The 288,358-nt window shown below is 44.1% G+C and overlaps 3 protein-coding genes across 3 annotated transcripts; 1 reads left to right on the plus strand and 2 right to left on the minus strand.

The window, feature by feature from the left end:
- The first annotated feature begins 16,102 nt into the window (after positions 1-16,102).
- RNF165 (ring finger protein 165) lies at positions 16,103-45,380 on the plus strand. The gene is made up of 8 exons (XM_010583077.1): positions 16,103-16,259; positions 34,264-34,573; positions 36,644-36,769; positions 40,274-40,403; positions 41,409-41,513; positions 42,042-42,137; positions 43,350-43,456; positions 44,605-45,380. The coding sequence occupies exons 1-8, from the start codon at positions 16,103-16,105 to the stop codon at positions 44,720-44,722; spliced, it is 1,149 nt and encodes a 382-aa protein (XP_010581379.1). The 3' UTR covers positions 44,723-45,380.
- Positions 45,381-54,050: 8,670 nt separating this feature from the next.
- On the minus strand, positions 54,051-179,615 carry LOXHD1 (lipoxygenase homology domains 1). The gene is made up of 40 exons (XM_010582978.1): positions 179,506-179,615; positions 170,011-170,091; positions 169,033-169,217; positions 155,828-155,926; positions 154,123-154,271; positions 151,440-151,563; positions 149,390-149,640; positions 148,304-148,439; positions 145,160-145,320; positions 144,065-144,151; positions 141,576-141,711; positions 139,675-139,829; positions 136,334-136,494; positions 129,288-129,364; positions 128,237-128,433; positions 127,711-127,903; positions 126,722-126,882; positions 123,899-124,196; positions 123,266-123,420; positions 121,851-121,984; positions 120,788-120,936; positions 119,380-119,484; positions 118,528-118,656; positions 117,613-117,777; positions 113,696-113,877; positions 110,690-110,806; positions 106,350-106,512; positions 103,839-103,993; positions 102,779-102,988; positions 101,232-101,355; positions 96,422-96,630; positions 91,554-91,739; positions 88,671-88,798; positions 84,121-84,238; positions 77,126-77,303; positions 71,399-71,584; positions 59,937-60,107; positions 58,662-58,800; positions 57,065-57,226; positions 54,051-54,531 (listed from the first exon to the last, which is right to left on the minus strand). Exons 3-40 carry the CDS (start codon positions 169,151-169,153, stop codon positions 54,051-54,053), a joined length of 6,252 nt encoding a protein of 2,083 aa, XP_010581280.1. The 5' UTR covers positions 169,154-169,217; positions 170,011-170,091; positions 179,506-179,615.
- Positions 179,616-229,767: 50,152 nt separating this feature from the next.
- ST8SIA5 (ST8 alpha-N-acetyl-neuraminide alpha-2,8-sialyltransferase 5) lies at positions 229,768-270,602 on the minus strand. The gene is made up of 7 exons (XM_010582979.1): positions 270,472-270,602; positions 243,245-243,337; positions 240,692-240,778; positions 237,316-237,460; positions 234,931-235,043; positions 231,448-231,540; positions 229,768-230,455 (listed from the first exon to the last, which is right to left on the minus strand). Exons 1-7 carry the CDS (start codon positions 270,600-270,602, stop codon positions 229,987-229,989), a joined length of 1,131 nt encoding a protein of 376 aa, XP_010581281.1. The 3' UTR covers positions 229,768-229,986.
- Between the last annotated feature and the right edge of the window lie 17,756 nt (positions 270,603-288,358).

Here is a 288,358-nt window from a genome sequence, read left to right on the forward strand (position 1 = left end):
GACAACCAAATTGCGGTCAGCGAGCAGTTTTGCTGCAGCTGCAAAGCGATAATAATACCGGTCACCTCTCCTTGTTCCTGCGCCAGACCTTCTTTCCCAGGTCTGCAAAATGGTCCTGTAAAACCTCCCAATTTCGGTTTGGATGCCAGCAGAAACTGAGGAAAGTCAGGGCTACCAAAAGTAGGAGATGGGGCTGGGGTTTTGGGAGGGAGGGGAAGCATCTTCTCTTAATTGCATTTCCACAGAAGGGGGGGGAGACACAGGACTGGTTATTTGTCTTTAATGAGAGGAAGACAAATTCAGCAGGTCGGTGGTTTCCACCGCTAAAATTTCAAGAGGAGCCACTAGCAAACAAAACAAAAGCAAGTGGCTCCAGCAACCCGCCCTGCCTCACCCCAGCATCCCTCGAAGAGACGCATCATTTTGCAAGGCCGTGCCTTTCCACCTCCCTCCTAGCTTTATCCTGAGTTTGGTTGATTTTGTCGTTATATATTTATTTTTTATTTTATTTTTTTAAAAACCCATTTATTTATTATTTCCTTCTCCATATTTCCTTTTCCGTGTATCTCGATGACTGTTTGGCCATCCTGTTCCCCTTCCCTGTATGAGCACAAGCGGGTTGCCCCCCTGCTTTCCCCCCCCCTTGGATGTAGTGTATGCTGTGGCCCCTTTGTTCTCGCTCCATCCTCGCCCCGGGCCAGCGCTGAGCTCCGTGCGTGACACATGTCCCCGTACGCATCCCGAGGAGGGAGGCTGTGCTTCTCGCTTGCATGAAGGGAGACGTGCATGCCTGTTGGGGCTGATCATTTTCCAATGTGATTTTTTTTTTTTTTTTCCTTCCTCCCCCCCCTTTATTTTATTATTTATTTATTTATTTATTTATTTATTTATCTATTGAAATTCAACCCCCACCCCACATGAGACAATGAGATTCGGGTTATGGCGTGGAAAAAAAAAATGAACATCCCTTCCCCTCCTCTACCCGACCCCGAAACCCTGACACGGATAAACCCCGGTCCCTTCCGAAACGTACCTCGCGCTACGGACACCTGCCGGCAGCTGCCCCTTTGTTAGGAGCAGCGGATTCACTGCAGCGAGCGTAATAACCCCCCACCCCCCCCCAGATTTTCTTCCGCAAATTAGTGCTAATACAGAGCAAAACTGTTTGGTCAGTATGCTCTGAGGATGCCTTGGTAATCTAATAATACGGAAAGCTGCTGGGTTAATGGCAACTGGTACTAAGCAATTTATCATCCGCATCATATTTTGACCTGTCTTGTTAGAAACACGTTCTTACAAGAGGAAACATTTCCTCCCCCCCCCACTCCACCTCCCAGCCTTATTAGTCAGTAACTATCAGGCTTTCATAGCTCATAATCCATCAAATGCATCCACAATTTAATGGCTTAATTCCTTTGACGCTCCGAGTCTTGAAAAGCCACCTGGTAGCGAGAAAATAATCTTTTTTTATTTTAGCATCGCGGGCTGAGGAAATCCAAGACGAGTCACGTGCTGATGGTGCTGCTGTGGGTGTGGAGGCACATGCAGTGATTTCTATAAAGCCTATACATCTCTCTAGCACCAACCTGTATTCCCGGGCTGCTTTAAATAACTTCTTTCAATAACAGGGAGGTGGATAATCCCAAACACACACAAAACGGGCTCCGAGATTCATTTCTATAAGGGTCGTGTAAAGGTCTTATACACATCTGCGTGCATTTAACGGTGCCGAAGGGGAGCTGGACCCATCTGTCCCTCACACGGGGTTTGGGGTGCTGTCACAGTTTCCATCGCTTTTAAGAAAAAGATAAACAAATAGCGGTCACGTTTTGCTCATATCGGGAATTATCAGCAAAGTCTAACGAAAGCTGATCCGGATTTACCTTGCTGTGTGCGGATCTGGCCCCGTGGAAGTGTGTTATTTAAGAACCGGTGAGTTGGTGCCCGAGCGAGAAAGCAAAGGCAGCTGCGAAGCGGAGGGAGGGGAGGTTTTGGGGTGGGGGGGGGGGGTTTGCCACAAAACCCAGGAGCTGCTCCGGTTTGGGGGGGGTACGAGGTGGTGGGGACACGGTCCGGCACCGCTGGGTGCATCCTGGACAGAGCGTGGGGTGCCAAAACTGGGGAAGGGGGGGGTGAGATCCGTAGGCGCCGGGATGCTGCCGTAACCGTCTCCGGCCTCGGTCCTCTCCGAGTCCTCCTCCGTGAACCTCCTGGAAGGCCTTTCCTAGAGTAAGTCTGAGCTTCCTTTTTTTTTTGTTGTCGTTTTAAACCCTGCTCGTAATTTGGGGAGCACCTCGTTAGCTGAAAGAGGAGGGCGGAGCGCTGCTGGGGCAAGCGTGGGGAGCCCCGCCTTCCCAAAAATTTAGGAGAAACCCCTCCCAAGGGCCACGGGGAGCACGTGTGACATCCAAGACCGGCTCATCCCTCTCCACGGACCAGACGGAGGTGCAGGGGTGGAAGGAGAAGCGAGGACGGGTCTTTCGGGGGGCTCTACGGGGCACGACGCCAGGTAGTGAGGGCACGGGCATCCCCTCCGGCCCCTTTACGTGGTGGTTTAAACCCAAACCGTGCGCTGGGGCCGCCTCATGTCCAAACTGGAAGATCCTTATCTCTAGAGGTGTTAAAAAAGGGACGCGCGCTGCAGCAGGTCCGCAGAGAAAAGCCTTTCCCACCCTTAACCCAGCAGCACTCGTTTTGGGAAGAATTAAATAAACGTGCCCGAAATGCAAGGGGAGACTTTGCAAAAGGTCTTCTCCTACGTCTAGAGCATCTCCGATATCCGTAACCTCCAAGACCAGAGTTGGTTTGGCAATTGGGAGAGGTGTGATGGCACCGCCAAACGTCGTGACTCTTGGGCATCTCACGGTATTTTGGGTGTTTCTACATAAACCTGCAGCTCTTGGAGTTGGGCGATAGCACACGGCTTTTCGATGGAAGGGTAGTATATGAAGTAGAGCTTCAAATTGCTGCTTGTGGCAAACTTGGTGCTCAAAACTCAGAAGTCGGCTACGACGCTCGGGAGGTTTTTTCGGCTGCTGCGGTGGTTTGGGAAGGAGAAGGGCGATGTGTGGCTGCCGTGGGGCCAGGGCAGGGACCCGCAGGTGAGCAGTGAGAGTGGGCCCAAGAGCCAGTGGGGAAAATGATAATTTTCTCCCTTTTTGGGTTCAATTCAGGGAGACGGAGCAGGTCGGTCTGCAGTCGGGGTTGGCAGGGAGCTTGCGGTTTCCCAAACGGCTCTGTACAGGACTCCACGGGAGATCCCCCAGTCAAATCCTTGCGTGGTCTTGTCTTACTCCTAAACCTTCTTAGGGAGAAAATGGGGTCTTTGGGGAATGGCTAAATTCCCCCTCTAAAATAAAAAAGCCCCCAATCGCTTTTCAGCCGGAGCGACAGATCCTGGTGGTGGCAGGGACCGGGCTCCTGTGCCGGCGGGCAGAGTTCGGCAGCAGCCAGGACGAAGGGAAAGAAAATCCATGTCTGCTCCATGCCTCCCCACCACCTCTGCTTAACCCTTTCTGCTCCTCCTCTGCTCAGTTTTGCAGTCTCCCAGGGCCTTTTTCTCACCCATTTTCCTGCCTGCTGGTCCTTTACATTTCCCAGCCCCAGCTGGGTTGGGCTGGTTGGCACGCGCTGTCCTGGGTCCCTCTTGGTAAGTGTCCTTAACCGCTGTTGTTTTCTCTCCCTCCCTTTAAAAGCTGCAAAACGTGCCTGCAGGAAAGTCGTATGGCTCGCAGCTCTTTAATGAACGTTATCGCTTTGGTTTGAGTGATTAAGCCCAGCGGGGTGAGGAGCAAAGCAAGTGCTGGAAGCAGAGAAGATGCAGGTTATGGGGAGAGGCAATAAGGGGCAGCTTGGGGCCCTCTGAAGTGAGGACGTGCTTGTGGGGAGATGTTTGGACGAGGAGGTGGGTAGCTTGGAGAAGGACCTGGATGTCTCTGTCTCTCGCACCGCATCCCTGTGCTCCCGGCCGCTCACAGCGGCTGCCCTGCCTGGAGGTGACACTACGAGATGTGGGTGACCCTCCGAGGTGTGGGTGACCATCGGCTTAGATGGAGCCACTGGCCGTTGCTGTCTTTCCCTGGGGGGGCTCAAGCGATGCTGCGGAGCTGTTACCGTGTGTCGTACCTCCATCTCCATCCCCGAATGGTACAAGGAGCAGCTATTTCCCTAAACAAGGAGAAAGCCCGGCCGTGGTTACCTTCTGGGACTTCTTTGAAGGGACCTTGAGCAGGACTCTGGTGGAACAGGACAGCCCACCAGGCTACATGTCCAGGCACCCAACACTGGGGCTGAGTTAGGAGCTGCTCTGAAAACCTGCTCTTTTTTTCTTCAGGCTTGAGAGGGTCTCTAAAAGACATTCAGAAACATGGTCCCTTGGGCATCCGTTGTGCTGCAGCTGCTCCCCATGTCGGGCTCTTCCAGTGAAGGGTGGGATTGGGAAACATCCCCATAGCAAATGTGCCCTCCCCAGCCGTGCTCTGTGTTGTGTCTCTGGCCTTTCTCATTCTCCTGGTGGCATCTGACTCTTCCTTCAGTCATGCTGCTAGCTCAAGGTGCTGAGATATCCAAAGGGATCTTGGTTTTTTTTGGAAGCTGTGGGTGCGTGGCGAGGCACCGCTCACGAGCGCTTGCCCAACTAACCTGTTTCCATGAGAAGACTGCTTGAAAACTGGGCATCTACAGACAGAAGGAAGCTTTTTCCTCTTTTTTTTGATAGCAGAGGAGGTGCCTGTTCTCCTGCAGCATTGGGTAGGATCTCATTTGCCTGTGCTCCTCAGGGCAGCGGAGGATGTTTGGTCCATTTGGGGCTGATCATCATCAGCTGGTGGGAGCTGAGATTTAAATAGACTCTCCTGGGAGCCCTAAACCTCAATGAGGAGCAGCTGGAGTCAGAAATGAGCCGTGGCTTCGTGATGAAACTGCCTGGACGGGGGATCGGACACTGAGCTGCAAAGGTCTGAACTTGTTCATACGTGCATAAATCCAAAATAAGTCCTCAACTTTTAAAAGAGTTGCTTGGCGTTTATGCTGGGATGAGTAAGATGAGAATCTGGTTTGAGGTGGTTGGGGTTTTTTTGTTGTTGTTGTTTTGGTTTTTTTAAAGTAATTGGCAGCAAACTGACCGCAGTCTAAAGGTATTTTGTTTGCGTGAGGATTTGGTGATGCAGTTATCTTCGCAAGACTATCAGTGGCGTGGCGTTTGCTGGCAAACTTGAGCAGGAGTTTTTTAAATCTCAGGCAGTGTCTGAAGGTAATGGGGTTGCTAATGCTTCAGGAGAGGTGTCCGTCAAGCCTGGCAGTTTCCAAAACCTCCAGGTGGAAAATACCGTGTCCATAATTTGCCTGGCAGGAAAGGACCTGTAAATCTCATGCAGATTACCGTGCTTCTTGTTGTGGTTTGCTAAATCCACATTTCTCTTTCTTGTAGCCTGGCCTTTAATATTAATATCTTTAATTTCATTTGTAAATTCACTTATCAGCTTTCATTAGTCATCCCGTTAATGACCCCAGGCAAGAAATTTGTCATCTGACGTCAAAAGGCAGATTAAGGGACTTCTAGAGCCTTGGGGAACGGCTTCATGCTGCACCGGAATTATAGCGGTTGGCATATGAGGCTAATACTATGTATAATTTGCATCTGCTGCTCAGGGGATGAGTGATTATTTTATATATTTAGCAGAAAACAAGAGCATTTCTTAATCATGAATGGTGTTACATTTCCTGCAAACTCTGCAGTATTATGAATCACTGGGCTATAAACATCTTGTCGCCGGCGTGCCTGGTTTCACATTACCACGGTGGTAAGCCCTGGAGGGTCGGATCCTGACAGCTCGCCTCCTCCTCGGGGCGGGTTTACTGCACGAATGGCTAATTGAAATTAAGAAGTTCCCTCAACGCTAGGAGCCGGAAGGGACCAGGAATAGATTAAGCTTTGGTTAGCCAAAATTGAGCGTCTTTGGTCTCTGCTCTCCAACACCTGTGGGGGTGTTGGTGGGGTTTGAAGATGGGTGTCTAAGGTATGAAAATGGGGAAGAAACCTCACAATATTTGCTCAAAACATCTGGAAAAGAGCAGGGGTGGAATGAAAACAGGTGAGATGTAGCATCCCCAGGCACTGGTCTATTCAGGTCCATCATGATGAGGCTTTATAGATGTTAGGAGCAACCAGCATGTTGGAATAAGCCTTATCTTGTCCAGCCAGTATTTGTGATATCAAGCAAATCTCCGGGGACTGAGATAAGGAACGAGGAGGCTTTCTGTGCAGAGATAGCATGACGTGAGTGGACTTAGGGTTACAAGGCTTTTTTTTTTTTTTTTTTTAATAGTGAATGTCTCAGTTGTGTGCAACCCTATACAAAAGGGTCCCCTCCCACGCTGGCCACCTGCAAAGCCCGTTGGCAGCCCCAAATTCCCTCTGTACACTGCTGCTCTGGGCAGAGCCTCCTTGGAGATCGATGGGCTGCAGGTAGCTCTTATCTGACGTGTACCAAAAGCACTTATCGAGCTGTTTTTTGCTCAGCCCTCGTTGGCCTGAGCGGGAAATTTCTGTACGAACCTGTAGTGGGTTGTTAACCTTGGCTGGACACCAGGTGCCCACCAAGCCGCTCTATCACTGTCCTCCTCAGCAGGATAGGGTGGGGAGAAAATGAGATGGAAAAGAACTCGTGGGTCAAGATAAAGACAGTTTAATAAAGCAAAAGCAAAGGCTGTGTGTGGAAGAAAAGGAAAACAAAAGATTTGTTTTCTACTTCCCATCAGCAGGCCGTGTCCAGCAACTTCCCGGGAAGCCGGGCTTCATTACGCATAGCAGTTACTCTGGGAGAGAAATGTCATAATAACGAATGCCTCCCCCCTCCTCCTCCTCCTTTCTCTTGGCTTTTATTGCTAAGCAGACATCGTATGGTATGGAATATCCCTTTGGTCCGTTTGGGTCAGCTGTCCTGGCCATGTTCTCTCCCAAGATCTTGCCCACCCCCAGCCTACTGGTGAGGGAGGGAGAGACAACCTTGATGCTGTGGGAGCACTGCTCAGCAGTAGCCAAAACACTGGTGTGTCATCAACACCTTCCTAGCTGCCAATGCGAGGGATGGTGCTAGGAGGGCTGCTCTGGGGAAAATTAACTCAATCTTGGCCAACGCAGAACCTGAGATAATGGTTATATCGTGTGTTAAGCGCAGATCTGGGAGCGCCTGGAGGTGGCAACAAACCTGGGCAGGTGCTGCAGGCTGACCTACGCCGTCTGGCATTTTGATCGCCAGTGCGTGAATCTGCCCTGGGTGGGAAATGACAACCTGGGTGAATCCGGGTGGCCATGAGGCAGCTGGAGGTTGGGGGGATGTGGGGAGATGGAGCCCCTCAACCTCCCATCTGCAAGGGCTGAAGGGTGACCCCCAGTCCGGGGAGTGAGAAGGACCTGGGGGTGCTGGTTGACAGCTGGCTGAGTATGAGCCAGCAGTGTGCCCAGGTGGCCAAGAAGGCCAACGGCATCCTGGCTTGTGTCAGAAATGGTGTGGCCAGCAGGAGCAGGGAAGGGATCATCCCCCTGTACTCGGCGCTGGTGAGGCTGCACCTCAAATCCTGTGCTTGGTTTTGGGCCCCTCACTACAAGACAGACATTGAGGTGCTGGAGCGTGTCCAGAGAAGGGCAACGAAGCTGGTGAAGGGTCTGGAGCACAAGTCTTACGAGGAGCGGCTGAGGGAACTGGGGTTGTTTAGTCTGGAGAAAAGGAGGCTGAGGGGAGACCTCATTGCCCTCTACAACTACCTGAAAGGGGGTTGGAGTTGGTCTCTTCTCACAAATAACAAGCAATAGAACAATAGTAAGTGGTCTCAAGTTGCGCCAGGGGAGGTTTAGATGGGATATTAGGAAAGATTTCTTCACTTGGAGCAGGCTGCCCAGGGAAGTTGTTGAGTCACCATCCCTGGAGGTATCTAAAAGACGTGTAGATGTGGTGCTTAGGGACATGGTTTAGCGGTGGACTTGGCAGTGCTAGGTTTACGGTCAGACTCGATGGTCTTAAAGGTCTTTTCCAGCCTAAATAATTCTATACTTTCCTGCTCTTATCAAAGCAGCAGCAAAACCCATCACCCATCCTTAATCTGTTGCTCAGCTCTCTGCCTGACCCCCTTCCACATTAAATTAACTAGCAGTGGCCGGACTCTTGTCTCTGAGGTTGTTCCTTGAAGCTGCAGGCTCAAAATATGGTATTTCATGGGAACTGGGCCCCGAAGCAAGGGATGTCGTGCCCCAGTGGGGAGGTGCATGGGTGACCGATGGGTGGTGGACCAGCAGCTCAGGTGATGGCACTTCTATTGACCTGAGCTGCCGGGGACTAGAGCTACATGAGAACAGAGATATCTGGTTTTGATGGTGATGATTATTTTCCGGTTCATTGGCTGAAAATTTATTTTCCTGGCTTTATATTGTCTTTGAGTTTTTCAGCAAAATGGGGAGGGGTAAGCCGGGGGGAGGCTTTTAAATGGTTCATTTGAAGTGAGATGAAATAGGCTGCAACCCCCGAAGTGAAATGCTATCTTATGGCAGAAAATGAAACGGCATCAACTGGGTGCAGGGAATAAAACCAATTCATCATAATCTTTCAGCTGGGTTTTTTTGTACAGAAATGTTTCACCTGGATGTAATTTTTTTCATATCCAAGAGACGGATTTGGTGCTTTCTACTTACTTGGAAAGTATGCAATGGTCAGGAATAGACCGCTGCAGTCCTCTGTGTTCTTGTACTGTGAAACCACGTTGTGATTTTATTGTGTGCAGAAATTGGGTTTATTTAATCAACAGAAAGTGCTTTAATGCCTGAGATGAGCCTTGGAGAAGCAAAGGCTGTGTTCCCAGTGCAGGAGGTTGCAAAATGTAGTTGTCCCCTTACAAAACGAGGGAGGTCATGTCAGCCCCTGCCTTTCCTTCCTTCTCGCCTCTACTAGCAACGAGGGTGGGTTTCCAGACTTGTGAGGACCAGAGGGGGTTTCCAAAATGAAAATGAGAGCTGAGGTCTCGAACGGGATGTGCAACCGCTGCTTTGCTCCTCGCTGGGCTCATCCGCCTGAGCTACTTCAGCCTTCAGAGACAAACAGCACCTTCTCCATGGTGGATTTGAGTAGGAAAATCTGGCGCATGCAATTACAAACTTACCGGTGGAAATCCTGGGTGTTTTGCCAAAGGAGACCATAGAAGCACCCTGGAGATAAGGACGTATCATCGTGCCCTGTGTCATGTGCAAGGGGACTCCTATATTGCCAGATCCAGATGGCACATGATACCATCCAGGTGCTTCTTCTATAGGGATGTTCTGGGGAAGGAAAATATTACCAGGAGGTAGTTACAAGCTTAGAAAAATAGGACATGGACCGAGGGGAGGGGAGGTAAATCCCCCCCTGCCCCTTGGGAAGAAAACAGCTCCTCCTGAAAGGAGTTTGGGTGCTGTGAAGGAAGCCAAAGTGTGTTTGCTTGGTGTTCAGTGTGACTGTTCTTCCCGTAACAAGCAATTTTGAGCCCCTTTAACAAAATCAAAGGCCAGATTTCAACAACATCCAGGAAGCTCGTAGCATTTTGGGGGATATGTTACACTGGCTCATGCCTTCGTCCAGACTGTGCGAGACCAGCTGTGTGGAACTCCTGTCCTTATCCTAGGATTCCTTGTCCACAGCCCCGCATTGCTTGTTGGACCTTTTTCTGTTAGAAACTAAGCAATGAGAGGAGGTTTTTTCAGCCTGGGCTGACTTTGGTGCTGGCAGACCCAGGCTTAGGCCCATCCTTTGGCTCTCTGTAGAGACACAACATTTGCTGCTCTTTGGCAAATGCATTATGAGGCTGGTTATATGCCATATATATATATGGTCCTCCTGGCCAGCACTGCTGTTGGTATTACCTTCACTTGATTTCTTCACCTCTACCTCTCTTTTCCCACCACATTTTTAAATATCTGCCATGTTTTCCCCCATGGATGCGATGGGGTTTTCTGAATTGCTCCTTCCTTGCATTCATTGCCCAGGCACCAAAGTCTTCCTCAGGGCTGGTGCTGGCTGCAGGGCTCAAACCTGCTGGAAACACTTGAGATGCTCAAGCATGCTGGTCTGGTGTGTGTTGATGGAGGGGAGGGTAAGGCACTGCTCTCCATGGGATGGTGTGTCCAGAAGATGGAGAACCTCCTTGAGAGCCCTGTATGGGCTGAAGGGATGAGGAGGCTGAAGAACAAGTGCTGTCCTTTGGCCGCTGCATCGGGAGATGGCTGTGATTGATGCTGTAATAATGTGTTGGGAACGCAGTGGTGGGGACGTCTATCTCGTAATTGGAGCCCTAGCTTTAAAGCATGGTCATGTCGGTCATTTGGCCAGGGGAAAGGAGCATTGTGGTGTGGTGCTGAGTGGGTTCTAGGTATACACCCCTCACCTGGCGTCACTTCTAGAAAATATTACGTTTAGAGGCGGGGGGTGGTTTTGAGGGATGCTTTGCAGAAAGTACCTGGGCGAAAGTGCTGTTGCTCTTTCATCACGTTGAACAGGGAGCACTGGTGCCTCTCGTCTCCCCCACCTCCTGTTTTTGGTGCACTGGCACAACTGGTCACAGCTTTCTGGCCCCGTGGTGGGAATGGGGAGGCAGCAAGGGCTCCTTCCCAATGCTCTGTGATTCAAATGGGAAACAGGGGGATGGATGTGCTTTGCAGAAACCCAACTCACTGGCAGCATCCCTTGGGGAGGAAGGTGACATCCAGGCCAGCGTGAGACCCAAAAGGCATCAAAGAGATGCTGGGACCCTCCTGCGAACCAGGGCCAGGCGGGTGGGTGGTACAGGGGAGGAGGGATGTACCAGGGCACCCAACAACTAACCCTGCTTGGAGCTGCCACCTCTGCAGAGGATTTTGGGGAGTCCTTTTTGAATGCAGCCCGTTGGAGGTAAGTTTAACGGAGCGGGTGGGTGTGCAGAGTTGGCACCCTCTGCCCTGAGCTGAAACGTTCCTCTCCAGCCCATGAATAGACCCAGCTCCTGCTTGCTTTTCTTTTTTTTTCTTTAGCATAAAGAACAAGCCTGTTTCTAGTGATGCACACACTTTTGCATCACGCCAGGGAGCTGGAGCTTTGAGAAAGCCAACAAATATAATGAAACTTTGTGATCAAAAAAAGAAAAAGGGATAAAAGCCTAGAACACAACAGTAACATGAAAATGCAAAGTGTTTGCCAAGGTTCCGACACCAAAAAGCCAATGAAAATGTGCTTTGTTCTTATCGGTGCCTGCCGTGAGGGGTCTGCTCCCCATGTCTCCTGGGGTTTGGGGTTGGCTGTGGTGCAGACCTTCAGCTGTAGGAGTTGCTTTCTTTGCGTGTCCACGTGCATACCACCTTCCACGGTGAGGAAAGTGGCTTTCACCTCTGGTGTCCTGCTCTCTCCAAAGAGCAGGGCTTAAATTTCCTGGTAAATTTGCATCTGTGCAAAGGTTTTAGCTGAGCTTTTGTGTGGAAGTGCTGGGTGATGGTGGAGGAGGGAGGGCAACACACAGTAGGAAGCCCGGGAGGCTCTCAGGGCAGTGGGTGATGGACCAGAAAATCAAAGAAAAGCAGCAACACACACAGAGAGATCCCACACCACGGGCTGGGGATTCTTGTCCGTGTGGCTTAGTAATGGTTAGGAGAACTGTGGGTCTCCACCGCATCCAAGCTGGGCAGGGGTTGGGGGTGGCCATTGACTGGTTTCCACAATATTAAGAGAAAAGAAGACTTTTGTCAGGCAAGCTGAGCTGCTCTGAAGGGCTGGGCGCTTTGGTTGAATGAGCCACCACTTGTCATCGAGAAAATGGGGCATTCAGGAGTTCGGCAACTCTGCCCAAGCTGCACCTGTAATACCAGAGCATGTCTGCATTTAAAACTACAAACAGGTTAATGGTAGTGGGGCTTTACACTGCTGTGCTGCTACCCTGAAACACGGAGAGCAAAATCCATATACTCCAATGGATCAGAAGAGTAAATGACCTGTCCTGGAGGAAGTTTGCCATCCATACAGCTTTTGTTGTTTCTCTAAAAAATAAGAATGATCCCACTGTAAAATGTCAAGAGTCAGGATTTTGCCCATCCAGCTTTCTGTGTGAGGGTATTCAGGGCTTGGGGACTGCCTGCAGGCATCTCTTTGGGGCTAGATGTTTGCAGATCTGCCAAATCTCGGGCAACTTCTGAGCCAACCAGCACCTCCTAATAGAGCTGGGTTTGATTTGCTTGGTCAAAATGCTTCTTCTGAATGGAGGAACAGGATTAGATGCTTTGTAGTCCATCTTTCTCAAAAGCACGGAAGAAATTTTAGAAATGCAGCGTGCGGCTCGGCTGGCGCTCTAGAGGCGCCAGGCTTTAATTAACATCACTGAGAAGTTCAGATCCCAACTTTAATTCCTTTTTGTTTGTAACTGGGAGCTCTGAGGAGTCAACAGATTTTGTGGCTTGAACAGATGTTATTTTTTTTTCCCAGAGCTGGGTTGACTCCGAAATACACCTCTGTATTTGCTGCTTTTCTCTCTTCTACTTGATATCTGCCAGAACCACCATCCAACGGACATTACATGGGTTAGTGTTTTTCATGCTGTATTATTTAAACTTGGGCAGAAGTCTTCTCCTGGATTCAGCCATTAGCGCTGTGAAAAAATCTTGTAATCTTTTTTTGCTTTCTCTGAAGGTTCAGTTACACTGTGAACTGACAATATAAATGGAAAATGCACATCTAGGATTATTTTCATTCCAGTCTTTGAGTGAAGCCTGCTCTCCTCGTGATGCAGAAGTGCTGCACCACTCTCTGCGTGTGTGTGTGCATTTACAAGAACACCCCTTACGAGGGTTGAGGAGACTTTTTCCATGTTGGTGGTGCTTTAAGAGCTGTAATGTGGAGGCACATACCCAGCTGCCCCAGAAGATGCTCTTAAAAAAAAAAAAAAAAAAAAAGCATCTTCTACTGGCTGATATAGTTGCAGAATAATTCAGTGGGGAAGGGACCTCTGGAAGTCTTTGGTCCAGCTTCTTGCTCAAGGCAGGGCTACATTCACAGTTACTGAATGTCTCAGGGTCTTGCCCAGCCAAGTCTGGGATATATTCAGGGATGGAGATGACAACACCTCGGTGGTCCCTGCTCTCTGGTCAGCAGTCCCTGGGGGTACACCCACTCCTAGGGCTGGATGGGCAGTCAGATGGCGTGGACAGGGGTGCAGATGTGCTCTCGCCTGCCATAAACTTCAATGTTGGATGCTTCCCTTCCATTCTGCACTGGGGTCATCCCCTCCAAACAAGGGGATTTTCTATGGGTAGGGATATCCACTTCCACGGCCACATCTGCATGGGGAAGACCCCTAAACCACCACGGGTCTGGTCCGAGGCCAAGCAGCTGGGCTGTGTCCAACACCCGGAGCAGAAACCTGCTCTCTCCAAAGTGTTGGCCGTGTTTGTGCTTACCCAAAGGACACATGTGGGTCCAGGTGGGCAGTGGGCACAACAAGGTGACCGCCAGCTCCGCAGATCCCCACTTGGACCCTCTGGTCTTCGCTAAGGTTGAGTAAGTGCTTTTGGTCTCCCACCTTCTTTTCTCCATCTGTGCAACATACCAGTGCCCATCTCGCTGGCCACCTGGTATAAAATTCAGGGAACAAGGCATATGCAGACAATTCTGCTCCTTTGTAGGTAAAATTCCTGGGAAAATGTAAGTGTGGATGGGGAAAAGTGGATTTCTGGTTTTCATCCTCCTTTCTGTGGCCACTACTGAGGAAGTGTGTTACAGGAGATGTCTGAAGAATTTTATTTAGCCATAAAATCTTGGTCAGATATCCCTGCTTTCTTCAGGACATAGATTTAAAATGAAATAGAAAGCTGACAAAGCTGAGATTTTTGGATGAAAAATAAAAACCTCAATTCTTTCTTGGTGTAACAGACACATATATATGTGTTTTGGTTTTGTTTGGTTTTTTTTTTTTTCCAGAATGGTTTTAACATTATTTTGTTTTGTACCACAGGGAGGCATTTTCCCAAGGTCACCCACTGCAGTAGTGGGAAGAGTGATTCAGGCCCCATTTCCTCTATGAAATCTGCTTAAAAATGATGATCTGGGGGAAAACCTGGCTGCTGACACTAACTGTACGACTTCTTTATCTAGCTGCTCTGATTGATAAGTTTGCTTTCCCCACGTAGCTGACAGATCTTGACTTTTTGAGTCCGACAGTGACTTTTTGCAATGCCAGCTGATACAGGGCCATGGAGACTTGTGGCCACTTCTCAACAGCAGGGGATTTGTCGAAGTAAATCAGATCTGGAGTCGCTGAGAGGGAATTAATGTGAAATGCCTTGATGTTAGTTTTACAGTCGCTTTAATAGGCATAACTACACTGTTAAACTGATCTGCCTGTATTTAACTCTTATTTGTATTTGAGTGGAATAAATGTTTTCCTTCAGGAAGGATGATTTTTACAGAGTAAAAGAGCTATTATAAACCTCCCAAATGCTCAGCAATAATGACGTGACAGCTTACAGCCTGAAACCCAGACTTCTTATGCTGTGGTAGTGCCTTAAAGTCCTATTTCATCCTCTTCCTCACCTCCTCTTCTCCCTCATCCTGATTACAGTTTTGAAAGGTCTCTGAAACGATGGTGTTGGGCACAGAGCTGGTTAGACCTTGGGTAGTCACACACAACTAAAATCGTCATCTTGCTTCAGCAGAACAACTCGTGACTTCAGCCCAAGTCAGCTTCTTCTCCATGTTGTTGTGTTACGTGGTGGAGAACATCCTCACCTTGGTATCTGAATGGGGCTTTGATAAATTAAGGCTCTATAAGAAGTTGCAGCTTGTACTGGTCTGGTGTAGCCATGAGGTGGCTGCACCCTCGGGATTAAATTAATTGTACTGAAGAGTAGGAAACATATTTTCTGATGTTTTTGTAGGTCCTGCTTTGGCCATGGGTGACAGCAGCTACACCATGTCGTTGTAGAAGCAGGGAGAGAAACTGCAAGTGTTGTGGACCACCGGCCACAGGGCCGTGCTGGAAGAGGTCGGGAAAGCAATGGGGTGGGCACCTTCATTGCTCATTTCTCATTTTCTTCATTGCCGTGCAATTGCCAGCTCCTCAAAGCTTCTTCCCAGCCAGATACAGAGCCCAGGGGGTGGGAGGTGGATGTCCCAGTGTTGGTGGCTGTTGGGCTGTCAAAAGCAGATGGAGACTAGCACCCAATAGGTCTGACTGGGGTGGACTTGTCCTGACCCAAGGTCCAAGAGTCCAGCGACAGGGAGGATCCTGTAGTATCTTTAAATCCTCTATGTGCTCTTTGTGGCAGGCAGTGGGATGAAAAACCTTTAACCTTGCTCATAAAGTGATGGGCAGAAGTACATGGCTGGGGGTGAGGACTAGAAACTGAGACAGAGCAACCCTGCTGAAATCTATTTCTTGCTTTTGGGGGTTTTTTTTGTAGGGTTTTCGTGGATTATTTTTTTTTTCTTTCCTCTTCTTGGCTCTATCCTTCAATTGAAGCTCATGCAGATTTGTCACAGGTCAGGAAAACTTAAGCCATGATTTGTAGAAGATGAATGGACTTTTAAAATCAATTTTGCGGTCCCTGGTGTCAGTGGGGTGCCAATCACTCTGTGCTGGTGCTTCCCAGTTCCTCTGCTGGTATCATTAGGAGGCACGGGCAGCATTCATTACAGGGAGGTTGAGTCTTGCCGCCTCTTAATGGAATTGAGCTGCCTGACCTTAATGTGTGACTGATATTTAAATTGAAGTTTCTCTGGACGCCAGCAGGTTGTAACGGAAACAATACAAGCCCAGCAATGCAAAGCCTTCGCCCCAAGAAGACAGCAAAATATATAAATGAAATTTAATAATTAGTAAAAATCCTTGGGGCCTAGAGGTCACACATGGAACTAAAAAAAGTGCTTTTTTTTTTTTTTTTTCCTGCTTCTCAACCGCACAGGTTCCTGGTAGGCTCTTGTGTCCCATGGGGAGGAGCATGGTACAGTCTGTTTGCTCTGGACTGATGGGAAATTTTGAGATGCTCCTGGCCCCTCTCAGATGGGTGCATCTCCAGCCTCATAGCCATCACCATCACCCTCCCGGTCTCTCTTGCTTTGCCGAGATGCACAGCCCCTGTACTCCCAAGACCCTCAGCCATGGGGTCTCTCCTGATGTACCCATTGCCCCATGGGGTCTCTCCTTGCGGGTGCGTTACCTGAAGCGATTGGGCTCCCTATGGTTCCCATCTGGCCTCAGGGATGGTCACCGGCTAAAAATCCGTAGGTGTCCAGAGTGGATGTGGTCACTCTGCATCCCTGGTGCTCGGTTGCAGTCCTTGCTCCACTGGGAAGAACAGGCAACAGGTTGATTTAATATGATATACGTGGGGATTGGGGAGCTTGCACTGATTTGGGATGCTCCCTCGGTGAGGTTGTCCGCTGTCGAGTACATCTGTGCACCTGGGTGACAAGCTACGATGGGCAGGGGCTGTTTTCCCCCCTTCCAGTGGGATTTTTGAAGCTGTGGGAAGAAGCACAAACCTCTGCCTGGGACCCAGCACTGGCCAGTTCCTGCCCTGCAAGTGCCAAAGACAAAAAGTACGAGTAAGTGTCCAGGCTGGGACCATCAACCAGGTTTATTGCCTGTTCCCCTCTCCCCGTGAGCCACGCTTGCCCCTTGGTGGAGCAGGGCAGGAGGCAAGATACAGGCAGGGAGTTCCCAGCATGGGGCTCTTGAAGGAAAAAGTAGAATTGGAGAATGAGCCCACCATCCCAGCTGTTTGACAGGGGAAAGCGTGGTCCCTCCTCGGTCTGGAGCAGATGAAGACATCTCTCTGGAGCCAGCAGGAACCTCTGGGCCAGCTAAAAGATCCAATTACAATTTCTTAAATTGTAAAATTCTAAAAAACCCAGTGCCCTCCAGGATGCATCTTCCTACTCCTGGTCATATGTGTCCATGGTTTGCAGGGCAGAAAACTGCATGCTGCTGGAAAAAAATGGTTCATGTAAGGCAAAAAAGGGGTATCTAGGCTGCTACTGGTAGAAACTCAGCCCTGTTCTTTGGTTCATCTTCCTACCAATGGTAACACACTAATCGGTGTGGGAGCCCTGGGTGGGGTGATACCTGTAAATGACCTGCAAGCATGGGGTGATGTAGGAGACCTTGACTGGAAGGGGAAGAGGTGGCTTTGCTCCCCAAAGCGTCACCAAGAGGCAGTGGGGAAGGGAATGGCATGGCAGAAACCTGCAGTTGTACAAAAAACTTTTCATGAGAGATATGCAGAGGAGAGGGTATAGCCCTGGGTCCACGTCCTACCACTTCTGCTGCCCAGGCCAGCTCTGTCCTCTGCCCAGTTTCCACCTCCTCCTCTGTAAAACAGGGTGCATTCACCAGCCCGGTTCTCACTGCACTGGGCAAGCACTTTGCCATTCTCCCTCCGTGCTGTTTAAGTACAGAAACAGCTAATTTGGGTGTTCTGTGATTTGCCATGGCACAAAAAGTCTGCTTGAAGGTCCTGCAGAGGAACTGAAATCAAACAACTTTGACATGGTCTCACAAATGAAGCTGAAAGGTCATAACAATATCAAGCAGGAGGTCGTGTGCAGCACTGCAAGCCTCTGCTAAATATCAGCCAAAGATTAGTCCATCTTCTCTGAAAGGCCAAGAGCTGTAAAGGCTCAGAGATCCTTCTGTCACACGTTCAAACTCACGGCATCTAAAAATGGCACAAGCCCCCTGTGAAAGAGAGACACAGCTCCAGGTACAGCAAATTCAAGGGAAAATGTCAGGCCAGTGAGGTGTGCGAAAATGAATTTGGAAAATTCTTAGATTTTTTTTTTTAACTCCAAAAGGGACCTGTAGATCGTGTGGCTAGTGCTAATTAATTTGGCGTTTTGCCGAGCATTGTCATCAGAGTTTAATCAGCAGCTGTGAAACGGAGCATTGTCCGTCTGCCGGCCTCCCATCCCGGCTCCTGGGGACGGCAAGGGACACCTCTCTGTTAGATAGATCACCATGACCTGCATCTGTTTGAAAATCTGGTCTCTTAAAGGCTTCATCTGACATAGAAGTTGCAAGTGCAGGAACTGTACTGGACAGGAATTTGATCTGGGAAAAGCAGAGTCAAAGCATCAGGTTAACTGAGGGGTTAGAGTCTTGTGGAAAGAGCTCAACAAGGCTGCAGGCTTCTCCCCAAGCCACCGACCTTCTCCTAATAGTATTGTGTTAATTAACTGGCAAATTCCTTGGCTCTTGTGGTGACATGGATGGCTGGTCTACCCGGGTTCACTAATTCTCCCCTGGTCCAATTTCTGGTGTCTGACACTGGGTGTCCCACAACCTCCAGAGGTCCAGGACCAGGAGTTTGAGGAGCAGCTGAACCTCACACCCATTAAAACCACAAAAAAGCCCGTAGGGGACACCCTGCTAACATGAAATAACCCACTGGTATGAGAGAAACCTCACCTCATATGTGGTGGGTAGTGACTGGTCCTGAAAACATGTGAGTGGCTGCATCAGTTAAGTTAAAAAGTGCCTGGTGTGCAGAAAGCCCTGGAGGGACAAATGCTTTCCCTGCCACAGCATCTCACCTTCCTCCCCAGTACAGCCCACCAGTCTCCAGTCATTGCCACTATTTGTATTGATAGGGCACTTAACCAGCCCTATAAACAACAATTTACAGGTTATTCTGCACCCTGTAACCAAAACTCTCTTCTTTATTTTGTCGTCTCTGTTAAAAGCAGCACCCGCAGCCCTGGGAGCTGAATTCCCCCTCAATGCCAGCTTTGTTTCTCAACAGCAAGGCCAGCTCTGGAAAACAGGATAACGGTGGCAACCTGGTGTGGCTAATGGGCTTCTCCAAGGGGGTTTGCTGGTCCAGCAGGGCTGAGGGCTGTGTAGCTTCCCCATATCTGCTGTGCTTGCCGGTTATGCTGAATGGCAGCGTGTAGGTTTCCAAGGTAGATGTAACGAAAACAACATCCACGTGAGAGAGGAAAAATGTTTCTGTTTGAGCGGGCTTGGCAAAGCCACTGTCAGGAATAGTAAAAATCATAGCAGGAGGTCAGCTCGGGTCCCAGCTGGGCGGTTTGCTCCGCGCGATGGGAGGAGGCAGTTCTTTGAAAGAAAACAGTGAAGGGAGATAAACTCGCCTGCCATTGCTTTGGTAACCCTCCTTTCGGGTCATTTAAGGCTGCCTGGTTTGGCTTATCCCCTGCTGAGAAGCACTTTCTTCTCCAGCAGCTCCCCAGTGCTCTCCATCCCACGAGGTGCCCATCATGTCCCACCAAGGGGGTGATGGACCATGAGGACTCTGGACCCAGACCGGTTTCCCACCCTGTGATGCTCAGTTTAGCTCTGCCTGAACTAATTTGAGGAGGAGGCAGACTGCTAGGGGTTGTGTTTTTGCTTGAAGGAGGGAGCAGACTTTGCTGCTGGGGTCCCTCTCCCCCTCCCCTGCATCCTCCTCATCTGCTCAAGCCCCTCATTCCTCCCGCGGCGGCTGGAGAAGATGTGAAATCAGGGCTTGCAGGTTTGTGTATGGGTCTCCCTCGTCACCCAGTTTGGTTCCTTCTGGATTTGTTGGTAGTTTCTGTGTCTTTAATATTCATGTGGATTAATCTCATGGCTCTGCAACAGCTTTTGTGTTTGAGGTGGCTGGGCTTGCTTCTTTAGACTAGTTTAATTACTGGCACTCTATTGCCTTTAAATCTAAAAGGGAAAAAAAAAAAAAAAAAGCCATTCATTCACGGCAAGCACAGGGAGTGCAGACCTACCGCTGCTGTCTTTCCTGCAGACAGATTGAAGCCAGGATGCATGGATTTGCAGCAGACACACCTGGCACCAGCCTGATGTTAAGCAAATGCTTCCCAACTGTGGACTGTGCCTGGTGTTTTCTCCAGAGACCCAGCTGCGGGAGCTGGGTTACATCTTATGTGAACGAGAGGTGGGAAGACCTTGCTGTGGTTGGAGCTAGCTTTGGAGGCAGCGTTGCCGTTTGTCCACCTACCAACTCCTGCAATGGCCTCATTGCAGCAGGAGGATGCTTCTTCCTTGGGTGCAATTGCTATGGCATGTCAGAGTAGTTTCACATGAGCAACTTCTTGCTGTGACATCTCCTATGTGCTTTATAAGGTGGCTTATGGCTGGTGTTGCTTGAGGACAGATGGCCTGAAGCGTATCTGTATATTTGGGAGTTTTTCTTCCGATCCACTGCTCCCTCATTTAGCGAGTCTCCTGGATCCTGTGCAAATCCATACCATATGCGGGCTATCTCATTCCTCCTGGAGACTACGCGTACGCAGGGCTGACGGCAGGCTGGGACCTTCTGGGACAAGGGGTGGGCTCTGCAGCACGAGCTACCTGCCTTGCTTCCAGCCAGCAAATTCCCTGTATCTCTCTTGCAAGTTATTCTTCACTGGGTCTGTCAGGGTTTGGGGAGGCTGAGAGGTGGGACGAGTGCGCGGGGAGACTCTGTGCGCGCCGTTGGGTTGCGAGCCCAGCGTTGAGATGGAGAACTTGGTGGGAGGCCATTTTGGGGGAAAATTTCCAACCCTGTAGGGTTGCCTTCAATCCTCCCTCCCAGCAAATGGGGACGTGGCTCAGAGAGGACGATGGGTGGATCCACACCCCGTGGAAAGGACATTTTCCTAATGTAACATCTGCAGAGTCCTCCTCGGGCCACGTTGCATCACCCTGACCCAACATCAGCCTAGCTCCCAATACCAGTACAACGTTCCCATACCCGGCAGCCCCCCACTGCCTCCTGCAAAAAATCCCAGCCCTGCAGATAACAAAGCATTCCGATAATGGCACCAGCTGGACAGTAGCCCAGTGTCCCACTGGAGACCCTCCAACGTCTGGAGCTGACTGTATAAGCAAAATCACTGCTAGTTCTCTCTGCTCCAGCTGAGGTGGACTTTTGAAGGGCAGCCAAGCCCTTGGGCTGGGGGCTTGGGGTGTCTCCTTGGCTTTTGGCCACTGGAAAGTAGCTGGCCTCGGTAGAGCAAAGGCTGAGTTTGGGGTAAATCTGAAAGTGCTAAAATCCTGGTGGATAGCTGACAGAAACCAATGCTCACCCAGGGGCTGGTTAGATAGTGCTGGGCTGCAATAACTGACTGAACTCTAGAGAAGTGGGATGTCACAGGGGTGCAATTAAAACAGCAATCCATCATTAAAACGTTTTACCGGCATTGATTAAAGGGCTTGGGGAATTTTGCCATGTTTTAACTCTTCCTGAACATCAGGCTTAATATGCCAAAGATCGAATAATCCGGCGTTGCGAGTCACCCCCTGAAATCTCGGGCTGCAATACTGGTGCTGTGCTGGGCGAAGGACATTGATCCTGTTAAAGAGCGGATATTAAAAAAGGCAGGATATTTGAGAAATGGCATTGTGGACTCTGTGTATCTGAAAAAAGCCTGCTATTATTCAGTATAAGCTGCTTTTCCAAAATTATCGGAAGGTAGGAAAAAAAATCCCACACATTTTTCTTTTCCCATTTTACATGTTCAAGCCAAAAAAAAAAAAAAAAAGGCTTATGAGATTTAAGCTATTTATTACCAAATAAAACTGCATCTGGGTCGTGTGCTTCTGTGCCAAGTTTTGGCCTCATGAGAGCACAAACGTCGAGAGTTACGAGCCCCTCGAAAGCGAGGTTGATGACGGAAACATTGACTTAGTCTTAACTCTCTCAGGGATGCCAGATGCTTGTTGGGATATTTCAGAAGCTGATTGCAGGGAAATGAGATGCTGCCTGAGATCCTACCTGGTTGCTGCTGGGCCACCTGCAGCCCTGCGGGATGTTCTTGATGGAATAAGCAGGAACCTGATTTCCTATTCCCAATGTGCTGGAAAAGTGAGTCGCTTGCAATCAGCCCTCTTTGACTTCAGTGGGAGGGGAAAATATCCACAAGCGGGTGGATTTTTGTGCCAGAAGGGACAGTTGTTGTCACCTTCCCCATCTCACAGCCCAAAATTAATTCCTGTCTGAGCAAGAGGACGTTTTTAGGAAACCATTCAGCCTCAGCTTTATCTGGTGCTGAGGAGGAGATTTTGGCTCTGGGTATGTGATGCCTGTGGTGGCTGGAGGTCAGTCCCAGCCACTGGGTTTTGTTGGGCTCATTACCAGGCTGATGAACCTCATCCTGCCCAACGCACGTGAGGCACCATTTTAGGTTGTGCTCAACCGTGGTTTCAGCTTTTCTCTTTCTGACATGGAGTCACAGGTCTCCTGCAGTGCGTCCCTCCAGGGTACACACATGGCACCCTTGGGCTCCCCTCCAAACCTCCTTCCTGGCTTTGGCATCAATATAAGGGGCTTGTTGCTCCCAAGGGACCCCACCTCCTGCTTTTTATGTAGCAAACACTTGTTCCTTCAGGTGCTGCCGGGGCTCTGGGAGCTCATGGTTTGCTGATTACCAAAAATCACTTTCCCTCAGATAGCCTGTCACCTGCAAATAGGACCTGTATGGTTTTTCTTAGATGGATGACTTTACATTTAGCCCTATAAAATACATATTTCTTGCTGTCGGTGTAGTTTTCCTTTATATGTTATTACAGCAGGGCTTAGCATCACTAACTCATGCCAGGACCTCATGCGGAAATGTAAAGTAAGAGCTATTTCTGCATCGAGAAACTGATGTTTTACTTGTACTTTAAACATAGCTCTCTCTCTCCTGGAGCGACACATACCTATAAAGTTTGGGATATTAAGTTTAATGGGGAACAGGCTTCCAGGATCTTTGATTTTTAGCTACAGACTTCTTATTCATGGAGCATAAAAGTGGAATTGCCAGGACCCAGGACTCACGGTACCTGGGGTTTTCCCAAACCTGAGTTCAAATCAGTTCAGCATAAAGAGCTGCTGAGCTGCCCTGACCCATGGCAGCTCACTGCCAGCACCCACCGCATCTCACTCAGCTTCTCTTCAGCCTTGGTCCTTGGGATGGACCATGGCCCCGGCTGCTGCTGCCGTCCTGGGGTGCAAACAGGTCCCTGCACTGCACCTCCAACCAGTGCACAGTGATGATCTAACCTCCAAAGTCCTTTAGGTTAATTAAATGAAGAGGTCCAGTGGGGATTGGGAATTTGCAGGAGCTCCACAGCTAGCCCCCATGCTGAGGACCACTCTTGGACTGGGGGGGTGAACTCGTGGGGTCAGGATGGGACCTTATAGCACTGTACAGGGGATTTGCTTACCTTGTTCTTTCACTGTATCCTGTAGACCCGCCTACTTGGAGCATTTCTGCTCTCTCTTAAGAGATAATCTTCATTTTTTTGTACCCTAGCAATTGTAAGACGCTCCTGTCTTCTGGATATTGTCACTTGGAAGAAGTGCCAGCTCTTGAATGTCCTGCCTTCTGCCTTGTGGGGTGAGGAAGGGCGTTTTTTGGTGTGGCTTTGGGCAGTCTTTAAAAAACTCGAGGGAGACCATACAGTATATTGACTTCCCTGAGTGGCAGGTACCTCGCATGCTGCAAGAGTTGCCCTCCTGGCCCCACTGAGAGTCTCATGCAGCCCAGTAAATGCTTTGCACCCTACCTAGCATGTGTCTGCAGGGTTTAAGATAAAATCTAGAAAGTGACCTACAACATAGGATCAACCAATCCCTTTGCAAGGGGACGTGCCATGTCCTGACTCCCATCCTTGCCTCTCACCACTACAGACTTTATTAGCCCTCAGCATTAATTAATAGCGGCACTAATGACACACCCAACGCTTGCCACCTCCCTTTCTTTAATAGCCAGCCTGACTTCTTGCCACTCCCCCGCGCTGTGCTCTCTCCGTGAGGTCAGACAGCTGGTTTTGGGTGCTAGGAGAAACAAAACTTGGAGCTGTGCTCCAGTGTCGAAAAGTTCTGGCTTTGAGGCTGATTTGCCAGAGAACCAGCAAAAGAACCCCCATCCAACCTGATGTGCTGTTCCCAGAAATGGTGAAACACTCTGCTGGTTTCCCAAACCTGCCCCACAAATCACTGCCACTCACTCTGGAGCTGTGCAGAAGTGTTGGGTGGGATGTCCCACCTCTGGGCTTAAACTGCAGATAAATAAATCCAGCAGGAAACCCAGCTGGTTATTAAAGTCCCATTTAAAACATGGGGTGGGGGGAAAATCAATGTATGTGAGATGGAGATGGATGGGATTGATGCAGAATAACCCACCCAAAATAACCTCCTCTATGTTTTTAGGACAAGTTTCAAATGCTGCTCTGATCTCTCCCTAGCAGGGAGGTTTAAAGCAGGTCAGGCAAACTGTGCCCCAAAAAGCATCTTTTCCTTCTTTGATAGTACAGGGAAATCCCTATGAACGGGATATAAGCTGTGCGGAGAGGAGAGGGTTGGCACCGACACCACCGGTTCTCACCCAAAAGCTGCCGAAAAGGGAGGGGATGTTTGGGCTGGCACAGGATTGGGGTGCCTGTGCCAGGATTGTGGATAAGCCCTGGTTCCCGGGTGCCCATGACATATGGGAATATTGAAGGACTCCGCTCTTGTCTGAGCCATTGCGGTGTGGGTTGATGCTGACCAGATACAGGTTTGAGACTAGATGGGATCGCAAAACCTTTTACTTAAACAGGGACAAGAGACAGCTGAGGGCATTGGCTCTTCCCATTAACACCTTCTCTGGGGAAGGGTTAAAGTTGCATTTGGATTTTAGACCCACCAGGTTTAGCAGCGTTTGGGTGGAGGGTTTTGGGTTGGGCTGTCGCAGAATTAAGAGGCTCCGTGAGCAATGCAGCACAACACCCAGGATCCTGCCAGGTCCTTGCAATGTCTAGCTGGGTTTTTTTTCCCCATGGTTTTGGCTTTTTGCCTGTTTCTGGATGTCCTGCGTATCGTTACTGGTAAGAGGGAGCTGCTGCAAGGCCCCTGGCCGGTCATTAGGAGCAGTAAAGAGTGTTTTAAGGCAGGTGTTGAGCACTTCCAAATGTCTGGGGAGGGCTTTGGGCACTGCAAAGGCAAGGAAACATTGGAAACCCAAGTATTGAATTTCCCTTTCCAAACAACTGGCTGCAGCATATCGCTGCCTGTCAAAGTCAAAGGCTCCTGCGTGCACAAGTCAGCACGTTTTTACATTCCCAAGGGCAGGGATAGGGCTTGCTCCAAGTGCTTCCCCTTTGCTCTCTGCAGGCAGAGCCAAGTAATAGACCGCTGTCACGTCAGGATTTTTTATTTTTTATTTTTAAATTGAGGATGGATTCCTTTCCCTGGTTAATGTTCCCATTTCCAGGTTGGCGAGTGATTCACATGGATATAACACCCTGCTAGTAATGTATGACCACAAAAAGATGAGCTCTCTTGCCTTCTTTGGCCAAAGGGGCCCCTGGCCCCTCCAACTCCCTTTTCCACTTTTTTTTTAATTGGGCTAACAGTCCAAACCTTGGAGAAGAGCCATTGAGCCAAGGTGCCTGCTAATAAACTGGGAAAAGCTCTGATTTTCTTTGCCTTTCCCGCTGTACGGCACATAAAACGGGCTTGGGTTACACATAGGAGCTGGCTGGGATGATGGTGGGTGAGAAGAGATGGGTGAGCACATCAGGTTGCATGGCTGATTGGCAAAGCCCCAGGAGTTGCCTTGAAGTTCAGGTACCAGCCAAACCCTCTCTGCCCTTGGCAGCGCCGGGGTTTTGCTCGAACACAAGCCCTGCAAACGGCTGAGTAGCCCAAAAATGTCATTGAGACCTGAGATGTGACCCCTGCTTCTAGCCCAGGCTTTAAGGGCAAGCGATTCCTGTCGGCTGTTTGTTTTCCATCTTTTCCGATGCCTTCAGACCAAAGAGAAATGAGAGAAGTTACAAAAAAGTCGCAGAGGGAGTTTGCAACATCTTCAAAGCTGCATTTCCTCCAGCGCCCTTTCCTGGTAGATGCACAGAGCTGGGCCCAAAACCATGAGAAACGGGGCAGTTTGGGGAGGAAGAACTAGGCTGGGTGGGAAATGTCACACCAGGCTTCTGGGGCCACCTGTCCCTCCAGGAACGTGAGAGCCTGGGAGGGGAGTAGTGAAAATAGGACCATTAAATCTCAGAAAACATTTTCTTTCGGTGTGGTTTGGCTTTTTTTTTTGGTGTGACAATCCAAAAATTGTAAATACACCCTCAAACACCGTACATTAGAATAAAGCTATAATTAAAACATAGTGTGAAGTACAAAAGCAAAAAGACGGATTTCAGTGTAGCAACGCCGCCAAAGTGTTTCTCCTTCTTCCTTGGAAAATATTGCTGAATTCAACACGTTCCTGTGAAACATCATCTTCAACAAAACTTTTTTTTTTCCCCCTGAAGCTAGTGGAAAAGAGTTGCAGAAAAAAAGCCTCAGACAGCGCTGTATAAACAGCCGTCTCTCTCCTGCGATGGGTCCAGTCTGCCCAGTCATATCCCAATAATACCTCTTGCTCCCCATCCCCACCGCTCAGCATTGCTTCAGCCCAGATAGAAATATGCTGATAAATGCTGGTTATTGCCAGTTGTAAGCGGGTTTTTTTGTTGAATGCCGAGTTTGGGCTCTGGAATGAGTCCCAGCTCAGCCTTTTTTTAGGTACATCAGGGCCGTATGTGGTTCCCCCCCCCCATGGTGTGCAAGAGAGGAGATGCTCTGCTCCGTGTTAGGGACTACGGGTGTGTGTACAAGCTTATGCTCCAGCCACGCCAGCTCATGTCGCTCAGAAATCAAGGAGCGGTTTTGTCGGGGTGAGAGGATGTTGAATGGGGATCGTACGAGCAGGCAGGGGTGATCTGCAGTCTCCCAGGTCTGTGTCTGCGTGGGTTTTGCCGTGCCAGCACAGAGGTCCGTAGAGGAGGGGTGCAATAAGGGCTGTTGCGTAGTGGTGACCACCAAACTGTTAAATGATGATGGGGGGGCCCACCTCGGCCCCTAAACCCCTTTGCAGCCCTTTTCTATCAAATGTGCAAGACTCTGAGCAGGAGGATGGTAAACATCCAAAACCTCATGTTTCCATCCAGGACCCAACCACGCTCTGCCAACCAACGCACACCAGCCCTTTGCCCACCCCAAGGGCTCCATCCTGACTCGGTCCCTGGTGCTTCACAGCCTGGCCAAGCAAATAAGGCAAATGAAAATGCTCTTTATCCATCGTTAACATGTCCCAGGGCTGTTCCTCGCCTGGCCATGGGCTGGTGCTGGGGTCTGCTACCCGTTGCGTGGCACTAGATGCTTGGGACGGCAGGCTGCACCCTGGGCTGGATTTGAGCTGGCTGCCTATTATTTTTGGCACGGTTCTTGCGATTTACTAAATGAAATGAGAAAGCTGTTGGGGAAGGTGCTGAAAGTGAGGCAGAGTCCTTCCTGTCTGATAAATTTTTCTCAAATTCTTTCCTCCTCCTCTTCCATCCTCCCTGCCCCAATCTCCTCACCCTGCAGTTTGCTATCCTATATGGGAGTGAGACGGCATAATATCTCCTTCTGTGCAAGACCACTAAATTTTTATGCTGCTGAACATACTGTGGATTTCGGCTGGGGGATTAATTTTTTAATTTTTTATTTTCCAGGTGCATTATCACGCATCATTTCCTATTAGCAAGTCGATTTAACTCATTTAATAAGGGTATATACACAAATAATTTACAAAGGGTTAACACGTGGCTGATGGCACCAGGCAATTAGTAGCTTGTTTGTAAACGAAGTGTGAGTCGAGTCCCCCGTGGCGGTCCTTCTCGGTGTGTCCCGTGAAGCCGGAGCTGCTCCCACGATTTTAGCCTTTACTCGCTGTATACCATGGGGACCGATGCTGACTTCCCACCGCGTTCCTGACTCCGAGGGGAATTTTAATGCACATCCAGGGAAAGAAACTGCAGGAGCCTGGGCTATTAAAAGCCTGGCAGGCTCTCTGCAGAGCCCGGTGCTTGGAGAAGCACTGCGAATGGTTCCTGTTTATGGGGTTTATCTGCTTTCCCAGGGCAGGAGGAGGGGTTGTGGGGGCTCTAATCAGGGCAAAACACCCAAGACGGCACGGCTCCATCCCCCAGCTCGGCCGATTGCGACGGGCAGATCTTCCGCGGCTGCAAAATCTGTCAGTGAGTGAAGCCAGGGCTCTTTGGAAGCTGCCATCTCCCTCTCTAGCCGCGATAGGATCGAGAGGTATAAACAGCCCCAGCCTCCCCGCTAACCCCCCTCAGCCCCCACGCTCGCACGCAGACCGTGAACGCCTCGACGAGCCGGCCAGGTTGCCTTACCCAGGGGAAAAATTCACATGCAATCGCAGGCAGCTTTTAACAGCATAAGACAGATTTTGTTTTCCTCTCAAAGGTGGCTGGGCTCCCTGGGCTGCAGCTGTCTGCTCGAGATACCTATCCCCAGCGCCAGCTCCGGGCCTGATCCTGCGTCCCTTACCGGTAGCCTGACTGCATCAAAAATATTGTTACCATGAGGAAAGGAGGTGGAAATAACTTGTTCTGCTTTCTGGGTTTTTCTTTTCATAAATCCCATAGCATCCCCTGTCTCTCTGCAGGGATTACCCAGGGGCTTTGCATCTCTGAGGTGGGTCAGTGTTTAATGAGCGCGCAGATCCCTTGAGCCTTTCTGGTTGAAATATTGCTGGATGGATAAATTTGCATGTGCATATACATAGACAAATCTTGATTGATGTTAAAGGAGAATCCCCAGTGACAGAAATAACCAGTATCAGACCAGTATATTCCTGTGACTCGATGTCACATACCAACCTGCATCGTTTGCCGGATTCACCTGGGGGTGTGAAGGAAGCGGAAGCATTTCTTTTAAAGAAAAAAAGTCCAGGCTGCTTGAGATAATGTATAGGAACAATAAATATAACTGTAGAACTGAGAGAAAAAAAAAAAAAAAAGCTGTGGAAGTGAGAAAGCGGCGGCGAGGAGGATGTGATGAATTTCCCTGCGGGTTTCCGCTGTGTTCAAAGCCTGTGCGAGCGAAGGGTGGAAACGGCGTGGTGGCGAGCAGCCGAAGAGGTTCAGCTATCCATGCGCCTGCATCATCTGTTGGCTTTCTAAAAATGAATTTATACCTCCTCAGTTGGAGACTGCAGCCTGTAACGCCACCTTCCAGCTAAGTGTTTTGGGTGCTTTGTAAATAGCTGTTAAGCAACCTTCCCCGCCGGCTTTTTAGTTGAAGATTGTCTTCATGGTGCCGGTAGGGAGATGGGGCCACGGCGTCGCCGAGCTGTGTACCTGTGGGGAATATGATAGACCCAGCTCCATGGCGGGTCCTCAGCATCACGGCATGAAGCCGCGACGTCTGTCGTGGTAGCGGAGGTGAACCAGCGCGGTTGGGGCAGCTACTGATCTGCGCTCCTGTTCTGGTAGCGGCAGGAATTAATGAAGCACTGATTTCCCCAGGCCTTGATCCCAGCACTGGCCTTGGCTTTGAGACGTGACAGAAGAAGCCGAGGGGGAGTGGATGCTGCGGCTATCAGAGCATCACACAGGGCAGGGAAGTGTTGCTGGTGGTCACCCAAAGGCACAAGGTGGATGGGACGGCCACAGCCACAGCCACATGGTCCTACACCATCACGCTGTGCCGTAACCTCTTTTGGGCCAGGCTTGGCCCCAGGCATGTCAGAGGACCACGTAGCTCCTCTTTCCCACCCCACAGATAGCCTGGCTTGCCCAAGACTTGATTCACTTCTCCACTGGATCTCATCTTTGGCTCCATGTGTTAGGGCAAACTTTTAGACTTGCAAGGTGCTTTTTAGACCTAGATTATCTAGGCTCAGGCATTAGCTGCCTTTGTGGCTTAGCTGAGGCCAGGCAGGTGTAAGGCAACAAGGGTTGTCCAAACTGGGAGTTTGGGTGGGTGCGTGGGCAAGCTAAGAAAGACAGCAGACCTTGTAAATGTGTATGGTCAACAGAAGAGCATGAGGAACGAGTATGGAGAGGGAAAGGAAAGGCAAAGAAGGGGAGGGTGGAAATACCCCCCTGCTTTGCTGAGAAATAACTCAGTTTAGATGCTTGCATTGGGACAGAGGTCTTTGATCTCAATGACATTTGGCCTGAACCAGTTAATGGGAGACTGCACAAAACCAGAGTAAGTTTTCTGCTTTGCTGACACAGATGTGACGCATTGCTCATCTCAGAGCTGCTGATCTGAAGTTGCTCTGAGCTGTCATCGTCTGCCACAGCAACAGCATTTAAATGAAAGGAAGAGCCAACAGGACAAGGAAAGAAGGATTTCTGGCTGGTGGGCAGCCTGACAGTGAACCCAGAGAAATTAGTCCTCCACGGCTCCAGATATGAGCAGCCGGAGCTACTGGTGCCACCAGGAGGAGCACGTCAAGGAGCCTCATGCAGCGGGGTGGACATGGGGACATGTGTTTCCAGCTTGGCCTCAGGTCAAAAGCCTCTCAGGCCTGGTAAGGACTTCTCTCTGCAGCAAGAACACTGGGCTTCCCCCTCCGTCTTCAGCTGGAGGAGAGAAGTGTTTGCAGCAAAGGCCGCTGAAGCTGAGGAACCTGCTAGGTGTCTTTGGCGTAGGCCATAAAAACACCATCTAAGATCTGGCTGACTCCTCTTCCTGCAAAATCAAAGTATCCCAATGGAGAAGGAGGATCCTTCTGTAGGATGAAGACCAAAACTTGAGCTTATTGAGCTGGCAGAAGGTCTCTGCCTTGCTGCTCCCAGAGCAATGTTGCCTTCCTGCAGCCACTTCTGGGGCAGGTGGTGGGGAACGTGGCTCATGGAGAATGCCATTAGTGGCTCTGGAGCTTGATAGGCACACTTTCCAACCTCATGGTCTTTGCTGCAGAAATGTCCTCAAAGCTTAGCTAATGAAAATGTCAGCCCTGCCCTTGTCCTGGGGAGTGAAAACAGAAGCTGGAGTGCCATATCTGGACTGGTTTTTAGTCATGGATTGCTCTCTGCTCTGGCAGATATTACTGTCCAGGCAAAAAGCAGATTAAATCCATGCATCAAATATTCTTGAAGCATTTTATGGGCAATGCTTGTCAGTTCCAATGCAAATGTGATCTAGGACCAAACTGCGGCTTGGGAAAGAGAAGGAAGATGTGCTAGCAGAGTAATCATTAATAGACACTGATAACATGAGATTCTCCATTGCATTGAATAGGGGTGAGAGCCTGAGAGCCAGATTTTGGTGTTGGTCATGGTGAGTTACTTGGAGTAAGGCTGCTCAGCTGGTGTCAGCAGGGTGACACTGGATTTACCTTGTGTATGCGAGACCGACGCACAGACTTGGAAAGCAGTCTCCAGCAAGGCCCTTTGTGGCTAGATACAATGAGCAGAAGAGGCTAAACTTGAAAAAACATAACTCAGAAATGTAAAGTTCTGTTTTGCGCTGTTATTTGTTTGCCAGGGCTTTCTGGGGTCCACCAGTACCATGCTTGGCAAGGACTGTCTCTTTGTTGTGCAGGCTGGTTCAGTTATGCCAGCTGTATGACTTGATGACTGCTAATAAGCATAGATCTGCTGAAGTATTCCCTAAAGTCTTTGCTTTGCCATCAAAATCCTCATCAGCAATTGGATTAGTTGTAGGGAATGAACAATTACAACACAAGATAGTGTATTATGTTAAGACAAATTGATGGGTTTTATTTAATCATACGGTCCTGGTCATAGCTTGATAGTATTTTTCCTATGGAGGGAAATGCATCATTGCACCAGTAGGTACCAGAAAAAAAACTAAAAAATGCTTGATTTAATTGACTACTGCCTCAAACTAAGGCAAATTAACTCTCTGTACAAAAACAGAGTTAGGCCTTACTGTAGGTTATGTTGGCTCTGTATGTCTTCCTGCCCAGATATCAGAGATAAAGTTTGCACTTTCTGGACCGCAGGGAAATGTATGACCAAGTTCCTCGCAAGGACTGTCTTGGTATGGGAGGAAAAATTCAAGTCAATTGAATTTTGCTCTTTAGTTCATCATGGGTTTGGCATCAAAGGCCCCACAGACGGTTCACTAAATCAGACTAAGGCCTCCCAAGATACAGCAAAAGGCTGGAAATCCTTGGCTAAGGTTGCACCAGGCATCAAGAGACGAGAGAGGTGCATAAGATGAGAGACTGGCTTTTTCTGCTTATGTGCTACAAAATGTGTCCCAGTAAATGTGGGGGAATATCACTGAGCTTCTCTGTCTTGTGTTGCCCTAAGCCATTTTTGTCTGAAATACAACCAAACTGCTGCCTGGTGGCACTTGATCTCTCACCTTGTCTTCAGGCCCCGCGAAGACCTGCAGGTGTAAAATTGCTCACCCGTGACTTGCTGTAGCAGTTTTCCATTGGGAGGACCCATGGCCATTAGAGGTTGAGCAATTCACCATGAGTTGCTTTGCAAGTACCCGGCAAACGCAGCAGTTAGGAGGCATCTCCCCTTGATTATGGTGTTGTTCGACTTTAGCAATGGGCCAGGGCAGCACAGGATCCCCATGTCATTACTCAGCCTTTACTTGTCAGTATGGTGAGTTGGGGCCAAGCCAACAGCAGCAAATGTAACCTGCAGTACCGGGGGAATGGGGTATGTGTATGGTTCTTGGGTCTGGGTTTGCAGCTCCGTCACTGGGGAACGGCAGGTCTGATCCCACCTCCTCTGGTTTTAATGAATAACAGAGTCGAATCATGCCAGCATTTGACAGCATGAGAAATTATCACCTTAAGAAGTTCTGCTGCTGGTGACACACATATTTGTTACCCACTGCCTCTCTCAGAGGGGCACTATGGAGGACTGGTTTGTATTTAAGAGATGCTGTGTGTAATTACTTATGCACAGTTTTGCAAACCATTCATTTCTGTTAGGTCCTCTCCCGTTGTTTCTCTTGCTGACATCTGGCTTGCTTTGTGCATCTTCTGTTTCCATATGGGCATGAACAGAAAGCGCTCGGGGCTCCCTGAGCTGCTGTGATGGACTGGCCCTGCCTGCCAGCAGAAAGGAGAAATAAGCAGAAGGGATCTGGGTGAAGAAGGCATGATGTGCCTGCTTCTGTCTTGGAATGACACTCAGTGTCTCTTGGTGCTGTCGCTCCTGGATATTTTGTGTCATTCCCGAAGATTAAAAAAGAAAGAGGAATTTTTTAGGAAGATGAGGTGTTCAAAACACTGCATAAAAGGGTAGGTGTCCTACCCTGGGGCTGATCCTCAGCAAAGAGGCATCTCCAATAGCCACACTCAAGTCTCATCCTTCACCTCTGAGTTGACTCTTCGCCTAGTTTAAGAGCCAAAAGTTTTGCCGCGACGCCTGTAAGTGCTCTAGGAATGTAGGAATTAAAGTGTCAGATTGGGCCAAGGGCCCATCCAAGCAAAGATCTTGAGCGAGGTGCAAGCCAGTGCCAGATGTTTTGCAATAAGCCTCCGCTATGGATATCTTTCACACCTCATTTCTTCCTCATTCCCATCAGTCTCATGGCTGGTCTCATAGCAGTCCATGTTGTGTTTCCTGCAGCCGCTTTCTCCCTGCATGCAGCTCACGAAGATGGGCTATTGAAAGACGCATGGTCTTAATCCCGGCCCTCTGAAGTGGAAGGTGTCTCATTCACGTCCTGCAGTCAGCGAGAGACAGTTTCTTAGAGCAGAGATTATTTCCTTGCCTATGGGACATTTTTAGACAGGCAAAAGAAATACCTTGAATTGCACGGAAATTCAGCAAGCTTTGAAAACTTTGGTGAGCTCATAACCCATGAAAATATATTTCAGAAAACAGATTATTTTTTTTCTAAAATTCTGAGGCTATTTCAAAGAATCATAGAACAGTTGGGGTAGGAAGGGACCTTTAAAGGTCGTCTAGTCCAGCCCCCCTGCCATGAGCAGGGACACCTTCCACTAGATCAGGTTGCTCAGAGCCCCGTCCAACCTGACCTGGAATGTTCCCAGGGATGGGGCATCTCCCACCTCTCTGGGCAACCTCTTCCAGTGCCTCACCACCCTCATAGTAAAACATTTCTTCCTTCTATCTAGTCTGAATCTCCCCTCTTTTAGTTTAAAGCCATTACCCCTTGTCCTATCGCTACAGGCCCTATTAAAACTTTTGTTCTTTTTCTCTTTAAGACAGGCAAAACAAAACAAGCTGAAGTACTTTTCATCAGTATACACTTCAATTTGGAGCCAAAAAGTCACTCTGAACCCAAACCTATGTTTTGGTTCCAATGGTTTTTGGAAGAGAAAAACTATAAGTCAAAATCAACATTTTTCCATGTAATCGGCGTTAACTGACCTGTTCTCTTTTTTTAACCCTTTTGGCAGAGGAGAGAAACGCCTGTTTGCCCAATTCTTGCCCCGGATGGGCAACCATGGGGCTGGGCTGCCCTGGCCGCCGCTGGCCCCCCCCCGTGACAGCCGTGCATTTCTCTTCCAGGTGCTCCTTTTCAAAGGTCTCAGCATCCCCATGCTACCTCCTGCCGGCACTTCCACCTGGGTCCCCAGCCTCAGCTCTCCACCGACTTCACCCTGCCTCACGCGGTCCAGCCCCAGCCGGGGCTGACCCCCCACATGGCCCCCGCGCACCAGCACAGCGGTCCCCTCCACCAGCCCTTGGCACCGGTGCCAGCCCTGCCCTTCCAGGACGTGGCCGGACCCTCCTTCCTACCTCAGGCGCTTCACCAGCAATACCTCCTCCAGCAACAGCTTCTCGAGGCACAGCACCGCCGGCTCATGCCCCATCCCAGGTAAGGGGATCTGACTCTTCCCCAAGGATGCTGAGAAGCGACGGCAGCCTCTCTTGAGCGAAGTGGCTTCTGCAAAACCCCGGCAGTACGCGGCGGGAACCTTTCTTCAGAGGTTCGTCTGCGTAACCCCCCCAAAATGCATCCAGCGGAAGGGAAGTTGCAGGGCAGGTTGCACCTCCAGGTGTATCTTTCCCATGGGGATCCATCCCATGCTCATCTCGCACGTCCCAAGGTCACCTATTCTTGTCACTTGTAGGAGAATCGTGATGGTAACACCTTGGTGTTGCAGTAAACCTGTCCTGCGCGGCAGAGAGAGCGATAGACGGCGTGCACGAGCTACCTCCTCATAGCTGCTGTTTCAAAACCGTGTAAGAGATTGTATCCACCTGTTCCATGAGGTTTTGCACATGAAGAGCTCGCTGCCCTGGGTCTAGGTAGGCTTCCCAGCTCTGTGAGGGGATGATGCTGTTGACCCGCAGCACATTCAATTGCAGAAAGCAGCCTAAATTCAGACTGGGCTGACGGCTGCAGAGAGAAAGACTGTAACTCAGCAGAGGTGGAAGTAGATGCCTGGCCTTGTCCTGATTGTGTTTCTTGAGAGAGGGGTTTAGATAGCATGTAGGAGAGGAGTGCTTTTTTTGGAAACATATGGAAGCTATTTGTGGGTTGTACCCATGGATCAGGAATCAGAGGATGAGTCTTTGCGATAGTGCTTCATTTGGAAGGAATGCTACAGATGGAAAACACTTTCTTTCCATTCCCTTTTTGTGTGAAAATTGTGTGTTCTTCTCATCCTTGTTTTGTTTTGCATAAGCTGGATTTTAGGTGGATTTAATGATTAGTTAATAATTGGGTAGCAAATATGTTCGAGGCTGATGCACCGATGATACAAGTGTTTATCTCTTAGTCATAAGCTGAATTCAAATACAAGCACGGAGCACAATTCCATGCAGAAGCTGCTTTGGTAAATGCTGTCAGTGTTACATTTGCAAGTGGGTTGTGGTGTGGAAAAGGGCAGGAACCTCTTGCCCAGTCCCACAGCCTGTTTCTGAAAGCACAGCTGCATCGGAGGAGGGTGTCAGAAACGTTACAGGTGTGGGGCATGAGGTCCCAGTAATGGGAATCTGGGTCATGCCCTTAAAACTGAAGCCTCTGAACTGTGGTTGCATGAAAGATTCTTTATCTAGTAGTTCCCTGCTCCGTTTTCTCCAGTGTTTTCCCATAGCTTTGCTTTGCGATGGTTCCACTGGTAAGCAGGGAGCAAGGGGTATGAGTCTGTCTGTAGTGCAAATCCTGCTTGTGTATCCACCTTGTACCTCTCCAAATGTGGACACTGATCAAGCAGCCCGTGCTCTTACCCTGAGTAGTTCAAATGGGCAATAATCACAAGACGAGACTCAAATCCGTAGAAAAACCCTGCTATATATTCTACCGCTTTCCCTTCCCTGCCTGCAAAGACAGCAGAGCTGGCGGAGAAGGTGCTGGATCCCAGCCTGGCCTGTCCATCATCCAGAGAAATGTTGGCAAAGGCCAGCGAGAGTAAATTCTGCTTTTAGTTACTCCTGAGTAATCCTGTTATGAATGAGGTTCCCCAGGAGTTTATGGACTGCATGGGGAGATGAGGCAACCTGCAGCTTCTTTATGATGATGGATAACGGCTGAAGCAGGGACATGTTTTATCTTGTATGTTGTTTATGGGGCTGACAGTGGAGAAAGAGAAAATACTGCAAATGGCACAAAGCTGCTAAGGAAGAAGTTGTTCGGTTGCCTCTTTTTCTCTCCACGGTGCCATGAAATAGCATCCTCTGTAAACTGAGTGGATGCGGATGCCGCAGGGGGTGAGCGGAGGTCTGCGTTATGTCCGTGGTGACCACGAGTAAGTGACATAGCTCTGGGTTCCTCTTCCCATCATCCCTGACACCTACCCGGACTCTTTCTCTTGGACACATATTGACAAGCCCAACCGTTTGGGTTTTCCCCTGGTTTATTGACACGGGCTCGGAGCAGGAGCTGTACGTACTCGTGCCCGTCGCGTGGCTAACTCGCTTGCTGGTCTCCTCCTCACCGCAGGCGGGCTCAGGAGCGCATGTCTGTTCAGCCTCACCGTCTACACCCCAGCTTTGACTTCAGCCACCAACTGCAAACTCCACAACCCATGGGGCCCCAGCCCAGGTATTTAGCCGAAGGCACGGACTGGTAAGTCTTCCACATTTTGCTAGTGAGTTGAATGAGGTGTTTAAGAAGTCCTGGGGAGGCTGCAAGGGTTGGTGAACATCATGATGGATCAATGCTTTCGTGAAAGCTAATGGTTCAGCTCAACAGATACAATGTGGGGGGGTGCGCGATGGGAAAATTAATCTCTGGGAGGGCCATGAGTGTGTGCTGAAGCCTTTATGCATGTATATGATAACATCGAGGCATTGATATCATAGAGTGCAGCCAAGCATTAATCTTCCCCAGGGGCTTTTCCTGCTGCAGGGCACAGCCAGCGTCTTTCTTCTGTACACCAACGTCTCTGCCTGAAGTAGATCTTCTGCTGTCCACCAGGCACTCAAAAACCAGTGGCCACAACTTCCTCTGTGTTCTAAATTAGGGAGCACCGTGCTGTCCTGCCCCGCAGGGTGGTGTGAATGAATTAATAGTTGTTAATCGTTCTCCCACTGTAGTGTTCGATAGCCTGGAAAAGCTGAGCGAGGAATTGATCGTTTTGTTTTCAGAGCAGGTTTTGGGCTCTTGCGCAGTTAATAAGGTATGGGCCCCTACTTGGAAGAATAAGAAAATAAAAACATACTTCTGAGTAGCTGCTTGTTAGCTGAGCAAAGTCCATTCTGTGCAATGAATGGAAAAAATAGCATGTGAACATGTAATTAGAGACAATCGCAATGTGTATGCACAAGGGGACGGAAATAAAAAGGCAGAGGAAATCTTAATTATGGCATTTCCTAGCATATGAGCACTTCGCTCTGCAAATGGAGAGTCCTTTTAACACAGGGGGTTTTTTTCCCCCTCCAGCGTAATAATACACAGCCTAAAATAATGGCCAGATCCTTCTGCCATTTTCTTCTCAGGTGTTCCCATTACTGGCACCACTGTGAACTGAATTTGGCCAGGATGACATTGTTCGGATCAGTTTGCAAAGCGGTTCACATACCACCCGGATAGAGCCATTCTTTCTGCCTCTCTTTCTGCGCAGAGTGTTTAATTATAATCATTAAAAGGATCTGATAAAGCGTCGCTTTATGTTCCACTCCTCCTCCCTCCTTTTCCCCCCTGTGTTGCTCCATAGCCTTATAAAAACCTAAGGAGTGGGGATGACAGAAAACATATACTGTGTACATATATTTGGGTGACTCACTTCCCCTCGGGCCACATGTACAGTTTTGCCCAGTGACAGATATAAAAACTTTCCTTTAATGTGTTGCCACCTCATGAGCAGCAGCGGCGCTCACTCGGAGGCAGTAGGTGGTAGGCACCGTTGCGGGAAATGGGGATGGAAAGAAGATCTGAAGGTGATCAGTCATCCCAGACAGCCCAATCTCCATTAAAATCTTCCAGCGAAGAATAAATAAATTTCCATTTGGTTCCTTAAATCATCTTCTGCACGCACATTGGGTGACGACCATCCAACCTGTTATGTGGAGCCTTATCCTTCACTTCTTGGTTGTTGGCAGCCCGTGTACCATAAGTATCGCAGCTCTTGAACCTCGCATCTGAGCATCAAGGTGCTGTATAGCAGCACAGGCTAGAAGGTGATGGTTGGTTTTGATTTCCTTCAGCTAATGTGCTCTGCTTATTCACCCCCAAACCCTGGGAAAACAGCATTCCATGCAGTATTCTGCTTTGGACCCTTCTGTAGACCCACAGAATCGCTTCAGGAGCCTCGACACCCAATTTTAAGGCTCTAGCTGCACCGGTGCACAAACAGTTCAGCAGTGCTGTCATTCCAATTACTTGTGCGAGTTAATAGTGGCCATTCATCTTTGAAAGATCTCTTCGGTCCTTGTTCTCAAAGCACTCTGTGGATTATCACGTCTATTTTGTAGACAGGGAATATGGGAAGGCAGAGAGGAAGAGGTCAAGGTTATGCATCAGGCCAGTGACAGGGCTGGGAATGGACCCAAAGCCTCCTGATTTCCACTTGAGCCTTCCATCCACCTGGGAACAGTCTTAAGAATTGGATAAATCTCCACAATTGTGACACGGGAGCTGGAAAATGCCCAGCCCTGCAGATTCTCACCCTGGTTGTGTTCCTGCCAGGTGCCTGCTGTGTTTTATCCTCTGCCAGGTTTTGTCTGTCTAGCACATACATGGCTAGCACGGGGCCAGCAAAATTGTCCCTCTCTTTGCGTCAGCTTGATGTGGGGTGTCTTATTAGGGGGTACTAGAGGACTGGAGCTGCTGCCTGATACACAGGCTGTTCTGGGTAAAGGATTTCTGCATTTACTGTCCCCTCACGTCTCTTATCTGCTGTTGGGCGAAAATAGTTTCACAGCTGCTGGAGGACACGTCTGGGTTGCTCCTAACCAGCCGTGGCACTCGCTGCCGCTGTCCTCCTCACGGGGGAAGAGAAGTTTGAGGCTGAAATGGGAAGCCACCCCTGTGCTCTAATTAGCTTTGCTTTGGTAAATGTGAAGACAATGGTTATTAGAGCGCCAGCTTTGGTAATTATGATAAAGTAAATGACGTTCAAAGCACTTGTTTGCTGAGAGACTCCTTGGCTGGAGAGACGAGGGATCAGCTAATTGGATTATAGATGGAGATGCTGGGTTAGGTCTCCTCCCATCCCCTCCACATGGCGTGTGGATGGGGTTGCAGTTTGTTTCTGCACGCTTGGATCGGGCAGAGCTGCGGGGTTTTCTGGGATCTTGGTCATGCCAAGTCCTGGGATTGAGCTGGGTTATTTTTCTGGAGGAAAAAAGTGCCCAAACTCACCAAGCTGAACCCCAGCTCTGCTTGCCTGGGCCAGGCTGCATGTGGGCAAGTGGGACCATCGGGGATGTCCTGCTTCACTGGTGCTGGCCCGCTGGTTGTGTGACACCCTTTCCTACAGCAGTCTCATCCAGAAATTTCTTAAAACCTTTTGTATTTTCTGCACGAACAGCAGTTCTGGAGTTCCCTGAGGCTGGGGCCAGGCAAAGTGTGGTCTCCCTTGTTTCCCCATGTCCTACCATGACGCAGGCTGGGAAACCTTCAAAGAGAGCAAAGTTACAATGAAAAGCCCCCTGAGAGTGCCTAGCTGGCTTCTAACAACTACCCAGAATGGTTCATCAGTGTGTCCCCAGGGTAATTAGCTGTATTTCTGCAAAATATTCGAGACAGAATGCAGTTGTTTGTAGTGATGGCAGCACAGGGAAGACCTGGTCTGGCTAGGTTGAGTTACCGAGCTTGGATATCGAACGGAGCCACCAAAATGTTCTTGCTCTAAAATTAGCGGGCTGCATCTGTGCAGGTCTTGACCCTGGCTAACACAAATGCTAACCGGCATAAAAACAACCCCTCTTTCCTTTGTGCTGGCCTGGTGGGTGATTGCCCAAATTGGGGGAAACTCCCTTTCCAGCAGTAGCATCACCCCAGGCTGAGGAACCCAGAGCAGCCCAGGACCCACCAGGGGAGCTTGCCCTGTGAGCAGGATCCGACCTGCTGTAAGCCATCCAATAAAACCGTGCGGTCAAAGCCGTATCTTCATCCTCGTGCCCACAGGGACCTCAGCGTCGATGCGGGACTGACTCACGCCCAGTTCCAGGTCCGGCCGGTCCCTCAGCCCTATCAGCATTACTTAGCTACACCTCGGATGCACCATTTCCCCAGAAGCACATCCTCGACACAGATGGTAAGTGAAACGCTTTTACCAAGAAATGTTTTAAGCATTGTCTGCCAGAAGGCAGTCAAAATAAAGGCTGCTATCTTTCTATCACCTGTCTTCTGCGAATCCTACTTATCTCCGGCCGTGGGAGGGAGTGTCTGAAAGGGTAATGTTGCATCATTGCACTCTGGATTAGAGAAAGGAAAGAAAAGCTCAGTTGCTCTGGAAAGATTCGGTCCATCACGTGCAGCACCACGCTCACAAGCTGGTCTGCAAAACCTGGGCAGGGTTTGAGAGACGCAGCAGTTATTACTAATAATAAAAATACTAATAATACTGGAACAAATTGTGGGCTTCCAGGACTTTTTGTATGCAGAAGGATTAGCAGTAGGTGACTCCCTTCCTTGGCTCAACCCCGAGGACCGTCCCTTATCACATCGTCGTTCTCTACATCAGCCTTGATGCCATCTGTAAAGGTTTTGCATGACCTCTTGCACAGATGGAGGTGGGGTTTGACGAGAAAATGGGCTGACTGGGGTCATTTGCTGGCCCTTCTCCTAACAGGGTGCTGTGTTTGGTGCTGAGCCATGCCAAGCACTGCTAATCCTCAGAAATCCCACAAGGGTGTTTTTGCCTCGTGCCCATAGCCGGACCCTGACGCCTGTGTACTACAGCAAGGCTTAAAAAATCAAAGCTTGGATGAAGAGAAATCCACCCATTTAAAACTAAATAAAATAAAATCTCTTTTTAAGCTAATCCATGTTGAGAATCTGGAACTGCAATGTTATAAATGCAACAGGAATTATTATAACAGATAGTTTATTCAGAAGAAATGCACGTTCTTAGTTATCATTTATAGGAGATCTATTTAATAAAACCTCATTTTTTGGTTATTAAAAGGCTTCCACAGGGGAAGGTGTCGGTCTGCTCTTTCATTGTGAATTTTTAAAGCACTAGATTTAAATCAGGGTACACAAGGGATTTCTACGTGCAAGTACAGGTGGCTTTATTTTCCTCCCTCTCTTCTTGCAGGTTGTTCACGAAATCAGAAATTACCCTTATCCTCAGCTTCAGTTACTCGCTCTTCAGGGACTGAACCCAAGCAGGCACACGTCTGCTGTGCGGGAGAGCTATGAAGTACGTGTCTTGGGGACTAGAATTATTATTAAATGTTGAAATGCTGGGAATCTACGCTAGCTCTGGCATAAACTTGTAAGACTGTTTTGTGGCATGGCAGTTGCACTGAGTCTTGCAGCAATTTTAGTAATAACTGGGAGGCAAAGGGGTTGAGTCAGTTTGGTAAAAGTTGGTTTACTCCAGGGTGCCTGGGTCTGGCTCGGGTTGACTCTGGCTCCCTTCACGTCTGTGAACAAAGTGCTGTAGTTCTACAGGGTTTTTTTCCCCGGCCTGTCAAATGGAGCTCAAGTTCCACCTTAATTTCTGAAATACTGGAGATCCAGCTCTTAGCCTTGAACCCTTAGTTATTAGCCCAAGTGCTAGAGCTCAGATCCATCATTAAAGCATGACTGATTTGGGTTTGATGGACATTTCTATCAAGGAAAGGGCAGGAGGGAGCCTTGGTCACCAGGAGGTAGGTTGGGGTGGTGGGACCTCGTGTCCCGGGAGCGATGCTGATGGCAATTTACTGGTGTTCCTGTGCCGCAGGAGCTGCTGCAGCTGGAGGACAGGCTGGGCAGCGTGAGCCGGGGTGCCGTCCAGAACACCATCGAGAGGTTCACCTTCCCCCACAAGTACAAGAAGGTGAGCGCCCCAAAACCGCCTCACGGCTGCCAGCCCCTCTCAGTTGGCCAAGGGTTGTGGGCACAGAGCGGACAGAAGGAAGGATGTTGGTGGGTCGCAATCCTCAGGGTTGGCAAACTGGCGCCGTCAGTCGAAATATTCCCCAAAATGGGGGAAGAATGTAAAATCCAGAATCGATGCTTTAATATCTTGTGGGGCTCCCGGGCTGAAGCGGTGGTGTAGCTCAGCTGGCTGTTTCTCACTTCTAGGCTAGGAAGCTGCGGGCCAAATTTTCAAAAGGGTCTCAACCTTCTCCCACCCAGCGGGTGCAATTTCACCCCTGTCCGCACCTGGTAAGAAAGTGCACACACCAAGGGGGCTTCGTGCATGCAAACCCACCCTGTTCTGCATGCAAGCGGCGCTGCCCGCGCACCCCGCCGTGAGGGCGCGGGCTCCATGGTGTGGGGGAGGTTGTCCTCCCCTCGCTTTGTAAGGGTTGTCTCCTCTGTTGGGAGCTGATCTCCTGCCCCTAAGGAAACGGGTGCCGTATTTTTTGGGTCGTGCTAAGTAGAAAATGGGGAAAATGCTTGTTTGGGTAGTAATTTCACGTGTTGGTCATTCCCAGCTGGGCAGTAACAAGTAGGGATGTTGCATTGCCCTGGTTGGAAGTGAGTCAACTCCTCCTGCGCTTATCTCTGACCGCATCTCCAGTGGATCCAGAAAAATCATATTGATAGGAATGGATGTGTGGAGGGAAGAGGAAAGGGGAGAGCTGACAGGCTAAGCACTGCCCCATGGCGCAGCGTGGGGCTGGCCCAGTGGCCAAGCTGGCATGGGGCACAGCGGTTGCCCTTCCTGGCAGTGGTGGCCCCACATGCTTTGGGGTCTCCAGGAGAAGCCTCCAGCAAAGGAGACCATGGGGCTAGCCCCACTGCAAGGAGGATGGACAGAGGAGGTGGTGGGGGGCTCTGTTAGGGCAGCAGAGGACAGGGTGCTCCTTGGGGCACTACCACCAGGCCCACTGCCACCAGCCCCAGGAGGAGACGTGCCGACCAGCAGCATGTTGGTGGCATCCTCCCCTCACTGGCTTTTTTGGGTGGGCTGGCTTCCCCAAGCTGGAGGATCTGGCTGACGGATGAAGCTTTTATTATTTACCTTCCTGCAACTACCAGGGCTTGGGAGAGCATTAGAAAGCCAAGTCCTAACCAAATTATGCCTTTAACCTTGCTGCAGAGAAGACCGCAGGAGGGCAAAGCTGAGCAAGAGGATGGAGAGGAGTCGGACACCGACGAGAAATGCACAATCTGTCTGTCCATGCTTGAAGATGGAGAAGATGTCAGGTACGATCCTTCCATCTGCTCCTCTGACTCTGTGTGCCATCTGAGTTGTGTTTATTGGGATTAATGGTGCCATGCGCTGGTGGGATTGTCCCTGTTCTCGTCCTGACAAACTCAGTTGGGCTGTTGCAGGGTCTGGGAACCTAAATGCCATTTAGATGGACATTGGTATGGCCTGGAGGTAGGAAGAGCAGCAGAGGGGCCAAGTTTTTGTAGTCGGGTTTGGATCACCTGCTTCAAGGCTGTGCCAATGGGCCAGGTGGCAAGTGTCAGAGAAGGACGGGTCCCAGGTCTCAGACAGCCATCTGGAGCTCAGGGACATCAATGTCTGAGCCTGACAGATGACCGAAGTATGATAAAAGGGAGTGCAGGTGTGAAGTCCAGGGGATTTGGGCTTGTGGCCAGGAGGGAGCTGCTTTATTGTAGAATAAGTGCAATTACCCCACCTGCACGGTCGCAGGGAACCATCCTGAGCCAACAATAAAGCCCCAGTTAACCCTCACAGACATCCCCAGGCTCTTGGTTGGGTCAAATCTCTGCTTCTGGATGGGGGACAGAGGATGGGGACAAGCAATTGCAAGGGGCTGAGCTACCATGGCTGAAGGAGGTGCAGGTAGGCAGTGCAGCTGCATTACATGGTCCTGCTCCTCACCCTTGAATTGCCTTAAACCATCAAGAAAAACTCTGATCTTCTTGCTGTGGGTCCTTGCAGCTCAGGGTCCCTCCGGCTCATGAGGGTGAGCAAAGGTGATGTAGGAGAAAAGCAACCACAATCCCTGGGGCACACCAGACACCCACATAGGAGTGCCGGGGACCCACCTGACTGCTAATGAGCCGCGACGATGAAGAACCAAGAGGCTTTGGAGTATAACCTGATACTCCTGAAAGGTTGAAAACAGCAGCCAGGGTAATTAATAACTGGAACAACTCAGTTCAGGAGGGTGTGGGGTTTTCTAAAAGGCTTTTAGCCAAGAAGGACATCATCTCAGACCTACTGCCCTACGTGAGCTGGCGTGGTTGGGGAAGGCTGTACTGGTGTCCCTACATCGGTGCTTTCCCATGCTTGAAGCAGCCCCGGCTGCTGCTTTCTGGCTTCTCTTGGTCCCCTGGACCTTCTCCATCCTAACGGGGTGGTACTTCTCTCTCTGCAGGCGGTTGCCCTGTATGCATCTCTTCCACCAAGTGTGCGTGGACCAGTGGCTGGCCACCAGCAAGAAGTGCCCGATCTGCAGGGTGGACATTGAAACACAGCTCGGCTCGGACAGCTGAAAGGACTGGCTGGACACACCATTTTCCTTACCAGGTCATATGGCCATAAACCCTTGCAGCAAAATTTTTTGCCTTCTGAGCCATTTGATTGAGAGGAAAAGTCTGCAGGCACGTTAGTGAGGAGGAGGAGGAGGTGGCGGTACAATATCTAGCAGTAGGAGATATTGCACATACGCAGGATACGGGCCCGGTGAAAGGGAGCTGGCATTCCCGGAGCTCAGAGACCCCGTGCTGCAGAAGATTTAGTGTTGAACATGAAGGAACTAGTTGTGGTAGTCTGGCCTGTCAATCCTGCATTTCATGAGGATTGTATATATACCTCTCGAATACGTAGAAACATGTTAGGGGTCCTTTAGCTATTTCTATGGATGGCAGCTGGAGCATGTTAGCTTAAGAAATGTTGTGTTTGATGCCCTACTCATCTTGTGGTGGACATGTTGCTGTTACCTAATTTGCACCAAATATTTTTTCATAGATTCCTTATTTTGGTGCCTGATTAATACATTGCAGAGGGGGAATAGAGGTCAAGCTTTCTCACCCTTGTGGGGGAAGAGGCGAAAAAGCAAAATCCTGTTTACAGTCAGAAGGGTTGCGCTCTTTGCCTCAGCCGCGTGTGCTTCCTTTCCTTGCATTTACAGTGTGTTGCAAATTTAGAGAAACTTAAAAAAAAATAAAAATTGGGAATGAAATGAATGAAGCAATAAGGAGAAGCTTCGTTCCTGCTTATCTGCTGGTGCTGGACACTTTCTGTAGGGGCACGATATTGGAGTAGATGCTGTTTCTTTGCTTTCCGTCTCTTAGCGATAGCTTGGCATATCGAAATCCAAGGAAGGGCTGTCTTCGTAATTTCCGTTGCCCATGATGCTTTCTCCTGTGAGCTGTGAGGCTGGTTGGCTTCAGCAGCCACTGCCAGCACTGGTCCAAAAGGATGGTTACTGGAGTTGGTGCCTATAGCTGTGCTTTGGGGTATAATATCACCAGAGAGGTGCTGAGAGATGTACGCTGCCGAGTCCTCTCCCACACAAAGCCATCTCTGCTAACGGGAAAGGAGAAAACTCGATGCTGGCAAGGCACTGCTGAGGCCGTGAGCATTTTGGCACGGGAGGGGAAGGCAGATTGGAAGGGCAGTTTGCTGCTTTTTGGGGGGGCTGGGTTGTGACCCTGCTTCAAAGCACGTGCACCTGCACCCGCGTGCATTTGTATACACAGGTCATATCCATACGGAGAGTGGAGTGGTTGTTAAAATGAAACTTAATTGCATTAACGCTCAAAACAGAATTAGGAGGTGGTCCCCAAAGGAGTGAGCTGTTGCGGTCCAAGCTTCCCCTGAAATAAAGACCTCGGCATGCCAACCACAGGGACTGAGCTGAAAACTCCCCGGAGAACTGACATTCACAACCAAAAACCTTTTTTTTTTTTTTTTTTTTTTGCATACTAGGGGAGCAAAGGGAGAAGCAAAGGAACAAGGGGAATTAGTCAGGAACATTATATATTGAAAATACTGATGTGGCGGGAATGATTTCTGGCTCCCCTGAGCATCTGTTTTGCTGGAGACAAGCGATGCTCTCCAAGAAGAACAATCATAAATTACCTTCTGAGAGATCACGGACTTCCCGTGAGCTGTAATTGGAAAACACCAACCTCAGAGACAACCCAGAGATTTTTTTTTTTTCCCAAATGGAGAGGGGACGGAAAGAAGGGAGCCCCATGGGGTGCAAGGATGCAGGAGCTCCTCTCTTGCTGTGCCCATGCAGGTGGGAGGGATTGGAAGGGGACACATGGTGGTATATAAGGAAGATAGAAGGACGAAATATTTTACGATGAGGGTGGTGAGAGACTGGAAGAGGTTTCCCAGAGAGGTGGGAGATGCCCCATCCCTGGGAACATTCCAGGTCAGGTTGGATGGGGCTCTGAGCAACCTGATGTAGTGGAAGATGTCCCTGCTCACGGCAGGGGAGTTGGACAAGATGACCTTTAAAGGTCCCTTCCAACCCAAACCATTTTGTGATTCTATGATATATTTGCCACCCAGCACAGGTGATGGCTTCTTGGGGGAAGTGGTGGTCCCAGCCCTGATGTCCATGGGTCAAGGAGTGGTCCATCAATACCTATGGGGCTTGCTCCAGCAGCAGCAGATTGAAGCAGCATTAAAAATAATACTAATATTACTAATAATATGGACAAGCAAAGCAAGGATTTGCTGTTAAAATACACTGTAAGTTGGTCTGGTCTGTCCAGGCGTGAGCCGGGGACAAAGCAGGGGGAGGAAAGGGGCAATTGAGACCCTGGCCAGGTGGGGAGGGAACGAGGAGCGCTTCCGAACCGCGTGTTTTCTTAAAGCCTATGCGAAAGTATTACTATTTGCCTAATGAACAAGCACAGTTTTTAAAAAAAAAAACCAACAAAAAAAAAAAAAACCCTTTGGTGAAGAAAAGCACCAAACTCCCATGGTCTCGTGTGAGTGACTGATCCCAAGGTGCGTGCGAATTTACAGCGTCTGGAGTTGCATCGATGTGTCAGGTTCCTTTGCGTTTAAATAATTTGTACGAGTAGGATGCGATAATAGGATGAGTTTAAAAACAAAACGAAACAAACAACAAAAAATCTCTAGGAACAAAACATTGATAGTTTACAGGGTTTTGTGAGTTTAAATGCCTTATATTTAACAATCATAATTTATGACTAACTTGTAGATATTGTGGGTTCTTATTTAATTATTTTTATAGTTGTTTTTTGCATTTTTAATTATAATTTATTTATTTAGAAATTAATACTAATTTTTTTTATTACTCCTATTACCTCATTTTTGCATTGTTTCTGGGAATGGAATGCTTTGCATGCGTCGGTACTTTAAAGAAAAAAATTAAACATGGGATGTGGGGGGTAATGCTTATCTTATCAAAAAAAAAAAAAAGAGAAAAAAATCAGGGTGTGTGATTACAAACTGTATTACTGTGGTGCTGTTACCTTGGATACATTCCATAAAAATGCAAACCTTTGATTCTGTATGCTGTGACATAGTGGAAAACTGCAATATAGTGACTGTGTTTAGCACATATATATGAATATTATTTGCACTCATAATCAAACTCTGGTGATCCTTTCACTTGCGTCCTTGCGCATTGAAGGCGATTAACGGCGCTCTGCAAAACCAAAACATTCTGGTCGATTCTTGCTACTGCCCTGTCCCCGACGCCGCTGGTGATGCTACTGCTCTTGCTGCATGTGTTACCCTGCAGTAACGCCCGACGGGCCCCCGCTACAAGGCTGTGCTTGGGGCGATGCATGCGTTTAGTGCAAGACTCTGCAAATTGCTTCAAAAGCCGAGGAAGGGAGCCCAGGCATGGTGGCTTTGTCCAATTTTTGGTGCCTGTCAGTGCTCGGTCTGGCTTTTTTTCACCCTCTGTGCGTGCACCCAGCTGGGCGCTGCGGGGAGGATGAAGGAGGTAATTGATTGAGCCTGAGCTAGGAGGCAACAAAACTGAGGGATTTGTCGCAATTTTGAAGGGTTGACCCATGGTCTACCTGAGAGGGGCTGGGATGGACGCGGGAGCGATTCGGCATCCTTTTGTGATGCCTGGCCGTGAGAGTTTGCCATAACCCAGCCGTGAACCATGCACGGAGCAGAAGCCCTCAGTGCTGATCTTCTTGCTCAGTTGGTTTCATCCCCCTCTGTTAAAGGGGAAACTTCAACTTGGAGCTTTTTAATCCACTGAAGAGCTGGGACGTGCACCGCAGCCTTCCCATCCCCAAGGAGGAGATCAGCCCCAAGCTGATACCCCGCTCCTGCGGCAGTGGCCAAGCATCCCCATCCCCACACACGGCTCTTGCAACGCGCTGCCCTTTCCCAAAAGGCTCCGGAATATCATGTGCTTGAGCCTAGCAAGAAGGTTAGAGCATCTTTGATAATATTTTAAGCTTTAAGCCATAACCCCTCTCGGTCAGCGCAGATGCTCGGCCATGTATGGACAGAAGTGGGGTTCAATGCATGTGCTCAGCCAGTAGCTGACCCCCCCCCTCTCCCCCAAAAAAAGGCTTTGGATGCAGTTCTCCTTTGGATTAGAAAGGCACAAAATGACTGTACCTGAATTTTTTTTCTCTCTCCCTTCAGGGTGCTGCTCTGCTTTGCTGACTTTGCCTTACCCTGGGTTTAAAACCTGTCTGTGTTTTTTTTTCCTTGCTGCTCTCTAATATTCCTCCCCTGTAGCCTGGAGCTGCGGTTTTGAGCCGTTCAGGGACAGGGGGTCGGTTGTTCCCCCTGCAAAGACACTGTAAAAGGGATAAGTAAAACAAGGAGCGAACAAACAAAATCCTCTCCTTTAATGGCCCAGGCTGGTGAAAGGATCACCCACATTTTTGTACTCCTACTGCTGTTCTGTTGTGCTGTGCAACATTTTGCTACATAGACTATTTTATAGAAGAAAGCTAGAAAAATATTTATTATTAATATTAAAGCAATAGTGCATTGAAGAAATGAAAAGACATTAGAAATTGTGTAAATGCTTAGATTCACTTTTGGTGGATTTTTTGTACTTTATTTATAACTAATAAAACAAACTGCATTGCTAACTATAAACCTGTGCCACGCAGAAGTCACCTGGCAGGGCCATCGCTTGGTCTTTTTTTACCGTTCATTTCTTGTTTCTTTGGGTCGGAGTCAATTCTTCTTTCACTGCTTATGCCTTTGGACTTTGATATGCAAAAGAAATGCTGCTGGGGTATAAAACACTCTGCCCAGCTGGTTTGCAGAGGCTGTTGGTGCTTGAGCTCCGTGGCAGAGGCGAGGTGAGACTCTCCACGCCGGGCACACCACCGCGTGTGATGTGCTGTGGCACCAGTTTTGTGATTAGGCACCAAAATCGCTTTCTAGAACCAGGCTGGAAATTGCCTGTTAAAGGGAGATTGCTCCTCTAAACACATCCCACGGTGCCTGTAGGATGTCTCTAGCAAGTCCTGCAGCGATACCGACAGGTCCTCCGTCCTCCCCGTGGAGAAGCATCTCCCTCCATGTGGGTCTCCTGTTTAATAACTAAGGAAAGAAAAACTTATTGGAAGGAAAAAAAAAATAAAAATCCTCCAAACTAATACAGATATATTTGAGGGTATTTTCAATCCTTTTGTTACCTGTTGGAGAATCCAATGGGCCATACACCCAACTCTGCATCCTGCACAGCTCATTTTGTAGGTCCTCTTGCACTTTTATTTTTTCCCACAATGAATGGTGCCCATCTCTGCTCCTACCCACTCGCGATTCGGCTGTTCCTCCTCATGCATTTCATATAGAAAGGCTGAGACCGGTCCCCAGCTTGGACTATGTGATTAGACTAAATAAGCCTTGGAGACAGGCGGCTGCCAATCCTAGAGATTTGGTGCCGGTAGCTGAAGGGAATTGCCGGCTCCTCCAGCATCCAGCAGAGGCTGCATAAGGGATGCATCGTATTCAAGCAGTACAAAGCTCCCATTATAGGAAACTTTTACAAATTCAGAAAACGGGTTAAAAATGACCTGTTGGTCCAGCCGGGGAAAATCTCAGTTGCTTGCTGAGATTTTGCTGATGTCCTTCGAAAGGATAACAGCGCTGGGAGAGTTGCTTGAGATGGCAATCGGTTTTTCGTCAAAGCTGCTGCAGCAAACACGCCGCTGCAATCTGATAACAGCCCTGCCGAGCGCGGGGAGCAGTAACCAGTGGCTGCGCTGGGGAGGGAGAGGGGTTCTGCCCATTAAGGTATAACAGCACGGGCCAAAATGCAACATCTTTATTCACTGCGAGCATCTGCTCTTGCAGCAGCTGCCCGGGGTCGGGAAGCTTAGCCCTTATTTGTGTTTTGTGGTATCTAAATCCTCAGTTGACCCATAGGTTGCAGCTCAGACCTGTACAACGCCATCGGTAATTTTTGTTGTTTTTTTTAAATGGACCTTTCTTCTACGTCAAAATGGACTTCTACACATAACGATGGGGCAGGGGACATTACAAGCTGGATGCTCCACACCCCTCAGTTATTCTGCCTTCATGCACGTAAGGTTAGTGTACATATATAATGCGAGCAAAAATGTTTCACAACAATTTCGTAGAGATATTCAAATAATTCTCTGCATCCTGCAGCAAGAGACACCCAGTCCCTCTTAGCATCCAACACTGCAAAGGATTCCTTGGTTGTACTTGGTTTCACTGGCAGCACCCAAGTGCTTTTCTTAAACACAGCACTACATCAGACTCCCAATATGATGGGGACTGCAGAGGCAATGGGGTAGCCTGGTTTTGCAGACTCCCACTGAGTACCACCATCCTTGTCCTTTGCTTATGCTTCTCATCTACATTAATGTTTTTTTGGATGAAGGCATGTGCATTAAAACCCCACCAATTAAGAAATAAAGAGAAAAAAGAAAAAGGTAAAGGGTGGTGGAGGGAACAGGAGCTGTGCATCTGCCCAACGTAAGAGCTTTGGGATGCTCTGCCCCAGCAGGCAGAGGTTGCCCGAGTCCTGCAAAAAGGCACAGCGCTAGGGCAATTTTGGCTTTTCTCCTCCCCAGTTCTCCACTTGGCCAAGAACATGTTGGTTTTAGCAGCTTAATGCAAATCCAGCCCTTGGAAAAACTTCAGTCTTGCCTTATTACTTTTGTAGCATTAGTTGTTGTAGCAACAGAACGACTCCCCAGGGCCAAGGTGGAGTTGAGTTTTGCACAAACAAGGGGCATTTTTGAAGTCTTTAGAAGAAAAAAGCAGAGTTTTTTCATGCTTTGCCAACGTTGCCTTCCTGGGAGGGAGTGAGGTTGCTGACCCTGTACCAGCAAACTTCCCTTCGGCCCTTTTTAGGGTAGCATTACCTGGAGGTCAGCACAGCTTTTGTGTTGAACATGCCCATCCAGGGATGGCAGACGGTTTCGATGGCAACCCAGGTATCAAATCACCCACACAGTGATTTGATGACCTTGAAGATGTTCATTCCTGCTTCAACAGGACCTCAACCCATGGCTGTAGCTACTTGCTCCATGTGATTACTCCCAGATCTGAGCACATCTCACATGCAAGATAAGGATTTCTCTTTCCTCCTTGCCCCATGCAGGGATGATGTGTGGATCGGGAGCTGCCTCATTGCTCCCGAGGACTGGAAGCATGGAGCAGAATAGGTCCCGCGTGCGTCACAGTGAATTTTCTCAGGGGCTGGCAGGGGTTAAACTGCTGCGATGCAGCGATGCTGTAAAACCAGCGTCTCTGGCATCTCTGCACCAAGTGGGTGCTGACTGGAGCCAAGCGGAAACGCTGGGACTACAGCATTTTAATGGGAAAAACTCTTAATTTTGCTGCAGCACACATTTGTCTAAAAATGGGACAAATCCATTGACAGGGAGGGGTTTTTCATAGCCTTGGTAGACTGGGGTGGGAGGGAAAGCAGAGAGATCAAAAGCCTGATCCTTTTTTTGTTTCAAAACACCCACTGAGGAACCGCTGCTTTGCAATGACATTGAACAAGAACAGCAAAAGCAGATGCTCCAGATTCTGCCTGTGGGAACCCCTGGCTGTCCAGGCAGCCCAAGTTCCATCCCAACAGGGTCCCAGGGATGCAACACGCCTGCTGACCCCAACACCCACCTCCAGCCCTCCTGAGGTCTCTTCTGGTCCTCCTGTGAGCTCCCAGCCCTGGCTCGGCCCTTGCTTGGAGCTTGGGAGCATCAGCCTGCAGTGAGGAAGGAGAATACAGCCAGTAAAGGCTGCTATTATTATTCCCATCAGTGAGTAGTTGATCATTGATGAGGTTGATTACTGGGCTCATTTAAGCAACTTGCTCTGCTCCAAACCCATCAGTTACCATAAAGGTTTCTAAAATGAATTAGTCTGAGCTATTATTTGCGAGCTGGCACAGACAGCCCTGAATAAGCTCAAGTCTCTTCGGTGGTGCCTACTGCGGAAAATAAAGATGCAGTACTTCCCTGGCAGGGCTTTGGTGGGATGCAGCAGCTTTCATCTATCCAGGAACAATCGACAGCACCTGGAATACATCCCTAACTCCTGTCTCGGCATCACTAGCCTTTGCTGGAGCCTCCTTTGCCCATGACCAGGCAGGGATTCAGCAGTGGGACAGTCCTGCTTTGTAGCCAGGCACATCCAGGTAATGTCCCAGCAGAAGCATCCTCCCCAACCCAGGGACTAATGGGGTGGGTGGGCTCAGCAGGTTTAACGCCCTCTTAATTCATTTGATCCCCATTCGCACAAAATGCTTGTTTAAAATCAGCTTCTGGGAGGGGGAAATGACCTCTCCTAGGACACAGGTGGGCCAGGAGGAAGGTCATCTTCTCACGGCGGCTCAGATATCCCCCTTTCTCCTCCGAAGGATGTGCCCTGCTTTGCTCCCTGGGGAGGGAGATGGGGCTCTAGAAGTAATGGTTTGTAAACATCTTTTCTTGTTGGTACCTGTAGAGATGCGAGTAGCTGGGAAAAGCCCATCTACAGGAGCACCGGCCCTTATTGCGGCTGGGAGATCCCTTCTCCACCACAGAAAAAAATCAAAACAGTGATCCTTATTAAAAGAAAAAAAATAATATTGAAATGAATGGCAGCTGCTCTGAAACAGAGTTGGTATTCAGGCCATATAGGGTAAGATTATCCTGAGACAGCTTTGAATATAGTTAGCACAGCTTCCTTGCAGTGGAATTGATTATCTGGTAGGTCTTTTGCTCCGGCTGCCATTAACTGTAGATCTCAGCTCTGGGCAGACCCAGACGAATTCAGCCGGAGAGCTGGGTCTGGCTTGGGGTGGAAAGCCCACGGGTGGCAAACACGACCCAAATCCCACCCCTTGAGACCTGGCTGGGTGGATAACGGGTCCTTCCCAACCTCCCTGCAGAAAGCCCTGCTGTGCCAACTGCTTTCAATGCGTGTGTGTACGGACATGCAGTGTTCACAGTTACCAGAAGTGGGAAAAACTATTATCTCCAAGCTCAATTTTCTTAAATATTTCTAATCCTCTTTAGTCATCTAAAAGGGGAGCCCATCAGCAGTGGAGGCCAGCAGGTTTTCCCAGCCCTGGCAGGGCAAAGCATTGAAAGCAGAAGATGCCATCTGAGCTGTTAAAGGAAAGGTTATGGCTCTGCTAGTTGTGGCTTTTAATCATAAATAAGTGAGAAATGTATTTATTTATTTCATTCACAATTTTATACGCATCTTAAAAAAAGCAGTGTTACTTTTACAAAATGTTAAGCCAGGAAGCACATCTTGCTACTAAAAATCCCTCAGTATAAAAGGCAGCATTTTAAAAAGTAAAATGCAATATAAAACAGTATATACTGAGAAAAACGGGCATGCAGAAGAGACCAAACCCCTCCTGCAGCCTCAGTACCTAGGAAAAAGCTCCCTCCAGATTAATCCATCGCCCCGGTTTTCATCCAGCCACTTCCCACAGGGAAATATGGTGGTCACACCAGTCGCCGAGTTGGTGATCTCTACCCGCTCCACCAGCCAGCCCGGTGCCAGACCGCTGTTGTCGTGCTCAATCCGGACTTTTTTTAGCTCCCCCATGTCCAGTGTTTCCAGGTAAAACCTGTTGGTTTTGCCTCGTTCAAAGAGGTTCCTGAACTTCTGCTTCAGCGCCCGCTTTCCCGAGTCCCCGTTCAACCCGAAGATGGTGATGAACACATTGGCGTCGGTCCCCGCGCCCTTTTCAAAGCCTGTGACCACGATGGTCTCGTATTTGACTGGCACCAAGCTCCGGGCTTTGCTGGCGAAGCTCTCGGTGACCTTGGCACACTCAAAGACTTTGTAGTCCCGTCTCTTGTAACGCAGAGGGATTTTCACATTGCACCTGAAAAAGTATCTGCCGAAGGAAAATTAGCGGCATGTTAATGGTACGGATGGCCACTTTGCTGAGCAAATGGTATGGACTGGGCATGCTACTAAATTGCCTAATATCAATGCTGTTTCAATACTCTTCCGTATACTAGAGTTTCTCTCTAAAAAGACAGCCGTGATTGATCGTTGCAACTGGAAAACCCAACATCCCCACAGACACCCTGCACATGGGAGGGTTGCTGTGGGGTATGTGTCACCTCTTTTTGCCCGTGCAATGGCACGTCCAGTTACAGACCCACCAAGGCAGGACAAGAAATCAGCCCCGCAGCCCAGCACCACTGAGTATAACTGGTCTGGGAGCAGGGAGATCAGCAAATATCCTCACTGATGGTATGGTTAAGGTTGGGCTAAGAACTAGAAAAAAGGGAATTGGAAAGATGGGAGGAGGAGGAGGTTTAAATCCCCCCTCTTTCCTCATCTAGATCACCCAGCCCATCCTTAGCAGGCAAAAAAACCCCAACATCGAGCGCAGAAATGATAGGTACCAGATGCCGAAAACCCTTGGCTCTGCAGTGCTGCCTCTGGTGATGTGCAGGGAGCACAGAGCACATCCATAAATTACCGCGTACCTGGCACCCGGCCAGAGGCTGGAGCACTCTGCTTTTAATGATGTATTTCATTTCCAATGACGCAGATCATTTCCAAATGAGTTTCTCCCCCCCCTCCTTCATCAAACTGCAGCAGGTCCTCCTGGAGGGAGCGTAGCTGGATTGCAGTGCGTGCGCGTAAAATAAACACCTGGAGGAAGGGTTACTGCCATTCCAGCAGTACTGTGCTGCTTAAACACTTCCAACACTTTTGACATTTTCCGCAGCCAAAGTAAAGCACTCTTTTCTCTCGAAGGAAGCTTTGTAAATGAGAAATTCTGGTGGGAGCAAAATTTTAGGCTCAAGGACAGAAAAACTGCATGAGAGTGAAGTGGAGGGGTTGCCTGATGCTGCAGTTTTATTTCTTGGGCTATGTAATATCTCATGGTCTGGAGTTATAATGGAGCATGCCAGTCTTCACGAGGGGCAAGAAGAAAAAAGATGACCTTTCTAGCCCTGGGATTTGCAAGAAAAAGCTTCTAAATGCAGCCCTTTCACATACTAAGATCTACTACTAAAAGGCAAAAATCCCCGTATAATTCAAAACTATTGCTGCAGCAGTATCATAACTCTTTTAGTTTGGTCTTTGGCTTGACTGGGTAGGGGTTTTTTGATGTTTGAGATCGGGAATACCTGAAGTGAGAGCTTGCTTTCACAGTGCAATCTGCTCCAGTTGCTCCTTTGCAGAGCAAACACCGCTGTGAAGTGCTGCGTCTGCAGAGCTGGAGCCCTGCTTCAGTGCAATGACAGGCTGCAGGCTTTACCGGTATCTCCTGGCTGCCCTCTTTATTTTAAAACAACTTTAAAAAAAACCCGGGGCTTTATGAGAAGATCTTTGGCCCCTTCAAAACACACTGGTTCAGCAGTTTCAGCATGCTCCCAGTGAGTTTAGTGCATGGATTTGATTGCACAGCTGTACTTTAAGAGTTCCAGTTTTTTCCCCACCAGGAGAAAAGAACATGTTTTAGTATGTAATTGACTGAGTTTTCACTCAGCAAATATTATTGTGGCTCTTCTGCTGGCTGATTAATTTGCTAGGAGAGACTCTTAGCTTCTAAAAAAAACCACCAACCACTTCAAGGATTTCTTCTTAAACACTCAGTTGTCTCAGCTGGAACAAACTCCTTATAGTTAAATTCCTTAACAGCAATGGAAATATCATGGAGAAGAAAAGAAATCCACAATTAACATTGTGGATATTTTCTCTGAAGAGCAGTTTGTTCTGCAAATGGATGATCTTCTCCTGTTCCTCTAAGATCGCTGTGATATCTGCTCCCTGAGTCGTGAACGTCAGCCCTTCCAAAGACAGGGCTCAGACCAAAGCGTGTTGGATCTGATGTGCTCAGGGCTCTTCAGACATGTTCATTTTTCAGCCATGGCAGATTTCAGTCATATTCAAATCAGAGTAGCTGAGCTGCATGACTGCAACCTTTCCAGTGGGCCTTTTGGACCATACCAGAAGGATCTCTCATCCAAACTGGTCTGAATTGGAGGTTCAGGTTTTGTGTTACTCCCACCTTTTTTCTAGGAGCTCTTTTTCCAAGACTTACCTAAAGGCCAGTCTGTGCGGAGCATCCTACAAACGCCTTAAATTTCAGTCAAAGTATTTTCCACAAGCTGAGGCATTACTTTGTCATAGCTGCAAGATTCACCCAAGTCAACTTATTTATAAACTTACCTGCACATATTAATGCCCTCTCTAACAACTCAGACATTGCACAGGCAAGTCAGGCAGGGATGTTCTGTACCCGACACACTAAACAGCTTGTCCTTAGCTTTCAGAAAGGGATGAAGATTGGTAAGACTTTCTGCTATTGCTTAAATCTGAAATGCTTCAGGAAGACGTATGGAGAGCTTCTCAGCTTCCCCACGTCCTCCTGGAGAGGCTCCTTCAGGTGAGGAGGCACTTACTTGTTGCAAAGCTCCATCTCCGTTATGACAATCTCTTGGACGTGCCAGAAGATGTCAGCTTTTGCAGATGACTTCTTCCCATCTTTTGGGCAGTGACCAACACAGATGGCTGCAATCTCACCAACGTTCTTCGAAGAAAACTGAAAGGTGTCTGTTGCTCCCCTACAGGAAACAGGGAGCAGTTTCAGTTTGTATCTTGAAGGCTGGCACTGACTTGTCTCATATGGACATTAAGTTAATTTGCACACGGGTACAGAAGATAGAAGATAAGCTTTCATTTAAAGTCATTTGATTTAACTACAATCATTCAACACAAAGTATAATTTCCATATTTAAATTTAGTATTTTCTCTGATTAGGGGTGACACTTTAAACTGTTGCCACTAGGACTTTCCAGGATAAACTTGAGCTGTTCCACATACAAAATCAATTATTTGCCTTATTATAGATAAAGCTAAAGAATGACTAATTTCCCCTCCAGCACTTATTCATTCATCCTTGACAGATACTGTATCTGTTACACATCTACCCACCATAGCTGTTTTAAATCTGCTAGTTCAGCCACCCTTCCCAAAGCTCAGCTTGAAAACAGTTTAGAGAAAAGATAGGTCTCTGTCAAACCCTTGGCTGGCTCCCTGTCATGTCCCCTGCGTATCTGTTAGGTTTATCTCCTTGGACTGGTCCTTATTCTAACCTGCCTCCAAGGATGGACTGTGACTAGTGCTTTGGAGATTGGTGTCTTTAACTCCACTGTAGACACCATCAGCTTAAGGTCAGGAGGAAGCTCCTCCCCATCTTTCATGTTTCACATGAAATCTCAGCCATTCACACTAGACTCCACATCAGCTGTAATTTCACCTTCCTTTACAGACCCTCCAGAAAAACCTTTCCTCCCTGCAAAGCAACAGAACATCAGCAGTGTCCATGACTTTGAAGAGGTTCCCGTCTCCTAAGGGCATGCTGTGTCCTTAAATAAAATAGAAAACCCATCTCACATCTGGAGCACGTTGGTCCCACATGGGAGAAGGAATCTGCCCCACGTTACATAGATGTGCCTCCAGCTCATCTGCACATGAGACTGATATTCTGCTTTCCTCACGCGACAGTGATCTTTCAGCCTTACTCCCCAGATTCGTCTGGAAAGTCAAATCTGAGCAGCTCTGACAACATTTAGCCTCTAACTATTTTTACTTTCTCTCTGATTCCCACTGCCAGTGAGATGCTGTAAAAGGAACTAAAACCACCTCCAGCTTCCTTCTGCTCCTCCCAGCTCAAAAATACACAGCCTCCCTGGGGGCTCGCCAGAAGCCCGTTTGTATGTACTAATACCAAAGGACACACACATGCATCATCTACATTTCCTTTTACCAAATGCCTTTTTCTTGTCATTTTGAAACCTGCTCTGTGTCTGCCCATCGAAACCTAATTTTACATCTTCCTTTTACTCCAGGTGAGAAGCCATTAGGCTTTTTGGAAGGGCGATGAGGAAGAGCATGACACAAACACAACTCTGTAAACCACCCTGGAGAAGAGGTGGCATTTGTGGAAGACACACAGCTGGTGGGGAGTTTCTCTAGCCCACCATCCTGTCCCACTACCTTTCAAATCTCCTTTTCTTGGAAGAGTTTTCCATAAGAAATTCTTTCGAGCGGCCCAGCTTTCCTTCTAAGATGATCCAGATGTTTTCCTTTGTTTCTGCATCTTCTCTGTCGCTTGTTACTGTGACAATCTCATAGGCTTTAAAGCATAATTAACACACACGTTAAACAGAAAAGGAAGAGCAGATGGCCAGAAAGATCTCTTCATTGGGCTGTCACTTTGCTTAAAATCTCTCTTCCTAATATTTGTCACAGCACACAAGAAAGCATTTGCAAAATAAGGATGGAACCACGCTGAAATATGTGGGACTTTTGACTTCTACGTGCTTTGGATTTCATGCAGGGATAGAGTACATGAAAAATATGAGTACTGCTCAATCAGCTAGCAAGAGTAGATGGAGCTGCTCTTGAACAAGTTATGTCCAGCTCCCTGCTGTGCTAAATACTCTTTTTTTAACACAGCCCAAATCCTACAGTTTTTGTGCTACCGTTCCTAACAGGGACAGTGAAGATATCCACACACCCAACAGAATGTGCTCGGATGCTGTGGTGGCATGTAAGTACCCAAAATGGCAATCACAAGACTGAATTTTTGCAGGGGCAGAGTGAAATCACACTGAAGTAATGTGATTATTGACTCTCCAGGACTCTCCTAAAGAGCACTGTGGTGCAGGAGTTCTTGAGACGCACTTTGCATATCATCAGTGCAGTTAAATAACTCACTCTTTCACTAGCTCACCACATTAGACACCAGTCTAATTACCTTGGACTCAGTGGAATTGCCCAGAGCTGACCCAGGGCTATGGGGTGTTAAGCTCAGCCATCATGTTCAGCTGGGACACTTGAGCTAGTAGCCCAGAACATGTTAAGGAGGAAGCTGGAACAATGTTACTCACAAAGCTTTAAGGATTGAACTGATTTTCCACCTCAAAGACTCAAGCCCATTATTTCTAATGAGACCATAACCATGTGTCCTTATGGCTTACTAACCATGTGTCCTTATGGCTGGATTGAACCATTGCAGATGGGCTCCTCTTAGGTTTCAACTCAGAATGAGATCTTTTTCTTCCTCGTAAATCCTGAGTTGTTTCTTTCTTATCACACCATTGCACTTTTGAACCAAAGAGTGCCTTAAATAATCCAACCCTTAAAGCCTGCAAATACAAACACCTATTGCATGGGGACGCTTAGTGGAGCAGCTTGCAGGAGATACGGTTAGGACCACATGGCCTCTGAGGTCCCTCAGCAAATGCCACAAGTCAATTCTAAACTTACAGGTCCGTTCCTTCAGTTCCAGGATGTCATTATTGGCACAAGCCAGTTCCCTTATGAGCTGCCCATCGTCTTCACCTTTAGCCAGCCAGCGATCACACTGGAAGCGAAATGTCTTGTCCATGGCGGCGTCCTTCACGTCAATATATTCCAAGTGCCAACCTGGTGCGATTCCTAGTAAAACAACAAAATAAAAAAAGTTTTGGATATTTTCACATAGCTTGGGTAAGGAGGTGAGACACCTTTCCTCGGTAGCATCCTGCTGGTACTAGAAATTATTTGTATTTGCTTCAGATAATGTCACCAGTGAACACGACATTGTTCTGATACCAAAACCAATGTTGACTTGCTCAAGACCATAATCTGATCCCTCTTCTAGAGTCAGGCCATGCTTTTGAGGGATTTGCTGGCTCTTGACCAGATATAAGGGTGTTGGAGCATGGTCCTGGATAAGCTAGATTTCAACCTCTTTGGACAAGAGACCATCGCTTGTCCTTGCCCAGCACTTTGCACAAGACAGGGCTTCTGCAATACCAGTAGCAGCAGCAGTGAGATGGGAGAGATGGGGCTGGTGTGCCTCCTGTCAACATACGAACCCAGGAACCATCCCAGGAAGAAGCACTGCTGTGGCTTAGGGACAACAAACCCTTACAAAGCCCCAGAGAAATCAGGGCTCTGTTTGCCAGAGCCAGAAGCACGAAATCTCCTGGAAATCAGAGGGTTTAGGGGCAAAAGTTAACGGAGCAGCTTCTGTCACAGAAACTGCTGCTGATTCTTCCCTCCATTTTAAGGGAAACATGAAACCTTAAAGCCAAAAGAAAGACATGAGTTCACGTACCACCTAACCCCCACTCCTCCACCACACGTCTGTAGCTATTAAAAAAGACATAGCAGCGTGTGCATGGCTTGCGGTGGTCCCTTCACGTTCTGGGAGTGCTAGCTGGCCACAAGCTGTAGGGTTTAGTGTCTTTCTCTATGGCCTGTATCCCCCCCAAACCCTTCATACTTGGATTTGAAGGTCAGAAGGTCAGAAATTACAGCTTGCTGCTTTGACCCTGCCAGCTAGCCCATGCAAGGAAATTACCCATGCTATCCTGACTTTGTCAAGCAACCGGGGTGAATTCACTAATGCTGGGACTGGACATGAACACAGGACAGACTAAAGTGATGGATGCTCTAGCAGGGACCACCAAATCACCTAACTTTTGCCTTAGGGCCTTCTGAGGAGTCATAGCTCCCTTTTAGTTTTCTACTTCCTTTTTTTTTTCTCTTTTCAGTGGAAAAGCAACTTGAAAATGAAGAAAAGGGCATTTGGGAACAGTTTCCTGATTTCTTTGTTGAAACAGAAGCAGCCCTTGTTGAGCTTGGGGGGACAGGAGGTTCTGACAGTTCTACTTACAAGTCCTGTTATTAGTCAGACAAAGAAAGGTTATGTTCATGATAAGAGATCTCTGCTGACTTATTATTTACATCCCAGAGACATTAAACAACTCTTGCTCTTCCAAGAACTCACTGCCATGTGCCTACTTCCTTAGTTTGCAAATATTAACCTTCTTTAGCCCTGAAAAGAAAATGATGGCACCTTTTTGAGTTATGTCAACAAGTCACCCTGGTCCTGTGGACTGCGATCCCTCCGCACCACGTGTTGGCAGTTCTCTACCAACCTCACAGTCATTCCTTTTTGGTACTTTGGCCTCCTGAGCCTTCTTCAAGCTAGGAAACTGCCCGCTACAAAGCACAAAAACACCAAAGATACCACTTGCCCCTTAAATTTTGGGGGCACAGAACTGCAAAATCATTGTGGCTGGAAGGAACCGCTGGAGAACAACTAGTCCAACACCCTGGTTAGAGCAAGCTTAGCTAAAACAGGTTGCTCAGGGCTGTGTCAGGTCAGGTTTTGAATGTCTGCAAGGATAGAGACTCCACAACTTCTCTGGGCAACCTGTGCCAGTGTTTGATTACCCATGCAGAGAAAAAAGCTTTTTTTCTTATTTTTAAATGGAATTTCCTGTATTTCACTTTGTGCCCATTGCCTCTTGCCCTGTCACCGGGCACTGGTGAGAAGAGTCTGGCTCCATCTTCTTTACTCCCCCCATCAGACACTTGTACACATCAATAAAATCCCCCTGCGCCTTGTCTTCTCCAAGTTGAACAGTCCCAGCTCTCTCAGCCTCTTCTCATACAACAGACGCTCCAATTCCTTAATCATCGTTGTGGCCCTTCACTGGACTCTCTCCAGTATGTTCCTGTCTCTCTTGAACTGGGAGGCCAGTGCCACGTGCCAGTGACAAGACCTGTGCAAATACCACGGGTGCAACACCCAGGCAGGGGAGTTGGATGCACCAGCCAAACGTGCAAGACCTCCTCCAGGTTCCAACAGCAGATCTTATCAAGTTCCCCAGGGCTCCCACTGCACTCTGACTGGAGCAACTTGCTCTTTGGGGCTGTTTGGAAATGTATTCTAAACATGTTGGCAGCGTCGGCCCTTAATCTTTTTGGCAGGCTTATTTCCATTTAAGTTCAATGAACATCTCTGCAGCATATTCAGGAGGCTGCTCCACTTCCATCAAAACTTTAGCTAGAACAGTACAGAATGAAAGAAAGAAAACATCTCATCCTTCTCCAGCAAGAGAGATCAATGACTGCAGCCCGGGATAGAATAAATTGGTGATCTTAGTCTTGTTGCCAGCAGTGAACAGCATGACCGGGACAGGATCAGTGCTAAGCAGCGGTGTCAGAAAAGCGGCTGAATGAGATGCACATACCCTCCTCCCTCTTCTCCAGCCTGCTTCCAGCAGCTGCTCACCAGCAGAGCTGCAACAAAAACCTGCTTTTTTATCACAGGGAGAGATGGACCAGAGCTGACTTTCCAGCACATGTCGGAGTTGAGGGCAAAGCAAGCACAAAAAGTGCAGCTTTTCCCGGTGTTCCCTACAAAAGATGCGTTTCTCGGCTCTGGGCTATTTAAAGAGCAAGCTCCGGGCTCTGTCAGGGGATCAACACGGAAAAGCAAATACAAACAGGTTGTCCCTTACAGCACAAGGGTACCTCAAATCAAGGAGCTGGCTGATCACTCTTAGAAAAATGGTGCTACTGCCCCAAAGCACCTTCCCATCTGCTTTAAACTAAAAAATACTTATCTTCCTTCTCACTAGACCTGGTCTTTCCTTTTTCCTGTTTTCCTTCCTGATGGTTAGCAACTTAAATTAGATTAGGAGACCTGGAAGCTGTAGAAGCATCCTATATTGCTGTTCACTTCTCAAGAGAAATAATTCACCCCAGGTGAAACATCAAGGGTTTCACTGCCACAGCATTAAACCCCATTTAAAAGCTGATATGGAAATGGAAGGATTGGTTTGGGGCTGAAGAAACTATTCTGCTTTATCAGACAAGGTGCTGTTTTCCTCTTGATTCAGGCTGGGAAAAGATATATTTAACTTCTTCTTGCATTGATCTGGAAAAAAAAATGCAAAGTCCAGTAATGCACAAAGTCTAAATGTGATCCTTTCCCTCCACTGAGCTGGCTCTGTGTGCTGGGGAGCACATCAGTGGAAGGAGAAAAAAACTGTTCTTGCAGAACCACTTTTCAGGTCATGAAATCCTGGTTTCAGGTTATAACCCTGTTTACACCTTCTGTTCCTGTGTGGCTTTTGCTGAGCAATGGGCTCAGAGACATTACAGCACCTAAAAAAACAACAGGAAAGGAAAGTACATCCCATACGGACGTAACCCCAGAGGCATCAAGTCCTCAGCACAAGCTGGTTTATGGAGTGGGCATCAGTGAAGAAGTGCAGAATCTCTGCAGCAACGGCTCACCAGCCTTTTCCTTGGATACTGTTGGGTGGTGGATCCTGATCTGCCGCGAAAACCACAGTTGCTCCATCGCTCAACTTTCAGTGCTTGCAGAAGAGCCGGAGCAGATCTGTTTGTAACCTGTTGGCGCTTCAACCAGCAGTACCAGGAGAACAAGGGCTCAGGAACAAACCAACTGCACGAATGCCTTGGAGACCATCGTGGGCTTTTCTGCAGTGACCCCAGTACAAACCAGGACCACTACTTTTGTCTCCATTACTGCTTTGGGGCAGAAGGGAAGAAATAGCACATATCTGAGCAGTTTCTGCTTGATTATGCAGGTCTCAGTCTTTAAAATAGTTTGGCCACTGCAGCGCCTTTGTGGAAGATCCCCTATCACCATAACTAGTGTTCAACGTTTGTAACAAAAGGTAATTTGCTCCAGGCCTGTTTCGCTGCCATCGAAACCCCCAGCAGCAAACCTGCCCTAATAAAACCCGTGGCTGTGCCATGTATGCTCCTTAACGGTCCGCAGCTGGAAGTGACATTTTCAATAGCATGCAAAACATTTCAAAAGTAATTAGAGGAGGAGAAGAGCTTTGGGGAAAACAGAATCACTTTACTTGCTTGACTCTGGCAGTTGTATAACTTAGTGTCATGTAGGGAAATGTACTCTCTTCCCCAAGTGTCCTTACCCGAAAGAGCAGTTATTTGTCCCGTTTATCGTCCTTTTCAAAAGGACCCAAGCTGACAAGCGGGTGATGCTGGGTGAGGACCCTCTGTGTATGTCTGCAAGGTCTTCACAGGACCATCCTGCCTTTTTCCCAGGCAATGCTAAAATCTGTGCTTTCCTGACGCTGAACACGCAGGTTGGATTGTAAGCTCCTTGTCATGCATTTCTGCAGTGATTAGCGCAGTCAAGTCTGACTTTAGAAGTAATAGATGTAACACAGATAATGACATTACTGCTTCATTTAACTAAAACCCCAGCTTGTAGCACCAGAAGTTTCCTTTGCCTCTCTTGGGAACAGCCACCGCTTGCCCCAGCCTATATTCACCCCTAAAATATTAAGCTGTTCTGACACATGCAGACACATGGGAGGATGGGAGAAAAAGAGTGAGAATGAACCGAGTCTGGTGGGTTCACTGCTCACTAGGCACCTGGTCCCTGACCTTGCTTAAGTGAATATTAACTGTTCCTTGCAAAGCGAGAGCTGGTGGGATCAAATCTGCGCTGGCAGAACCACATCCAGGCTTGGATACACACATGTCCATGGAAGTTAAACTGTCTCCACTGTTTGCAGCCACGTTCATCGACCTTCCTCTCTATCCCTTGTCTGTCTGTAGCAGATTTTCTTTGGTTTGGTTTTGAAAGCAGTTGATGCCCAATCAAGTCATTACTGGTGCTTATGTTCCCAGAGGAGTAAAAGAAAAATCCTGCTTGGGACATTGACTGCTCAGGGCCCAGTGAAGAATTACTGCTGCCCAGCCATTCACAACCATCAGCCAGTGCTGCTCAGCTCCCTAACTGCATTTATTTTTTTTTACTTTTCACATTTTCTGAAACATAAAGTAATGACCATTACAAAGACAGTTCATCAGCCTTGTGTCCTCTGATATTATTTATCCTCTGCCTGGTTAGATGACCATCCATCCCTAAACACCACCACATGAGACATCACCCAGAAAGTGGTGGGAGTTTTGATAGCGGCGTCAGATTGCTGGAAATGGAGCGTTAATTGTGAGGTGTTAAAATCATAGCATCTAGCTTTGCATCAATACATCTCAAAACACTTTAAGAAGGTGAATAATTTTTATCCCCAATTTACATAATTGAAAATGAGGTACAGGGATGTGATTTACGCAAGGTCATTCGGCAAGCCAGTGGCAGAATAAAAATAGATCCATTTTGTATATCTCTCCTTTAGGATCATGTTAGTTCACACCACAATATTTCTCATCAGAGCAGACAGGCAATGCAAAACCTCTCACAACCTTTGACAAAGCAAAAGCTTAACACTTGGGACAGTTTTAGAAAACAGGTCCCCTGCCCCTCCTCCTCTCTGTTCAACTTGTTCAGTCCAGGATTTGACTCAGGTCAAAACAACCCATAAATTACTCTCAGGCAAAAAACCCTCCTCATCTTACAGATAAACTACTCCTGTGCAAAAACACTTAACAGCTCAGAGTGAAGATATAACAGTTTCTCAGATGATATTCTTGCGATTGAAGTGTATTTTGTGTTTTATTGAGGCATACTTGATGCAAAAGCATTTAACAAGGATGCAGGATAATTTGTCCCCAAGAGGAGCAAAGGAGGCTTGTATAAAGAGAAGCTTTTACAGAATTTATAATCCTACAGCTATATCTGGCCTTTTGGGTTCTTTCCACTCCGTAGTGAAGGGTTGCACAGTTACAGCAGATTGGGAAGAAATGAATGTCTGTGCAAGGTCAACACTGAAGTCTTCACCTTCTCTCCAAGGCTGCTGTTTTGTTTGCTTACATCTTTTTTTTTCTTCTATTTTATGTCAACTCTGGACTGCGAGATCTTTGCGTTGTCTTCTGCTTGCGCTGTAATGCCTGTAGCACATCTTTGTGATAGGACTGTTGAGCGTAAGGGAAAAAAAACGACCATTGAAAAGAGAGGAAGGTGTATGGCATGTGAGAAGGGCTCTGCGGGTCGGTGCTGGGGTCTCCTGAGGGGCTGAAGACAGATTTGGGCAATCTGAAGGGCTGAGCAGCCACGGCACGGTTACTGGTCTGCTACTTGCCGTTTGTGCCTTGTCTAAGGTGTTGACTTCAATCCATCCAGAAAGATGCAGGAGTTGACGTTGTCTCCCTCTGTACTGAGCCATCAGCAAAAGAGGGGGGATGAGGGACCCTCCTCTCCTTGGACAGTTTTACACATCTGTTTCTCTTCTGCTCACTTTTTATTTAAAGCAGGAACTATTCAACAGCTCTGCCCCATGGATCAATGGAGTTTATGAGGCAACAGTCAAACGCTGAGAAGAGGGCTTAAAAAAGCCCTTCTTAAGTGTGATAGCTGAGCAAATCCTTAAAAAAGGCTAAAAAGGCAGATCTTCAGGTTTCTTTTAATAATTTATGGCCTACAAGTGCCCAGAATCCTGTCCGTATATTGCAGAAACATATCTCTGGAAAAGCTGTGTCCCGTGAGTTCAAGGCTGGGGCAATTTAAGATCTGATTCAAGATACTACTCCTTAAAAAGGTAGTTCCTTCAGAGAAAGAAAAGGAAAAACAAGGGGATGCTAATGGTTTTGAGTTGGGTCCAGGTCAAGAAAGGGGAATAAGGTACTTCTCCATTGGAAGAGCCGCCCAAAAGGAGTCACTGGGGCAGTTAGACTATTTAAAACTCAATTAGACAATGTCATAGCAGTTGGTGCAATTGAGAGAAGGGCCCTGTTGAGGCAAAGAAGAAGTTGGGCTGCATAACCTTGTTATTTACTTCCGTCTTTGCTCCTATAATAACACAGAGAAGTCTGGTTTATCCATAATTAGACTCTTCCTGGCTCCCCTTGGCTGATGGCAACTGAGATAATCAAGAATCTGAAATTAATGACTGTAGAAAGACTGTTTATCATCTGGGTTCAAATCTACTCAGGCAGATGAGGGAGCTAAATCTAGATTTCCCATATCTCCTTGTTGCAAGGAGAAAAAGGCAATAAAAAAGGGGGGAAAAAAGCTTTTTCTAGGTAAATAATTCCATTACTGAGATACTGAGAAACTTTAAGCCATTCTTCCAGAATGGTGATTTAGTCCTTAAACCAGAGAAAAAAATGAGGCCTATATTTAGAAAGCCAGCATTTCTACAGACCTACAGATACTCATCTTGCATAAATGCAGAAGTAAATGAACTGAGATATGAGAAAATACATAGTGCCTATCTGAGATCAGGAGATGGGGAGTCTGGAAACGATTAAATTTGCTCAGGGAGTCTAAATATATTAGGTAGAACATCGGTATCTCAAAGTAAACAGGGGCAAGATAAAAAGACATGGAGCAAAACTTAGAACTAAATTTCATTCACAGCAATTCATTGTTACCAAACTCTTGCTGGTGAGCTCGAAACATCTAAAAAAATCAGGAACAAGTTCCTTGAAATTGCAGTTGTGAAGTCTCTAAACTGCCTGTTTTCAAATGAGCGCCGACTTCCTCCCTAATCAATTTTGCTGAAGTCAGAGGAATTGGATGGGGGCTTCATTCCTCCTTTATGTCTCATACAGAGATGCCACTCAGCAGTTTTTGTGGAGAAAATGGCATTTAAAAGCATCAAAGTGGGACCATAAAACTGACATGCTTTTCCAGAGGAGGCAAACACAGTGTTTGCAATTTAAAGACATTCTGACAGTCTTTGCCATTGCAATTACAGAGTTTTCAACTCTGAACCCCCCCCACTGCAGTCAAATTTCAGTAAAAAGATAAACAAAAGTGGGGTGTGAACTGGGAACAAAGCCACTGCAGCAAAACTTCGCTGATGGGGACGGATGCTGAGCTGGACTTCATGGCAAAAGAGCCACCTTGGGCAAGCCATTTAAATGTATTTTATCCTGAAATGGGGGCAGATTTGTTGACTTCTTGCTGGGACCAGGTGATGTCTGAATGAAAAAGAAGCCTTGTGATGGTTCCCTTAACTAGCCCATAGGTGCTAAAGGCACCTAATGTGAGTCAAAACAGGCTGATGTTGTCATTGAGGCTGATTATTAAGAAAATCAGGAAAAGAACATCGACTGTGTTCCAAGTATTCAGCATGTGAGGAGCAATGGGGGAGGTCAGTGTGAGGCTGAGTCCTCCACAGACCATTGGCAGAGAACCGTTTAGTCCAAAAAAGTAAAAAACTAAGGAAAGAATGATCAACATCTGATGCCTCAAAGTAATGGTAAATACAAGCACATTTTTCTTTAATACCCAAAGTCCCCTAAGCATCTGACAAAAACCATACACAATCCTCAATCCCTGACCCCACTACTCCTTTCCAAAAAATAGAGCCAGGAATTTCTAACTAGTGGCATAGCCAATTTATATAAATTATAGAGAGAGAGCAGGCATATATGCAAAGGAAAGCTATAGCCTGGGATCCCAGCAGTAATAAATACTCTACCCACCCAACAAACTGTCATGCTGCATTGTGTGAAGTTTTAGATAGGATATGCCTTTCACATGACTAATGCAAGAACAATGAAGACAACATATGTTATGATTTAAACTACAGTTGTCCTTCTTTCTGGGGAGAAAAACAAGTACATTTTTGCTGAACAAAACCTGAGCATGTTGTTTGTCCAAGGCTTAACCCTGCAGCCAGCTAGGTCTGGTAAAAGCCCTATTAACTATTCTTTATAAATGGAAACCAGTGATATGAGGGAAATAAGGAAAGAGAATATGAGGTTGCAGTGTGTATTTATATCCATAAATATGAAGTATTTTTTCAGGTTCTGGACACATGGTTTACTATTTTAGCTGACTCGTGGTGGCTATCTGGGTATGTGCTCTTAGCCCACAGCAAATTTAAACTAATTGAGCCTATTGACTGCTTAGCCTAAAGCTAAACTCTTTACTTCCCTCTGCCAGTAACCGAGAGCATCCAGGTAGCAATTACCATAGCTCAGCTGCAATGTGGTAACTCCCCAACCTCTACCATCAACATCATCAGTGACACGGAGAAGGTGAACCGTGATCACCCGCGGAGGAAGGAAAAGGCAGCAAAACCACCTAGATTAACAGGATTTGCTTGTCACGCAGCAGAGCAGACCCATGGGACTCATTTCCATGGGATGCTGTAGGCGCTAAATATCTCCTGGAGAGCCTGGACGAGAAAATTCACTGAAAGTTACTTAATGGACAAAAATGATATCCAGTTCAGGAGATGCCCTGAGCTATGTATAGTAAAATGTAGAGAACTAGAGAAGGATTACACGTGCTCGCTCAGTTCATCCTCTTCCTCAGACAACCAGTGATGCTTCTGTTGGAAAGAGCTGCTGGGCTCGGCAGACCCTCGGTCTGACCCAGTTCTCATCTTCCTACATGCCAGCCTGTTCGTGTGCCGGAGCCCGAAGGATCAGCGCTGATCTGGTGGGCGTATTTCATTCTGTTAGCACGACCAAGCACTGGGGAGCCACAATGTCTTTTGAGGAAAATGTTCTTTTTGTAGACATTTTAGCTGGTAATATATTTGAAAATGAATCTGCAAGTCCATGTTGACTTCTTGCTGCTCTTGGAAAGACATCCGAACCACTCTTGCAACTGCAGAGATGCCTGTGGGCTGAGCTGAAACTCTAGTGGGTATTTTGATAGCACTTTCCATTTCTGCATCTAAGCTGCAGATTCAAAGAATAACTGGTTTGGTAACTCAAATCAGGTAAAAGCAGCTCCCTTACTGCATTCAGCGCTAGATATATAACATGATATTACAGAGGTTAATCAACTAAATTGTCCTCTGTTGGAGTGATAAATACAAGCCCAAAGCTTGCAGTGGCTGGGAATAAATGATCATGTTAGGTGGATGGTTGTATTTCCCATATTTCACAACACACAGAGGCTGTAATAAGATTTCTTTTCTTTTCTTTCTTCTTTTTTTTAATAAAAATGAGGAGGTAAACTTCCAGTAGGAGAGTCTGATGCAGAGGTAGCATCTTTTATTAATATCACATGCGTTGCAGCCTTCTCCATCTGCCACAACTTGGAGATGTCACGAAGATGATGGCCAGGACATGTCCATACTGACATATAACCCCAGCCCAACCATCAACCAGCTGCCCCAGTACAACCAGGTAATGACTGGGTACTCCTGCTGCCATTCCTTCCAGGACTTTGATAAATACTACTGTCCAAACTGCCTTGTTAATACTGACCCAGGTGGGTCTATGGGAGCCATCAAGCTTCATCTTTGGGCTGCAGCAAGGGCCTGCCATTAGCGAGCCAGTCATTAATAATGCGAGATCATCTCTTTTAGATGAAGACGGGATGGGATGGGATGTCATCGCAGCAGTGCGAGTGATGCATTTGTTACAAGATGCTGCTTGGTACCTGAATAACAACACACATGTCTATGGCAGCGGTACTGAGTGCTGCTCTCCTGTTTCTGAAATCTGTTAGGGTGTCCAGCAGCCGGGAAATGTCAGAATCTCTCTCGGCAGGGCACTGCACACTCACCTGCTGATGTAGTGATTTTAATAAAGACAGACACAGATCTTTATTTCTGTCTTCTAAAGCTCACTGTGTTATGCCAGGCTGCATTACCCCATGTGTCGGTGTCAGGCTGATAGCATTAAATTGCTAGGAAAGTGCCATACTGGCCTGTGAAAAAGCTATTGCATTAAGAGTGTCGGAGTGTTGGGATAACAGGCTGGATGGCTTTGCTTTGGAGGAGCCATCGTTATCCGTGCTGCAGCGGTGGCTGTAAGCTCACACTGAAGCTAAGGGCCCATTAGAGCAGATGCTACACCAGCGTGCAGGGAGATGGTCTCCTGCGTGAAGGGGGGGTATGTCTAGACAGGCAAGATGGGACATAGGATCCAGGTAAAACCCTTGGGATTACCCAGCCTGCAGCAGAGCTGGGAACGGTGCCCTCAGCCTGCCCCATCTCCATGGAAGAAGATGTGTTTCCTCGAGTGAAAGCGTTGTCCCAGCCTCTCCCACCCCCTCAAATCACTGCCCTGACCTTTGTTGTCGTGCCAGATCCGCACTTTGCAGAGATCTCCCAGGCTCAACATGTCCAAGAAGTTGAATTCATCCATCTGGTTCCTCTCAAACTTGTTAGACTTGTTGGACTCCTTCAAAGCCAGGGTCCCGCTGTCCCCATTCTCCCCAAACAGGATCAAGGACACGTTGGCGTCAGTGCCAGCTCCTGGAAGGAGAAAGCAAGGCACATCGTCACGAGCTAGCCTGCCATGTAGGGCTGACACCCAGCCCCTAATTGCATGGAAAAGGAGGCAGCAAAGGCAGGCTGGAAGAGGCTGAAGTGATGCCCAGGTTTCTGTGGGTACAGCCGACGAATTTCAGTGAATTTGTGCAGCATCCTGCAAGGAGGACACTAACAAGCTAACGCGCCAGCCCTTCGAGCCCATCCCGCAAATACAGCTGGAATGCTTCGCCCTTGCATTCCAGGTATGGTGACCCTGATGATGGCAATATTAATAAGAAGCAGGAGTATCTGCTCCTAACGGAGCACTGTGCATCGCGTTGCTTTGCAGATGATGTCAGTGCCGTGGCTTCCATTTTTCCAAGGTGGCTTGGGAAGCAAAACGACTTACCCAGCAACACCCAGCAATCTGTAAAAGGGCGTTAAAGAACATATTTTGACGTTTCTAGCTACAAAGTATTAGTACACATTGTCCTGGGCTTCCCACTGGGCCACAGTCCCTTTTCCAGACTTTGGCCTTCTTCTGCAGTCCCACAACCTCCTCCAAGCTGTCTTGTGGCAACGAGGACACTTCAGCTGGGGTCTGTCTTGGACCGTTTTCCCTGTCTTGGATGGCAGTGGGATTTGAAAGCAAAGTGTAGATCATCAGCCAGACCACTACAGCACTTTGTGGCCCACTTTCCCCTCCCATAGGTCTTCCTTCTGTATTCCTGTTTCTCAAAATATTGTCCGTGCTGCATTTAATGGAAAAACTCGCAGTTTCTCATACAACAATTTGCCCCATCAACTCCCACCTCTTCTTATTTATATATGTTAGGAAAAGAATAATTTCTATGATGATCTTTATTACCTGATATTGAATTTCATATGCCCATTACTGTCCATATTTTGCTGCATAAAACAGCCGTGCTGTCAATTTTCCTGACTTTTGGAGAGTTCAAGGCCAAACCATCACCTGCAGTGATCTTACGAACATTATAGCTTGAAAGCGTTACAACATTTTTACCTGGCACTATTTATAATTTGACCAAAATTATTGCTTTTCATTTTTTGATGCCATAATAAAAAAGCAGATGCAAAGAAAGAAATTTTATTCCACATGCGCAGACATTTATTGCTGTGTGAAGAACCAAAGCCCTGACATTTTGGAAAATGAAAATAAGATCATCAAACCCAAATCTGTCTTACAAAGAAACCCAGCATCTGCTGCCCTCGGTTAGATAGCCCAGCTTTGAAAACTCTAACCGCCTGCCAAGCCATTTCTTACACAAGAGTACTGTAAATCCACTTTGGGCCACAAGGACAGTATTTCCCACAGCTCCATTCACAACACAATGCAGAGACAAAGTTGGGGGGACTGAAAACTTTTTGAGAAAGCTACTACTTCTTCGGGATAATTATTTGAATACAGAAATTAGAAATAAATCACAACCCTTCTTGTAGAAGGACTGAAAAAAAAAACCTAAAAGAAAAAAAAGAAGAGGAGAAAAAGAGTCATACAGAGAAAAGGCAAAGCAACATTTGGTGTCCACGTGAAAAAATTGCCTGTGTTAAATTGGGGCTAATTTTCAGCAGTTCCCTGGGAAGGACTTAAGAAGGAAGAGGAAGCATCAGGGATTCAGGCAGTTCATCTGGCAGTACCTTTTATGACCCTAAAGCTTGCTGAGGTGAGGAACAAAGCAAACTGAAGTCCATTTCCTTACAAGGAGCAGGCTCCCAATTAATGCAAGGTCTCAAAAAGCACAGAACCAACTGTTTCTTAGCAAAACCTTCCCCGCAGGAAGAAGCTTATGAAGGCCTCATGCTGTGACATTTCCCTCACAAGCAATTAGCAGGAGATGGGAAAGAAAAGAACAGAAATTGCTGAATCAATGTACATTTCACCTATTTGGGTCTCTGATTTTTTTTTTTGTTGGTGTTGTTGATTCCAGGAAACTGTCAGGCACATTTAGGAACTGTAACAAATTTGACAGCTGAAGAGATGAAGGTACCGTGGTTGCACAAGCCTTAACTGGCAATGAGTGCAATAGCTCATGGGTCGATACCGGGGTCTGCAACACTGAACCTCGCCATCAACACCCCAAACAGTGACAGAGCGCATCCTCAGCAGATTTCTGGCTAACATTAAATCGGGGGGAGTACTGACGTGCTGAATGGCAGAATTCCAACCCAGCTGGACCTTGAGAAACTTGAGGACCGGGCAAGCAGAAATCCCATGAAGTTCAGCAAGGAGAAATGCAAAGTTCTGCATCTGGGGTAGACTAAACCCTGCACGTGTACATGCTGGGGAGTTGAAGAAGACCCAGAGGTTATAGCAGTAATATTCATATTCAGGTTGAATCTGAGCTAACAGCAAGTTCTCAAGTGTTCAATGCAAACCATGTATTTGGCTACATCAGGAGGAGCATGGCTTCAGCTGAAGGGGAGCTCTTACCCCCTTTGCTCAGCGCTGAGGAGCCCATAGTCAGACCATGGTGCTGGTTTGGGTCCTTGGGTCATGTTGAGACACTGAGGAGGGCTCAGTAGATGGTGCCAAGATGAACAGGAGCTGGGGCATACAACTGTGAGGAGAGGCCAAGGGCAGTGAGCTGGGGCAGGTGAACAAGGACCCCTCGACCATGTGGATGGACAGTGATAACGATGACAGGGTCATCCGCTGTCGAGATGTCAGACCATAGCCCAAGAAGCCACAGCCACAAATTGCTGGGAAGGTTCAGACTGGGCACCATTTTCTTAGGAAAATGGTACAGGTCTGGATCAGGTGCCTGGGGAGGTGGTGGCACAACCATCCCTGAGGGTGTCCAAAACTTGGCTGGGCAGAGTCTTCACTGATTTGACCTAGTGCTGGCAATAGTCCTTTGAGCAAGAAGGTGGATGAAATAAACTCCAGAGGCCCCTTCCAACAAAAGTGTCTATGATTTTATGCATCTTATTGAGCAGCTGCATTATTTTTAAGCAAACTGTAAGCTTGAGTCACAGCCTTCTGAGGCCAAAGAATGTCCTTCTTTTGACTTAACAGAGACTTGTATAAGGCACTAGGAACTGACACCAACTGTCCTAAATTATGTAATTTCTAGGCTGTAACTGAGCTGACAACATACTAATTAATCTTATAACAGCAGAGAGAAAAACCTCCTGCTTCGTTAATGCTTGGAAAATGAGAAAGCAGTATTTATTCTTTCTCCATCTTTATCGCATTACCATGTATATGACGCCTGCATATAGAATACAGAAAGTTTGTGTAAATCAAAATTAACAGGCGAGGACATTTTTGTGCCACAAAAAGAGCCATCAGGCGGTCCGGCTCTATTGCAGCTGTGTCTGTGGGTCATACTTTGAAGAAAAGGAGATTGTGAGTTACTTCTCTTATAAGATCAAAAGTAAATCAAGATCTTGGTTTTAACCAAAGATTACCCATCTGACTTGGGATGTGTCTGCCGTAACAACCTCTTCTCGCCTTATCTGTGTGTACTCTGAGAGCTGCCATCTGAGGTACTTCTGGTGGCCTCTGGATTTGAGCCTTGAAAGGGAGATTTGACCTTTGCAAGAGAGGAGACTTTCCCTGATGCAGCCTCTATGTTACATGATCATCCAAGTTGAGTGACTTCTGGAAAGTCAAACTGTAACTCAAAGGTTTCTCTGAGGAAAAAGTAAAACAGGACTGTTGTTAAATATGTGTGCATGGTGGCGAGGAAATGACTGCTGCTTTCTAGTTCACTGCAGGACATCTTTTGTGGGATTCATTTTTCCCAACTTTAGCCATCCAGCCTAACTTAATTGTGCAGGCTCTGCCTGAATCTGATGAAGACAGAGTGACACAGACCCTCCAGATGATGATCCAGACCACTGATTAAGACTCCTCTGGTCCCTGAATTGACCAGAGACAGTCTAGCCTAGAAGGAGTTAATACCACAAGTATAATTTTTTTGAGAGTGACAAATAGGTGAGATGAATCCTACCCTACATTTTCTTTTTGTTTGTTTGTTTCAATGCCTCTGGTGCACTGGAAAGTTGAAAGCTATTGCAGAGAAAAACTTTATGCCTAGAAATAAACACGTCTGGTTCTATTCACTGTGGAGAATTGCTGTCCCTAAACGATGTCAGTGTGGCAGGAGATGATATAATATGTTTAAACTAACCATCAAGGATAAAACATCTTTTTTCCTGTATTGGTCCAACCAGGAGTAATCGTGGAATACATAATGATCAAAGAGGGGAGATGGTTCATGACTTGTACCCTCTTTAGATAAGCTGGATAAAGTTCAGCATTATGTCAGTGTGCTGTGTGATCTAATCATAAACAGACTCTCTGAAACCTCTCTGTAATCTGCTCTTCCCTACTGGTTGTCGCTGTTCAAAATGAAATAAAATGCTTCATCATTAATACCGGTCATCCTTCATTCAATGGGAAGGGCAGATCTGTCTGCTGTTGCTGTCATCTTCTATTCTCCTCTCATTTCTATTTCCATTGCCTTTGTGAGTTAGGGCTGGATTTCACAAAAAGGTCACAGAAAGATCTACCATTATATTAGATGGATTGCCAGATACATAAACAAATCTTTCTCTCTGTCTTCTGTTTTTCGTATTTCACTACGTGTTTTTCAGACAAGCAGCAGGCAGAGCAGATATAGATAAAAAATGGTGAGGTGGCACGAAGACACTCTGCCAGGGGAATTTTGATATTCTTAGATTAAACCTCACAAGCAGCCTAAATTACCACTGGTAAATCCAGGGGGAAAAAAAAAAAAAAAAAAAAAGAGGTAGAGATCAGGAGGTGATGATGTGCACTGGTGTGGCAGAATCCCCTCTGAGGGTCAACCTTTCAAACAAGGTGTCTGCATGATAATGTCTAACTTGTCCCATTTTGGCACAAGGCAGCTTGTATGTGGTTGCAGCTTTCATTTAGCAGCCTGACAGAAGTTCTCATGAAAAGAGGCAGTGATCCCAGGAAATGACATAGAAATCCCATTTCTTGGCTCTTGAAGCTCTGCAGCGTTCTTTATACTCTGTTCCACCTCTTCTAGCTGGTGTGCATTTAGGGATGGTTTTTCACAGCCTGAGATAAATGGTCTCAAAACACTTTGAAAAGGAGGGTGAATTATTGCTGTCGTCTTCGGGCAAAGCAGATAGGGCTGACTGAATACCTGGAGCCCACCAGCTTTGACTGTAGCCTTTTTTTCCCATCCTATGTGAATGGACCTGACCTGACCAAAAAGAAAAAGGGGGTTCCTGACCATTGGAAAATAGTCTGGCAATAGCTTCTGTTAAGGTGTCTTCAGAGGAAGCAGCGAGCAGTCAAATCTAGGCCTTGTGTCTAAATATTTTATGCCCAGAGCTCAGATGAAGATGAATCCCACAGAATAACACTGTCATGATGAACAGCCAGCCCAAATGCCGGTGTTCCAGCACACTAGGGCTAAATCATGCTTTCCTTAACATAATTTCAGATTAAGCAGGAGATGTTTTCCATTGCTAAAAATCAAACTTCATACCCGAAGACTCATAAAATACCCACCATGGACGTACCTCCAACATCACTGGTTTTAACCTGAAGAGTGTATGTTGTGTCCTCCATCATCTGCTCGCCATTTATGACAGCTGGCATCTCACACACAAGACTTCCCTTGGCATTTTTCAGCTTTGACAGCCATTCACCATAGGTAAATGTGGCCACTTCTTGATTACTCAGGTTCTTCAGGATGATCTGCAAAGAGCCAAAACAAGGGAAAAAACTTCAGCTAAACTTCAGCTACCATCTGAATGAGGGCAAAGTTTAAACTTGTAAAGTGCACCGTGTGGCGGGACATGGGTAGAGCTTGGTCATAGCTTCAAAACCTGTACTGAGCTCTTCTGGGATAAATGGAGCTCTCTCATATGGACAATATGTGCTGTGCTGACTTGACCTGAGAAAGAGTCTTCAGAATATTGGACCTTTTCATGCATGGGGTAAAGCACAGGAAGAAATTTGCTCCTCTGGCATAAGCTTATCTCTAAGAGAGACAGACCTTTCCTGGAAGCTAGTATGGAATTCACTCCAAAGAAGAAGTAACAGAGAGTAATTAAAAACCTCACTACCTCTCCTTGAAGTACACAGTATCTTTCTTTTGCCTGCCTCCTCTGTGCAAACACACAGCAATCATTGAAAAGATATGCAAACCAACCCCAAACAAGTTAAAGCAATGCACAAGATAAAATTAGGCCAGCAAAACTTAATGTTTCACACATTTCTCCCTCTGGGAAAAGGTGACAGAACAAACAGTATGCTACAGATATTAGTCACACTGTCTAATGTGTCACGGGAAGGAGCTCAGATGCTGTGGTCATAAGAACAGAATAGGAACCTATTTAGAACAAGCCTGTGAGCTGCTCCACCAAACACCTAATAAGATACCCACCTTTATGTGTCCTATTCAACATGAGCTCAGTGGAGCACCAGTCCACCGGGAAAAAGGCATTACACTTGCCTACAGCAAAACCCTAGCATAAATTCTCACTAAACTGGGGGAGTTGGGGGGAAGAGAGGAGACAGGGCTGCAAATTACCATTTGTGGTACCATCTAACAGAAACAGAGACCGTACCTGAGTATAGCAGTGCATCAGGAAACAGCGTCTGGCAAGATATATTTCTGCAAAGGCCATGGAAGCGTGAGCCCAGACACATCAGAGAAGTGTGACGTGATATTAGGAAGAAATGAATCATGGAGCCGTGGAAAATGTTAAGTTAAAAGGGATACCTGGAGGTGTCTAGTCCCACCTTGTGCGCCAAGCGTGGCTAACTGCAAGGCCGTGTCCAACTGAGTTTTGAAAATTTCAAGGGTGGAGATTCCCCCAGCAATTTGGGTCCCCGTCCCAGGGCTGCACCACTCTCAGTAGGAAGATTTTTTTCTTTACATCTGATCAGGATTTTCCATGTTGCAACTTGTGTCCATTGCCTCACGCCTTTTCACTGTTCACCTCCGAGAAGAGACTGGATTGATGGTCTCTGTAACCTCCCTTTAAGCAGCAGAAGACTGCAAATAGATTCCCCTTCAGTCTTTTCTTCTCAAGGCTTAAAACTCCATTTACCTCAGCCTTTCCTAGTATGCCATATGCTTCAGCCCCTTGACTATCTTAGTGACCTTCCACTGCACTCTCATATATCAGTCTAAGAAACTTATAAAACTTATCTTGAGATAAAATGTGCTCAAATTCTGTCCTCAAACTGCATGTGTCCCAGTCCATGGCCTTTTGTTGACCCCAACCAAGCTTTGCCGGAGCTTTGGCAGTTCAAAAGAAGAACATTGCCCCAGGTTATAAAAAATGATTTTTAAGGATGGCGGTAGCTACACTGAAGCTGAAGCAGTAGCTGTGCTATTTGTGCATTGTACAGTCCTGTGGGTAGGGCACTCATCCGGGGTTTTCTCTCTGCCTGATGCTAAACAGGGAACTGTAACACAGCACCTTCATCCCAGAGGTACAGGACATTTTGGGCTGTGGAAGCTGTCCCACTTTAGAAAAAGCTGCTTTTTTCACAGCCAGTGACACTATTACTTTGTGGTCAAAAAACTCCTCTATGAGTCAAGAGATGTTGAATTAAATCCTTGCTTTGAACCAAGCAGAAATCAGGTCTCCACCACCCCAGCTGGTGCCCTCTCTGCTGGGGCACGGACCAGAATGAAGTCTCCTCCCTCAAGGATGCGTGAACGACGTCTACATCCTCTAAGGATTCCAACCTAGAAACTTTTCTTTGGCTAAAATTTGCAAATTTGAATCCTGAATAATCTCAGGTGGACTGAAAATGCCTTTTTCCCCCCCCTGGGTGCATAAACTCTTTGCTGGAAAAAGTTCAGCCAGCTCTACCTCTGCCCTGCTGGGGAATGACAGCGACACTGTTAGTACTGAAACGTCCTGAGCAAAGCTTGCAGGGAAATGTCAGGAAAGCAGCGGGGGGTAGAAGCAGATTAGAGTTGCCAGCTGGATTGCACTCGCAGGCAGAGAGATCAGCCCTCTCACAAATAACCAGCCCATGCCCAACGCTCCAGATGCTGTCTGGGAAAAAATTGTCTGGCTACTAAAACTGCTGGAGCAAAATGTCCTCTCTTTCTGTCCCCAGCCCCTCACCCAGGATGAGTGATTTCAGCTTCATGTAAGCGGTTAGCACAGAGAGAGAGAGCAGCCTCTGCTATCTCGTTCTGGGACGCTGCTCCAGAGAGGAGCAGACAGGAGGCAGAGATTCATTTCACGAGCTTCGTTTGCTCAGGGGACATCACAGCAAGGGACGTGGAGGTAGTGGGAAACCTGTGGTAGGCTGATTGCTCAGTCACTACATGGGTATGTTGCCTACCTTACCTAGCACGAATCGCCTAAACGCCGGGCATCCAGCCCAAGAGCATCCTATCGGTCCTCCCTACGGTCGATGGTCGGGCTGGGTATCACCAGGGAAGCAGCACATCCCAACAAAGCTGGGAGCAGGCGAACAACCACTCAAGGCATCTCTCCCTCTCTCAGATCCATCTCTCTTTTAACTACAGAGGAGGCCTAAATAGTTTGGTAGACGAGGTGAAAGCCAAACATAGCTTTTTCGATGACTAAAACAGCACAAAATGAACGCCACCCTACAAGGAGATGTTTGTGGGTGTCGCGCACACACACACAGGATGATGCAGGATGTTGATTTGGATTGTGAGGGTCAAGAAAGCCATCTCAGGGAGCTGAGCTGAGGGTATTTTTATTTTCTGTCTGTTCCTCTCAGAAAAATTAGCTGCCGCTTGGCAATGAGACTGCTACTTTACGTTGCAACTAAATATTTTTTAGGGTACCTGGAACTTGCTGTGGACAATCTGCATGCTTTTAAGCTCAAACTTTATCACTAATTATGCATCGATTTTAACCGGGTTGTAGAACATCTATAAACAATGAAAAGAAAGTGAGCGCAGTGTATATGAATAAAATGTTGATCACTTGCTTTCTAGCTGAGCAAATATCGTAGCTGACAGCAACTTGAAATTAATTGTGCGCTGTATGCTGTAACAGAAAGGTTTGACACGTCCGATCATTTGATTTACCTCTACCCAGCCTTCTCCCAGCTGCAGTGTAAAACACACTCTGCAGGGTCTCACACCCCACTAACGCCAAAATACCTTCATCCTGGAATTCATCTTCAAAGACTCAACCACAGGTTTTTATGGTTCTGTTGCATGTCTCTAGTCTTTCACTCAAAAACAGGCTCCTCTGACTGTAAAACAAAAAGACTTTGCTCTGTTGCAAAGAATAACAGTCAGCTTCAGCTATATAATGAATTGTCTCAAATTCTCTTAATCTCTTTTATATAAAGGAAAAAGAACTGAATAAAGACTGAGTCCCACATTCAGGATTATTTGTGACATTTGAATGCAATGCAATTAGTGCTTCGTTAAGGCAGCTTCTTATCTGCCTGGCTTTGACAGCACAAAGTAACATTAAAATTCTGAGGGAAGCAACTCTGCAGAATTCAACAGTCTCACAATTCCTGTTATTTCACTCAGACAGCTTTCATCCTTTCTTATTTCTAGCTTTTCAGCTTTGTATCTAAAACACTGGGCAGCAGGTGAAATCATCGTGTGGACTGAGGAACCAGCTCTCCCAGGAGGAAGTTTCCAAAGCATGTATTTAGATAAGTTTCCTAATTAGAAGTCACAATTTTTTTTACAATGAAACGGTGAAACACTGTAAGAGGTTGCCCAAAGAGGTGGTAGATGCCCCATCCCTGGGAACATTCCAGGTCAGGTTGGTCGGGGCTCTGAGCAACCTGATCTAGTGGAAGATGTCCCTGCTCATGGCAGGGGGGTTGGACTAGATGACCTTCAAAGGTCCCTTCCCACCCAAACCATTCCGTGATTCCATGATTCCATGATTCTATGATTCTATTCTCTGATTTTTCAGAAACACAGAGCAGTGTCATGGTAGCTTGATGTGGAAGAACATGAGATTCAGCATTAGGTCAGAGGAAAATATCCAAACTCTAAGTCTCTCCCAGCAGTTGTGAGATCGGAAAGTGTTGTTCAGCTTTGGAGAGTTTTCGGTATGTCTTTCTGTGCATAGCAACAATCAATAATATTCATTCTGGTCCAACACATCACTAAACAAATTTTGTTCCCTCTGGAGGGCTAGGTATCAGCATTTAAAACTTATTCCCACTTTTGGTGCAGTTTGAATCTTTGGCACCAAGTTCATTACTTTGCTGAGATTCTGAATGAAGTTTCAATGTATTTTATCTAGACAGAAAAAAAAATATGACTGCTTCCCTGCTTGTAAATTGAATCTTTTGGCTGTGTACAACATCATTGATAATTCATGCATTTTAATTGGTATTTATGCATTTCTATTTCTGGTAAACTAAAAGCAGTATAAATTATGACCAGCAACAGTTTACAAAAAGACTGAAGAGAATTAAAAAGATCATTTATTGTTATTTTAATAGAACACGAAAACTGAGAAAATCCTGTAGATAAATGGAGCAACAAATGGTTAATTACGGGGTTGATGGCTTAATCTAGCTTCTCATTTCATTGTGCTAGTTAGCACTAACTGTGAACCATCTGTCTGAGAGTTTAGCACTACCCCCACAAGTATTTCATTATGCAGTTTTAATATGCACTTTTGACAGAAATGGAAATGGGCTCAGATCAGTTTTCATGTCACACCAGGCTACATAAGTTTTCAAGGCTGGAATACAAATCAGAGAACACAAATCCTTCCTCCCCTCTTCCAAAGCGCTCCTGTCCTCACTCTCTGCCTGGGAATGCAAATGTTATGCTTACCTTTGCAGGGAAGGTGGGAAAGAAAACTAATAAATAAAGTTCTTGAAGTATCACTGGAGGTAGAAGATCCTCCATGCTCTGTTTCTCTAAGAAAAAGAGAAACTACGGGTACAATTCTCAAAAGCTTCTAAAATCCTGGTCTAAAAGAGTTGCATGCATGGTCCGCCTGTTGCTTCTGGAGGGCTATAAACCCATCGGATGGGTCCAAATGAGAGACTTTTTTGCCCACTTCCCTGGGAAAGCTTTGCTTTGGGTGGGACAGTCCAGCGGGCTGGATGACTGGACAGAGCTGGGACCAGGAAGGTGGGAAGGTGCTACCTGCCACTAAAGATGCCACCGTCCCTTGCCTTTGAGCTATTACTAATTCATGACTGCAAGATCCGGAATGTCTCTGGATGAATAAGCTTTATTTGATTTCATTTTATATGAATATGATTTATAAAACTCAGGGGAAAGTATCGGGGAACTGGCAAAGGGAGCTTGACCAAGATGACTGAATCAAATCAGAGAACAGATTGAGTTATTCCTTAGGCACAGAGAGAAAAATTGTGTGTCTGTGGCATCTATTCTGAAGATATATGCTGGAGGACTGATGCTTTGGAAAGCTGCGCAAGAGTTGCCGAGAAAAAAGTTCAAAGTGGTACTGCTCAAGTAAAAAAGGTACTGAAATGCTTTTTAGACCATGCTAATGGAGGTGAAGAGCAGTTCATCTCTTCACTGGAAACTGGTGGTCGCCTAGGACCAGCGTTTAGAAACACATTATTTATGGGAAAAAGAAGGACAGCTTCAGACTAGTTGAGAAGGATGAAGGACTCAATAAAAAAAATCGTGCACTATTCTTTCTGACCATGGGTTAAGCTATTGGGTCTTAACCTATTCTCATAAACAACTCACAATACAGAAGTCCAGCGTGATATCTACTCCAGAAAAAACATGCTAAATAAACATGGCAGAGATGTGTGACTCCCTTAATCACATCTGGTGGTGTGGAATCAGCACATCGATCCATCTCTATCTTAGAAATATAATTATAGGGACCAGTAACAAGCAAACTACATTTAACTGCCCAAATAGAAGTGATCCTTACAAGGAGCTGGTGGTTTGGTAGAGGAGATAAAGGCAAGCACTGTGCTTTTGTGCAAGATAGGCCAGTAGGGAAAAAATGCAATCAACAGAAGCTGCCGGAGCCGTTTTGCATGTTCTATTCAAAATGCAAGAAGAAAACGACACCTTATTTGTATGAACAGGAAAAGAAAGAAATCTGCCTGTGTGCTAGAGGGAGAAGGGAAGGGGAGAGATGGGATGCTTCACCTGAAAGGATGGATTATTTGGAAATGTCCCACCCAGCCCAGGCCCACGCTAGCTGTCCCTGCCTGACAGAGGGGGATCCACTCTCCCACGGGGTCAGAGCCTGGCAGGGGTCTGCAGGAGCTGACATACATCCCAGGGACCAGAAAATACTGCAGGTGCCCTGGATGGCAAGCCAAAGCTCTTTTGCAGAGGGGAGGAGAGTGAGACCTAACAGCAGAGACCATGGTAAAGCTTTACAGCACAGCTTTGCCCTTGCTCTCTTTTTTTTTTTTTGACTCAATTCCTGCAGGAAAAAACCATGAGAACCCAAATGGAAAAAACATAGGAAATTAATAAAAGCGAGTCACTGGCAGCCTTTCTCCTCTTTCTCAAAGGCTGAGAGGCTTCAACACAAGCAGGTTGCAAAGAAATACGCGATGTGAAGTGCATTACCCTTTCCAGGAACCAGTGTGGGCGAGTCCCCTTCCCTTCCATCCGGATCCTCATCTTCCTGAGGGGTGCGATGTCGGCGATCTCCATAATAAAACTGTCCTCTTGGCCTCGCTCAAACCTGGAGGGATGGAAAGACTGAGGAGGTTTCCCGCTGCTTTACGGCATCGCTGCCTCTCGATCCCCTGCCCATGCTGCAACTCGCGTCTTGCCAACAGTCTCAAATTAAAAGTTTATGAGTGCACTTTATTGGACTTGAGCTTTCCTGTCCTGCGATCACCAGCTACTGTGTTTTTGGCAAGACACCTCAGCACAGATTTGACAGGGATTCCTCCTCCCCGGGAAAATCAAGCCCATACAAGGCACCTGGAGCCGTTCCAGGCAGCCTGTAGCATACATTATCACTCTGTTTGTAACCAGAACAATACAGACAAAGTCAGGTTTCTGCACATCGCCTTCCTCCTGGCATCTGCCCACGTGCCTGCCCCTTAGCCCATCCCAACTAGAAGGCAAAGCAATTTTACTTAATCTTCTTTCGCTAAGATGCAGCGCGTAACTTTGCATTTGCCGCGGTGATAGACGGTTGCTGCAGCTCAGCTAAAAATGGCAACCTGATTGCAAGTCAGAGCCCAACACCTAAGTTTAGTAAGCACAGGCAAACTGTGTTAGAAAGGAGCCAAAACTGACCATCCCGCACTCTCCTGCTGAATTTGAGGAATTTGGATTTGCAAACTAGCTCCATCTTTGGTAAGAACCGGGGTGGGTTTGTGTAACATTGCACACAAGATCTTACCCTATGCTTGGCTGCTGTATATAGGCACTAGGATGTGTAGGAGCTGCTCATCCATAGCAATCAGCAGAAAGCAGGAAAAAGGGAAAAACAGCTAACATATGCTTCTTGAAGAAGATATTACGCTAGCTAGGACCGCAGCTACCTTACCTCCCTCTTAGCATCAATGATGCTAGGAAGAAAGCCTTGCTCCAGTAAAAGTGTTGCCTCAGGCTCAGTATTACACTTTTAGAGCAAGTGTATCTTCCAGGTTTGCCCTCCAAATACTCTGGCAGAACTGCTGTGGGCTTGGAGATGGAAATCCAGCCCTTGCTAAGTAGAAAGGCAGCCAAATCCAGGGGGTCTACCAAGCACCACCGTGACCATTCTGCTCTTGAGGTTCCTCCTTCATGCAAACTTCTCCTTGGGAGTAACGTTACCTGAGTCTGCCGAGAGGTTTGGGGAGAGCTCTGCAAACTGTGGGCACTACCATAATATAAATAATCCATAACGACGATATCTCGTTCCTGGCAATGTACTCAGCCTCCTATAGCTGTGCAGTGCCAGGATATGGAGAAAAACCCATTTCTTTACCAACCTCTGCTCAGATTACACCCTGCAGCATGAATGTGATTATCCTCACACCATTATCTGAGCCTGCAAAACTGCAGATGTTAGCAATAGGGATTGGCTCGAGCCTCTCAGTTTTCATCCAGGCATTGCTTTCCCTGCACTCCCAGAGGCATTTGGATAGCGGGGTTTGGTCCCAGTCCATTTCCAGTTATTAAGGGTTATGTTTGCTCTTTGAAAAACTCCCCTCTTGTTATTTGTCTTTCTGTGGCACCGGATACCAAGACAGCCTGTCTTACTGTGAGAAAGAGAATGTGCTTTTGTGCCTGAACTGGATTTATTTCCACATCTATTTAAGAAAAAGGTGTGACCCCTCCAGCCTAAATTATCCCATGATCCTATGATCAGTTTTCATTACAATCACTATTACCTACAAAGCTTCAAAGAAGTCTCTCGCTCCGATCCTTGCCAGGCTGAGCAACTCTAAGCTAAACAGTCTGTTAGCAAAATAAACCATTATTTATCTTCAGTAAATGCCATGTTTACAGTTTGTAAGGCTGATACTCACCTGCTACTTCCAAGAAGCCATTGTACTAGAGGGAAGCAATTGCTAAAGTGACAAACTGGGTGACCCAAGAGCTCTCTCCTATCCCTAATTTATATGAACATGAACATAAGCCTGAAAAAAATTGAGAAGGGAACAAGTACCCAGACAAGCTGACTGCTGCTATTCCTTTTCCAGGACACTGAAGCATTTATCTGAGGGTTTTCATTAAGCTTTCCTACCCATGCCTGCACTTATAAATATTTCTATTGCCCAGAGGTCTTGGCAATAACAGTAATGTAGCTAAAATTGCCTTAAATCTGCAGCAGGTTAGACAAACGGTTCTTCGTAATGCACTAAGCTGCTGTGAGTGAATTGGCACTGGATGGCCCCAATAAAGATGAAGTGCCTTCTACCGCGCGGTTGCACCCCTCGCTGCTGGCGCAAAGGCTGGAGCGATTTCCGTGCGAACCAAAAGCCGGGGAAGCCTGTGCTGTTAACATCTGGATGAAGACCGGTGGCAATGGGGTGGAAACTGGCAGTATACGTGTTGGGGGACATGAAGGTCCTCTGCAGAGGGTGCTAATGAGATGATGAGAGCTCTGTGCTGTTGGAGGTGTGATACAGAGCACCTCCAGCTAGCAGAGATGTGCCAGGATGTCCTCAAAGAATAGCACAGCATCCTGGGGTTATTAACTTATTAGTAGCTGTGTTTTACATATCCTTCTTCTTTATACAGCCCCAATGAGTTTTTCAACACCTTTTGCAGATCTTCTATTGGCAGAACACAACCGAAGCAACTAGTAACATACAAACTGTGTGGGTCTCCTTTATTGCGTTTTCATATCCTTATATCAGAGATTATCCATCCCACCCATATAGACTAATCTGATGGTTTTTTTATAGGCCACATAGTTTAGGGATATCAGTTGCCTGGCCAGGTGGAGCAAAACTGCAAATCCTCTTTTGAGGGGCTGGAGATGTCTTGGTCCCTTTTAGAGGTTTTTGGTTGATGTACCCTCATGTGAAGTCTGCTTTACTTTTCAACACAAACAGCCATGGTCCATTTTCCCAACTACTAGAATAGAATGTTGGGCTTAAAATAGTGGGAGACAGATCAGTTTGGGATTTCCTGGGGTCTTGGAAGGGGGATGTCACCGATAGCCAGACATGCTGGTAACGCAGGTGCATTGCCCCACACATTGGATGTCTCTCTGTGATGGAGAGCAGGTCCAAGACCTGTGGTTTTCTGTGAGACTCAGCCATGTTTCTCGTGGAGATTTTAGTCAGCAGCACCTCTGCTGCATTTTTTTTTCAGAGCAAACAAGGCTCGTGCTTGTTACTAACTAAACCCATGAAAGTTTCAAGCATAGCTGAACACGCTTGCCCAGACACCCACTCTGCTGTGACAGCTGCAAGTAAAACATCCCCTGAGCAAACACCTCTACGCAGGGAGCCTTATCTTCAATTATCCAGCCCACATGTGATATGCAAAACTGCAGCGGAGGAACTGCATCGCCAGGAGGCTGGGGGAAAAGTCCAGTGTCACCTCAGCAAGCTGAACTCGAACTGTGTGACCAAACGCTCCAGCTCTCCTGACGCTCTGTAGCTGCTTTGCTGAATAAGATCAGAGGTAGTCAATTAATTAAGTTTAAGCCTGATTAAAGCAGTCTCTAAAAGATGGGTGGTGCCATGGTCATTCTTGAGCATGCCAAAACTTTCTGTACCGAGGTTGGTGCTAGAAAGGAACAGGAAAGTGTTAGGAAATGAGTCGGTGGCACGTGGCTTTTTTTGGCTTACAGAAGCACTGGTGTCAGACTAGGGTTACAGTGTTTGATAGCTGGTTCTGCTGAAGAAAACATAAGATTTCACCTTTTTAGTAAAATGAGAGCAGGCAGCGCAGCTCGCAGCCCCTTTCCATCTCTCTCCACCGTAAGGCCACATCTGGGCAGACAGATGTCATTGTGTGTCCCTTTCGTGCCAGCTGCAGACAAGCCAGCTCCAGTTCCAAAACCGCCCCGTTACATTAGCATGGCACAGAGCCTACTTCTCAGCAGGGCCCTCCGCTTACCAGCTCAGGTTCTGGCATCCCTCCTGCGGCTTCTGGACCAAGCTGGCTGACATCTGGCCAGCTCAGCGAACGGGAGGAGCAGACAGAGGAAAGTCAGCACCTTCCCATCACAGGCAATTCCCAAGGCAGGTGTGTGCCTCTTGGTTTGTCTTTCTTTCACTGCGCAGTTACTCATGTATCCCCATTAAATAATGTCTAAATTAAATTACTTATTTTTCCACAAAAGATGTGTTTTGCTGAAATTGCACCTGTGGTTTCAGGCAACGTCCACAGTTTCTCTTGGAGCCGATGCAGGACTTCACAATTCATATTTTTGTTCACAATACTTCTCTCTAAAGCCACTGAGGAACAGGGTGAACAAAACTTCTACAAATGACAAAGGATGGTTTCCCTGGCTACACAGTGCTCTCCTTTCCTCTGCTCTGCTAAATAAATTACAATAACACTTACAAGGGGCCCAGTTCTGAACGTATAAAGTCAATGGGAGTTTATCTTTGTGTTTCAGTGGGAGCATGATCAAAGCCTCAAGTGCTTCTTGACTTGATGCTAGAATCTGTTATCACTCCACTTGTAACCAACAAAAATGACAGTTATTGTACCTGTCTCCATTTTTTTCCAGCTGCATCTCCTCAGTGTTCCCATTGGATCCAAAGACAGTCATGAAAATACTGGCGTCGGTACCGCCGCTTTCGATGTCTCCAGTCACAACCGTGACTTCGTAGAGGATCTGGGGAGAATTTGAAACAATCAGAATATCTCATTCGAACAGCTGTCCTTAACCCAGGCAAAAGCCTGGGCAAAAGGCGAGACAGGCTTTGCAAGAGATTTACTTCTTTGCCAGAAATGGTTACAACACAACTTCTTGGTTTCTCTCCACACTGTGGTTCTCAGAGGCAAAGTTAAAGATTGAAACTAGCTACGGGACCTTCCTCTTTGCCTCATCTATGACTTTTTCTGCAGATTTTCTCAGCCTAGATAGACTCGGAGAGAGAGACACGTTCATTTTGACAACTATATGCTTGGAGAGTGATGAAGACCTGATAAACTGCTTCTCCACGGGAGTCACAACCTTCACGTCAGTGGGTAGATCTCCAACCCTCTGCTACTGGCATCTCCTCCCGGCCACCTCCCAGCACTCCAGACCTCCGTACCACACCAAACTTTTGCCATTTTTAAAAAACATCACCTAAAGTCCCAATTGTTTATTTCCCTTGACCGCAAAATGTTTCCCTGAAGTGTTTGGTGTCTATCTGGGCCACATTTAGTTGAACATCGCTAATAGTTTTGAAGTCTATACATCTGAACACCCTCTACAGCAGAAAAATGCAGCTATCCTATTTCCCAGTGGGACACACACCTCTGCATTGAATGCAGAGTGTTCCCAGATCTCGTACGTTAAAGGTATGTCAATTTATGAAAAGATGTTTTGCATCATTTTCACTTTATTAGCCTAACTTTGCTCTTTTCTCCTGACATGTGAATAGTAAGATTCAGAATAAAATATTTCAAAACCGTGCAAGTCCCAGTGGCTGTCAGTGGCATTAAGACTTTTCAGCCACTTAGACGCTTTCAAGATCGTACCTATGGTAACAAGACCTCTGGATTTAAGAGGTGGAAGGATATCAAGAAACAGCCACAACAAAACTTACTTCAAATAGTGCACTCCTAGGCAAATTTTATTGGCCTGAATTGTGACTGCCACATAAATAAACAGTGCAAAAGAATATCATCATAGAAAAATTATTTTTCATGTTTTTTTCAATTCTGAATAACCTGTCCATCACATATTCATCCATGCATGTTTTAAATCATAGCAAAGCATCATATTTGCTATAGGTAGGAGAAAAAAAACCCTCTTCTACCGATGCATTAAAGGTTTTCAATGACTGTGGTGGACATTGACTAGTTTCTCTATGTATGGGAAGGCAAATACTCAATTTAAAGCACAAAAAGGGAATATCAAGCCAAGAAGAAAATTAAATTGAAATGGGTACGTATGGCTGTGCAAGAGTCAAGCAAAAGCAAAACAAAAAAGCATTAACTTTCCCAAAGATGTTAAATGTATTAGTCTTCTTGAACTCTAAAAAAAAAATTTAAAATCAGTTTCTAACTACAGCTGTTTATGAGAGAACAGTCCCAAATTCCCTCAACTAGGAGACTGATCAGAAAGTCAAATGCGCACTTCTGATTTCATGTCTCAAGTATCTCCCCTGATTTCCTTCAAACCTTTCAGTAAGTTTCTGGCCCAACACCATAGAAAAAAATTAGTTAGATGTGTCTATTTTTGGCATGCTTATGAAAATAAATATTCAGGATTGGGCTTTTAAAGGAAAACTGAACATCAGTCTTGATTAACATCCACTTCAATCTACGGGCAAGCCATCAGCTCACCAATAGAAGCTTGGAAACCTTATCTGGGAGGTTAAACAACTGATAGGAAGTTTTTAAGAGATTCGGTTTTAACCTTGATATTCAGTCTGAGGGAGGGTTTTTTCCCTCTTTGGTCAATTCTACCACTGAAACCTGTGTTGAGTTGTTGAATCCTTCACAGATGCTAAAAATGTTATCACATTTTAGTGTGTCTGGGGAACAAGAAAGATTTCAGGAGAATATCTTTAGCTTGGGAATCAAGAGCAGCATAAAGAAAAATTAATGTACTATGAAAGCGTAACCTCACTGTAAATAGAAACACATCAATAGAGATTTTAAATTGCCATACAGGTATTAAACACGGTATTATTGTCCCATTCATCCAGACTGTTATTTCTGTTATAAATCTTACATCCAAAATCAGCATAGCTCGGCTTTCCAATTTGTACTTGGTTGAAATATGGCATAGCACACATTAGTTCAAATTTCATATATATGGATGAAAAGACTATATAGTTTTTTTCATTGCTTATTCAACTTTAATCAGTTATTCATTTCAAAGATCAAGCTTACAAATGTCTCCATGTTTTAACAACTTCCAATTATTATTAGTTTCTAACTGAATTCAGTTTCCCTATCCCATATCGTAAAAGCTGATATGTAGCCACGCTATGCAGAGAAGAAAAGATCTCCATTGCTCTAATTTGACAAGTTGTTAGAAGTATCTCCTCAAACAAAACACGATGGAATTAGATTGCACAAAGGTGTTCACCTTGCAGCTACTCCAACTCCATGGGTGATGGCAGTGGGTGCTCCAGGTGTGGTGACAAAACGAGGACACGCTGCTGAACCGCATCCTACCTGCTCTGCCTTACCCTCTTCTTCTGCCTATGCCATGGCTGCATCCATCCAGCATTATTAAATAGCGCTCTAACTGGTAATGATGCTAAACCATTCCTAAAGGTTTTGCTAAAGAAATAACAAAGAAACCCTCTGCAAATAAAAGGCTCAAACCACGTGCAGAAGTCAAAGTATGAGAAGTGCTGGCACACAACCTATATCAGCACAGGGCCATGCAGCAGCTAAAGATACAAGATGAGCCTAGAGCCTACCTTGAGGCCAACGTTAACGCAGTCCGCATCCAGGATGTTGAGGATCCGTGAGGTGAGTCCATCACCTTTGTCTCTGGCCAGCCAGCACTTACAGACAAAGTTATACATGACGCCTTTGGTGGGCACGACGATGGTGAGCTCTTCCACCAGCCAGCAGCTCTCAGGAGTAGCACCGTCATGCCCCACCTGTGAGAGACAGCAAGAAACCACCCGCTTGTTAAAGGGGATTTCTTCAGAGCAGAGACCCCGATCGGGTGTTTTAACCAGTGATGAAGGGCTAAGAGTGTTGACTACCTACACCATCACACAAACCACTTCTGCGGTGGAATGGAGGGAGCTGTGAAATCGTTCATGCTGTTGCTGCCCAACAGGCAAGACATCAGCGTACACGGCAGCTGATGTGGACAAGGAAGCTCAGGTCGTCAGCTGCTGAACATGGGGGAAGGCTGGACACTGCCAGTCCCAAAAGTAAGAGAGGTAGACTGAACTGACCTACGTGAAAACACGTTCAGTCTCTTACTGCTCTACTTCTATTCCATTGGTCTCTATCTGCTAGTTTGCTGATCTCTGCAAGGCCCGTTCCTCCACCTTTCCAACCCCTCCACTGCTGTTGCAATGCTTAGAAGCGACTACCCAAAGCTTTGTAGCCAATATGAAAGATGCAGCTACGCAAACACCCACATGTATTATTCAAGCACTCCTTCCCTCAAAAGTCCACACCTAAGTCAACTATACATATCAAGCTGTTTCTCTGCTTCCCATCTCCTTAAACTGCAAAAGCTCCATGTTTGTATATATAGGACCCAACAGATGGAGCTTACATCTGTAGCTGGTTGATTTTCAACGACCATCTCCTCCAAGCTCAAGAAAGGTCCACCCTGGAGAGCAAGAAGCCACACAAGAGTGGCAGGAAGCCTGCATGGATGAAAAAAGTGCTCCTGACAAAACTTAAATGGAGAAAGGAAGAATACTAGAGGTGGCAGCAGGGACAGGGAACCTGGAGAAATATGGAGACACTGCCCAAGTGTGCAGGGATGAGGTTAGGAAAGCCAAAGCCCACCTAGAGCTGAATTTGGCAAGGGCCGTGAAGAGCAGTAAGCAATGTTCCTACAGGTATATCAGCAGCAAAAGGATGCTGATGGTGCAAACTTCTCCAAGAAACTGCATGTGTCCCTCTTAAAGAACATGGGCAATTAATGAGGGGGCAGGCTTAAAAGCATAATTATGTATCCCAGCTGATGTATGAAACTCAGTCAGTCAATCAGTCATTCCAATGAGCTATCTGTATATAAAAAGTTAAATAAAAGAGCTACCTGCAGTTCATTATTTTCAGAGCAAGTGTTGTTTTTGTTGTTACTAGCCAAATGAGGTCTTTAGTTCTCGCTGGTTTTGGTTTTAAATTATTAGGATATTTAAGGTTGCTCAGAAAATAATTTTTAATAACAGGTTCATCTGGGGTGATATATCTGTGGTATCTTTTTTTTCCTCCCCAAAACAAGTGATCTTTTTTATCTGTCTCAGCCATCACTGCTATTAGGAGTATTATTACTATACTAATGTCTGTGCAGCTGCAGAAAATTAGAGTTAACCACTAGGGAAATTCAAGTCTACAATGGATGCATTAATTCTCAGATTCTTGGGGTGTGAGGGGAATGGGAATGTAACACTTGCCTTCCCATTCCCTCTCTGCCAGCTTGACTGCCCTTGTCCAAAACCAAAGCCCCTCCGAGACTGCACAGAGCCTCTCAAGACCTGTTGCAGGACGGCATGGATGAGGCGGTGGGGAAAGTTCAGGGCAATGGCTCTGGAGTGAAGCAGGAACAGAGCAGCCAGAGGAAAAATCCCAAGGAGCCCACGAAAGTCTGCTGCTCATTTGGGTTCGTTACCGTCACCTCCTAAAGCCTCATTCCCAGACATTGCTAGGCATCAGATTTTTGCAGCAACCTTTAACTCCTTTAGTATCAGTGACTGGCCAGAAAAAAGCATCCTGCACATGAAGCTGCCTTGGAAAACCTGCACACAAGCAGATTTCCAAGGGCTCCAAGAATGACGTTGTAAAAATCTGGGATAAACTCGTCCAGTGCTGAGTCTTCCGTATGGCTGGTCTTTTAGAGCAGAGCGCTGGGATTTGTCTTTCAATTCCAAGCAAATCTTTAGCTAGACCATGCCAATACAGTGATGATCCAAAGCCATGGCCACACCAGCAGCGTAGCCTGGACATGCATACCAATATCACAACAGGTTTTTGGAGCTGAGATGTTTGGACTAAGTTAGAATGACAGAATTCCAAAGGCAGCTTTGTCCTTGGGCTGTTTGAAAATCTGTGTAACTCATTCCCACCGGCCTTGAGGGACTGTTGAGTACTTCACATCACCAAGAGTAAGATGCACAATTTGCACTGAGCAGCTCACAATCACTTTGAAACCGAATGCAGCCACAGGGGAAAATGGGAGAGAATTTGAGTGGCAAATAGAAGGAAAAGATGCCCAAAAAATGGGATTCCTTGCTTATTCTGGAAGCTACAGAGAATATTAGAGAGACCTGAGGGTCTTCCAGGATCAGGTCCCTAGTCAGTGAGGGAATGGACTTGCAACACTTTATAGTCCACCACATTTTACTCTGTGCTTGTGATGGTGAAAGGCTCTGAACCAGAAGTGGTTTAGAAGTGCAGACCAATGCAGGATTCTTCTGAACATACCTGTGTCTCTCTGCAGCAACAGCAGTCTAGGGACAGAGACACTTTCATTCATTAGGAGAAGAAATATTAAAACTTGTTTTAAGAACACAGTATAAAGTGCCTATACCAAATAAGTTGTATTATTTATTTTCATGTCAGCATGTCTATTAAAGTACCCCAGTAGTAAATCTTATACCTGTAGGCTTACAAGACAGGTATAAATAGGCCCCTTTCAAATTACTTCATGTTCCACTGTTTCTGCTTTCACTACAGTATATTTGCAGCAGGAGAATAACACCGAACTAGAAGTGGTATCATGCTGCAAATCTTGCGATCCTACTAAATCCTGCAGTCTGCTACCTTGGTTCTACAGAGGCCTTCTGGAATCTTAATCCCCATGCTATGCTATTTTCACATGGTAACTGATATTCGGAATTTCTTGCCTTCCAGAAGCAGCCAAATGCCAAATCTGAGAACGAACTGTTCCTCACTTTTCCCAAGTAGATAACTAGCAATTTTCTGCAGTGTCCCTGAACACTGCAATTTTCTACAAGGAAAATATGGACTGATTCCATGGCAACCACAGCAGACTGGCACATCGATGTCATCGCAGGGATGTGGATCAGCAAGAAGAGACCTTCCAAGCAGAGGGCACTGCATGAAGGAAGGCAGAAGGCCAGGAGCAGATGGCTCCTCCAACCACGAGCTGGGGGGTTACAAACTAAAAGGGAAAAATGAGCAAGAGGTGAAGCAGTAGACTGGTGAGATCACTGAGGGTAGGGGTGAAAGAGTGCAGAAGAACGTCACGCGGCTTGAAAGCTATATGTTATTTCTTTTTCTAACTCCGTGCATTTCATTTGCAACTTTTTCTCTTCTTTCCCATTTGTAATCCTTTCCAAATTATTTCTTTTCCTTGCTTCTATTTCCAAGTGTCTCGTCCTATTTTCTCCTATTTTCTGTCCTTTCCTCACCCTACTCACTGTGTCTTTTCCAGCATCCTATTTATTTCTTCAGCTTGCTATTTCTGTCTCCCCGACACTGAGGTGTTATAGAGGTTTTTTTCCTCCCTCTCTGTCCCAGCCCATGGCTGTTTCCATGTGCACACAGTCTGAAGAGAAGGATTTATGTACTTGCTTCACTTTCAAAGTTTGACCTAGAGATGGCTAGATAGAAAGTGCCACTAATACTCATAATAAGCAGGCACTTGGAGTGCATTAAGAAAATGGCTTAATAATAAACTCAAATCTAGTATGGAGACTTCTCAAGGTGTGAGAATCCATTGCCTGAATGAAAGATAATGGGAGTGCTTCAGTCTATCAGCTGCTACAAGAGGACGTACAACGGCAAAATTTTTTTAATTAGTTAGGATTTCTATATCTTTTTATTTTCACTCATCTTCCTCCAAATACACAAGCATGTGCATCAACAGGTAGGTTTACTGCAACACAGGGCATGGGGTAAAAATAAAATTAAATAGGCTCTTGGAGTCCTCACATCCTGTGGGTTTCAGCACTTGAGGGGCTGGAGCAGGCTTTCAGGAGATGGAACTGCTGTATGAAACAAGAATGATGTACACAAACGCTCCGGAAGATTCATGTGAAGTTTAAGCTCAGTGATGGAAAGTCTATGCAAATTCTGTCTCCCTGAGCCATAGCAGAAAAAATGGCTCCTGTACTGAAATCTATTTGTGCACGTTACTTATGAACGATGATTAATTTTCTTCTCTAAGCCTGGGTCCTCCAAGCTGTGAAAACAATTTTCATGTTTAGCTAGAAAATTATACAAGATGTGTTTCTCACTGCAGGCACAATTTATGAAACCCAACTGGAAGTAGCATAAAAATCAACTAGGAAAAAGACTGATGGAGGACTGCATCCTGGGAACCTTCACTGCATCTGTCAATAACAGGATTTGACTAAGACAAAACAGTGCCGGAGATGGGACAAGTTACAACTTCCTTATAATTCAAAATTATCTTCTGCCTCCCAAGGATCTTGGTATCTTTACGCAAGATATAAAGCGTACTTATTTTGAGGTTCAGACACATGTGAAATCTCATTAGCACATCCCTGTTTACATTCCTTTTAGACCCAGGTGTCTTTCCTTCACTGCTAAGAATAACAGGAATATGTGCTTTCTTTGGCCACGTATTTCATGTGCCTCCAGTACTTGCGCTGCATTCACAAAGTACCTCCACTTTTTTGATCTCTCCGACATCTAGGCCCCAAACAGAGAATTTCTCTACAGAACCATCTGCAAACTCGTCTTTTCCTTCTGGGAGATCCAGCCACAGCCTCTCCGTCTGCACTTTCTGAGGACCCATGATGATGATGAATACTCGGCTGTCGGTGCTGGAGTCATATTCTGTGCCCGTCGTGACGGTGATGTGGTACGGGATCACTGCAACAGACAGAGGTTTAATCATCAGGAAACCCACACGCATACGCATTTACATGAGACTTCACAAAACCACGGACTCGTCCCGTCAGAGGGAGCAGTTTTGCACAGTAAATAGATTCACATCCCATCGAACTCATTTGGAGAAGGGATAACACCATGTTGCATCGGGCTACAAATGTGCAAGGGAGACCTCTTCCCTATACACACTTGGGACAGAATTCTGCAAGGGTTAGTCTCCCCAGACAACCCTACTGGCTGCAAGAAGGTTATAAGTCCAAATTTCTCCCTAAGTGATGACAGAACAGCAAAGGGTTTGAATCCTTATTTACACCGAGAGGCCTTCCTGAAGATGAGGCTGAGCACCTAAATCTTAAATAGGCTATTAGACCAAAGTGATCTTATGCTCACTGTTCAATAAAGGCAAATAAATCTGTGCTGACTCCCAGGTAAACTATCACTGCCTGAATGTCCCAGTACAACTGCAAATGTTCTCCTTTGTGCTTTATTCAAGGATTGCTGTGATCTATGTGGCAGCTCAGGGTTTCAGCATCCCTTTGCAAATCCAGGCAAACTATGAATAATCCTTGTCTTAAAGGTGGGTCACTCAATAATTTTATACATTGCATAGTAATATTGATTAGGAGAAAAACTTTCAGGCCAAGGCAGGTTTTTCTGTGGTTTTCAGAAATTAGTGTTCAGCTGTTAAAAGAGAGGAAGTGCCAGACTGTTTTTCAAGTGCTTTCCAAAAGCTCATTTGGGTAAGCCAAGCGGGCGGTGCAGAATTAGACACTGAATACAGGTTTGATTTCCCAGAACATTTGTGCAGGGCTGTTCAAGCCATTCTGACAAGACTCGGAGCTCTGAAACTTGCCTTGTCACAGACTCGAAACTCAGCCTGGCTTCCATCATCACTTTTTCAATTTTAAAAAAAAAAAGGTTTATAAACCTTGACAAAAAAACTTGGTTGGCTTTCAAATCATCTGGGATTGACATCTAGTTTTGCTTTATGATGACTAACAACATTTTTGGGGTGGGGCTTGTACTAGAAACTCACATCAAGCTCAGAATATGTGTGCAGTATCAGGAATTCATGCCGACCAAATCTGTTCTTACCTGTGGACAGAGCAGAACCCAAAGAGATTCATTCAGCCTCAGTTTGAGGATTTCGTGTACCAACACAAAATGAACTGGTGATTAGGCAAGACTTATTCTCCCCTTTATGGTATCATTTACATTTCAGCGTGCACATCAGCATAATGATGTGTAATGCATTCTTCACAAAATAACCATTGGAGCTGCTGGTATTAACAGGAGAAAGGGTCTAGCTGTAGGCAAGACAGATTTTATGAGAATATGTTGAGGGGTCATGTTTAGAACAGCTCCAGACTACTCTTTTAAATAAAGTACATTTTGAGTAGGGACAAAATTTTCTTATATACAGTTTTTACCCTGTTCTGTGACAGACTAAGTTCACAGAACTACCATCATTTCCAACTGAAGTTGCACCCTCAAGCCAAAGTGTTTGAAACACATATATAAAAAATGAGAACTATGAGAAATTTTTATAATTTCCCCCTTTAAATAATGGATACGGAGACATAGAGTAGCTTGCAGACACCAGGAAACAGTTTGCTGTTCTTTCCTTTAAAAACCAGAAAAGCGATCCTTTAGGTTGTTTATCTCCCTTCTCCATTGTCTCCCTCTTTCTCTGGGACTCCACAGTTCTACTTCTTCAAACCTGGGAGAACGCAAAACCTGGGCACAGCAGGACACCACAGGTTCTCCAGCCCATCTCTCTTTGCCCCCCGCTTCCTTGAGTCCCTGCGCAGAGTTCAGGCTGTTTGAGGGCACATGTCCCCCTCCCACGGGGTTGACTTTCGTTAGGGATGGAGACCACACCATCTCTGGCACTTCTCTCCAGCATGGGGCAGGGTTCCCAGTTCGGATGCAAACAGGTTCCTAATCAACAGGACCTTTCTCTGTGCTCCATCCTCACATCACCTCCTGCCCCTCAAAGGTATTCACCGATTTGAGCGTGAGAGAGTCCAAACTGGGCTGCCCAAATTGTCACTCCCTTTCCCAGGCAACTCCTAATACCGCTTCCCCTAATCAACTAATTAACAGCTGGCTTTTTATCCAGCTCAGGAGGTGGCTGTCTGGCTCACACAGTCCATCTTATCTGACATTCCTTCGAGATGCAGTTTTCTTAATGAGGCCATGTCACTGCCACAGAGATAGCGGTGATGACAAGCTCCAGGGCTCAGAGAAGAAAGACCACCCTGGCACAATGGGGATGATGGGAACTATCCTAGCTCTGCTGGAAAGGGGTTCTCCTGGGAGATGCTGATGTTTTATCCATTATTTGTGAAACTACATGGAATGCCAACATGGCAGATGTTATCCATTGTCTCACCACAGAAGTAATATCAGACGGAACATGGAAATCACTTATTTTTCGTTTGAACACAATACGGGATTACAAAAGAAGGGTTGCCCCAAGACACATGGGTTGCAGACCAGGTTAAGCAATGTGCAGCATTGTGTCTGCTTCACAACTTAAAGGCGTGGGACATGCAACCCAGGTATCACATCCCAACAAGCTACCGGGCATCAGCTGAGCTGCAGTAACCATTTGTGTGAGTTCCGTTGAACCATGTCAGTAAAAGCTACCTGAAACTCCTAAGCCAAATTACATCATTTTACACTTGGCTTACTGCAGAAGTTTAAGATAAGTTTAATTATTTTGCACTTGCTGTGGACTAAGAGCACATATACAGACAGTAACTGTGACTCAGCTGCTGCCCAGTTGTTACAACACAGTGTCTTAATCATACCTCTAAAATCTTAATCTAAAGCTAAAAAGACCCCATGTAGGTTGACAACAAACTGTAGGTGCAAGTTAGATGATAAATCATTGTCCTGGAACAGAGAGGTGGTTAATCAAAAGGTATATAAATATAGAGAAAAAAGCTTGTGTGGTAATGAAGTTGCAAGGAAATATCAATGGACTGGGGAAGTTTTCTGCAAAAGTTAACTTCAGCTGATGGACAGTGATCTTCCAGGCTTCCTTCACAGCCAGGACAGAAACAAAACAAGATTAGCTTCCCTGCATGAAAGCTGTCCTTTGCAGACAGTCCGGCATACTTCACTTTTTATAATTTGCAGTCTAGAAAGAGATTTTTCTTCTATATTCAGCTTTGCTTTGTCTCAGGAACCAGAGCCTAAAGATGAAAATCTACACTGGAGCTATCAACTGTTTCCATCGGTTATTTGAGCAAGAACCTCAGTCCAGATTTCATGAACTCCTTGTCTTTCAGTGACAGTGCTTGCAGACCCTCCTGCCCAATTATAAGACAATCCATCTTGTAGAAAAGAAAACTTGCCTGAGCATTCCTAGTCGAAGCTTGTTTTCTGGGAGCCAAGAGACTTATCTGTGCTTTTGCTCAGCTCCCCATATCCCACTCCCCTCCCAACCCAACAGTTTCTGTGATGCAGCTACCTGTTGTAACAAAAAAACCCTGAAGGGTTCTAAAATAAATGACATTTAGATTCATATTAAATAAACATCCTTGGTGATGAGGCACTACTACCCTGATCCTGAAAAGGGGAGATGGCTTAAGCATGGCAAATAAGGCCTCAGGAAATTCAAAGCCTTCTTTGGTAACTCAGATCTAATATGCTACATGAAACATCATCCTGAGTAGGTGAAAGAGATATAGGAGGAAAAAGGCAGCTGCTATCAGCAACAAGAGCTACTTTAAGGAATCGTGCGGAAAAGAGCCTCTGATAATCCAAGGGAGGCTCTTTTGGTGTTAGCATGTCTGACTATCGTCCCTCTCACTGCAAAGAGCTTTGGATCCTTTGAAGGACACTTCAGACAAAATTATACAAAACTTGCATAAATTCTTCCCTTAACTCTATCAGACCCTGCTGTTCAGAGGGCAGTGTCACGTCTCCTCACTTCTGAAGTGCTGTCTGCAATGAAGTTGTTGGTGGAGGAGAAGGAAAAGGGAGTATGATTCTTCAGGTCAGTGGGTTTCTTTCTGAGGTGGCCCTATGGACGTTGTTGACTAGCTCTTTTTCCACATTTGGTGGTGTGGAGGCACTCATCTAACTTTAGGCATCTAAAAGGGACACAACTTGGGATTGTAGTTGCCCATAGAGGTCCCCTGTGCCTTTTACCTCACCACAACCAAAAACAGCATACCTTTGACTAACCACCTACCTAATGATATTGCCACATTGTCCAAAGCACCACACTGTTCGGAGAACCTGTGTCTGCTGGCAATGGAGAAGTTAATTCTGACAAGCTGCAGCATCACAGATTTCCACAGGAGAGAAAGAAGAGAGTTGGAAACACTGAAGTCACTGTGAACTTCATGGCTTATCCCACTGTTAGGGTAGGAGAGCTATAGGAAAAGCAGCAAACATAGAAACTCAAGCACTGATCCAGCCTTTCCCAAAGTGGTCGTAACACATGGTGAAGAGAAGCAATCTGCTGTTCTGCCTCTCCCTGTTCTTCATCAGGACGAACGCAACCTCTCAAGCACTGAAAGCCAAGAACACAGGTATGCATGCAATCAAACACGGTGCTCGCTTACATGATCCTTTTTCTGCCGCCTTGACCAAGCTGGATTTTTTCATCTCCTTCACGTTCGCATTGCTGTCCTGACTCGACAGGCTGACAGACGAGCCATCCAGGCTGTTTCGCTCACCGTCATAGCTCTAGTTGGAAGGTATGTATGGGAGGGTAATGAGGTTGAGTACTCAAGTGTTGTCAGCTTTTCCCATGTGCCTCCAAGAACGTGAGAATAAATCCCTGTAGTTTCCCAGGTAGCGTTTTGCTCAGTGTAGCTCAAATAAATGTGACTTGTAATTTACTGCAGGTCATTCATTTACTTCATTGGTAACCTTGACAGGCTATTTTGGATGCGTGTTACAATAGAAGAAAATATAATGGACCTAATGGACTTTAATGGTGTGTTGTGACTTTTCTCTGCTACCCGTGTGAGCAAGAGCCACAGACAATTCAGATGGATGGGACGGTGCCAGATTTGCTTACCAGGGCACACACTGTGGTGTCAGACTAATTGACCTGGTACAGGTCAAAGAGCGTAAGAGGGAGAGTACTGCAAATCTGAATGATATGAAACATCTATTGTATTTGAGAAGTTACTGCAGATGCGTTCAGTGTTGTTGTCCGATAAATGTGAGGCTCTTGTGACACAGTCAAGTAATTTAAAAAAAAAAAAAGTGATTAGCTTTTCCTCATTATGAATTGATATGAGCAACAGGGTAAGTGTGACCACAAGAATTCATAGCATTGTCTGCTGCAATTTTATGAGGGAGCATATGGCAATACTCATCCATGGTGTAACTCTTCTTACATCCATTCTGTTGTACTCAGGATGAGTCTGGCCCAATTTCATTGATGATAATTTTAGTGGTAACTGTCAATTAAAATGTCATTGTATTTTGCAAAGTGGACTCCTTAAATACAACGGACTTATAATCAGCTGCTTTATTATGCCTCACTGTATAGAAGCAATAGAGGTCTATTAATCTTGTTTCCTAATTTTAATTAGTGTATGTACCTCGAATTCCAATTAGCTATATTAGCCTGATAAAGCAACAGAGAATGTGCAAGTAGAAAGGGCATTTCACTAAAAACCATTTGGTGCTTTGAGTGGTAGCAAAGAAACTAGATTTTTTATGTTTGGCATTGGTGGAAGAAGTTGCTGAAAAGATAAACCCATTCAGTCCAATGAGGATGAAGTCAAAGGACCTGATATTTTGGCTTGAGGACTTTGAATATTGGGACCCATAACTAACCTACTTTGTGGGCACAGCAAGGAGAGCAGCAGGGAAATATACTCTACTGTGCATCAGCAAGGTACTTTGACTCTCAGCTGAAGAGTTTCACTTAGACTCCTAGATTTTCCTGTTGAAATTGCCAATTACAGAGGTAGTGATACTGGGCTGAGAGTGGCCATACTTTCAGCACTTGTCTGAAAATCACAAATTCATTTTGGACAAGTCAAAAACCATAAGTCCCTAATGATCTGTCTTGGACTTCAACCAGATAGACAATGATTTTATATTTATTAGTAGCAATGGGTTGGGATCACAGCTTGAGCTGTAACCATACCTGTTCATAAAGCATACGCTCTATCTTTTTGTCCTCTTTCTTTTTAGAGAGCCAGCGCTCACATAGGAAAACGAATGACTCCTCTGTGGTCTCATCCAGGATCTCTACTTTTTCCAGGAACCAGTCAGGACTGAACATGCTATTGTCATGACGAATCTTGATCTTGTACAAAATGCCAAGGTCCACGGCCTGTATAGTAAACGTATCCTCCTGCAGGGTGTCCAATAGCAGTTGCTTCTGTTAACGAGCTCTCAACAGATCATCTACCAGACAAAAGCAAACGGAGACTACAGAGCACAATATGTGTTTAAATTCCATCTCACATGATGGTGTTTGGTTAAAAGCTTTGTAGCAGTCTATAGAGGCATACCTGCATGCTAAAACTGTTCTGCAGGGAAGTGTTTTGAAGTCTGCTTCTGCTATGAGGGGAAGCTGCACAAAATGTCACTTTTTCAGTTAGAATATTGAATTCCTGGAATTTTACACCCTGATTTTTAAGTCTAAGTATACTCCCTTTCTAATCCGGTTAGATTTGTATGGGCAATCCAGATAAGACAACCTTTGCCATCATTATATTTGAGTATCTCCATATGACGCCGTGAATATGACTCACGGACTGGCCACAGAGCACCCCTTTTGGAGTTATTTTGTCAAATACAGATGCAGCTTAGGTCCCATCAATTTCTCATGCTCTGCAGTGAATTAGAATATATACTATGTACATGCAAATCAGTTGCACAGAGGCTGTAAGAATGAGACACCTCAGGTTTTGTGTGCTCTCAAATCTGCAGCTAACAATTCAAGCCAGTTTATATGGACCAAGCTCATAATTTGACTATCAGTGACTTTGCAGAAACATCTACCCATTTGCTGCAGTGCCTGTCAGTTGTAATACCCAGCTGACAAAATCCATACAAAGCATTTTAAGAGGTAATGAACACGGTAAATGGAATCAATCAATTCATCCCTCATAGGAAAGCTCAGGCTATAAAGACAGTCATGGACTTTTTAGGTTAAAGACTGTGAAATGGAAAGTATTATTAACCCATTACATTTGTACCTGTCCTCTTTCAAACTTGTTGAAATTTGTTTCAGATTTGCTGAGTTTTCTCTCTCCTGTGTCCCCCAGATCTCCGTAGATATTTAGGAAAACATTAGCGTCTGTCCCAGCACCATAGATATCTCCAGTGAACACACTTATCTTGTACGTGTGAACTGCAGAAAGAAACAGAGGTGTGATTTCTGGCCAGGTGAATTATCGAAGCCTATGTTAGATACTGAATTTACCTAAGAAAATGGTCCCCAAACTTTCTGCTCATCACTCAGTTCTTGGAGGTTTAAGATCCCATATGCTTTATCCTTTCAGGCTTCTGGTAATGATCCAGAGGTTGGGGAATCACTGGGCTGAAATTTGCTGACTTTCCTTTTTTTCCACCTAATCAATGCCTGTGCATTGCTTTGATCACATATTGAGCAGTTAAAAGTGCAAAGAATCATTACGGTTATTACTGGATACGATGTTGATAGAGGTGAAGGAACTCAGCACCTTTTCATACTGAGGCTCAAGGGACATACGTCTGAGAACAAGTGATTCAGTGTTGTGAATTCTTAATACTCCATCTTCCATAAACAAACTCCAGGGATTCAGATGTGCAATTACTACCAGAGTTAATGGCATGTATCTCTATAAATTCCCCAAACAGAAAGAGAACAGGTTTCTGGGTCCTTTTGCTGAGACGGTATTTAATTAAGGAAGTGTTGGAGCTGTATTGTTTAAGTACCCTTTCTCTTTAGCTTGCTCAATGATGATCCAATAAAACCTCATCAAATCTTTAGTAATGTGCTTTACTAACCCTGTTAAATACTCCTATTTTTATTTTGCTACTCTTTTCCCGATTACACAGGGAAAACAAACAGTTATGGGAAGCATCCTCTCCAGGAAAACAATTAGGGGCTGTACAAGTCTCTGATTACCCCGATGGCATACGAGCCCTAGAGAACGCCTCCTTGCAAATCCCAGGGCAATGCAACTGAGGAAGAGGCACAAAGTCTTAGTTAGGATTCTTCTTTGTACATTAACAGAAAATAGAGAAATCTATATTGTCTTTTTCTTCTGTACCTAGCTTTCTCTGTAAAACAGGGCTCCTTTTGCTTCATAGTCCATGAAAGATTTCCATCAGTTTCTCTAAGAAATGGATCACGGCCATTCATCAGGCTAGGTGCAATGCCAGGTTTTCTGGTTTGCCTCTTCACATTACGTCCTACAGAATTACAGCTTCATATTTGCAAGACAACTGCTACATTAGTAATGAAGGAAGCAATGCATATAGTCTAATAATTGGTCAATTCATCCCTCTTTGTTTTTTGCTTGCCAGTTTTGGGGACCTTCAGGACTGAAATGCAGTCTACTACATAAAAGATGATGCTCTGAATACCACAAGCTGATTTGCCATTGCTGTCATTTACACTGCGTCAGTGCTCAAGATGTATGAGGACTCATAGAGATGCAGAAGATGTAATTCCAGTCCCAGGTATTTTATATCTAAAGCAGAAGTTCCCAAACTTAGCCCTAGCTCCCCGCCAGAAGAAACCTTCAGTTATCAAAAAAACCCACCCTATTCTATAGACTGTAAGACTTATTTTAAGGCTTTGCCTTTAGAAGGAAAAAATGAGTCACCTAGGTTAGTTAACACATGGTAACTAATGCAAGGTAAAGCAACAGAAGTGAGTAAGTTACAGAAAATGCCATGCAGGCATCTAGCAGTCATGACACTTACTAATTGATATTAAAACTGCCTTTCCCTCTGCAGGAAAAAAAGTCTCCCATGGGCTATCACATACTTCCTAACAGGGGAAAAAGTACACCTGTCTCTTCTAAAGGCACAGTGCAAAGGCTCCAGCCTTCCTTACGGCAAGGCACCTCTTTGCCTGGCAATGGAAAACACTTACAATCCGTATAAATTCCACCCTGACAATGGTAAATGTAAATGCAAATCAGACTCTGAGAGAAAAGAAACAGGGAGAGGAATGATTTTCTCTCTTGAATCATCTTGTTGCCAGATGCAAGAACTGAGAATGAAGGTGGCAGCTGAATTCAATTTGCTCTGCTCAGGGTGTAGGAAGGTTCATGACTTCTCTCAAGGGCAGAGGGAGCACGGGGTGGGAAAAGGAGTTTCTAGAAAAAAGAGTTATGAACAGCTGGGCATACAGAGAGGCAATGAGTTTAGGATGAAACTTCAGTTCTTCTTCAATTCCTTCATTTACCAGGAGGACCAAACACTGAATGTGAACAATTTATTCTCCTCCCCAGAAGCACTTTAATGAGGTGAGGGTGGCTGCCTAGAGCCAAATTTTTAGAGGGTATCCATACGTACCTGAAGAGCCGTAGGAAAAACAACTTTGGGAGGAAAGAGGAGCGTGAATCAGACTGGTAGGGTAGGAAAGGAAGGAGCAGAGTGCACAGGACAGGTGAAGTTGGGCAAACAAGTAAGGATGTTTGCAGAATCATCCACAAGTTTTGTTCCAAAAAATCAGATTAACAGGTCCCTACCTACTCCTAGGATTGTATTACCTTCTAACGGGTCTTCAACTTCTTCCTCTATCTGCTTGAGTGTCCCATCCTTCATGAGTTTTTCAGTAAAAATATCAGATGGTACCAGTTCTCTGACAATCTCGCCGTCATCTTCAGATTTTGCAAGCCATCTTTCACATGGAAATGTGACAGTTTCTGAGCCCTGAAGTAAACATGACAGAGATAATCTCTTCAAAATAATGTGAACACGTTAGCATTTCCCCTTTGAAAATACTCTGACGTGCAGGCAAGGATTTTCAACTCATGTATGTATGCATGTGTATGTAGATGCAGACCTGAAACAGTATATAGAAATAGATTTCCTCCAAAAAGAGGACATCTGAGGACTCTGAGAAGAAGCACTGAATGTGTAGCAGAGAACAGAATTCCCAATGGCTGCGTAAGACTGGCTGTATGATCCAGTAGATCTCTGCCCTTCCCAGTTTTCGATCGTGCAAATTCCTAACCGGGACTGCACCATTCCCGCTGAAGCTGTGTTTTACTGAGACTCTGCAATCCCTCTTCAATCCTTACTCAGGGAGCATTCTCTTTGAAGTCAGTAGGGGGTTTATTCTGAGTCAATACTTCAGGATTTTTGCCCTATAATTCTGTGACTGAAGCTGGTTTCCAGGCAATTCCCATACGTGCATTAAGAGGAGAAAAATAGCGATTTAATTTTTGATCTTTTGGTTTGACTTCACTTTGGTGGAAACAAATATGATTTCTTTCATCAAACAAACAAAAACAATAGAACATGTGTTTTCCACTTGGTAAACAAAATCAATCCCAGACTACTCATTAAGAACAGACTCCCATAAGGCCTCCGAGATGGTAAGATGCAGGCAGTTTTCTGTGTGCTGGGCACCCCAGGCTATGTCTCCATAAAGAAAGGGGCATGAGCCATCATGCAAGTTGCAGAGCCCACAAGTCTGAACAGAAAAAAAAAAAGTTAGTTTTAATCTCACAGTAACTAAATAAAGGAAAAAAAAAAAAAAAAGGCCCTTTCCTTACTGACAACTTCATCATTTCTCTCCTAAGTAGCCCAGGGACTTTCTGCCGTTTCTAGTACTCTGTGTGCCATCACTTTCACGTATAACATAAGTATGAATAGTGTCCACCTTAATTACTCTCATGTAATTATTTATCAAACCAATACAGGGTCCTTTCTTCACTATGTTTACTATTTAAATCCTAAAATATTAATATATAGTAAAAGAAGGGAATAGCTCTCCCTGTAGCAATCCTGAATGTTGTTATCACTGTCTACTACTGCGCTGAGCATCCTTGAGCTGCCAGATCCTGCCCTCCCTGACACGGTCACTGGGGAGGAATAGGTTGTGCACCTAAGATTAGAGGTGCACCCCAGTCACTGCTCACCTGGAACGAACAGGTCATCGTACCACCACGCACAAATCCCAGACCAGTTGATCTGCTTGAGCTGAACCTCTCCAAGGGACTTGTGTGACTTGAGCCTTGAGTCTGCAGCAGACTCAGCCTTTGAACCCACGTAGCCCAAATCTTCTGCTGTCAATAAAACACCATTTCTTCTCCTCTCTGCTGCTCCCTGCAGTGCTGCTGTTTAATCCCAGACTTGCAATGTTTAACTCCGTAAGGCAGTTTGAAGCATGACTTGTACAGAACGGTATCAAACAAAACAGGCAGCACTTGAGATGTTCTCAAATATTTTACTTTCAAGTGTTATTTGTGCTGTACAAGCAAAATACAGCATCTAATGACCGGCCACACCACTACTTCTGCCTCCTCATTTCTGCACGGCTGTCTGACCACATAACCTGTATTATCTCACTGTATGCTGAGCCAATGAACAGTACTCATCTCCCCACCTACAGTCTGTGAAGAGAGGGCTTTCCAGAATGATGCTTCAGTGCTGAAACTCTCTACTCCTGGTAGAGATCCCATTTCAGTCATGTCTCTTGCTGAAGCTTTTAACTGCTCTTAAACATCCATAATGTTGGCTGTACGTGCCGTTGATATGAACACTGTTTATTTGGTAATAGGATATCAAGGGACTTGAGTGCCTGCACAGTGGGGCATAATGCGCAGTTACTGCAAGAGTTAATTGTATCATTATTGTTAATCACCATGTCATTGCCACAGTTTTTATTGGAGTTTCCTTGTTAGTGATTGCATTAATATTTAAGTGACATAAAGTGCACTGTTTTATGTTACCCACGGTAAAATCCTCTTGCAGCTCCAAACAGAATTTGTTTCATTAGAGTCTGAGTCTGGCCCTAAGCTAGAAGCAGGGTATGATAGTGTGCTAAAAGTCAGTGCTTTGCCCTTCTCCAAGTTGTAACAAATGAAATAGAATTATCAGATATAATTGGCATGCCAAGACAGAGCTTTATTGGCATGCAACAATCTTAGTTTCCTACCCAAGTGCTTTCAATTTAATCTGAAAAGTTACTGACCTCATTTTTCTTTTGCAGCATTACAGCTACATCTAGACACATCTTAGCAGTCTAATCAGGTAGCATAGCTTTTAGAAGCATTGGCAGCAGCATATTGCTATCCTGTGGCAGGTCATAATATCCTGCGGCTGATCAGCGGCATCACGCAGTGCTCTGCTTTCTTCTTTTTTCCCATGCCATAATCAAAAGATCAGCAGAATTGTGAATCTCTCAATTTTTAAGTTGTTCATGGTCTTCTTCCCTTCCTCCACCTTCCCAGCTTTCTCACTGTCTGTCCTTCAAAGCTGCTGTAAGGACTGCAGAGCCCCACAGCCCCGAGACCCTTTCTGGGCTAATGGAAGAGCACCCAACACAGAGCTCTCGGAAGCTTCCCAAAGTGCTCAGCTAATGGTAGGTGTAGAAAAGGGCAGCCCACGAATCTCTTTTCCCTTCGTTTCCATACCTTTGTGCATCCCCCTCTTCATCTTCGCTAGCCTATGACCAGTAACAGTATCTCCAAAACCAACGTTCGTTAGCCTAATGAAGCTGTACAAGGCAAAGGTTAGTCAATACACAGACAGAGGGTCTGATAATAACAGACTGGCAAAAAGGTGATCGTGAGAAACAATCAAAGGGTATTGGCTTGTGAAGAAGCTTGTACGGGAGGACACAGGCTTGAGCATGATGAGGAAGGCTCAGGGCAGACCTTTGAGTTGATCGTGAGGCAAAGAGACTAAAACATATCCTGGAAATTTTGAAGGAGGAATCAAGTAGGTTCACCATGACTGAGGAGGTCGTGTTTACACCAACACTTGATATTAGAAGTCACTTCAGGAAGGGGCAGACCTGAGCATTGAGGTGGAGATGAAAGCTGACCTCCCTTCGGAATGAGGGGAGAAAGGACAAGACAGAGGAGAGAGCCCAGGTATTCCCAAACACAGCTACTGCTCCAATTCTGAACTGGTCCTGAAGTGGTGATTTTCTCCTGAACTTCCCTGCAGCCAGCTTCATTCCTGTTCCTACAGCCAGCATCTGAAAGCAGGGCCGAAGCACAGTTTCTTATGCGGACAAGATCAAGATGACTGATATGGCTGCACTGCCTTAATCCTGTTAACATGAGCAACCAAAAGTCCTAGGACCTAATTTGACATTTTTTATATGAGTGATTCAGGGACTTGCACTGACAGACATTTTGCTTGTCTTAATTGTACTGGCTCCCTGCATTTATTTTTCCAGAATTAAGGGATGAAATTATTTCTTGTCTATGTTTAGCCACAATACTTTTTATTTTAAAATGGTGCATCCACGTCCTTCCCTGTGATTGTTCAAAACAAAACTACACATGAAAATAGGAAGCTTTGGCCTCTCATGTCACCCAAACACACCATTATCTAAGTTAGCCTTGGGCACTGGGGAATGTTCAGCCACAGTGGTGCAGTGCTCAGCCCTGTAATTTATTAGCTGTATTTGTACAGCAATGGGTACAAACTCGGGAATCTTCCCTCTCAGTCCAGCAAGCAAGTTATGATAATGTTGCCTCCAAACCCAGCAGACAGATCACTCTTTCACACAAAAGATAAAGAGTAGCGAATGTCTCCAAAAGGATGAGGAGCAACATCTCTGCTTTGCTCCCATCCGCTGCCAGGAGGAAATAACTCTATTCTAGTCAAAAGGTACAATGAGAACAGCATTTTTTTTAAAAAAGCAATGATTGCAGAGTCTTATAATCAACATTTGAAGAATAAAACATGGTAATACATGTTTCTTGTCCCCAGATCTCCAAACTCTAGCAAGTTCATTAGTGTGCATTGTTCTTTAGAGAGTCATTTTTCACAGTTAATCACGCTTTGTATACAGAAGATGCACTTTGGGAAATGGAAGCGGCTGCTAATGGAAACATATGGCAGCGTTCTGGGATTTGCAGCCTACCTTTCCGTTTGGTAAGAGTCTCCGAATCGTTACATGGTCCAAATGCCATCCAGAGTTCAGTCCTCCACCCTTGTGTCCTATGCGAATCTTTTCAATAATGTCACCAACATCCTCCAGCTACAGGAAAAAAAAAAAAAAAAAAAGAAAGATTATGGCATGAACAACAGGTGCCTTTTGAGGCACTACTTCTTTAGCTTATTTCCTATTTTTCCAGTCTGTGTGAAGTCCGAGGGGAGCAAATATTAGTGTTGATGCCAATTATGCCTTAACTTCCATTTTAGCTAAAGGGTTGCCCTGAATTTCTGTCCCCAAAGTGGAGGGAATCTTGCTCTACACAAATTACCCACTGTATGAGATAGGTTTGGTTGCACAGCAGCAGTCCCGCATCTCAGGCTTCTCTGTATGAGTGGGAATGAAGGTAATTTTTTAGAAATTGCAATGGTGCTGCATCTTCAGTTGTTCTTTTTATATCCCTTTCCTTTTTAGACACTTACGTGCACTCTTATAACACTGGAAGAATAGCTTGGAGGTCAAAGTACAATATTAACAGCCTGGCATTTTATATTATCTCTCTCCTGCCACAGAACCCTAATGCCATTCTGAGCAAGTCAACAGAATTGCTCTCATGCAGTGGCTACTGGTTTTTTTATGCCTCACCTTATTACTAGAGTAATTTGTAACCAGTTCTTCACTTTTAAGTCACCTCCCTTCCAAAGGCTTGAACAGGAAAAATGATATTTGCTCCTAAGTAATAGCTTTTGGTTATTTCAGTGCAAGCTTTTGTATAGTTGGCCTTTAAAAAAAAAACAAGGCTGGCTGCAAACCTCCTTTGCATGTAGGAGAAGCACACTGAGCCGTCTTTCTGTCCATAGGGACTTGGAGTCTTTTTTTTCTTGGAAACATGAGAAAACTGAACATCTCAATTCGCACCACTGGAGACTACTCCCTTCTTCTCTTCCCAGCTGACAGAATTGCCCCATACTGAAGCAAAGACGTCAATAATTTTAGAAGACTCCTCAGCTCAGTAAGACTGACCGCACTACTCAAGGGGTTCACACTCCGAACAAACTGCGTTTGACTTCACCAGCCCTGCCCTGACTTTAGACAGCATAAGCATCATTGCAAAATAATTAAATGATCCAAACTCATTTCTAAAACTCATGCATGCACACAAGTATGCACTAGGGGAAAATTATTTTCTCCTCTTTTGTCCTGTCCAAATACTCATCTTTCAGTGAGGCTTTTAATCAATACATAGCAATAAAGTGATGCTTGACCAGTGAAGATCCGTGTTAAAGAGGACGCAGACTTTGCCCTGCTGCAGGCATCTCAGCAAATCATCACTTGGGAGCATAGCTGAGACCAGTCTTTAATCTTTTTTTATCTCTTTTGCAAAATACAAAATGGTAGAGGCAGTTAAAAACACTAAAACAAAGGGGCAATTCTCAGTTTGTGTTTCCTGAGATCCCCGAATTGTTTTTAAGGTCTGTTGAACTCCAAATTATGGCTCTACACAAGTAAGTGAAAGAAGAATATATTTTGCTTCATCCCCATCTCCTGCAGCAAGAAGAACTGGTGAGGAGAGAATGAAGTTTGGGGACAGGTTAATGTGATGTTATAAATCTGGAGAACAAACTGCATTTTCACTTTCTTCACCTAAGAAGAAAGTACTGATGTTTCAGATTCTACCAAACCTAAAATAAATCTTATGGAATAAAGAAATAACAATAACACTCAGTTTAAGATTTATACCTGTGGATTAATGCAACTCTATTATGAAAAACTGTGGAAACTCCACCAAAATAAGTCTTATTCTTTGTTTTTAAGGAATCACACTGGAGATTTATTTTAGGATTCATGCCATATAACAACAATGTGGGCTGGAAGCATTTTAAGTTGTTAAAAAGTTTAGTGTAAGATTTCCCTTCAATTACAAAACCAAACCAAACTCAAAACACAGAGAGGTTGTAAGGTCCTCTACGAAGTCAGCGTTGGTGTTGCAGCCAGGGAGGGAAGGTAAGGGCATGAAACAGTACCAAAAGGATAGGCCAGAGAAGGACTGCCTGTATTTTTGCCTCTCACAAATTCTCAGCAATAAGAATATATTATGAATATGAATTGCTGAATACTGTAGAAGTAAATGCGCTCACTCACTGATGTGCACTGGTTTAATATTTGCATACAGTTGTGCAAGCATTTCAGGAAATACTTGATAAGATCTTTCAAAAAGTTAGCCTTGAATATTCAAAAATCATGGTGTCTGCAGCAAAGTAATGGTGTCTCTGTCCGAGGATACAGAGAAAGACAGCATGATGCTTAGGTTGCCATAGAGTTAGCATAAATGAATGGACCATCCACCCCAAATGAAGTGCTACGTAAGTAGTGAGCACCATGGATGAGCCCCTTCAACACGATCTGCTGATATAGGAACATGAAATGATGCAGAGACCTTAAACACAAGGCAACTAGTTTCAGAGATACTGCAAGCATTTGGTTCCTCTTACCTTCCAAAGTATTGCAAACTGTAAGAGAAAGCAAATATGCAAGCAAGTAAGAGTGATAAGGAAAGGTACACATATTAGATCCGGCATGCATGGACACTGGTACCCTCTCTTTACCAAGTATGGTCTAGGAAATGGAAGACGTAAGGACCTTCCAAAGCAGCTCTCAACTTTACCTGGAAGGACAAGCCTCCGTATCCATGTATTGGTGAATCTCAGCTCCATGATAAAATTGCACCAGCCTTTACAAGTCTTAATGTGGCATTAGGCCACAGGGACACTGCATGTTGACAATTTTGGGTTGCTACTAACTGAAGGTCAGTGAGAAAAGATTTGATCCAGTACACAGTAATTCTGTTGCAGAATAGAGTTTTGATCCCACATTCTTTGAGTAAAAGAGCTGACTACCTTTTCCTAAAGGAGGAAAAGTTCTCACTTCACTCCATTTTCTCTTCTTAATCCCCTTAGGGCAACCTAAGATGAGAGCGAGCATCTTTGATCTTACCTCCACAATGAATTGATTCACTGAGTTCCTTTCAAAATACATCCTTTGTTCTCTCTTGTTGAGGCACAAGGATTTCTGCTGAGTGCAGATCCCATCGCTTCCATAGAGAACAATGAAGACATCCGCATCCGTGCCAGCTCCAAAGATATCGCTGGTGTAGACTGTGATCTCGTAAGGAACAACTGATTTAGAAAATGGCAGAAAATTAAAACAAACCAACAGAAGTTAGTAAGCGGCATACCAATGCTCCTGAGAAAATTTTAATGAAACAAAATCTGGATTAGATCACTCCTCAGTTAAAGAGAACAGGGTAGGAATCACGCACTTGTGGTCTTTTAGATATCAAGCTGGTCAGTACTATGAGAATCCGGAGGGATTTGCTTTAACCCTATAAGGCCAAATGACCTTGATGCATGTTCATTTACTGAGATTTTGGGATTAATCACATGATCAGAAAGCACACAGTATATTTATACCTGACATCTAAAGTTATTGGAACAGGATTTACTTCAACAGCTCAAGTCTTAAAGCAAAACACGAATTCACAAATTTTTGAGCAACTAGGCAGATGGATGAAGTTAAGCTAACTGGAGGGAGTATATAGATGTTCAAGATAGCCTTATTGATAAAAAAATCTATCATTATTTTTGTTACTAAACAAGTGACAAAAATCAATCATAAGGAAAACAAATAAAACCCTCCGCTGTCCACTCTGATCTGGTTTTCTCTTGGTACCACCTTGTCTGCAGCACCAAGGCAAACAGGTTAAATTACTACCAGGTCAATGGTTAATGCAGAACAGTAAGGATCAAGTCCCTAAATACTTCCTTATTCTGTTCCCTTGGTTTCTCCAGAATGTCCCATGACCCCAAAAATCTGATGCCTCTTTTTGTTCTTTTCTATCTTCACAGCTTCTCAGTGCCGAGTCCTGCTGGAGCGTGACTCAGACTTGCTCAGGAATAAGACTGACCCAGGAATAAGACTGGGGCTCTGTTCCTGGCTCTGCCACAGATTTGCTGAATATCCTCAGTTTCCAAGGTGGGACGGTGTGTAGCTCACAGAGTAAGAAACCTATGTTCAGATGTCTGCACATCCAATAGGTCTGCACATCTCCAGATGTAATCACTAAAGTCAATGCAGTTTGAAGAAAGAGTGAGACAAGTAAATGCAAGCATCTTCCCCGGGGTTAGCCGAATCATTCTCCAAATGCACCCTCTGTGAATGACCAAACATTTATGGATGATAATGGGAATTCAGACATCCCACTGCCATGAGGAGATGTAAATTCAGGTGTGCCATCTGGCAAATGGAATTCTATCTCTATTTCCTTTAAATCCTTTCTGAAATCTACAGATGAAAAATACCAGGTAAGGCTTGGGCACCACCAGTTAACTGCAGGGACTTCTCCTGCCACAAAGAGACACAATCCCTGTAGCTCAGGTCGATACCCATAAGCACAGCCTTCGACACCCAGTGCTATCACCAGGATCCGCTCCAGGCCATCCCTCTCCTGTACACCACCCACCCAGCTTCCACCGTTTCCCATCCCTCACTACAATCTTCTCAGCTGCTTCTCATCCGCATCCTCCTATGCCGCAGTGACTCCAGTCAGCTTTGCTATTTATACGACAGCACTTTGTGATGTATTTCAGATTCAGCATCTCTGTTAGGGTAGAGAGGTTTCTGGCACCATATCTGTTACTGTTGGAGTAACTCTGATTATGCGTATCAGAGACTAATCATTCATTAAAAACCCAGGCTCTCTAAAAACAGCTCTCGGGAGAACAGAAATTAAGGAGTTTTCTTCTACAGAGCGTCAGCCTGGAGGTACTTAATATTCTTTCTGCCCAACCCAATGAAATCTGCTCTGCTGTGCTGCAAGTAAACTGGAACAGTTTCTCCAGTATGTAAGAGGGGGGAAAAAATCCTGTAGACCAAAAATCACATGCTACACATTATGAATTAAAAATGATGTTCTCTGCTGAAGTCCGTGACGCTTGCTCTTGTTGCTTGAATATTAACGTCAGCTTAGAACTGAATCAGCAAAGCGGCACCGTAACAAGGTCACTAGCAGCAGAACTTTCAGCTGTCAGACACCCATTTCATTTACATGGCACTTTTAAAGTTGTATCCCCACAGGGATGAATTTAATTGGACTGTCGGTGACATGTTTCATCATTTGTTCGGCGCGAAAAAATTCTGGCGCGAGTCATCATAAAACAAATCAAATCGTTTTAGTTACCTCTGGCAAACTGAAACCCCCAGGTTAATAGTTAGGAAACCAGAATGCAGTAAATAGCACAGTGGGAATGGTTTAAATGGTGGAACAGCCTAAGCTGACACTGAGCCTGGTGCAACTTTATTGCCAGAGAGGCCTGACTATTTTCAAAGGCTGAATGTGGATTGCTGATAAAAATCAGGTTTACACGAACTATGTACTCAAAGGCATGGTATGCCAGAAACCCTTACATCATTGTAATATACAAGGACATTAATAAATTATATAGTCAACATCTGCATCAAAATATATATCAACTGGGACAACATGGAAAAACCTGATGAGAAGCACGTACAAGGTCTCTGGGTTATATTCACTGCTATGAACATATTCACTGTATCTGTCTACCGATTTATTTTTTCAGACACAAAGACTATTATGTCTTCCAGTTGACGGACAAAAGTGAGGAAGGGAGCAAAGAGTATCCATTCTTCTGCTCCAGACATTTTAGGTAAAGAAAGTAAGACATGAGAAATAAAAAATAGCTTGGTCAAAGCATGCAGGAGGCACAAGGAGGTGATTGGCAGATCCTCAGAGGAGAAAGATGATTCTAGCTTATAGACTGCAGGATACGAGGATCTGGACATTGGAGGGTCGGCCAGCCAGTGTGAAGGAGACCTTCAACACGAACCACAGTGTTGACAGTAAAAGAGAAGGAGCCAAAGCAGCTGATAGTCTTCTGTGTGGTTATTCTCACAACTACTTATGAAGAAGGAAACTGAGGCAGAAAAAGAGAGATTAGGCATCTAACTTTTGATGTCTAAATAAGGAACTGCAGGAGATAAGGCTTTTGATACCATCAATGCATACAATGAGGGATGCAATGAGATAGGAGACAGCTTTGGTGTGAAAAACTTATCGCTTGTTCAGAGACACCTAGGAAGCACGTGGCAGGGCATGGGGTGGAAAGCAACTTTCAGGTTCCAGACCTTGTCCCTCGTCATTGTGGCTTCCAACCTAATGAAGGGAAAAGGCAATTTTGATAGTCCCCTGAAGGTGGGCTAGTTTGAGGTGCCATAGTAGACTTGAAAATTATAAGCTTAGTACTTAGAAGGAGCTCCCAAAAGACACTGGGTTTACCCCAAACATTAATTTAGAGGGGAGTGAAGTGAAGAGTAAGGAAAAATTAGAGAACACTAAAAGATGTAGACTGGTGCAATGCTATCAGAAAAACACCGCACTGAAGAAACTCTGGAAGAAGGTCTTTCAGCAAGAGAGGGGTATGCAGTGCCAAAGGCACCGGGGGAACCAAGGCTTGGAAGCGAGACCGAAGTGTCTGCTTTGACAACAGAAAGAGCAATATTAGAATGGAGCAAGACCAAAGGGAAACTGGAGACAAGGAAGACAACTTGGAATGGGCTGAGAACTTGGAGATGACAGGGCAAGAGGGAGCAGAGAGACAATTATACACAGCCACATGGCTTCTAGTGACTCTCTGATTTGGCAAATACAGGAGAAGTTAGTCTAGAGCACCCAGAGGAACCTTCTGATAGTAATTGGAATAGTTGGCATGTAATGTATTTATAAATTTTTAAAAGCCAATTCAAGGGAGAGGCCAAGCCTATAAAACTGCATGAGCTAGTGAGATTTTATCTTCTGTAATGATGGGTGTATCCTGGGGAAGTGGCATTCTGCTCACATGGGATATACTCTGTTGTCTGCAGTTCTGCAGGGAAGATAATTCTCTCAATGGCTCCATCATCTTCCGATTTATCCAGCCAACGGCCACAAGGGAACTTGAGGCACTGTCCCAGTGACGGGGCATCAATCTCCACCCATTCCAGAAACCAGCCAGTTGAATTTCCTGTGTTTGGAGAGATAACAGTGAATAACCCACAAAGCCTTTACAGACAACAGCAAATGAATCATTGCATTTCAGATCTCTGAGAAATAAATCATCCTCTCTTTTGCCAATGGAAAAATAGAATAGATACCATAAAGATCATTGTAAGCGATTGTCCAGGTTTGAGCTAATGTGCTTTACATTTCTATATGCATCAGGTTAAAGAGGTGCACATGGAAGTGCTAATTACTCCATCACTTGGATTAATTTGCCTTTGTAATAAGATAGAGGAGTTATCAACAAACATGTCCCTTGGTGCCCCATAGGGAAGGAATCCACACGTCCTTCCACTGCTTCCCTTGTTTGTAGTAGAGACACAGCCACATCTAAAAAGCAGCCAAGATTGATGATCAAAACAATAAAAATATTGATAAAGAAACGAGATGAGTCTATAGGTCCCATGTGTGACAAGAAAAAATATGAGGTTTGGTGATGTATGAGAAATCTCTCTAAAGATGTATCCACAGAGCTAAAGAGCCTTTTACAGAGAGAGGTTGCAAAGCTACCTGCAAGTAGCCACCACTATGCTCTTGTTGCCATGGCCATGGGAACGATATTAGCAGTAAAGATAGTAGCAGCAACAGCCAAAGTGACAGCAAGGATCTGTCACCGAAAAGGTAAATTACGTTTGGGATCTTGGAGGCAGGTTATTTTATACAACGATGTGCCTAATGCACTAGAAATACTACGTTACAAAGCAGATTCTCTTACCTTTATTGTCATGGCCTATCCTGATTTTTTTCAGGTCTCCAATGTCCACAGACTCCACTGTAAACTCATCTACCTTCCCACGCTCAAATTTGTTCTTGTTAATCTTTGAGGCCTTTAGGCTGACTATCCCTGTTGTGGCGATGCAAAAGGACATTGTTCAGCATGTGAAACAAATCCTCTGGGAATGTCAACAGTGGAGCGAGGGAAGTGGCTAAAACGTAAAAACTGGCTTTTCGTCTCAAGATCTGAGCTTTGTCCCTCTCTCTGAACCCAAATCTGTATCAACACCCAAAATATACAGAATTCCTTTCTTGAATGATCCTCTGGCAGTGCCACAGGGACGATGCTGTTGTGCTGTGTTCAGAGCTAAAGAAATTGGTCCTACCCATCAGTTCCCTGTCACTCTCATAGGCATCCGAGTCACTGCACACACAGCTCGGCCGCTTCCAAGAGGATTTGCTCATCAGCTGATTAAATACTTCTGGGCCACTCAAAGAGGCAGAGGAGAGCTGGATTTCAGGGGCATGCTGATTCATTGCTGAGGAAAGCAAATCATTCACTGCATTCACTACTCAGTAATGTAGTCCCAGTCAACTGTGCTGTTTCTATAATTGAAATTAAAGCCTTTAGATCGGCAGCTGGTGCAAATCAGCATCGTAAAGTTCGACAGTGATTTACAGCAGCTGGTGGTATGCTCCCAGTTATCACGATGTATGCAGAGACAGCAAGAACATGAAGTTGTACTAAAAAGGAGTGAGGAATGGGTATTGAGGAAACAAAAGGAAACCATGACCTGTCTTTTCAGGTATCCAGCAGCAAGGTGCTATCCTGTTCCATCACGTGAAGCCATACCTGTGTCGTCTTTACTTCCATAGAGAGTGATGAAGACATTGGCATCTGTCCCAGCGTTCTTCTTGTCCCCGGTTTTCACTTTCACCGTGTATGTTGTTGATTTAGCTGTCAGATAAAATATCTTAATTTAGGAGTGTGAAATCTGAGCAGGAATTAACTCTACTTCTCATTGCATATGTGTGTTGGTTTGGGTTTTAATTTGACCCATTACAGCCATGTTGTAATCCCCAATTCCTGTTGCATGCTGTGATAGCTCCTGGGGTGAGCTGGGCTATCTGGTTGCAGAGTCTTCTACTGCTCCAGTCATTCAGTACATTGTCTGCATATCTACAGATAGGAAATGTGCTCCAGCATTCCCATTTGCTTCCTGGGAATCCTTAAGGCACTTCAAATCTGCCTCTGCCTACAATGCTATTTCATTAAAAAAAACCCCACAACATCCCCTCCCCGCTTTATTCTAATAGCACCACATAATATATGTGCCTATAACACATACCAGAAAGTATGTGCACGTTGACATATATGGTTCATATTCATCAACACACCCTTCACAATAACATCATTAGGGAGGTTTCTATCTCACCATCATCTAGCAAGCGCAGGAAACTCATAAAAATTGTGGAAAAGTCTAATATAGTCTTCACTGCGCCACAAAAACATACTCAAGATTTCCAGACCAGCACCTTTCTTCCATAGTTAGACACATGTTTCCAAGATGCTGCTCAGCCAGAAGGCCCTCCTGAACCAAAGGGCTATCCAATTTGTGGAAATTTGTTGGCTATCCAATTTGTGGAAATTATTCATATATTCGGAAGCATCTGAGGCAGGGAATTTAAGACCTTTCACTTGCAGTGAAGCCAGTGGAAGTGCTGGGCACTCAGCACCTTTCAGCATCAGACCCAGGAGTGTGTTATTGCGATGTGGTTACCGTGCAAAATCATATACAAGAGAGACAAAGTTGTTTTGGAGGACAACGGACACAAGCAGCAAGATGGAAACAAACTTAGGTCCCTTCCTTTTCTCTGGTCATGTTTGCTCTCTGCTCGGTTTCACGCTGGAATGTGTAACCATTCCAGTACATGATGTGAAATGTCTGGGATTTGTGCCTTAGATATTACCAACGAATGTGTGTTTGAGTTGAGAGATGATGACCAAACATGTTATCCATCTTCCTGGCTTTCTCACTTTGGGTCCAATCTTGCAAGATGATTAAATCACCTAAAAATGAGGAGTGTCCACTCCTCGCTGGATGACACGCACTTCACACTTCATTCGCACCTGAAAGCTTCATGGTCAGGGCAGAATTACTCACAGCCCAGTGAACGCTAACTGCTAGTGCCCTCAGCAGTGCTAATAACTTGGTTCCTTTTCAACCCCACAGTGGAAGAAATACAAGGCTAACATAAACCTTTCTGTTCCAGGCCCAGCGTTGCAAGAGACTGGCCATCATTTTCCGAATCTTTCTTTACAAATGCTTCATCCACTGGGACCAGCTCCCTGACAATCTGACCGTCATCTTCCTCAACTGCTAACCACCGCTGGCATGGAAAATAATACCTACAAGAATGACAGCAGCACCCAGCACTTACACAGGACTTCACAGGCTTTAATAACATAAACAAGCACAGATCAGAGGCTACTTTAAAAAACAAGATTACTCAAAGCTGAACAATATATCTCTTTTCATCCTTGAAGTTCTGGTATTTCTTGTGGGAACTAAATCCATAAACAGGTTAGTGAGCACTTACTGAAAAGTGCTGTTTCTGAGCTGTCAGCCCCATATGATTGATTCCTTTTAGTTTTCACTCCCCAAAAAAGTTAAACAACTCAAGGGAACCTCCAGTCTCCCAGGCATTTTATGTTTATGAAGAGTAGACCCATCTTAAGTCCTTATGAGCAGTCCCACCCACCAAAGCATTGTGCAACTTTTAAGCATGTGACTTCAAGCATGTTCCAGCTCAAAGGCAAGCCTGTATTTCAGGTTTCTAACAGCCTAGGCTCTGCTCCTCCACCTGTCTGTGAAAATCATGGGAGTTTGCTTAGATCAGGACTTGCTTTTGGCCCAGATCTTTGCATTAGGTACAAAAGACAAACAAAATGTGAGGTCAGGGACTTCCAGAGCAGAGCCTTGAAAGGAAACACAAGTGCAGGCTCTGCAAGGGGACCTCTTCAGGAGGGAGAGTCCCTCCTAGGAGAAACAGAGAAAAGCTGAGGTTTCCTTCCAAACACTGCTGGTTCCCAAACTGCAGAGAAGCTGGGGCAGCAAAACCCCACAACAGAGGTACCCCAGAATGACCCCACACTCAGTATTACAGCACAACCATCACAAGGCTCCCAAAGGATGCCTGTGAGTTGGTGGGGAGCTACGACGATGCCCTTCTGCATCTCCTCTGCCTTCCTGCGGTTCTGCGGGCTCCTGAGGATGTGCCCCCTTTTCTGACCATACAAAAAGGGTGCGACAGGCTGCTCACGTGGTGCTCTCCTTGAGGTCAACAATCTCTACCCTCTCCAGGAACCAGCTTGGGCTAGCACCAGAGTTATCGTGGCGGATCCGCAGCTTCTTCAGCTCACCCAGGTCAATGGCTTTGATGGTGAACACATCCACCTGCACAGGAGGCAAGAGGCAAATGACCATGTTTCCCAGAAAAGGGGGAAAGAAAGGCAGTAAATGGCCAAAGGAAATCTTTTTTCCCATTAAAACAAAAGGTGTTTTAAGTCCCCCTTGTATTCTTTGGGTGGATGTACTAAAATAACTACTGAGCTGTGAGCTCTGCCATTAACACTCAAGCTTGGCTCCTACAAGGCAGTTAACAGCCCTGGAGCTGCACAACCCTTCTTAACTTCACCCCCATTTCAGCTTCCTCTGTTTAACTCATCTTTCCTAAATCTCATTCCTTTCAGGTTTAGTATTTTCCGCCAGATTGAATCTGGAACTGGACACAAACGTATGGACTCCACGGAAACTCTCCTGTGCACCTCCATGTGCTTTATTTCAAGGCACAGAATTTCTTCCTTTTGTCATTTACTGCAGCCAAGAGGTTCGTTTATTAGCTGTATTAGTGTGACAGGATGGTCCTTGTTATCATAATACTTTAAATATCTTAATGTGATTAACTTGTTGGTAGACTCTGTGTTTCTACTCCCAAGAGCAGAGAAAGTTACATTTGCAGCTTGGAGCTCTTCCCACTCGATGAGGAACCATGTGCAGGTTGCAGTTTCACTGGTGCCAAGCTCATAAATCACAGCTAACTGCTTATTTAACAACCTTAGGCTCTTTTTTGTGATTGCAAGTTTTCCACAGCTGCTTATTGTTCCCATAATTTTTCGTTATTCAAAATTATTCCTTGAACAATTCCTGGCTATAATAGTAGCTTGTTAATTGTTCATAAACATTTTTATGGCAAATATTCAATCTACAAGAGAGGTTGTTTAATTGGATTGGATTAAAATGTAATTATAGCACACCATGTAATATTGCTTTTATTCCCTGACTGGTTGAGTAGAACATTTAGAATCATATTTGCAATCTAAATACTGACATACTTGAGCTGCCTCACAAACACTCTCCAATATTAATTTAAAGTTTGTGGTTTTCAAGTATTCCTGGCAGGAAACATTATTACCAGAATGCTTACAGGAAGCAGATGCTAAAGGTGGCTCCGATGTAGAATTGGTGTTCAGCTTACTATTCAAATGAATTTCCCCTGGAAAATGTTGTGAGGCATTTTGTTTTAAATAATATATTTAAGAAATAAAACACATCTGAGCTTTAAGCTGAAAGAAGGAGCCAAGCCTTGCAGAGAAGAGACTGTAATGAATGGCCAGCATAACTAAGAGAGCTCTGCCAACCTTCTGCTCGCTTGAGTAGGTTGAGTTCATGCATTACCTGGCCCTTTTCAAACTTGTTGAGGTTATTCGACCTTTTCAGCTGGCGCTCACCCGTGTCTCCTCTTCCGACACCATAGATGCTCAAGAAGACATTAGCATCCGTCCCAGCCCCCCACACATTCCCAGTGAGAACATGGACTTCGTATGTATTCTCTGCAAGTAAAATTGAAAAAGCAGATCAGGAGGAACCCAGAAATAGCCATATTTCATCAGATCCGTGGCTCACCATGCAAGCATGTAGCCCAAAAATGCCAGCACAGTCACTTTTAAGAAAGATTTTGTCTGGAGTTTGTTTGCATCTATCTTAGAACAAGAGCAGTTCCATCTTTCTCCAGCCTTTGTCATTAACCATATAAATAGTTACAGCTTGCTAAACTCCCAGCTACGGTGGTAACTTGTAAGACTCATGTCCCAAGTACCCCAGACAAGCCTTGGAGAATCCTATAGAAGTCCTTTAGGATACCAAACCAAACCACATCAACCAAACCAACAGTGTAAGCTACACTGCAAGCCTGGGGCAATGGGATGACTGGGGGGCTATAAATGGTCCTGCAAAGCACCAGAGCATGGTTATCGCCCTTCATGCAACCGCTGTATCCACATACACATGCACTTTCCCTCTGGTATTTACCCTCCAGGGCAGATTCTTCATCAGGCACCAGCTCCACCACAAGCTCCTTATCTCCTTCGTCTTTAGCCAACCAGCGGTGTGCCACAAATGTATAGACTTCCATTACTTCTTCCACCGTGGTCTCCTCTTCTTCCTCCTCATCAGACTTCTTTTTCTTCTTCTTCTTTTTATCAGATTCCTTCATCTTCGTGGCAAGCCGCTTCAGCGTGACACTTTCCAGGAACCAGCCATCCCCAATGCCTTTCCCATCGTGGCCTATCCGGATCTTATAAATCTTGCCAACATCTGCAGCCTCTCTCTGCCACCAAGGGAAAGTCAGCACCCAGGAGGATGTAAGACATCTTAACTTCATAAAGTGCATTCTTAAAAATGAGGAGCATCGCCTCTATCACCCAAAACATCTAAGCAAGGATAAAATTGATTTTTTTATCCAAGTTTACCTTTACTTTTTATTCTTTCACACCTTCCATCACCAAATCTCATCTGCACAGACTGAGCTGAAGATATTCAGCGCAACCATGGTGAGGATAGGAGCTGAATTCATATTTACTAGGCTCCCTGCTTCTCCATTGCTCTCCTCACCAATATCATCTCTATGTTGGCATTACAGGTGAATATGCCAAAATAACATATTAGTTTTTTACAGATTCTTAGTGCCTGAGGTTTTTTTTAAATGAATAATAAGATACATCTAATACTTAGTACAAGACATGAACCAAGAAAGAAGTGATAATAATGCAGCAAAAAGGCAGTAAACCTGGACTCATATAACCCGATCTCTGACAAGGACCATGGGCTTGGATTGCCCTTCTCCTTCCTTCTCATCTGGAAAATTAGAAAAGTATTTTCTCACTTTGCTAGTGTGCAGAGAGGATACAATCATTAGTGATTACAATGCATCAGTGGCAGAAGGCTGTATTAGTAAGAAGATTTCCATCTCTCTAGTCGATACAGCAGATAATACAAAGCCTTGTCGGTTTAGATTATTTGGCCGGATTACTACTTAATGAAGTTGGATAGAAGGTTTTACTCCATGCAATCCTTCAATAACCAATGACTTGTTTCTGATGATTGCTTATGCTGTTAGGCAGTGTTTATGTTATAAAACTTGCAAACATTTGCTTCAGGCTGGAATCTGGCAACTTAGCGTATAAGGTTTCAGTCTAGAAACATTTTTTTCTATAGTAGATTAAAACAAAATCAATTGCACACAAGATGCTTATCAGAAAACTAAAATTGATCCAGCTGTCCTGGCATAAAGAATGTGTCTTTCCTTACATCGCTTTATCCTTAGACTTGCTATAATCATCCTGCATGCCCTGTCTATAACTGATGGCATTTCCTATTAGCATGTAGCTCACAGAATCTTATTCTTGCCCATATCTTTCTGTAAATATTCATATCATGGAAAAGATAAAGGATCTGTCTATTAATGCTTCAGAGCTTCTGCCTTGTGTGCTTATAAAAAAAATCACAGAAAATGGGCAGAACTTTAAAGTCTGGCAATAAACATCTGAGAGAGGATATAAGCATGGTTATGTAAACAGAACACTGTACGTATGGCTTTATTATAAATCTGACATTGGCTGATAGCTTTTACTCATAAATTTTGGAAAGCTTATTTCCTTTAAAATCAGTGAAACCTAATCTTAAACTTATAGTCTTAAAAAAGCAAGCATTTATAAGGTGCTAGTCATCTTAAATCCCAAAGAACTCATTAAAAATGGATAAACATCACTAGCTCCATTTTATAAAGCAAGAAACTGAGCCAGGAGGAGGTGAACCGATCTCAAAAATACACATTACAAAACTGTGGTAAAGCTGTGGATAAAGGCACCTCCATTTGGCCAGTGACAACGGGAAGGATACCCCAGCCTTGACGATTCAGAGGAGTTGCCATGACTAGCTCCAAGTAGGTGGTTAACCGTGATGAGATGGATCTTGCATCTGTGGGACTGCAAATTCACTAGGAGATCTAGGCACCACCATGCTGAGCCTTGTGCTGTGAGCACATGAGACAGATGTGCCTTAAATCCTGCGTCCATCTGGACTCTGTGCTTTACTGTCCAGTTGCTGGTGTCTCCTGAGGTTACTCCGATACAGAAGGATGTGGCTCTGGCATGCCCTGCCAGCACATCTTGTCCTTGCTCTAACCCCACACCAAGGCGAGAACTTAGACCATTCCTTTCCCCTAGACCTCGGTTTCTCTGGACAGAAAACCCAAGCAAGCAAGCCAGAAAAGGATGGTGGTCCAGCGTAGCCAGCCCCCACTCAGGACACGATGCCCAACCACGCTGCTCAACCTTGTCGGCCCAGGACCTCTTGCTGGATTAGCCAGGTCCTGGCTATAGACACCTGAGTTACGTCCGAGGCTTTTCACCCCTGCAAATACTCTGCTTGTGATGCTTAGAAAGAGGGGTGGACGCTGCGGTATAAAGCTAAAAGATACTAGATAAAGAAAAGGGACAATAACATGTGGTTGGGCCCAAAATAGAAGTTTAAGGTCTTTTGAGATCTAACCTGAGTACCCCCTTTTGAAAGTAAGGGTAAACAAATGCTGCTATTAAACCATATTCTTCCACGACACCTTTGCTACCAGTTCCTCAGAAGATGAAAGTTGCTCCATGAAACACAAAACTTCTCAAAAGAAACACAAAACCTCCCAAAAATATGGACTGAGGACAGCAGATACCAACAGACCTGGCAATTTTGTTAAAAAGTCAATTGTGTTGTACGACTGGGCCAATTATTCTGTTGATGTCTCAGTTTTGGCTGATCACTTTTTTCCCCTCATAGAAGCGGCAACAACTGCCTTCATCATACCTTGAAGATATCTGTGGCTCCCCGTTCAAAGTTGTTTGATCTGTTTTCTAAGATGATCAATTCAGTTTTGCCAGTCTCGCCGTAAATCTGCATGAAGACTTTGGCATTGGTGCCTGCGGCCCGCACGTCTCCGGTAACTACAGACACCTCATAGTTTATCACTAGTCCAAAAATAAAGCAATTAAATCAGCAGAGAAGCTCAGATAGCAACATTCCCAAGGGCTTAGGCTCAAAATTAAATTACCTTGTCTTAACAAATGACCATGCAGCCGACCATTTGCTCTTATCCAAACCAAATGTGAGATAACACAACTCTTCACTGAGGACTAACCTAATAGTTTTCCTTTTACAAGTATTAAGCCAGTGTCAGAGGGGTGCAAAATAGAGCCTTAAAAGGGAATTTCACTTCAGTATTAACTACAGAGTGGTTAAATGATCTCCTTAATATAATACAAGGAAGGGAGTTACACAGAGCAGTGATAAAACACAGCATCCTTTCTCAGGATCCCAAGGCAAATTTTAACCATGACCTTAAAAGAAAATGCATCTACTGATAAAAGTCAAATAGCCAGTAGGGATTTGGTCCTTATTTATCAAACAGCTTCTCTCTTCCAGGCAATGGGGTAATACAGGCAGGATGGGGCATGTGCTGGTGCAGGACCGGGGCAGCAAGGCAGGTAAATGTGAAAAAAGGAGAACCCACAGATATTGTAATGAAAAAGCACAACACCTTGTGCTGTGTTACACTGCCCAGGCAGCAAATTTTTCATATGATTTCAGGAAATGGAGATGGAAAACTCTGTTTTGTTTTCCCAACTGTTTTAGAAAACAAAACAAGAGCAGAACAATGCACCTTCCTCACCAACATAAGCTCTTTGGGACAGGGGCTTTTTGGTTTTGGTATCTAACCCGGTCCTTAAAAATGCTAGCAATACAAATTTAGTCCTAGCTATTAAAAAGGACACTTTTCTCAATGTGTTTTATCTCACATTTCTCAATAGGCACAATCTCACTTGGGTAGACCTCCACCTCCACCCTGCCATCAGCCTCATCTTTGTCGAGCCATCGGTTGCAGGGGAACATGTACTGCCTTCCCTGGACTGGAACCGTGATCTGGACACTGGCCAGGAACCAGCCAGACCGGAGACCCACGTTATCGTGTCCAATCAGTATTCGGCTGATCTTTAAAAAAGCACACAAAAACCAAGAGGGCAGAAAAAAACCCCAACACAACAGAATTTACTTAATATATAAAAATCTCCTTCCCCTGGCACCCTGTTCTTCCACTGTATTCGTGTAAATAATTTTTATATGTATTTAAATATAAACTTCAAACACTCTTCACATTCCAGCATGTACCCTAGACTGCCGATATAATAGTCTGTACAAAATGTATTTCTTAATATCGAATGTAAAGGTCAGAGATTGTTACACCACATTCAATCCTGAGTATTATATTGATTCTGAACTCAGACACTTGCACGAAGTACAGAGCCACCTGCAATTAATTCTTACCTTCCCAATATCCATCGTATCTAGAGTAAACTCATCCACTCGACCACGTTCAAAATAATTGCCTAGATCGTTATCAGAGACTAAGAGAGGCTCTTTGCTGGAGTCTGCTTTTTCACCATAGAGTTTGATGAAAACTTTGGAGTCTGAGCTGGCACCGGGGATATCTCCCGTCTTCACGCTGATGTGATAACTGACATCTAAAGTGAGATCAATGTAGAAAACACAGACACATGAGTGGCATTTCCAGTCCTCAGCCAGGCAACTGGCTTCAAACAGATATGGGGGAGGAGGGCTTCAGCTACAGACACAGAAAGGACTTTGCTCCTCCATTCCTGCATCCAGCATCTTAGGGCCACACTGGATAAGCTGTCACACCTTGGAGTTATTCACCAAAACATAAGAGATGCAACAGTTACACTAAAAAGCAGAAAATATTCTGTACTCCTCCCTCTCACTGTTAGATGATTACCAAGCCATAAAAATGAGCTTAGGCAAGGGAGGTGATTTCATTTCTTTTATACTTACAACTTAATTCAATAGCTTTGACTTTTTTCCTACAACAAAACAAAAAGCATCTCAATCTAAGCACTGTAAGTACTGTTTTCTATAGAAAATTGTGGTAGTGGAGCCCTGGTTCTCCAGAAAAGGACAATGTAATCTTTTTGGCGATTTTCTTCTGGGAATACAATGTTATTTAATGGAATTTACTCCACTAAAGCAGTGGCAATTCAAGATTCTTCAGAGAAAGCTATACAAGAAAGCAATTCTTAAATTGTAATGTTAAAAAAAAAAGTTTCTTTCTACATATATAAAGTTGCAATTATTCTCTTTTAGGCAGATTAATCCCATTCCTAAACTAGGATTTAAGGGTCAGAGGCATTTCCCCCCCGCCCCCCGCCGAGTGACCTACTGCAGCTTCTTGCATAAGAATGGAAAAAAAAGCCCAGTAGATTTACTGTGAACTGACATGAATTATTAAGTAGAATAAAGCAAGTAAATACATGCATACACAGCTCAAACCCAGACCTTCTTTTTTCCAAGCTAAACTCACTTTTTAGCATTGGTGACTCCCCAGCGGGCACTAATTCTCGGACAATCTGACCATCATCTTCATTTTTGTCAAGCCATCTGGTTTACAAACAGAAGTAAGTTATCTTTGAATAATTAGAGCTTTCAAAATCTAGTCTGGCTCCACACATAGTAAAAATCCACACCACAGTCAAAAAGATATTTTTACAAGGCTCTGTATCTCTGTTATCTTTGCAGGAGCTTGACCAGACCCTACGGCAGTCACACTGTAAACCTCCATTTTTCCAAGAAGAGTGATCATGACAGCCCTGCTCGCAGTAGATAAGCATCTGCTGTGATGTCCATCTGTCTGGAAAGCACAAACTCCGTGGCCACAAGTTATTCCTGTAAATGGGCAGTCTCAGCCTCTTGAAAGCATCGACCTTCATTGACCAGAACTACTTGCAGGCTTTATTACTATCCGCCTTGATTACAACCTTTATAGCATCTAAGTTACTAAACCCCCCTTTTTTTTAGTGTTTGCTTACTCTAGTTTATCGTCACTTTTCCTTTCCTTACAGATCAGTATATAACCTTTTTTTCTCCATCATGAAGAGGATGAATTATGTTGTTCCCATTTTCAGGGCCGAGTATGTGCAGGCAGCTGGCACCAGCAAAAGGAAGGATTTCCTTTGTTTCTCAACATTAATCTAACGATCCAACTACACTAATTAAGAAGAAGAGCTGGGCACAAAGCAAAATGTAGCATGATCTCAAGGGAAAAAAATCTGAAAGGAAAATGGAGGGGAACCAACTGCTAGTCTGGTAACCTTCACAGCTGCTCCTTCAGCCTCAGGGATGAAGGAATTACAACCCCAACCCCATCATACGCCATAAAGCAACCATTGTACGACAACTGCAAGGGCCCTGGCAGAGATTTCTCACTTTCCACTTCAAACCCAGACTGCTGCAGCACTCGGGATATTCCTGTAAGCATCTGCTTGGGGTCAGGTTTCCCACAGCGGTGCACCGGGGCCGTTTCAGTCCCCGAACAAAGCATCGTGAGAGCAGGCACAATTCCCAGAAAGCCCATCATTCCCAGGTACGCAGCTATCTGCAGCAACATCTTTTGCAGTTAAAAATACTGCTTAAACCCAGCGGGGGGTGAACAAAGGAGAAGGGAGCAAGCTCTGGCAGGTCACGCAGGGTATTTAACTTGCTATAATTATTCCCAGAACTCGAAAAACAAATCCCCAGAAACTGTTTCTTTTTGAAGGCAGCCACACAGCTATGTGAATGACACCAGACCACAGAAGAACTGCTTCTGCACGAACACATGCAGCACAGATGTACTGCAAGCTTCCCGCAACGTCCCCGTGCCACGCGCCTTCTCCTTGGCTGACCCTCACGCCAAAAAGGAAGGGAGCTCAATTCCCATTTAAATTTCCACCTCTGATTTTGCTGATGAGCCAGCACACGTGGAAACCAGCAAACGACCCTTATAACAGGGGTTTGGGGACATGAACAAACGTCCACTGGGAGCTGGATCAAACCAATGGTATCTCGCTGGTAGTAAGTGCAGCTTACAGTTGTGACCAGGCAGACTTGCCATGGTGGCCAAGAAGTAGCTAAGTATTTTGGAAAACCAAGGATGATAGGTCTCCGTTTCGTCCATCTGAAGGAAGGTTATCTTTTTTAATCTCCTCTCCCTTCCCATGCACAAGAAAACAATGATCACAAAGAAACCATGCAGAAAACCGGCACTGGGAGAGAAATCCAAGCGTGAGCTAGAGCTGGCCGGTCCCAGAAGCACTAACACCAAAGTCCCCATGCAGAAGAGGTGCATACAGCCCAACCACAAAGACAACACACGTCCACTCCCAGGTCCCCTCTAAGCTTTGGTGGGTTGCCGGGTATGCAGTCTACCCCGTATTCTTCCCTTTCACTCTGTAAAGCAGGTGGCCATGTGCAGGTGGCTTAAAAAGGGCTAAAAACTAAGGGGGTCAGCATGAAGGCGATGAACACATGAACGTGTGATGGTCACATGAACACCATGTGAGGGCATCGGGTGCAGTGTTATGCCTCAGTGGAGGCTGAGAGGTATAGTGGGGACAGAGGAGCAGAAAAATCTGTGGAGAAGACCATGAAATTGATGTCAAGAACTGAGCAAGGGTGGAGTGCAAGGAGGACAGAAGAGGAGCATGCCAAGACATCACATTGTCTTAAGAAAGGAAGCCTTTATTGATGTTTTGGGGTTGGGGGATTTTTTTTACCTGTTAGAACTGGTCCTTAGTACCTTTGTATCATGTAGTTCTTGATGCTGGCTCAGGATTCACGTCCTTGGACAGGTATCCAATGGCTAGGGGATCACATCATCCCAAAAGTCAAGGTGCTTCTGTGTACATGGATGTTAACTGGCAGGACCTACAAAATTCGAGCCTGAACTCCACCACCCCATGACCGCTGAATTAAGCATGGCCTTCAGGAAGGCAGAAGCTCACAACATAGACACGCTTCTGCTCTCCTGCTGCTGGTTTTTGTGTCCTGCAAGCTGCTGTTTCTGTTGCCGGCGTACATGCTGTTGTTTTCTGTCACCTTCACCATTGCTGATGTTTTAGGGAAGTGTGGGATGAATCTGGGTGAAACGCTTCTGCGCCAAGGTGGCAGGATGAAAATACATCCCACAAGAAACAGATCTCTGTGTGCAGCACGGCAAATGCTAACTGCTTCGGCAGTGAAGACAGAGGAGAAAAATGAATCAAAAAAGGGGATGAAACCCTTTTCCCAAAGGGAAAAACCTCCTAGATAAAGAAATTCCCTCTACCAATGTTGGTAGCTACTGATGGCAAGAGGAAGAGTATGTCTTGGACTGGAGGAGGAAAAGGGAGGTTTATCAACAGAAGTGGCTTAAGGCTCCTTACTTTGTTCCAGCCAAGAGAACAGCCAGAAGTGGCAGAAACACTATTTTCTCAAGAAAATGATTTTAGTGACAGAGGAAGTATTTGGATGAGCAATGCCACTGTGTTCATTCCTTTCAGCACATATGCTGCAATATCCAAATTTTACTTCAGTGTAATTCCAATAGCATATCACTGAGCAGCAGATTGCAACCAGGGGTTTATAGTCTTACACTGAACACAAATGCATTGACACATTATAAACACATCAGGCTGCAGAAAATAGAATTTTTCAGTATAGTGCCATCATATTCCCAGTACAAAAGACCTGTCAAAATCTTTTATTCTATTTCAGTGCATGTAATTCACATGCCACCGTGGATTTGCAAGGGTGTAGTCACGTCCTGTATCACATACTTGGTTCTAAAGAGATATTGTATGTCCAACAACCCAAAGCGGACACAAATATAACATAAAAGCCACTTCAGAGATAACTTCTAGAGGATCAGAGAGTCAGGGAAGCACTGGAAAAAAATATGGTATGACATCATCTATAGCATTTCAAATACAGCAGATGATAGCCTGTGTGCAATTAGAATGATTAGCACATACATTAGATTTAGAGATACATATGTATTTGTATGTGTCTTTGAATATAACCTATAGACATAAATATGTGTAAAATAGAAATACATTTCAGCATGTTTTTAGGCAACAAAAGGAGGTTTCTCTGGATCCTTTGTATGATGAACACTTTTGGCATTTGATTGAATAAATGTTCTTTCACAGGAGTCTCCCAGTGCATCATCCCATTCATAGTCTGTCTGTTGTTCTTCAGAGAATTAACGATGTTCCCTTATGCTTGTGCTGGAGAAAAATTAGGACGGTGCGGTCCATATGCTTAGGAAAAAATGTAATGAAGTATCATTGAGGATTTCAGTGGAGCTGTAATGATTTATAGCATATAAAATTCTATCCTATCACGAACTCACGACTTTGATTGAAAATTCATTTCTGTCTGGGATATAAATATTATAAAAAATAGGCTATTTTAGGGAATGTCAGCTAGCCTGTTCCTGGACTTCCACAGAGCCTTGAGGAGAAAATGAAATCTGAAGAACTCAATTCTGAGCTTCAAAAAGTTTTGGCTCCAGTTCTGGGCGGAAGGGTGAACTCCATCATTTCGAACTTTCTAGCGGTATTCATAATCACAATACCTAAACCACATCAGGTATTGTAAGGTATAAATTGTTCAGTTGTGCCACTGAACGATTCGGTGTTCAGTCCCTAAAAGCATGGATATTATAATGTCATGTGGTCATAAGGGAGGAATAATACTGCAATGCATCCAACTGATGTACTAGTAATTCTGCAAATAACACTTGGAGAAGTTACTTGCATTTACTTCTTGCAAGCACCGATCAAATGACCGCTTTAAAAATCACTGACTCTAAGAAGAGCGACAAGCCATTCCCTTTACAGCCAGCTGTTTCGAGAGCTGAAAGCACAGGCCTGAGAGTCATTATTTCTCGATGCTCTTCCCGAATCTGACACAAACTCACAATTAATCCACTTAGCTTCTCTTTATCTCTGCTGGCTCCCTTGTACGGCAAAGACAGTTCTTCTCATAGAGCTCTTGTGACTATTAGGTAATAGATGTTCCTATAGAGTCATAAAAAAGCTTTCAAATTAAAAGACATAACATAGCCTTGTATATGAATATGTAAATAACAAGAACAGAGACTTCAATGAGTTATATGCAATGAAGATCTGTAAGGACATCCTGCAGACATTAGTTACAGTGGAAGCTGGTTAGCCAGCTCTTTGCTATAATATCTGCTCTCCACATGCCGGTACAGCCTAGTTTTTACAGAGGTAAGAAGCCCATGAGGCTTTCTGCACAGGTGAGATGTGTTTCTGCTGGAAGGCATTTTGTCCTCCAGCTGTCTCACAGCGGCAGCTAAGCGGCAGAAAGTCAATGGAGCAGCTTTCAGGAAGGACACAGCAGCAGAAGTTATTTTCTCCAGACCATGCCATTGTGCTAGAGTGGAAGTTAATCAGGTCTTGGAGATGAAGGCAATGAGAACATCAGCATGTCTCCTGGCTGGCCACAGACTGGCCAAGCAGAAACAGAAGCTTCCCTGGTGTGCCCCGATGGAGTCTCTAACTAACCTCGCTTGCGTCGGCTCACTAAAATGAGGCCGCTCTTCTTGGCCAAGTCTTCAACATCTTGGCTCTGAAGCAGCAGATGAAGCCGGCCTCTCTGAGCACCTGCCAAAGCAGCGAGGACATAAGCTGTCCTTGGCCTACAGGACTGGAGGGGAACATCCAAACGCTGCAGGTCATGGAGATGTTTATCCCTCACACGGAGGATGCAGTGGGTGAGCACCTTCGCCCTCAGATATCTCCAGAATCCATGACGACACCCGTATACTGCGATGATGCCCCAGTCTCTCAAGAGACACGGGCACCAAAGATAGCGAGAGGGAGCAGCTGTCCCTGTGTTTGGAGGCGATCAGTCATGTTACCTTCTCAATCTGAGAGGAAGAGATAATGCTGGCACAAGGACAGCAAATAAAGCCGCACGAACAACACTGATATCACTTGGAAAAAAAGAGACATTAAGAAAGGTAAGAAGAGTGGAATTCCATCGCTTGTCACTTGAAGCCTGAATGCACCCCATGAATATTTTGGGGATAAGGTCTTGGGTTTTCTTTCTCCCTCCTTTTTCAGTCCCTGGCCTGAGGGGAATGCCCTGTGGACTCTGATGCTTCTGATCCACAGGTGTAAAGCTGAGGGGAAGGGGGTCATCACTCCAAGCTGAGGGAGGACACCCAGTTAAACAGTCAAGTAAGTAGGCAATTCAAAAGGAAATCTTTAAAATGAGCCAGCTGCACGGTGCAGTTAAACACAGAAATATCTCTGAGGGCCCTGAGCAAAACAGCTCTCCACGTGGATACTTCATGTCCAAGTAAAAACCTGTCTAGCTTGCTTGCTTAACTCAGTAAAACATATGGTTGTTAAATATGTATCAAAAGGCAGCAATGACAAAATGGTGGTTTGTTCTTTGAAAAGGGAGAGACTGGCTCACTTTTCACAACCAAGATGACATTGCATCTGCTGCTCCGTGCTGTCTCCCCGGTGAGTTTGCTCTCTGATGTGACGTGGCTTTAGCAATGCAGAGAGGCTGGGGCTGGCTCCTGTTTTGTATTTGGCTGACTCTCCTCGTTACAGTGGAGTTCTTCTTGATTTACAGTGACAAGAAGACAAGTAATCAGCTTAGCAGTTTTACCTTTGTTTGCAAATTAAAAATAATTGTGTTTGCGTTTTACAATTCCACTTGTCCCCCAGGAGATGACTTTTTAGAACAGGTCCTTGATGTTGTTAAGTGGAGCTCAGTGAACTTCCATCCTACAGGGTGGACATCCTGAGAGGGCAAGTGGGACTTTACAGGACACTGAACTACACTGAAGGTAATCTCTCATGTTTTCACCCAGTTCTCTCCAGTTTGTGCTGCAATGTTGAGGCAGACCCCAGTTAGTGCCAGGACAGATGGTGCATCTCGTTCCCCACGGGTAGCCTCAGTACAGCACATTTCTTTTGGCCACTTGATTGTCCAGGAAAGAGAAGAATACATTTATAACTCACCCAGAGGGGTAAGTTACAGCCCTCTGCTCTACCGCTGTCTCTGTCTGCATGGTATGCTTTTCCCTTCATGCAAGGAGCTCTCGAAATGGCAGCATAACAATTTTGCATTCTCCCAACACAAAAATAGCATCCCATTGCTCCTGGAAAGATGGGATGTGCATGTGAGGGACCAGAACCTCATCCCACGCATGCAATTAAACTAGCAGATTGCAGCAGATTACAGAGTGTGTTTCTGCAGCAGGCAATTGCAGTGACACTGGATGTGGTACTGGAAGGTTGCATTTTAACTTTTGGAAATTCTCTGTATCGCTGAGCTAATTGCTGAGAAGTTCACAATTCAGATTGCTGTAAGGGGAGTTAACCATATCTTAAACCTCCCAATCCACACTCTTTGCTTTCAGGCTTAGCAAAGCTAAATGAATGAATAAATAAAAAAGGATTAAGCTGTGCTCAGAAAATTCCAGTCTTGAAACAACAGCTAGACTCTTCAAAGTCTGGCAAATGCATAGATGGAGGCATAAATTGCAAGCATTGTTTCCAGTACCTGTAGCAGGGGAATTCCACAGCCTCACTTTCTGGCTGTCCTTCTTCCCTCACTATCACTTTGGCAAGGTACCAGCCACTGCTTCCTCCTTTGCCATCATGCCCTATCCTCACCCTCCTCACCTGCTTCAGCGTTACTGCTTCGACGAAGAATTCATCAGCCTTTGAGAAGGAGAAGAAAAAAGGTAAGGCAATATTTCTCCTTAAAAACAAACAAACCAACCAACCAAATTTATTGTTGCAGTCAAACCAACATCATCAGCATGCTGCAAGATAATTCTTCACAAGATGAAGGAGAAAGTACAAATTAATTTACCAAAGAATGAAAGCCTCAATATTTGTGCTAGATGTATAACATCAGATTTACAAATATACGATCTGCCAGCATTTTAAGTCTCCCACGTCATTGCATGCCCTCCACAACTGTAAAAAAAAAAGTAATTTGACTATTAAGAAGTTCAGATGGAGAGGCAGGAAATCCAAGTTCAAGCCCTTTCTCAGATACCAGCTTTCTGGGAAATCTGGGGCAGGTCACTTCAGACCAAATCCACAGAGGTATCTAGAAGTACAGTTCAGAGACTTTACCTAAGGTTAAATTCAGACGACACAGACTACTGAGCAGAATTGAACCCCAGCCATTTCCTCCCATGCAAGCGTTGAGCATGGCTGCACAGGGGCATTTCCAGCTGCTCCATGAGTTGTGTTCAGAATTTGGTGTGAACCCAACCCAGCAGCTAAATACCCTTAATACCCCACAAGAAACATGAATTTATGTCTTCTTTTTTTTTTTTTTTCCCCCCCCTCTGGAAAAGGACTCAAATCACCAACCTACTGCCAAGAAATTTCACTCTCTATCAGGGTGGGTGTACCTGCTGCACACCTACAGATTAGCCAAAGTGATGGCCCCTCAAGACCAGAGCTCTGTTACCCAAGAGCATATTGGGAGCAGCAGCTCCCAATGGCTGAAGGAAAAGAGGTGTATTAAAAGAATGAGTTACTCCTCCGGGAATCAGGCCAGACAAGTATCTACATTACCTGTACAGATACACACACATGTATGGTAAATCCTGGGTGTAAACACAGAGCATATGGGAAGCATATAGCCCAACAAACAGACATGACTGCTGTGGGTACCGTCTGGCTGAGATGTCTCACTAGGTAAGAGAAAGCTAACCAAACACCGCGATTCGTTCAGTCTTCATCACCCCAAAGCCCATGAAACACATATGGTGGTAGCATATATCCAGCTAGCTCCCAGAAAGCGTGGTGGCAAGGCAGTATTTTTTTAAATATTTAAATTTGTTAAAACGATCGTATTTTTTCCATCATTCAGGACTCTGATCTGACCTTTAAAATAAAGACCACTAAACAGATTACCACTATTTTAAGTGTTAATGATTAGCTTATGTACACGAACAAGTGTTACTTACATACTCAAACTGCTGAATTGGGGATTTAAGTTATCAAAACCTCACTGAGTCGGTCTAAGCCAATGAAGTCTAATTCATTAGGCCTGATGTTCATCTTACTTATTAATGGCTGATATAAATTAATGAGTAAGTAACTATCTGGAACCACAGCAGGGCAAACACCTAATTTAGAGGCATCTTTAAATTTTACCTTCTACACAGGCTATTAGTTTGCATCTGCAAGCAAACTTTTCAAGCTAAATTGGTAATCAAGGTACTATTGGTTTAAGTGGCTGTAGATTAGAGACCGCACCGACTTAGCTACATTTCTTTTTAACAGGGTATCTGAGCTAATCAGTGTAGAAATACTCATTCAGTCTTGAATATATGAGCTCTAAGTTTGTCAGGATTAATCCTTAAACAGCTTCCAACTTGTTCACCAGCTTTCAGCTCCTTGTGCCAAGAGAGCATTTTTCCATTAATAGGTTCCAGTTTTGTTTATATCATCTGGATACTATTAATCACATGAAATGACTTCCAAAATTATTTTTCCTTTTTTTTTTTTTTTTCCCCCGCTTCATACAAGTTACCCTATAACTCATTTTGGGGAGCAAAAATAAAATAGTCATCATTTGTGTTTAAAAATATTTGTATCTTCTGTGAACCAAGAATCTTTCTTTGGAACTTAATTGAAACAGTCTTCACCACCAAAACATGACTCATTTTGCTACCATTTTGACAAAAGTAGACTTCACCAAGTGACAAAATGCTGTCCTTTACAGCTTGGACCTACCTTTTAAAAATAAAAAACTATAATGTAAGTGCATTGGCAAAAATATGATGTTTGCAACATCCATGTCTGCAAACTTTTATATCATTTAGAAGCAGAATGAACTTTCACACTAGGTAAATGCCACATCTTTCCACAGACAGGTCTTACAGGGACAAGAAAACCTTGATGAAAGTTCTTTTAAGGTCTAAAAACCTCAGTGATTTCAGTGAAGAATTGGAAATTCTGGACACTCAACAGGAAATCCAACATGTTAATGCATATTTCAGAACCCTAAATTCAATGGTCAATTTTGAAAACTTGACCTCCTTTTATCCCCATTTTCTTTCCATTCCAAATCTTCAGTCAAATAATGACACAAATGATAGGAAATCTTCAGAGTTCTGCGATCAGATTCTCAAAATCTCCTCCAGGAGATACTGATTACATTTTAACAGTCTAAGTTGGACCCTAGAGATCCAAAATGTGCCTCATAATTGAATACGTATTAAGTAGGTTGACCCCACAGATCAGATCAGCACACTATTTGCTTGTTAATGCTGCAAGGGCTTTAACTACAGTTTGACCTCTTCATTATCTCCAGCTTTCCAGGGAACAAGCTCTGTCTTCAGTTCAGGCCATACAAAAACATATTGAAAACCGGACTGAAAATAAGACACAAAAATTGAGTGCAGCATGGTTGAGGGGAGACTGGAGGAAATATAAAGGAAACGTGTTAGGCTTTTTGTTCTGATTTTCACATTAAATAAGATACTTTTTTCTTCCTTTGCCCCAGGAGCTATTCCTTTTTGCCATGGATGGAGGGGGAAAGGCTCCCTCTTGTTCTTGGAAGATGGACAGATTTCCCAGAAGTCTTCCCAAATCTGAAGATGCAATTTCAACAGTCAGTACTTAGCTGGGGAGCAAACCAGGAGACGCTTTTATGAACGTACCAATGCCAAGCATGGGCACACCGTCCCTGACCTAAATTTCTCTCCAACTGCAACCTGTTATGATGCTCTGTGGACATGATTTATTTCTCCCTACTGCCCTAGCCCAAACTGGCAAGGAAACCAGCCAACTTTATAAATACACATCTCAAAAAAAAATAAACACCATCACACACTTTAAAACCTGTCTTAAGGAGCTGCTGTGTGAACTTACGTTGCCTTTTTCAAATTTATTGACAGTGTTGATGCAGTTGTAGAGAACGCGCTCTCCCGTGTCTCCCTGGTCGCCGATGAGGCAGACAAAGACATTGGCATCTGTGCCGCTCCCACTTACCGTCCCAGTGCAAACCGTCACCCGGTATTTTATCACTGTGGAGACATAAATTAATAAGACAATTTCAGCAACACCATTAATTGCCATTTAAATTTACTGCATTTTCCACAGACTGACAATTAATTTTAAGTGTTCATACTTCCAGTTGGTACTTCTGCTGATGTATTGACTTTTACACTTCCATGCTATCACTAGGAAAAGAAAAAAGCCAAAATAGGAAAGCTTGAAATGTTAAGGAAACCCATAAAGCCCCTCCAAAGAAGAACACAAAAATGCTGTCCCCTTCAGGTAAAACCTCGTGAATTGGAGTGCACAGCATCCTCGGGGCCCCAGCTCTCCTACCTTCCCTCCTGCCTTCCGAGGGGGTCCTGGTGATGGGGGAGCTTGTAACAACATGTTTGGGGAAAACGTAATTTTCAGCATCCAGGGGCATGGCAAGCAGACAAAAGTTGTTAAAAAGGGCTGAGCACCCAAGGACCTGAGGAACGGGCTCTTCTGGCTTTATGGGGCAGGACAAGCCCAGTTGGCCCCCTTGCCTCAAGACCCTCATAGTGCAGGAGGTTGGATTGTGTCTTGCCTCTTTGTCACCCTTGAGATCTTTAATTAGGATTTTACTGGATGGATTTTGAGCTGCCGCCTTCCTCGCCCCCACCCTGCCCTCATCTCTGCCCTCCCATCCCTTCGGGTGAAGGATTTCCAGAAAAAATTTCACAACGAAGAACCAGCCCACAGACGAGAGAGAGAGAGAGAGAGAGATTTTATCTCCAACATCGGGAAGAGGCAAGAAGCGATGCTCCCACCCTCCCTCCAAAACCTGCCTGCAAGCCCAACACGCGGGTGCCGCGTCTCGCCTCTCCTCAACACAACAGCTCCTCACGGGAAAGTGCCTGCATTTGAACTCAAGCAGCCCTCTCCACAGTTGATTAAAAATACATCTCAAAACCAGGTTTATTTACATTTTAATAACATCTGCAATTACAATTACTCTTCCTCTTCTGAGGAACTGCTCGGCTGCATGCAGATCACTGAGTTCGTCGGAAATTTCAGAAAACACGGGATTCACGGTCTATGGAGCGTGGAGCCCCATTGGGTGCTTTGGTGGAAATAAGAGAAATCCCAATGGCCACCTTGAGATATTGCTCTCCAAAATTCTCCCTCCAAGTACATTTAGTCCCTGTGACACAAGGTCAAGACAGAAGTGACCACTTGAGGAAGCCAACACAAAGTTCTGCAGCTTTCCTTAATTAAATCTCCAGTTCAAGCATAGTTAACCCAATAAATAGTTCAGATTGCTCACACGTACTGAAAGGTGCCTACTCTTCTGCACAACTGTTCTGTACAACTTCCTATGCATTTATACATATAGCTGCATAAATGTCCATATAATTAAATAAAACCTTAAAGCCCAAAAATGATTTTTAAATTTTAGATTGCGTTTCAGCTAAGCTTGCTTTCCATGAACATCTCTTCAAACCTGGCGTTTCACATTTTAAGGGAGACTGGAAAAAATACAACTTTGAAAAAAAAAAATATATAGCTCTGGAAGCAACTGTGCTGTGACCAGATGTCTCCCATCTCCCACCACAGAAGAATCTGCTTAGAATAAAAGCCTGAGATTTCTGACGCTTCATGCAGCTAATGATGCACACAGAAAAATACTGCAGAGAGAAAGTGCCAGAAAGAGCAGCTAATTGAATTGCATCGGTCTGCCTGTGCATCCCTTTTACACAAAGAGGGTTTCTTTCTATTCAGGTCCTAAGCACGGAGCCTGTGGCTCTCACCTGGCATGACTTCAGTCACTAGAGATCCCTCCGCAGGGAGCTCCCGCACAATCTCATTGTCGTCTTCATTTATATCTAGCCAGCGGCCGCAGTTGAATGAGTATTTTTCTTTTGTCAGCGTTTTCAGCAGAGTTACCTTCATTAAACCAAAACACTGCGTGAGTTCAGAGGCTTAAAGACAAAAAAGCAACAAGCTCTTGACAGGTTTTTGCCTGGGAAGCAAGAGTAGGTAGCAGCTGAGAAATAACACACATTAATAACGAGACCGTCATTCCGACTCGTGCACCGCAGTGATGCATGGAGCAAAGTCTGTCATAGCTGACGGCTTTTCGTTCCTCCTTTCTCCAATCAATCCATGGTGTTGTAAAAGTTTTGATGGATACTGTGGCTCTTAGTAATTGCTCATCATATGCCACTGTATAAATCCACAGAGCAAATTGCGGATGGCGCTTGCACTGCTGGCTCTCGCGGCTCAAAATCAGTGTGCGGCACATTGAGAAAACACCCAGAAAATGGCAGCAAGCATGAGTGAAGACCTGCAGTAGCTTCCAAAGAAGTAACGAGCAAATAAGGTAGGGCTCTGCAGATGGCTGGCAATGAAAGTGAAGGGAGGGTATGAAGAAGGTCTACAAAAGCACAGGTGGCATGAAGAAGGCAGAGAGGGGGTCAACTATTCACTCTTCTGCTACAAGAAATACAGGGCATCAAATGATGCTTGTAGAGTGAATTTCAAAGCAAACAAAAAGACACAATCAACCTGTGCAGTCCTTGCCAGAAGCTATTATGGTTGCTAAAAGTTGAAATGTTCAAGGGGAGACTGGAACTTTTGAACAAATAAATGGAAGAGAAACCTACTAAATGCTTTGTATTTAGTAGATCTTTTCAGGAAGTAAGTCCCCAGCTGGAAGCAGTTGAAAACTGCTTAGGGGGAAGTATCATAAATGCTTGTCCTTTTCTTACTGTTCTCTAATCATTCACTTATGTGACACAGGAGAGAGGATATTGGGCTAGATGGACTTTTGGCCTGACCAGCATGGCTGTTCTTGTGTTCTTCTAACAGAAAATGGAAGCCTGCCCTGATATGAAGCAAGCCTGGCATGAAACGTGTGAGGACTGGAAAAACATCATTAAGGCTTCGTCTAAGTTCCTGGATGCTAAAATGGATGCACAAGTGATGGGATTCATGTGCCATGAGCCTGATGCATCCAGAAAGCATCAGACTGGCTGTATACGGGCAGATTGATTTCATGCATCTTCATCAGGTTTGCTTAGACAGTTTGGCCCAAAGCGAGTCCTAGACACACTGTCAGATCCCTCTTGTCCTCCCTGAACACAATTACTGTGCAGAAAAAGAGAACACCCCAGGGAAATGTATAGCTATGGAAGGTCTAAGCATTCTCGCTCATCACCTCTGAACAAACTAATAGTGACGATTGCAGTGACCCAAATTCTGACCAGTGCTTTCTTTTTGATAAAGACCACAGCCAGACACCTTGTGCCACCATATGGTGAACACAGCAGCATTTGATGCCCTCTCCCCACCGAAGAGGTGTTTGGCTGCGTATGCTTTCGCATCTCCCTGACAATGCAGGAGAGCAGGATCTGTCAAAGCACATTATAGGCATGCAAGAAAAATCTCTAAGCGGTAAATTGTGATGTATCCTCACGGTTATTTATGGCTGCAGAGCAAAGTGTATGTTTTGTTAAGTGCAGAGGATGTCTTCCAACCTCTGCAGGAGTATGGGTGAAGCTTAGAGATGAACTCGCTGCCTTGCAGACTCTGGTGAGGGCTGACAGCACAGTAATCATTGCTGGTGGAACAAAGGATATGACTGAAGATCAAGCTGATCACCCTTTTTATTTCCCGAACAGCATAGGGCTGCTCTCTTCTGCACAGTCTCCACGGGCTCCTCCAGTTTGCAAGCGTCCACCTCCTGCAATGGGGCTGTCAGAGCTTCAGGACAGGTTACGCTCCACCGTACAATAGGTCTCTGCCGTAATCAGGTTTTCATTATGACCAGCCTAAATAGGCCACAGAAGGAGCAGGTTTGCCTCTCTGTACACTAATGATGTTTAAGAGTAGGAAGCTTTCTGAAGAGCAAGGGAAAAAGACCCTGGCAGCAGCGAGGGGGGACTACAGTGGTCTGACACTGGAAGGATGGGGAAACGTGATTTTCACCATCGATCTGGGCTGTTGGGAGCTGCCATTTCCCATTGCTCTCATTTCCCTGAATTGAGAGGGGCGGGAAGGAGAAGGAATTTCCTCCAAAAACCACGCAATGAATCCTTCTCTCCGCACATGTTTTTGCAAACACTACGATGTGCTCTCTTTCACGTCCCATTTTCGTGCAGGATTTCCACTTCCACTCCTCAGCCAGCACCATCGAACTCAGCTGTCAGCTGGGGAACATGGTGACCCAGGACTGGCAGTGCAGACCTCTGTGACCAATTTGGCTTTTCAGGTCTACCTTCCGTTGCAGTCCCCTCACCTTATTCAGATGCCAGCCAGCAAAGGGATTTCTTTTCTCGTGCCATATCCGAAGCTTATAAAATGTGCCCAGATCAGGGAGCTCGATCTATAGATGGGGGGAAAAAGTGCATTATCCATTTCTGTAAGTCAGCAAAGCATGCACACAAAGGACACCTCTGAACATCTTTAAAGAGCCACATCAGAGAGAAGTCAAAAACTAAAGTAAAAAAACCCTTATGTTCTTTAAAAGTAATAAACCCTACCCTGCAAAGATAGCTTGATGCCTCTCTTTTCAGGAGATGAGAACATATAAGATGAATCCACGCACTTTTGATAAAGAGAGCTCCTTGAAACCTCTCTTTCCAGTAAGAACTAAGACCAGTTCTCAAGCTTCAGCTCTTTCCCAAACAGGGTTTGCAAAGCACAGCCATGCTTCCTCCAGAAGGCATCTACGGCTGCTGGTGCAAAGGGGGTAAATGTTTTGGCTCCAGCCATGCATTGAAATCCTCCGTTTCTCAATTTTTCTCTGACCAGTCCCCATTTAACTTTTAAACATATTTGTTCTTAAACACAAGACCCTCCCCAGCCTCCAAACTCAACATGCTGTTGAGCTCAGTCCCAAACATTCATGGAGGCTCACATCCAAGGATGCTGAAGACGGGATCACCGAGGTGAAGAAACACTACTGCTAATTTTCCTGTAAATAGCTAATGACCAATTAGGCACTGGAGGAAAAACAGATCCGTTATTAGCTTTAGAAAGGCATGGTCTAAATGGGTGGAGCAGTCTGTGACATGAGTGGGACTGTGCCTGAGGGGGACACTATCTGCTTCAGGAGCCACAGAGGAGATGTGGTACTTAGTACCACTATGACTTGAATTCGTCATCACCTGAGCACCCGGGAACCCCAGCCTGAGCCCTGTTTGGAGAAGACAAACCATATCCATAGGTGGGGAAATCATTTGCATCACCACCAAACTGCATGACTTCACCTCCACTTCAGAAGGATCTACTGAGATAAAGACCTCATGCCGATGATTTTCTGTGCAGGGTTGAAGCTAATGCCCTGGAAAATGATACCAAGCCAAATTTACTACTTGCACAAGATTCATACCATGAACTTGTCAGTCTGCCCAGTTTCAAAGTTGTCTGAATTGTTGTCCAGCTTCATCTCATCTGACTTCCCCTTGTCTCCATAAATCTGGAAGAAGATGGTGGCATCTGTCCCTGCGTTCTTAATGTCACTTGTCCAGATCCACAGAGACCAGGGGCTTTCTGCAAAGAAAGGTTCAAGATATCTTGTTTAAAAAGTAATTTTTACAGGTGTCCTGGTAAAAAACATATTTCTCATTCTTTCCGCTGGGTGGTAGAGAGGGCAGGATGATATGAAAGAACACCAGGACACTTTATGCTTTTCTGCACAAACATAATCAGCTGCTACATGACATACAGAAATGAGATTGCCTGGAAATATAAATCTGTGTTTTCATTTAAAATAAAATGAGAAAACCCATAAATCACCACTTTCCAGGTAAGCGATATTCTTCTATGTCATACATTACTAACAGGGCAATCCAGGCACGTGCTCCGTCTCTGCAGTTTCAGTATACCTCTCCAACACCTACAACTCTAGCTTCAAAGACCATTTTAAAACCAGGAGAATACTGTCAGCTTTCTTTTTGTCAATGAGAAAGAGTCTCCAGTTACTTTTGTATGGTGCAATGCAGCTCCAGGTAGCTCCTAAAACTTGCTCCAGATGATCTGTGTCTGGAACAAGGAGGAGTACGGATACAGCCATGTATCACTTCATTCTGAGCTAATGAGCCTTCCTGAGACTGGACCAATTAACCCAGATATGCCTTCTGCAGGACAGGCTGGCTCGGGGTCCGTTCAGGTATCTCTAGCCAGGCTGCATCATGTGGGGCAAACATGCTCAGAGCAATGTAAAGATATATTTCAAAAGTTTTTAAATTATTTAAATGCCTAAATCCCACCTGACTTCAGTTAGCACTTGTAAATGACATGCCCAAAGATCATGGCAAAGCTACAAAATTTTTCTCTCTTAAGTCTTCACCCAACATTTTAACTGTAAGAGCAGTCCACCTGCAGGAACTTTACATTGGTTTTCGTAACAGAGGATTGTTGCATATATAAAGGTGACATTATTTCCTCCAAAGAGCCCCTCATCTGCATTCTTTATTGATAATAATGTGTTTCACTTCTGCAGGCCTTGCAGCACCTACAGAAGAGGGAACAGGCTTCTTTCCTGACTCAGACATCAGCTGAATTATTAACAAACCCTAATGAAAGAATTGCTAACCCTTTCGGTATGCCTGAGCCCGCATGAGCACGGCTTGACCTTCAGAGCCCAGAATGGGATATAAAAATATGATGACATGCATATAAATTAGATTTTTACTTATCTGCTCAGCATGTGACTGCAAAAAAGAGGCAACAGCTACTCAAAAGATGAGGAGGCAAGAAGGAACTCTCTTTTAGAAAAAGTTTCGCCCCTATTTTAATAATATTTAAAATGTTCATGACCACTCCTTTCTGAAAAGCACCAGCAAGTTTTACCTAAGCAGAAATGAAGCCAAGGCAAGTTTGCATATGGCATGTGATAGAGCAGCCTGCTCTCCCTGGGGAAAAGAGCAAGGGCGATTCAGACACCAGAGACTTCTCTCATCTGTCTGGTTTGGCCCCCCTGACCTCTTGCCGAAGGAAAGGAGAAGTGATGCATGCAGGGAGGGGGAAAAGGGAACTTCTACCAGGATTAAATGCTGATAGAGGGCTGGCGGGGAGAAACCACACAGGGAGAAATGTGGGTGAGCTAGGTCTGCAGCTGCTGGAGGAGACCAGGCATTTCCCCAAATACCCATCATCATCCTCCCAGGGCTCGCTGGACACATTCCCCTGTTTCCTATCCCTTCACATCAAGGGATCCAGGCAGTTTGGAAATTCTCAGAGCCAGAGCAAATATTCCCCAGGGCACAAACACCAAGGAGGGCTAGACCTGACACAACAGTTTCCAAGATAACATTCAAGATAAGGGGGGAGGGATAAAAAAAGACTGAGAATAAATACAAGTTACACATCGAGCTGCAATCCACTGAGGGAACAGCTTGCAAACGCTGCGCAGGGAGCCATTTCACCATGGATACCCAAAGTGAGGCTGAACCAAGCTTTGATCAGCTCTACAGAAAGGGACAGTCCTGTGTGCACGGGGAGATAGGCGAGATGACATAATAGGTCTTTTCTAACTCCAAGTCTTACGCTTCTATAATCTGGCAGCTAAAGGTCACAGATTTCTCAAGGCTAATGCTCTCTGTCTATCTCCTGCACTGCGGCAGCGGGGGAATTAGCCTGTCAATAACAATCAGAGCTGATAATAGAGGGTTAAAGGTTGCAGATGCTTTAGTTAAATGAACCGAGTCAGAGGCGCAATGTGGTTATAACACTGACTAACATTTAGATAAAGCTTATTTAAATGAACTGCTGTTTAAGCAGGAGCCCACCCGAAGCATTCGGATTAAACCGTCTGTATTATCCTAATTAAAACATTCTGCTTACACGTATGCGCTGGCGCAGGCGAGACGGCAGCGATGCATTTTGCTTGGTGCAAAACCAGCCGGCGAGGCTGGGTGTCGGAGCTGTGTGTGGATGGATGAACATGCCGGTACGCTGCCCGGAGGAGCACCTCCAAGCAAACCATGTGCCATTGCCTCCCTCTAGAGAAGAGGCTTCAAATGCAGCATTCGTGTGCCTCGGGAGGCACGTTTGGCAGCTGGACAGGACTAAGAGCTGGTTTTTTTCTCTAAGGCCAGGTGTAAAAAAGTTGAAGTTAGTGGGAAGAGTTTGGTTTTTCTTCCTGTTTTCCCCCAGGTTTGTCTTGTTATTATATTTAGGTTTTGTTTCCATCTGGAACAGGAAAGCTTTGCTTCTGTAGCGATAAGGAACGTAGCCTGGCTTGTCTGCAAATGTGAGATGGTGGTTGAGGCAGCCCTAAGCCCAGTGAACCTAGGAAGGTTGCCAGGTCCAATTTCTTCCCTTAAGAAAATGAGTGCAGTTCTTCAAAATATTTTAAAACTTTCATTTTAAACTCCCCAAACCAGGGTGTTCAAAGCTAAAACTCATGCAGGACTCAATTCACTTGAGCCTCTACTTGACCGTGGGTCTACCCATGTCAAGTTGCGTGGGTGACACTCAAGGTGCTGTTGTGTGTCGTGGTCACAGGAGGCTCCTGGGCACTTGTACCTACTTTTCAGTCTTCTCTGGCGCAGGGACACCATTTCGTAGAGTTCCCGCTCTATGAGACCATCTCCTTCATCTTCATCCAGCCATTTCCCACACGGGAAGGTTTGCTCAATACCAGTGAATGGGCAGTAAACGACCACCTAGGAAAAAAGACTGGGAAGGTAAGTTTGAATATTCTGTTACTGGCAGCCCACAAAAACTTAAGTAACTGAAGCAAAGACAGAGCTGGAGATCTTGGTCCTGCTCTCAAAATCAGGTTTTCTGCACCAACGTGAACTGGACTGGTTACACAATTCCCAATTTGGAGTATAGCTAGGACCCATCTGTCCTGTAATTCCCACTTTTCCAGAAGTACATCAAAATGGGTCAACCAAGAAGAGGTAAAATGCCATGAAGGGAAAAGAATGGGAACAGGCAGTGTGGCTGCAGGAGTCAGCGTTGGGTAAGCGTACGGCACGCGCCCTGCACCTCACCAGTTCACAGTAGGGTTTTGCAGGAAACACAGGGTACAAAAAGCCTTCAAACACATCCTAAGCTGATTTTGCTTTCCAGGAAAACTGCATTTCCTCCCAGCTTCAGGGTAGGCAGCTCCCTCCCATTAGTTCCTGCTGATTTTGTACACTATCTCACATCACATATTGCTCCACTACCTCCCAGTAAGAGCTGTGGTCAGCTACTTCTTTTTCTGAACTCCAAAGCACCATCTAAAAACTTCAGGAAAGTCTGAGTATAGATGATAACTTTGAAATGCTCGGCACAATCCAAGACCGCATTTCTGTCTGGCCCCTTGGGCGAACATCTGAAGGTGCTTTTGGCGCTGAGCAAACAATAATCTTTATCTTTGTGACTGCAAAGGGGCAATCAACCCAATTAGCGAGTGATTGACTTATGCATCTAATGTGCCTTTGAGGCAATCAGCTACTACCATGCATTATGTATAATATTGACTTTTTAAACCGAGGATATTGTCATCCAAATAAAAGCAGATTTTTTAATTTTTTTTTTAACAGTATTTGTTCGTTGGGGTCAGGTTATGAATAGGAAACAGTCTGACAGCTGCCTTCCTTACAGACAAACAACTTAGTCTCACCTTCTCGCAAAACCAGCCAGAACTGACGCCGCAATTATCATGGCCAATGGTGACTCTGCTGAGAGGGCTGAGAAGAGCAGCTATCTCCACGTTAAAGAGATCTGTCCTGGCACGCTCAAATTCACCTCCTTCCAGGAAAATCTTCCCACTGTTCTTTAAGCCTTTGGAGCCATGGAGGATTACATGGATCTTGGAGTTTGTGCCAGCTCCTCTGATATCTCCTGTCACTACAGCAACGTTGTACACAATACCTGAAGGAATCAGGAATTTGGTTAGGAAGAAAAGAAGGGAGGAAAAAAGGCTGAGAGTAATAATTTTGATTGGATTTACACTGGGCTCTACTGGTTTCCCACTGGTCTTTTTAGCTTTCGACTTACACACAGTGCAATGCTTCATTTGTTTTTTGTCCTACACATACCTCTGAGAAATGCACAATTACCTTCAGACTGTCCAAGAGAAACAGGTTTGTGGTGACAAACACCCTGTTGCATGGCCAATGGAAAAAAAGTGTGGGTTTTTTATCACCATGTGGTGATGATTAGGGTAAAAAAAGGCAAAAAAATTGAATTGGCAACTAAAAGTCCCTTGATTTTGAGAGGTACCAAGCACCAAACATGTCAGAGGATGCTGAGAGGATGGAGAAGTGTTGCTTGAAACAGTGGTGGCAAGATCTGCAGCATCACAAAACTCTGGAAATTGGGGTCAGCAGTCTATAATGCTGCTGAAGCCAGCAGGACCTTCGTTGTCACTGTGAGAGCCTAAAGATCTCAGCAAAAAAAGGCTCTTGGGAGAGGTATTAGCCTAGCTGGAAGAAAGAAAAATATTTCTGAAAAGAAGTTTATATGCATAAAAGTTTGCTTATTTTTTTCTAGCGCTAACTGTTGGTCTAAGAAAGATAACACTTCTTCCTGCAAGCCTTACTTCCCAGAAGGTTCATTGACAGGCATATCTTAGACCTGTGTCATGGCATCAAATAAAGAGACACCTCTGTAACTACAACAGTGTTTTAGGGAACATGCATAAAACAGTTGGGGCCCAAGCTAAAATCTTCCTTTGCTTAAATCACCCAGAAATTTCAATAGGGACTTTGGACGAAGTAGAAATCTCAGAACTCACTCTCTTCTAACTAATCCTCTCTTTGAAGTTTAATGTTAAAAATTGTATTCAAGCATGTTTTACTGTACATATATCTTCAACAAAACTTGTGAGGGCAGGAAAAAAATGCACAGTCATGAATGGTAAAAAATAAGGGAAGCTTTTAGTAAATGAATTGCATTTTTTTCAGATTTCTTTCCCATCTCCCCCTAATTTTTCCCAACATGCATCCTGCAGTCAGAACTCTGCACCCAGACCACTTTCCTCGTGCACATGCAGGAAGGAATATGAGGACTGCAGATGTTGAAGACCATGCAATAAAGTAAAGAACAGCTGTTATGTGCACAGTCAAAGCATCTACCTTTACGCTAATGAATAAATACAGGCAGAACACTATCCAAATAATCTTCTGTCTCGTGATAAGTTCTTTTATTGACTTTACATCCAGGTTTCTTTTAACAGAGACATAACTTTTGGTTATCTCTGCTCTAACCATGTTGGATAATAAAAAAAACCCAAACAGTTTTAGGGCTCAGCACTGCCTTTCTTCTTTTGTAAAAGGATGCAGAGTTCCCCAGCCAAGAACCTGAAGTACAATATGCACTACTGCATGGCACATCGGTGACTGTGGAAATAGCAATCCACTTTCTGAAAGCTGCTGAGCGACTTGCCAAAGTGCAAGCTGGACCTCTCATCCTCTGCCCGTCAGCCCCTTATCCAGGTGCACCAGGTGATAAATCAGGTCCTGCGCAGCTTCACTAGCGAGATATGGAGGTGGGAAATGTGATGGTACCTCAGGGACCCTGGCACAAAACAGCCTGTCACCAGCAGATGGTCCACTGCAGGTATCCCTAAGCGTAAGGCATTCAATCTTCTAAAGAAAACATGGCCAGTAGCATTAATTAGGCCTTTGTATCTTTGCATTTCCCACCGTGGATTCAGCCCATGACTTTACCTGTGGCTTCGGTGCCCCCAACAAGAATGTCCCTCTGGATTTTTCCATCATCTTCATCTAAAGCAAACCAACGTCCAACTGGGAATTGGTACACGCATTTATTGCCAATGTCTTCAATGATCACCTAAAAAAAAAGAAACAGCACTTTGCAAAATAATGTGGAAAAAGCAAAGGTCTTACACAAGGGGGTGACAGAAGAGCAGAAGCTTAATGCACACACTCTCACCTGATTTAATATATTCCATACTCAAGCAGATCCCTCCCCGCTCCCTCATTAGCACTGATAGAATTTCAGACAATCAGCGAGTAAACCACCAGGCTTTTTTCTTTTCTTTTTTTTATCCAGTGAACTCAATCTGCATCTCTCGCAGTGTACAAGACCAGATGTCTCTGCTAGCAAGACCAGCTGGCTGGCCTGTCTTCCTTCTCTCCAGAGCCCCTTTGCTGGCTACTCTTCTCCATCAGCTGAATGGCGGCTCTTTGTTCTGCTTTGGGAACAGGCTGTCTGCTTTTTCCCTCGTTTTTAGAGACTTGTTATAAAAGAATACCAAGGAATTTCAGGACAAATCAAGACCATCAGATCAGCTCGTGTGACCTAGTAATATCCTGTTATCCCACTCAGTTACTCCAGGATGGAACAATTGCAAAGACAGCCATGAAACCCTGTGGTGGGAATAGTTTCTAATTTGGAAGGATTTGGCTCTTGGACCTATCTAGATACATATTTTACTGAAACAAGCCTGGGAACAATCTTTGCCTTTAATACTAGATTAAGCCACTTGTTTCTTGTACCTCCTGCTGAGGCATTTCTTACCAATATCTTCTTCTGGGTTCCTGAAGCTTGCCATAGAGTTACTGCAGTATTTTAAAGAAGCAGTGAAGACTACTGAAGATTTTCAGCCAGAAAAGAAGAAATCAAAATCTCTACTCACCTACATGGCTTATGTCTCTGAAGAAAAAAAAAAACCTATTAGGGATAGAAAGTCTTTGCCACTTTTCTCTGCTTTCCCAGCAAACAGGGAGAATCTGAAATCTGTCCTTTCTGATAGATTTGTGAATTCCCATTCTCTGGGAACCAGAGCTTCCCCTCCTGTCACTCATCCCACACTGTGCTGTTGCCCGTAGCATTACCAATTCTCATTGTACCTCCATACACACAGACAGCGGTGTCTGCTAGGTCTGGGATTGTCAGCCTGAGAGCAGTGCCGTGCTGGACTGTTCAAGACTAAAATATACGAAGTTCAGGAGAAATACCAACACTTAGATCCCCCTCTACCAGCTGATCCTCTCTGGGTTCCTGTTAATATGTTTACTCATATATTTAGAGGTGGAAAACAAGCTCTGAGTATAAGCTGTGCTGAAAACACAAGAAACATGACAAGAACTTCTAAAGATGCTGAGCAGGAGTGACAGCGCAAGAGCTCCCAAGTCTTGGAGCAAATTACAGAAAAACATTTACCACCAGTAGGCGATAACCAGGCTGGTTTAGCTCGGTCCTCCAAGCTTCCAGTTGTACTTGCAAGGCAAAAGTTGCCTTTTACTTAATCACAAACACGTTGGTGGTTCTTGTGACAGAACATAGGATTAGAGGTCACTACTTGAGGCTTTGGGACTTAAGCAACCTAACCAACATCAAAACCCATGTCATGCAGACTACATCTGTAATGTGACAAAGAGGTTCCTTTTCTGTGGGTTTTTTCCTCCTATTTATTACAGGGAGCTCAACAGCTCTGTTTTTCATCTTCTGCATTTTTCATGGACAACGAACGTAATAACTTTTAGTGCAGCATGTGGCGATGGTGGAAAAGCATGTGCTAGTATTTGCATTTTTAATACATCAAACCACTCTGTTATCTAGGATTTACAAATTTGGGGTCAGATTTTTGGTGGATTAAAGCCAGCTGTGTTAAACTACACCAGCAGGGGAAAGAAAATGAGATTAGAGGAAAGAGTCACAGATTTCTCCTTTTAAAGTATTCCTTCAACCACTTCACTAAAAGCTGCAATACCTTCACACCTTAGAGCAGGAGATTAAAATGAGGAGGAAGGTGGAAGAAAGGGATCTTTGTCGCAGGTATATGTCTTTTGCTGTACCAATGCTAAATCACTAAAATTTGGCCAAGCTATAAGTCTTTGCGAATTTCCAGTGTGAACAGACTCAACAGATAGTTTTTAGACTCTCGTATCTTTACCATCTTGGTAATGAGTTAAGTCAACAGAGTGAGACGGGGCTTGAAGGCTCCGGCTTGGAGAATTTCCCCCCTCATCCGTCAAAGAAACTGCAGTGACTGAGACAGGAGAAATATTATCAGAGCAGGCAAATTCAAGTCTTAACAACTGGATTTTCTCGCTGCCACAAAGTCACCTGAGATGATACTCTACAATTTACCCTAACTCATTTTCTACCCACCCAATTTGAATCCGCTGCACCTGATTTAGATGCAGCACACTGGCGTGCACCAGGCTGCTGCCAGCGCTTCATCAGCACCCGCTTTGCTCTGCAGAAAAAACAAGTGTTGGAGAGAATACTTCTGGCAAGGTGAAAACTTGATTTGTGCCTCTCTCAGTAACCTGTATCGCCAGCAAACATCCTTGCATTTCTTGAAATCAGACCACTGAGAGGGTAAGTGAGACATTTTAATCCCCCAACATGCTTATGTTAAATGCCTCAGGAGTAACTAACCTTTGCGAGGAACCAGCCAGCAGAGCCACCCTTGTTATTATGCCCTATATTAATTTTCCTTAACCTTCCCAAATTCGGAGCATCGAGTGTGAACTTGTCCTCCGCTCCCTTTTCAAAGTTGTCTTTGTCATTGTCCAGTTTCCTCACACCTGAGAAGAAAAATAAAGAAGGAAAAACCAAGGAGGAAAGGGTTACTGGCACACATGTGTTTGTAAGTGAAGAAATATTTAGGAATGTCACCACTGACTGAATCAAATATTCTCCAGGTAGCAGCTTTCTGCAGCCAGGCTTCAAGGTAAAGGCAGAGGACTTTATATTCTAATAAAAAAGGTACCTTTTCTTGAGCACACAAGAGAGCAGGATTTTCACTCTAATGTCACAGTTACTTACAGCTCTCAGAGTTTTCAGAAATATATATCCAGATGGCTCTTGCATCTTTTTTTCTTACCACCACATTTCCCTTTTATTTTTAATATCTTTAAAAATCTCCAAAGTGTTTAAAAAAAGGCTTCGGTCACAAGCTGCAGATTTTGACATTTGAGGACACAGGATTCTTTGCTGCATCACACAGGAAGGATTTCTTTTCAAATTAGGACCCAACCAGGGCTATTGGCTTTTCCTGATCTCACAGGAGCTTGCCTTTATGAAAAATATTAAAGCGCTGACCCCAGTTGCAGCCAATGCCGTTCCTGCGCGAGCGATGCTGCGAGTGGGATTGAACCCACCCAAGGCACCAGCGCAGGGAAAGGTGTGGGAGGGTAATTCATCCCCCTTACCTTAGAAGGGGATGAATGATTTTCTAGGGGTGTTATTTCTCTGTGTAGATAGGACAGAGTGCCTGGACAACCAGCTTCGATTTAGATTCCCGCTTTCAGATGTCTCCAGTGAGAACAGATGAATTCCCTTCTAAAAGTCTGGAGAATTAATCAAAGATGACACCTATCCACTAGATTTCATAATCTGTTCAAGGACACTTGGCAGACTTCATATCATTATTTCCTGAATTTGACAGGACAGGTGCGGTGTAGAAGAGAGGATGTTTGCTCTCTGGGTCTCCAGGAATTTCCACCTGCTCTTCTCCATGGCGTGACCCAGAGAGTTTGGTCTGGGCACATCTTTTATTATTATTGTTCAGTTAAAAATATTTTTAAAAAATAAAATTCAAGTTCCTAGACCGTTGTTGTAGTACAATCTACATTTAAAAAAAAAGAAAAGCTACCACCATTAATTTAAAGCCAGCTAATATAAATCTTGGTTAGATTATCTTTCTAAATGGCCAAACAGGCTCAGCCACAACCTCTGCCACACTGAAAGGACAATATTATCCATCCAGGGACACAGAAGGATGGGACATGCAGGTTTTGCTGCATGCACTGTAAATACACATCGGTGTTGGATCCCTCAGCAGACTAGCACTTACTGCACTGGTTTATGCTGGTGCTTTCTGCTGCATTTTCCTGGGGTTTGAGTTTTTTGGCGGTAGGTAACTTCAGTCACCTTCACAGCCCAGCCACGACTGCTGCTCTGCAGACGAAGCTTCCAGAAGCTGTGGATGTGAGAAACCCCAGAGCTAACACCACCATTTGTCGTGCATTTCACTCAGCCAAATTATTCTGCATTTGCCAGATTGCTGCTGCGTTTTGTTCAGATCACGGGCCTGCAGAGCAGGAAGAAATATTTTAGGAAACGATTTGCATTTGAATACCTGTGTCTCCTTTCTCACCGAAGATATTAATGAAGACATCTGCGTCTGTACCACTGCCGCTAACTTCACCAGTGAAAACTCGGACCACGTATTTGTTGACTGCAAGGAGAGAGGCAGAAATCCCAACGCATTAATAACTCAATGGATTGATACAAAACATAGTAGTACAAACCAATTTGGGCTGTGCTGATGCTATCTTGAAAGCGTGTCTGAATCATGGCTCCTGGTACACTGACGCTCTCCTCCATAAGAGGAATAAAATCCATAGGCAAAGCTCTGACACTGGATATTCACTGCCCAGGGCAAGAGGAACAGATCACTCAGTTCCTGGCCTTGACACTGGAAGTTGAAACGGACCAGAAGAAGGTGCAAATTTTGATGTTGATACATGGCCATTAACTGAACTTGGACCTACACACCAGCCTTGCTCTTTCAAAACATCGCTGACTTATGGAGCCAACCAATTGCCCAAGCTCAGACCTGACCCCTCTGGTCCAAACGCTACCCTAGAGCTATTTTTGCAGCTTAGCCTATATTAAGCCTGGCTGGTGACAACAAATATTTTGAGGAAAGGTCAGTCACACTGCACGAGCACAAAAATTTGAAGGTGACCACCTTGCTAATCTGTGCAGTTTAAAAAAGAAATTAAAAAATCCACTCCTTTCCATTTAATGGAGAAACAAGAGTAAAGCCCAGGAGCTGTGACACTGCGAAGCCACATCACATGTGGCACCAAGCGACACAGAAATCACATGGGTGAGCCACACCACGAACATTTCACACCCGTCAGGTTGGCGAGTTTGAGAAACAAGTTTTTCAGAGGGATCAGGATGGGACTAACTTGGCTCTGAAGGACAGCAAGGGTGAGCTCAGCTTCTTCTGAAACCAATGAGAAAACCCCCACGGGCTTCAGTGTGGCTATATTTGGGGCAAACATGAGCAACTTTCAAAATGTACCACCGAAGTCTACCTGACTACCTTGGTCCTCCAAGCAAACTCAGCCATGACAGATGTCTAGTGCTGGAGACAGACGCCAAGACACAAAACAAAACTGATGAAGATTAACGCAAAATCTACTACTGAACAGTATATATGTCATATGTGCCCTCAACAAAGTATCTGTTATACTCTGTATTACTGAGCCCTGGCTAGCTGATCCCGAGAGCTCTGTGCTACACCACCTCTTCATTTGAGTCCTGGGCATGCTGCTTCTGCAAAAAGGACAAATGCACAGGCCACCTCCCACATACTTCCCTTGCAAAAATACAACTTTTTGCACCATGATGCATGATGAGCAACTTTTTCCCTTTGGTGGGTGCAAAGTTAGGGGAGAAGCTTGTCTGGGCTTCCTAGCCAACACCAGAAATTATTTCCCTCAGGAGCTACAGACCATCACAAACCCTGGGTTACCACTCCCAGAGCAGGTCAGCTACCTCCTCCACCATAATCAGTGTGTATTAAAAATTATTCTAAAAGACAGCAGACACTTTGCTGCACATGCTCCCGTGGAGGCAGAGGATGTGAGAGCAAGCATATGAGAAGCGGTTGTTGGATCATCCCCTGAATTACAGAGATGCACTCAGCTCCCAGGGTGAGGAGTAGAAGGGCAGAGCCTAAACAGAAGGGAAAATCACCTGTCACGGTTTAATGAATGTGCTCTGAAAAGGCTAAAAATCAAGCTGACATTCTTGGCGCCCCATCACAAAACATGCCACTACAAATAAAATAATAATGATAAAAGTGCAATAAATACTAAATAACAAGAAAGAGGAGGACAGAGCCAGGCTCAGACAAGGGATAAAATGCCTTAATGTTTCTCTTTAACTCTTTTACTTCAGTTCATAGAGCTCTAACAACCTGCTAGAGATATGCCAACACCAAAGGATTTAATTTTCATTAGCCAAGGATGGAGATGGTGCAATCTGCAGCACCCATTTGGCCACTAAGCTGCTCTAACTAAAAGTGCTCCATTGTACATGGGGATCTTTAATCACAGACCACATTTTTCGAGAAGTTTTGCTCCTTGCACCTTCTCTGGAATACTCATTCTGATGTCAGTCATTAATTTTCCACTTTACTTTTCAGGGGCCAGAAGAACCCAACAGGATAAAAAGATCCACAAAAGGACAAGCATCAGTGGCTGAACTTAGATTACCCTTGTAGGCTCAGGTTTTATGCCTCTGAAGTACAGACCAGAAGGATGCCTGGACACAAGCAGAGCACCGAGGAGGACATGTAGAGAACAAGTCCATGAAGAGCAATCAGCAGCAGTGACCAAAAACAGGGCAGGAAGGGCACCTTGTACAGCTTCTGCAGAAATATGTCCGGTCAGCAAGAAAAATGCCAGTAAAATTGTTTGCCACATCCAACACCTTGAGACGTCTCTCAACATCGCTGTATTTCAAATCTAAGGTTTATAATGACATCATTTGACAACCTGCTCAGAACACCAAGCAATCCCAAGGGCTCTAGACACACACAACATCGCTGTCAGAGGGTCAGTACGGAGAACCCCGTGGCGGAGCTGATTCCTGAGCCCACAGAGATGGGCAATGCGTTGGGTTATCATTTTGGGCTGATGGCAATCACAGGGCACTGTGCTGCAAGGGTTTTCTGTTGTGCCCTGAAATATAAGCAAGGTTGGGGTGCATGGCATGTGCTGGCATGCCTCTTCTCTGTGCTCCTTGCAGATGTGTTTCCATAGGCAAAGCTACTCCAAGAGCATTAGTCGTCTTTGGCTTAGGTCGCAGCACATCCCTCCTTCATGGACCAGAGGTTCATGCCTAGCGTATGCTCACCAGGTCTTCCCCTTAATTTTTTTCATACGTTCCCAACTCTGAAACTGTGCACTCAAACCAGTCCCCATACCTGCCCCACTCAGCCCTGCCTGCAGGACAATTTTAGTTCCTTCGTTTTCAGGAAGCAAACAGGATCAATCCTGAGCCACGCTGAATTTTTGCCAGCGCTCTCCCCCTCTCTAAGCAATTCAACACTCAGCTGCAGCAGAGAGAGTAGCTCTTCATTCCGCTCAGGGGTCCTTCTGTGCTTCATACATCAGCACATCTTACAGAATTACATGGTGGATGTGCAAATTTAAATAGCAAGGGATGCTACATCTCCAAAAGACAGCGAGGATTCAGCTGCTAGAAGTATGCAGGAAAAGGCTCTCATTGCAGGCAGGCAGAGATCTGGCTGAAGTCAAGTACTCTTCATTTTAAGCATGGGTGGATGTTGTTCCCTGTTCTGTAAGCCCTTAATCATGCATTATTTAAAACGGTAACATCATCTTTTAAAAAATACCCACTTGGCTTTTTTTAATCTCAATACATGGCTCTGAGTTCATCTGCAAAACAGAGATCAAGATGTTGCCTGGATATTTTTTTTTCGGAATGCTTCTCCTAGCACTGGGAACATGCAAAATGCTAATGTATGGCTGGTAAAAGCTGTGACTCCATCTAGCAGCGCAGGCTTGCTGCAGCACAGGCACAGCGAGGGGAGCTTTCCTAGAAGCAAAATTAGCAGCTGCAGAGGCACGAACTGCAAGATGCCAAGAGCAGAACAGCTAACAAAAATTCAGTAGCAAGAGCAGAAACTCTTTTCCGCTGTCTTTCCTCTTCCCGTTGCAACACACAAGCGCGAATGTCCTGTGTGGTTACAGCACCTTCCTTTTCTTTAGAGCTGGGTGTCCGCTCCGTTAGAGACAATCCAGCTGACATCTCTCATCCAACACACTGACACACACAGAGCTGTCCCAAGAAGGCATTTGGAGACGTTGCCAGGATTCCACCTCTGGGAAGCAGTGGGGCGGCACTAACTGATAGGACCCCACTGCGTTAATTTAGCAGAGGTGTGACAGTCAAGCAGCTTGTCTGCTACTAATCAACTCAGCCATAGCTTTCAACAGCTAAGAGGAAAGATTAATGTTCTACCGTGGGCTAGAGTCAGGCTTTTTCCACCGAGAGCCAAGGGGTTTATTTTGGTGAAGGGCTGTGATGTTACAGGCACTCCTGACACTGCTCCTGGGGGAAGAAGGGCATGGGGCTGCAGCCCTCCTACCCCCCAGTATACCCCATCTAGACTGGCCCCACCGCCGTCTCTATCCCAAGGAGCCAGGGTGCAACGCTAAGCCCAACACATCACCCAGGATCTTTTTATCCAGCCCCAGCACCCCTGGGTGCTCTCGTGCAACCTCTCTCCCACCTCCGACCACAGAAAACGCATCCCAGCTAAATCCTTCCGCTAGCAAGCTGCGGCTTGACTGCTCAGCCGCGAGATATTCATCTGTTAATGCCATTTATTTAGCAATATGATATCATGGTCACCTGAAGTGCCACAGGACGGAATTGCCTAAAGAAATCTGGTAGCTAATATTATTAGGGGCATTAGATAGGGTGTTTATGCGCAAGCTGCTGAGTTTGTAGCAGCAGGAGCACCAGATTTAGGCAGGGAAACAAAGTCAACCGTGCTTCATTACTTAGAGTTACCACCTCCTGCGGGGCACAATGAATTCCCCGACAGACATCCCTGCCTACCTCCGTCGTGCATGACCTGCCACGGAGCAGGGCAGCAGCCCAGCATCCAACAACAAGGTAACGTTACAGCCTTGAGGAGCAAAACACGCTGGGTTAAAAGCAGGGAGCTAAGTCGTAGGCAGCGATGGATTCTTCTCATAAGGCAACTTCTAGCAATTATCCTTCTGTTTTCGCAGCGCTCCCAAGGGTGGCAATGTTTAAGATCCATCCTGCGCTGCTCAGCACTGAGCAGGCAGATTTCAGGAGAGAGAAAGGGAGGGGGGAACGGGTAGGGGAGAGGCAACGCTACTGTCTCTGAATCGCTGCTAGCAAAGAAATACATTTACTGTTAGTAGGAAAAGCGAGAAGAATTGTTGCTGGAGGGAGAGGCAGGGGGCTGGATCTGCAGGCAAGGCGCAGTTTCGACCCGAGTCTGCCGCAGCCTTTTTGCACGTGCCGAGGAAGGTGGTTTAACGTCCATATGCCTCGGTTCCTCGCTGTCAGGTTGAGTCAGTCAATCCAGCCCACCAGAAATCATCTGACAAAATCTCTTCTTGACGGAAAGCACTGACTTGTCAAAATGGAAGCTCCTTTATACCACTTCTGACAGCATATTCCTCAGTGACAGCTAGACTCCTTGGTCAGAGCAACCTTAAAATGTCAGACAGCCTATGTTTAGGGCACAAAGCAGGGATCTGGCAGCCCAACATGCTCGATTCGGGGTAAGCATTTGAATTTAGTTCTTGTCTGTCCTAGGAAAGAGCTCATCCCAGCAGGCTAACACCACCTCTTCCTACACCAGCTTCTCCTGACCTTCTGGTGGAGATGCCTTCCTGCATTTTCATACACAGCACTATCTCTGGCGTCTCTGCGAACACTGCAGAGAGGAAAACTCACCCAGCCCTAATCATTACACCTCTCTCTGCTGCAGTAGCAGAGACCCTAGAGATAGCAATGCAGAGTGAGGCATAACGAGAACCTAAAGCAAGCCCTGTAAAAGCAGAGGAGCCCTGCTGAGTTCGCCGGGAGCTAGCTCGGTCTCAAAAGCATGGCTTGCTCTTCCACAAAGCAACTGCACACAGTTAATGAAGAATTTTTCTTCCCCATCCAGGAAAAGGTTGAATTCAAAGGGTTGGTTTAGAGCTTGAAAATAATTAATCTCTGTCAAGAGTAATTGACGACTATCTTTCTTAATGAGCTGCACCTTCAGAGGTGGCAAACAGCTCCTTAAACCAAGGGTTCAAACTGAAAATGCAGATTACAAGCGCACCTGGAGAGCAGGGAATGCTGATGAAGAGCGAGCTTCGCGTTGCTTTTGGCCATGAGCACCTCTGCCAAAACGCGGCGTTAGTGGGGGAGGAATGCCGAAGAACCTTTGCTCGGCTTTGGGGTGCGCGCTGTCAGAGGCAGCGCCGAGGATGCAAGGCTGCCGCAACCTCGGATCAGCGTTTTGTTAATCTCAGAAGAGCTGTCTAAAAGTGTGTTCTTAAGAAAGAGATATTTTTGCTACCACCCAAAGAGGCATAACATCTGGGAAAAGGAAACGATGATGTTTGCTCTGCTGAATATTGCATTACCCTCAACCGCTGCCTCGTGCCCCTCCTATAACGAACTCAGCCACTTGGTCTCCCCATCCAGCCCAGAGACCACGAGATTCAGCCCCACTTTTTGTGGCTCTTACGCGAAATCAAAGTATGCCTCAAAACAGTTAATATATTAGGATTCAGCTTGGATCATCCCTCTGCAAAGCCTGTGAGAGGCAATCTACCACATGCAGGAGTCTTTGCTTGTAGGATATGCTAAACTGATGTTCCTACTGCGACTTCAAAGCAATGATGACATTTTGAAGTGAGCTTTAAACGACCTTGCTCAAGAGACAATAGTGGTTTAGCTGCAGAGGCATGGAGCTTAGCACGGGGCAACCCACCTTGTGACAGTGGCGTGGAAATCCTCGTTCATCTAATTCTCCAGGATTTCTCATTATTTTTCATAAAAACAGCCCCAGTGTGGGAGCCCACGGAAAAAGAAAAAAAAAAAGCAGACATTTCACAAAAGAAATATCTGCTTCCTGCTTTCCCCAGATCTGCTATAATCAAAATTGAGGAAATCACTGAAAATAACCTCTTGGGTTAAACATTTTTGCTCAGAATGAAGAGTGAAATAATTTTACAATATTGTTTAAAATCATATTATCACTGTACTTCAGTCTTGCTTTATATAAAGAAGATATTTAAATAAAGTTACTTTATTTCAAAACTGATAGTTGAATTAATTACAATAGCTAGACATAACTGGTCAAAATTATCCCCCGGCTTCACAAACATGCTGCACTATCTGTTTTTTATTGGATACATATAGATCTATATACCAGCCACACACAGAGATGTCTTATGCCTCTCCAAAATTTTTTCTCTTGAAACATAAGGTCCTTTATAAGAATTACGAATTTCTATTTTCATTCCATTTCTGAGCTCTGTGCATCCTGTCTTCCTTGTGGTTTACAAGTCACCAATGTTTCTTTTTATTTCTACATTTCATAACATTGTCCTTACCCATCTTTAGAGACAAAACAAAAGGCAAAAAATACGTTGCAAATAAAATGTCCATAGCTGCCTCATTTTAGACACAGTGATATAAGATGAGCAAAGTTTGCAGGGAGAGTAAAATCTTTATTAGAACAACTAAAGTATTGGGGGGGGGGGGGGAAGACATTTTTGGATACTCAGTATGCCAGATAATACTGGGAAAAAACTGTCATGCTATCAATTGGGTGGTAAAAGGTATTACTCCCCCTACAAATCTTGTTTATTGAATATCTCAGCATGGAGCAAGGCCTCATCCTTAACACAGGGGGTACTCACCATTATTCAAAAGTAAACAACTCATATTTATTTCATAAATATATTTAGCTGCATTTTCCTGTGCTGATTACACACTTCCAGTCCTTGATGTAAATAAAGATGAGTTTTGATGAGCAGGTAACACCTATTAATATTTCATTCCCCACCCACCCCTTCTACATCCTCAGAAATAATCTTCTGAGTTTTTCTAATCGTGAAAGTTTCCAAAATGTGACAAGTCATTCTGAATCACGATCCAGGGGAAACAGGAGATGGACCGGTACCATTCTCCAGACCTGACGCTTTATAAAATGAGGTTGCAAAGCCCGCGGCGCATCATCGACTGGTGCCTCACATCCAAAATGCTGCTCCTTAGCGGAGCTTCTAGCACAGGTACGTTATTGAGAAATATTGGCCGCGGCTTCAGTTCAGATCCAGTCCAGCCCTTAGGGACATGCCCATCCTGTTGGGACAGGAAAGATTTCGCTGCTGATTCAAAGTCAAGCATACGCATCAATACCTGCTGCCCCAAGTGTTTCCTCAAGCCACAGCCAGGTCGGTGCCTCCAAAGTCTTCAAGTCAGCCAACATTAAAACTCTGGGCAATGAACTATGAAGTCTTAACACAAGCCTCCTTCGCAGAGGAAAGAAATAACACAGCTCACATTCCCAGCTCAAATATATGAGTTTTAGGTCCTAGCGGATCTAAAACCCACAGAGAGTATCCAGAGCACGTTAACTCTATGTGTGCTTGCAGAGATTGCTCTCGAAAGCCCACCAGACAGAGAAGTCCAGCACAGGCTCCTTCTTCACCTGCACGGACTGCCTTTCCTACCTTCGAAGGAAACTGTTCTGGGGCTCACCCTGCCCGTGGTCTTCTCCTCTGACCCACCACGAACACAAAGTGCCCAAGTGTCCTCAGGTGATCACATTAACTCTGCCCCAGACAAGGCCAGACCAATGACTCAAGGAAACTTGTGGAAGACTAATGGATTGGGGCTGACCTGCAGCTTGATCGGCTGAACTTCTCCCGTTTGTAATTATAATAAATATTGTTCTCATATTCTTAAAGGCTGTGCACGCGCAAGCACATGGGCACATTTCAGCATTCATCTGTCTTTACAGGAATCCAGTTTCCCATTGCTCAGGGTGACCTTACAGCCATTACCTCTCAGGACATATCTACGCAAACTCTCAGATGCACCATATATCAACCACAAATCAGGCCAGAATTGAACACAACCACCAACCTTCCAGTTCAAAGCTGGTTCTTGTCTCAGCAAGGCAGAAAACTTACGTCTGCCTGCAAAAGACCACACAGACTTAGCCCTAGATACAGCGCAGCTACCCCTGATCTGGTCTTTGACATGACCTGCTGCCCCATGCACATTTATAGCCCTTTGTGTCCAATCCTAAATAATTTCAGGGTGCTGATGGCCAAAGAGCCAGCTGGAAATCAGTCCTTGGCTCTCAACATCTTTTGCAAGAGGCAGGTTGGCAAGACTTGACCAAAATTTGACAGGTTAGCATAAACTGCAGTCACAGAGAAGACTGAATCAATTTTCAGGTATCTGTGCTTTTGAACATGGTTTTAAGGACCAAATGAGTAAATGCCCCCTTTGCAAATGAAAGGTCCTTCTTTCTCTCAGTAAAAGAGGATGCACAGAGAATTGTTTTGATTACAGACAGGTTTCAAGGATAATCAAGAATAGCCAATATGTGTTGGTGGTACCTAACTGCAACTTTTTCCCTCGTTCTGAGGAAAACTGGGGGTGACAATGCAGAGAGCCTAGCCTAACCTCAACCAGCTAAATAGCGTTAACAGCCTGTTGTCACCCCCAGAGAGAAGATGGCCCATGGATAATTAACATATCACCTAACCCCTCCAAACCTCAGCTTCTTTTATGAATCAGGACAAAACGTAGCCTTGCAAAAATATTCCAGTATTCCATCTTGAGGCATTCTTCAATCCACCTGAAGACCAAATCTCAGGAGTCATTGCTTTCCAGCTGGGTGATAAAAGCTGTACCCATCCCACACAAGGGTGGAGAAAGACACAGCCCCCGTGTCCCACCTGCAGCACATGCAGAGCAGCTCTGGGGCTGCAGACCACCAGGGAAAGACGGGTGAAGTCCAGCCAAATGAGAGTCACCACGGGGTTGGAGACATAAGGGTCTGTCCACAGAGCAGCACGGTTGATTCGGGATCAGTCTGCAGACAATCAAACAACGGGCTGGGAACTGGATGCAGAATTTCATTTGCTTTTGCGTCCCCGTTGGGTCAGTAGCTTTTATTAGTGCAGCTACAAGCTATTATGAATGCTGTCCTCCCCCACTGCTTTGGTAGGACATCAGACACCCTCAGAGTGAGCCAAAACCCGCAACACTCAAAGGAAAACCAGTGCCTGACTTCAGTTTTGAGCTGGTCCCTTGCATAAAGGCTCAACCATAGTCATACAATCCTAAGGCTTCATAAACTCAAGTGAAGCAGCATAAGGCTGAACAATAGCCCTTCCTTGTAATTAATACCTGCAATGTAAATTAATCCAGGCAGCCAATAGCAGCTGCTGGGTAAATAAGAATCTGTGGCACTAACGCTGTCAAAGGGCCATGGGCATACGATGCCGTGGATGTGAATACAGGGAATAGAGGATCATTCAAGCAGGAACAGTGAAAATGTAACCTGTTCTCCTTGAGAAATGTGTGGCATTCAACAGGGAACCTGACAGGAGCCATTTTATTCAGATAAGTACATGCAATCACTCAGGCATCTGCAATCACTAAATGTTCCTGCCATCCTCTGTAACTCTACTTGGATCATGAAAAGAACTCTACTTTTGTTTTGTGTGTGTGTGTGCGCAAGTTTTCAATTATATGTTGACTATTTCTTGGAACATACTCTTTTCTGCATTTTTTAATAATGCCTCTGGTTTTTTTCCCTTTAAATTAACCTCTTCAATGCTCACAGCCCTGCAGGGATTCTCTGGCTGGCCTGTGCTCCTCACCAAGAAAAATGCCGAGTCTCCCCACAGCTTGGTAGGTTTTGGTCTGAGCACCAACAACCCCCTTCAAATGCCTCTATAGAGCTTCAACAAAGAAAAATACAACAAAAAAAACCACATTTTTTCTCCAGTCCACATCCCACACATATCACAGAGAAGATGCACATCCCAGCAGTGACCTCCAGTTCAAGAGAGGAAGGTAAATCCTCATGACAAAGATGAGAAAGCTCTCCAGGAGATCAAAAGCTGAAGGTGTTGCAGGAGAGGGAACGTGGAGGAAATTTATTTGATTACCTCCAAAAACATACCAGACTGTGGCAACAAATGGAGCATGAAAGCAAAGCATGAGGCTAAGGTCGGTAACAACAGTGCCCGGGTGGTTTACAGAGAAGAACTAAAGAAAAAAGGGGAACAATGGTTGAAGAGGCATGACCAAAAAGGAGAAGAGTATGGCACTGAACACTGCTAATGGGAACACAGACTTAAGAAGGAGTAACTAATCTTTATTTACAGGCACATAAAATCACCAAACCACATAATTATTCATTTGTCTAGTAGCCTAGAAAATATTAATACTCAAAGAGTAAACACCACTGTTTAATCCATTTGGGAAAAAAAAGAAAAAAACCACAACCAAATTTAGGGCAAATGACTTGTATGTACAAAGAAAATCATATCACAATCTCATTTCAGACCTTTACAGATCCAGAGAGAGCCAAATTAATTCAGATAAATTTACATTTGCAGTTGACAGTTCACCTCAGCAGCCTGGGAATGTTTATCTTTCATTAATTATGGTTCAAGGGGAACTGCAACCTGAGATAGCTGAGCTAACCCTCTCCTCTTACAGATTCAGACCTGCCACCTGGAAGGCATCCAACCCTTCACCCGTGCCTCTGGCCTCAGCCCAGCTCCCTGCATTTATACGGGTGGCCACAGAGCATCCAGCCTATGCCACTCAGAAGCGGGCTTTTCTAGCTGGTAAGGGCAATGAGAACAGATGCATTGCTGACAAAATACCTGGTTAAATCTCTTCTTTCATACTCCTAAGGCAAGAGACAATCTTATTCATATTCGTCCTGGAGCAAGCACATAGTGAGCAGTTGACCTATAACCCAAAACCACTTCTCCAGAAGAGCGAGCGCTCAGGACTAGCTTTTCGGCTGGTGAAACGCAACGTTGCTCCAGCAATTTCATTGGAGCTGCGCTGATTTGTACCAGCTGAGGGTTTAGCCCACAAATCTTTTCCTGCTGAGAAACAGGTGTTGAACAGGATGGAGGAAATCACATGCATTCCTTTGAATCAACTCTCCAAGGCAGGAGCAATAATAAATTCAGATAAACTGTTGTGTCATTTAAAGATCTATTAAGATGGAATGGTTGACTTCCTCCTCGAGGGAACCTCTTGTTATTTGTGTATTGCTTTGACTCATCCACAGACCCCTCCCGCCCCTTAACTCTTCCATTTCACAACCTGAACAGATAAAAGAGCAGCAAAGGACTTTGGCACACACAGCCCCAGCAGTAACTGGGTGGGTTTTTGGCAGAGCATCTCCAGACGTTATCTCATTCCCCTGTGGCAGCCACCCTGGAGAGGTCTGCATTTATAAAACGCTCCCACATACATTTCTTATCAACGGATATTTTTTGTGCATGCTAACTCACATGCAGTATCCTTTAATACTTACACTTTCAACATACTGAAACTGTTTTAGGGGGTTGTATCTTAATAGCGCAAAATTATTTAACAATTCAGGGACAGTGTCATGGTGTATTGTTTCATTGTTAACTTCAAACAGAATCTCAATAAAAATAATAATGCTTTTCCCTTCTAGAGCATCTATCAATGCTCAAAGCACTGTTTTAAGGCTGGCAATAAACTGTTTTTGTCAAAAAAAGGTTCCTAAGTGGTCACATCAACAACATTAGTGCAAGAAATCAACTACGTATTCTCAAAAAGTTGTGATACTAGCAAAAACACATTTCCCCTCTTTTGCACGAAACTGTCTCTCCTTTCCCTCAGACCTGTGGCTGGTGGTGGGTGTATTTCCCTTTCCATGCCCAAAATTAAGCTCCCAGAAAGGAGCAGTGCATTGGTGAGGTCATCAGGAAAACACAACTCGGTTTCCTCATTAGCACTTGCAGATGAACTGCTGACATACCACCTGAGGCTGCTTTGCTGGCTCCACTTTCACATCTCGATCGTCTTCCCACTCACGTTACATGCACTATACATCACCGCATGGCCTACACACTGATATCAATTTGGGAGTACATGTCTGGTTTGCAAGCTGTCCTGGCTTCGCTTCAACATCATTAGCTTAAAACCACTCTGAAAAATAGGCACCAGTTCAATATGGATATCATACACATACAGTACACCAGCATGGAATTACAGCGAGAGGGTTGACTTGTTTATGGAAATTTCCTGCAGGTCATCACCAGAGCCTGGAAACACTTAACTTTTTATACACAGGACTGCAACCACGCTGCCTCTTCTGATAGCACACAATGATACCACCTACATCTTCTGGGGTAGGATGCCTCCCATCTACATGTAGCCTTTTAATCGAATTTAAAGTAGTCATCACAGATCCTTCAGTACCCAACCAACAAGCGGAGCTTCTCCAGATAGTGATCTATCCTATGCTACGGTGTCAGGTCTAACACTGGAAGAAGGAATTACCCTCTGGAAGCATCTTGCACCTTCCTATTTCTCTCTCCACTGACTATAAAGAAAATTCAAATTAGCTTAGCCTACGCGATTACTTTTTATATGGCTGAAGTCATCTGAAAGCAACCCTGTCCTTTCTGACGAGGCACCAGAAAGCCGAGCTTTTGGGAAAACCCTTACTTTTGGGCACATCCATGGGATTCAGGCTGCCAACGAGGTCTCTGACGTACAGTCCGTCGCCGTCCTCCTTGCTCAGCCAGTTGTTGCAGGGGAAATAAAACCGGAGGTGAGGTCTGTTCATGTCGGTCACGATCACACGGTCAAGGAACCAGCCCGCGTTCAGTCCGGTGTTATCATGCTCAATCCTAGAGGAAGAACAACCCTGGATTTGATATTTGGATTAAGACCGGCCACTAGTACTGTAATTTTGTGGAATGTATTATATTAGGCAAGGCTAGAGCAACTCTACACAAAATGCCTGTTTATACCTGTCTAGCCAAAGCGTTTCATAAGACTTATAGGCTTTTACAGGGTATTTTGAAAATAACAACCTTCCACATGTATTTGTGAGTAGATATCATAGGTGCATACATGGGCTATTACCTCCAAGGGGATGCATACAAAATATACGTACACCTGCATGTTCATTCAACATACACACTCACTCACACTGCATATCTAAAGCATAAGTCACTCTCCTCCCACCCTGTATCCCTCCTGCTCTTTTCTCTTCTTACTTTGTTTTATCCACCTCTTCCCATTTTTCCAGCTTTCTTTGTACTAGTTAATAATTTTTAGTATTATATAGGTCAGTCAGATGGAGGTTAAACATAATAATTATCATTTACATTACACTAATTTAGCATAAGAGGATAGCGAACCCCATTTACCTCCATTGGGACATATAAAACAGTCCTAAAAGCCTTCCTCCATGATTGTATATGACAGAAATACAATCCTTGGTGGGGAGCATGGATAGTTATAAGGAATATGGTAGGTGATTTCACGCTTCAGTTCAAATCTTAGGCAGTAAACAAGCTTTTACCACCCCTTAACTTCACCTTGATAGGAGCACATTAACAAATATAATGAATAAAACATGACAACGCTAAAAACTCTACAGCCTGTCATTCAATTAGCGCCTTGTGGAGCCGGTACCTTATTTTCTTTATTTGTCCGACATTGTTGGTTTTTACTCGGAACACATCTGTTTTGCTCCTCTCAAAGGCCGTGCTGCTCCTGTAATACACATGCGCCAAAAACTATGGTAAGAAAATAACAACCTTGTCAGCAAGCATACCTTGTGGCCTGACAGAGTGCTACGGTTTAAGGATGAAGAAATGTCATTTCTAGCACTGGAAAGACCTACTTTTCCACACCCTCTTCCCTGTGACAAGTTTTGGATAGCTCTAAGTACTGACATTTAAAAGACTTTTTCCCTTCTCAAGCTCTAAGAGTCCTTCCAGAAGCTGAGATGGAATCTTTGGGGGAAATGCAATGCTGGCCCAAGCAGATGCAAACCTTGGATCACATTCCATATCACCTCCAAGAATAAAACATGACAAAGGTTTTTCAAAATCCTCAACTAAATTGCCTGTAGAGGTAAGAGCTGGGGAAGCCTGTAAGACTTTCCCATCAGCAAGTGGCTTTTGGAGGTGTCTGAAAATAATCGTCAGCGAAAATATTTCAAGGCAGCACCAATGAAGCAAAAATTACATGAAGGACTCCAACTCTTTGGTAACACCTCGCCTGTGGTTCCTCGACTCTGCTAGCCCACCCATCGGTTGATAAAACGTAGAGGTAACAGCAAAAAACACGGGGATGTTTTCGCTGTTCTCCTCCAGGGTGGCTGGAAAGTGCTCGTTCGGAGTAATCGAGTCACAGCGTCATTTCACCCTGATCAACCAGCCCTTGGCCAACCAATGTGGAAGACCCTGGTGAATCTGGACCCCTGCACATCCACCTCAGTTGCTTTACAGTGCCTCAATATGCTTTTCATCTCTGCTTCCCACTCCCAGATGTGTCCTCTCCTGCCATCCTTGCCTCTGGGCATCAAGCGTACCCGCTCTTGCTGATGGAGCGGAGGGGCTCCGTAGCCCAGCGAGTTCCCTGCGGAGCCACAGATCTGCCCAGAGCTCAGCCAGAGATAAAAGCATCCAACCGCATCAAAGGTTTCTTTCCATGCCCATCTTCCAACATTTTTTTAATGACCGCTGAAGCTTCCTTTGCGACTTTCTCCTACGATTTGTATCTCATTCAAAGCAAACCAACTGTAAGACAGGGATTAGTTTGATATTTTTTTTGGTGAAGCGTTAAGTGTGTGGTTTGTATTTCACAGGTGCAAGTGGAAGGCAATATAAAGTATATTGGCCCAGGTCAGGGGATGCAGAATTTAATTCCCAGTTCTGCCTCTAGCCTGCAGTGTGATCTCTGACAAGCACCTCCATCCTTTCTGAGCTCGTATTTTCCACAAAAACACTATGAATAACATCAAGGCAAAACCCGTCCTTGCTCTGCAGACACAGCCTCTCCCACCTGCCCTCGCTGATGGGCCCCCATTTCACCTGGGCCACTAAGCATCGCTACAGATGATTAAACACAGCAAAATCCAGAAGTCACGTTAAAATGAACAAGAAACCACAGTGCTCCAGCAGCACAAAGCCACAGTGACAAGCAGCTTGTACTCGGAAAGATAATGAATATTAATAATCCAAGCAAGGGGGTTCCGTTTTGCTTGGCTCTCTTCTCCACATCACTGAAGGATCTGCGTGTGCCTTTGTTTAAAGGTTATTTTGTGTGTTCTGCAAATGCGTGCGCAACCCTCCTCCTCCCCCGTTCTGCTATTTCAGACACCGCGCCAGGAGCATCGCCGCTACATGAAAAGGCTAAAACAGTTAACCTTGCCACGAAGACAAGAGACAATTAAATCCATCCCAGCCTCCCCCAACCTAGCTGTCAGAGAGAAAACAGTCAGCGAGTGCAAGGCAATTAGTTTGTCAGGCTTGAGCGAGCATCGTAATGACAGCGTCTTCTCCCCGCATCGGCTCGGAGATCAATGCAGTGCTGCAGACTGCTATGGAGATGGCACAAAAGTATTAAGTGAGACTAATTAGCCCAAAGATTTCAGCACGCTGGTCCTGGTGGGTGCTGGTTTACGGCAGTTCCGCCACTGTGCTGGGCTGTTTCGGCTGCTGGGATGGTGGGAGAGCGGTGGGGAGGAAATCTGGTGTTGGAGGAGCAGCGAGTGGGCATCTGAGAGTGCCCATCGAGGAGATGCTTCACGCATCTTGAAAGAGCTTGGAAAAGCACTGGGAAACATGACTGTGGTCCAGAAGTCAAACTCCTGGGGAGCCTTGCTGTCAAAAGGTAGGAAGAATTTGACAAGTCTCTTCCCTTGAGATGGATATGCAGCATCAACAGGACAAAAAAAGGGGAATGTTTTAAGGAAAAATCCAGTCCTGCCCTCTAGCATTTTTCTAGCATTGTCAATTAAGTGGGAAGGGAGGGAGTGAGGGACTTTCCCATGGTGAATGGCTATACTGAAGTTTATCCAAAAAAAAAAAAGAAAGAAAAAGAGAGAGAAGGAGAAATGACAGCTGGGCTATGTCAGAGTCTGGTCCAGGTTGGAGCTGGGGTAAGAAATTCATAGCCTGTTTACCATAAGGAACTCATTACACTGAACAATGCAGCACGCTGGCTTGCACAGCTCCGGTGACAAATAAAGCAGGGAAAAATCTGACTTGGAAATTGCAGCACTAAATTTCTAATGTTCAAGCTTGACTGGTTGCAGAATCAAGGACTGGGCATGGGTAGCTGTAAGCAAACACTTAAAGATCAGCAGAATTTCACTTGGAGCCCTATCATTTGGCTGGGATATCAGGCTAGGGCAACTTCAGAAATATGTTTCAATCAGGTTTTTTATTTCACTTATTTAATTGGCTTTAGCAGCTCTATTTTTTATAGTCTGTTGTAGTGTTTTACCCAATTGCTTTGTAATCAACATCCAAGAAACTTCAACAAAAATTAGTATATGAAATTCTCAAATATTTTTTGTATCTGAAGCTGTTTTCAGATTCTTTTGGTTGAATGATTGCCTACAGGTTGCACTGCTCATGGTACTGCAAATGTACAATGATTTAGAGTACTAGGTCCCTTGGTTGGATAAGTCACATTGCTAAAAAGCACCACAAGAACTGGTGCATATTTGAGCATAGTATTTTTAAATCCCTGCATGCATGTCTTCTGTAGGCCATTGGCACAGAGAACAGAGCCAGGGCCACGAGAGTTTCGCTACTACTTGGTATATAGACAAAAAGACGCTATCAATGATGCATGTTAAATGCAAAAGTACATAAAATAAACATTTGCACTAGTAAATCACCTTCTTTTTTTTAAAATAAAGGGGAATTCACAAGACATAATCCAACCACCTAAATGAAAGCCACATTTGAAACTGAAATTTTGAATATTTGTAGAAAATAGTCTTTACTTCTGATCAGCTAAAAGCACCCTTTCCAGAGCTGAGCTCTTAGGAACAGAGGGAAAACCTGGGTACTGATCACAGCAGAGGCATAAAAATAATAACCACAACCTTTAGCAGCAATGGAGTAACCTGAACCAATTCAGCTTTGAATCACTGCATTAATGACCATTCAAATTGCCTTTTTATCAGGTGTTTTATCTGGCAATGCTTTGTACGCACAGGACCACCTGCAAAAGCACCGTGGATGAAGGGTTGCACAGAAGCACAAAGTGTTACCGTGGATGTCACTTCGAACAAAATTTTAAAGATGCTCCATTAAATCATCAGAAAGAGTCAGTTCTTGGTGGCATCTCCCTGCGACCCTGCCCGCAGGTCTGCCTGCTCCTGCCACTGATATTTAGCAGCACCGGGAGGGAGCTGGGTACCGGGCATGACTTCAGAAGGTCACGCACCAAAAACCACCCTACAGCCTGTCACTCTCTAAGGAAAAATAAATGCCATTTGGTTCACCTGCTATCTCATGGGAGGCGAGTTTCTCATGAACTAGGGGTGGGCAGCGTAGTTTTAACATACATAGGTGGCAGGGATGAGCGCTGATCTATCCCTGTTGTTTTCCTGGCTTGAAAGGACAGACAGCTTTGCTCATCTTCAGATTATCCAATATATATTATAGGCTGGCTGTATTTGTGTTATCAGGCCTCTGGCTAAGACGGCAGCTTGCTACAAGATGCAAAAAGATACTAGAAAAATGCTTACGATGCGTTTGCCTCATTCTTCTGTTTCTCCCTACAAATCCATATTGATCACTCCTGGAGAGAGGACACTGGCCTGGATGGATTTACGGACAGCCTAACTGCAAAAAAACCCCCGTATGTTCAAACCGTATTTACTCTTAACACAGAGCTCCAATAGCAGCATCATTAACCTCCTTCTTGGAGCAAGGAATACTCCAGGGAGTTTGGTCTGCAAATATTTTGCCAAGACTATTGTCAAGAAGATGACAATATCAGTCAGCAGGTGGCTGGAAATACTGCATAAAGCAGCATACGTCCAAAAATACTCCAGATGGAAAAGAAACCAGACAAAAAGCACAGCGACTGCAAACATCTCTGTACCAAGGACATTATTTTTTTTTTCTTCCCTACCAATAACCTGACCAGCAGAAGGAATCTTGCTTAAACAAGCATAGAACAATTAATGAAAAAAGTGGTCCCACTTGAAAGGATTTAATTGAATGAGATAAATTGCTCGGGGGTGTAGCAGCATGATGACACCCAGGAGCCAAACACCACCCAAAACCGTGAGAGCTCGTGTCTGAACGTACCCTGAAACTTTAGAAAGTGCTGTAGGGCACACTGAAACAGCTCCTGCCTTATCCATAAGCATTCCCAGCACAGATTTCAATAACCTTAATGGCACATCTTGGACATGTGTTCCTTCACTTTGTACTGCAATACAATGGAGCAGCAGTATCTTACTATCAGTTTTGCATCTTTGGTGGCATGATTTACATAAAGAAAATAAAACAATGGTATTTAATTTAGATAATCTCAGCTATGCTTTATGTCTTTGTTATCTGCAGTTTGGTTGTTATTTTCTGGAGAAACTGTATACAAAGCAGATAGAGCCATCGATAAAGGTGCAAACGTTGCTCAGCATTTCCCAATATTAAATTACATTTTGAAATTGCGTCTACTCTGCCATATTTGGGGGCAAATTTTATTTTGCTGAAAATTTCTATCCCATTCCCATGGAGAAATAATTTTGAAGATTTTAATGAGAACAAGGTCAGACATTTTTAAGACTGAGCTGGGGGTAGGGGCAGGATTTTGAGCAAGGCAGAAAGGTTGAGTTTGTTCCAGGAAGGCACCTTATACTCATCCCATGGGAAAACTGGCCAGATTTTACAGTCTGAAAGTCCTGCTGGCACTTATCAGCAGGGACCTGGTCTAGCAGCTAAATTCCCTTAAAAGTCTACCTGTTTTGAGTAAATCCCTGTTTCTCCCTCTAAGGCTTGACCTTTCTTGTAGTTGGTACCACCAATTGCTGGTTGCATAGCTGCAGGTGGATTATAATTTATACGTACACCAGTTCTACTGGCTCTTATCTTTGGGTTGTTTAACACGGCTGCCCAAGTACCCTCTTAGGTGGTTTTGTTCTTGAAATGCTAGACACAGGAGTCAATAAGCCTGAGCAAGAGAGAGAAGAAATTTCCCATTTTGTTTCTTTTTCAGAAGCGAATATAGACTCCAAACTGTGCTCTCACTTAACACTGCCCCAGATCATTAAGTCTTCAGAGCGCGGTCTAAGTGTTGCAGATTCGTATGGGCATTAATCAGAGTACAGTTAGATACACAAACAGCTTTTAAATGGGAAACATCCCGTGTCATTAAAGGAAAAGCATTGCAACTTATCTCAGAAGTGCTTCAGCAGCGATGCGAGAAGCCTTCCTCCACTGCACTTGGGGTTTCTTTGCTTCCTAGCCTGAATAGCCCCTTCTGTACCAACTTTCTAACACTTCCTACCTTATTATATTAACTGTTTGGAGTAAATAAGCTTGCTCCTCTGTATTTGTTTATTTATTCCAGAGCAGTTAAACAGGAAAATCAGATCTTCTGCAACTTGGTATGGCTTAGCAGTAGTAGAGCTACAAACATTAACATCCTTGAAAGACCATCATGTACATACTCTGCAATTCCTATGTATTTCCTGGCATTAGGAGCAGGAGAAGCTCTGTATAGTGACTCATGACCAGGTAGAAGGGACTGCCAATTAAAGGTATTCAGCATAGGAAATAAAAAATAAAATAAAATCTGTTGCACCATTCTCAAATTCAGTAAGAAGCCAGCTGTCACTTACCAATTATTCATCTTTCTTTGCCATAGATGCTAAATCTTTTCTATCTCCTTTTTTTTTTTTTTAAAGGAAAAATCTCCCCATGAATATTTATTGCAGCTGTCACAAGCTGGACCAGGTAAGCCTGACACTGAAAAGTGGTTTCATTTACACTAGCAAAAAATAAATAAATTTGCTACTAAATACTGCAAATGAGCTGGCAGCGGCATTCCCTGCTGAGTTTTGCAATCAGTCCTCAGCCCTAGAGTGGTGGAAGGCACATGAGCAAAGAGAAATAAAACACTATGGAGGATCAGCACAGTTTGTTCAGCACTGGACCATGGAGAAGCAGCTCACGCCTGTAGGAAAGGTCTCGGCGACTGCCAAAATGTCACCAAGCAGTCCCTTGGTGTCCCCCCATGTGCCCGTGATGGAGCCCGTGGAAAGAAACTTATTTGTGGTAGTGGTTTTAGCTTCTGGCTGAGCTGTAGCTGGTGCAGGATGGCAGGTGGGGATCTGGAGATTTGCGTAAACTGGGTTTTGAAGTGGGATTTTGCCCAGAGTGGCCAGGACCGAGCAACGCTTTGCCAGCACCCATCCACCATCTCCAGCACCGGTGGGGAGGTGTTGCCATCGTGTCCAGCCCCAAAACTGGCAGACAGTGACTGCAAAGGAGGATTCCTTCCAGTCCCTCCCAGACCCAAACACTACTTGGCTAAACCTCCTTGCCTAAATAAATGCATGTTTTGGGATAGAATTTGGGCACTGCCACTTTCAGGACTGATGGTCCTCCTGACAAGTCATGATGAAGATTTGTGTCTGTTTTTCACAGTTACCTTATTGTTGGCCAATGTCAAAAACACATGATATTTCATCAGCTTGCCATGTCTTCCCTTTACCGCGCATGACAATAAGATCTGAAATGTCATGTATTTCACTACCAGCACACAATCACAAAAGAAATAAGAAAAACCTATTCTAACCAGAATCTGAAATGGTAGCACCGTCTTTAGGCAATGCATGATATTTTAGCTTTCTGTCATACACGGGGAAATGTAAACACCTATAAAATGTCATGCATTTGCAGTCATAAGTGAACTCGTGTAAACATTTAGTTGAAAGATGCATGAGATTCCATCCTTTTGCCATATTCACAAAGCTGCATAATAAATTTAGGGGCAAACTGGCTATTTCATGGTTTGCTTCATATTTAGGAGACAAGACTACCAATTAAGCAGATCTGCGGACACTCCTACACTCAGACTAGCTTTTTTCTCACTGTTCCTCGATGAAGCACTGTAACGGGCCAGACTTTGCTTAGAGATGCAGCAATTATGCTGATGTTTGGGAAATCCCCAGTGGAAAGCTGTAGTTGCAGTTCCAACGGTCACCTCCTACGGGACCAGTTTGAAGAGCCCTGAACTGCAGAAGGTTGGCTTCCCATGCCTTTCATCCTTGCTTACCAACACCTCAGCCATCTGCTCTCTGCAACAAGAGGGACCAAGCCCAAAATGGTAACCCAGGTCTGAACAAGCTCAGATGGCTGCTGCTGCAACCTAAAATAATCCCCGCGTGTCCCTTCTTTCTTTCTTTCACAAAAAAAAGTGGTGAGTCCAGGAGGAAAGAGCAGGCGTTAACCAGAGTGCCAGCAAAGATGACTTGTACGACCCGTAGCTCGTTTAAGGCCACAGCTGATTAAGAAATCTATTCTGGGGATCTCTTGACTTCTTCTCTAAATGGCATACAGGGTTTTTTTGAAGGTAATATTTGGATTCTTCCCATAACCACGTGCAGAAGAGCGCTTTGACAATGAAATGGCTCTTTATGTAAATGCTGACCACAAGAAAACTCCCTGGAAAGCAAATGCTGCTTTGATGGCTTTGCCAAATACTACGAGGCAGGTTTGGGTGCTAGAAGCTCTTCCCCCAGCAGAGCTGCTGCGGCTCCCAGCTCTGCCACTGACCTGTTGCAGGACCATGTCATCTTTTACCTCCTTGCCTCAGTTTCCTTCCCTGTTAAATCAAGAGAAACGGTATTCCGCTTTATAAGTTCATTGGGATGTCTGGATGAACAGAGACAAAGCATTTTGTATAGATATACAATACACAATCAGCAAGTTCTCCCTCATGTTTCTAGGGATGCTGGGATAATAAAACTCCTTTGCCTAGCTCTGATTTCTGAATTTCAAATATGGCAAACAGGGCTGAAATTTCATGTATTTTCTTTACCATTCCCATATCATTTTCTTTACAGACTCTCATGTTTGAGTTGCTTCACTGGGAAGAGAAGCTCTTTTGAGGGTAAAATTTAAAATAGCTGCAGGTACCTCTTGTCGGTGCTGTAGAAATGGAGAAAATGTGAAGTTACCGTGTGACATTAGCACAGGATTAAAAATTCTGAAGCACATTTTCAAGAAAACCAAAACAATAAGAACACCGAAAAACAGAGACACACAGCCTCTCCTATATCCTGTGGAGAAGGGATTTCTCCTTTATCTTAGTGCAATTGTCTGGCTAAGAGGAAATTAATACATGCAGAGCTGGGACTTTGTTAAAAGTCACCTTGCTTTCATGGGAGCTGAGCACCTGCGGGCCCTGATGCTCACTTTTTTTTTTTTTTTTTTTTTTTTAAAAAAAAAAAAGCTTTTGAGAGAGTCTAAAACCTCATAGTGGGTTCTTATATTGTAAAGCATAGTTTCCACTAAGTTCAACATAGTGGTAAGAATTGAGAAGGTGCATCCAGTGGATGTGCAACCGCAGCGGTGTGCAACAAGGCATACAGCAGATAGAATGGAAACAATCTAAATTAGGAATCAGCTGAAATTCTTCCATTTCTGCTTGCCACAGATTTCCTACGGCTGGGTGTGGGTGGTTACTCATCAACAACATTACTTCAAACCCACTGAGTTACTCTTCAGAAACGTTTAGGGACATTTGTCTCTGTACCTGACTTAGCATGGAGACCTCAGTGGGATTTAGGCATGCGAACATGGCCCATCATGCCCACTCCAACAAGCGACGAATATTCTCAGCTCCTAAACTGGGAGCTCCTAATTTAAGCTTTAAGAAAAGCAAGTGTCCCCACACCTTACAAATGTGAGCCTTACATAATATGGATCTGAACGCACATTTCCACCTACAGAAAGGAGTGCAGGTTTGCAAGGGATTTGGTAAGAAACGTGCAACAGCAAAAATTCAGATTTCCCTGGTGATCTCGAAATACCTTTTAGATTTATTCCCTCAGCATCCATCAGCACAATATTACGTTTCATCAAAATGCAATAAAAGTCACTGAAGAACAGGCCTCAAAGATACAGATTCCTTCCAGGTACTCACTTGCTGGTGAGATGAGTCTTGGGAGTAATCCCAAGCTCTCCAAAGAGAGTAACAAAGACGTTGGCATCGGTTCCTGCTCCCCGGACATCTCCTGTCACTGTCACCACCTCGTAAACTGTGGAAGGAGAAAAGAAAGATCAAGACAACAGGAGAAATCCCTCACCCTATACATTATAGATCCGAGCCATCCCCAAACCTGAGCTGAAATACAGACCCCAGAGACGGATGTCTGCACCCCCCACTGAAACAAACCCAACTCTTGGCCAGGGCATAGTCACTGTTAAGGATCAACGCAACTGGTGAAAATCATCACATCAAACTAAAACTGCTAGAGACACTTTACATGGGCAGAGAGGGCTTGAGTTAGGAGAGATTTTGCTGAAAATAAAACACTTCTCTGAACACATCGCCACCCCACCGTAATGCATGTGCATGTATTACATATAAGAGATGAATTTATGTGAATTGTCAGAGTAAAGCTGCTGAGCCATTTTTCATTTATGCACATGTCAACGCAGTGCACACTTTCCTGTTTGCTCTGATAATATATTTATATGAAGCTGAGAAATCACTACAGCCAGAAAGTTTGCATTTCAGTTGTTCTGGAGACTTTACCAAAGACCAAATGTTAAATCATGATGAGAATAAGGTAGGAAAGCACTTAAATTAGAGTCTCAAAGCTCTATCAATTTTCTTTCCAAGTAGTAGATTGAGTGGTGACTCTATTACCACACATCGATATCTTCTTGGGAGACACACAAGTTAAAAATAGCCTTTTACTCAAGTGGAGAAAGGCATGACAAGATCCGATGGCCAGAAGGTAAAGCTAGATAGATTCAAATTACAGTCAGACACACATTTCTTAAGCAGGATGACAAGCGAAGTTAGAACAAGACTTAAGGCTTGAAAACAGGTTACCTTTCTGATGGACTTGTCTTGGATGGCTCAGTACAGAAGGAATTGGGAGAAATTACAAAACTTTGCCTATGGCCAGACCGAGCATCTTGATGGCCCATTTTGGCTTTAGACCACATAATGGTCATTAGCTAATCAAAATATTTCAGGCTCAGACCTATAAGCTGGAGGAAAGGTTAAACTTTCATTATTTCATCTTGCACAGTCTGACTGCCAAGTATGTGATTTCTCAGATCTAAGGCTGTAAAAATGTCCTTCTTCATGGGTGCATCAGAACTGTTATGTATTTTGTTAGTGCCCATCTTTTCCTCACTACATCACACATATATTCAAAAGAGACAAAAAAACATATTGGGACTCTACTCTGAGCATCAAATGTTTTTCCCCACTAACACTCATCCCTCAAAGCATCACAGAGAAGAAATTAAATCACCATTTTAACTGAGAAGCATGGAGACAGAGTGCTAAAGCAAAACCCAGGCCACTCATGTAAAACTGATTAAAAACTACTCCTCATTTCCAGCGCCTCTATTGCACTGAGACAGAAAAAAAATACCATAATATTTTCCTAACCTTGCCTTTCCATGAATGCAAATAGGACAGAAAGGGGACATTATTATAATAAATACAGTAAGTTATGATCTGTGCTCAGCTAAATTTTAAGAATCCCTTGGCTTGGCGTATTTCATTTATGGGCTCAAAGGAAGAGGAGATTTCTTTGCAAAAAAAGAATATATGAAATCCACAGCTTGCATATGAGTAATATGTATGAACAATGTTTTCATTTCACCTTCCTCCTGTTAGCATTCACACATGCCAACGGGAGACGTTTGGCGTAGCGCGGAGAGACAGACAATATCCTCGCATCAGCCATTAAGAGGAGGAAGGCTCGTAATCCACCCTGCCCCAGTTATTCACCACCGATCGCTCCACGGTTTTCACCGCTGTATTGACTCTGCTTTGGAAACAGCGAGCTTATGTCATTAAATTATAATATTGCTGCGCTCGTTTATAGCAGCCTTTTACGTCTGGCCATCTTGAAGCGTATTGCAAATTATCTGTACCGCTGAAGTACTTATCACTGTCAGAGCATCCTATAGGCATTGCCAAACTGGCAGTTACACAGCTGAGCACCCCTGTGCAAGCTTTCATTCGGGAAAAGGGACTTTAACGCATCGTCCCCACAGAGACTCAGCAAAATTTGGCCCTGTTCCTGTTTTCAGGGGGTGAGGTCAAGTTGTGCCCAGCTTCGTGCCCAACACATGGCTGAAGGTGTTTTTCCTGTGAAAAGGGGGGGAAAAAAAGTCATCACAACACTGTAAGTTCCCAGAGACTTTTCAAAAGCTCAGGCAGGTTTTCTAGTGAATTTTTTTTTTTTTTTTTACTGCTAGAGAAGTGCTAGGATTTACAAGTTATATGTGGCAGGCAGACTCTGTCATGTTACATCTGCCCATTTTACATCAAGTGGAACCCATTCCTGAACCGGTCTGCTGCACCTCTATGGGTATTGACATCACCTCACCTATAACAGTAATTTCCTTACAGAAGATGTAAGTCAGGCTGATCTACTTCCACTTTTCAACTCCTAACAAATGAGATGATGGGATACAGGGAAATTAAGTGTCTAAGACAACACCATCAACAAACCACAGTATCCCCCCCCCCTTAAAAATCAAAACCCTTCTCTAATTCCCACAATGGGAGTCTCACAGTTGCAAGAAAACACAAGCCATAAATACACACAAATTTGCACTTTAGGTTCACAACCCCAAATTCACCCTCCACATACTGCGGCGAGCAGGCAGCACATGGAATGAGTGGTTTTTACCGGGACAGATGTGCTGAGCCCTGCCTGACTAACACATGTCATTACTGAGCATACGCTGTGGTTAGCACCATTTTAATTAACTTTGCACAGAGGGACAAAAGGAGGGGCTGGGTTGGTGACACCAGCGTTTGACAAGTGCCGTGGTGCATTCCTGGAAGAGGAAAGGAGCCCTGCTGCCCCTTCTCTAGCACTACAGCTGTGCAGCCAGCTGTGCTTTTGGCTGTCTGACATGGTTGGAAGTTATCGTGGGGAAAATTTGAGCTCCTCAAAAGAGATCGGCTCTCGAAGTGGAGTTTGGGAGGACTGGTTCAATCCCATTGACATGTCCACAGAGTCAGCTGAGAGACCAGTCCTAAGCAGACACTGCAATATTTTACCAGCTGCACACTTCAAGAGTTTCTGGTTTTACAATCTCAGTCAGCAGGACTTGAAACATGAACGTTCTTCAGAGCTTTGCAATAACTTTTGGCTTCCATGATGTGAAAAACAATTCCTCATACGTGTTCCTGCTGATCTTACACATTGAGATGTACTTTGGCAGAGATCTCTTAGCCTCTCCAGGGATGGATAGCTTGTACCCACCATACCTGTATTTCCTTCTTGGTCAAACTTAAGGTGCAAACCATGACATTCCCACGTCCCTGTGGTGATGTGCTCTCCTCCCCAGCCTGACCTGTATTTCCCATAACCCTTCTCAAGTGATAACCACCAGTGGCAGACGTACGGGATGCGTCTGGTCGTGATGGCTGCATCCAGCTCAAAGGGGATTCAGGGGAGACAGATAACAACACAATAGCCAAGGGCTAATTTAAGCAATGTGCCTGCCTAACCACAGTGCTGGTCAATGTCCGACTCCAGCTAAATTTGGAAGAAGCTAACATCTGTAGTCAGTATGCAAACACGACTGAGTCAATTATCTTACTCCATAAATAGTGGACAGCCCAGGGCCCGTTGAGGTCTCCTGCACGGCAGCGGGCTGCACGCCAGGATCTCTCCTTGAGGTTGAGAGATTCCTTGCCACAACAGATTCTCAGTAACTGATTAATAGCATGCTAAACTTTGAAACCTTAGCTAAGTGATGTAAAGGATTGATTGCACATATATAATCCTTTAGACATAAACCATTGACCAAGTCTGGGACTAGGATTGGATCCAGCTGCACCTAAACTCCCCTCTGAGAAGGAGGTCAGAATGTAAGGGGGTCCTTTCTGAACCTTGTGACTCAATGGGAGGGTCTCCCTGACAGTTTTGTCTGACCCTGTCCTTTATGAAGCAAATATCAGGTGAATCTTGTCATCAGATTTTGTTAAATCACTGTTGCGTTTACTATCAAACTTGGTTAAATCGCTGTTTTAAATCAATAAACATATTGCTACTTCTCTCTTACGAGTGAAGTGTGTCACTCCATCCGCAACAGTCCCCAAATGTCAAATATTGGCATTGGTCATCCGCCTCCCTTCAAATACGGACAGGATGCCCCAAGTGTCCGTGCCTCTTCACCCAAGCTGCTGCTTGGTCAGGTTGTTAAGCCAGTGTTAAGATGCTCCTGCCAGTCTGTGCTATTCCTTAATGCTTTTCCTACCAGTGTTGGCCGAGTTCATTGGGTACCATGGGTAGCGGAGCCCCAAAGAGAGGTCATGAAAGCAAAAGGGAGAGCACTGGATCCCAGTTTGAATGCTGTCCTGCTCCATGGGCCACTGCTCACAGGAAGACACCTACATTTGGATGTTTTCAATTGGCGAACAATCTCACCCCCATGGTCAAGATAAGTCTATTCTGAGTGCCCAGAACATGGCCAAGTTACAGTAATCTATAGTGTTAGTAGGGGAATGCTTGACTTTCAGGCCAGTCTCCAAATCTTGCTTTTCTCCCAGTGGGCTAGGCAGAGTCAATACAAAGATTTTAATACAGCCACTGATACAGACCCTTTTGTTCCAAATATTATCTCAATCAAGTGGAATTTGGTCCACTTATCTCATCTGGTAGATATTGAATCCCCAGCTGACTCCACTGTTCAGCTATCCAGCATGAGGATTTTGGAAAAGGGAGAAAGTTTCAGCAAGCTAAACAGAACTGATTTGCTATGGACTGCAAACCCATTACTGCTTTTCGTGGGCATATACAAGCTCAATAAAGGAAATAATAGACACTAGTTTCTTTGCAAAAATAAGCATTCAAAAGTGGTCATTTCAAGTGCAAGATACAGACAGCATAAAATCAGTATCAAGTTACATTGCAGTGTTGCTGGAAGAACTTACATCCATTTCCCTGTCTTGCAGAAAGAGCTGATACTATAAGCCTGTCCGTTCAATGGCCAGAATAGAGAAACACTTGCTTCAAAATGGGTACTAAAATTATTGTAAAGCTGTAAAGACTGACAAGTGGAGACTGAGTTCCTCTAGCTAAGAGCATGCAAAAATCCCTCAGCTCCACAAGGAAGGAATATCTTCAGGGCAGAAGAGTGATTTGGCTGATAAATTCAGGTTTTTCTGAGTCTGACAACATGGGACTGCTTAGCACTAATTATGGCAGTGACTGCAGATCCCTTCAGGTCATGTCCTCATACGGTGAATATGGAGAACTGAGCTGGAGCTCATGATGGTACCTAACTGTTGTCTAGTCAGAGTGGCCCTTGGTACAAAAAAAATAAGGGTTATGCCACAAGAATGATTAAACAGGTGGAATAAGACAGCAAAGCTAGGGAGGAGTCATCGAAGAGTTTGGGTAAGGAAGAATGAAAGCAGAAACAAGAGCTGAGCCATGCCGTGAGCACGGCCAGGGAAACGAAAGGGATGAAAGCTCCAAGGTAGATGTAGACATGAAAATCCTAGTGTCCACAGAAGCACCGGAGTCCTGGAGGCAGCCTGCCACCCTGCAGTATCTCTGCCTTTTACTCCTCTCCGAGCTAATCCATCACGTACCATCATACACCACTCCCACAGCAAACCTCACCTCCTTCATCACTACCTGCTTCCTCAAAGGTCCACAGACCCACACCTCCAGGCTGCATGCACAAGATGAGCAAGAACTAAACCCTCCTACACCAAAGCAGTGGAAGAAACCAGGGAGATGCTGCCTTCATCTTGAATATAAACCCAAAGCAACACAAACTGCTTTGAAGCTGTGGCTATCAGAGCTACCGTCGGATGCGCCCGTTCAGCAGGATGCATTTACCTCAGCGGCAGTAATGGTTGTTTGCACTTCACCGTATTTCCAGTTGGGAATTCACCAATTATTCTCAGTATTCACTTAATGTTGATTCATGCAAAGCAGCAATCACTCCGGCTCCTACTGAAGCACTTCAGCGTGTGTTTGCCTTGGAGCACCTGAAGAGTACCTTGACATTTATGCAAAATACTTGGAAGTCTTTAAGGGTCTGTGCTGACTATTACGGGTTATGGTTGCCAAAATGATGCTCTATGCACATGAACACAGCAGTTAAATACTTACTGTGGTTACAGTTTTATCAGGACCGTCCTTTACCCACCGTGAAGATGGGCCTTTGAAATCAGCCCTTGTTTGTTTTTATCAAGCCACAATTTGGGCAATAATCTCTTGTCATACACAAAATGAGTCAAATTCTTCTCTCAGTCACTCTGGGGCAAATCCTGACTAACTTTATTGACTTGAGCACAATGACTTTGGATTAATATTGGCAAAACTGTGAACAGATTTGGGCCTCACACACTATGAGAGATTGCTTGCTCTTTATATGCTTTAGCGAAAGCAGCTTTTGAGTCCAGCATGGATGCCAAATTAATTATTCAAAGCAAAAGAGAGGGATTTTTTTTCCATGAATATTTGGACTGTCTGCACACTGTTATACATTTTGTTATTCATAGATTAAAGAATTGCAGAATTAATAGTATCTTGCATTTTGAGACACTTCACAGACATGAATTAGGGAAGTTTCCTGCAAACTTACCACTACTACATGCAGAAAGGATTCTCTTGAGCTCTGAAACATCATTTATCTCTTAAAATTTAAATCCAAAGCTGAATACTGTCCCGTCTGTTCCCACAGGCAGACTAGTTGTGGTTTGGAGTTTGTTTTACTTCATCAGTTATTGCAAAATCAACATTTCATTCTCAGGCACCTTAGGAAGCCAAACTCGACTCAACTTGTGCTCCAGCTATCACTTAAAAGTGCTTTTGCCTTAGCACCACCAGAAGAAACATCATCTCAGTTCTTTGCTGGAACAGCAAAGTAGAATTAGGTTAGCAATCAACATCGTTGTTATTCAAGTTTAAACTGCACTGGAGGAAAACACTGTGCCTCAGGGAAGAGAAACATTTTTGAGAAAAACCTGTTCCATTTCTTTCATTATCTTTTGGAGACAGGGAGGACCTGCCAGGACACAGGGTGCCTCTGAATCACAGCTGTGGACAACAACATTAGATGTTTGTGTCCAACGGGGAGTGTAAAATGCAACCTGGGTTAAATATGATATAGATTTTAGCCGCAACATTGAGCAAGGAAAGTCTGCAGTAGAACAATGTGTCTGCAGAACACAACTGGAAGTAATTCCCTGCTGTCTGCCACGTCATCCCAAGCCCAGATTCAAATAAGAGCCCACTTTCTTCTAGTTGTCCAGGCAGCAGGACAGCCAAGACCAAGGAGGGATGCTCTCCTTGCTGTCAGCTCTGACCCCCAACACCCAGGTGGCGAGAAGGGCAATTTTACCAAAGATAATTTTTTAATTATTTTTTTTTTTATCAGCAGGGAATGATACTTGTCAGAAGCTTGTTATAATTACAAGTTATGTGTTACCTATATTTACATGCACATTGTTAGATGTCATGAATTAATCATAACTTCATGACTTAATCATTCATGACAGACAGCTACTACTATCCAACTAGCACCTTAGAAAAGACTTTTAAAAAAAAACCAACAACAAATATTAATGGATACAAACTATGACCTTCCGACCTCGTACCCCTTTCTTTTCTGCAAATACCTCCTGCTTAACACTTGCAGCTCATAGAGCAAGTCTGATAGAGATACTACTATGATACAGACCTCTATAAAATGGAGGACACCAAACCGATGTGGAAAAATACAGCGGATCTGAACATGAGGGGGTGAAGTGCCAAAAAGACCAAGAGTTTCTAACAGCCACATCCTTTTACAGCAATGATGAACAACTACTTCATGATATGTCTCCAGTGAGTCTTGCAATGTACATAAATCCATCAACAAAAGCCACAATTATTATTTTCAGGTTGTTTTTCAGTGTTGCCACACAGGTATTTGTGCCATTGTGTTGCACAGCAGTGTCCAGCAAGGCAGAAAAACCAAAGGCAGAAGAAAAACTCTCTGACGATGCTTGGGGAAACATCTATGCCCACAAGGTACTGAGAATAAATAAATATTTGTTGAAGGAGCAATAATCAGCCAAAAGGAGGCCTTAACTGGAGAAAAAGTATGTTGTGAATCTGGAACTTATGTCCTAGTAGCATCCTCGACAGCTGACATGGAAACCCGAGTAAATCATAGCGTGCTGGCAGCGGTCAGATGCTCTTAACACCGACCCCACCACTAGTCTCTGCTTTCTTGGGGGTCAGGTGGATAAACCACCTCCCCTGAGGCTGTGCGGGGAATTGACTCAAACTGGAATAAAAATCTGACTTGCCTTGGTTCCTTGTCTGTGCTTTAGTCCCTTATAGCTCGGTACAATTTTCCGCCCAGGATTTCCATCTGGATGGAGGTAATTCTGCTGTTTTAATGGCACAGTATTCAGATACTTGTCCAAATACCCAGAGACATGATGATAAAGAGCTTCACGGAGAGCGTGGGAGATGTATATTTAACAAAGTATAAATGGGGACAAAACTCATGGTCCTTTAAATACCAATGCAGTCCTGAAACTGGGAATTTGATGTACCAGTGGAGGGAACTGCAGTACCTGTGAGCAAAAGCAGCTCCTCGGTTTTCTTTCTGCAATCAGAAAATGAAAAACTACCCAGGCAAATCTTGGATTTTTTAAAAACACAGGAATCTTGCTTAGTTTCTTAAGGGTTAAAAAGGGGGGGGGGGCGGGAAAAATCTTCAATTATTCCAATGTGATCACGTTCTAGCCCTGCATCCTCTAAAGGTCACCTTGCCCTACACCTCCGATGTTACAGATCATTAAATCCAGGCTGATGGGACACATGGGTTGGGGAACACATCTAGAATTGAATATATTAACCTGCATTTAACATCTGCTTCTCAGGGAAATCTTGTTCAGTGTCTCTCCAGCAGCTCCCCGATATTTTCTCTTAGAGTCCCAAACCCAAACATTCGGTCTAAAAAGTAGCCACAGACAAGGATGTAAAACTGAACACGCCATTCCATTCAGATTTAAGTATTTTGGGTGTGAGGAGAGCAGCAATGCCGGAAAAGCGCAGCCCTCGCGCTGTGCCTTTGGCAGCCCGGCACCTACAGCGGTTCCCCAACGTTGGTTTTGGTGCTGCCAGCTGGGCTGAGCCATCGCAAATGGATCATGTGCGCATAACGAGGACGGCTTTTGCATATGCTTGGGGCTGCTGGGTCCTGCCCGGGGAAAGGGAGAGGTGGGGGGTACAAAAGTGTTCGCCCCCGCCCCAGCCCTGGGCTTGTTGAACACACACCTGCAAACGAACGGAGACTTCTGCAAGGGCTTAAACCTTCAGATACCAGTGAGGGCTTGCTCTGAAAGGTTTATTTGCACTCATCTGCTTTACGGTACTGATTTTCCATACCAATGACTCGCAGCAGCCCTGCTGCAGGTCAACGGCTGACCGCGGAGGTGAAAGACGAAGAGCCACTGCGATTCCTTGCAAAGCCCCATCCGCAGCATTTTATCTACTCATTTCCAATTTGTAAGACCCCATTTCAACATGACACCTCCAGGCAACTTTAACTCTCCAGTGGGACTACACAGGTGTGTAGTGGGGGGTGTCTAATAGCCAGGCCAAAGATTTTTCGGTGCCTACGTAAAAATATTAGCAAGTGCTCCTGCAACTTAATCAACACTTTAAGATCACAATTAGTTTAGTGTTGGCTTGTTCTGTCTTGCGTGACAGTCTTGTGCTGATAGTTCCTGGGTACACTCATCTAACAAACTCTAAAGGTGATCTAAACTTTTCAAAATTCATATTTCATGCAGCCATTTGTAGCTATAGAAAATGCTGAGACTCAAACGGGTGAGATCCACCACATCTCCAAGGCAGGTGCAGCACCACCTTCTTCTCTTGGTATCACACTTTCCACGTCCCACTGGCTCACAAGACCTAAAATTGCCACTGGTACAAAACTCTTCTCTGAATGTTTTATGCCTAAAACCAAAGCCCATTTTAGCAGTGAGGAGAAAAAAAAAAAATCTGTCTTCCAAAGAGGAGACCTTGTTCCTTCTGATCGGGAATATTAATCAAAGCCTCGGTTTGGGAAGATCAGTGGGTGCAGGGCACAGACGAGGTGATTTTGCAACTGATGATCATCTATCATAAAAGTATGTGATACATCTCTCCAGTTCTGTATATAGCACAGGGAGAGAGCTGGCGACCACACAGCCCTTTCTCTCCTCCTCCATTCTGCTGCTAAATTACATTAAACAGAACTTAGCAATAAACTCGGAGTGTCCTGAATGCTTTTTCTGTGTAACCCTTTGCTGCAGCTGCTAAAGGAACACGATGTGATAACTGTAACACAATAAAATGGATGGCGCACATCAAAAGAAATTATGAGCGGCTTGTATATCTATTTACAAGTCAACAGTGGCCATTTCCCTCCTCCCATCACCATTTGAGAGAATGCATTAATAAAAACATGCACTTCTTGAGTAGCTTTCTTCATTTTATAATTATTATCGGCACTGCCAAGATCACTGAAGTCCAGCTTCACCCTCTGTGTAATATGGACAAACCAACAGTGTTTCATACAAAGTGCTCAGCATCTGTCCCTGGAAGAGACGACTGCAGCCTCCAAGTACTGCATCTCCTGGGAGTTAATCCAAGCTTTTCTCCCTTGCATGGGAGTGTATGTTTTGCGTGGACCTCTACGGTGTCTTTATCATCATGAGTCATCTAAGCTTTCCTAGTCATTTAAGAGATTGCATGTATGGAAGTGCCTTACCCTTCATCCTCTAGGAAACAGTCCTGGGAACCTTGGCCCTGGAGATTGGTGACCAAGTGAGCATAGTGCAGCAGGTCTGACTACATGCTACAGTAAAACTTCCAAGAGACAAGGAAAACCCACTAGAGCATTTGTTTCTCTTTAAAGGAAAGATACCAATTTCTTAATATCCAGATCTGAAACTTGACAGGAAAAAAAGAGGGGAGAAAAGAAAAAAAAATAATAAGATTTTATCATCAACGGGACACAAAAGAGATTGTTTTCCTCTGAAATAAGATATGCCTCTTGGTGAGCTGCAGCTCTGCAAAGAGGGAAGCCCCAAGATCTCCTGAGTCAGCCGCACTTTACTGTGACACAGTACAGGAGGGAGCTTCCCACCATCTGCCACAGCCTGTGGATGTCTCAGGGCTGGAGTCACCAAGCCAGCAGCTACCAGCGGAAGACTCAGTTAATGGCATAAAAGCAAGTTGGGAGAAGGAAACGTTTTCTTTCTTCCTACTAACCCAGAGCTATCCATGGCTTTGGCAGAAGTGACCCAGAAAACAGATAGTGATACTTGGTCCATCCCTTCACGGTTCTTTGACCCCAAACCTGAGCAGAAGGATAACCAACAGTGCCAGTCTCCCTCTTTCCTATCACAGACAAGATTTGAGATATCAAGAGAAAGGTATGGAGAAAGAAAGAGATGGAGTTCCTGCAAAGGGTTGGTTTCAGGTCTCGGACATCCACTCTGAACCTCAGGTAGCTGGTACCTATAGAAGCTTTAATGATGGTTTAGGCAGCCAGGGTGCTATATGAACAGTCTCTGGATACCTACTGCACTTTAAAACTACTGATTCCACCAATTAAGTTTACATTACAGTGTGCCCTGTTCACACTATTATTGGCAATTCAAGATCATATAATTACAGAATGGTTTGGGTTGGAAGGGACCTTTAAAGGTCACCTAGTCCAACCTCCCCGCCATGCGCAGGGACATCTTCCACTAGATCAGGTTGCTCAGAGCCCCGTCCAACATGACCCTGACCTCTTCCAGGGATTGGGCACCCACAAATTCTCTGAGCAACCTGTTCCAGTGTCTCACCACTCTCATCGTAAAAAATTTCTTCCTTATGTTCAATCTAAACGTACTGTCTTTCAGTCTAAAACCATTGCCCCTTGTCATGTCACTACAGGCCTTGGTAAAAAGTCTCTCTCCATCTTTCTTATAAACCCCCTTTAAGTATTGAAAGGCTGCAATAAGTTCTCCCCAGAGCCTTCCATACTGTACTGTAGAAATAACGTTTCAAATACTTATTAATAAATAACTAATCTCATTAACACTAGGATCACAGGGATGGACAACAGCTGCAACTTAGTTAAAAATTCTCGCTATCTCTGCTATAATTTTCTCAGATACACTATCACCCAGTCACTCGATATCTTTTGTTTTCCTGTCCCCAGGAGCTGGATTTGCCTTGTTCTTCAGTCATCGATCGAATGTGATGGGGGGGGAACCCTTCTCCTGTTTGCTAATACAGTAAGATAAAGAGGACATCAGATGACACAGGCACCATTGACTCCCTGCTTATAAAACATTTAGAACATCTCTTTTCTTTTTACAGCAAAAGGAATCACAGCTTGTGGACTGAAATATATCTCTATTCAATATTCACCAGCACCAAAGGCAAGCTGACATCCCCAAAGCTTCTGGGAGGCTTTTTGCAGAGGTTACACGTTTCTCAAAAGCCTGACCAACAGCAGTCACTTCCCTCAATGGTCCTTTGGAAGAAAAGCAGCAGTGGCCTCCAATTAAGTCACGCAAAAAAATCTGCTGTTTTGAATCAAAATAGGAAGAGCAGCAGTGCAGTGCATAGCAAGCGGAATAGCTGAAACTCAAGCAAGAGGACAAGGCAGTTAGAGTTTGCTCCCGAGCTTTTGCTTTTTGGTGTCAGATGGCCCAGTAGCAGGTTTTCACTGGTGGAAAACCTCAGTGGCTCATTGACTGAGTGTGTCCTACCCTGCATCCTTCTCCTCTCCATTTCTTCCCTCACATACGTGCACTTGCTTCCATAAATATCTAGAAATTGAGGGTGCAAAATACTGAGACACAACTCAAGAAGGAGAGTCCACAATCCAAGGGAGCAGCCAGTGGTTCACCCTTGGGACTTTTGGCCGCTTGACAAAGTTCTTGGAGGTCCTGGGGCTGTCACGACAGTAAGTGTTGCAGGTTTTGGACCAAGTTTTTTAATTTCTGATAGGGACTATGAGAGTCGACTCCCAGCTTAATTCATTTCCCAGTGTTTCAACCACAAGCTATTAACTTCCCTGCAGAAATTGTTGACAAACTGAGCAGAAGACCATGGAGAGATTATTAGAAATATTTGCTGGAACTTCTCTCTTTGAAAAATGTAAGTTATTATTCTTCTACTATAAAAAAATTGTAGCACGAGGCAAGACAACATGTCTCTCGCTAAAGAGCCATCACAAACAAAGAAGGTTATGTATGTGGCCTAATTAGTGTATTGTATATGGGAGGGTCTTGCTTCTCCTCTGCATCAGAGCAATTGAATCATTTTTCTTTTCCCAGTACAGTCACACAGCACCATTACAGAAGTCTTCAGTTATAGTTAACCTATAGCCACACCAAAACCATGAGCTGCTTTACGAGATTCCTTAGGCACCCTCAGTTCTCCGAATTGCCACATACAAGACATGTTATTACCCTAATGAACCGATGGGGAAACCACAGAGCTGAGAGGTTAAGCGTCTTGCCCCAGTCACGCCAAGATCCAGTTGCACAGGTAATCCTCAGCAGTCCATTACCTCTTTTGCTGCCCACCTCTGTGATAAGGAGATAACCTCACTGGGTTTGGGAGCATCCTCCTACCTGTCAAAAGCCTTTTCTTTTAATCACGGAGCCACACCATGGGTCTTTGCTGTTCACCTTGCAGTTTCCTTACCTCTCTGCCACAGCACTGCAGGTTTGCTGGGGGACAGGGTGGGAATTATTAGCTGCCACCCAGAAGATAAAATGTTTAGGTACAGACTTTTTCCACAAGCTGGCTGGATGTTGCCAGGCTGATGGCTGCAATCCCTCTCCAGACCATGCTCTTCTAATGAAAAAGAGTGCATCATCTAAACCTCAAGTCACTGCACAGCTCACCACGCATTGAACTGAAGTACCCTGTGCATATAAAATGAGCAGACTATTTATTGTACCGACACAGTATTAGGGTTTAGAGATGAGTAGCAATATTTCCCCAGCCTATTTGGTTACTTACAACAGTCAGAGAGACGGTGGGCTGGACCTCCTGCTTCTACATCAAACCTAAGTGGTCCACTGCCTGCTCATCTGATTGCTGAAGTGACCGGCACGCTCCTGCTGCATCTGCTGTGCACCTTTCCTACAAATCCTGCTTACACAAGGGAAGTCATCATAGAATACCAGGTTGGAAGGGACCTCAAGGATCATCTGGTCCAACCTTTCTTGGTAAAAGTATGGTCTAGATTGCCCAGCACCCTGTCCAGCTGAATCTTAGAAGTGTCCAATGTTGGGGAATCCACCATTTCCCTGGGGAGATTATTCCAATGGCTGATTGTTCTCACTGTAAAAATTTTCCTCTTGTGTCCAGTCGGAATCTCACCAGAATTAACTTGTACCCATTACCCCTCATCTTTTCCATGAGACTCCTTGTAAGAAGAGAGTCTCCATCTTCTTTGCAACCACCCTTTAAACGCTGGAACGTAGTGATAAGGTCTCCCCTAAGCCTTCTTTTCTCAAGCCTGAAAAAAACCAGTTCTCTCAGCCTTTCCTCATATGGCAGGCTTCCCAGTTCTTTGATCATCTTTGTGGCCCTTTTCTGGACCCTCACCATGCTGTCCACATCTGATAAGTGCAGCTTCTGAATGGCACCACAATGCAAATGTTAATTAGGAGAATGTGTAGTTACAGCAGTACCATGCACACAGCAAAGTGACTTCATAAACTGAAAAGCTAATACAGACACAATCTGTCAGTGCCACCTTACATAGTAAAAATCCTTATTTAATTAGAAATACTCCCCACACAGGAAAGACAAGTGCCTGCACCCCCAGGAAGGGTCCCGAGATGGGAATTGGCAGGGCTGACAGCATAACTGCCTGCTCAAGGTGTGAGATGAGAAACGCCGGAGCTGACCTTTTTTTTTGTTGTACTCATCTTCTGTTGCATTGGAGGAGTCTGAATGATAGTCCCGAAGCTCCTGTTCGTACATCTCCAAAAAATTCTCGTCTGTCTTGCCTTTCTTGGACTTGTCACCTTTCTTCTTCTTCTTTTCTTTGCCTTTTTTGCCTTTTTTCTTCTTTTTCTTTCTGCGCTCATAGTCATCCTCATCCTCACTGCTATACTCTCTTCGCTTGGTTTTTTTCTTTTTCTTTTTCTTCACTTCCCCATCGATCTCTGAATCCTCAGACTTTGATTTCTTTTTGCTTTTTTTCTCCTGTCTTTCATCTTCCCCATCTTCCTCAACTACCTCTTCCACTACCTCCTCTTCCTCCTCCTCCTCTTGTACTTTGTTCTTTTTGGTCTTTTCTTTCATGTCATTGTTTTTCACCCCTACGCTTTTAACAACACTCTATGACTGCCTTGACCTCACTTCTGCCACCTACCCCAGCTCCTTTACCAATTGCCTTTAGTCGTCCTCTACCTGCCTAGGGCTGGGGTGCCCTCGTTTTGCCGTGTCCTTCCTCCCCACCAGCTCAGCGTAGGTATGTCCTGGAGTCCCTTGTCCTTCCCGACCCACGGGTGCCGACAGCTCACCTTCTTCTGACTCTCCCTGCCTTCCTTCACCTCCTTGACTGAGGCACCTTCCTCTCTCTTTTGTCTCTCTTCATCTTTGGGTTTTCTCCTTTTCGTTACTATTATTTATTCATTGGGCTGTGCTGAGAACTTTCCTCTTTTTTTTCAGAGCTGCCTGAGCCTCTGCTCAGGGTCAGTTGACAATCTGGGTCTTCGGTATCAGGATGTGCCAATCAAGGTTGCAGCTCCCTGGAAAATTGGTCAGATGAGGGCACATGGTCAAGTCACTTCTTGTCCTTCATATGCCAGCTCAGGAGGGGGGAAAACAGAGGCGCTTCTCCTCCTCATAACGTACAGAAGCTTCAGAAAATTCATGAAAAATTACTTAGTGCTATCCAGTCATGTGGTTATAAGACAGAGGGGCAGGTGAAAAAGGAGACCCACCAAGCAACCATATCGCTCTGGTCTGTATTTCCTCTCCATTATTCATGGTGTCAGGATCACCTTACTGATAACAAAGGTCTCAACTTTACATGGATTTTTTTTTTTTTTTGACCAGCCAGGCCAGTGACCAGAAAAAACAAAGACCTCCAGGATCTCTGTCTAGAGACTTTCAGCATCAGCAACACGCTCCTGCATCCAGCTCCTCTGTCCCCCAGTTACTGTGCTGCACCTCCAACCAAACGAAAAATCAATGCTCAGTAAATAAATACAACAGTCAGAAGAAGATACTGAATGCGCTTTACACAAGGTGCCCTTATAACAGCTCATCTTGGCCAACCAAAGAGAAATAAACCTTAGATTAATAACTGAGCGCAAGCACAATATACCCATCTGACAGCTCTCACAGAAAAATATTCAGGTAAGATAGGTGGAGGATGGGAAAAATAAATGATGTAACATCACGGTTGGAAGGACACCACAGCATGAAGCATGCCCGGCACTCCACATGTGCCCAGGGATGTCAGCACGAGGCTCACCTAACATCTAGTACACCCAACAGGGGTTTCAATCCCATGCCCAGAGGCAGATATGCCAGCGGGACATAGGAAGGGATTGAGGGTCCCTCAACCTCTCTCTTCCCACCCGAGCCATCGGTGTAGCCGTGGTCCAAGCCCCGCAATGGTGTAAGCATACATCCCCAACCATTCAGCTCGGGTTGGCATCCAGCCCTGCAGAGGCTCCGGCTCCTGGTAAAGGGAAGGACAAACATCACGAGAGCAGGTCAATCTCAGTTGCAGTCAGGAGCAGATGATTTAAAGTCTGACTGAGAATGGGAAAAGAAAAGAAGAAAAATCATCTCTTCTTCAAAGGTGCTGTTATGGGTTTTGTCACAGAAAATGAAGTTTAATTAAAAACCGTGATATAGAAAACCATACTGAATTTCTCAGGTGTAGCTCAAGTGTACGTAAACCAAGCAGGGCAGTCAGCCTGGCGCTAAATCACAGTAATGGAAGAAGCGAGAGCTGAATTTATGACAGAGCTGTAGGATGATGATACAGAGCCTCCTGCTACCACCCGCCCTGCCTGTGGGATAACTCAGCCCACAGCTTCCTCCAATGATAAATTAAGGGCGATTTGCTTGATGGTATGCTGCCCAAGTTAATGATACCGTAAGTATTGGTAAGTCAGAGGGTTCGGCCATGCTAAGTCTTTAACGCACATGATTTAAAACTCTTCCCAGATAAATCTGGGGGTTTCCAAGAGCCAGCCTGGAAGGGGGGGATGGCATCGGCAGTGAGTTATCAGGAACAGGAGGAACAGATGTCTTGATGGCAGGTTGTGCAGCCCGAGCAGGATGGCCGCGGCATTGCCCCAGGCAGGAGTGGATGGGGAGCACCAGGCTCAGATGATCCAGGGTTGGGGGGGGGTCTGTCCCACCCTCCTTAGCAGGTGTTTGGCACCAGTCTCCAACAATCTAATGTGAATAATAATGAGAGAAAAAAAAAAAGCGCACTGTATTTTCTATGGTCTCTGTTGCTGAATGGAAATCTTTCTATTAAGCATCATAAAGTGAATTATTCAGGGACAGCTTCCAAGTAGGTTAAAGCACAGGTTTGGGATGAAACACAAGGATGGCTTTTCCAAGGTCTTAAAATCATAAGAAAAATAATCACTGTCCTTCCTTATGATACAGCTTTCACTTGCCAAACTGCTGGGACATCAGCACCACAGGACCCGCACCATGCCTGAAATCCCCTATTTACTTTCAGGTCTTTATTTTCTGGAAAGCAGCAGAAAGGCATATAGTGCATCTCTGCAAGGCACTTCTGAGAGTGAGCACGGCACGGTTGGTTCAGCAGGCACCAAGGGCACACTGCTCCGAAGGAACCGTCCAGGGACGTGGATGCAGCCGGTCCCGAGGAGCTCGAGGATCCTGCAGAGATATCTGATGATGCAGCACATTTTCTCAGACAGATGCTTTGCAGTACACTACGTTCATAACTGTTACCTTTCCCCTCCCTGGGACAGCCATCAGCCCGCAGCAGAAATTGCAAGCACAAACATTTCAGCTTAAAGCTGGGAGCTGGATTTAAGATTTCAGCTGCAGAAAATCCAACCCTTTCCACAAAAATAAAAAAAAAAACGAACAAACAAGCCACAGAACAGAGCAAAACCTACCTTCAGAAAAAAGAAAAATCATGAGATCTCTCCAAAAAGCAAAGCTCATATCTTTGTTATGCTTTCGCAAGGTAGACTCTTCATCGAACCGAGTCCCTGAGTTCTGCCGCTCCCAATGGCTCCAGCTCTATGCAGCCAAAGGTTGACAGCAATCAATATCTAAGGCCAAAAGGCAGCATTACGATTACTCAGGACAAGTCGTCCAGGTGCAAGATTGGTCCCTTCTAGCCCTAAAACAGTTCTCCTAATATCTACCTACCCCCACCTCCATAGTAAGTTACCTGCTTTTGACAGCAGGGCTGCTGGGGTAGAAGAAATCCCTTTTTCCCCCTCCTGCACTGGGATATTCAGTTTTAGGATGCTGGGGGCACCTCTGGGAGCAGCCTCAGGCTGATGCAGCCCCAGCGAGGGCTGAGGCCATGCTTACATTTGCAGAAATACCACAATTAACAAGTCATGTGTCAGGAAGAAAGATCCGAGGCACTAAAAGCACCAGTGGGACATCACGGTGGTTGCCCCAGCAAGAACAACCCCTCTGAGCTACCTCTAGCCTTGTATTTCGTTTTCTCCTGGTGCAGCAGAGCAGGACCTCAGGTATAAGCCAGAAATAAATCACCCCTATCAAATGGGCTAAAATGATAGGGGAGAAGAGATATTTACCATGTCTCGTTCAAACTTTGCTCCATACGCTTCCTTCGTCTGTTGTTTTAATTAAAAAGAAATGTGCCGAGAACACTCCAGCTTGCTTTTGTTCTTTTTGTGAATAACAGCTGGGAGAAGAACAATGGGGTTTATTGGTGCATAAAGAACTACCGGGAAAGCAACCAAGCTATTGGTGAGAACCATTAGTTAAAACTGTCAACAGTATTTATATGGGTTTATATTCCTACCCTGCATTCAGCAAGAGATTTCCCCAAATCCTCCCTTTCAAAAAGACTCAGGCCAGAACCCACCAGAGTGACTTCTTGAATTATAACAGATTTAGTGGAGTACAAGAGGTCAGAATTTGGCTCTTTGTGGTCCTAACTCACCTGTAACCTTTTTTTCCTGGGATGCAAAAACGTGTACAGAGTTTAACCTGGAATTATCCAATTATTAGATAATTAGATGATTATTATTAATAATAATTATTGGTCATTGTTAAGCAAGGCATGAACACACCTTTTCTTTAGTTCATTCTCTTCTATGTGGTTCCTATTTTGCACCTATTACCATAAAATCCAGATGTCCTCTACCCAGGTGCCACACAACATAGCTGACATATCCCCAAAAACCCATTTGTTCCAATCTCCTTCCCAAGGCAGCCTCTTGTTTCAGGAGAGGTTATTTTTCAACACATGTTTCTCTGCACTTATGGTTAGAGAAGTCCATCATCCTCATTGCACAGTCTGGGGGCAATTTAGAGAAAAAGTTGGTGTCTGTGTGCATGGTCTGTATTTAGATGCTTTTTTTGGTGACCAATACACCCCATGAAGATGAGGGTAAAGCAACTGGCTGTGAAAAACAGCAAGACATCGGTCAGATGTAGGCAAAGCACTTTTCTAGATCTTTTATGAACCAGCTGTTTTAGTCTGCCACCCCTACTGCTCCTGTGGGGTTCAGGTTGGGGTATAATCCCCCCCAAAAAATAAAAATAAAGGGCATCCTTGAACTCTAGCTGAATTACCACAGTTAGCAGAGCTTCAGGGGGCTTTGAAGCACACAATGCTCTGCCCAGGACACCTGCCAGCCCCAGGGGCACAGCCTCAGCTTTAGTACTGCAGGATTCCGTATTTTTTTTTCTGTTCATATACTTGGCAGTAGGGCAGAATCTAGCCCCATGTCTGAATAGGTTCTTGAAAATACTCCCTGCAGCCCAGCACGCCGTATACTGAGATATACACACAGTCCATCTCCTTCAGGAAATAAATGTATTTAATGCTACAGAAATAAATACCAAAGGATTCCTTTAATAGAGCCATTTCATTTCTCTCCCGGGTACGTGAATAATGCACAAGATTACGCCAGGCTGGGCAGAGGAGGTGCTGGGGGACCCACTTGCCAGTGTTACAGCCCCAGTCATTGCAGATTTAATCAGACCTTACGGTGCCTACTAAGAGCTTTGCTTTTTCTTCCAGCCCCAGTTAGCTACTCATTACTCTTTTTTATTTTTTTTTTTTTTTTTAACTCAAATAACAAAATCTGCATCTGCATTGCAATCCCATCAGCGCAGGAGCTCAGCGAGAAGCAGTTGGGGATATTGGACTACAGAGTCCCATCCATCTCAAAGCCAGGCTGGAAAGGTTTTAGGATGTCCATGGGCTTCAGTGGGAGCTCGCTGCCTTCAAGCGTATGGGCATAACGGCCTCTGCTGGTAAAATGGGGTTTAGCCAAGAGAAATATTTCCCCAGCAAAAGGCAGAGAGATGCTAAGTATCCCGCAAGGAGAGGAGCAGCAGTTTTTGGTGGCTGGGAACTGCAGGTATCCATCAGCAGGGACACACTTATAGAGCCCGAGCCCTCAAAAGCCTCGAAACAGCAGCTCCTGTAGCCATCTCCAACTCAGGACTTGGGAAACTGCTTTACTAAAGGTTGTAAGAAAAAGCCTTCAAAACAGGAATAAAGCACAAGGGCTCTTAACAGAATTTGCCTGGAAAAAAAAATTATATATACCAGTTCTTGCAAGAACAGCTGATTGAAGTTGGCGGTCTTAAATCCATGTCACGATAGGGATTTGTGCGACTCTTCCACAATACAGAATGAAGTCTCTCCCATCGCCTGACCAAGCAGGCACCGGAGCACAGACCCCACCAGCATCCCTGGCACCTCCTGAGACACAACCAAGCAGGCATCAAACATTTTCTACCCAGCTTCAGGTACCAGAGGAGCTGCAAGAGCACAGAGCTCAATGTAGGTTCAACCTCCAAGCATTTTCCAGAGGTTTTTACCCTGATGAGATTTCTGATTGAAATAGGGAGGTGCTGGGAGAGTGCAATGCCCTCGTCCACTCTTCCCTGGGGCTGTGGTACCTCTGATTCAAAGGCTCCAGCCGGACACGTAGCATCTGCTCCAGATACCCACAGCTGGCAACTTATACATGCAGTAATCCATTAAAGCTTATTCACAGCCATGAGTTGCTTTAAAAGCCACAAGACTGGGAAGAAACAGCATCTTGATGCTGCTAGTATAAAACAGACACCTTACAAGAACAAGTGTGTAAAGCTGGTGAAAGAGGTGCTCTTCTTTTTTATCAATTTAATTCACAAGGTTTAAGGATTGCTAAGAATTAATTAGTGACAATTAAAAATAGATTGAGCTGTGATTATGTGTCCTTAGAAAGTCAAGCTGAGCCTACATGTAGTCAGCAAATACAAGCTCAAAAAAAAAAAATCTCTATTTGCAGCTTTTTGCATAAACAGAGGGGGTCTGAAAGCTGAGAAGTCAACCTCTGTCACCAAAGCAGCTGTGAAACATGGGTTTGGGGAAAAAAGTAATATAAACCTTCTTGTCCAAGGGAGTTTTGCAACATGAGAAAATGGGAAAGGAGCTGACTGTGTTTTCCACCTGCTTTTCCAACCACCTTTTCACAAAACTATAAGAAAGTAAGACCCACATAGACCAGGAATTTCAAGTGTACATAGATACACTCCAATGAATAAGGGACTAGACTATCAGCTAAACAACTTAAAGGACATTATTTCTGTTTAAACCAGATGTGCAGCCAGCCCTAATTAAGGCATTAGCTACAATCACTAGTATTGCAAGTGGTTTCCTATTGAAGATACTCTTTCCTTAAAGACGAACAATTTGAGTCTTGCTGATTCCAAGAGAATGAGAGATTCAGCCCCAAGATTGTCATTCACCTATTCCTTTTGATCATAATGTGCATTAGACCAACCACCGAAAGTGAGAAGAGGGATTCAGAGCACCGGCCCCTTCTGTACCAAGTACTGAGCATCCCCGCAGATGGTGAGGCTCCTTCATCATCTTGTGCAGGAGTTATTTTAAGTTTCCCCCAGGAGGGATTAACCTACCTCCTTGCATCCTAAAACTTTCTGACATACCTCTTCTGCCAGAAGGCGATAAAATCCAGGGTTTCTTAAAAAGACTGTGACTCACATCAGCTTAAAGTATTTCAAAGGACGCTGTTCTTTCCCCCCAATGAAGAACACCACAGATCACAACAAAAGGCAGCAGCAGAAGTGACTAAGTGGCAGGGATACGAGGAGAAAAGCAGCTATCTTCAGGCACTGCAGCAAGGGTAAAGAACCAAAAGTGTTCAGTTTTGCAAGGTATTGAGCACGGTGAGATTTAAAGCACGAATAGAAACACTGAAGTCAATGGGATCAATCAATGTTTGAAGAGCCACCTGAATCAGAGCAGATCTAAGCAGACCCAAGAGCTTTGCTCCTATCCCAGTACACACAGCATGTCACTGCTGCCTGCTTCTCCCTGCAGAGCCCCAGCACAGCTCTGCTTGCTCCTGCCCAACTTCCAGCCTCCACAGCCCAAGAAACCAGCTGCAGCACCAGGTCCTACTCGGCTTCTCCCTTGCCAGGGCACCGGGAAGGTACAGAAGTGGGAATGTGAGCCCATATCAAGTCATTTCATACCACCCTGTTGAATCTACTGTCTGCACTGGAGGCCAGGCACCATCCCAGCCCAAAATCCCCAGCACCCTGAGCTTCCTCCTTCTCGGTCCAGTACCATCTTTAGCAAGGACAGATGGACACCGCAACCATCCCAGCACCCACTGGCCCAGCCCTGATCTTCTTCATCCCTAGATCAGTGACTTTTTTTCCATCGAGAAGAACCATCAAAGCCATCCCTGATCTCCAAAGTGTATGCATTTCACACCTCTCCCCAGCTTGGGTTTACAACCCCATATCCATCTGTACATGGGGCTGCCACTTCCACTGGAGAGAGGAGATTTAAAGAGGAAAAAAAGAGAGGGAGGGTGTCAGATCCACACTCCCCTGCTAATTCCTATCAAAGGACCAGGCTGCATTTCCACCCATCTTCTAGCTGTATCATAAGCAACACATCTTTGCTACCTTGGTCTGTCACCTGCAGAGATAATAATCTTTTTCATTAACCTGGCTGCTCCTGGGACTAGATCTTCCCCTGAAAACTGCTATAAAACAAGTTACAAGCCAAAGGGCATGTTTAGGGAGCACCAAAGTGGGCAAGTCTCCTGCAAATTGTTTCACCCGAACTTGCCTTCTCTTTAAAATGCTTGAGGAAGACCTAAGAACAAATGGTGACTGCGCTGCGTAGCAGCATTAGCCCAAGATGCACAAAAAGAGGATTTTAAGATTGGCTACGAGAAACAATAAGGTTGAGAGGGCAGAAAAGTCAACTGCCTGCTGTCCTTGCCAGGACAGAGGTTGCTCATGGTGGACTAGAGACCGCTGCAGAAGAGAAAATCAGGAGAGAGGGGAAATCAGCTAGGACTTTCCACGCATGCTTCACTGATTATCTCTTGCTTTCCCACATCCCCAGTCGGCATTTCCCTATGGGACATCGCGGGGCAGAGCCAAGCACAGAGGGACCGACCTGCTCCCACCGGTGCAAACACCCTGCTCACGGGCAGCCAAGGAAAGAGATTCTCCCCTGGATTAAGAACAAAACCACCTCCTCCTTTGAAAACCATATTAATTAATGGCATTCATTAGGGACCTAGCCAGGAAACTTAGGTAATTTAATTTCTCAAGTACACAATGTCAGGAATGATAGTGGGCCAAAAGCCAGTGCTGCCAACAAGGTGAAACCTCTTTCATTTATTATCTGAGAGGTGGGGAAGTCAAGCATGAACGTCAGAGTGTCACTAGAGAAACCAGATACACGGAGCAAGTACTAAATTATCCAAATGAGTCCATTATATCTATTGCTGTCACACACCACCCGAGGGAGATAGGAAAGGTCTCCCAGCTCACCAGTGATGCCATGGGCCAGTGCTCTCCTGCAGGTGAGAGGCTTTGCTGGGCTAGACACCACAAAGAGCGAGTCAATAATTTCAGAGAAAAGAAAAAAAGGAAAACCTACCAGCCGGCAATTTGCCATGGGAAATCATGAGCAAATAATAATTCAAATAACATTCCTCTAAAAGACGTTGATGCCCATGAAATGCTGATTTAACCAAGAGCTACAAAAAACAATTTTAAATCCCCAGACTAGTTTGCAGCGTTAAATGCCCAGGTAGGCTGGGTCAGTTGTCTCTGCCAAAAGATGTCCCATCTGGACTGTGTTTGAGGAAACAATGGAAAAATCAGGCCAGGTGACTTTCTTGCCATCAAAAAAGTGATGGAAACAATCAAGCTTAGTCATTTTACTGCACATTTCTGGTTTTCTTCCAAACATATCAGAGAACTTACACACAAATCAATCCTTACAGCAAGTAGTAAAGCCCAAAAGCTTTGCCACTCTCTGAATTTGGGGTTTGGGGAGATAATGGATTTATTATAGCACTTGCCCAAGCTGATTTAGCAAAGCAGGGATAGAAACATGAGCAAAGGAGTCCTTCCTCACCCCCTACCTTGGCACAAGAGTTGAGCATTTGCACCTCGAGCTGACATAACCTTTCCTTTCCAAGGACCAGGCAGGTAACTCCAAAGCACCAGATTCAGCAGGAGGTGGCACCCAGCCAGAGCTAGGAGGCTTGTTTCAACTTAGCAAGGCATGGTTGCGGCTCCAGAAATGCTTTATAGAAAGAGATTCTTTTTAATTTTTTTTTATTTTTTTTTTTTAAACACAAACAGAAATGGCGAGAGGCTACCAGCACAATCGGACTAAGACACCATGACTCTTTAAAAAGGCTTGAGGCTTTGGGGGAGAAGAAAAGAAAACCATCACCTCCTCCAATGTTAGAATGTCTAAGAACATTTTATATATACCTATCTACTGGTTCCCAGCCCATCCTGAGGAGGCCAAGACGATGCTCTCGCAGCACACCCTGCAGTGGTCAGTGGAAGGGAGACTACCTCAAAACAAACAAGTACAGGGCAGTTCCCATTTCTTTTCCATTCCTAGAGAAATGTAAACTTTTTTTTCCCCACCCTTAAATATCTGCCATGTCAATACATTATTTTTTGTAATTAACATCATTACAGTGCACCATTAAATTCTCCCAATTCATAAAAAGGACTGCACTGTAACACTATATCCAACGGGAGAAATAAATTCTTTAATTTAGGACAGGTTTGAAATTACTTTTGGATACATCTAACCCCTTTAAAATTGGAATTCAAGCAATTTCACTGAAACCCTGTTTGGTTTTTATATTCAGGAACAGAAACCCTATCCAGTACATACCTCCAAGGGAAAACATTACCGTTATCCAAAATGACATTAAGATTTAATACAAACAACACAGTAATTCAGCCTTTTAAAATTCAATAATGGTTCCTCTGATTTGACACATAGTGAAGTTGATTGCAGAACTACCATTAACTTCATGATTTTGCTGCAAGCTTCCTGACAAATTCAAAATTACATCCAAATCACACAACATCATTTAATATGATGTAAGCTATTATATAGTAAATTAAAATCAAAGTTAACATATGTTTCTACAGCTCTTTACTTAAAAGTTATACAACTAAAGAACACCATTTTTAATTTTTTATTTAAACCTATACACAGGCTACTGAATCTAAGTACATTTAATATTTAATGCAAACAGTAAGATCCTTACGAGAATTTAGTGCTGCCAGTGAAGCCAGTACCACTGTTGACATTAGATAGCAGGAATAAGTGTTTGCAGAGCTCAACCCATAATTGATCTAATGACAGTAAATATGCAGACCCCGACGCGTGTCCTCCAACTTCAGCAGAGTTAAGCTTTCGAGAGGCAAGCTGGGATTTCTCTATCAGATCCACGTATCGGAGACCAGAAGAGCAGCAATGATTAAGGCCTGTAGTACACAGCTTGTTGCTGAATCTGGGGACTTTTGCAGCAAATGTGCCAACTCTGTACGCTACCTTCACCTCCCTCACTAAAAGATAAGGATCTAATTCAATAAACCCAGAAGGGCTCAAGCGCTCAGCTCTTCAGATGCTGCCAAATTGCCTCTGCAACGGTCATTGATTTCCTCTCCCGCACGCCCACAGCTTCCTCGAAGCCCGCTGCAGGGCTGCCAAAATATTGCTCAGCATCCGTGGGCTGCCTTTGACCCTCCTGCCCTGGGGGATGGAGAAGCTGCGTGGCCCAACTCCACTTGTGCACATCCGTGGGCAGAAATTTCCTGGCATTGATGCCCAGACACACCTGTATTTTATACCATAAATATTTTCCCGTGCTGCAAATGTTTTATCTTTTAAGACAGTCGTTAGCGATGTAATCAGCACCAGAGAAGCCTCCGCATACTCTGTTCCCAGATAATGGGGAAAAAATTGGTTTTATTTGTTATTTCGTATTTGCTCTGCGGTGACATTAGAGTTCCCAGCTGAGACTAGGTCCCTTGCTGTGCCGAACGCTGCAATAACCACATCAAGAGGGAAAGAAAGTCCTTGCCCCAAAGGTTCTCTGTAGACAGGAGAGACACAGAGCTAATAGGAAAAAAGCAAGAGCATAGCCACGAGCACCGAGCAGGACACCCCAGGCAAGCTGAGGACACCCCCTGACTCCATTACCTGCCCTGATCCACTAATCACTGAGTCACCAGCAACAACACACACGAAAACTCCAAAATTTACTGTCCTCACATCTTCCTGGCTGCATGCAGCCACAGGCGCGTAGGGAAGCGGGCTCAGGGGCTTAATAGATGCTCTTGGCAAACAACTAAAGAACTATTCCAGCAGTGGTGGCTCCTGAACAAGCTGATGGTGAGCAAGTCGAAGGTTTTCAACATCAGAGCAGGGAGGTTCTCAAACAGCCCCCCAAAAACAGTAGCGGGCAGAAATCCACAGCTGGATTTGGCAGGGACCTTCATGGATTAAGTACTTGGTGGGTTAAGCTGGGACTAGACTTGGTGAGGCACGTGGTCTCTTGCAACCCTGTGTGCTCCAAAATAATCACTTTGTGAGCAGGTGACGTTACAGTGGCATGTCACAAAATAAATACTTCCTAGATGGTCCAGGGCTCATCGTCCTGGTATCGACGTCTCAGCTTTGTCTGTCCTGGTGGCAATTCTCCATTCCCAGGGCCTGATCCAGCGATCATTTACACCAATTACGATATAGCAGCACTTGCCTCACCAGTGGACTTGTCCCTACCAATGGGTACCTGGTCACAGAATCACAGAATGGTTTGGGTTAGAAGGGACCTTTAAAATTCATCTGCTCCAACCCCCCTGCCAGGGTTGGTGGATGACTGTTAAGATGAAGCGTACCCATACACAGAGATGAATCCCACCCAAGAAAACGAAAGGGTGGCGTTTCCAAATCCAGGAGATGTAGAAGTGCTAATGAAGAAATTGTGATGCTGCGGTCACCTACTGAAGGAGCTGCTTTCTGCCCATCACACACCTTCACGCCCTTCTCCAACCTACCAGAGATTTTCTGCTATTGCTATACAAATTGGCTCCTTTCTTCCTTTTTCTCATGGACAGGGTAATATCCCATCACTGATTCGAGGCAGGCAGCTTGCAGCAACAGCTCTGATCACAGCCAGACACAGCTGTCAAACATATTCTATGAGGAAAGCCAAAAATTCTACAAATACCTCACGTGCATCTGCTAGCACCCACTGGAGGACCCGGAGTGACACAGCTGCTTTCACCTCTAAATCCCAGAAAACATAATAACCAGCTCTTCGCAGACAGGGCCTCAAAGAGGGAAGGTCAAACGTCTCGTCAAAAGTCAAAGCTAGGGCCCTTTTTTCAGAGCACGACACTTGTCTCAGCTGTTAAAAACAATCATTTCTTTGCACCACACCTTGGAAGTGAAGCACACCAAATATTTGGCATCTTTTCTTTCAGATATGGGCGTTCAGCACAATGCATCGACCACAGCTTAAAATCCTGTGCATTAACTCTGCTCTAGGAGAGATCAGAGAGAATGGAGAGCTGAGAACAGCTGCAATACTGCTGGGCTTTTATTCCCTTTTAAAATAAAAATTAAAAAAAAAAAATCAAAGCTTTGTTTTTGCAATCTTGCACAAACATGTGTGTTCTCTTCATCTTTTTACCCTTTCAAATACTAATCATCCTCAGGAAGTTTATGACACAGGTAAGGGCTGAATTTCTAAGACGTATTGATAGAAAGGAACCAAAGAAAGCCTTCTGCAGTTCTTTCACAGCCTGGAAACGCTATCAGTCCTACAAACCCCATCCAAATAAAGATATGGGATTTCAAGTGGTACCTACAAGTCTGCTTACACACACATGGGCTGAATGGGTTTATTTCTCTCTTTTTAGCCACACTGAATCTCTGAGTCACCCCGGCAGCATCATCACCCTGGATATTACCATCCGCCTCCTCCCAAGGATCCTTATCTTGAAGGATAACTAAGGCTTTGCAGCACACAAACTACTCTAGACAGGCATGGAAAGAAAGTCAACTTCTGGCCAAAGTTTCTTCTCTCAAATAATTTTTCACTTCCATTCTTGTATCAGCGATAAAATTATCACCAACATTTTTTTGTTTCATTTTTCCCCTAAGAGAATTAGTTAAGAAGATTTCTGCCAGGGAGGATTATAGACATTGTTACAAGCTGCCAAGAAACAAGAGCGCAAGTGTATACATGCGTGTCTGGGAAAGGATGAAAGTAAAATAATTGCAGCTGAACTTGCCCAGATAGCACCAAAGAAATACAAAACTTTCTATTAAGCTGACATAAAAATAGAAAAGCTCTCAGAGTTACAGGGACCCAGCCCCAACCCAAGAAATAGTAATACCCCTTATCTGTCTGTGCCATGGATTTACTCTCAGGCTGTCGGAGTTGATCTTAGTTATTTCCTGCAGGACTTGCTTCTTGCTATATCTTATCTGAATACAGCTGTAAGTAGCTGTAAGCACACAAATAAGCTTCCCCAAAATGCACTACACCAATTCCCTCCCCAAGTATCCTCTGTATTATTTGTCCATAGGCGACTCCGTCACAGCTGCACAAGTGCTCTCCCTCCTGTGACGGCGGACGAGATGCAAACGCTCAGGTCCACCAGTAACCTCAGGGAACCAGATAACCACCCTGCCCTGAAATTTATTTCTGAGCCCCATTTGATTTCCTGCCCCCTCTGAAATCAAACCACCCTCCACCATTGCAAATCTAATGGGCCATCCGGACATAAAGCTCTGCTTCGAGACAAAACATGCTTGGCTACCCCCGGCTAGCAGAACGACTAATAAATTATATTACAGCACCGGTGAAGAGCAAACCAGGTTTAACGCCTATTTGCACTGACATTTCTACCTCTTATGGTAAAGACCTGGATTTTGGTCTGGTGATTCCAGGTTCCTACTGCTCATATAGTATTGAGACTGGTCAGATTGGATGGCAACATTTATACCTGCAGTTAAATGCTTTTGTTTGTTTGATTTATTTAAATAAAGCTTCTAGTATTGGAAAATTCAGCATAGTCACAATAAGGGTTCATCATCTTTCCGGGTGAATATCTCCCATCTCTGACTTCAGCTTCCAACAACATCTTTTGTATTGGTGCCCAGGCAGGCACTAGCACGCAGAGACCACGGCAAGGTAAACTAAGGTACTTGACTTTTTAGTTTTCGGGCACACTTCCAAGCTTTTCACTAATTCTCCTTTGAACTCTCTACCATTTTGCAGGCTTGACGTTGAGACTGTTGCAGGGGTGTTTTGTCAGAGCCACACGGGGAGGTGATCCCACACTGGGACGCCTATTTCCACAGGGACAATTCCCACTGCAGTAGGAGTTCGTGGCAAACCTGCTTTCATACCTGTGGACTTGTTTCATGTCACTGCATGTATTGAAGATCAGCAGAGAGATTTCTTTTGTCCTGTAAAATGTAGATTAAGAGCCAAAAGTACCTAACTGAGTGTCTGACTCAAAACCCAACCCACCGAGCCTCCGGAGAAGGTTTTGCACCAGCCCTGGCATACTTTGCACGCAGAATTACGTGGGCAGAAATCCCCACTGCTCTGTGTTGTAGCACCAGGTACGCAGCTGTCAAGAAGCAAACAAGCAATGATTTTTTTTTTAATTTTTTTTTTTCCCATGCTGTTAGCTTTGAAATTAGATTCCTGGAAATACTCTTTTAAACCCAAGCCCCAATATCTACCTAAATGATCATAAATAAGCTTTGCATTACTACACAGCTGAACTCCAGAAACAAGAGGAGAATGACAGTTACTCGTATTTCCTATCTGCTAGGAGAAAGGGGCAACATGGCAGGAGCACGGAGAGCTTGTATGTGTGTACATATATATATACACACACACATATATACACACACACAGAGTATACAAGCACATACACAAATGGAAAGGAGAGAAAAGTAACTGAGCCCAGCCAGCGATGTCTTTGCAATGGGCTATACAGCACACTAAGGACAGACATGAAAGAGCAAAGCAGATACATGATATCAAACCTGCTACCAAAAAAAAAAAGTAGAGGGCACCTTTACAAGATGGGATGAAGAAGGAAATGTTATTACCGCGTGTCCCCAGTCTGGGAATCATAAGTAAGTCATAATCCACGCCGATATCAGCTCTGCCAACTAATTGAACTGAAAAGCCAACTGAAAGCAATCTAATTCCCAGTGTTTTCTAGGGGCCAAAGGCTCAGTTCGGAAAGCACTTTAGCAGCTGATCAAATCTAAGCGTGTAATTAGACCCAGAGGGTAAAATCCTGGCCTTAGTGGCGAGTTCTGACTAAACCGGATCGAGGCAGGATTTTGCCTGTTGGACTTTGTGAGCGCCTGGGGACTTCCCCAAATCCAAAGGGGAATTTCAGCTCTTTGCAGAGAAAGCATTTGTGAAATTTCTTTCTGTTCCCTTCACAAAGAAGTTGCACAAGGCCCAAATTTCCAAATCTTGTTGTCCTAAACTGAGGCATGGTTTGCATTATTTTCACCGGGGCTGGACAACCACAGCTTCCATCGTCTCGGACCCATCCTGCCATAAGCCAGCACCTTGCAGCCAGGCATGGTTCCCAGCTTTAGCATCTCAGGGGCAGCTTTTTGTGACTCGGCTTGAGACTTAATTTCATCAACCCAGCAAAATAATCATCTCCTTCACTGTAAACCCGTCAGCAGTCTCAGCGGAGCTAGCACATGCCAAACCAAACAGCCCTTTAAGTGTTACAGTGGATGAAGTTCACTGCTGCCTTTGCGGGGAGCACGATGCTCTTTGCAGCACATAATAGCGTTGGATATGCAGTTACTTAATGCATTCAGCCTTTTAACCAGAAGACAAACAATTTTTTTCCCCTTTGTGTAAATTCTTCAAGTCAGAAGGTTTTCTGGAAAAATTCCCCGGGACATCTCCGACTGGTGTTTTCTTTGGATGAAGGCCACCGGTGCCGGCTGACATAACTAGAAGAGCAGCCTGTGCACTCCTGAGGGGCTCCGGGCAGAGCTGAGGACATATCTCCCTCTCATTATCCCTTGCCATAATGGGAAACGGTCTCCAAGATATTCAAAACCCATTAAAAAAAATTCCTGCTTTTGGAGGTGACAAGCAACATATGCTATTTTGTTGAATTCTTAAAGTTGAGCTATCAAAAACCCCTCACACCTGCATACTTCAGCATTAATATTTTTGCAACACACTTAACCAAGGACTATCGTCCAAGTATAACTTTAGTTAACCAAACCATGGCACCCCATCCACCACGGGAGGTCAGTGATTAGGACCATGTAACACTCTACCTCCTCCATTCTCTGCTTGGGTTCCAGTCCAGCAGCACACCCAAGACGTGCTTAAAATTAAGCCTCAGACCCCCAGACTCCAAAGTAGGGATTTCAGTGGTGACATTAGAGCTGCTCAGAGAACAAGGCATTGCTCCAAAATTCAACAGTACGTCGTCTCCAACGCATAAAGGACAAATCATGCCTTTATTTGAAAGGCATGCCTCTTTTCATGAGAAGCTACAAAGCGAAATAATTCAAATATACAGTTAATAAAGAGCTTGTGAAATTATAACTCTTCTTCGTCTTTTGAAGAAGACATTCGACAGATGTTCGATCTTCGACAGAGACTTTTAAGATTTACTAGCACACCATTTCACATGCAAATAAAGAGGAATAAAGCAGCAAAAGCACAAAAGGCTCCTTACTCTTTACCATCTTGCCGGCAAGATTTTCAACACAGTTCAGCCCTCATTGCCAGGGTCAGATCATAGAACGGTTTGGGTTGGAAGGGACCTTTAAAGATCATCTAGCCCAACCTCCCCAATCTTCAAGGCTGTATTAATCTGCATTATTTCATTTAAAATATTAAACAATAAACCTCTTGTTTCAGACTGCAGCAGGCTAACCTATGCATGCACGCACACACACACACCCATCCCATGGATTTGGGGAAGCTTATTATAATCATAAGCTATCAAAACATCATGTAAGCTTTTAGTTCCTCATTATTAACTTAAGTAAATTCAGCTCCTTTGAGGGTGAAGCTATGGTAAGGCAGTGAATAGGATACTCCGCTACTCTTTGCCCCAGTTTAAGTATATTCTTAATATCTTCCACCTGTGCTAAAGAGCAGCACTCATTTTTTATGTCATCTATCTTCTCCAATGTGCTGAGACTTTAAAAAAAAAAAATTGGTGTCAGTTCAGTTTTTTTTACCTGACTGCAAAAATATTGGTAAGAGGCTCAAAGTAAAGAGAAGCTGTTATGGCATTTTGTTGCATGCCTCCAGCCTTAAGACTTTTTATCTGCGTATTTTAACTACTTTCTCCTTACAGAGATAAAAGATTCTTAAGCTTGGGGTTTTTTTCCCCTGTAATTAAGGCAGAAAAAAAAAAAGTCACATTATAACTTTTGGATATACCTCAAATTACCACTGTCGGGGCTCACTTTCTGGAAGGAGGGAGGGAAAAGGGGTCTGTGTGCATCTAGAGTTTGGGGTATAACAGCTAGAAAGGTGAAAACCATTACCCTACCAGCAGACTGGAACTTCTTCCCCCACTGCATGGCAACTGCTCTCCTTCTAGAGGTGATCAGCCAGGTCCCTTCTTCAGCTGCTGGTTGCAAATTGCTAAATGAAGTCACCTGGGAGAGGAAAAGTTCTTTCTCAGGTGCCCTCGGTAGAGGAACTGGTGGAGGCAGCCAGGAGGGGAGTCAGGGTATTTATGACCCAAAGGCAGTCAGCTGAGAGCCCTCCTGGAGTTAATGAGGGCTTTAAAAAAAATATGAAGCCAGCAAGGACCTATTGACCTCTGAGAGATGGTGGGGAGAGGGTAACATGAGGGGAAAAAAAAAACCAAAACAAAAAACCACCAACCAGGAGGAGTAACTACTTGCACATTAGGCAGATGTTCTGCCATTGCAGGCTTCACCCATAATTTCATTTCTCCCATTTAACTCACCTTGACTTTCTCCATATGCTATGGACTAGATCCACTTTATCTTTTTGTACAAAGGAAGGAAAAAACCTCCAGTTTCTGACACTTAACATCAGTCAAAGAACAGTAAAATCCCCTTCTTGAGGCACAGACCAGGTTTGTTTGATGGAGTCTATGCTATATAAATGAGAATATCTTCAGTCCTGAAGTTAAATGGAGCTTATGGTATTTTTTTTACTTTTCAGTATTCAGACCTGAGCACAGATTTTTCCTGCCTCTTTCCCAAGCATTTTCTACTTGGGCAAAAGAACAAAGGACAACTGGGGAGAGCTGTACGTGATGGCCGGCTTCACTTGCACTCGACCAAAGGGCAGGTCGCCGCTGCTTTGCAATAGAAACAACATTGGGTCTGTGCAGAAGTCTTAGGAAAATCTGATCCAGAAACCCTGCATTGAAGACACCATCTGCAGTTCTTCCTCAGGTCACAACTCACCAGATGCGCTTTCTTTTGAAAGAGGAAAAAGTTTTCACTGTAATTAAAATACTACATAAAGAGTGAAGATCCGGCCATCGCTGCAGGCCAACAGCAAACTAGAGCAAGTGATGTCTCACAAAGTCTCTTTGGAAGAGCAGTCTGTAAGGCTTAATATTGAACTTTGAAGACATTAAACATACCAACCCTGCCACAGGGTGCTATGGGGGGCGTTAGGAGAGTTTCTGCTCAAGCACTAGCTGCGCTTAATTCAGCTGCAAAAGGTGTGGACTGATTCAAGCATTGTTGGGCAGCGAAGGGGAGACAAGAGGTTTTGCTGAAAGGAGAATAAATAAAACAGGGCTTATCAAATGGAAACCCAAGGTGGGTGGGTGTGTGAATGAAAGGCATGGATAAAAAAGAAAATAAATAATAATAATAAAAAAAATTACAGGAATCATCAATATGAAAGAAAAGGTCTTTTCATTCCTTTGGATGAAAATATGCTCCAAGCATATGGAGGAGCTCCAAGCATACGGGACCAGTGCCAGTCTGCCCGCCTCATCCTTCTCACCTTGGGCTTCCTATCTAGCAGCTGGCTATTGGGTTGGGTTGGGATCTTTTCCTTTTTTAGCTATTTTTCATATCAGTCCCACTGAATGTGGTAGTGACAGGAAAAATGCTACTGAGGTGCTGCATTAATATCCTTATTGAATAATAATTTTTTTCCTTGGGAAAGTTTTAAACGTGCTTCATTTGGTATCCTTTTGATCTGGCAGCATTTACCCCTCCTAGACATATGTGCATCACTAGAGAAAACCCCCAAAAAAGAAAGAAATGTGGAAAAGCGTGCAGACTGCCCTTGCTCAAACCAGAGAGCAAGATAACAGTGGGGTGAAGATGATGGTTCATGGCACAAACAGCAAAGCCATTGCAATCTCGAGCTGTTGAATGCAGCAAAGAGCAGAGGAATGGTGCTGCACCACCCTCATTTACACAGAGCACCCACCTAAATCCAGTAAAGGCTGACTGCTTTGGAGACAATATCTTAGCCATTTTGCCATTAAAACCAGACTTTCTGCATGCTTGTGAGCTAATGACCACGGGGAGCCAAGGGCTCTGCCTGCACAGCCAGGATGGGTGGCCCAGCACCACACTGATGGACCCACCAGTGCTGTGAGAGGGTATCGACATCCCAAATTGTCTCACATACAGCCAGAATCGGGGGGGTTGAGTAGCCTCCATCTGACACAAGCATCAGTTAGCTCAAGCCATAATCAAACCCCTCAAACGGTGATAGAGGTGATTGCTGTCGGGTGCCTTAGGGCTCCCTGATTAGCACGGGTGCAGATACAGAACAGTGAAGGATGTGTCCTTGGAAAGGTAAAGGCAGGGAAGACACGGTTCGAGCAAGGAAAGCAATGCACAGGCGGTGAGCGTAGACAATATCAGCCTCCAACATGCACGGGGCAAATTACAGATGATGGCCAGAAACGTCTCTGCACGGCACTCCTTTGCTTTCCTTCCATGGGCTTTTCTTTGCCCAGGCTGGCCCTGCCTCCTCTCACCAGAGGTCATGGAGAGCTGACTACGTTGATATTTTGAGTTGGATTTTAAGCCAATGAAGTTCCCGCACTCCCCCCAGCCCATTCCAGTCTGTAATTTCACTTTGAAGAAATTCAGAGTAATCTGAAATCCCACACCAACAGTTTCCTGCAGGGTGATATTTTTGTATATACGATTTCCAGACTGTGGATTGCAAAGATATTAACAGACTCTAGTGAGAGTTTGAAGACTAACGTTGCCTCAGCCACTGCTGATCTGATCATCTTTGGTGTGTGTGTCCTGCTCTGTTTTCCCTTTAAGTCCTTCTCCTGAAGAAATATCTAGGAAACATGTAAGACATATTTCTGTGTTATAAATAAAGCAGCAGCATTAATACTTAAAGTATTTAATAACCACCTATCAAGATATGGCAATAAAGTAAATTAATACTCCAAAGTCCTGATTTGGCTCTCACTTACATTGGTGTTACAGCACTAAAACTATTGGTTTCAGTTGCAGTTCATTTACAGACAAGTAACTGAGGTTAGCCTGACCTTGCATTGCTCTAATAAATACATTACAGTAACAACAGACCTGGAGTCAAAAGGAGTTTGCCTCTGGTTGCAACAGTAGCAGAGTGTAAATAATACATGGATATTAGAAAGGCAATTACGTCACAATATCAGAGCCCATATCATGAGCACAAACTGCTCTGCAACACAAGCCGGCTCTATTGGGATGAATGCCCTTTCTAAATTACAGCATTACAGATCGACTAGATATTCACTTTGTTTCTGTAGTAATGCAAAACAGGAGATGGCTCCAAGTTTAAGGTCAGCACAATTTGACTTTTTTTTTTTTAATATATCTTTTTAAGGATACAAGTTCATCTTTCAGAGAAAACAAAACCTAACCTTGGCCTTGGACAGGCGCAGGATGATGTCTCCGTTTAGCTCTAGTCCCTCTGGGGTGATGGAGAGGAGTGAGAAGAAAGGCGGGATGAGGAGTGCTCAGGAAAACTGCAATCAGTCTGATGCCCTTTTGGAGGAATAAAACCAATATCTGGCCTAAGCTGGTAAATCTGGGGCGTGTTTCTACAAACAGAGCCTTGGCAAGGAGCTCACCTGTAGGCTCTACACTTGGAGATGCCTAAAATTCGGAGAGATTAATTTCACGCTAAGTATTGTTGCTTTGTATTTGCAGGAGGTGCAGACTCAACTTTTCTCTGTCTCTGTTTTTCCATCTATAAACTGACAATATGAATAATGTACAGCTAAGTTCATTAATGCTACTCAGGCTGTTGGGAGATCAATGGCCAAACAGATAAGTTCTCGCCTCGTCCTTTGTCAGGGCTTTACCACTTGTGGTTGTTCCTCAAATGGTCAACAAGCAAGACCTTAACCTCAGCTTTGGACAAAGCCATTTGCTACTTGGCAGAGATCTCATTTGCCACTCAAAAATGATGAAACTTAACACTCTGAGATGAGCCACATTCAGTTTTCTTGTGCAGAGAGTATGACTGGGCTTAAAAAGAGACAGTCAAGGCTAACAACCCAACCAGACCCATCTAAGTCTATGTGATTTACGGTTGGATTACTGGGAGGCTTTAACAAATACCTATTCTTCATAGCAAGTCCCTTTAAATAGCCATAAGCATGGTATAAAATTATGCAGCAGAAATCAATAGGGTTTTTTATCAAATTAATATCGGCTAGGATAAGGGGGCAGGGCCAAACTGTTTTAATGTCTTCTGAAGCATCCACTGTAAAAACATATATTTGATTGCTCAGTGAATGCATCTTGTTTGCTTTTCCTGTTGGTTATTAGTATAAAATTATCAAAATGCTAATAGATTAAAAACTTGTTAAGGTATAGGTTAATTAATCCCCAGAAATTAAATCTTTTGCTCATGCAGCTACAAAGTTTGCTAATCATAAAAATACATTTTTCAAGCAAAAGCTTAGCAATACTTGCCAAAAATTTGCGCTACGGGCGGTGAAAAATACTCAGTGTAGAAGATGGAGATGAGCTGTGCCACTAAGCCGCACAGCTGATGAGAGCTCAGAGCATTAAAGACCCTGCAGAGGACAGTCAGCATCTGGTGAGCTGGTTGAAAACTCACCCAAAAACTTTAATAATAAGAGCTTATAAAGAGGCAAATGCTTCCTACTTTTCCAAGAGAATCACCAAGTTACATTTGTATGTGTCTTGTCAGCCTCTTCTCTGTGACTCTTTAGCATCAGCCTGGCAAAGTGTCTGCGTATTCACTGGGATAAAAAAATAGTAAGATAGCAGAGCAATTATCGGGCAAGTACTTAATATTTGGGGTCAGTATTCCCTGTTGACATGATTTCTTATAGAAAGGGTTGTGTAAGCCCCCTGCCTGTGTCTGTCAGTCCTTCCCTTCTGTCTTCCAACTCCTGTGCTAAATTTCAGTCAGGGCTGAGAGCAAGTCAGTTCTCCCAGAGACAATATCTTCCTAGTTTATGGAAAATTTGGGGGAAATAAAGAGCTATTGTGGATAGTGCACATATATTTGTACTTTCATTATAGTGGACAACTTGCAAAGGGGAGAAATCCCAACCAAGGAGGGGCGTCTCTGGTGTCTAATATGGCAGAAAATCTGATTTCAACTCTCCTGTTCATTCAAGCATTTGTAACATCTCTCTGCTGGGTCTGCCCTACAAGGCCTTATGTGGGATAAACCCACTGCTACACTATTTTAAAAAGAAAATCTGTCCACCGTGATCCGTAAATCTAGAAGAAGATAATTTTCCTCAGTTTCACTGCTCACAAAACTGTTCTGGATGTGGTTTAGATGTTTTTAGCTTGTGGACACGCATAGTGCCTCCTGCTGTGATGTGTAAACATTTAATTCTGCCAGCATGTTAAATAAAGTGATGCCAGCAGGTTTATTTTGCAGAATAAGAGGCCTGTGCAGACACAGAGTCAAGATCTGTTCTCTGTAGAACACTGTATACATTGATTTTTATTAATTATTCTTTATTCAGACAAGTGAGGTAACACACTGATCAGATATAAACATAGAAACAGAACCAGATTGTCTGTAACAGTGGATAAAGAAATACTGAAAGGCAAAAAGTGGTTTTCTGCCAGTGTTAACAGGTCTGTGACTTGAGATGAAACAACTCCAAACCTCCAATTAAAGCAGCTACTAGATATGAGCAAGTCATTACGGTTGTCCTTCTTTATCCCTAAGAGTTTATAATAAATAAGAATGACAAATCAGCATATAGCTCTGGGAAAAGTGAGTGGTTTGGGGAAATAAAGAGTGTTTGTGCCTGGGTGAGCTGGAGAGGTACCTGGAGGGTGGGTTGGACCCCTGAAGCCTACATGTCCCCAGCAAGCAAGGGGACAACCCTTAACCCTTATATTCACCAGCAAATATAGCACTGGCTTATGTACTGCTGCCACCGCTGATCCTGAAGCAACGGGAGGACAGCGAGGCTTCTCTGCTCCCATGAGCATGGAAAATCCAGGGAAATCCATCTAATCCCAACATCTGCATTGCTACATACAAGTCACTGTCTACGGTTGCAAGGCAAGAGAGACTAAAGAGCCATAAAACTGTGTCAAGGAGAAAAAGAAATGCATTAGAAATGCATCTTCATTAGAAAAGAAGTTGGCTTGAGCAAGAACAGGAGCCTCCTGGGTGCAAAGGTGCCAGGCAAGATTGGCTTTTAAGTTTTCTCAATGGCAGGCAGGAAGGCAGAAGGTCAGACCAAGTCTGGTTCTGGGGCTGGTCTGAGACTGGCGCAGTGATGTGCAGAAGCTCTGCAGCATCCTCCTGACTCCCTTCGGCTGCTGGAAAAAAAAGAAGCAGAGAGATCCGCCAGGCCATAAACAGCAGCCCGAAGATTGCTGTGGACCAAAGTTTTTCTGGAGTTACGTGGTCTGGCAGAACAAGGAAGGACCCCTCACCACTTCCATATTACCTCGTAGAGAAAGCAAACAAGATTCCCAGAAAAAGGCAGGAGGAACAGTGAGATGCATCCCGCTTCAGCAAGGGAAGGGAGGTGGTGGACAAAGCAGCTTGAACCATGCTATGATACTCCCTTTCAAGGGGTTGTGGCTGCACATGTCACACACCTTAAATCTCAGCAGGACAGCACACGTCGAACCACCCGGTTATGGGGGAGCTCCACACACATGGGGTGGATGGGGGGGGGAAAGCCACCATCACCCCGGGGGTGTCCTCCCGCAGGTGGCAAATCTGGGTCCCACCACCCATGGGACCTTCAGTAGAGGCAAGTTGGTCATAAAATGGGCATATCAGGTAAACAGAGAAGGCTATTCAGTCAAATACCCTCACTGCTCCAGAGACATGGCTATCCTTTCTCCAAAATAAGTTGACTTTAACCAGTTTTATCTATGGGATACCTGGACCATCAGAATTGGAGGGGGAAAGAAGACCATCTCCTCTGGTTGCAAGGATAGCACCAGTTCTGCATAAGTGACTGCTACTCCATAAAGAAGAAAGGGAAATATCTGATGGTGGTTAATTTTCATTCTCACCATCATTCAAAGAGCCTACTCAATCACTTTTCCACATAGTGAGATATGAAATCCATCACTGTTGCATAACCTTTCCGAAATGTTGCCACATGAAGCAAAGCTTCTGAGAGATTTATTAAGGACGTGATTGAGGAGACAATTCTGAAACAAAAAAAACATTCTCAGTACACAGTACTTCATGAAATACCTATACGGGAAGTCAAAAAATGCCATTAATCTTTTCAAGTGAAGGGGACCCATATTCCATATTCATCATCCTGCACCACATGTTCATGGAAACATCTGAAGAGCACGGCATTAGGGACTCAAGTATTTTATTTTATCGCCTGATGGCATTTGCATTGAGCAGCAAAGATGGCAAATTATTTGCAAAATTATCAGACTCCCTCAGTGCCTCAGCACTTCTCAAGGGAAATAACGTGCTTAGAAACACGGATGTTACCAAGATTAACTTCCACTGCCTGAAAGGCATTTGCCTGCCTGACCTGACTGCAGCCCACAATTTTATCAAGCGCCGCTAAGCAAACAGGCAGTGAGATGAAAACGCTCCCGTGAAGCTCTAGGCGTCAGCTCAGATGCCTCGATGGCATTTCATTCACCTCGTCTGGGAAAAGGATGAACTTCATTTTCCCAAAACTGACTCGAAATAACTCCAGCAAGGCAGAAAGACTGGTAAAACTGACAGTGTGACAGTCCTGGCTGTCAGTACATCTGACAAGATCTATTCCTTGCAAAAATAAACAAAAGATGCCCTGTGAAAGGAAAACAGTGGATTTTAGCCCTTATTATACCTAAAGATGCAAAGAAGCCCAGAGAAAGCTTATTTTTGTTGATTAATTTTGTCGTGCTGTATCAGACCAGTTAAACCTGGCCTGGCAGCAAACCTTCCATCTGGGATACCCTTCATATATCAGCATGCCAGGTCTCAAAAGGCAGCACCAAATCCCAGGAACTGGGATGGAGACAAGAGCCCCTTGTCCTTTCCCTGCAGGACCAGCTGCCCCAACAGCAAGGAACCTCTGTTCAACCCAATTTCTGACCCACTGGCGACAGAGACTTCAGTGACTCCCCAGGAAACACTTTTCCATTGCCAAACCCTCATTATCTTCCTGATAAATCCCTGCCAGTTAAAGCCAGAGGAAAAGGGGTTGCGGGCAAAGATGTCCCCATCACCCCCAAGGCTGTAGGCAGAGAGGAGCGAGCACCCGGCGGGATGCTGTCAGCAAGGAGGGAGGACATCAGTGCCACGGTGGTTTTCTACAGCTCTGAGCAGAAAAGAGCAGGCGAGGTGTACCGGACCTCCGATTTCACCTCCACGAGTTGTAATGAAATGCAAAACAAAGCTGGTGATGATGAGCTGAAAGGACCGCCCGTTGATTTTGCAGCTTTGTGAAATGATATCCGACACATCCAAGAGAGAAAAAGACGGTGCCTCTGTACCCGGTAAAACTGTGGGCTTAGGTGACAAGAATAATCTGAGTGTGTTGGAGGATGTGTACATCACTTCTTCAAAAGCAGAGGAAGAAAAGGATTATTTTGTTAATTATTTCAGAGTTCTGTTTTGTGTCTCTGCCTTTCTGCCTACAGATGTCTACTTCGGGCTATCACAGTTGCTAGCAGACACCTAGTGAGACACCCTCCTGTAGTGTTTGTGTTCATTCAGTGGTAGGATTTGAGGTCTGTATTATTGTCTCAGGTCTACATAGCCATCTATTTTCTACACCCCACCTTCAGCAAAATGCTCATGCTCAACAAAAAAACTCTTGGTTAAGACCTGAACTTGTTAACTCAATAGTTTTCAGGTGTAGAAAAAAATTAGTGGAGTCTGAGTTTCTACACGTAGGAAGCTTTGGAATTGGCATCCTTGTAACCAGGGTGTATTCTCCACCTGAAAAAGTGCCTGTGGCGGCAGTTATACACACTTAATGGAATATTTTCCCTCTCTGTGGTGGACAATAGTTTCTTTATGGACTTAAATGGTTTATTCCTCTATCCAGATCCACTGGGAAGGCTTAGAGATGGCTGAAGCCTTAAAGCAAGAAAACAGTTAACTAAGTGATAAAAATTACCTGACTGCTAGCACTTCACCTCCCAGGAGTAGATTCTGGTTAGCAGTGCTCATCACAGCTCTAGAGCTGGTTGGAAAAAAAAAACAAGAAAAAAAAAAGATAAATAGAGATTCATAAAGCTTTTATTCCAAGAGGTGATGCCTGTGACAACTGTGGTGGAAGAAGGGAGGTCAGTATCTGCCCAGTATCACCTAGCAGGTCCCACAACCCAAAGACATCTTGCTGGGCACCCTTGGGAGAAAGCAGCAGCTCACAAAAGCAAAAGGAATCACTTCATCGCACGAGCGCAGAGCTAAAATCTGACACTCCGTACCACATAGCGTTGCTGAGGCCAAAAATATAAACTGGCAATACCAGTTTGAGGGAATACCAGCAGAAGGGCCATTTATTACTTTCCCTATTTCTTCTGTTTTTTCTCTAAGTATCCACTCCTGGGCACTGTCAGAGACAGACTGTGGTGAAATGTCTCTGTAATTCACTACGGCTTTTTATTGAGACTTTCTCAGAGGAAAGGCTGCAAACGCCACTAAGGAAAATGACAGATGCTGCAGTCTTTAGGAAATGAACCATTCTTTGATTGCTTGCTTAGCTGAGCAATTTGCAATGTGATAGACAGCAATTATATCATCCAGTGTCAATTTGTCTATTCATTTTTCCCTCTCCACATGTTTCCTCTTCTTGATTGAATAATCACTAACAATAATCACAAGCAGCTGGGGGAAGGAAGTACATCCATCGGTTTTAATGTCAGCAAGAATGAGAACTGATTCCTCCAGCATTCACCACAGCTCTGCATCTTCAAAGTCATTTACATTTTCCTTATACCAGTGCTAATACCAAGATCGTATTACTGCTGTTACCTACTCCTATTTCAGTTTATAATCTCAGAACAATAGAATGCCACAGGAAAATACCCAATTTCAAAAAAATATATGGTTGTTTCATCTGCTATTCTGTATTCCCACAAATATTTTTGCATTTATGTTTTAATTCTCCAGATGCTAAGAATATTGATGGAAATGTAAGCTTGTAAGACTGGGGCTCAATAAGATACACCAGACCCAAGGAAGATAAGTTTATGTGAAGGGTAAGGACAGTAAAGGACAGAGCTGTTAGGAAGGAGTAAGTAGGCAAAACCCGGGGATTGCAGCGGCTTTTCAAAGCTTGTCTGTGCACAGATTGCTACTTCTAGTAATAAATTACCTTACTGTGCCCATATATATTGCAGGCTACAATCCAGAATGTAATATTGAAAGTCCAGTGATCAAAATACCAAACTCTCAATTTATATCGTTGTATAGCCCTACATATACTTTTTTATATCTGTATATATATATGATGTTATATCATCATATAATTCTACAGTGGTGTGCTCTAGTTATACGAACCAATTTCTGTCAGCTGAGCTTGCAACTCTCTCTGTTCAGAGACACAGAACAGCAGAAAATACAAAATGAGTTTGAAGGCACAAAAGGCAGCTCAAAGATTGCCTTTCCCATAAAACTGTTAAAGTGGTTTATTCAATAGAATTAAATCATCTTTCAAACACAGTGACACAGACCAAAAATATACCCTGATTACTGTTTTAGTTATGGCTTACATCAATTGATAGGCTTTCTATTACAACCATAATACAGCTACAGAAACAATAAGCAAAAATTACAGGGTGGAAGGTTGAAAAAAGAAAGGTGACTCAATGGACACAAGGGATTAACATCAGCATGAAACTACCATGACTATCCTTTTGTTTCTCCACCTCCACCGTCACCGCCTTACAGAAATAACAAACATGAAACAAGCTTTATTTTTGTAATAGCCCAAGCTCCCCTAGCGTGAAGACACATAGTTTTGCTCCGTTATTTCCAAACTAAGCATTTGTTTCCCACCAGGTGAAAACAGGGGACATATTCAACAGACAGCAGCTGTTCAATACAATTTACATGGGCTGAATGCAGAGGTTTGATCAGGGGCCTCATGGCTGACAATAAGGAGGACCCAGAAATGAAGCAAAAATCACCACGTCCTGTCCCAAATAGAGCAGGTACAGGCAGTTTTCCTCGTCTCTAAGGGGACAGGCTCTAGTGTCACACAGAAGTGTGTATCACTTGGTCAACACGAGGTTAACAAAAAGGGATTAATTCAGTTCTGTTTGCTTCCCGCTGCTAAAGCAGGTAATAACCAGTCTTCATAAGCCGAATGGAGCACTGGAGATACTTCAGTGTCTTGGTCCATCAGACAGTTTCAGGCAGAACAGACATTTCGAGAGCTAGCCAACACAGTATCTGATTTTCCTGGCTTAATTTGTCACCATTTTACATGCTAACACATTTTACAGTGATTAGTACAGTTAAAAACATACATCAGCTTACCCAAAGATCAAACACCGGGAACATTTATGGCTTCTAAAGGGAAAGACAGACACGCCAGTAACATATTTACAGCTTTCAATCCTTGAAGTGCTGAGGCATATTTGTCTTTCTTTAAGTTTCCCACTATGGCCCAGTCCCTCCTTTCTGATGTTTCTCAGATGCTCAGGGCTTCAGGGAGCATTGGGGGTGCTCATGGCCTGGGACTCAGGCTCCCTCGCTCTAACGCCTAGCATACATTTGGGTTTCCCTTAAGTTTATTTTTAAAAGCACTTAAGTACAATTGCTTGTTGATTTTGAATACCATGCAGACAACACAGGGATGCCCAGCAGCCTCAGCCACATTAGACAGGATGATAATAAGACATAAAATGGTAATAGTCTAGGAGGGTTTTGGGGGAGATGCAGGTTATTGGCTTAGAAGCATTTGACCTGATGTTTTTTTCTGTTGAAGCCAAAAGCCAATGTTGTGTTGGCTTCAAAGGGAATGGGCTGAATCCTGCCTTAAACACATTCATATCACTGATTAATTCCATGCTGGTATTTGAAAGCAAGCAGAACAAACTCTATTCTCGAGGCATGTAATTCGCATACATACAGTCAGGTACAGAGGATTCATTTGTGATTTCATATGGTGATTTACACTACCACAATGAAATGCTTTGCATAGATGAGTTTGAAAGGATGAAGAGTGCCAAAATCTGGAAGGGAGAGTGACGGTCACAACATTTCTGCTTCCAGATAAGTTTGTTCTTTATGCACACCATTAAAAACACAGTATTGCTACTGCACCATATCTACAATACATTAAAAAATGTATCTGAAAACAAGTGAGTAAGAAACAAGAGGCTGCTCTTCCTGCCCATGATCAGGGCCTGTTTCTGGAGGCTTGCCCTGAAGTACACCAAACTTTCCACAGACTTCACTGGATTTTAGAAAAGGCCCTAAGCATAAATACTGACTCTTTTATTCCTAAAAGCTCAGGCCACTCCAGAATTTCCCAGGAAATTTGGCCCTTAGGAATTGCCGGATTTTGTTGTTTCCTTCTTCATATACTAATAAAAGCTCCAAGGTTCTCTGCACGCTCGGATGCAAGCAAGATGGGGGAAAAGACCATTTCAGAGCTCTCCATTTTCACTACCCAAGCTTCTGCTCTCTACAGTCAGAGCTTTGCTGGCAAGCCACCAGGCCTCAGAAGATTAAAAAAAGATAGATTCCCTCTTGCTCCATGTCTCAGTGTTTTATCCGCCTCGGTTTCCCTCACACACAAACCAGAGATTGCTCCTTCCTGCCACGGAAAGCCAAGCACGGGCAGTCCACCCACGGAACTGCGTCACCACCAGTGTTTTTGCCTTCAAGGTCTGAGCAACATTCCTCCTGATTCACCAAACCCCCACAGAGCGGACTATTCTTAGAGTTGATTTCCTTCCATCTACTACATCTTTTCCTTCTGTCTACTACATCTAACCATCCCGAGTGAACATCGCCTTTAATTTATCATCAGTCAAGTCTGCATGAGGGCAGCTTTTGTCGGGGACCAGGGGAGCTACTCCTGGCCGTTGCAAGCTCTGAAGCTTCATCTATCATCTCTGCCGTGTTACTCCAAAGCGCTAAAGGCTCTGGACCAGACTTGTGGTTGCAATCTCCTATATTCCCTTTACATCGCTTTTCCAGGCGGCCCCGGACCTACTCACCATGGTGCCTCTCCTCCTCGAGATCGCAGCAGGAGGAGCTGCCACGGCATGGCTCTCCCTTTGCAATTCATGAGCTGGCTTTGACAACTCCATTGCAATCACAGAAAATATGCTAAAATATTATAATGGCCCTATCACCATTTAATCCATTCTGTCCAACAGCAAAGCTGGATTTCATAAATCAAAAGCAAGCAGCTAAACTATTTTGACTAAATACTTCCTTCCCTTTGATGAAAGCACTGACAGATTCATAAGCCTCCTCTGTTGACCTGAAAATAACGGAGGAGCAGAAAAACGGAGTTTTTCTGACTGAATTTGCATTGCCAGTATATGCAGATCTCAGGAACTTCTTAAGAGATTCTTCTAACTAATAAGAGGAGTTGGGGATTAAACCATGATATTATAATTTTCTCTCTCCCTGTCTCAGATTCCATATCCTCAGCAACAGAGCTAGGATTACAGCTTGAGCTCAGGACGTGGTACCAGACAGCTGACAGCATTTCTTCCTGGACAGATCAGATTTTTGTATCAGGGGATTCCTCTGGGGCCTGCAGCCTTTTCTGTGGGAAAGCATGACATGCTATGCATGTCTTTTACTTGCCATAACAGTGTGGAGCAAACATACGTGGCTTCCTGACGGTCATTTCTTATCACTCAGGTATCCCATTGTTCAAAGAAGGTTAAGATTGGACATTTGGAGCTTTGACCGCAATGGGAGAAGGGAAAACAAAATAGCCTCAAACTCAGACAAATTCTTGATGTCAGAAGAGTATTTTCTTATGCTCAATACACAAAAGAATCATGGCAGAAAACAAGGAGGGTCCTTCTTTCTGCAACAGCCCTTCTTTTCATCCATTTAAGCAGGATGGGCAGAAGCTCAGGCTGGTCGCTGCTGGCTCACGCACCCCACAGTGACATGGCACAGGTAGTGACCTCCACCTAGCTAAAATCTCCCGGGCGGTATTTATTTGCCATCCATGGAGAACAGAGCAGCAGGTAGGGTCCATCCTCAGGCCCTGCTCCTGCAAGCTGCCACCACACCATTTCCACTTGGCCCCACAGGTGCTGCGGTACAGCAGCAGGAATCTGATTTTCCAGCACCCAGTGCAAGGTAAGGAAGCCAAAAAATATCTGAAAGTTTCTGCGTATGGCATTTCTGAAAAGTGCCATAGTTTTTCAATCATTTTTTGAGCAACATCTGAAAAATGAATCAGAAAGTAAACACATTGCAACATGCATTTCAGCTTGAGGACTATTTAATATATATTTCTTTAAGTATCTCTCTGGCTTGCAAATCATTCCTTATATCTAACTATACACCTATGTACACCTTCACAGACATGTCTGGGCCTGTTTCTGCAGTCCCTACACAAATAAAATACCCATCCACTTGAATGGGAGCTCTTTTCAGATAAATGTGGCAAGATTGGGCCTTTGGTGCATTCGTGCGAGTATCCTGCACACACATTTTCAAATCATTAAAAAAATAGAGTAGCTATAGATTTATAACCAATCAAAATCTAAACACAGTAAAACTGCACTTATTACAGTATAGCCTAGGTGAATCTACATTGCTCATTTATGTGAAGCAAACAAAGGAAAGGAAACATCTGTAACCCTGTAATTACAGGTTAACTGTAATTACAGTTTTGCTTATCCTTTTGTCTGTCCAAAAAGTCCAAAAGGATTTTTGCAATTAAAAAGAGGGATTTGCACCATTTCTTTCCAACATATGGATGCTTCTCAAGTGCTTTCCCATCTTTTTGGAAGTATCTTTTGCAACATAGCAGACTCCTTTCGGTTGCTTTTGTTCACTTCAATCACCATAGTAAAGAAAAATCCCTTACTAAAGAAGGTAACCTTAGCAAAGCAGCAGCAGCAAAGCAATACTGAAGTCACTACTAGTCCCATACTCAGGCAGAATAAGGAGCAAGGGCTCTAGGTACTGGCTTCAGCGCCATTCCTGTTATCATAAAGCTTAATGCACAGCAAGATGGCCAACCCACAGGGTCACATTGCTCTCTAAATAGCACTTTCATTACAGCACTTCATTATCAAAGCCCTTTGCACATAATTTTACAAAACACAGCAAAGACAAAGATCTCTTTTGCATATTAAATCAAGGAAACCATTTCATCTATATGTTCATTCTTAGTGTGCTGCATATTTCACAGCTAGCCAACATGAAGTGGTGCTCACTAACACACGGTATAACTCTAAGACCAAAAGTACAACAACACAAATATATAAAGTTTAAGCACAGGTCCTTCACCTACCCCTGGCTGGTATTTCCCAAGTGAGCTCTGACACCTTTATCAAGGATATGGGTTGCTTTTAAAGTAATCAGACCTCTGGAGACTAGTGTAAAGTTAAGGAAATATGCTCTCACATACCGTCCAGGCCACTGCTGGTCAGTAGGGACTTTTGAAATGGTGACCATCGTGCTTCACTTCCTTTTCGATCATTTTATCTGTAGCATGAGCAACTTTCACAGCTCTCAGCATAGCACAGAGGCTTTTAAAAGAAGCTTTGTGCATTCATGCATTACAAAATCAAAATCCAAGTCCAGATTCGGATTTAAACCCTCTCCCTCCCCCCAAAAAACTATCCCTCATATAGAACTAGCACTTTAAACTCCAAATCCTTGATCAAAGGTCTTGTAATCTAAGTAAGACAAGACAAGGCACTGGACAACAGCCCAAGTGCTTCAGACTAAGAACTTACACGAGGAAACTCTGTTCATTTAACTATGCCAGCACAGCTGAAACAGCAAACCTCACCATCCTGTGTATCATACCAGTATGAAAAGGCATATACCAGCAGCCTACTACACCACGGTTCAGCAGCCAAAATAAACTCCAGCAATATGTGGCATCTTTTCTGCATCAGGATTTTGCCAATTTGACTGTATCAGGTGAAAAAATTAAGCTTGGCATAACTGACAGAGTTACATGGGTAACTTTTTAAAGAATCCAGCAGCCCTTTTACTATCCTAGTAACATTCTCAACATATAAAAATGTCACGTTAAGACATCTGACAACTTGAGATGCATAATTTTAAAATAAGCATCATAAACCAAGCCACAAAGTATCTTTACTGTATTTTAAAATCATTTTCTGCCACTACTTATCACAGATACCTGAAAGTATTTAACTTGACCTGCATAACAGTGAATCAACATTTAGATAGTCTTACAAAGTCTTTAATAAAAATCAAACAGGAAATGCTTTTTTTTATCTTATGCTGTGATATTTGAACCAAAAAATCAACTCAGAAAATATAACTACACAATCTCCTTGCTATTCAGCCTGAGAAAAGCTTACAGAAGTGTGAAGGAGCATGTTTCTTCAACAAGAACTCCAATCTGAAGCTGAGATGGTCACTGTAGGAGGAAATACACACATGCGTTAGCTAGAAGGAAAGCATTACAGACAATGAGAAAGAAAACATGATCAGCAGAGGAGACGAGAAATATAAGACACAAGAATGAGAAGAAGAGAGAAACTCTAAAACAATTGCACACCATGATCCACAGTTACCTGTTGCTGTGAATTGGAGTTTAACATTCTTTTCTACCTCAGCTGAAAAAATTCATAGTGATCTTGTTTATTCCTATTGCATCTATCTGCTATTTTTCACCAATACTTCGTGACATTACAGAACAAAGACCTCAAGTTACATACTTCCCCTTAAAACTATAATGCTAAAAGGTATTTTCAAAAACCCGAATACCAGAGAACAGTGCTTTCAATAAAATCTGGCAATGACCCAAGGTACTTGATTCAGAAACCTATGTAAAGTCATACAGTCTGTGTTAAAATTCTCAATCACTGATTCTCCTCAAAAGTTTGGTGCTTTTCTTCATAGTGAAATGATAACCATATTAATGTGCTCTGTTTATCCCTAAACCTACTGGAAATGTGCTTCTTATCTGACTTGCTTTCCAGGGCAATGTACACCCTGGAACAGAGGAGTTTTGCTTCTCCTACACTGTTATGGACCCAACTCTGCTAGCAGGAAAGATGCTGGTATCCTAGACCCTATGGGATGCAATGCCTTGAGGAAATTTATATCAAACATTTATTGCATAATCTCAGGGTGTAATAAAACCTCCTACACCATACACAGGCATCAAGTTCCTGTTACACTTTTGTGTCAGAGGAAGAAGTATCCCTGTCAACAGCAGCTACAGGTCCCTGTATGAACCCGCAGGATCCCCTTGCTGTGCATGTGGAGGAAGTTGAAGATTTCTGAGGGCATAGCATGAAAACCAGGGCGAGGTTTCACATTGTCATAGTAGTGGTGAGTTATAAAAATCCCTGAGGGGTTCATGGGGAAGGCCCAAAAGCCAAAAAGGTGGACCTCTTCACAGAGCTCCAGGGCAGCAGTCACCAGGATCAGTCCAGTGCTAATCCGCTTGGCCCGCACCCCTTGGCCGAGCCAGTAGCGTGAGACGTTGATGAGATACTGGGGATGAAAGTAATAAACAGCTTGCTGAGATTCAAAATCATCCAGGACATATTTGACCCGGATTGAGACGTCCGTGTTGCGAGTGTTGTAGAAAGCTGGCAGCAGCACGGAAGCGTTCTCGTAGACCTGGAGCACATCGTAGAAGGGTTTTCTCCATTTTTCCAGCCTATGAAATCTAAAGGGAAAAGGATGTGAGTGATGGTCAGACGAGCGCAGACTCACTCTGGACCCAGCAGACAAGAAACTTCCAATGGGCTTTTACTGAAACATTTCTGATACAGAGATAATTGAAATGCTGTTTCAGTTAACAAGGGGAATATAGTTAGATTTGTAGCTAAAGCATCAGTATGAAATGTAGGGCAAAAATGCAGGGATAAAAAAATACATATTCTCCTTTCTTTTGGCAATATATTCATTAAACAGTGGACAAACTTTGTAGACATTTCTGATCATGTCTCACTTCTCATTTTATTATGAGAAGTATGCCATTTTTCCAAGCTGTGGACAGCTGTATAGTGCACTATGAGGTGCAAAACTGTATAAAAAAATGGCAAATACCAAAGCAAAGCAAACTTTTAACTGTAACATTTTAAATAAATCCAAAATGCAAGCAAATTATTTTATGTTGCTTCAGAAAAGAAACACATTCCCCCAGCAAGAAAGGAAAGCAGTAATTAGCCCCATGGTCCCAAACCTGTCAGCAAGGTGGCATTAAGGTATTAATAAACTTAAAATTAAAATCACCCAGTCAATCATGGCTACAAAGTTTAACTGCATTTTAAAAAAAACATATGCCAATATGCGTTACTTTATTTAAGCATTTAGGGTAGGATCCAGTTGCTTCCACCCTGAATGTTTCTGAGACATTTGCCTGCAGCTTGCAAGCACAGCACAAGACTTCCAGGGAAAGGATGGCTCTGCTGTTATAATTTTAGCTCATCAGCTTTCCACTTTCTATCACCAATGTGCAGGTCTAAGTATTTAACAAGCTTCTATAAGTTGTTACTAATTCCATATACTGAATAACTTCAATTCAGAATGAAATGCATGATTCATAGTGTCAGTTTAAAGTAATACCAGGAAAAAAATTCTCTGTAACTGTTAGAATTAAGTGAAAGGTAGATTTGGAAAAGCAATAGAGATGAAAATACAAAAACTAGAAATTACCTCTCAGTAATTATACTGGGATTCACAGTCACGACATCCGTCTTTACCCCAACGTCCGTGAAGTATTTCTCAGATATAGGAGGCAAATTGCATCTATAAAGGAAAGAAATCAATAAGAATGTTAAAAAATGTCTTGCACTTTTTCAGGACTAGAAAGTAGAATCGATGTAAGCATTTCTTCCAAGGAACAAATCTAGAAACAGATTGAGAATTTAAAATTACATCAAAACATATTGATGCCCAAACTGTGCATTAAAGCAACAGGTTCTTAGAGGCTGTATGGACACCTCTCTTCTTCCCTGAGTCTCAGAGATGACCCCTTTTTGCAGATGTAGCCAATGCTCACTTATTTTGCTTCCTTAATGGCAGTTTAGCTATTTACTTTGGCAGTTTAGGACAAGAAATAGGATGAAGCCCCAAGGACAATCAGCCTATAAAATCAAAGACTTCCTCAGGAACAGCTAAGCAGTATTCAATAATTAATAGATAAGCTGTATCTATAACGTTGCCTTTAACATGCTTTGTTTTATGCCCGAGAGAATTTAGGGGAAATGTTCCACAAGAGACAAATCAATCCAGTCCTAATTAATCCAAAACTATCTGCTTCTTTTCCGTTTCCCTTTACAAGTATCTCCCAGCATAGTTGAAGTGCAGCAATTCTGACTCTACAGATTCACCAGAGGATGTCAAAGCTATTAGGAACAAACTTGTGAAGATTTGCAAACCTTGACTTTGCTCAGCCTCCACTCACCTTGACCTAGATTCATCGTCTCACAAAATTTAGAGCATCCCTCAAGAGATGCTGAAGTTACTGAAACACACACAAGCTAACACACAAGCTTCACTTCCATAGGAAACCCAACTAAAAAAAAAGCTTCGGCATATGTTACCAGAGGCAACATAAGTGGCCTTTTACAATCAGTTTAAGCTAGCATTAGATACTTGCTGACATTTTGAAAACTTTTTGAAGTGATCTACAAGCCTCAATAAAAGCCATTACTGTTAAGATTCCCACATCTCAAAAATCCTGCTGTGCCTAATTCCCAAACATCCCCGTATTTCTGAAGATCAGGGTCGAATAGGAGAAAACTGTGAAGGTATTTAGGGTAAGTGATACTCAGTGTTTTCAGAATACTACAGTTCAGCTGTGAGCATAATTTCTCAGTCACAGGGACAGGGCAAGTGGGGAAGTAGAAGAATGCACAAAAATCTTTCAAAGTCCTTTTCAGACTTAGGAGGTTCATATCTACCTTCCAGAGAGTCCCTCTTTATCAGGTCAGACAATTTTTTTTTAGCCATCTCATCCTTCTCATAGGCAATGTTATTTCCAGAACTTTTCTCTGCTAGGTCATGCAACATCCTTCTGAAGTCCTCTAGTATACTCAGTTCCACCTAGCACTGGCACTGTGCTCATTAGATTATATTTGAAAAAGTTTTCAAATACTCAGCTTCAATATTTTTGAACAGCAACTGCCCACCAGGCGTAAGAAAGACTGGATTTGTTGAAAGTGATAATTCCTTATAAAAATGATACAATCTGCATAAACTGTACTTTTGCCATAAGACTCCAAAAATTCCTTCCTGCAGAGAGCAGTCACATCTCTAAACGCACCCAATGTTTCATCACAGATCTCTACTCTGGCCAGTAGATGGAGATAGACAATAACAACTAGCAAATGCAATTCCTGTGTGTGTATTTTGTATATTCTATTGTACTATAATTAATTGCTATCGGAATTTATTTCATAGAAAACCTTGGTTGTATCCTGTTGGCCACAGGCTTCCTGACAATAAAGGATTTTGCCAGGTGTCCTGAAGGTATCACTGAATGTTAAAAGTGCTCCATAGGCAGTTTTTTAAATATTTCAAAGAATTATTTCGCTGGTGACCAAGATGGTGATTCCTGACAGTTTGGTGAACTGGTGTTAGACTGGAAAGTGGATGTGTTCAGACCTGACCTTAAACACAAGCTTTACTTTAAAATTGATGTCAGCAGACCTTAAGCTCTTAAACACTAGCATGTCTTTGTGCATAACACTGGTCCCACATATTTTGGAGATGGTGAACCAGGGGTTTCTTCTGCACAAGTACTGATGTATTTATTCATATTTCAGTTCTACTTAAGCCTCTATTTAATTAATTACTGGTACCAAAAGCAACCCAATTTCTACATTCTGTAGTGATCTGCTCTGCTCTGCTCTTTTTAATCGGTTTTGGTACAGTTCAAGGAAGAGTAACAGTGGTAAAAAGGGACCTCCACTGAAAGTTCTTATACATAAATGATGACATTTGCTGCCCATATTTCCACTTCCACTCAACAGCTTGTCATCTCCATGTGTAACATATACTGCTCCTTTCAACTATACTAATAGCTGTGATCCAACATGATAGAAGGGAATCTACAATAATTATTTAATGTCTATGGGGTACACCAGGCTTTTAAGAAGCAAATTATTGGAAGCCTGGACTGTTTCACAGATTAAAACTAAGACAATAGTTTGCTATAAAGTGGGAACAAGAGGCAGACACAAGGGTCTGAAAACAATGAATAGTGAAGGTAGGACCTGCAAAATTTTATTTCTCATTTGATTCCAAATTAAATTAAGAATGCAATGAGCAAAAATCTGACCTAATTTTTGCTGGTATGAAATCAGAGAAATTCATTGATTTATGCACAGTTACTCTAACCTGACAGCAGCATATCCAAGATGAGAAAATAGGCCAACAGAAGTAAAAAGATTTTTCTGTTCTACAGAACAGGTCATGAATCTGTGAGCTAGCTGTCATATGCCGTGACCCAGGCAAAGAGCTTAACAGGATTTAGAGAGGGATTAGTCATGCATATGAATAATAAAAAAATCTTTCCCATATATAGTAAGGATGATAAAAGTGCTGCTAAACTCTGTTATCCAGAGACACAAGTCGTGGGCCGTCCCTGTCTATGCAAAACCTGGATAACTCTACATATAGTGGGGAGCACAATATGAAGATACTCAAGCTTCGAAGTTATTCAGGCGTCTCTGCACACCCTGGAGTCTACAGTACTGATTACTGTAACTCCCATTATCCAGCACTTAAGCTCTGTACCTCTTCAGAAACACACCTCTGAGGCACATGAGCTGCACAGCATGGAGCTATTAACATCTGTCCAAGCTGCTTGTTACGGCATACAGGTTGTACCTCTGGTTCAGAACTGCCCCAGAAAATCATGAATCATGGCCACATTCATAGGACACTGCTTATGGGTTAATGTCCATGGAAAGATAAAACTGCAACCTGAGTGACAGGGAATGTCCTGAAAGAGCACAATAAACTTTGTCAATAAGTCAGGTGTTTTTTTTGAAACATTGCTTTTTGTGCAAGAAGCAGGCTTGATATGGCCAGTTTGGCAAATCCCATGTTTCTACATGAGAGAGAATAGCTTTGAAATCTTTTATTTGTCATTAAAATGGGAAAAAAGAAAAATGGTGCTGTGGTGATTACCGAAACACAAAGTCTGCGCTGTCAATCTCCCGGCCACATCTGCTGTTCTTCAGAATTCCTCCGTTCCCAACCACTGCACATTTCTTAAACTGGGAGCGGTGGTATGGCATATCCTGCAACATCACAGCAAGGAAACAGTTAAATACCCTGAAACATGGAGGCAACAAGTCTCTTTTTCACTTTTTCCTTTTTTATGTGCAGCTGCATCTTGCTGCAGATGCACTAATCATAGGAAGTTGACACTGGCTCCGGCCCGCAATATTCCCATGGTGTACATAAATGGATGGGATTGTTTTCTGTGCAATTAGAGATAGTATGGGCAACTAACTCAGAGAGAAAAAAAGCAATAACCTGGTTTTGTCCAGACTTAATAATGGAAGAAGTCATTTTAGAAACTTTCTGATTTCCACATGAGGGCATGAACCATAAAATTAGCGTACCCCAGGCATTGCCTTCTGAGCTGCCTGCAAACTGCTCATTCCTCAGGCTCTGATGTCCTGTTTTTGAGGAGTCCGCACACATAGTTCCAGAGCAGCTAGTTAAGCCCAAGAAGTTTCTCTAAGTCAGACAGCACGTTACAGGTATTTGTCAGAACCTAACCCAAATTTTAGTACTTGCTACAACTAATTGTACTAATAGTATTAATGATTATTAATTAGCACTTGTACTACCAGCAGCGCCTAAGGCCTTTGGTCAGGCACCTTTTTGGACTTGTGTAGGACGCATCTTTCTGTAACCTTCAGGCAAAATTCTGCCTTCATATGCAGACGTGCAGCTGCTGCTGAAGCCAGAGAGAGTGAAAATCACATCTCCAAGAACAGAACTGGGCCGTTAGGGTGAGAGGGTTGTGACGCAGAACTGTGCCACGCTACACCTTATGAATATGTAGAGAAGTGCTTATATAAGCATGAGAGTGCTCGTTTTGGTACATACATATTTTATCAATAATTTCATACCACAAACTACAGAGAGATGCCATAGTGGCATGACATATCTAGGTGATTATTCCCAGGATCTTTCCATAGCATTCATAAGCCATGAGGTAAAAGGGCATGCAATTACACCTGTCTGAGAAAAGCAGCAGCTGTCTAACAGAGAAGCAATATAGAGTTATAGATTTGTCTGTGCTTTATCCAGCGATTTCTTAACACTAAATGCCTTGGCAGCCCTGAAAGGGAGATCAGAAGCCAGCTCTCCGCACTCAGCACAAGGCCCTTACAGTCCGTCTTGCTCCTGTGCTTTCAGCCCTTTATCTCCTACATTTGCCTTGCTGCAGCCCTGGTCCTAGGCAGAGGGTGGCTTTGGTCACATAGGTGCTGCCCAGTGAATCCCAAAGGTATCTGGGCATGGAATAGAGCCTGCAAAGCATCCTCAAGGCATATCTGGATAAATACAACAGCAGCTATAGGACACTCCTAGCAAAAGTGTAGATGTCTAGTCTTTTATGCATTCATCTGTGCAATCTGGCAGGGTTTTGAGGATAATACTCCTGGACTTAGATGTACCCATTCTTTGCACGTCTCCAGATGCCAAAGTGCTTTGCTGGATCTGAGCCCTTCACCTGCTCTGCCCCAGTTCCCCATGTGCACATTTAGATAACAGCACTACCTCTTAGCAGTGCTCAGAAAGCAATTGGATTAAAAGTGGTTAGACCCTTAAGGACAACATTAAGGACACAAATCTATGTACTTCACTCGAATATTTTTCTGACTTTCTGAAAGGGATAGATTTCAGTTATTCCCTCCAAATATGCCATTTTAAATTCATGAGGTGTGCTCCATGATAAATCAGTATTCACATAAGCCCATTTCTGCACATCAATCACTACCTGCAATGGGAATTGCCCACTGGTTATAACTTTGAATGACCCTCAGGTCAAGGATTATTTGCTGAAAAGGTTTTGAATAATCATTATGATGAATATATTTTTAAATTGTGCAGCCTGTTCACAGATAAGCTGCAAACAGAAATAAGTATAAAAGTAGTCATTGTGAATATGAATTATAAAATAATCTTGCCCCTAAAAAAACAGACCTACCCCAAATGTTGGATTTATTGTATGTGAGTATTGTACTCTTTAAAAGTTCTGATCAGTCAATGCCTCTTTTATTCAGCTTTCTTAAGTTATTTCGTTAGCCACTTTGCTACTAGTCAGTAATATTCTGCAGGAAAATATATATATGTATTGCATACTAGAGCAGATGACCACTAGAAAATAGGATAATCAGCTAAAATATCATATCAAAAATAAATATTTTCAAAGTATAAGTGATGAAGTTTGTAGAAATGTCAAACAGCCAACTGCTAAATGCTTGGCTATGGTATAGTATCTAATGAAGCAAGTAGAGTGAAGTTGATTCTGCAATGGGCAGAGGCATGAGGCACCTTTGGAAACATTTTGAAGATTTCTTGGTTGATATGGAAGATTCCACTAGTATCCACTTCATATTTCAGTTTAGTTCCCAAGGGAGTATTTTTCTGGGTGGTGAACAGAAAGGCAGGGGCATTGCAACACCTCGACAAAGTAGACCTGTAAATTGAAAAAGAGAGAAATAAGATCAAGGAGCTGATAGCATGCTTTAGGATTTGCAATTACTATTACTCCTAACAAGGCATTTTTCAGCAAAAATAAACTTTTTAGCTGTAGGAGGGGTAAAATGGTGGTTTGCTGGATTTTCCTTTAGAAAATTTCAGATTCAGTGAAATTTTGCTTGACTGAGGAACTCATGGTTAAAAAACAATAACAAAAAAAAACAAAAAACCAAACAAAACAAAACAAAACAAGCAAAAAAAAAAAAAAAGGAAGAAATGAGATACCTGTACCTGTCTCTTCTAAGGTGCAGGAAATACATGTGCGATTTCTGCCCTGCTTCAGACCCCAAAGCTGAGCTTTTGTCCCCAGTATCCTGGGGTAACCATCCTGATGAATTAGTCCCTCTCTGTTTTAGAGGTCTTCCACTTTTTGTAAATTATTGACTCATCACTGGGCAGGAAATCCAGGGGATTCATCTGAGGATGTGGAAGCTTGGCAGGGCAGGGACTTAAACACAGCAATATCTAAAGACACAACCCCACTTACCAGACTACTGTGGAGCACAGCACACTTTGATTACAAAAAAAAACTTTTAAAGGTCTTAGTTTTGCCTTTGACCTTGCATATGTGCATCAGGAAGATGATGTGGCCCCGAGAGATGGGTGCCAGGCAGACTGGTCACGGCTACAACTCCAAAATCTCAGACAAATGGCCAAAATTTTCTTTGTCCTTGGGACAAAATGGCAGGTATTCCAAAGCAAACAAGAACAGTTTTGAAATGTCAAAAATGGGATTCACAGCATGAGAGAAAAATCATTCGGTTCTGATCCCCTTACCATAAGTTTCATATGAAATTTAAATAGGAAAAGCAGCTTTCCAAATAGGGACCCATTTCTTAGCTCCCATCTTTCCCCAAATGCTTTTCTTCTTTTACTGGTGGAACTGAAAGCCCTTAACTCATCTTACTCTCACTCCAGAGACAGTTTGTTTCTCAGTCAATGAATCTTATACCTTTAATGAAAAATACATGTCATGGCAAATGCACAAACATGAAGACAAAGTCAAATGGCTCTCAAATAACCTAGATTAAATACCTTGCCTCTGGGGTATGTGGCCTCATTATGAGTTGGAAGAATAAGCCAGTCTTCTTCATGGGCTTTATTACAAGCACCAGAAAGCAAAGACAGAATTATGCAAACACTTCAGTGATGTCCAATTACTATTATATACTTGACTCATGCAGAATGACACAATATGATGATCAGATCAAGGCAGCAATTGAGACTGAATAAGTCAATGAATAATTTCTAATAACAAAATCATTAAATAATTACAAGCAGGTAGTGGGATTGAATTGTGATATTTGAGATATGAGAAAACTCTTCATTAGTTCTGCATTAAGAAATTGAAAGAGCTGTTGTTCTTTAAACTAATGTCCAACTGGTTTTCCAGAGGTACGTTCCTTAATGTAAATGTCTGATATCTGAAGGAGGAAGACTGTCAAGGAAATTGTTTTCCTGTGTCTCCAGACACAAAAGCTAGTGTGATTTTTGTGCTTCCTCTCTCCCTGCTGCTTAAGTAGCTGTCATTTAACTTTTGCTGGATTCTCCCCGTCTCACCTGATGCTCCAGAACTGGCGAAGTTTGAAAGCCCACAGCTCAGTGTTGTTGGACCACCACCTTTTAGCCTCCTATGAGTCTACCTCCAAACTCAGAGACTTTGGTCTGCTTTTAAGGGACTACAGTTTCCCCACACATTCACACACTGAAGTGTCTGTCCCATAAGACAAAAATGAAACAGACTTTGAAGTTTTTTTTCATGACTAGCATGATTATTGTTCCTGGAACCAGCTAACAAAGGTTAGGTTACACCTAGGTGTCAGTGGGAGTTTCTTAAGCAGTGATATATCAATCAGGCAGGTATAGTCAGCAACAAAGTCTTTCATCTCTTCTCTCAATGCACTGTCTAGGATGGAGAGGGGTTCTTTCTTAATGTGCTGGTGTTGGTGGCCTGAGAGAAAGTTATGGTGCTCCTGATGGTCTCTAGATAGTCTTTTCTCATTGATTCCACCACTGGGCTGGCCTCCATACTTCAATGTGCTCTTCTCCATCCTTCAATGTGCTCCTTGCACTCTGGGCACAATCATTAGTTCTCTTACTCCAAGCAATCTTTAAGATAGTAGGCACTCATCCTGAATGGCTCTGATAATTGCCCATCAAGTAATTTCCAGAAAAAGATATACTAAAAAAACCCTAAAAAACTTATGTGTGGAACTCACGTTGGAAAAAGTGCTATGAGCCTGGGACTAACAATTAGTTATTTTTAAAGATCTTAATGACTAACTCAGCACATGCATTCTCACATTCTCTCATTCTCTCATTAACTCGTGACAGCTATTTCCTGGAATCATGCAAAAGAATTTGGGAGAAAGTTGCAGGGCCATATTCTAAACAACAGCTCTGAATCATGCCAGTGACTTACAGATTTAACCAGTCTATATTTCCCTGACTCTGAAATAATGTGCTTTCTCTAGACCTACTCAAATATGGCCCTTGAATGTATCAATATACAACATTCAAATATTGTTTTGGCTTCATTCTACTATTGCCTTCACAAGACCAATTTCAAAAGCTGTATCTCAAAAGGACCATGGAGGACCTTCAGCAAAGACGAAGTCACATGAAGGAAGACAGAACACTACAGAAACAATCTGCAGAGGTCTCCACAGACCAGAAAAATTATCTAGCTAGTCAGGGAGCAATAGCTGAGAAGCCATTAAAAAAAAGGAAGTCATAAACAAGGTCTGACAGTACCTAATACACCACAGAAAAAATCCAGTTTGAGTATTTTGTAGCCAAATTTGCAGTGTCACCAATGATATTACCATTTTACACCACCAGAGAGTTAGGTTGATGTATTAGGCGCAGCCATTAAGTCTTGGCTCCATCCTCGCTTCTGCCTGAATCATACCTGGAAGTCTTTCCCATATCAAATTCCCCACCTTTCCTGGGAAGACTGTTCCACATGCCAGAAGAGTGCTTTCACTCTTGCTGTTCACTTTTTAAAAGTAGAAAAAAGTCCATATTTATTCAAAAGGACGGTACTCCAGCAGTAACAGTGTTATAATGTTTACTCTTGCTATCCATATGAAGGTTTGATCTCTCTATGGAAGCTAAACTCAAACTGAAGTAAATCTTACTTAGTCTCATTAATGTGGACCATTCTTACTTGAATAAATTAGCTTCTGTGACATTCATCTCCCATTTGCACATCTGTAGGCTCTTCCATCTGTCAAACAATTCAGTTTGTTTCACCCTAAAAGATAAAAAGAAAGAAAACAAAAATTCATGTTACTACAAGGGCTTCATTTCCTAAAACAGCTGCAGCCAGAGTACCATGCAGTAAGCTTTTGATAGGGCAAACCAGTCAGTCTAGCCAGTGCAAAATTTATCATTCTTATTTCTTTTTCTGCTCAGACATAGGAATGCTAAACCATGTATACACAGGTACTGGTGGAGCTCTTCAGATGTTTGGGACTGATTTCTATTCCCTGATGGGCATTCTCCATTTCTTCAGGATAAAAAATGCAATATCGAGCAAGAAGCATCTACTGTACCAAAGTCTGTCCACAGTCTGCTGGGAAGCTAACGAGCATCTGGCAACTACAGCAGCTTTGAGGGGGGGAAATTTGCAGCTAGCAGAAGGGCCGAGCAGAAGGGGTATTGGAAATGGGGATACTTTAGATAATTTGGCCAACCACCATTATATTTTGGTGAGGCTATCTTAATCCGTGAGATCCTACAGAACAGTACTGTTGGTAAATCCATTTTATAAATTGCAACAGCACACATGTAGGGATAAGCATCTGTGACAGTAAAAGGACATGAAAAGCTCTTTACAAAAGTATCTCTCCCTCCCCCTCTGTTAATAAATATACTTTTAGTTATATCAAAAAATGACACTCCTCTTTCTACTAGGCTGATACAGGATGACACATTTTTGGTGATATCATCAATTCCAACCACTTCTATTTTAGAGTTCATACATATTCTTCTGTATTTGGACAACAGAAATAATGAAGGCTTTGCAAATATCTAGAGCTAGGGAGCAATGTCATAATCTGGCTAGGAAATTTTGAAGTTTGTGATTTCTTCAAGACCGATAGGTCTTAATGAGTTCTCTTCCAGCTTGAGGGCTTTGAATGTTTGAATAAAGCAAAGACTTTTAAGATAATTATATATTTAAAGTGAGTAGAACTTAGGATTTCCCAGGCTGTGGAAGTTACAGGAAGGAAATAGGTCATATTGTACTTTTTGTAGCCCACCAGAGCACATTAACTTGGAAATCTTCCACTACCGTAAGGGCTGACTTAGAAAATGTAGCACGTTAGAAGCAAGCACATCAGAAGAACCCAGCCTAGCAAAAGAGCTTAATGACAAATGGCATCTATCGTAAAAGTAAGGCTAACTCTATCCAGCTGAGCAGGAGTCCACTACCTTCTGTGTGCCATTGGATAAAATGAAGAGGAATGAGTAATTTTCTGTACCATCTGATAAGTACGCAGAAAAGCAATTCAAAGCTCCCCATCTTCAGCAGAACATTGGCAGAAGTGTGACATTCTCACCCCTTCTATTTATTTTTAAGCACTGCGAGTCAGCAAGCAGTGCAAAGTTGTTGCTTGTGTATCCTTTATCCAGCACCAAATACAGAAGACAAGGACATAACCTACATTTTTCTGTGCATAAAGTCAGTGAGGGAGACATGCTCAAAATCATGCAGACCTGGAGCAACAAATTGTATTTTCTGTAGCCTTGATTGCTTAAGGCTATGCACTTGTATAGCTGCACTTTCAACTGAAATTCTCAGTGCACTTTACAGACCTTAATAAGCCTTGTGGATTGTCAGTAAGATTACTAAACCAGTGTTTTAGATATGGTAAGGGATTAGGCATAATCTAAGCACCTAAATTCAGTGCAATGCTGAAAACGCAAAAGGGCAACACAAAAATACCCTGCTATGCTCTGTCCAATGAGCAACCTCACTTTTTTGCCCAATTCCATCGCTAAGGCTTCACGGATACATCTCATTCAACTCATTAGTTTCCTGATGTATATATATAGGACCACAAAAGACAAAGTATGAATATTTATTGTTTCTCAGAACCACATTTTCCTACTTTTTACTGAGTGTTAACTCACTGGTGATTGAGGAGGTCAAAAGTACAAATGGGCTCAGAAAAGACCTAAACAAATTAATAGAGAGGTTTATTGTGCACTCTGATTACTGTAGCCTATTCACCATCTACCACTCAGCAAGTCCCCATGCCAGTATTTGTTACCAGGAAGGGCTAACCTTTTTGCTTCGTTTTTTAGCCTTCAGTACTGGCCACTGTCAATGGTAGAGCCTTATGTGTCCTAGAGTGTCCTTAAGTGTCCTAGATGGACACTTGCTATGAGTCAGTCTGGCTGCTCTTACTCTTCAATTACCTGGAATATAATGTTACAAATAATATTACAAACACCGTATTTAATTCCAAACAGTGATACTGGGCCTGACCAAAATGCTTCAATGTATGTGAAAAGCCTCCATTTTTTTCAAATGGACCTCAGATCAAATTCAAATGTCACTACTTGCATGTATAAGAGAACCCTAGGAATCCCGGACAAAATCCCTATTGATGGGATCTCTTGAGCATTGCATCTTTTGGCAATGTCATTGTAAGTTACTATTTTCATCCTGCCTGAAAAGTAACCTTTTTTGCAAGCATTCATTCATACTTACATAGACAAAACCTTCACCTCAATGATGTCCTGCCGTAATTCCAGGCATTTGGTAGAGTTGTACTCCAAAGGCCCTTCATAAAACTCAAAATACCTGAAGAAGAACAAGAAAAAAGATTATAAATAAGGCTTAGACTAGAATACTTGTCTTACACATCAACGGAAATTTGCTTAAAGGTGTCATTTATGATTTCTGCCTAACTTGAGACTACACTGTCTGGCCCATAGGCAGGTTATTACTTCACAGGAAAACACAGATGTTGTTGCTGACTGCAGAACAGCCACCCACGCCCAGTTTGTCCATCCCTACAAGACTTCACCTATCTTGTAGGCACCAACAAGGACCACCTGCCTTTTCCAGCAGTCAGCACATGGCAGCTGCCGCTGAAAGTCAGGGGAAAAGCAATGATCACTTAAGAAACACTGCTCCCATCCTTTGGGTGTCTGAATGTGCTGAGAGTTTAAAAAACAGTACCTTAAATTTTCCCCTCAGGTAGAATGCAAAGTGCTGGGGGTTGCATCTTGTCTGTGGAGACTGTTGCATAGCCCTACACAATTGAGCTTTTCATTGGGATTTACTCTTTTGGTATATTTGGAGGGCAAGGGAAGCTGGGATTTTCTTCTCAAAAAATTTGAGGTAGTTTTGAGAATGAAAGGATTTGAATGCTCAGACAGCACAAATGACAGTGCTATTCTTAATTGAAATAAAGACATAAATATTTACTTTGTTGGTTAAATTCCTCCATCTTAGCCATCAGACTGGAGTGAAGGGGAAACAAAACACAATGGTTGCTACTCATGTTTAGGGGCCAGAGAAAGCCCAGGCTGCCCAGTGAATTCAATGAGACTGTATTGAAATGACAAAAAAGATTTAGGGTTTAAACTAAACTCTGTATCAGTTTCACCACTTATCATTAGAAGTCTGTATTAAAGCCTAATACCTAAGAACTGTGCATACCCATAGCGCAGTTATTAATATAATGAAGAAATACAAGGTGACGACCTGGAGGAAAAGGTATTATGACCAAGGCTAGAGCAAGATATTTTGATGGATCCTTTAAAATCTCAGAATTCATGAGGCTATAACTCCAATCTATCTTTTGAATTTTCAATATGAAAGAAAAATACAAGATTCCTGGAAGAGCTTTATTTAAACCATCACTGGAAATTAATATTTTGGGTTAGTGTCATTTTAAAATAACATCAAAATTCATGTTGGACCTGAATGTCTGTTCAGTTCTGAATATATAATCCTTAAGTAGGAAAGCCTTGTTAGTTTCCTTAGGAGTTCATGTTTATAATTAATATCAGAATTTGGGGGGATCCAAAGTTTGATCTGTTCTGGAGAAGTGCTAAAGGTTCACACCTCCCAGGGGAACTGTAGGAAGGGAGAGTGTCCAGAAAATAACACCTTCAGGTATCTTCAGTGGGGCCTCCAAAGGCCAGAAGCATCTAAAAACAAACAGCTTCTGAATTTTGCCTTGTAAGTACATCCAGAAATCAGTCTGATAAAGCAGGGAAGAGACAAACCTATAGAAGGGAGAAAGGGAATATAGCATCCGAGTGGAAAAAGCTCAAGAGCTTCCCAAAGCAATCTGCTACCAACTGGGAACGTTTCTATCCTGTCAAATGCTGCTTTAGGACATGTCTCCTTCACCTCTCCTTGAGGTTTTCACCACCTTAGCTTTGCCAAACCCCAAACCAATCATTTCTGTGATCCAGTGAGAGGCACAAACCTTGAGACTGAAAGGAGGAAGCCCATGCCTAGAAGGTGGCAGAACATCATAAAACCCCGATAAAGAAGTAAAATGATTACTGTCAGAAAAAAACCAATAGCTTAGCAATCTTTAAAAAGTGTGACTATTAGGAAATGTGTTTAGATAGTCTTCAAGGCAACAAATATATTTTTATGAGTTTTATGGAGGAAATTATGTATTTAAAGCACTCCATAATCAGTGACAAATCTGGGAAAAGACTTCCTCAGCCTCCAGAAGGGAGATATAGTTCATGTAACATGAACCTTCATCTGGTGTCTCACCAAAAGGCTTGGGCTCTCCTTCCAACTCAATCACTCACCTGGGCATTCAGCCTTTTTAGTAAAGAGTAGCTGAAATCCATTGCAGTGGCACAAGTCCTGCGTGCTTGGCTTGCTGAGCTGCAGCTGAGCAACCTGTCTATTTTGAAAGCTGTTCCCACTGAAACTGGATTAAGAGTTCACCTGGTTGCACCAGACTTAAGCCCTATGTGGATGTCTTCCTGACAAATTTCCAAAACTAAATGGAAATTTCCCTCTGTGGAGCCAACACCATAGGACTTCTTGCTGGTTACAGAATTTTACTGTATTTTGTGGTATCCATTCTTTGGTTCTTTGAGTCAGACAAGACTGGGACCCTGAATGTGCATGTTCTACACAATAGCCAGAGGCAGGTATACATCCCCACGCAACACTCAGCACGTTACATACCACTCCTACCTCTTTGGGCTTAAGGGGGATAGCAATGGCTATCAGCCTCATCCTCACCTCTCACCTAACACTGGATTTCAGTACCTTGTATGTGCCTCAGAACAGATAAGAATGGCAAAAATCTAGATTAACATGCATTTTTATCTTTCCTGCACACTTCTGGCTCTGCTGCTAAGTTAGAGAACTGCAGCTCAGATGTCAAACAGCACAGGCTATCATGTAGGAACGCCGCAGCAGGGGAAAGCTGGCTTCAGCCCGTGGCAGTGGAAACAAAGATGTCATTTTATGAAACAGAGATGAAATTTCCTGAGTCCCAGAGATTCCCTTTGATCATTGCCAGTTTACCCAATCCACAAACCAAAAATAGAAATGTAAAAGGGATGTGTTACCAAAGATGCAGAAGGGTAAGGAGGAAAGGACTAGGTAAAAAATATACCACTTCTGGATCTGGAAGGAAATGCATGAAGCAGCATTGCATTTGTAGCAGAGTTATTCCATTAGCCTACAGCTTCAAAAAGCACAGGACTGTCCTGCAAGTCACTAACTCTCATAATAGCTCCAGCTTTTCCAGCAGAGTCACTGGAAGTAGTGAATTCACCATTTGGCACCTTGTGGAAGTGCAGAGGGAGGATCCGTGAAACAGGCTGGATGACATGTTGCCAATGGGACACCTACATGCCTCCCACAGCAAAGGCAGGGGACACTGACAGCAGTGTCACTTCTGCACCGACTGGGGGAGAAGATGCTACTGGCCATGGGATGAGCTCTATTGAAACTAACTCATCCTGCCTGAGCTGCTGAATAATCATCATCTGGGCCATCATTCATAAGCCCTGAACCGCATCTGAAGCACCCAGGCAGACGCTAAGCCTCCTTAGTGTTAATGCTACTGATGCTGTAGCACTTAGGTTGCAAGTGTTAATGACAATACAACAGCATTAAGGAATTTGTGAAAAGGTATCTAGTCAATAAACAAAAAAAAATATTTTTTCTTCTCTTTCTCCCAGGAGTATTCATGCTATTTATTTGCTTCACAGCAATTCCCCTTCTGCAACAGACACCGAGGCAAACTAGCAGAGGCAGCTCCCTGGAGCACCGGCCGACCTCTTCCCGCAGAAGTGTTTCATGCTGTACTTTCCTAGAATACAGCTTTTGCACAACACTGGGCTCTAGCACAAAGAATATGGGTTCCCTCAACCCCCGCGGATGTCCTTTAAACCCAGCTCCTCCACTCAGCAGGGTCTGGTCCTGCTGGGAGTGTTTGGAGACCAGCTCCCCCCGCACTCTCCCAGAGGAAGCATCAGTCTCACCCACTCCCTGGGCTCCAAGTGCTACTTCTGCCTATTAACTCCCACTCTAAACCATGTAGTTCCCTGTGAACGAAGATACATTTGCCTGTCAGAAAGCTTAATTAGCACAAATGGAAACCGTCCTCCCCATCATCTTCCTCAGTCTGATATCCAGCTAAGAAGCAAGGGTGTAGTGCAATTTATTTTGATTTATGCTCTTGATTAGTGGCAAGTGACACGCCTGACTATGCTACTCCTTTTGCTACAGAAAAGGGCTATATTTCAGCTTTACAAGAATGACAGTCATGTTTTATATCCATAAAACAGACTTGATATGTCATCGCCAGAATGTCCTCTCCCTGCATTGCCTTTGCTTCCCCTGCTGAAATCTAAATAACTTTTACCCCTCAAAGGTCACAAGTTTACCGGAAAACCAACACAAGAATTCATGATTCTTTACAATAGGGAACACAACTACGACCAAATCACAACAAACAGCATAGTTGCACGCAGGATTGCATTTTCTCAGGGTATCAGGCACTACACACAACCCACTGCTTTATGTCCATTCAGGTCAATTGTAGCTTCCAAATCTACAACATTTTTCCAGGATCAAATCCTGTATCTGAACACCACACAAGCTGCAAGTGCTCAGAGAGGACTCTTTTTTTACGGCACTCAGTACTGAATGCCCAGAAATGAGATGCTATTCACTCTGTAATTTTCCATTTTTGACTAACTGAGACTTTCTTCTTTTCTAACTTTCATGTCTCCCATTGCAACCCCACTTCCAGCTGAACAGCTTACTGAGCTCGATAGTGAGAGGCAGATTTGGTTTCCCAGTCCACCAGCTAACTCTTAGGTCTTTGATCATCAGCAGTTGGGTTGTTCCTGCTTTGATCAAAAGTAAGCTTTTCTTGATCATGCTACATGAATTAAAAAGGCTAAGACTTCAATCCTGTCTTCAAGCGGCACTTGGATTGAGACACTGATGTGTCTGATATATTGAACAAAGGTTTTAAAATATAATTGAGTGTAATTGTCAGGCATCTTTTAAACAAGACCATTTTCCCCTGCACAAGCCGCCTTCCCCTTTTGCCCGTTCCTGCAGTGCCGGTTCTGCACTGTTTGCAGTGAGGCTGCAGCACTTATGCTGCAAGAAAGCTGAGTATCGCAGGAAGGATTCCACCTACCCTCCAGGAAAAACAAAGATCTTTCCAAAAATATACATTATCCAGTGACTAAGAAATGAGAATAAATGAACCAAGCCCTGCAGGCTTCTACTAAACACTTATTAAGAGAACTCTCCAATTAGCAGTGCCTGCACTCATCAGTATGGGGAGATCCATGGCCAACCTCGGGTCTAGATTCACCTTCCCTACTCAGGAACCTTGCAAGTGTGCCAGAGCACGCTCCCCAAAGCACACAGGGACTCACGTTCATCTGTCCAGGTCAGCACGGGATCTTCAGACCCTTGTAGCAAAAATACTGCTGAGGTGGAGAATATCGTGGCTATAGGGGCTCTGGAAAACTCATCCAGAGCAGAGCAAACTAGGTGTTGACTTCATCAAAGAGCCCACTGTGAGTGAGCAACCAAATCCCGCTAGCCTTTTCCTCTGTTAACATTTCTATGTGACAATATCAAAAACTACAAGACTTGGTCAAAAGGTTTAAGGGCCTGACATCAATACAGCAATTTTTTTCCCTCAAAGAGTGCATCCTACCACTTCTCACAGAGTATTCTCCTAAGATTACTTTGACCTCATTTGGAAGGCACAATCCCCATTTGGCAGATAAAGAAGCTGATGTAGAGGCTGATTGACAGGTAAGTCAGGGGCAGGCAGGAACTGGGACCTTGGGATCTGCTCTCATAGACACTGCCTAGACTAGACAATTGCCACCAAGAACAAAAGCAGCCACTGAAGTTAATGGAAATCATAATGACCTTTTACACTACACCTTGCAAAAGAAAACACCTGTGGATGTACTGACGTTAAATGAGATCCCCCTGCTTTGAGAATTGGCAAGTGAAGCAGAAATGTTTGATGCCCTCAGATTAATGTACACTCCACTAGGACTGGGGCACAAAAAATCATGTTGCTGCATATGTTGTTTCTGCTGTTTGAGAGCCTGTGTCGTCTTGTGCACACCAGGATAGTGCTTGAAAGACTGAAGTGAGACAGAAGGTGCTGTGGGCACAAAGGAAGAGGCTGGAAAATCAAGACTTCTGTACAGGTTGGTGAAACTATTTGATTACTTCCTCCTTGGGGACAACAAATATAAAAAAAGTTGGTTCACATTCCTCCTGGCTACCACCTGCTGATGCCAATGTCACTGGCATTAACTGGTTTAAATCTTTTACCACCTTCATCTCTAACATTACTATACGTAGTAGGTGTCTAACTGATGATGAATTTTCAGTATGTGGCTGTAGCTAGGAACAAAATGTGTCATTATAAACAGTGATATTTTTCATTATAAAAAAAATGAAAAGATAAGCAAGAGAAAATAGTCATACATCTTTGTATACATTATATGGTAAAAGCTCTTCTGAATTACTGCATCAAGTTCTGATATTTCTGGGCTGTGCTTGCAGCCCAGAAAGCCAACTGTATCCTGGGCTGCATCACAAGAAGCATGACCAGCAGGTCGAGGGAGGGGATTCTCCCCCTCTACTCCGCTCTGGTGAGACCCCACCTGCAGTACTGCATCCAGTTCTGGGGTCCTCCACATAAGAAGAACATGGACCTGTTGGAGCCGGTCCAGAGGGGGCCACGAAGATGATCAGAGGGATGGAACACCTCTCCTATGAGGATAGGCTGAGGGAGTTGGGGTTGTTCAGCCGGAGAACAGAAGGCTCTGGGAAGACCTTATAGCAGCCATCCAGTACCTAAAGGGGGCTTGGAAGAAAGCTGGAGAGAGATTTTTTACAAGGGCATGTAGAGATAGGACAAGGGGTAATGGCTTTAAACTGAAAGAGGGTAGATTTAGATTAGATATAAGGAAGAAATTCTTCACTATGAGGATAGTGAGGCACTGGAACAGGTTGCCCAGAGAAGTTGTGGATGCCCCATCCCTGGAAGTGTTCAGGGCCAGGCTGGATGGCACTTTGAGCAGCCTGGTCTAGTGGAAGGTGTTCCTGCCCATGGCAGGGGCGTTGGAACTAGGTGATCTTTAAGGTCCCTTCCAACCCAAACCATTCTACGATTCTATGATTCTATTTCAACTTTGAGGGTTTGAGACATTGGCAAGAGTTACGAAAGGATCTGCAGAAATTATTTGGGTTCCAAAAAGTATGAGAGATGTATGAAGCTTAATCCAAACATACCGTTACTGAGTAGGGAGACACTACAAGAGGATGCAATTCCTAGTAACAGGAAGCTTTTCAATACAGCATAGCAAGGAAGGAAAAATAGTACCTGATGCCTGGAAGCTGAAGATAGAAATGGCATCTTTAGTTCGACGCTGGTTTTCTTTCTAGAAGAACCAGAGTAATCAAACAAAAGTCAGGAGACGGAATTCTTGTACAGGTACTCATGCTTCCCGGAAGATTCATGTAGCTGAGGTTAAAAGCTATTAACTCATGAAGCTCCTGATCTTCCACCTAGGATATTTTGAAATGTTTAGCTAGATTTGTCTCCTTACAGTGTCACAAGTTTTTCTGGTTTTTGGTAATAGATGGCCTCAGAAATGTCCATCCACCAAGACAAGGGCAGTTTCCCAAGATATCCTGCCTATCTTCCAAATTAAAGACTTTTATTTTAAAAAAACCCAAAAGTGCCTCCACAAACCAGCCCTAAATCCATAAGTTTGATCTTCCACAGAAGAGGAGTGGGTTTTATATTTCTGTCCTTTAAAAGCAGTTCATTGATAGCTCCATGTACCTCCCAAGTAACCTTAGGAAAGTGCATGCATCCATGTGTCATATCTCAGAGATGTCCCTTTTCTGGATTCCTTATATGATCTGGTCCTGTGACTTCACAGATAGTTTACACATCTGTACAGTTAAGATGATAGCTGTGATACCCTGAGGATATGATTTTCATCACAACTATGAAGGCTCCTGGCAAATTGGCACTGGCTGCTCACTGCCATTCTGATTTTAATCTCCTGGCTTCATGTCTCAGCACACAGATCATTTGGGACTGCTTGGCTCTGCTGCCCGATACCACATTAGCAGTGTGAATTGACCGAACATCCACTCATGCCAATGCCATATTGTTCCCTTCTCATCTGTCCACTTCTTTGGGACCCAAGTCTCTCCGAAATTTCAGTCTAATATACTAGCCAATATAGCTCTACAGCAACAGCTGTGGGTGTAACAGCAGGAGCTAAAGCAGAGACAGCCCTACAATGTGTCACCCCCAGAATGATTTATTGGAGAGTATATTGAATTGTAGTTTTGGGAAGACCTTGGTGTTTCTTTTCTTTCACAGTCACTGTATCAAAACAGCATCGGCTCCTGATAAACAGCCATGGGGTATGCTGCAGGGAGTCCCATTTTACCAATGCCGAGTTTTCAGAGCCCTTCCAATTTTTAATAGACTGCTGTTCGGCTGTTTTAATCAAGCTCATTCCCATCATTGTGATTGAAATAAGCTGCTGATGTTGTTATCCGTATGACCACCTGGGAGGCGTAACAAACTACATGACAACACTTGTACACCGATAACATCTCAAAACCCACATTTTAGTTTATTGTTGCAAACAACGGCGCTTTTGTGTGTGTGTGTGTGTGGTTCTTAAGATTTTAGTACCTTTGTATGAGGAGTTCAGCACTATGACTTTAGGAACATCCTCAGCTACTGTCCTGGCCAATGAGTTCTGATGGCTCAAGCCCTTAAATTCCTTCCTGTAGAATGTGTATTTGATGAATCCAATTGATTACACTTTCTATTTTGTAGCCACTGGGGACAAAGCTCCAGATTTGTCATACTGGAGAACTCAGTGTACAAACTGACAGGCCCAAAAGCATAAAGCTCATGTCTCCTCTCGCCCGTCAAAGGCTTCTGTGGTCTCATCACCTAAGTCCTACACTGAAACTTATCTTCAGCTCAGATAAGACTGAAGGTGGCCGAGAACACCATAACCCAACGAATACGGCAGAAAGATCATCATATCATTAAGGCAGTTTCTTGGCAACAAAAAATGCTTTAAGCATGAAGACTCACAATCCCAGTAAGTTGCAAAACACATTAAAAGGAGAACAGAAAAATCAGGGCTCTAGGAAGTAGTTGTATATATTACTTCTCACAACCAGCATCAGACAGACTCCTTTACCTGATTCCCCACAAGGATGCTGTAAGATTTGTAATACTGAGCACAAGATAAAAAGCAAAAGGTAGAATCTGAGCAATGGCTCATACGTAAGAACCAAAAATAAGCCAGTATTCAACAATTGGTTGACATTGCATCTGAGTGGGTGTTTCAAAGAGCCTGCAGCCCACCTAGTCCTCCTTTGTCTGAAAGAACACCTCCCTGTGGCTTTGGGGAGGTATTGAGTGTTTCACTTTTACTCCTTGAAAGTATTCACAACTTCTTCACTTCATAGAAGTCCTGCAGCAACGCGACATGCATCGAAATGAAGTCGGGCATCTACCCACAGCAACATTAGATGCTGCAAACATGATCCACACACTTAGTTGCACCACATACTGAGCCAAGCTCATGATACTAGCTTTTAACTCCATGGACTGGTTCTACACAACCTGAAGAACCGTCTTATGCACTGGGATGAAAAGCCTTGGTTAGCTTGGTTACTCCAGCACAGCAGAGCTGTCTGCAATTAGAGGAGGGCTCATTTTCCAAAACTGTGTAATGAACTCCCCTGGACAGTAAAAAACATCCCAATTGCAAGCCACACTTTAACTTCATGTATTAGTTATGGTCTGAAACAGTTTCTACTGGAATCAGATAACATGACACTCTTTGTTTCTGTCCTACTTGATCATTTTCATGCAATGTTTAACCTTCACTGTTCGTTGGTTTTGATATGGCCACTATTCTCGTGAAGTCTGGCTGTCTTGCAGTTCTAATGCACTTATTGTCTCAGTGTGCCTTTGCTCTGGAAGTCCTTCATTTTTGTCTAGCAAATCACTCCTACAGGATAAGTTGTCAATGTCTCTACACCATGTATTAAGTTACATAATTAAAAGATAAAGAATAGTTATAGAATATACATGGGTTGATACCACATATGTAAAATAAACATGTGTCTATATACATATAAATATGCAAATCATATAAGCTAATGAAAAGCATATTAATATCTATTTCAGTTAATATCTTCAAACACCAAACCTTTTAGAAGGAGGTGACAAGACACAATAAACTGCAGAGCCATGCAATGAAAGGTAATTATTGTGCATATGCTGACATATAATTAGTTTTGTGCACTTTAGACATCTCTCTAGAGACCTGTAAATATATACAAGTAAAACCAGGTTGGTAAAATGTAGTCTGCAAGTTTTCTATTTGGTGGAAAAAAGTATTCATTTGAGGAAGGCTTGTTTTCAATTTATATCAACAGCCTGAAGTTGGGTGTCAGATCAAGACTCTCAGGAGATGTCTAGTGATAACACAGTAAGAAAGGTGATCAAAGGTAAATAGTAAACAATTTATGACATAGCTCTGCAGTTATTCACTGCACAGTCTCACCTCCAGTCTCACCTCCACATTTATACAGTTCTTTTTTATTTTGCCATGTTCTCAGCTTTCAAACAGTAGACAAATGGATAAATAATATCTATAACACACTTATGTGCAGTATATGTTGCAGCTAGACTTGTCCCTAACTCAAAATCCCCATCTTTCAGCTCCACAGTCATTAACACGACACAGACTTAGAAATTTGCGTCTTTTGTTGATATTATAACCTTTGAAATTTATACCTAACTTGTGCGGTTTGAGCCTGTTTGTATAAAAATACTTGCATCCTGAACCTCTTCATCTTTGAAGAGGCTAAACAGATTGAGAATAGTACTGTTGTTCAGTGCCTTACAGCTAGTATGTATTTTGCAGTCAAGGGTTTTGGTCCCCATCCTGCAATCAATGATGGTTCAGTTGTCTCTGTCAAGGGTGCCTAGAGGGGGAAGTCTATATTTATTAATTTTCTCATGTCTTCAAGAAGATATCTGTCTTTGTGCCACATTCAGTTCTTTTATATGCCAAGTGCCTAAACTGAAGACTGCATATACAGACTATAGATGCATACACAAAAAAGGCAACAAAGGTAGATATAGATAGATACACACACACACACACATACATACATACATACGTACATAGAATGAACCATTTTTCCCTTGGTCTGAATGAAAAACTGCAGCTTCAGTTGCTTCTTTTTATGAAGAGCCTTAACTAGTTAAACCAGTGCAGTGGCGGGTAGCACTCATACAGGATCACACTACAGAAAAGAGCCTTAACAGGAATTGCAGCATTGCTGTGGTTCAGTGAGACTGGGTGATTTTGGGCAGGTCAGACTCTGTACTTCTCCTTGCCTTTGAAATGCTGTCAGCTCCACAGCTGTAGTGGTGTACGGTTACCAAAATGATGATATTTTAAATAAAATACATAATTTATCCAGAGAGAGTATTAAATGTAAGCTTCTTTTAATTAATTTTATTTTTTCTTTAACTTACAGTCTTTCTAAGATTTCCCTGCTACTTATTGAACCTGATACTACACATGACTCAGGATTTTTAACCTCTACAACTGAGGTTCCGGGAAGATACCCCAAATATTCACCCTATGCCTGTACCTGGATTTACGCAGATGGCCTGCGATAGCTATGAAGCTCTTTAGGCACAACTGCAGCCAGCTTCCTGACTATGCACATGGCTCTTTATGACCCTTCAGATGTGTGTCAGTCAAAAGGATCCTACTACAAATTAATAAGTGTAAAAAGTGCAACGGCACATCAGTGCTTCTCATATTTTCAAAATAATGTAAATAAAGGAAATACTCTGGTCTTATCTTGATAGAACACTTTTCCCCTACTGGGCCCTGCAAAGATTTCAAGTTAAACTATGTTTTCTTAGAATATATATTCTATTATAAAGAAAGCCTTGGGCCAGATTCTCCAGTGTGCTCTGTGTGCATCAATACTGTCATGTTGGGACATTCTCCACCCAAGTCTCTCTCTCCCACACTGCCACATATTGACACATAGCATTGGTGGGGGAATGGAAATAGGAGAGGCCAGGACACAGAAGTCACCCTCTTGCATACTGCATAGATGCTTATGGTATATTCCAAAATGGTCCTGAGACCTTGAAGGGGGAAAACAGCACAGCACTTGGGCATCCCTGGCACCTTCTGTGCCATGGGGAGCAATACAGAGCAGCCAAAGGAAACTGCAAATCTCATTTTTCATACAGCCTGTGCTCACATTTGTGTTTCACACAAAGAGAGAGAGATCTCTGTAATTGTTCCCTCGGGTGTTGGTACCTGGTGCCTGTGTCACTGCCACTCTTCACTGCTCCGTCATCCGTGAAATTAAAGGTGCCGGTCCAATTTGCCAATTCCTCTCCATTCTGCCAGCTAAACTGCAGCCCTCTAGCAAGAAAACGAGGCAGTTGATATTTGATATCATTCATTAGGTTAAGTCTATCAGCATGAGTTCTCATGTCCTTTTTCTTAAAACAGAAATGTGACTACGACACATTCATCAAAAACAATAAAAAGATACCAAGAACCACAAGACATCATCTTACTAGTGGAAACAATTAATTTACAGTTCCCATAGACTGTACAACTTCTTGGATGAAAACAACACCAGATTCCCCAACCAAATTGGAAGGCCAATAATCATCTGTGCTGATAACCAATACACATATGTGTGGAGCAAGGTGGAAATTTCATTCCAAGATGCAAGTGCAAAAAGCTGGAAACTTATGTGGAAAACTGCAGGGCCAAAGAAATAAACCCTCCAAACTTCAATTTTACGGCTACAGTAGTTGTTAAATGTGGTGAGCACTGGGTCCTTCCTCTGATTTATTGGCTATGCTAGCAAAGGATTTGCCATTTAATGACTTCTCCGAGTCACACTGTAACGCTTCTTTTTGCTGTTTGGGAAGATGATGTTTTTTAAGCCAATGCATGTCACAATCTTCATAACTTCCTATTTTCCAAACTTCCACAAATTCATTCCAAGACCCATGATGCCTGAAGTCTTCTGGAAACTACACCTATAGCTGTGTAGAAATCCCACATGTATTTAAAAAAGCTGAGTCTGAAAAAAACATTTGACAACACAAGTCAAATCCTTCCCTTAGCTCAGAAGTCAACAAGAAAGAATCTTGCAGATTGTTATTTTTAATCTTCTCCATTTTAACCCAATTTCATGATTTCAGAAGCCTGGCAGCTGAGTTGTGAACATTTGGTGCTGCCAATACTGAAAGTTAACTTCCCGGCTGGGCTGTACGGGGACAGCCAGGAAGCAATCTGCCAGCCTGCTTTGCCCAAAAGAAAGGACATCCAGGACCCCGCTAGTTTTCTTCATCAACAGACTTATTACAAGGACTGGAGAATCTCTGAGACCACATCCGTCTTCTAGTCTAACTGGCAGCAGTTATAAGCATAGGAAATTAAGAAGGAACAACATGGGGTGTTAAAATAAGGCCTCTCTGCTTCCTGCAGCAGGAAAGGGGAGTAGCTCTAAACAGCTCCAAAAACATACAGTAGGAGTTTATTTGTTCTATATTGTGGAAATGTGTGCACATAACTTCTTGTTGTCATAGTTATTTTAAGACAACCTTGTCTAACTTCAGGTATCTGCAGTGCAGCCATTTCCACATGAGCTAATTGTCTTCGTTCTTAAAAATCAGTAGAGATTGGCTCCATACTGTTAGTTTAGGGGAAGATTCACCCCATCAAAGGCTGCCCTTCACCCTAGGGTGAACTGATCCATCCCCCAAACTCTTCCTCCATCAGCAGTATGGGGAGCATGAGGTTGCTTGCAGTGTGGGCACACGCAACGGAAGAATCCCACTGCCCAAGTGAAGTGCAGTGCATGTCACCACAAATGTTTTTCGACCTGAGCTCAAGATATTTTGAAATAATTTAAGAAGTTTATTCTTGTATGTTTTGTGCCTTTTAATCTTTTTGTTCTGTTGTTTGTTTTACTGAAAACAGACTTTTTGGTAAAGGCACTCTGGGGGAGAAGGAATTCTGAAGAAGGTAGGGATCCATTTCAACACTCTGAACTGAGGAAAGAGCTAGCCTCCTAAACTGCCCTCTCCCCTCCCAAGCTGCCTCCCACCTCCAGCGGTCAAATTTTGCCTTTTTAACTTTTTAAGTATAAAAATAGGAACATTTCAAATACAGAAGCCAAATTTTTGCTGATAGGAGACCCATTCTAATTACTTCTTAGTTAAATGCATGGATGCAATTCTCCTGTTTTCAAAAAAGTCAAAATAAGTGGAAGTGACTATGCTGATCGCCATAAGCAAAATGAGATGATATCATATACTTACATCTTACGTTCACCTTGGAGAGAGCTACTTTGGTGGTCAATTTGCAGAATCACATCAAAGGGTGTATAGGTTTTGCTATAATCGCTATAGGCTAATGCAGTGCTATGGCTTGCCAGGGAGTCCCACACCTTGTACGTTGCTTTGACAGTTTTTAATCAGCTGAGGCTGCCCAAGGTACCACTTCCAAGTAACATATTGGTGTGAAGAAAACACGAGAAAATTCTCACTTTTACTAGGACACCTTCACTTTTAGGCTTGTTGAAATAAACACTTGTGATTCTCTCCCATGCACCACAGTCTAACACATTTTTTTGCCACACTGTAACTGGTATGGAAACACGTTTCTTTTGAATGTGTATGTCTTTGTAAAAGGCATCTAAATACATAGCCTTAAAAATATGTTTTAATTGCTAAGGGCAGCACTGAATGATACATGGAGAGAGAGAGTAGAAGTGTGGGAAAACCAAGTTGCAATTGTACTTTTTAAATGGATTTAAATTAGATATTTTGGGCTTTGATATTTACTTGCAACTGAAATAGAGAGCATCAGTCTAGATAAATAGCTGGTGTTGGTGTGTCCTTCAGAGGTGAACTCTCCTAAAGCATAGCTAATATTCAGGCAGATGAAATAAAGAATTAAAACATTTGGTAAAGTCCTTTCGCTTTGTATGTCTTCACTCCACATGTAACAGCTGGAAGGAGAGCTAAGTAAATGCTCAAAGGCAGAGGGGGGTGAAGTCTGTCCATAAAGCAAAAGAAATGATAAAACCACTCTTTAATGCCCTCCTCTCATCAAGCCTTTTTTGGGAACAGCGTGTACTGTAGCTGAGGCACCAAGTTTAAAGGAGGACATGCACATTTTGGGTAAGATCCAAGAGGAGATCAGGAAGACTAAGACTGAGGAATGGTAGATATGTCTTACGATGAACAGCTTAAAATACTTAGCTTTGAAATGGCAGAATGGGGGATCTAACTGAGGTACAAAAATACCTAACAAGGGCAAGGAAGGGTCTGGGTATGACACTTCTACATGGTAAGGACAAAGTGCAAACTTGTGAGCTGAGCTTAGGGTCAGGAGCAAGCTAAGTGTCCAACCCTGAACCAGACAGGGAAAGGGGACCACACGGTGTTCTTCTTCCAACAGGTACTCCAGAGGTTAGCAACACATAGACTTATATATACACAAAACACACTACTGAAGAAACATTACACAGCTTATAGGACTGTGTGTCTCACTTGTGAGTCTGCAAGACTGAGACCAAGCTGCTGCTCTGCATTTTCTGGAGTGATGGTACAATAAACTTCTTCCTCCTAGTAAGAAAAACTCCCATAAATAATGGTTTGTAGTATTAGGACTGAGTAGAAATCAAGGATGAGACATTTAAAAACACTGACCTGAATTAATTCTGTTCCTAACAAGATTACTGAGAGTTTTACCATTCATTTCAATCAGCCTTGAGTTGGGAGATTTCAATTTTAAAAATATATTTTCTAATCCTCTCAGTTGTGAGTCGTAAGTGTTCATAAAAGCTGTCTGGCCAAATTTGCAAACAGCGTGAGAAAATGAAAACAGACTTGACCTTCTCCATCGGTGTATTTCTTTTGCATATTACTGTAGTTAAATTCTACCATGTTCAGTCCCAGCGCTAACTACATTTAAACAGGTGAACAGAAGGTAAATTAAGCTTTTGTGAATCAGAATCGCAATAGGAAAACACATGCAGGATGGAAACACAGAAAAGGAAGAGAAAAAGAAGCAGAACTAAAAACAGAGTAAGGAAAGATTAAAAGAAGGGAAGGAAAGCAAAGGAAATTACTTAGACATAGAGGTCTCCTATGTAATTTAGACAGTTCACGTCAGAGTTTTAAAAAAAATCAAAAAGCTAATTTTAAGCCTGGGATCATTAGCAATGATTACCAATGGTGGAACTTTGCCATTTGCTCAATTTGCCTGAATGTTATTTCCTTCTAAAATTAGGATGTTTCCCCAACATGTGATGCTGATGATGACAAGGGAAGACTATGAAAGATGTGATGACCAGAAACACTCCTAGTGCAGAGATGCTATGTTTTGCCCATTCACTGTAAGCAAATTTCTCGTCGAGTTTTATGGACATCATTAATCACAGGACTTACCCCTAACAAATAAGAGTATGAGCAGTGTTGTGCCTTGCATTAGAGAAACTCCATTAAGTTGAATGTCTTAGCAATAAAGACCTTGAGTTTCAGGTAAATGTCAAAGCAATATTTTGATCCTAATTGGTAACTGTAACTGTTGAATCAGTATGTGGTCAAATAAACACTGGCGTACTGTAAGAATAGCAGGAGGGGGTGAAAAAACAGAAAATTAACAAAGCAGCAGTAATTCTGAAGGGCTTGTCAAGACCGGCTGTCAAGAAGCAGCAGGAAGCAAAGCAAAAAGCCTGTTGCTACAATCCAAACAAGAAACAATTCCTGCGCAAGCAGAGGTTTTAATAGCAGAGGATGTCAAACAATTATGAGGGGTTTGAACTATAAGGCGAGACTGAACAAGTGGATAGATTGCAGCAAGAAGCTTCGCATCCATGCTGCCATCACACTGAGATCCCACCTCACGGCTGTCTCATTGCCTCTCTAAAGCGTGAAGGTAGGGCAAAAAATCAGCTCAGACAGGAAGGCTTTTAAAAGGGAGGTATGTATGCTACAGCTAATAAATGGAGAAGACCCAAAAGACTTTAAGCACAGCTGGAGGTCCTGTCTGGGCTCTAGCCAGAGAGCAGGCCATGACCATGTATGCAGCAGAATTTATTCAGGAGAGACCCACATGCTTTCAAGGCATAAGAGCAGTTTGGTGCAAGTGGCTGAGTAACACAGTGATCAGCACCTATGGGTAACGAGGACTGAATGGCAACAGGGACATCACGCAGGTGGTGCGAGGAGAGGGCATGGAAGATGCACTCCAGTGCCAACCCATTCCCCCAAAACAACTAGCTCATCTCATTTAATCCCAGGCAGCAGGCTATTTCCACTCATCTTTCAAGGTGACAGCTACCACTACTCCCATCCTGCATGTACCAGAGGCAGACTAAACCCAAAAGCAAGCAAAAACAAGCAGAAACCAATGTAATTTTATATCGGTGAAGCTAAGCCAAAATCTGACTCAGCTTGCTGGCCTACCACAGATGGTCAAGCAAGGGGAAGCGGAGGAGTCTACAGACTCCTTCTTTGAAGGGGTGAAAGGGAGATATGAATGTCCCCAAGAGCAAGGCAAATTACTTCATTTTCTTTCTGGGCTCCCTTATTTGTCTTCACTTTTCCTGCCCTTTCTTTCTAGCAGTTATCAAATTCCTTCTCTATATGCATTCTCCCTAGCAAAGAGGTCATTAGGAGGTGACAGCAAGCCCAGCTTTTCTGTCTCCAGCTCCTGTTTAAGTTATAAGCTAATAGTATACACATTAATTCCATATACATCATTAATAATTTTATAATCATATTTCTACAGGCCTGGTCATGGTGCTGTACTACACTGTTACATACTACCCAAACACAGAAGCCATATACAGTCCCTGCCCTGATAAACTGACAGTCCAGGCCATGTATACGCTTCCTAAAGTCAGTGGAAAATCACTTACTTTCACTGCACCTCTGTTTCCCCATTTCATAATTCTTGTGCCCTTGAGAGGAGGAACTGAAGACTTCAGTGTTAAATGATCATGCTACTCTCTTTGAAAATGTAAATTGATGCCCCTAGCCTACTAACAGGGATGTTACAGAGGTATTGGAAAGTCAAATGGTTAATCTTGCTGAAGATCCAGTTCCTTCTTTCTGCAAAATAAGGAAACTATGACTCACTGTGTCCACAGGGCGTATGGAAAATAAAACGAAAACAGTGGTATGCATGAATGACCTGCAGATGAGAGTGATTGAAAACACTCACTAAAATGGATCAGAAAGTAGGAGGAGGTTGGGTAAGAAAGGGGAATATCAGGAGTCTCCAATGTGACAGACTGCTGCACAAGCGAAGACAAGCATAGCAGCCAACAGAGATAACAATAAGAGGAGTTTTGGAGAAAAAACAAGGATCCATTTTTTTTTCACGCAGGCCAGAAACAGCAAGTTTATTTACACTGCACTTGAAAAGACATCAGAGGGGCTCCAAAGGAGTAAAGCATCCACTAGGTAACAATGAGATGCTGAGATCAAACCCAACCCAGCAGAGTTAAGGCAGACTAGCCTCTGTGTCCAAAAACTCCCCTTTCCTGACAAAAGGGCCACACTCAGTCCCTGAAGACAGTGAAGTTAGATGACAAGAGAAAGGCAAATGCTTACTTGAATAGTTTTATATGACTTCAAATACTCCAATCCATTTTGAAATAAATATTCAAGGCACAGCAATCTAGAAAGACACAGCACAGATGAAAGAAAGAAATGTAAATCTGCCTGTAGCAGTCCAGGTCCAATTCACCTGTGCTATAATGCCAGAAAAATACCATGTGTTCATTGGCCTCTTTCAGTAGAGAATCCATAGGCATAACCCAACCAGGCACAGCACAAAGAAATAAAACATTTCTGGGGCCAACTCATGTACTTGAGCAGGAAGCTCCCCTTCTTATGTGAGTCCATAATAAAACTCACATTTGCATTCAGTGGAAGCAGAGGTGAATCTGACCAGTCCAGTTTAGAAAAATACTTATTTCTCCAGTAGAATTAGCAAAATGCAAGATTTAGTCTGGATACATTCACATACATACTTCTGCTCACTGCATTAATAGAGACCAGTCTTTGTCTCAGTGACCTAGGGCTTTGCAAGTTGACTGATACTGGGTAACTGCTGAGCTGATTGCTTGCTGTCTTATTGGGAGAAGACCATTAGAAAAGGTTTTGAAAATGTATGAAAATATGTGGGAGAGCAGGAATGGTATATTCACAGCAAATGGAAGAAATGAAATAATATGGGTCCCATGAAAAGCAAAATATGGATGAAGATGTGGGAAAGGGGCACGTCTGGTTACACTACACACTTGGCCATATAGTATTATACCAGGGAGAAGCTTGGCTCTACATATTAGAGGGAAATGGTAGTAATAAAGTGGTGGAGGAGTATATTTTGACTAGCACAAAGAGCAAAACTGGAAACATGGGTGGGAAGCTTCTGGATTATAACCACCACTACACAGAAAAAGGTTTTGTTTCATGTAGCACATTTCACATTTTGGTTAAACCTTGCATCAGATATTTACATGCAACGTCTGAAAAACCTGATATAAAATCACTTCCTAAGAAAGATAAAATCGACTCAACTCCAACATTCAACTAGTCTGCTTAAACGGGACAAAGTGTTGACTAGGACATCAAGGACTTTGAAGGACACCTTTCAAAACAATACAATCTTTCCTTTTCTCATCTGTGGCTGGAAGATAAACATCCAAGGAGTAATAGATAATCTGTGTCAATCAATTCTATTTGTAATAATTATTCATAATTAAAATATTATTATTTGTAATAATTAGGGGCAACAGAAAACCCAAAACAGAATGACCTGACAGTGAGGCAGGTTGTTTTCTTTTCAAGAAAAAAGGCCAATCAAGCCCCAAGCACAGAGACTCACAGGAAATCCCAGATATTTTAAGATACCAGCAAATTCTGACATTTGAGATGGTAGCTCACTGCAAAGATACCTGATGCAGCATGGGTACCAGAAGCAATCTCACCACAGCATTAGAGATCTGACTGAGCTAGTTGTTTTGCATCTCATGTTCCCAAAACTAATATATTTAGCACCAGGCTAAGTGTCTCTACACTGTACTATATTCTTCGGTGTAAACATACCCACAGAGCCCCATTTGCAGTGAGGACCCATGCTGAAGATGATGAGCAAAATGCCATTTATACTCAATGTGTCTGTACCCCGTATCAGCCACAGGAGGAGGCAATATTCCACCTCTCCATGCACAGAAGTGGATGGCACCATCTCCTCCTACCATTTGTGCAAGGCCTCCAAACTGTTGACTGCCCAAGATTTTCAGCTAGGACTGTGAAAAGCCTAACTTCGGCTATATTTGCTCTTATGGAAAGTGCTGTGAAACTACCGGTGACAGAGATTGCTTTTAAGGTTTTCATCATGAGGACTAAAGCATAAAACTAACTAAATAAAGAGGACATGGAAGGACAGTGACTATCTGCAGGGCTGATGAAAAAGCAAAATGGATGCAAGCAACGGAGGGCAAGGACACCTCAAAGAAATGAGAGGTTAAGTCCACAATCTGCCTGAGGGAGGCACGGACTGCTGAGCAATGAATACACTTGAATTAAAAAATGAGAAATGAAATGAAAAAGCAATCAAGGGTAAGAATGAGGCACAGCGAAAGTAAGAAAATACAAAGCTTTGCACAGCGATTATGTCTGGACCAAATCCAGCGAGTGTAAGAATGATCAGGAAACTCTGATCAGGTCAGAAATAAAAGACCGAGTTACCAGGAGGTCTGCAACACTAGCCATGGAGGTCAGCGGTCAAGAACGTGATCGCTCACAGCTGGGACTGGGGGGGACACAAGTGTAGCACAACTTGAAGCAGGAAGACGGGGTTCTGGATTTGGCTTTCTACAAATGTAGGTAAGATTGAACTTTGTACCTCCTCATACACATAGAGGGCAAGCAGCTAATTTTTTCAAAATGACATAAAACAAGTTCATGGCAGGTTATAACAGAGATGTTTTTGAAAGAAATGTCATGGGGTTTAAACCACTTTGGATGAAAGGGCTTTGATTCACAGGTGCTTGAATGCTGGGCATTGGCAAAACTCAACCATTACTTTGTCATACAGGGGCAACAGATCTGTGGAAAGTGCAGAAAGCAGAGTTAGCCTAGATATTCAGCCAAATACTCAAAAAGAGCTGTTTGCAAGGACAGAAGTAGGCCTAGATCCCCACACAGCAAAGTTAGACTGAAGCAAGCTGCTACTGGGTACTATGTGAATTAGAATTAGGATTTAACCGGTGCAGAATTAATCAGTGAGGATAATGGCCACCTTTTGGCTGGTAAACAGGACACCTATGGTTCACTACTTCAGGGCAAGAAGCTTCTGCAGAGCTGCTACAGCCCAACATGATTCAAACCCTAAGCAAACCAACCACTCCTGTGCAGGGTGGGCTTGTGGGAACTGATTTAGGGACTACCAGGTGGCCACAGCCACAGCAAAAGGGGCAAGTATCTGTAGGTCACTCTGTAGTGACTCACATCGCCCGTGGTTTGAGCTCAGGAAGGACCATGGTGTAACACACCGGGGAATGAAACACTCAGGGTAATGCAATTTGCACATGTAAAATACTGAAATAACTGACTTTCATTACCTTAATTTACTGTCATCTGGGGAATGGAGAAGGACTGGCAATTCACAGACTAGATCAGCGTTTTTGCCATCTTAACAGAAGAGGTGCCGCACAACAACGCTAGAAATAAAGCAAGTCTAGAGGGAGGAGGGATTCAAACGCTGCCTGTTTTCTGCATCAGAGCCATAGAGAGTACTGCCAGGGAGCACAAGAGGGGAAATAACATATCCTCATGCTCTGGTACTAAATCTTCAGCCACTTGATGCTTTTCTATAAAAGTAAATTAAAATTATGGGTGAGTAAAAAACTCCAAGTAGCAGAAGGTAAGATTTTGGCTTCGGGACACTTTTCACAATAAAAGTCTCTGTTGCAGCCTGTGATAGAGCTGTGATTGTTTGCAGATTCTTACAGAGCTTTAATTCGCATGCCATGTACTTGTGAGCTCTCTCTTTTTATTTTATGTGGGGAGACAGGAGCATTACGTAAAGCGACCAACAGCAGCAATGAGAAAGGGAATGGGATGACCAGCGGGGGCTGATTTTGCAGGCAGCTGAGTTAATCTGCCAGCTCCCTGTTCATTCTGCCCCCTCCATCCCATTGCCATCTCTCCCCTGAGCTCTCTCCCAGCACAGGCTGCAGTGCTCCTCTGACCTCTTGGGGAACTAATTCAGCTCCTTGTCTTTGCAAGTTATTTAGGCACGATGGGGATGCCAGCACCCCGGTCCCCATCCCCTTGAAATGCTCTTGGGAATACCCTGTAGTAAGAACAGCATGGCTGGAGTCTCAGCTTCTCCTGCTATGCTAGAATGGATTCAGTCACTTCAAGGTGGTGGCCATATCCCATACATACACATATTGGTGTACATAGCTTCAAGATTTTGCTGTCTCCTGAAGTTTCCAGTGCTCTTCTCTGAAGAAAACAGACCAAAACCAAAACCTGTGTGGTAGTGCCATCAGGGATTCAGCAAGGTGACTGACAGGTCGCATGTCATTTCATTGGGATAATATTTCACTCTGGTTAGAAACAGAGGGGGCACAGAGAGATGACTTATTAGGTGACCTTCAGCTTACTTCTCTTGGGAAAAATATTTGAATGGAAAGAGACTTTAAACACTGGAATAGATGGTCTTAGGTTACGGTTAACATCTCAACTTACGGTTAACATCTTCACAGGGTGTTATGAAGAGGGGACAGGAGCACATGGCAGGTGTGGGGCAGGAGCTGTCAACTGCCATGACTTAGCTGTAGTTCCTCAAGACCCCAGCTTAGGACAAAATACAACTCAGGCCACATGCAGCCCCCACGTCCACATTGCAAGTACTGCTGTCGCTGGTATAAGTAAGATCTGATCTTGTCTTATAGCACGGTACAGACTAAATGATCTCTGAAGGTGTAGTCCAGGTTTATTTTCTGAGGGTTTATTCCATATTTTCCCATACTGTGCAAAAAATGATCATAAGCCATCTTTCTTATATGGGTAAGGAAACGGGTAAAGATGTCTGGGGACTGATTTGCAAGTGTTGAATAAAAGCTGCTTCAGAAATACCAAAATGGTGGTATAACCTGAAGTTATGAGAGTCTGATATTAATTATAGGGTATACACATAAGAGTGATGTTTTATTCTCATTTAAGAGATGTAAAGCTTTCAAATAATGCAGGCTGTCTGCATGGGAAGGTTTGCTGTTTCTTGCTGTGTGATTCTTTGAGTTATTGTGCGTGCCCCTTCTGACAGACCCCAGGGTAATCTTTTTTTAAAGTCTTTAATAGCTTTGAAAATGCATTCTCCTCACTTGGCTGGAAAAAAAATAGTTTTAAAGGGGCAGATTCCCTTCTTCAGCTGACTCTCACCCTGTGCAGAAGTCAGGTTGTTAAAAAAACAGTATGTAGTGAATTCTCTGCCAATAGAATATTGGTATATAGCTCTGATATTTTTACATTGCCAAAGCAGGCAAGGACTGTCCTATTGATCAATCCCATGCTACAGGTTGGGAGATGAAGACAGAGACCATATCAACATTTTTTACTGTAGTGGCAGTTTCCTGATGTAATCCAGGATTATTCCCTGCTGGCCAAACAAGAGCTCACAAAAAAAGGCCAGCCCTCAGCTGAGCATCTGATTCAAAAGAAAATTCAGCTGAAAGCTGAGCATTGGAAAGATGAGTCAATACAAAAGCAAGCAGCAGCTCTGGATTTAAGCAGAAGTCCACAGCATTTAACCTACTTTAGCAGATCAATGCAGCGGATTTTTAATCATCACATTAATCCTAAAATAAAAATAATTACCCCAGAGATCTGTATTAAAGTCCCTTAATTATATCTCATTTCATCATCCTTTTTACTCAGGATCAGGAGCTACAGAGACCAGAGCTTCCCGATGTCATTCTCCAGCTTGCAGTTTAACTCTCTCATTAGGACTTTAGCTGCTACTGTGGGGATGAGGCATTGGCCTTGCTGAGAGCACCCACTTCCATCCCACTTGGGGGAAAACTGAAAAAGTGAAAAAAAAGCTGGTCAGGATTCTGCTGTCCAATGACATGGCACAAAACAGCAGGGAAAGGAGCAGAGAACATTATATGGTGGGTGAAAAATGTGTGAAAACCTAGAAATTCAATCTCTACTTTCTCCCCTTCTTCCAGCAGTGTCAGGAGCAAATTAATATCTCATTAAGGGGAAAGAGAGGACTTGACCAGAGGCTTGACCCCTTATCAAATTTCACTGAGCAGAGTTTCTTTCCTGGAGCATCCTCTCCTGCCTGCAGTCCTGCCATCCCGACAGTCAGCCTTGGGGAGCATAGCTGTGGAAAAATGCAGGACCACAAGCCTCCAAGGCACCCTCCATGGGGAGCTTCAGGTGGGTTTTTATGGCAATAAAACCAGCCCATTCCCTGCTTGTAAGGGCAGGTGGCATGGCAATGCTTACAGTCATCCAGCTAACTTTTCCATCTTTCTCCCAGAAAAGGGTACCTTTGTCCACACCACTTATTGCGACCAGTCCCTAGTCTATGCTGTCCCCTGTGTTGTGCCCAAGCTGCTTGTTTTCAGTCAGATTCCCCCTGCCTTGCTGGCCTTTACCCATTTCCACCATGTTCTTGCAAAGAAACAAGCTAGCCCTGTGTTATATTTAGGCTTAAAAGCACTGTACATTTACTGGAATAGTACTTAAGGGCAATTTTCAGGTTTCTCTAAATACACTAGGGAATTTCTTCCCGCTGCCTTGGGAAGAGGCCCAGAGGCCTGTTATTGTTGCAGATGTTGGGAGGCAAGCAAAGGCTATCATAAAAAAAGCAGCATGTTGAATCCTAGTGAGTAAATGGCTTTAGGTTTAGGCAGCGTCCCCAGGCTCCAGCTTGGCAAGCAGCACCAAAGCTATAAATATCCCACTTCCCCTCTGCAAGGATCCTCTCCAAAGCCACCAGCTCCTCCATGGTCCCTGGGGGTGCAAGCTATAACATGTCCAAGGAACCTCACAGCCAGCATCAGCTTCTAACAGGGAACTTAACACTGGAGGTTTGTGAAATGAAAGAGTAATTAAAGGTTACAGCTACCCCTGCACGGAGCGGACTGGCAATCAAATTGCCTGGGAATGGTCACCATAATGTACTGCAGGGCATGAGAGTGAGAGAGGGAAAGAAAAAGTGAAAAAGTAGCTTCATTATAACATTATGCTAACAATGTAGGCTGCTATGTAAATCACCTTTCTGTCATTAATAACTGACAGCCTGAGACTGCCACATCTTGCATTTTCATTTCCATGAAAGATGGGAACTACCCCTTCCCAGCAGAAAGGAGCCAAAGTGCTTTTTCCCTGCACTGAGGTGGGAGAAGAGACCCTCTTTGAGACTCTTTCATGTGATAAAAAAAAGGAAAAGAAACAAATCATTACAAGCTGGAATAAAAAAGATTAAATAAACAGTGTTTTCCAGTCAAAGTGACAAATTGTATGCACATGTCCCTGCTTGAGCCCCTTTGATGGCAGAGTGCTCAGAACCAGACTTTCTCCTAGCAAGCCTGGGAATTGGACATCACCCTTTTTTCATTCCCTGAGGCCCGCTGATGACAGGTGAGGCTCCCAGGGCACAAAGCAGGACAGAGACTGGCCACAGAGATCACTCACTGGAAGAGTTTTAGTTGCATCTTCTCATCATTTTATCTTTACTTTGCCATTTTTCATTTCAATATATACTTGGGATTTATTTTTCATTGCTCTAATCCTGTTGTAGTCATTTTGACTTAGAAAAGCACGTATTGGTAGGGCTGCAAGGCCTCCAGGACAAATGGGAAAAACTGAGAAAATAAGGCAAGATGAGACCTCAACTGGTCATAAAGTCATCCTCTCAACAGCTTACTACTACCCTTGTCTACCTAACAGGTTCCTGAAGCCCCAAAGATGAAGATTTTATACCTCCTCAGGCAGCCTTTTTCTTTAAAAGTTTCCCTTCATGGTTAAATCCAAATCATCCCTGCTGCAACTTAACTCCATAACTACTTGTCATGTCATGAGTCTTCACAGAGACGTGTTTATTACCTTCCTCTTAGCGGAAGTAGTTTGGGGTATTTCAAGACAGATATCATATCTCCCCTCAATTTTCTCCAAGCCAAACAAACACATTTTCTACACCTCTGTTCTTGCCGCTTTCCTTTGGCTCCTTCCAACTGAGTCACGTCTTTCTGGAAGTGAGGTGCCCAAAAGCAGAGAAGAATCCCCCAGCCAAGGCCTCACTGCTAAGCAAGGCACACAAATTGCTTTGTGGATAAACTACAATGCTCCTGTCTATAGATATTAATATCATACTTGCTGTTCCCCCCGCCCCAGGAAGAAACATTTGTCAGCAGTTTGCTTGCTCTTGGCACAAGGCAAACAACTATATGAGTTGCAAACCAGGCAAGAACCAAACCGTTGATCTCTTCTGGAAAAATGCAGCTAAATTCCAGTAAAAAATTCCACAGCAGCTGGCTACACCACTGAAACCCACTTACCTCAAAGCATGTAAGAGAAACATTCCCCTTTACAAAATCATACAAGCCGTAAGACCTCAAACTAGATTTAAGTAAAATAAACTCTGCATGGGTCAAGGTTAAACACTTGAAGATCCCCACTGGTATTTGCTGTGAAAAGAGCAGTACCATTTGCAGATCAGAGACTGATGTGCTCTACAAGAAAGCAGTCTCAGCAAGTAACTCGTGAGAATACAGCAGTGAAAAAATAAAGTGCTCTCTCTGTTATTTGGAACACTAATGTTGCCGCTTTGATTTTAGGAATTGCATCCGCATGTTTGTTTCTAAAGACATTAAAGTTTAGGCAATGAGCATGCTACCTTAATTCAACCTCTCAAGCCATTTCAGCTCGAACTTACATAGGGTGAAAAGCCTATATGGCAGGGTCTGATCAGGGGCAAATACTCAGGTGGTACAAGTCAGTCTAGCTTAAGTAAGACCTAGATTTTTACAACACCTGAGGACTAAAATACAATCTAAGAAACACACAAATCATTATACTCTGCCTAACTGTCTCCTTCATTAATAATCTAACAGACACTACAGATGCTGGATGCACTTTCCCGGATTGACAAGATATTAATATTGTCAGCACAACACCAAGAAGTGGTTTGAACCGTTATAATGGTATGGCTGGATCTCTGTCTCCATTCAGTCCGATCACACAACTTTTCCTATTCCCTCAAATCCCCCCTTACCTTTTGAGATAGTTTCTCCCATAGAGGATCTGCTGCAGCAAGGTGACCACAGCAAAGGCGCAGATGAATATGAAGAACAAAGTTCTGTTTCCGAGCAAATCCCTGCTTGATGAAGGGTCAGTGTATCCCATCCTTCTTAAAAGCCACTGAAGCTCCGCTGGGTAAAATTCAGTTCATTGTCACCCTCATGCCCTTTTTGCTGGGAAGAGGAGGGGAACACTTGCTGGCTTTTTTGTGAGCAATCCAAGGACAAGGTATCCCATTGTTTGGCCCTGCTGCCCTTTCCTTGCCCCTTTTGGATGTTAGCTCCAGGATTGTGCGCAATTGCTCGCTTCCATGGTAAAGTTTCCAGGAGATTCAGACGTGGGTAACATCTAAAATCATCTTTCAGAGCTCTTTCGGCTCAGGCAGCCTGTGCTGTGCAAGAGGCATTCTGTTCCCTCTAAGCCTCTCTTGAAAACCCGCTGCTAGCAATTATCTACTTCAATCCCATTTTCATATTCCAGATGGGGGAAGCTGCAAATAAACCAGAAAACTGCAGCCAATGACAAACACAGGGCTCCGGCAACCCGCGTTGGAAACACATAGTCGTCAGCTCTTCTTTGCTTCTGCTCAGTGATTCCAACAAAATGTGCTTGCAAGGAGACGTGACTGGGTGTGCTATTATTGAACAAGCATGTAACGATCATGAGGATTTCATTCAGTCCCCTGCAAAAAACAACAGCAGCAATCTGGTCAGGCTAGCAAGAAAGCTGCATTTTGTGTAGCAGCGTGCGGTCTGTACCGTGCCTTCGGTACTGTAGCATTTGCATGCAGAATGCAGTGCCTTTAGTCATACACCGCTCACTATTTGGGCTCCTATATTTCCCCTGGTTATTCCTCCAGAGTAAGCGTAAGCAAGGTCACTGTGCATCTCTTCAAGGACAGAGCTCTCAGTTCCTGCATGCTGATTTATTGGAGGCTCTGAGTAGCCTCACAGCCGCAGAGAGGGAGACTGCCTCTCAGTGCAGGCTCTAAGAACCATTCATTTAAAGAGACAAATATTCTGATTGTTCCTCCACCAGAAACAGTTCTCTTTTGAAAGGGCAAAGCGACAAGACCTTGTCCACGGCCATCATAACTCCTTTAAAAATCTCCCGATTGTCAGGAGAGGCTCAATTCAGCTCACAGAGAAATTAATGGGAGTTTTGTTGCTGATTTCACTGGCAGCAAAACCTGCCCCCAACCCTTAGATTCTTAAAACAAGTTCCAATAAAAGATTTACCCATGAATGAAACATCCTGGCTAGGAGGTTGTTTTGCCCCAATAACAGATGGGAAAAGAATTTTGACAACAAAAAATCCTTTGTCTAAGAGAATGGGAAGATTTTTGTGTGAATAAATTTTCCAACAGTTAAATCAGCGTATGCAAAATGTTCTAGTGTGCCAGCAGCCCAGCTGTGCAAAGCAGCAAACCAGGACTGTTGCTGCACTTTGTCTCAGCTGTAATTGGTGCTGCATGGGAAGAAGGGGCAAAGGTAACTTTGTGCAACTCTTTCAACTCAGTTCCTGAAGCCAGGTCTAGTCCTCATCATGGCCTTTGGCAATTTAGGCAAGACAATCAAGGGCTAAGGCAGGCTTTGCCTTACCTAATTTTAAGCAACAAAAGTAACAAAAGTCTTAAAGATAGGAACTTGTTCACCCTGAACTCCTGCAGGCAGGAACCCCTAGAGGAGACCAGCCCTTTAAACACCCTTGACTTTGCAGAGAAGGTGTAGGAATGTAACCTCTGATATGTCCTTCTTCAGTCCCTTTCAAAGTTCCCACACTTGCATTTGTGAACCCTGCTAAATGCTTCGATTATCACCTATGCATATAAAAAGAGTGGTGATCCAGGGTCAGATCAAAGATTATCCAGCCCAGTGCCTTGTCCTTGACAGTGGAAAGTGATGGATACACAGGGAAATGTAAAAGAGGGCAAGGACAAAATGATACTTCCTTGGAAACACTCTCCTACCATTTTGTGGTTCAGGGTCTTCCTGAACCAGGGGAAGAAAACCAATCTTTTGGTTAAAAAAATAACTGAGTTGGATGCACTCATTTGTACTGTACTGGGAATAATACACATACCAGGGGACTGCAAATTAAATAGCAAAAGCAGTTCGATTCCCTCTTGTCAAAGTCATCAGCTCTAGGGCCAAATATGTTTCTTTTAACGATCAGTTCATTTAAGCCCAAATAATACAAGAATGTTTCCATATAGGAACCGTACCATTTAAAGGGATCTAACCGCATACCCTTCTCAGTAACAGGAAAAGCAGTATGGCCATCAGAAATCCCAGACTGAGACCCTACAAGATACTACACAAGCAGATTTGTATGGAGAAGCTGTGAGTTAAGGCCAGTAAGGGCAGATGTGAAGGAAAAGGTACTTAATGCTTTGATTTGTTGCATTTTTACAGACAGTTTTGAAAATCCTGTCCAAGAAATTTGTCTCAGGTGCTCCAAGAGTTATTTTAACAATAACCGCAAAGTATCACAGAGTAGAATTTGGCTTCTTATGACTTTCTATGGGTGTGATGCCAGTTTTGCAGATTTCAATATCACCTAGGTTTTGGTGAAAACACTTTCAGCCTTTCTTCCTCTATTCCCCTCCATTGAAAGTGATTTTTTTCTTGAGATATCTGTGCTGTAGTGCACCAAACTCAAAAGCCTTTCTTTCTCCTGGACAGATGGTCAGCCTGAGCTGCAGTAAACAGCCCAGAAGTGCCGTGTACTCTCACTCAGTCTTTGATTTTCTGTGTACTCTCATCCTTCTCTGCTATGTCAGAGCTGGCCAGAAGACACAGCACCTGAGAGGCCTATATGCAGGAGAGCTGCAAGCCTAAAGCGAAAAGCAAAGTACAAAGATATGTATTATAAGTGGAGAGGGTTTTCTGTGCCAGATCTTGTGCAGACACCCTTCCTGATGTCACATGTAAAAGAAATCTGTTTGCTGCCTTCAGCCCAGTACTACAATAACACTGCAGAACTGGAAGCAGAGCAGCTCTGTGCAAGCATAAAGAAATAGGATGTCTATCGACAAATTTTCAAAGGGTGCTCAGGATTGCCCACAATATTTGTTGTGAGTGAAAACATTCATACAGTGCATGCAGAAGGGCTGAATAAGCAATGCCAGCACTCATTCCCAGGGCCCCTTTGAGAGTTTGAATTGTCAACTACAGGCCTCCTTGAAAGCATCAGGCCTCTGCAGAGAACAAATTAATTTTTTTTAATGATTTTACACCCTGCACTTAAGCAAGAAACAGGCAACAAAAGACCCCCTCCAGAGTTTGAGAAGGGCATGGGGAAAAGGACATTACAGTAAGTTGTGTTGCAAACACAAATTTGCTGGGCATGACTGGGCCTCAGGTGCTGCGTACAGTACCGACTGCTAGTCACGTAGGCATTGACTCTGCAACGGGCAACGTAGCTACAATAGCACTGGTAACATACAGGGAGTCTAGCCCACATCACACTATACTCCAGTCAGCATCATTCCAGAGCACAGGAACCCGGTAAATAAGATCTCTTCCATCAGCAGAGGATCAAGTATCACTTAACTAGTATCAGCTACTCAAAATACCTCTTATGAGATGGTGAGAGAGAGATGGATAAGCCGCATGATATGCACAAGCTCAGAAAGGGTATTCCTATATTGTTTCTTGGATGGACAGACTTCAGGGGCTAAAGCACAAGTGGCAAAATGGAACTGCTCATAGCCTATCATAATCTGAAGCTGCCAGAAGCAGTCAGTCTTACACTTTGCTGGCCTTTATTTTTTGTATGTGAGCTGCTTGCTAAATATCGTCAGAGACAATCTCTCACAGGAAACTCCTCCAGCCTGAGCAGTGAGACTCTGAGCCCTCTAACACAAACATGAACATGCTCCAGACAGTGATACCTCCAATGGGAGTTCATCATTTGCTCTTAAGTCCAAATGAAACAGAACTGAATTAAAAAAAAAAAAGTTAACATTGAATCTCAAAGACAAAGAAACCTTGGCTAACCACCAAGGCCATGTTTCTGAAGCTCCACACAAGGAAAGCTGAATTAGCAAAAGGACAAAACCTGGTAGGAGTCTGGTAAGTGTCTACTTCTCTTGTGCAGGGAACAAGCACATCTCTCTCTCTGCTGAAAGGACTATATGCAGCCATTATTTCTAAGCTGCAGTTCATTTTTTAATGCAAATGAAACAGAAAAATTCACTTCCGATGGGTAGGTCTGATTGGGAATTTCCTTAAGTACCTTTCACTGAACCTGTCATTTGAATCAGTGTTTGATTATGCATTCTAATTTCAGCTGAAAGCAAGGGCATTTAGTGTCTCGGATAGCAGGATCTGTCTGTTGGTTGTCTAAATCACAGTATACATAACTGAACATGTTAAACTCACAGTATTGTACAGGGTCAGAGTAAAACAAAACGTTTCACGTTCCCCTTTAGCATTTTTTCTCTCCTGCCTGCTCAGCCACTCTCCACTCCTCTTCATGACTGTTATGCAGATTAAAGAACTTCACACGCAGCATAGCAAAATACTATGGGCTGTAAAAGGTTTTAGTAGAACACTTTTTACAATTCATTTTTTCCCCTAATTAAAATTAAATCAAGTCTATTTACAGTTTCTACAATGCTTGTGTCAACTGCTAGATCCCTGATTTTGCAAAGCACTGGCACATAGGTATATGCCTGGAAGGTTCTGCTGAATATGGAACTCATAAACATATGCTTATCAATATTAATTCTTTTGCAGATATAAAACATGAATTTATCAGCATAATCCAGTGCTTAACACAATGTCTAGACCCCCATCACTGCCACAAATCCATATGTCTTAAACTGGGATATTGAAGGAGGCTGAAAAGATTCAGCTAAGATGTAAACATTTATTTCCTCCTGAGTTGGGCTAAGCCACGAGGAGATGACAACGGCTACTTTGGCACCAGGCCTCCTACCTGTGGAGCTGCCTGAATTGGAGGAAGTGTCCCGAAGATAACATATGGTCTCTGCACTGAACATACACTACATCATCTATTGAATCATGACCAATTTCCTTCCAACTATGGGTCACATAGGCACTGGGGGAAAAATGACCCAGTGCATAAAATACCCCTTTTTTTACACTGCTGACACCATCTCTGTTGGAAAAGGAATTAGGTCTTCCTCTTGCTGGCAGGAAGCTCTAATGTAGAGGCTGCCATGGCTATAGTGCTGTACATTTACTATTAACAGTTCCTTATAGCAGGGCTTGCTAAAACATATAGCAAAGTTCAAAACTAAGCTGGGTTCAATGCTAGGGACAGCCTTCCTTTTTTCAGTGGCGTTTCCAGATTGCTAGAAAACACAGGAAGTTTAGCGTGATTATTATGATCCTGTACAGGCTCACAGCAACCCTGCAAATAATTGAGAATGATGGAAGCTCAGTTTCTCTGCAGGGAAAAGGAAATAGGACCAAATTGCTTTTACAGGAATCATCTGTTAGAAGCATTAGTTTGATCTCAGAGCACTGCATGAGAGCCCTGGATTTAGCACCAAATCAACAGGACTGAGATGTTAGCTCAACCATGCAGGGGTCAAAGGGTTTCCATGGCCGACACTTGCTCTTAGAATAGGAACATGATCCTGCCTCTATCCAAAGCAAGTTATAACTCCCACCTAGTTCATCAAAACCACACCTAAAACCTTCTAGTGAAAGCCCGGAAAGTGCTGGAGTCAATGGCATTCACTTTACAAGTTCAATGGCAGTTGAAAGTTTTGATACTTCTTTTTGCTGAAAATATTCTAGCATTAACACTACAATGAACAAATATTTCCCATGGTCAGAATAAGGATCACACATTATCTAATGCTGAAAAACCCAATTAATAATTATTTCACTATTTTAACAATATATTTTTACAGCAAAAAATAAAAATGTTAATCTGAGATATTTTTAAAAAACTATAATATGGCATATAAGGTTAGACTTAATTCACAGAGACAATGAATCCGATCTTGGAATAGGTTTTGCTGTGTCAGTGAGTAGTACTAATCAGAATGGGGGTAAATATGAAGAAAATATTCCTCAATAATCAGCTAATTAAGCACTTCAAAAATTTTACACTATGCTTATAATCAAGATGTAGAAGAGACCTATCATAGAAAATTATTTAGGAAAAGTTACCTTTGCCTTTTTACCACAGTTCTGCATTGATTTTGCATTCAAAGGAATGAAGTATATTCCTCTTGAATTAACTATCAGCTTCAATTCACACTAACTTTCAAGCAGTCCAGACATTCAGCTTTCAAACCATTCTTCATGATGTCCTCCTGCAGCACTGATTACGTTACTAACTACACACTGTAGGCAACAAGTGTTGTCTTGGGTAGTCCACCTGTTTACCTGAGTTACTGTTCTAGGCAAAGCCAATATATTTTCAGACACATCATGATTTTTTTAAATAGTCCATGCTTAGTTCAGTCCATGACAAAAATTATAAATTAAAAAAAAAAATCCACCTGGCTTCTTCAGTCTTCAGAAATCCCCGCTCTTCCTGAAATATATTTTATTTTGCTCTTCCAGCACTGTGGAACTGCTCACCGGAAATCTGGACAACCAACCCTAAAGAAAGAAATCTCTATCCTTACAGTACTGTGACTAGGCACATCTTTCTGCCCCTCCTGTGATAGCGCGGATTCAGCTTTTAAGCTCTGCACAGTGTCCAGTCTGACCTGCATGTGGTTACAGAGATGGCTATTAATAAAACTGGTGACCCTTTCAAATTCCTTCCTTTGGATCTGTGATCTGCCATGAATTCCTGGGTCATGCTTATCTGTATTAGGGCAGCAAACAGAGACCACTCCTGGAGCAGGACTCTGTTAGACACTGCAGCTGGGTATTAGCAGAGCCAGTTCTTGCTATGAGAATTTATAATTTAAGCAGGCAAGAAAGAAAGGTGAGAGGGGGATTTGTTAGCCCCTTTGACAGAGAACAGGAATTGTGATTTAGAGGTGATGTTTGACAGCATGCAACTTGCTCAGCTTGCAAACATGTACTAGGATGCAAACCCAAGGTGACAATGGTCCATTTTTCTGACAAACAAGTCTGGGAGTCCCAAGGGGACAGCCAGCCACCCAGACCAAGAAACTCATCCGTAGACAGAGCCTGGATCACCCCTAACCTCTACCAGCAGATTGAGCTTTGCTGGCTCTGTGAACATAAACATCACAGCACTATCACAGGCAGTGCTGACTTGGGCACAGAGATTGAGGGCCACAGCCAAAATGGTATTTAAGCATCTTCCTCCTCTTGAAATTTTGGGAGTTAAATGAAAATCCTTGTTTCGCTCTTGGCTACAGTGAATTGTCCAGGCCTACGATTCAGATAAAGACTTACTTAAAGTGAGATCTTAAACCCAACTGAAGCTTGGGGCTAGCTTGGGAGTTGTTCTGATCTGAATATGGCATAGCCCTTGGGGAAATTGCAGCTACCCATGACCCATGAGCCCCATTATACTGGCATGAGTCTACTCCCCAGGCTGAAGGTAGTGATCCATGTTTTCCCTGCTCGCACACCCAAACATGCCATGAGTACAGCTGACATACTTTTAAAAAGTATAACTAGTTATCATTAATGAATATCTGACCAGACTTCCATCCTCCACAATATACTGCCAAGAATAAACCCCGTAACTGACCCCATTGACATTTGCTATATTCCACATCTTTCCAGTGCTTACTTCTCCATAGCATAGGACTGCCAATACAGCCTCCTTTCCATCAGCCAGAAAGTTTTGCACATTTATCATCAGTGTTTGGTGGTCATGTTGACCTTTTGCTAGAGAGCCTGCAACAGGTTATTTATTTAAATAGCCAAGTACAGCTACTCAGTTGTGGTTTTTTCTTTAAAAACCTACAATGGGGAAGACAGAGTAGTAGTTTATCCACAGCCTATTATTAACCTCCAACACAAGGAGTTGTGACAGCATCTGGCCTACAGGATCCAGTGCTCTACAAGCAGACCTTAAGGAAATGCCTTTGACAGGGAGACACATCCCCAGGAGAGCTCTCTTCTGAGGACAGGGAAGCGCAGCATGGCATTTAGCCAGAATAGGGGTTTTTTGCAGCACATTCCTATCATCATCACCTTTATTTAAACTTCACTTTCAATCAGCTTTTTATTTTCTTCCAGGTGTATCCAGCAGCTCCTCTGGAGCCAAGAAGTTTGTGCGTGGGTTTTTTTTCATGCAGTGTGGGTAGGAAGGTATGTGGGAACTGTAATTCAGTCACTTTAAATCACATGAAGCTGAAGCTTGAGAGGAAAAATAATAATAAATGGTTCAGATTGTCAAGCTCAGTGCAATTCTCAATCAATTAAGCTTATTTTAGCATCAGGGCAGTTTATTTTTAAAAAGTTCTCCTGGCACTTTGATGCTTTCATGTGTAGCTAGAAAGGTCTTGCTGGGAACAAATTACTCTTGGGAAAGCATTTTCTGAATTGCATTTTTAGTTTCTGTCAAATGACAATAAATAAGATCCACATGAGCGAACAGCAGCAACAAAATAGCTAGTGGCAGTGAGAGAGTAAGGCTTTGGACCTGGGTAGAAGAGGAAGAAATGTGGGGCTCAAGCACAGTAAAAACACGGTTGTTTGGGCTCAGAGTCTACAAACGTATTCTTCAATGCATCTAACTTTCAATTGTGGTTCAGTATGTTGGGACATTAAACAGTGAAAAGTCACCAGTGAAGATACTCTGCATCAGATAGATAGTTGCTTCTTTCACAACCAGTTTAAAATTAAATATTGTATCTGCATTTTGGATCTTCATTTTGTGGCATTATCTTGTTTCCCATTTCACAGATGTGAATGACACAAGAACAGCCGAATCAGTATTCCTATTTCCAATCCATGCAGCACTTAAGAAAATGAACCACGGTGCCAGATTCACACTGAAAGTTTCACAGGTCCAAAAGTTGGCTAACTGATGAGGAAAGCTCTTCCCTGATGTGATAATAAAAATCATAACTAGTACTGTTTGTGAGTCCTTGCAGTCTGTAAGAGTAGCTGGCAAAAAAGAACAGTGCTGTGAGTTCACCTCCAGTGGAATCACAGACAAAATATGTGCTTAATAAAAGGGGCAATAATCACACTAAAGTCTCCTTTTTACTGTGACAAAGACAGAGAGATCATGGAGGATATATGCTATACTGTTGTATACTGTCATTATAAACTAAACTTTTGCTCTAAAGTTTAACAGACAAGGAAACTAAAAGAAAGATGGAAAGGGTGTATGAAGACTGTGCCTCACCCGTTTTTAATTTACAACTTTCTAGCCTCCCATTGCTGTGTGTTCCTGCTTTCTCTTGCTTTTCCTTCTTCAGGCCTGGAGCCATGCCTCACATACACTGCACTGGGTAGGGTTTTTCCATTCACTTTTCCCAGCTGGGAAAAGGCACCATACCAAATACAAAGCAACAGGGAACTTAAGGCCTTTCAGCACATCAGGGAACTATGGTACAGTCACCAATTTCCCTCTGACAGCTCATGTTCAGGTGCTATCCCCTTGTCTTGGATACCACTACAGGTTTGGCTTGGAAATCCAAGGAAGCTTTAGTTCATATCTATACATATAGCATCTATCTGCTTTGGGCAAAGGAAGGATATGCCTTTTTCCTCAGCATTGCTCCTTCCAGTTGATGAAGGAGAGGAGCAGGCTAGCACTGCAAAAAACAGTGCTTTCATAATAAACATTGTTCTGTGGCACATGATCTTAGTTTAGATGGTCACAAACTTCACAGGAATACATACCTTGCTCTGGGGCACACACCTGGTAAATCCCTGCAAGCTCCGACCAGCCCTACACAGAGCAGAGCTTGACTTTGAATGTTAAATACATACTTGAATTCACCAGCTGCTGCCTGGAACCAGCACATCATCCTTCCCTAAAACATGCAGGAAAGCCACTAACTCTGCATTTCATGTCTGTTGCCCTTCCTTGCCATCCCCACTCTCCCATCAAGGCATGTCTGTGCTCCAGAATTCATATATTCCTGTTAAAAGTATTATCTTCCCAGCAGCTAGTGAAATGTTACAGAGCTACAAAAAAGTTGCAGTTCAACAATATCCATCCAAGCTGACTTCAAACATCAGCATTTCATACTCCATTCGTTTTAATAGGTTATTAATATCAAAAGTGAGAGATGGGATTAAAAAATCATTAACTATTCCCTAGTTTGCTATTTTTGCAAACCTATCCAGTCCTTTTTTAACATAAACCCCTAAACTTCCTCCCAGCAGGCCAAAAGCCAAGTTCATCCTTATCCTCATCCCAGGGGGGGACAACAGATCTAACCATCATTTGCTAATTAGAAGGAGGTTTGGGCTCAGCTTCATGTGTCACCAGGCTCCCTTCCTGACTTCAGGCAGAGCTACGCCGCAGTGCTGAGATCTCCAAGCTGGCTTGGGAAGGCAAAACAGCACTTCTGCAAAAGGATGGCTGCCTCCAGCACTTGAACTGTGATTTCTGCATGATGCAGTGGAGTCATCTACTGCTTAGTCACCTCACCTTACGCTCCATATGCTGTGCAGATGAGTATCTTTACCCTCCTCAGCACCTCTTCCCTCCTTTCTGAACTAGCAATCATAGCATTTCTTGGCCTTGCAGGTGTATTGCAGGAGTAACAAGGACAACTGTACAAAGCTTTCCACTTATCGCGTAAGGCAAAAAAACTCTTCTGCCTTTTAACATATGACTTTGTCAGTCTGAGGACTGCAAGAGCAGGATCCACCTGACTGGTCACAGGATTCAGTTCCCTAAGTGCTGAACCACTTGACACGCTCCAGGATCATCTGGTTAAGACAGACAAATATCATGCACAGCTCATGGGAACCAGGAAATCTAGGTATTAATAGCACTAAACATAGATGTACCCGACTCCCACCATAAATGTATGTGCCTACAGCCTACTGAAACCCTCCATGCAGTTAGCTGAGATTCAGTCAATACATTCCCTGGAGACTAACAGTTCTTTTCATCCTAAAGCAAATTTCTAAGCTCTGTCAAATGAATCACATCCTAAAAATGCCTTTGTCTTTCCTGACTATAATGGGAGCTTGGGAAAATCAGTTCAGTTGCAGGTATCTGCATGGTGGACGCCTAAACGTTGGTAAGAGGGCCAAGTGTGAAAACAGCATGAAAACAAGTTGAAGTCAGTGCCAAGTAAATAACATACAGAAGTGAGCTATGAATGTTAATATTTAATCCACTGAATGTGCCTATATTAATTCCAGTGAAACTGTCACAGAAACCTGCCATTGAAGGGGGACAAAGCTGCAGAATTTCACCTAGATTTCCAATATTACTCTGGTACTCTTTTTTCTCTCTCATAGCTACTGTAGATGATCATCACTGAATGAATAAAACATACTTTCATGCGAATGAAACATGCGCCAGCTTTGCTGCTGGCGTTCTGTCCACATGACTAGCACTCCCCTTTGCTAACCCTTCTTCCCACTTCTACTATTAACCCTCCTCTCACAGTCAAAAGGAAGACAAGGCAAATCTGGGGAGTCGTGATATTTCTTTCTCCCATTAACATTAAAAAATGGTCTGGGGTGGGGAGAGAGGGGGAGTTACATTTCCAGACAACATAAGAAAATGAGATACTTTAAAATACCATTTCTCCCAGAACTGAAGAATTTAAAAAGCAACAAAAATGAAATAGTTTGAAACTATTAAAAGGAAATGCCCAGTTATATAGCACATAGCTTTTGGAAGTCCTTGCCACATGGCAAAGTGCTTACTGAGATTCAAAAACTCCTTTGGCAATGCCTGCAAAGGCTAAGAGCATTGACAGTTTCACAGATTGCATATTAACACCACAGAAACATTGTGTAAGCCACTCAAAACTTCCTCAGCTAGGCTATTCTGTAATCACCTGTCAGGAAGGTGGGAGATAGGAACAGCCTGCATGACCTGAAGAATTTATTATTCAACATTCCCTTATTTTCATGCCCTTTGCTAAGATGCCTGACCTCCAGGTTCCCCCCATAGGGATGGCAGGGAACAGTGACAGGAATACCATATGAAAAAAACCCTCTTTTTTGCATAATTTGGCCCCTGGATGAAATCTGAGAGTGAAATCAGAGAAGCTAAGGATTGTTAAGAGAATCTGCCCTGGCTTTTAGGTTGCATTTCACCCTTTGGTCAACTCACTAGGCTGCAGACTAAATACCACCTGCTATGGCAATAACAAATACAGCTTACTGGGACTACAGTTCCTGGTACACTGCTTTATTTGCTATGAACGCTTCAGGAAAAGGAATTAAAATGCCTGCAAAAGAACTCTTCACTTGCTGCACCATTTGAAGGTTAGCAGAGAAACCGCCGAACAACAAGCAGCTAACGATTGGGTAAATGCCAGATTTCACTGAGTTGTGCCAGGGATGTATTTGGCCATGTATTTTTCATTTGTACATCCCCCATAAATTTGAATCATCAGGCAAATTCTGCTTAATCAGAATCTAAGCCAGTACATGCTTAAATCAATGGGAGAGAATCTTGATTTCCAAGGGAGGAAGCAGAATCTAAATCGCTTTATTATCAATTCAGACTCAGGGGTTTTTTTTGTTCTCACAGCAAAATCTACTGTGCAAGTGGCTTTAACCTACCCCCGTTACCATCAGTAATAGAGATACTTAATCCAGCAATCGGCCAAGCACTCGCAAGCTCTTTTAAAGCCCTAGGGAAAGCTTGGAGCAATTCTGGGAAGCATCCAATATCATACTGGACTGATATGTAGAATAGCTATTTCAAGCTTTTTTCCCTATTTGTTACCATGCCGGATAAAAAAGGCATTAACTAATTATTTTAATTGCACTTTTTGTAGTATTTCTCATGGGACCTGGACTGCAGCTGCCTCAGCTTGATCCCATCTGGCTGGGGGATGGGAAGCTATTCTAAAATGTGTTTTTCCCAGAGTGAATAGGACTTTCTGCTGCAGCTGTCTTTATGGAGGTGGCGGAGCTATTGGAAACAGGTGTATTGTACATAAATGCTCCCTGGCTTGAAACTACCTATTAGACTCCAGCAGGAAAACTTCAATCAACTCCACAGGATCAAAACCAGTCTCCCACTCCCCTTTTTTCAGGGGGGGAACACACAATGATTACTTTTAAAAGAACAAATATGTTTGTGCAGCTGATGTCTTGAAAAGGTATTTATGGCTTTCCAACAAGAATTGTATTAGTTTCTGAGGGCAAAATGCTGCAACTTTTTGGAACAGTCATGATCTTGCAGGCAATGAATTATCTGCAACAAGATTAAGATCACTTATGAAAAAATATGCTGTTAGGAATGGAGTGAAGGAAACCACCCCCACAGAAATCTGATTAATCAAGTACAATTGGCAGCAAGCATAGAAGAGAGATTGTGTTCTTTAGGAGACATTTTTTGGTGCAGATGAGTTTTTGCTTGGCTGCAAGTGACGTTGTCATGTTTTCCCTACTCCCATTCCTGTTTCAGACCTTGTCAAAGGCTCTGTCTGTACCTCAAACTCCACATGTCCTGACTCATTTTGCTTGGGTTCCAGTCTTTTACAGATGCTTGGTGATAAGTAAGAGGAAATGTAACTAGGATCTTCATTGGTTCCAAACAGGCTATCGCTGATAAAAAATCTGCATTTCCCCCTGAAAATCCTGCTCATGTTAAAGATGAGCTACATCAGTATAACAGGCACTGAGCTGGGTATAAGGCATTCCCAGGAGCTGGTCAGACCCTGTTCTCCAGAGGATCCTTGATGACATAAACTCCTGAACATGTTCCTGGGAACCTCTTTGTTCCTAACTCTTTTGGGGCAGGTTAGAGGGTGAAGTTTCCCCCCTCACAGTTAGAATTTGATAGCCAGAAGTGGATATCGCTCTTTCTCCCTGTCTGATGTTAGGGAGTTAACTTTTTCCCCCCTGTTATTTTAGCTCCTTTTCTGAACATATAACAGATGTGCCCAGAGCCCAGAAAAGGAGCTTTGGGAAACATTTCTGTTTTTTCACTAAACAAATTCTGACAAGTCAAACATCCAAAGTACAACAGCTCCCTTCCCCTCTCTGACCTCTGCCTCCCAGCTTGGGGAGGCTGTCAAAGGCCTTTTCTCCTCCCCTCACATATTCTGCATCCGCAGCCCGGTCTGTGCACTGTGTTACTGCTTGCATGCTACCCTGGGGCAACACAGCATCTCCTGACTGTGGAGGAGACTAAAATATATCATTTTGGGTACAGAAAGGGTTTTCTTTGACTCTCCTACATCTGCACAGTTGCTTAATGAAAGTGCAGCATTTGGTCTAAAGGTCCTAATTAGAAAAAAATAAATACCACTTTCTCAAACATTTCCAACTAGCTGTTCCAGACTACATTACTTTATGGAAATGTTCATGGTGTGCCAGGACAGAATCATTTATTAATGGCTGAAGATAACATGAAGCTGCAGCTTTACAAGTACTACAACCTGGCCTAAGCTGGTATTACCAACAGAAAAAGCAAACCTGTCCTGCTCTCAACCTGTCTTTGCTGTTGCTCTGCTCCTTCTCTTGTATAGCATTAGTGTTTGCATGGATGCATCATGACTATCAGAAAGGTAATCCAGTTTAGAGTAAACCCAGCAGAAAAAGAATTTAAAAGGTTAGTTTTCACATGGATCAGCTTCCCAGTCCAGATTCACTGCACAAGCACATAAACACTCCCAAAAAACAGGAAAGGGGATGCTACATGGGAGGCATGAGCAGGGAAGCTGGAGGTGGAGGGGTGAGAAGAACACATTCTTTGGAACCTGTGCTGGCTTTTGTCAGCTGAAAGTGTTTGCAAAATGATGGCCTGAGTAAGTAACTTGTGGCATTCTCAAGCAAGCCCTGCTGAAATATTTGGACAACATCATATCAAGTCTATTTTTGCACAGCACAGGCTGATTTTCCAACAAAACCAGTCTGTTCAAGTAGGCAGGTGGATAAAGACTTGTCACACAAGTGGCCGGGACAAAAAGCCTAAAAGCCATGTAGACATGGGGAATTTTAACCGCAGGAGAGCTATTGCCTCACTGTGTAACCTTGAGAGAGGCGATTGGCCTCAATTTGTCTTAGCTGGAAAGCTGATGGGGAGGGACGTGTGGGTGCACAGGTCTGACAGCATGATGCTGTGGCTGAGCTACATGTTGTGTAGCTGAGCTGGATGTTGTGTAGCTGCTCGTGGGCAATTCTGTACAAAATCACAACAGTGATGCTAGAAAGCTCCAGGCATCTTCACCAGATTTTGCTGCCCATTAATCCAGCAGAAGGCTGCTAATGGCATCTGATCACATTCTTTGTGCTCCTGCTATTTAAGGCCACTCTGAAGGACACAAACTCTTCTATATTTTACAGTGTGAGATTCAGGCAAAATAATAATAAACATGGGTTTCAGAGAATGAGTTCTCAAAATGATAATAAACTAATGAGAGGGGAATTTTATTTTTTAAGTCTCCAGCCATGAACTGAAAAGGAATAAGTTCTTGAAAAGCAAGTATCTCTGATAATAAATGAAATACCACCTAGAGAGAGTGGATGACGAAATCATCCATGACACTTCCATTACTAAAAACCTTTAGAACAACACTCTGATTATGAACCCCACCCACTGCAAAGCTCCACTGCAGTGCAGCTCCTGTGTGTCCACCTGGCATCACTGCATATGGAGAAGTGCACATGGAGAAGTGCACATCATCCACGGGGGAGTTCGCAACATGCCAGTATGCAGTAGAGATTTTCAATATGGGTCAGAGAAGGATATACCAGCACAGGAGAAAGGGCAGACAGCAGCATCCTTCACATCATTCCTGCACAGAGAGGACCAGACCTGCCAGCTCCAGCTGGGCAAACTTTCAACACCAGGAGCTGGTATCAGGCTTAAGAGCCTTTCAGTCCCGCCTTTGGATGATGACTTTTAGTGTGGTTATGCAATGGCCAGCGCTGGCTGTGGTGGGTTATTACTATTTGTTCCTTCCCAGCAAAGATAACAGATACATCATTCATTGCCTGATTTGAAAAGACACACAGCATCCTACAGCCATTAACTTCAACTATTGCTCAAGTGTTACCCTAACACCAAAGGGTAACAGCTCTTTCTCAGAGTCTGGAGAGTCAACTATCATGTGCAAAAAGAACAAAAATAGAGCCAAGCTATTGAGAGAGGCAAGAATTCTGCCTGTCTTGACTCCTGGGCAGCTCCTTTCAGCCTCAAGGAAAGAATTAATCTGACTCAGAAAGGATGGTGAGCATCACCACATGGGTTAGTTAGCAAAGAGATGTAGCTTCCCTGTAGCTAAAGACAGTGATGATGAAATTGTGTCACTCAGCAAGTCTACCACTGCCTGCCTTCCAGTTTGTTCCCAGGAGGGATTAGGCTAGAAGCCCAGTATGATCCCTCCTGCCCTGCATAAGAAAACTCTGACGGAGCAGGTGTAAGAAGTTAGGAGGGTACCTGGAAGTCAGAGGCACCAGCTAAATGGCATGAACCAGACAGACTGAAAAATCCCCTATCCTATGGAACAGCTCCAATACAGGACTAGGTTAGGAACAATGACTCAGCTCTGTCCAGATCTCTTAAAAACAGACTGAAAACACATTTTAAAACTCTTAAAAATTGGGGGATTTTATTACAGACTACTGACTGTCCAGAGGGAAAAGTAACCATCTTGTATAGCAAGTGAGTCAAAAACAATTTTTCATTTGACTTGCAGACAAAAGAAGATCCAAACTAGGTACTGAATCCTACCTTCATAAGTACATAAGACAGCAGTGTAGTTGAGAGCAAAATTTGATTGGAAAAAAGGAGTGAACTGGCCATTTCAGTCCCTGCTGTAAGCATTCCTGATTAACCACAGCTGATGGTTTTAGAATAGTAGGTCTGAGGATTAAAGTATTATGTAGGCTGAAAACACCACGTCACATCTCTAAAATTACTTTGCTTTGTATCATTTCATACTCTGCATACTCTTAGGATGAATTCTTAGGTCCTCATTCACTAATGGGAACCTCCGCCTCAAATCTAGTTAATGTTTAGGGTTACTCACTCTCAGAGGCTTTTATAAGAGATTCCACCTCCAACTCTGCTTTATCATAGTTTCTCATTTGTACTCTTCAAATCCTACCTTAATGGTTTCCCTGGGAACCAATGAACATCCCACACGTAGATTAAGGAGATCTACAAGCCTTATTTTTTCTTTACATGGATAATTCTTGACACAAAATAGTAATGCAATGTCCATTCACTCAAATGTCTTAACTGTAAATAATATACCAGACTATCAGACTACCTTCTGACAAAAAGATTGCACAAAAATGTACCCAGCTCCTAAATTTCATGATCCAAATGTCTTCCTTTTACAGGTCCAACTTCCAGAGTTCAAGTACTAGACTGCTTTACCTGTGGGTCTTTGCTCTATTTACTGAAAATAAAAGAAAGTAAATTCTCTGGGTGTCATATTGTACAGAAAGAGAAAAAAAAAGCATAGTGTATTAGAAGAGGCAAATAAAAAGTCTGATTAGTGTTCAATCTTGATAGCATTAATTACATGTACATCTAATTAAGGATATATTGTGTATATATGTACATATATATAGTATATATACACACTTTTTTTTTCCTGAACTGAAATTTTAAAAAAATTAAATCCAGCTTCCCTTCTGGAGGAAACGTGTGCTGGGTCTTGCTATGGCCCTGATCAGAAAATGTGTGTGGTGTGTAAAAGGCAGAATTCATTTGATTGAATATTAGCTCTCACAGTGATAGATCTCTAGAAGAGCTGTTCAGCAGACTCCTGCTAGAGTCAGCAGATGAAAACAGGCATCTCCAGAAATGTTTCGTTGCTT

Source organism: Haliaeetus leucocephalus, unplaced genomic scaffold (assembly GCF_000737465.1).
Source record: "Haliaeetus leucocephalus isolate CR32 unplaced genomic scaffold, Haliaeetus_leucocephalus-4.0 Scaffold866, whole genome shotgun sequence".
Taxonomy (NCBI): domain Eukaryota; kingdom Metazoa; phylum Chordata; class Aves; order Accipitriformes; family Accipitridae; genus Haliaeetus; species Haliaeetus leucocephalus.

Bases quoted from the DNA above. Each gene is read 5' to 3' on its own strand.
- LOXHD1 (XM_010582978.1), bottom strand. From the start codon at position 169,153: ATGAACAGACCTCACCTCCGGTTTTATTTCCCCTGCAACAACTGGCTG. The intron at 126,883-127,710 runs GTGAGATAAAAC...TTTTTGGACTAG, and splicing joins GATTGTGCCTATTGAGAAAT to TGATAAACTATGAGGTGTCT. The intron at 102,989-103,838 runs GTACAAATGTAA...GACACCCTGCAG, and splicing joins ACAAGTTTGAAAGAGGACAG to GAGGATACGTTTACTATACA.
- RNF165 (XM_010583077.1), top strand. From the start codon at position 16,103: ATGCACAGCCCCTGTACTCCCAAGACCCTCAGCCATGGGGTCTCTCCT. The intron at 16,260-34,263 runs GTAGGTGTCCAG...TTTCTCTTCCAG, and splicing joins TGGTCACCGGCTAAAAATCC to GTGCTCCTTTTCAAAGGTCT. The intron at 40,404-41,408 runs GTAAGTGAAACG...CTCTTCTTGCAG, and splicing joins GCACATCCTCGACACAGATG to GTTGTTCACGAAATCAGAAA.
- ST8SIA5 (XM_010582979.1), bottom strand. From the start codon at position 270,602: ATGGGATACACTGACCCTTCATCAAGCAGGGATTTGCTCGGAAACAGA. The intron at 240,779-243,244 runs GTAAGTATGAAT...TTTATCTTTTAG, and splicing joins GAGGTGAAGGTTTTGTCTAT to GGTGAAACAAACTGAATTGT. The intron at 231,541-234,930 runs GTAATCACCACA...TTTCCTTTATAG, and splicing joins AGCGCAGACTTTGTGTTTCG to ATGCAATTTGCCTCCTATAT.